The sequence below is a fragment of the Pelobates fuscus genome, chromosome 11 (genome assembly GCF_036172605.1).
Source record: "Pelobates fuscus isolate aPelFus1 chromosome 11, aPelFus1.pri, whole genome shotgun sequence".
Taxonomy (NCBI): Eukaryota; Metazoa; Chordata; class Amphibia; order Anura; family Pelobatidae; genus Pelobates; species Pelobates fuscus.
Window position 1 is genome coordinate 143,146,201 of NC_086327.1, and position 288,358 is coordinate 143,434,558.

Sequence of the window (288,358 nt, forward strand, 5' to 3'; positions counted from 1 at the left end):
AAAGTCCACAGCTTTATTTATTATTATAAACAAGATAACAAATTGGGGTCATTGCCACAAAAGTAAATATACCTCCACCCCCCACCGTACATAAATTACCCCCGGCAATGACCCCGCCAATAACAATAAATAACATTATAAATAACCAATTAACACATAACATATGGCCTACCAAAGAGGCCCCATATCCATAACTTTTTAAACTGTAGGGGTGTACCGAGACCCCCCTACACCACCTGGTTCGGAGCCACCGATGAGCTCGAACCCACAAACCATTTCACACTCCAGTTTAATCCAGCCTAACCAATTTATACTCCTCCTACCTTCCAATTACCCAAGCCCTATCCCGCCATAGCAAGAGACTTGACCCCTTAATGTCTCGAGCGACCCCCACCACACATAAATAGGGCTTTGGAAATACCCTCCTGGAATCCTAAGTTTAGTAGATCACACCCCACATCAGACAGGTGCACACCATCCCTCCTAAAATAACCGGGCAACCCGCCCTCCAATTCCAAGTGCCTCACTGGGACCCCCCCTAGTCTCCTAATATAGACAGACATGGCCTTATTTACTTTACCACGGCAACGTGCCACAGCCGCCGGGTCCCTGGCATGCCTCCAGTTCAACCGCGGCACCATTTCAGACCAAACTATTGTAACTCCAGGGACCAGAGCCCTCACCCTGTCCAGGTCCCTCTTCATTCTCCTGACCAACACCTTCTGGGGGACCAAACCTAAGTCATTGCCCCCACCGTGAATCAACAATATATCCGGGGCAAACCCCTTGGACAACATCCCAAAAATTTCACCACTTATACTCTGCCAGCTGAAACCCCTAAAACCAAACCACCGCAGGTCCACTGTGTCCAGAAGAAAACCCAGTTGTGTGCCTTGTCTCCGAACTGCGGCCCTCTTCTCCGCCCAGTAGACAAACGAGTGACCCACCAGCCAAGCGACCAAGCCTGAAAGGAAACAAATTCAGTTAACCGGCAGAGCACCCTTTTCCCACATCCACAACATTCCATTCACACCAACCTTTCCGGCCTTACATATGCACGGAACCTGATGGATTCCCATCTCCCAATCTGCTTTATCCGCTCCTCCCCCAGCCCAAGCCGCGCCGCCTCAGTCGCAGCCCCGATACGGAAGGAGTGCGTACCAAATTGTCCGGGCTGCAAGCCCAAACTCGTCAACCCCATGCGGAAGACTCGCAAGAACTGAAAGCGCGACAGCGCCTTCCCATCCTCATGAATCAGGAAGCAACCACCAACCTGCGGGCGAACCCGTAAAAACACGTCCCCACACGTAACCGGGCACACCGGGGACCCTGGAAGTGAGGACAGGACAACATTCTTACCTTTTCCGAAGACGTCCGTCTTCGAGCGCCGGAGCCAAATCACAACCTTGTCCTGTTCTATAGCCACATCCTCATACTGGAGGCCCGATGCCCCCGACCTATTGGCGCTCACCAATTCGCCAATACGAAAAGCCCCAAAGAAAGCCCACACGAAAGCCACAGAGAACAAAGTTACTTCAAATGCCGAACTACACAATTCGTTCAACAACCCCACCAACCCTTGAAGGGTGGCAAAGGACACAGGCCTCCTCGTATCCACAGACCTCCTGCCCTTCTTGAAACCCTTCAAAGTTTGCTTTACCAAGAAATGTTTGGTCAGGTCTTCCCACCCGTTAAACTTGAACAGGAAGGCTAACGCAGACATGTAGCGTTCCACCCTAGAAGGGGATGACCCACCTGCCACCAACCTGCAAAGAAGCCACAACAGTGTGTCCAACCTACCCGCTGCAGAATCGCCTGCTCCCGCCTGGGACAACATTTCCTCCCATTCACACCAAACCTTAGTATAAGCGGTCCAAGTCCCCGGCGCCAGTGAGCTCCTTATGTATCGCCCAAGCACAACGTCCCGAGCCGCCACATCTCCTCCGGGCATGCTTGCCCTGTTGCTTGTGCGTCCGGCGCTGCTTCCCGGAACCGCACCCACTGTGAACGAGACAGAGCGTCAGCGACCACATTCAGCAGGCCCGGCACGTGCCGCGCCCGGAAGACAATGTTCCAAGACATACACAATAGCACTAGCTGCCGTAACAACCTAACCACTGGCAGGGACGAAGCCGATAGACTGTTAATTACCTGTACCACTGCCATATTATCAGAGTGAAAGATAACCTTCTTGTCCCTGAGCTCCTCGCCCCATAGTGACACCGCTACTACAACTGGAAAAAGCTCCAAAAAGGCGAGGTTCCGAATCAAGGGGCTCTCGGACCAAGCCTCAGGCCAAACCTCGGCACACCACTTGCCCCCAAGGTAAGCCCCAAAGCCAATGCTCCCCGAGGCGTCCGTAAACAGCCCGGCTTCGCCAGATGCCTTCATCACATCCCTGAAAAACACCCGTCCGTTAAACTCAGTGAGGAAGCGGTCCCATATGTCCAAGTCCTCTCTCATACCTACCGACACCCTGATGTAATGACCCGGCAGACGGACCCCACAGGTGGCCCTAGCCAGCAATCTACAAAAAACTCTTCCCATAGGGATCACCTTACAAGCGAAATTAAGGCTGCCGAGCAAGGACTGCAGTCCCCGCAGCGTAACTTTCCTAGCGCCCTTTATCGCGTGCACCTGCTGGCGGAGCGCCCTCAACTTCTCTTCCGGCAGCCTACATTCCCCCACGACCGAGTCGATTTCCAGCCCTAAAAAACTCAGACACTCGGTCGGGCCCACTGTCTTGTCCTCGGCCAGAGGAATCCCAAACTGTTGGGCTAACCTCTGGAACACCCGCAGTATTTGGGCACATCTGTCGGACCCAGCCGGGCCCACACACAGAAAGTCGTCCAAGTAATGGACCACCGTACCCCCGCCCGATTCCCTGCGCACTACCCACTCCAGGAACGTGCTAAACTTTTCAAAATACGCACACGAGATGGAGCAACCCATGGGTAGGCACAGGTCCACGAAAAACTTACCCTCAAAAAGGCACCCTAACAAATGGTGACAGTCTGGGTGGATAGGAAGGAGCCGGAATGCTGCCTCCACATCCACCTTCGCCATCAAAGCCCCTCGCCCTGCTCTCCGAACCAACTCGACAGCATGGTCGAATGATGCATACGATACGGAGCACAGGGCCTCATCGATATCATCATTTACCGACGCCCCTTTCGGGAATGATAAATGATGAATCAACCTAAACTTACCCGCCTCCTTCTTGGGGACTACCCCCAGCGGGGATACCCTCAAGTCAGGCAGCGGCGGAGCCTCGAACGGCCCAGCCATCCTACCCAGTTGCACCTCCTTCAGCAACTTGTCCCTCACAACTCCCGGGTGTTCACCCACCGACTTGAGATTACTGCATAACCTCCCCACATCCCTACTCTGAAACGGTATTGAAAAACCCTCCGTAAAGCCGTGCCATAAGAATTCAGCGTCCTGACGGTTACCGTACTGTTTTAGCCACGGCAGCATCTCGCCTACTTTCACCGGGGTTGCCCCCCGCGGCAGCGGAGGGGGCCGACGCTCCAACGGCTCCCGCTCCTGGTGCAGACTTACCTCGCTTAAAACACCGGCTGGCTCCGTGTGCACCCCCACAACCTGAGCACTCGTGCTTAAACCGGCACGACGCACCCCACTTACATTGGCCCTCGTTAAAGAGCCAACAGAAGCCTTTCTTTTGCCCGGCCGATGCAGGTCCCCCAGGGGCCGCACCGGCCGTCCCTTGAAAGGGCGCAGCCTTTTGCGCCATCATGAGCCGCATCCAGAGGGGAAGGTCCATTTGATCCCACCGCATGCTGGGATTCGCCGCTAACCTCTGGCGAAACTGCTCGTCGTACCGCCACCAGGCGACCCCGCCATAGGTCCGGTACGCTTCCCCAATCCCATCTAGGTAGCAAAACAATTGGGAGCATTTATCCGGCGCCTTTTCCCCTATCACGCTGGCCAGGATACAGAAGGCCCGCAGCCAGTTCCCAAACGTTTTAGGAATCTTCCGATACCTACGCTTTTTCTCCTCCTCCTCTTTCTTTGCGTCCTTCTTGTCCTCCTCCTTCATGTCTAAGACCTCCTCCAGCGGGAGCAAGGAAAAAACCTCCACAAACTCACCCTTCCAAATTTTTTTCTTTGATGTCCATTTTCAGATGACAACCTAATGGGCCCGAAAAAGACACGTGCACGTTTTGCCGCGCAGCGTCGGTAATTTCGCCCCCAATACCTACCTTGTCCCCCGACTCCTTACTAGTTTCAGACCCCGATAACCCCACTTCGCTATCCAGCGTTGGGCCCACGGCCCTACCTTGTAACCCCTGGCCTTTCTCACACGTCCACACTCTCCCAAACTGAGGTGAAGCCATTTCCCCACCCGCCCATGAATCTAAGAAAGATTTTAAGCAATTCAATAGTGTTCCTGCGTGTGGTGTAACAGTTGACTCACCGCCTGAGCCCGAAGCCGCAGAAGGCTGTGGGTTCGTTTCCCTTCCGTCCGCCATGCTTGGCTCCGGAGCATCCAATTGGCGCCGACTCCTGTCCGCCTGGCCCTGCCTCAGGACCGCGGGTGTAGTGCTGCGAGACCTGCAAGGAGAACGACACCTGGGTAGTGTGTCCACATGATCACATACCCGCCCAACATCCTTATGTTCATGCCTGTAGTTCCGCCCTATCTCCCGACTCCCTGCCTGGCCCTCCCGGCCGTAAGCACTGCGCCGCTGACCTGGCGAGCTCCTGCCTGAGGACCCAGACGCACTGCGCCGCTGCCTCCACCTCCGGTCCCTTGAGGCCGATCTCCTTCTGCTTAACCTGCTTGCAGACCTGCTCCTCTCTCTACCCCTCCACCCGTCAGCCTGCCTCCTGTCATGCCTGGCACTGACGCCGTGCTGCTCCCTGCTGCGATGCGGCCTAGGGCTCCGCGAGAGACCCCTCGGTCCCCGGGAGCCGCCCCTGCGGCCCTCCCGCTCTCTCCCAGCCCGTCCTGTCTCCATGCCCTGAGCTGAGTCCTGGGAGCTATCCCGACCTGCTGAACCTGGCCCCTTGTGGGCCGCCTTGCGAACTGGGGATTCCGCCTGTCTATCCTGGCGTTTTCTGTCTGCTAAAGCCGCGGGCCCTGCTGGCCCCAATGTACCTGGCTGAGCGGACCCGCCGTCTGCGTCCCTTGTGCTGAACCTGGCCCCACTAGAGGCCGCCCCCAATGTGTCCCGTTGCCCAGGGGCTCCCCCTGCCATCAGGGGGACCGCCTGATCACTAGAGGCCTCCGCTCTGCCCCCCGCCCGCTGCCCAGCCCCAGCGCCATTCCCTGACTCACCGGGCCGCAACCGCTCACTGCTTCCACCATCCGATCTGCTCTGGGTCCTGGCTCCAGCCGCAACCGTCCCGCCTGCCGCCTCCCGGCGGGGCGCACACCGCGTGGTAGGCCTCGGCCTAGCTGCTGCCCGCGCCCGGCCAGCACCGCGTCGGACCGACGATGCCGGCCGCGGTACATCCACTCCGCTGGGGCCCGCTACCTCATCCAGGGCCCCAACAGACTCCGCTGACGGGCTCCTCCGTCTGCCGACTTCAGGCTCCATGCCCGGGCTCAGCCGCTGGGGCGGTCTCGCCCTCCTCATGGAACGCCGTGCAGCCGCCGCAGGGGTTGTAGGGGGGGGACCCTGAGCCCCCAGTTGCTCGTGAAGCCAGGCCAATCCTCTATCCCGCACAGCAGCTCTCACTCCCTCCAGGATTTCTTCCATTGATGCCATGATCTGCAAGACAAAAGAAAAAACCAACACAGACCTGCCAAAAACAATTACCAGGTAAGTGTCAGTTTAGTTAAAATGTCCCTTGGACATAAAATGGCCGCTTAATATACTCCTATAGTCCAACCCCCATTTACCAATAACCACACCCCTTTAACTGGTTACTCCCCTGCCTACTCCTGGCTCTGTCAAGGCCCACTCCCCTGACTGCGCTGTTCCATGGGCTACAGTTTAATTTATATGCTTTCTTGAAGAGGTGAGTTTTCAATGATTTTTATCTCCAGACCTCTGTTAGCTCTAAGCTTGCAATACCAAGCTTAAAATGGTACCAACTTAAAATGCTTCCATAGTGGTGCTCAGTGGAAAAAGAAGGGTAACTATTACCTGAAACTCTCTCTTTGACTTGACCACAGTCTTGACCTGGGTTAATGTACCTGTTTCTTCATTAATAGTGTAATCTCTCTGTAACGGATCACCCGGCACCCTGACTTGGTACCTCAGTTTAAAGATGCTCCTATCGCTTCCTGAGGGCTCCAAGCACTCTAGCAATCACCACAACCACTGCAGGCTGAACCTCTCTTCCATCAGAGCGAAGCAGGAACAAGCTCTTAAAAGAACTTAGGAGTGATTATAGCAAGGGAATATGCAAAGCATAGCAATCCCTTGTAGCAGATTCCCCCAATAAGAGACAGAACTCCAAATTAAGGGTGAAGTAGAACTGAAGCTTTAATCCAACACTCTGCTTTTATGCACATTTTGCACACATAGTACTGCCCACAGGGTTTTGCAGAGCAACCAATCAATACGTACAATACACTCAGACACTCCCAGCAATTACACACAAAAGCCTCCCCTCTGCCTGTGATATAATTACTGAACACAATGGGATAACGTAATTATCACAGGCAGGAAAAATACACAATTTTACACAATAGTCATAACTTTAAAAGTATACATCACATAAAACTTACATTTTCAGAATCAGCATACTCCAAATACAAACATACTCAAAATCAGACAAATTGGTCCAGTGGTTCAAAAGTTAGTTGGAAATCCCTTTTTGACCAACTGCAAGCATGGCTTGGGTGTGGTAAGCCAATTACCTCCAGCATACAGAAAATATCTCCATTTACAACAACAGTAAAAACACATAAAAATACATAATTCCTAATCGACTAGTCTCATAACCGGACTGCCTAAAAACGTGGCACAACACGCTTGTATAGTACAATCACACTAACTTAACTACGCATCGTAGCACCTTGTATACCTGACTTGATTAGATCCAGGCGGTGCCATTTTCGCTAATCTTACTATACTTAGGGTCAGCTTCTGTTCAAACGCATACTTTTTCTAGTTCTCAAAAAAAAAAAAAAAGATGAGGCATTACCAACCTAGAAATGTGATACAATACTGATGTCTTAAACCTAATGCTGTAAATTATTCGTACATTTCCCTTGTTTTCTCTTCTGTACCCCATCTCATATGCCTTAAATAAAAAAACGATTGACAAAAATACATAATTCCTATCATACTGAACAGAACCCCCACATCCCCAGATAGCTTGGATCTGAGCGCTCAATATATCCGAACAGCGTTCAGATCCCACGAACAGAATAAAATCGCCATGGGGTTTAAGTTTAACAAGGGCCATACACAGTCCAATAGAAGTCCATAAGCCCCAAATGCTGTTTTTAAAGTGCCTCTCCCAGGGGCCATAGTCCCAAGGCATGAGGCTGGCAATCAGTCCCCTCCAAAAACCAGTGGTGAGGTCCCTTTCGCCACACTCTCATTCTATCGCTGGGTTATTACACCAATTTCTTCATTAATAGTGTTGTGGCGAACAGTACCTCGCCATGGGCTCCTGGAAGAGCCTGCTTGCCAGCCTCCTGCCTCAGGACTATGTGCCCTGCAATATACCTTTCCCAATGCACTTTAAAAGGCTCTGTTCATGGGATGTATGTACTTTTGTACTCCAGAAAGAGAGACCGACAGTTAGCCCTGATTCCCTGGAACTGTTTTGGGCATAGGACCATGTGCATGGTCGGTCATAATTATGACGTCCATGGAAATCCCGAACCCCTTAACCGATCTGGGTGATTTTTTAATATGTTGGTCCCTCAGATCGGGGCTATCAGAGGATGTGACTTTTGTGGGGTTTCCATGTGTATTGGGTGGGGGTACTTTCAGGAGGTTGTTAAAATGTGTGTTTTCTGTACCTGAAGATAATTGAGTTTAGTACAGTTCCTGATTCAATTATCTCTCAGGCACAGGGGAGGTGTTACTCTGTTTTGTGTGGGAGTGTCCTTGAACTGAGAGCCAATGTAAGTAAAGTGTGTACTTTGTCATGGTCCCCTTTCAGGTGCAGTGGGGAATGCCCCTGGAATATGCAACCAGAAACCCCTTGCATTGGGACCTGCATATAAGGCCAGCTTTGGCTGCCATAAACGAGTTCCTCTTCACCGTCAACTTCAGCCTCGTCTCATGTGTGGAGGGAACAGCTATATTCACTCTGGGGATTGCTATACTCATTATACTCCCTTGGATTCTAATCACTGCATTACTCTCTGGATTGGAAGCTGGATCACTGACTTGGGTCCAGGGTGGGTGGAGGACAACGAGACCCCAGCCAAGCTGTGGTGGCTAAGGATCTACAGTGCTGATGGTGTCTGGTGGAGTGCATGTAAGTACTCGGAGTTACTAGGAAGCAGTGATTGGCGAAGGCACCCAGTAGGGTTGCCAGGCGAGCCGCCACAAGTATAATCTCTCATTCTATCACTGGGTTATTATACCAGTTTTTTCATTAGTAGTGTAATTTCTCATTCTATCGCTAGTTAAAGGACCACTATAGTGCCAGGAAAACATACCCTCAGGGTCCCCCTCCCGCCGGGCTCTAGGGGGTGGAAGGGGATAAACTTACCTCTTTCTCCAGCGCCAGGCAGGGAGCTCTCCTCCTCCTCTCCTCCTCCGTAGCAACGTCATCGGCTGAATGCGCATGCTTTCCTATGGACACTGGCATCTTCTCACTGTGAAAATCACAGTGAGAAGCGCAGAAGCGCCTCTAGTGGCTGTCAGTGAGACAGGTAAGGAGGCAGGGGGGGGTTAAAAAAAAAGTGAGTGTAATGTGAGTGAGTGTGTTTGTCTGCTAGTGTGTGTCTGTTGGTGTGTGTGTGTCTGTTAGTGTGTGTGTGTCTGTCTGTTAGTGTGTGTGTCTGTTAGTGTGTGTGACTGTCTGTTAGTGTGTGTGTGTCTGTTAGTGTGTGTGTGTCTGTTAGTGTGTGTGTGTGTTTGCCTGTTAGTGAGTGTGTGTTTGTCTGTTAGTGAGTGTCTGTTAGTGAATGTGAGTGTGTGTGTCTGCTAGTGAGTATGTGTTTCTGTCAGTGAATGTGTGTGTATTTAGAATGCGGGGCAGGGGGGAAGGGTTGGGTGGGGGTGGCGCGCGGGGGGGGGGGTGCCTGAGTTTTGTCCTGCCTAGGGCAGCACAAAACCAGGATACACCACTGCTCCCAGGCATGGAGCTGTAGGTACGTGGTGGGAAGAGCCCAGCGGCGCTCTGCCCTGATGCTAGCACTTCTGCTGGGAAAACCTGTAGGCAGTCAGGCTCTGGACCAAGGGAAAGGGGCTGGCAGAGGCTAACAGCGCTCTGCCCGGATGCCAGCTCTTCTGCTGGAAGGGGGTCAGTGGGTATTGACGTCTCCTCCACTACCCCCAGGACTCGGTTGGGCAGCTGCTGCTGGAGAGGGGGACCGGTTGTCCCCTCTCTCTGTAAAGTACACAGCCACTGGGGAATGAGACCAGTAGTCTCCACTCCCTGTAGGACACACTGCCGCTGGGGAGAGAGACCGATTGTCTCCTCTCCCTGTAACGCTGCTTGGTGCTGGGTAGTGGTAGCGACCATCTCCACTTCCAGTGATGTTTGCTGCTGCTGAGATGAGGGACCGATAGTCTCCTCTCTCTGTGACATGGGCTGCTACTGGGGAGAGAGACTGGCTGTCTCCTCTCACTGTAGGATGCACTGCCGCTGAGGAGAGAGACCCTGGTAAGCTGCTGCTGGGGAGTCGGACCAACTGTCTCGACTCCTGGTAACGCTGCTTGGTGCTTAACCGCCTGCTGCTGCTGAGATGAGGGACTGACAATCTCCTCTCCCTGTAATACTGTCTGCCGCTGGGGAGAGAGACCGGTTGTCTCCTCTCCCTGTAGCTCCGGCTGTAGCTGGGGATCTGGGCCGGCTGCCCAGCATCCCTGTAGGGCCGGTGGAGAGACCTCAGTCCCATCTCTACCTGCCACCTGGAGGTCATCCCAGAACCAGTTGATGAGGTCTGCTTCTGCTTGTCGGGTAGGTTGGGGCTGCACGAAGCTGAGCAGGTGTTGGTAGTCCTGCTCCAGCCCCCACTCCCTTGTTACTAGGTGGGTCATGTCTTTGCTCACCTCGCATTCGTCAGACCAGACAGGCATGCCCATCTGGTAGCTGCTGAGATGAGGGACCGACAATCTCCTCTCCCTGTACTACTGTCTGCCGCTGGGGAGAGAGACCGGTTGTCTCCTCTCCCAGTGAGATGCACTGCTGCTGTGGAGGGAGACCGTCTCCTCTCCCTGTAGCTCTGGCTGTAGCTGGGGATCTGGGCTGGCTGCCCAGCATCCCTGTAGGGCCGGTGGAGAGACCTCAGTCCCATCTCTACCTGCCACCTGGGGGTCATCCCAGAACCAGTTGGTAAGGTCTGGTTCTGCTTGTCGGGTAGGTTGGGGCTGTACGAAGCTGAGCAGGTGTTGGTAGTCCTGCTCCAGCCCCCACTCCCTTGTTACTAGGTGGGTCATGTCTTTGCTCACCTCGCATTCGTCAGCCCAAACATGCATGCCCATCCGGTAGTCATAGATGTCCCAAAACCTATACTCCTCCATGCTGCTGAGATCAATGTCCTCCTCCAAGGCATCCCATAGTCACCCAGGGCCATCATAACCTCTTCGAGTAAGTCGTGCTCGGCCGTCCAGGGGGTAGAAACATAGAATGTGACGGCAGATAAGAACCATTCGGCCCATCTAGTCTGCCCTATTTTCTAAATACTTTCATTAGTCCCTGGCCTTATCTTATAGTTAGGATAGCCTTATGCCTATCCCACGCATGCTTAAACTCCTTTACTGTGTTAACCTCTACCACTTCAGCTGGAAGGCTATTCCATGCATCCACTACCCTCTCAGTAAAGTAATACTTCCTGATATTATTTTTAAACCTTTGTCCCTCTAATTTAAGACTATGTCCTCTGGTTGTGGTAGTTTTTCTTCTTTTAAATATAGTCTCCTCCTTTACTGTGTTGATTCCCTTTATGTATTTAAATGTTTCTATCATATCCCCCCTGTCTCGTCTTTCCTCCAAGCTATACATGTTAAGATCCTTTAACCTTTCCTGGTAAGTTTTATCCTGCAATCCATGAACCAGTTTAGTAGCCCTTCTTTGAACTCTCTCTAAGGTATCAATATCCTTCTGAAGATAGGGTCTCCAGTACTGTGTACAGTACTCCAAGTGAGGTCTCACCAGTGTTCTGTACAATGGCATGAGCACTTCCCTATTTCTACTGCTAATACCTCTCCCTCTACAACCAAACATTCTGCTAGCATTTCCTGCTGCTCTATTACATTGTCTGCCTACCTTTAAGTCATCAGAAATAATCACCCCTAAATCCCTTTCCTCAGATGTTGAGGTTAGGACTCTACCAAATATTCTGTACTCTGCCCTTGGGTTTTTACGTCCAAGATGCATTATCTTGCACTTATCCACATTAAATGTCAGCTGCCACAACTCTGACCATTTTTCTAGTTTACCAAAATCATTAGCCATTTGGCTTATCCCTCCTGGAACATCAACGCTGTTACATATCTTAGTATCATCCGCAAAAAGACACACCTTACCATCAAGACCTTCTGCAATATCACTAATAAAAATATTAAAGAGAATGGGTCCAAGTACAGATCCCTGAGGTACCCCACTGGTGACAAGCCCAAGCTTCGAATATACTCCATTGACTACAACCCTCTGTTGCCTGTCACTCAGCCACTGCCTTACCCATTCAACAATATTGGAATCCAAACTCAAAGATTGCAGTTTATTGATAAGTCTTCCATGTGCAACAGTGTCAAAAGCCTTACTGAAATCTAGGTAAGCTATGTCTACTGCACCACCCTGATCTATAATTTTAGTTACCCAATCAAAAAAAATCAATAAGATTTTTTTTTTTTTTCTCCCTTATCGGGGTAAAATAGTAAATAATATCACTTCTTTCTGGATACACCCACTTAGTGTCTAATGTTAAGACACAGAAAAAAATGCATTTCGAAATGAAAATTTTCAGTTTTTGTGCTAAAAAAGGAGGATATTCTCCAATGATTTTAGATTTATGTTTTTTGTGTTGTTATGTATATGTTTTGGCAGCAAGGAGGAAAAATAAGGGTAATTATAGAGTGGAAAAGGACGCAAAGAAGTTTAAAAAAATAACATGATAAAAATGCTTACACTCCACAGTTTTATTAGTTTTCTTTGTTATCTTTCTTTTTCTATGTTCTGTTCTTTCAATGTATACACAAACCAGTTTTTTGAGAAAACAAGAAAAAAATTGACCGGCACAGCAAGATGACACACCACAAAGGCTTCTGCGCAAGCCACCAGAAAAGTATCACCATTATTTGTACTAACCTATTCTTCCTTTCCGTAAAACACGTATCAAGAAATGCCTGATGATTAGGCCTCTGCGTAGGCCTCATGTACTGTCGCGCTATGTGCCTGTCGACACTTAAATAAAGAATTGAAAAAAAAAATGCTTACACTCAATGTTCATGGAATGAATACTATAGCAAAAAGAGCTTTACTGTATAAATATTTAAGCGAAAAACAATTGAATCTAATATCATTACAAGAAACTCATTGGAGGCAAACAGACAAACAGAATTGGGGAGGTAAAAGATTTCCGCTCATAATTCAAGCTTCTAATAAAGATTAAAAAAAATGTGGGGTAGCTGTAATATTTAGAGGAAAAATTAAAGTCGAAATTATTCACCAGATACAGGACACCAAAGGTAGATATCTAATAATAATACGTAAAATTGATTCTATACTTTTTACATTATGTAATATATACCTTCCTAATCATTCACCAGTTTCCGATTTAAAACCAATATTGGAAAAAGTTGATGAAATTAAAGTGGGAAAGTTAATATCAGCAGGGGACTTTAATGCTGTATTGGATCCTCAGATAGATAAAAAACTAATGAAAGGAAACAACCTAAACCAAATGGTGATAAAACAAGCTAAAGCATTACAAAAAAATCAAAGATGAGTACAACTTATTTGATATCTGGAGAATTTATAATCCCAACGAGAGAGACTATACACATTTTTCTAAAGTTCACTTTTCTTATTCAAGATTGGATCTGATTTGGGTAGATCCAAGCATTATTAATATGACCAAAAAAACAAAGATTGATGAAATAGTCTGGACAGATCATAATGGGGTGTCCTGCGAAATAGCCTTTTGTATACCTAAAAGAGAAGCTTATACCTGGCGTCTAAGAGATAATTTGCTCTGTAGTGAATCGAATAAAATCTACATAGAAAATAATATAAAAAATGATTTCAAAGAAAATATTTCAGAAAATATTGATCCATCTATCTTGTGGTGCGCCTTTAAGGCTGTCATAAGTGGCCACTTTATCAAATTACAAAGTCAACTCGATAAAAACATCACTTTGTCTTATCTACATACTGAATTAAGAAATATTACTCATATTAATAAACAAACTCCATCTCCTGAAACCTATGAAAAAATATCAGAACTGAAAGAAAAAATAAAGCAAAAATTAATAGAAATGACAGCTAAAAATATGGATAGATTAAAACTTAAATATTATTCCAAAGGTAACCGAGCTGATAAGATGCTATCGCAAAAACTCCGAAACCAAAAAGGACAGAACAAAGTAGAAAAAATAATACAGAATGGAAAAATAGCAGTAATGCAATAATTGGAAAATGTTTCAATGAATATTACGGCAACTTATATAATATATCTCAGATCAACACAGATGATGATATTAAAAATTATTTAAAAACTATAAAGAAGTTTCAATTAACACCTACTGATAATGATTTTTTAAATAAACCTATAAGTAAGGAGGAGATATTGAAAGCTATAAATGAGTTAGAAAGATCAAAAACACCAGGCCCTGATGGGCTTAGTAACTCATTTTATAAAACCTTTAAAGATCTACTATGTCCATATTTGTCCACTGCTTTTAACATAGCAGCAAACAGAGGATTTCTACCAGCAGAGATGCTCAAGGCTAATATTTTGCCAATTCTGAAAAATGACAAAAATCCCACCGATATCAAAAATTACCGTCCAATATCTTTGATAGATGTAGATACTAAGCTATATGCTTCGGTCCTGGCTGCTAGAATAAAAAAACTTCTTCCATTAATTATCCATAAGGATCAAATAGGATATGTTCCAGGCAGAAATTCTTATACAAGTATAAGAAGAATTATAAACATCTTGGATGATGCAAATAGGAACGGTATTCCAGTTCTGACTTTGTCGATAGATGCTGAAAAAGCATTCGACAGAGTCAGCTGGAAATATTTAGATGCCGTCTTATCACATTATGGATTGGAAGGCTGCATTAAGAAAGCAATAATGGCTCTATACGTAAATCCAGTTGCACGCACCATTGGACCTAATATTGTCGCTCCATGGTTCCAACTTAAAAATGGTACTCGGCAAGGATGTCCCCTTTCGCCATTACTTTATTTGTTGACTATCGAACCACTGGCTGAGAATATTAGAAACAATAAGAAGATTATTGGTTATAAAGCAATGGATGAAGATCAAAAAAATCAGCCTATATGCTGACGATATCCTAATTACTGTTACAAATCCTAAAAGTTCTTTAGATCATATTATGCAGGAAATAGACCGATACAGCTTAATATCAAACTATAAGCTGAACGCAAACAAATCCAAGATTTTAGATATTAATCTTAACAAAAAAGCGCAACAAGAGATTGAAAACAGTTACGATTTTATTTGGGTCAAGTAAAGTATGGAATACTTACGAATTAAAATAGTTAGAGAGACAAATAGGATTATGGAAATACATTTTTTGGCATTATTATTGGAGCTTAATAAATGGTTAAAAGACCGTAGAAATTTAGAAATTACTTTTTGGGGAAGAATAAATGTGATTAACTCATATGTTATACCAAAGTGGAATTACATGTTCCAAACGTACCTCTCCACATCCCAATTCACTGGCTTCAGTTAATACAAAGTTTCACACAATATATTTGGAAAGGTAAGAAGCCAAGATTAAAACAATCAATATTAGTGCAAAAAGTAAATAAGGGCGGACTCGCCTATCCATTTATAATAAATAATTTTAAAGCAGCTATTATTCTACATATTTACAGAATGCGAATTGAAGAAAATAAAGATGAAGGATGGTATAAAATGGAAATGAAGGCAGGAGAAGTCCCTAGTTTAGATTGTTTAATTTGGAACATAGATAAATGCTAACAAAGAAAGAGCATCCCAATACTATCTTGACCCAGTTACTGCATAATTGGTTTAAAATTAAAAAAGCATTGAACATAGAAAAAAAAAGTGGAAGATCTAAATCTTAACAATTGGAAAAAATCAGGGATAACAAGCATAGGCGTGCGTAGCCTGTTGCATTAGGGTGTGCACCCTAAAGCACAAACACACACGCCGCGTGTATATGTATTTTATATACACACACATATATATATATATACATACACACACACAAATACAAGTATACGTAGGTGCAGTGTATGTGTGATTGTGAGCTGAGCTGTGCAGTGTGTGTGATTGTGAGCGGTGCAGCGTGTAAGGGGTGCAGTGTGTGTGATTGCGAGGGGTACAGTGTGGTGTAATTGTGAAGGGTGCAGTGTGTGTGATTGTGAGGGGTACAGTGTATGTAATTGTAAGGGGTACAGTTTGTGTAATTGTGAGGGATTCAGTGTGTGTGGGGTACAGTGTGTATGATTGTGAGGGGTGCACTGTGTGGGCGACAGGGGTTAGGAGGGTGGAGGGGCAGCAACAGGGGTTGGGGGGGTAGAGGGACAGGAGGTGGGGGGGTGGAGGGGCAGTGACAGGAGGTAGCGGGGGTAGACGGTTAGTGACAGGGGTTAGGGTGTAGTAACAGGGGTTAGGGGTGGTAGAGGGGTAGTGACGGGTTAGGGGGATAGAGGGGTAATGACAGGGGTTGGGGATAGAGGGGTAATGACAGGGGTTGGGGTAGAGGGGCAGTGACAGGGGGTGGGGGAGTGGATGGGCAGTAACAGGGGTTAAGGGGGTTGGAGAGGCAGTGACATGGGTTAGGGGGGTAAAGGGGCAGTGACAGGGGTTAGGGGGGTAGAGTGGTGTGACAGGGGTTGGGGGTAGAGGGGTAGTGACAGGGGTTGGGGGTAGTGACAGGGGTTAGGGGGTAGAGGGGCAGTGAACGGGGTTGGGGTAGAGGGGTAGTGACAGGGGTTGGGGGGTAGAGACAGGAGTTAGGGGGGTAGAGGGGCAGTGACAGGGGTTGGAGGGTGGAGAGGCAGTGACATGGGTTAGGGGGGTAGAGGGAAAGTGACAGGGGTTAGGGGGTAGTGACAGGGGTTAGGGGGTAGTGACAGGAGTTAGGGGGTAATGACTGGAGTTAAGGGGGTAGTGACAGGAGTTAGGGGGTAGTGACAGGGGTTAGGGGGGTAGTGACAGGGGTTAGGGGGTAGTGACAGGAGTTAGGGGGTAGTGACTGGAGTTAAGGGGGTAGTGACAGGAGTTAGGGGGTAGTGACAGGGGTTAGGGGGGTAGTGACAGGGGTTAGGGGGTTAGAGTGGTAGTGACAGGGGTTGGGGGGGTAGTGACAGGGGTTAGGGGGGTAGTGACAGGGGTTAAGGGGGGTAGTGACAGGGGTTAGAGGGGGTAGTGACGGGGTTAGGGGGGTAGTGACGGGGGTTAGGGGGGTAGTGACAGGGGTTAGGGGGGTAGTGACAGGGGTTAGGGGGTAGTGACAGGGGTTAGGGGTAGTGACAGGGGTTAGGGAGTTAGAGGGGTAGTGACAGGGTTTAGGGGGGTAGTGACAGGGGTTAGGGAGGTAGAGGGGTAGTGACAGGGGTTAGAGGGGTAGTGACAGGGGTTAGGGGTAGTGACAGGGTTAGGGAGTTAGAGGGGTAGTGACAGGGGTTAGGGGTAGTGACAGGGGTTAGGGAGTTAGAGGGGTAGTGACAGGGTTTAGGGGGGTAGTGACAGGGGTTAGGGAGGTAGAGGGGTAGTGACAGGGGTTAGAGGGGTAGTGAAAGGGGTTAGGGGTAGTGAAAGGGGTTAGAGGGGTAGTGACAGGGGTTAATGACAGGGGTTAGGGGGTTAGAGGGGTAGTGACAGGGGTTGGGGGGTAGTGACAGGAGTTAGGGGGTAGTGACAGGGGTTAGGGGGTAGTGACAGGGGTTAGGGGGTAGTGACAGGAGTTAGGGGGTAGTGACTGGAGTTAAGGGGGTAGTGACAGGAGTTAGGGGGTAGTGACAGGGGTTAGGGGGGTAGTGACAGGGGTTAGGGGGTTAGAGTGGTAGTGACAGGGGTTGGGGGGGTAGTGACAGGGGTTAGGGGGGTAGTGACAGGGGTTAAGGGGGGTAGTGACAGGGGTTAGAGGGGGTAGTGACGGGGTTAGGGGGGTAGTGACGGGGGTTAGGGGGGTAGTGACAGGGGTTAGGGGGGTAGTGACAGGGGTTAGGGGGTAGTGACAGGGGTTAGGGGTAGTGACAGGGGTTAGGGAGTTAGAGGGGTAGTGACAGGGTTTAGGGGGGTAGTGACAGGGGTTAGGGAGGTAGAGGGGTAGTGACAGGGGTTAGAGGGGTAGTGACAGGGGTTAGGGGTAGTGACAGGGTTAGGGAGTTAGAGGGGTAGTGACAGGGGTTAGGGGTAGTGACAGGGGTTAGGGAGTTAGAGGGGTAGTGACAGGGTTTAGGGGGGTAGTGACAGGGGTTAGGGAGGTAGAGGGGTAGTGACAGGGGTTAGAGGGGTAGTGAAAGGGGTTAGGGGTAGTGAAAGGGGTTAGAGGGGTAGTGACAGGGGTTAATGACAGGGGTTAGGGGGTTAGAGGGGTAGTGACAGGGGTTGGGGGGTAGTGACAGGGGTTAGGGACAGGGGTTAGAGGGGTAGTGGCAGGGGTTAGAGGGGTAGTGACAGGGGTTGGGGGGTAGTGACAGGGGTTAGGGACAGGGGTTAGAGGGGTAGTGGCAGGGGTTAGAGGGGTAGGGACAGGGGTTAGGGGGGTGGGGGGCAGTGAGTGACATGGGTTAGGGGGTTAGAGGGCTAGGGACAGGGGTTAGGGGGGTATGGGTGCAGAGGCAGGGTGGGGGGGCAGTGAGTGACAGGGGGCAGAGGGGGGTTTAAATACCTGCCCTGGTGGTCCAGTGGGCGCCCTCTCTCTTCAGTCTGCAGCTCCGCCGGGAGTGAGCTGCAGACCACATGGTGAGTCTCGCGATCTCCAGGCAGAGCGTTGCCGTGGCAACGCTCTGACAGGCTGGAGATCGCGAGATACTTCAGTCTGCAGCTCACTCCCGGCGGAGCTGCAGACTGAGGATCAGGGCAGACGGACAGGAGGGGCCTCTCACCCGGCGGCATTGTGTGCACGCCGCCGGCCCCCTCCTGTGTCGGGTCCGCGGTCATAGACCGAGGACCCGACATGTTAGTCTGCCCAAAGGTAGTGCAGCACGGAGGTGTGATTAGGGTGTGCCCAGGCACACCCGGCACACCCCGTGCGCACGCCTATGATAACAAGATTAGATCACTTATTGACAGAGGGAACAATCAAAACTTTTGCTCAAATAACATGTGAATACAATCTTCCATCAAGAGAGGTGTTCAATTTTTTGAGACTTAAAAGCTATATGAGCACTCATCTTATAACATTAAAATCAAATTTGAGCAAGTCGATTGATTTACTATTCACCTCAAAAAAAATGAATAAACCACTTTCTAAAGCTCTAATACTAACCAAATCAACTGTTAAGGATATAAACCCTACAGCTATACAGGCATGGAAAAAATATTTAAATATTGATATTAGCATGAAACAATGGGGTTCTTCAATGATGGATGTTAAGAAAAACATACACTCATTAAACTTGCTAGAAACACACTTCAAAGTTTTAAATAGGTGGTATTTAGCGAAACTAAATAAAATACCAGCGAAACTAAATAAAATATATCCTTTAACCAATCCTATTTGCTGGAGGTGTAAAAGTACTAGAGGCAGTTTTAGACATATTTGGTGGGACTGTCACAAATTAAAAAATCTTTGGTTGACAACACAAAAGTTTATATCCAATAATCTAAAACTCGAGTTGATAATTTCCCCAGAGGTAGTTCTGTTACACTTGAACTGGCCCCGTATGACATACGAATTAAAAGTAATTCTCATACATCTTTTCTTAGCAGTTAAAATAGTAATTGCGAGATGGTGGAAAAAAGACTCAGAATTCCCCTGGAAGAATGTTATAAACCAACTCGAGTTTCAGATTAAAATGGAGCTGATGTTAAGCAAACAAAAATTAAGCAATAAAGTATCTGTTTGGTTAAAATGTAATGAGTTGATTGTGATAGATATTGCTGATCTGTCAGAAGTGAATCATAGCCCATGAACATTGAAAATTTATAAAACTTATAAGTTACATCCACTGCTCCTTCCACTCTACCTACGGTAAGTAATTTTATTGTATTTTGCTGCCATATTGTTTTGTGTTATATTGTAAATGTGTATGATATGCATGATACATGTACTGAATTTTTTTTTTCTCAATGTCAAAAACCATTTCAAAAGGGGTTTGTATTTCCCTCTTCTTTGTAAGAAAATTCTGTACAGATTAACATTGACTAAAGAATATACAGATATGACAAATGTTAATTGTTTAAAAATGTTTGAAAATATTTAAAAGGAAAAGTAAAAGAAAAAATAAAGATTCAAAAAAAAAAAAATAAGATTAGTTTGGCATGATCTCCCTGAAGTAAACCCATGTTCTCTCTGATCTTGAAATCCATGTGTTTTTAGATGTTCAACAATCCTATCCTTTAACATGGTTTCCATCACTTTCCCCACTACTGAAGTAAGGCTTACTGGCCTATAGTTGCCTGACTCCTCCCTATTACCTTTCTTGTGAATGGGCCCAACATTCGCCAACTTCCAATCTTCTGGGACTACTCCTGTTATCAATGATTGGTTAAATAAATCTGTTAATGGTTTTGCTAGTACAACACTAAGCTCTTTTAATAGCTTTGGGTGTATTCCATCAGGTCCCATTGACTTATTTGTCTTTACTTTTGACAGTTGAAATAGAACCTCTTCCTCTGTAAACTCGCGTGTAATAAATGACTAATTTATCCTTTTTTTTAACTGAGGTTCTTCTCCTTCATTTTCATCTGTAAATACCGAACAGAAATATTCATTGAGGCAGTCAGCTAGACCTTTATCCTCTTCTACATACCTTCCTTCTTTTGTTTTTAATCTAACTAATCCTTGTTTTACTTTTCTTTTCTCATTTATGCATCTAAAAAAAGATTTGTCCCCTTTTTTTTACTGACTGGGCTATTTTCTCTTCTGTGTGTGATTTGGAAGCTCTTATAACTTGCTTGGCCTCTTTCTGCCTAATCTTATAGATCATTCTGTCTCCCTCACTCTGTTTTTTTATAATTACTAAATGCTAACTTTTAGTTTTTTACTATTTTGGCCACATCTGCGGAGTACCACAGTGGTTTCTTGAATTTTTTGCTTTTACTGACAAGCCTAATGCAATTTTCTGTTGCCTTCAGTAGTGCAACTTTTAAATAATCCCATTTCTCTTGGACTCCATTTAAATTGATCCAGTCTGATAATGACTCCTTTACACATATTCTAATTTTAGAAAAGTCTGTTTTTCTAAAGGCTAAAACTTTTGTTTCTGTGTGGTGTGACTCAGTCACTGTTCTTATATTAAACCACACTGACTGATGATCACTGGATCCTAAACTTTCACCTACAGTAATATCAGATACCAAATCTCCATTTGTTAACATTAAATCTAGTATGGCCTCTTTACGAGTATGCTCACACAGGACACAAACCAATCCGAACAATACAACAATGTCCAACACTCCCACATCCAGCACACAAGCCCTCCCCTCTGCCTGTGATATAATTAACGAAGACAATGGACTAACTCAATTAACGCTAGCAGAAAAAAACATAAATTTTTACAAACCCCCAAAAGTACCCCAAAATACAACATATCCCCACACATCCCCTGATAGCCCCGATCTGGGTGAACAACATATCCAAAAATCACCCAGATCGGTTCAGGGGTTCAGGAATTTCCTGGAAGTCTTATTTTTGCCCCACCGTGCACATGGTCCCATGCCCACAACAGTTCCATACACTCGACGGCAAAACACTGCTGGACAATTTAAAAATGGCCGCCGCCACATGTTTGAATCGGTTTCAGTTAAAAGTCCAAAGGGCAGAAACAGTGCCTTTAAAATCCAATATGCCCAAATAGTGTTTTTAAAGGGCAATATATCCCAGGGGCCATAGTCACAGGACAAGAGGCTGGCAAGCAGATCTCTCCAAATCCCAGTGACGAAGGTGCTTTCGTCACACTCTCATTCTATCGCTGGGTTATTATACCTGTTTGTTTTTTATTAGTAGTGTAATCTCTCGTTCTATCGCTAGTTAATATACCCATTTCTTCATTAATAGTATAATCTCTCATTCTATCTCGGGGTTATTATACCCGTTTATTCATTAATAGTGATGTCGCGAACATACAATTTTACGTTCGCAAATGGCAAACGCGAACTTCCGCAAATGTTCACGAACGGGCGAACTGGGCGAACCGCCATAGACTTCAATAGGCAGGCGAATTTTAAAACACACAGGGACTCTTTCTGGCCACAATAGTGATGGAAAAGGTGTTTCAAGGGGACTAACACCTGGACTGTGGCATGCCGGAGGGGGATCCATGGCAAAACTCCCATGGAAAATTACATAGTTGATGCAGAGTCTGGTTTTAATCCATAAAGGGCATAAATCACCTAACATTCCTAAATTGTTTGGAATAACGTGCTTCAAAACATCAGGTATGATGTTGTATTGATCAGGTAGTGTAAGGGTTACGCCCGCTTCACAGTGACAGACCAAACTCTCCATTTAACGCACCACAAACAACCGCAAACAGTCCATTTGCACAACCGCAAACTCCCCATTTGCACAAGGTTGGATACCAAGCTAGCCATGTCCCGTTCCTTGTCCTCACTGTTGTCATTGAAGGTCTCTTCCTCCACCCAGCCACATACAACAACAAGGGTCCCCGAAAGGTGACAACAAGCCCCCTGTATTTTTTTTTTAAATGTAAAAGGATGCCCAGGAGCAGCTACTTCCCGGCAGGAGCTCCGTTACCACCCCCCCCCCCCTCGGACCGGTGGGGGTTATCCCGGTCCACCCCTGAGAGGCTGTCTGGAGCTAATGGACGCACAGAGCACAGCCGCCCAGGCTCACATACTCATCTGCGACTCTCCCAATATGGCGGCAGCCGCTTGTCCTCCTGGTACCAGCAAAGCATGGCAGGATATTGAGTCTCAGCTGGACAGACAGATCAATTTTGGAAGCAAATAACAAGCAGGAAGCCCCAACAAGCTCCACCACAGCCCCAACAAGCTCCACCACAGCTAAGCGAAGCAGTCCCCATTAAAATCCACCAACGCAAAAGGCGTCAAAGATGAGACCGGAGGCACAAACAGAAATGCAGAGCCTGCCCCACGTCAAGCACTCGCCTCCACCTTAAGCCACCACAATCCCGCACCGGACGTGAAGCACCACCGGGACAGATCCGACCACCCGACAAAACAAGCTTCCACCACCTCAAGCCGCGAACCCGGCACTCAGCCAGAGACTTGCCTTTGTTGTTCCAGGTATCAGGGACTCCCAGGGTCTGCACCTGGCGCCCAGAAGGGGTCGGATGAGCACAAGCAGTAAACAGCAGCCTGCCAAGCATGTCCCACTATAGCCGATCCTTCACACCATGCCTTTGATCACATGAACTGCTCTCTGCACATTAACTAATCGTGAAGTAGCAAGCGTTTAAACATGTCATTATTTCACCTCCTAAAGAGTTTATTGTCGTAGTTCCTTAAATGCCTTTACCTTAACCGTTCATGTATTATGTTATTCACTAGTCTCATCTCATGGGGCAACTCACACTTGATTTATAACTAGTGGTGTAGCTGCTGATATAAATACACAGTTGATAACGTGCAAGCTACACCCTAAACATGACAGCCATCTTTCACAACAATGTACTGCTATATACTCATACCCTCAGTGCAACTAGCCATGATATACGCACGTTCAGCCTAGCATGCTCAAATATAACACACTTCTGTCTAAAAAAAATACAAAAATAAAAAAACAAACAAAAAAAAAATGCAGCTTCCGAATGAATCTAAAATGGATGCTGTCCAGGAGGTGGGAGGGTCTGGGAGGGTCTGCTGCTGATTGGCTGGAATGTGTCTGCTGACTGTGAGGTACACACTCTGTCTGGGTTAATCCCACAAACGGTCTCCGCCATTAAAAGGTTAATATTCCTATGTCTCTATGACTGAGTTAATCCTCAATCTGTCCCCGCCATTAAAGGGTTAATATTTCCTCTCTGTCTGGGTTATTCTGTCTCTGCCATTTTTGGGTTAATATTACCTCTATATCTGGGTTAACACCACAATCTGTGCCTGCCATTAATGGATTAATTTTCTTACTCTATGTTAGGTTATTCAGTTCCCGCCATTAATGGGTTAAAATTCTTTCTGTCTGGGTTATTCTGTCCCCGCCATTAACTGGTTAATATTCTCTCTGTGTCTGGGTTATTCTATCCCCTCCATTAATGGGTTAATATTCTCTCTATGTCTGGAACATTCTGTCCCCGGCATTAATGGGTTAATATTCTCTCTATGTCTGGGGTATTCTGTCCCCGACGATAATGGGTTAATATTCTCTCTCTCTGTCTGGGTTATTCAGCTCCTGCCATTAATGGGTTAATATTCTCTCTCTCTATGTCTGGGTATTCAGTTCCCGCAATCAACGGGTTAATATTTTCTCTCTATGGGTTGGGATACTTCAGTTCCTGCCATTAATGGGTTAATATTTTCTCTCTATGTGTCTGGGTTATTCAGTTCCCACCATCAATGGGTTAATATTCTCTCACTATGGGTCGGGATTCTTCAGTTCCCGCCATTAATGAGTTAATATTCTCTCTCTATGTCTGGATTATTCAGTTCCCACCATTAATTACATAGTTACATAGTTACATAGTTACTTACATAGCTGAAAAGAGACTTGCGTCCATCAAGTTCAGCCTTCCTCACATATGCTTTTGCTGTTGATCCAAAAGAAGGAAAAAAAAAACAGTCTGAAGCGCTTCCAATTTTGCAACAAACCCCACTTATTAGAAATGATATCCAATTTTGCAACAAACCCCACTAATTAGAAATTATATCCCTGTATGTTATGTTTTTGCAAGTATTTATCCAATTGCAGTTTAAACATCTGTATAGACTCTGACAAAACCACCTCTTCAGGCAAAGAATTCCATATCCTTATTGCTCTTACTGTAAAAAAAAAACCTTTTCTTTGCCTTAGATGAAATCTCCTTTCTTCAAGCCTAAATGTGTGACCTCGTGTCCTATGTATAGCCCTGTTTATGAATAGACTTCCAGATAATGGTTTGTACTGGCCCGAATATATTTGTATAATGTTATCATATCCCCTCTCAGGCGCCGTTTTTCCAAACTAAAGAGATTTACATTTTTTTACCTTTCTTCATAACTAAAATGCTCCATTCCTTTTATCAATTTTGTAGCTCGTCTCTGCACTTTTTCTAGTGCCATGATACCTTTCTTTAGAACAGGTGCCCAAAATTGCACAGCATATTCAAGGTGTGGTCTTACCAGCGATTTATAAAGAGGCAAAATTATATTTTCATCTCGAGAATTTATGCCCCTATTTATACATGACAAAACCTTACTGGCCTTAGCAACGGCAGATTGACATTGCATATCGCTACCTAATTTATTGTCTATAACAATTCCCAAATCCTTCTCGTGTGTGGCTATCCCTAGTTCACTACCATTTAGGGTGTAAATTGCTTGTGCATTCTTAACCCCGAAGTGCATAACTTTGCATTTTTCTACGTTAAATTTCATCTGCCATTTTAGTGCCCAGTCCCCCAATCTATCCAAATCCCTCTGCAGCAAGGCAATATCCTGCTCACATTTTATTACTTTACAAAGTTTTGTGTCATCTGCAAACACTGATACATGGCTTTCAATGCCCATTTCAGGATCATTTATAAATATGTTAAATAGAAGCGGTCCCAAAACAGAACCCTAAGGGACACAACTTACCACTTTTGTCCAGCTTGAAAATGTACCATTTATGACAACATGGGTTAATATTCTCTCTATGTGTCTGGGTTATTCAGTTCCCACCATTAATGGGTTAATATTCTCTCTCTATGTCTGGGTTATTTAGTTCCCGCCATTAATGGGTTAATATTCTCAATCTCTCTGTCTGGATTTTTCAGTTCCGGCCATTAATGGGTTAATATTCTCTCTATCTGGATTTTTCAGTTCCGGCCATTAATGGGTTAATATTTTCTCTCTATGTGTCTGCGTTATTCAGTTCCTGACATTAATGGGTTAATATGCTCTCTCTATGTGTCTGGGTTATTCAGTTCCCGCCATTAATGGGTTAATAGTCTCTCTATGTCTAGGTTATTTAGCTCCCGCCATTAATGGGTTAATATTCTCTCTCTCTGTGTCTGGTTTATTCAGTTCCCACCATTAATGGGTTAATATTCTCTCTCTATGGGTTATGCAGTTCCCGCCATTAATGCGTTATTATTCTCAATCTATGTCTGGGTTATTTAGTTCTGCCATTAATGGGTTAATATTCTCTCTCTATGTGTCTGGGTTATTCAGTTCCCGCCATTAATGGGTTAATATTCTCTCTCTATGTCTAGGTTATTTAGCTCCCGCCATTAATGGGTTAATATTCTCTCTCTCTGTGTCTGGTTTATTCAGTTCCCACCATTAATAGGTTAATATTCTCTCTCTATGGGTTATGCAGTTCCCGCCATTAATGGGTTATTATTCTCAATCTATGTCAGGGTTATTCAGCTCCCACGATTAATGGATGAATATTCTCTCTCTATGTCTGGGTTATTTAGTTCCCGCCATTAATGGGTTAATATTCTCAATCTCCATGTCTGGGTTATTCAGTTCCTGCCAATAATGGGTTAATTTTCTCTATGTCTGGGTTATTCAGTTCCTGCTATTAATATGTGATATTCTCTCTCTCTATGTCTGGGTTATTCAGTTCCTGCCATTAATAGGTTCATATTCTCTCTCTATGTCTGGGTTATTCAGTTCCCGCCATTAATGGGTTAATAGTCTCTCTATGTCTGGGTTATTCAGTCCCCGCCATTAATGGGTTAATATTCTCTCTCTATGTCTGGGTTATTCAGTTCCCGCCATTAATGGGTTAATATTCTCTCTCTTTGTCTGGGTTATTCAGTTCCTGCCATTAATGGGTTAATATTCTGTCAATATGTCTGGGTTATTCAGTTCCCGCCATTAACAGGTTAATATTCTCTCTCTCTATGTCTGGCTTATTCAGTTCCCGTCATTAATGGGTTAATATTCTCTCTCTCTATGTCTGGGTTATTCAGTTCCCACCATTAATGGGTTAATATTCTCTCTCTATGTCTGGGTTATTCAGTTCCCGCCATAAATGGGTTAATATTCTCAATCTATGTGTCCGGGTTATTCAGTCCCCGCCATTAATGGGTTAATATTATCTCTCTCTATCTCTGGGTTATTCAGTTCCCGCAATTAATGGGTTAATATTCTTTCTCTATGTCTGAGTTATTCAGTCCCCACCATTAATGGGTTAATATTCTCTCTCTATGTTTGGGTTATCCAGTTCCCGCCAATAATGGGTTAATATTCTTTCTCTCTATGTCTGGGTTATTCAGTCCCCGCCATTAATGAGTTAATAGTCTCTCTATGTCTGTGTTATTCAGTTACCGCCATTAATGGGTTAATATTCTCGCTCTCTATGTCTGGGTTATTCAGTTCCTGCCATTAATGGGTTAATATTCTCTCTATATGTCTGGGTTATTCAGTTCCCGCCATTAATGGGTTAATATTCTCAATCTATGTCTGGGTTATGAAGTTCTTGACATTAATGGGTTAATATTAACTCTCTCTATGTATGGGTTATTCAGTTCCCGCCATTAATGGGTTAATATTCTCTCTCTCTATATCTGGGTTATTCAGTTCCTGCCATTAATGGGTTAATATTCTGTCTCTATATCTGGGTTATTCAGTTCCCGCCACTGATGGGTTAATACTCTCTCTCTATGTCTGGGTTATTCAGTTCCCGTCATTAATGGGTTAATATTCTCTCTCTCTGTGTCTGGGTTATACAGTTCCCGTCATTAAAGGGTTAATATTCTCTCTATGTTTGGGTTATTCAGTTCCCGCCAATAATGGGTTAATATTCTTTCTCTCTATGTCTGTGTTATTCAGTCCCCGCCATTAATGGGTTAATAGTCTCTCTATGTCTGTGTTATTCAGTTACCGCCATTAATGGGTTAATATTCTCGCTCTCTATGTCTGGGTTATTCAGTTCCTGCCATTAATGGGTTAATATTCTCTCTCTATGTCTGGGTTATTTAGTTCCCGATATTAATGGGTTAATATTCTCTCTCTATGTGTCTGGGTTATTCAGTTCCCGCCATTAATGGGTTAATATTCTCTCTCTATGTCTGGGTTATTCAGTTCCCGTCATTAATGGGTTAATATTCTCTCTCTCTGTGTCTGGGTTATTCAGTTCCCGTCATTAATGGGTTAATATTCTCTCTCTATGTCTGGGTTATTCAGTTCCCGTCATTAATGGGTTAATATTCTCTCTCTCTATGTCTGGGTTATTCAGTTCCCACCATTAATGGGTTAATATTCTCTCTCTATGTCTGGGTTATTCAGTTCCCGCCATAAATGGGTTAATATTCTCAATCTATGTGTCCGGGTTATTCAGTCCCCGCCATTAATGGGTTAATATTATCTCTCTCTATCTCTGGGTTATTCAGTTCCCGCAATTAATGGGTTAATATTCTTTCTCTATGTCTGAGTTATTCAGTCCCCGCCATTAATGGGTTAATATTCTTTCTCTATGTCTGAGTTATTCAGTCCCCGCCATTAATGGGTTAATATTCTCTCTCTATGTTTGGGTTATTCAGTTCCCGCCAATAATGGGTTAATATTCTTTCTCTCTATGTCTGTGTTATTCAGTTCCCGCCATTAATGGGTTAATATTCTCGCTCTCTATGTCTGGGTTATTCAGTTCCTGCCATTAATGGGTTAATATTCTCTCTATATGTCTGGGTTATTCAGTTCCCGCCATTAATGGGTTAATATTCTCTCTCTATGTCTGGGTTATGAAGTTCTTGACATTAATGGGTTAATATTAACTCTCTCTATGTATGGGTTATTCAGTTCCCGCCATTAATGGGTTAATATTCTCTCTCTCTATATCTGGGTTATTCAGTTTCTGCCATTAATGGGTTAATATTCTGTCTCTATGTCTGGGTTATTCAGTTCCCGCCACTGATGGGTTAATACTCTCTCTCTATGTCTGGGTTATTCAGTTCCCGTCATTAATGGGTTAATATTCTCTCTCTCTGTGTCTGGGTTATTCAGTTCCCGTCATTAAAGGGTTAATATTCTTTCTCTCTATGTCTGTGTTATTCAGTCCCCGCCATTAATGGGTTAATAGTCTCTCTATGTCTGTGTTATTCAGTTACCACCATTAATGGGTTAATATTCTCGCTCTCTATGTCTGGGTTATTCAGTTCCTGCCATTAATGGGTTAATATTCTCTCTCTATGTCTGGGTTATTTAGTTCCCGATATTAATGGGTTAATATTCTCTCTCTATGTGTCTGGGTTATTCAGTTCCCGCCATTAATGGGTTAATATTCTCTCTGTATGTCTGGGTTATTCAGTTCCCGTCATTAATGGGTTAATATTCTCTCTCTCTGTCTGGGTTATTCAGTTCCCATCATTAATGGGTTAATATTCTCTCTCTATGTCTGGGTTATTCAGTTTCCGCCATTAATGGGTTAATATTCTCTCTCTATGTGTCTGGGTTATTCAGTTCCCGTCATTAATGGGTTAATATTCTCTCTCTATCTCTGGGTTATTCAGTTTCCGCCATGAATGGGTTAATATTCTCTCTCTATCTCTGGGTTATTCAGTTCCCGCCAATAATGGGTTAATATTCTCTCTCTATGTGTCTTGGTTATTTAGTTCCCGCCATTAATTGGTTCATATTCTCTCTCTATGTGTCTGTGTTATTCAGTTCCCGTCATTAATGGGTTAATATTCTCTCTCTATGTGTCTGGGTTTTTCAGTTCCCGCCATTAATGGGTTAATAGTCTCTCTCTATGTCTGGGTTATTCAGTTCCCGTCATTAATGGGTTCATATTCTCTCTCTATGTGTCTGGGTTATTCAGTTCCCGCCATTAATGGGTTAATATTCTATTTCTATGTCTGGGTTATTCAGTTCCCGCCATTAATGGGTTAATATTCTCTCTCTATGTCTGGGTTATTCAGTTCCCGCCATTAATGGGTTAATATTCTCTCTCTATGTCTGGGTTATTCAGTTCCCGCCATTAATGGGTTAATATTCTCTTTCTATGTCTGGGTTATTCAGTTCCCGCCATTAATGGGTTAATATTCTCTCTCTATGTGTCTGTATTATTCAGTTCCCGCCATTAATGGGTTAATATTCTCTCTCTATGTGTCTGAGTTATTCAGTTCCCACCATTAATGGGTTAATATTCTCTCTCTATGTGTCTGGGTTATTCAGTTCCCGCCATTAATGGGTTAATATTCTCTCTCTATGTCTGGGTTATTCAGTTCCCGCCATTAATGGGTTAATATTCTCTCTCTATGTGTCTGTATTATTCAGTTCCCGCCATTAATGGGTTAATATTCTCTCTCTATGTCTGGGTTATTCAGTTCCCGCCATTAATGGGTTAATATTCTCTCTCTATGTCTGGGTTATTCAGTTCCCGCCATTAATGGGTTAATATTCTCTCTCTATGTCTGGGTTATTCAGTCCCCGACATTAATGGGTTAATATTCTCTCTCTATGTTTGGGTTATTCAGTTCCCGCTAATAATGGGTTAATATTCTTTCTCTCTATGTCTGGGTTATTCAGTCCCCGCCATTAATGAGTTAATAGTCTCTCTATGTCTGTGTTATTCAGTTACCGCCATTAATGGGTTAATATTCTCGCTCTCTATGTCTAGGTTATTCAGTTCCTGCCATTAATGGGTTAATATTCTCTCTATATGTCTGAGTTATTCAGTTCCCGCCATTAATGGGTTAATATTCTCTCTCTATGTCAGGGTTATTAAGTTCTTGACATTAATGGGTTAATATTAACTCTCTCTATGTATGGGTTATTCAGTTCCCGCCATTAATGGGTTAATTTTCTCTCTCTCTCTATATCTGGGTTATTCAGTTCCTGCCATTAATGGGTTAATATTCTCTCTCTATGTGTCTGTATTATTCAGTTCCCGCCATTAATGGGTTAATATTCTCTCTCTATGTCTGGGTTATTCAGTTCCCGCCATTAATGGGTTAATATTCTCTCTCTATGTCTGGGTTATTCAGTTCCCGCCATTAATGGGTTAATATTCTCTTTCTATGTCTGGGTTATTCAGTTCCCGCCATTAATGGGTTAATATTCTCTCTCTATGTGTCTGTATTATTCAGTTCCCGCCATTAATGGGTTAATATTCTCTCTCTATGTGTCTGAGTTATTCAGTTCCCACCATTAATGGGTTAATATTCTCTCTCTATGTGTCTGGGTTATTCAGTTCCCGCCATTAATGGGTTAATATTCTCTCTCTATGTCTGGGTTATTCAGTTCCCGCCATTAATGGGTTAATATTCTCTCTCTATGTGTCTGTATTATTCAGTTCCCGCCATTAATGGGTTAATATTCTCTCTCTATGTCTGGGTTATTCAGTTCCCGCCATTAATGGGTTAATATTCTCTCTCTATGTCTGGGTTATTCAGTTCCCGCCATTAATGGGTTAATATTCTCTCTCTATGTCTGGGTTATTCAGTCCCCGACATTAATGGGTTAATATTCTCTCTCTATGTTTGGGTTATTCAGTTCCCGCTAATAATGGGTTAATATTCTTTCTCTCTATGTCTGGGTTATTCAGTCCCCGCCATTAATGAGTTAATAGTCTCTCTATGTCTGTGTTATTCAGTTACCGCCATTAATGGGTTAATATTCTCGCTCTCTATGTCTAGGTTATTCAGTTCCTGCCATTAATGGGTTAATATTCTCTCTATATGTCTGAGTTATTCAGTTCCCGCCATTAATGGGTTAATATTCTCTCTCTATGTCAGGGTTATTAAGTTCTTGACATTAATGGGTTAATATTAACTCTCTCTATGTATGGGTTATTCAGTTCCCGCCATTAATGGGTTAATTTTCTCTCTCTCTCTATATCTGGGTTATTCAGTTCCTGCCATTAATGGGTTAATATTCTCTCTCTATGTGTCTGTATTATTCAGTTCCCGCCATTAATGGGTTAATATTCTCTCTCTATGTCTGGGTTATTCAGTTCCCGTCATTAATGGGTTAATATTCTCTCTCTCTATGTCTGGGTTATTCAGTTCCCTTCATTAAAGGGTTAATATTCTCTCTCTATGTTTGGGTTATTCAGTTCCCGCCACTAATTGGTTAATATTCTTTCTCTCTATGTCTGTGTTATTCAGTCCCCGCCATTAATGGGTTAATATTCTCTCTCTATGTGTCTGGGTTATTCAGTTCCCGCCATTAATGGGTTAATATTCTCTCTGTCTGGGTTATTCAGTTCCCGTCATTAATGGGTTAATATTCTCTCTCTATGTGTCTGTATTATTCAGTTCCCGCCATTAATGGGTTAATATTCTCTCTCTATGTGTCTGTATTATTCAGTTCCCGCCATTAATGGGTTAATATTCTCTCTCTATGTGTCTGGGTTATTCAGTTCCCGCCAATAATTGGTTAATATTCTTTCTCTCTATGTCTGTGTTATTCAGTCCCCGCCATTAATGGGTTAATATTCTATCTCTATGTGTCTGGGTTATTCAGTCCCCGCCATTAATGAGTTAATAGTCTCTCTATGTCTGTGTTATTCAGTTACCGCCATTAATGGGTTAATATTCTCGCTCTCTATGTCTGGGTTATTCAGTTCCTGCCATTAATGGGTTAATATTCTCTCTATATGTCTGGGTTATTCAGTTCCCGCCATTAATGGGTTAATATTCTCAATCTATGTCTGGGATATGAAGTTCTTGACATTAATGGGTTAATATTAACTCTCTCTATGTATGGGTTATTCAGTTCCCGCCATTAATGGGTTAATATTCTCTCTCTCTATATCTGGGTTATTCAGTTCCTGCCATTAATGGGTTAATATTCTGTCTCTATATCTGGGTTATTCAGTTCCCGCCACTGATGGGTTAATACTCTCTCTCTATGTCTGGGTTATTCAGTTCCCGTCATTAATGGGTTAATATTCTCTCTCTCTGTGTCTGGGTTATACAGTTCCCGTCATTAAAGGGTTAATATTCTCTCTATGTTTGGGTTATTCAGTTCCCGCCAATAATGGGTTAATATTCTTTCTCTCTATGTCTGTGTTATTCAGTCCCCGCCATTAATGGGTTAATAGTCTCTCTATGTCTGTGTTATTCAGTTACCGCCATTAATGGGTTAATATTCTCGCTCTCTATGTCTGGGTTATTCAGTTCCTGCCATTAATGGGTTAATATTCTCTCTCTATGTCTGGGTTATTTAGTTCCCGATATTAATGGGTTAATATTCTCTCTCTATGTGTCTGGGTTATTCAGTTCCCACCATTAATGGGTTAATATTCTCTCTCTATGTCTGGGTTATTCAGTTCCCGTCATTAATGGGTTAATATTCTCTCTCTCTGTGTCTGGGTTATTCAGTTCCCGTCATTAATGGGTTAATATTCTCTCTCTATGTCTGGGTTATTCAGTTCCCGTCATTAATGGGTTAATATTCTCTCTCTCTATGTCTGGGTTATTCAGTTCCCACCATTAATGGGTTAATATTCTCTCTCTATGTCTGGGTTATTCAGTTCCCGTCATTAATGGGTTAATATTATCTCTCTCTATCTCTGGGTTATTCAGTTCCCGCAATTAATGGGTTAATATTCTTTCTCTATGTCTGAGTTATTCAGTCCCCGCCATTAATGGGTTAATATTCTTTCTCTATGTCTGAGTTATTCAGTCCCCGCCATTAATGGGTTAATATCTCTCTCTATGTTTGGGTTATTCAGTTCCCGCCAATAATGGGTTAATATTCTTTCTCTCTATGTCTGTGTTATTCAGTTCCCGCCATTAATGGGTTAATATTCTCGCTCTCTATGTCTGGGTTATTCAGTTCCTGCCATTAATGGGTTAATATTCTCTCTATATGTCTGGGTTATTCAGTTCCCGCCATTAATGGGTTAATATTCTCTCTCTATGTCTGGGTTATGAAGTTCTTGACATTAATGGGTTAATATTAACTCTCTCTATGTATGGGTTATTCAGTTCCCGCCATTAATGGGTTAATATTCTCTCTCTCTATATCTGGGTTATTAAGTTTCTGCCATTAATGGGTTAATATTCTGTCTCTATGTCTGGGTTATTCAGTTCGCGCCACTGATGGGTTAATACTCTCTCTCTATGTCTGGGTTATTCAGTTCCCGTCATTAATGGGTTAATATTCTCTCTCTCTGTGTCTGGGTTATTCAGTTCCCGTCATTAAAGGGTTAATATTCTTTCTCTCTATGTCTGTGTTATTCAGTCCCCGCCATTAATGGGTTAATAGTCTCTCTATGTCTGTGTTATTCAGTTACCACCATTAATGGGTTAATATTCTCGCTCTCTATGTCTGGGTTATTCAGTTCCTGCCATTAATGGGTTAATATTCTCTCTCTATGTCTGGGTTATTTAGTTCCCGCCATTAATGGGTTAATATTCTCTCTCTATGTGTCTGGGTTATTCAGTTCCCGTCATTAATGGGTTAATATTCTCTCTCTCTGTCTGGGTTATTCAGTTCCCATCATTAATGGGTTAATATTCTCTCTCTATGTCTGGGTTATTCAGTTTCCGCCATTAATGGGTTAATATTCTCTCTCTATGTGTCTGGGTTATTCAGTTCCCGTCATTAATGGGTTAATATTCTCTCTCTATCTCTGGGTTATTCAGTTTCCGCCATGAATGGGTTAATATTCTCTCTCTATCTCTGGGTTATTCAGTTCCCGCCATTAATGGGTTAATATTCTCTCTCTATGTGTCTTGGTTATTTAGTTCCCGCCATTAATTGGTTCATATTCTCTCTCTATGTGTCTGGGTTATTCAGTTCCCGTCATTAATGGGTTAATATTCTCTCTCTATGTGTCTGGGTTTTTCAGTTCCCGCCATTAATGGGTTAATAGTCTCTCTCTATGTCTGGGTTATTCAGTTCCCGTCATTAATGGGTTCATATTCTCTCTCTATGTGTCTGGGTTATTCAGTTCCCGCCATTAATGGGTTAATATTCTATTTCTATGTCTGGGTTATTCAGTTCCCGCCATTAATGGGTTAATATTCTCTCTCTATGTCTGGGTTATTCAGTTCCCGCCATTAATGGGTTAATATTCTCTCTCTATGTCTGGGTTATTCAGTTCCCGCCATTAATGGGTTAATATTCTCTTTCTATGCCTGGGTTATTCAGTTCCCGCCATTAATGGGTTAATATTCTCTCTCTATGTGTCTGTATTATTCAGTTCCCGCCATTAATGGGTTAATATTCTCTCTCTATGTGTCTGAGTTATTCAGTTCCCACCATTAATGGGTTAATATTCTCTCTCTATGTGTCTGGGTTATTCAGTTCCCGCCATTAATGGGTTAATATTCTCTCTCTATGTCTGGGTTATTCAGTTCCCGCCATTAATGGGTTAATATTCTCTCTCTATGTGTCTGTATTATTCAGTTCCCGCCATTAATGGGTTAATATTCTCTCTCTATGTCTGGGTTATTCAGTTCCCGCCATTAATGGGTTAATATTCTCTCTCTATGTCTGGGTTATTCAGTTCCCGCCATTAATGGGTTAATATTCTCTCTCTATGTCTGGGTTATTCAGTCCCCGACATTAATGGGTTAATATTCTCTCTCTATGTTTGGGTTATTCAGTTCCCGCTAATAATGGGTTAATATTCTTTCTCTCTATGTCTGGGTTATTCAGTCCCCGCCATTAATGAGTTAATAGTCTCTCTATGTCTGTGTTATTCAGTTACCGCCATTAATGGGTTAATATTCTCGCTCTCTATTTCTAGGTTATTCAGTTCCTGCCATTAATGGGTTAATATTCTCTCTATATGTCTGAGTTATTCAGTTCCCGCCATTAATGGGTTAATATTCTCTCTCTATGTCAGGGTTATTAAGTTCTTGACATTAATGGGTTAATATTAACTCTCTCTATGTATGGGTTATTCAGTTCCCGCCATTAATGGGTTAATTTTCTCTCTCTCTCTATATCTGGGTTATTCAGTTCCTGCCATTAATGGGTTAATATTCTCTCTCTATGTGTCTGTATTATTCAGTTCCCGCCATTAATGGGTTAATATTCTCTCTCTATGTCTGGGTTATTCAGTTCCCGTCATTAATGGGTTAATATTCTCTCTCTCTATGTCTGGGTTATTCAGTTCCCTTCATTAAAGGGTTAATATTCTCTCTCTATATTTGGGTTATTCAGTTCCCGCCAATAATTGGTTAATATTCTTTCTCTCTATGTCTGTGTTATTCAGTCCCCGCCATTAATGGGTTAATATTCTCTCTCTATGTGTCTGGGTTATTCAGTTCCCGCCATTAATGGGTTAATATTCTCTCTGTCTGGGTTATTCAGTTCCCGTCATTAATGGGTTAATATTCTCTCTCTATGTGTCTGGGTTATTCAGTTCCCGCCATTAATGGGTTAATATTCTCTCTCTATGTGTCTGTATTATTCAGTTCCCGCCATTAATGGGTTAATATTCTCTCTCTATGTGTCTGTATTATTCAGTTCCCGCCATTAATGGGTTAATATTCTCTCTCTATGTGTCTGGGTTATTCAGTTCCCGACATTAATGGGTTAATATTCTCTCTGTCTGGATTTTTCAGTTCCCGCCATTAATGGGTTAATATTTTCTCTGTCTGGATTTTTCAGTTCCCGCCATTAATGGGTTAATATTCTCTCTCTATGTCTGGGTTATTCAGTTCCCGTCATTAATGGGTTAATATTCTCTCTCTATGTGTCTGGGTTATTCAGTTCCCGCCATTAATGGGTTAATATTCTCTCTCTATGTGTCTGGGTTATTCAGTTCCCGTCATTAATGGGTTAATATTCTCTCTCTGTATGTCTGGGTTATTCAGTTCCCTTCATTAAAGGGTTAATATTCTCTCTCTATGTTTGGGTTATTCAGTTCCCGCCAATAATTGGTTAATATTCTTTCTCTCTATGTCTGTGTTATTCAGTCCCCGCCATTAATGGGTTAATATTCTTTCTCTATGTGTCTGGGTTATTCAGTTCCCGCCATTAATGGGTTAATATTCTCTCTCTATGTCTGTGTTATTCAGTCCCCGCCATTAATGGGTTAATATTCTCTCTCTATGTCTGTGTTATTCAGTCCCCGCCATTAATGGGTTAATATTCTTTCTCTATGTGTCTGGGTTATTCAGTTCCCGCCATTAATGGGTTAATATTCTCTCTCTATGTCTGGGTTATTCAGTTCCCGCCATTAATGGGTTAATATTCTCTCTCTATGTGTCTGTATTATTCAGTTCCCGCCATTAATGGGTTAATATTCTCTCTGTCTGGATTTTTCAGTTCCCGCCATTAATGGGTTAATATTCTCTCTGTCTGGATTTTTCAGTTCCCGCCATTAATGGGTTAATATTCTCTCTCTAGGTGTCTGGGTTGCTCTCTTTCTCCCTCAGGCAGGGGGCGGGACACACTCAGGGGGCGGGGTTACCTGCGTTCCAGAGATAGCCAATCAGACGGCGACAGAGAGCAGAATGTGGGTGGGGCACATAGGGGGTGTGGTTCGCAGACGGTGCGGGGTGTGGCTGCGTTGCGAGGGGCGGGGTTTGTATCTGCGGTCCTCTCACACACACAGACACCGTCTCCGCAGCAGCATCGTCCGCCGCCATCTTAGCTGTGCACCGGGAGAGCCAGGAGCCGGCAGCACCCGAGACATAGCGGCACCAGACCGAGGGAGGGAGGGCGGAGAACATGCCCGGACTGTGGCGGCTGTCCCCGGCCTCCCTGCTGCTCATCGCGGGGCTGCTGTGCGATGTCTGGGCCGCCAGAGGTGAGACTGAGGGGCAACTGGGAGGGGCTTAACACAGAGCTGGGGCAACTGGGAGGGGCTTAACACAGAGCTGGGGCAACTGGGAGGGGCTTAACACAGAGCTGGGGCAACTGGGAGGGGCTTAACACAGAGCTGGGGCAACTGGGAGGGGCTTAACACAGAGCTGGGGCAACTGGGAGGGGCTTAACACAGAGCTGGGGCAACTGGGAGGGGCTTAACACAGAGCTGGGGCAACTGGGAGGGGCTTAACACAGAGCTGGGGCAACTGGGAGGGGCTTAACACAGAGCTGGGGCAACTGGGAGGGGCTTAACACAGAGGAGGGGCTTAACACAGAGCTGGGGCAACTGGGAGGGGCTTAACACAGAGCTGGGGCAACTGGGAGGGGCTTAACACAGAGCTGGGCAACTGGGAGGGGCTTAACACAGAGCTGGGCAACTGGGAGGGGCTTAACACAGAGCTGGGCAACTGGGAGGGGCTTAACACAGAGCTGGGGCAACTGGGAGGGGCTTAACACAGAGCTGGGGCAGCTGGGAGGGGCTTAACAGAGCTGGGGCAGCTGGGAGGGGCTTAACACAGAGCTGGGGTAACTGGGAGGGGCTTAACACAGAGCTGGGGTAGCTGGGAGGGGCTTAACACAGAGCTTGGGCAGCTGGGAGGGGCTTAACACAGAGCTGGGGCAGCTGGGAGGGGCTTAACAGAGCTGGGGCAGCTGGGAGGGGCTTAACACAGAGCTGGGGTAACTGGGAGGGGCTTAACACAGAGCTGGGGCAACTGGGAGGGGCTTAACACAGAGCTGGGGCAGCTGGGAGGGGCTTAACAGAGCTGGGGCAGCTGGGAGGGGCTTAACACAGAGCTGGGAGGGGCTTAACACAGAGCTGGGGTAGCTGGGAGGGGCTTAACACAGAGCTTGGGCAGCTGGGAGGGGCATAACACAGAGCTGGGGCAGCTGGGAGGGGCATAACACAGAGCTGGGGCAGCATGGAGCTGGGGGTAAGTGGGACGGGCATAAGACAGACCAGGGGTAACTGGAAGGGGCACAGGTTGTTTTTATTGTGAAGGGCATCAGCAGGTAACTTGGGGGGTTATCATGGCAGGGATATTTAGGGGTGTAGGGCAGTGGCTGAGTGAGCAACATGGGATCTGTAGTCTATTGCAGTGGCTGTGTTTTGGGATGGTCCCTTATATGAGCCCCTTCAATCCTTATTCTCTGCACATCCCAATAATACCCCATATTCACCTCTCAGGAAGCAGTTCAAGCCCCACAATACCCCAATTTGGCCCCCTGTCAATGCCAGCAGATACTGTGTAAACCAAGGCTCCATCTAAGTGATAGAGGTCACAATCTGTTTCCTCAGCTTCTACATCACCTCTTGGACTCCGAGCTCCCGTTCCCTATACTAATGTGTGCCTGGATTTGGGCTATGCGCATTCTATGCAGGGGTGATCAGCAGTGTTGGATTTCAAGGTGTTCTGAGGCAGCTGATGGGTAGCCGTGCTGTGTTGATCCGTTTGGACTGATAGTCTGTATAACTGTGCCAGCTTGTCAGGCAATTTAAGGCAGGCCCCATGGTAAACCTCTATCATCAAACACCCATTTGGGTTTCCGGAAACTGCTCGGTAACGTGCACAGATTTACTTCTTTAAAGCTCAGTTCTATTATGGATTAGATGCTTTAAACCCCCATTTGTGCTGGTTTAGATATTTATCTATAATCAAGCAAGAGCTCATCTGTAAGATGCATATCGCTTCATTAAGAACTGCTCCTGGGACCGACAAGCCGCATTCAGTGCATTAATTGTGGCTTGCAGGGATAAGCACCATCCTGGGCGTATTTTCTCAGGAGAATGTCAAATTCGACTTGGTTGGCCAGTGCTTTTTGTATAGTGATTGAGCCTCTAGTCTGTAGGTATGCGCAATGCAGATCTCCCCTATAACAGCTTTCAGCTGAGCCTTTTCCTGAAGGGCTGTAGACCACACACTACCTTGAAAGGATCAGCCCTTTCTCATGTGGCAATAAAGCATCATTAAACAATGGTTATGGGGGCATCGGTTCCCTTTGCTTTTAAATGACTGCATTTTCCATAGCTGTTAATATTCTTCTATTGTACGTCTCTCTTTCTGCACAGTTTGCATTTAACAATATGCCTTTTCTATGGCTGAGCTAAAGATTGATGAGAAAAGGTGGGGTTTGTCCTCTTGGCTCGTGAGAAAAATTGCTCAGGGTACAACGTCTGCTTCAAGCCTTTCCCATTCATTTTGTGCTTGGGTTTTAAAAATGATAGAACGGTATAATTCATGATTGAAGCATAGATCTGATTTGCAGTAAATGATTGATTTGACAAATTCCTGGACTTTTTTCTGTCCTCCATTAGTGCATGTCTAAAAAATAAATAAATAAAAAGGTCTAACTCTTATCTCGGTTATGGTTACTGTGAGGACTCATAGCTGTTTGTGAACTACATGTCTCATTATGCTAAGCCAGCCTTTTTGCTGGGTGAGCATCATTGGTAAGAATTATTTATTTTTTGGGGGAGGGTTTTTGGTTTGTTTTTAACCGTCACTTCAATTCAGAGCTTAGTAATACTGCATCGCTATGTTGCTTTAGTTCATTTTTAACTCACCGCAAGTGTGTGGCTAAATTAGTGAGATCTGTGGTATTTAAGAGATATATATTCTTTAAATATTCTAGCCCTGGAGCCATGGTAAAATAATACCACTGGAAAAAGCCTTTATTTTTGGACTGCGCGCAGAGCTTGGAGACATTTATAGAGATAGTCTTATGACAAAGTATGCAGCCATTATTGGAAGGCACGCTGTTTATTGCAAACTTGCATTTTTATTGTATTTTTTTAGTTATTTAACTCTTCCGTTGCTGAGAGGGGGGAGGGCATCCTTTGACATTGAAGAGTAGGTATTTTTGAATTGAACACGTGTGGTTGCTAAGTGTACAGTTAGTGACACTAGTGGGGGTTTATTCCCTACACACTGTGCTGTAGTGATTTGGAAATAGTTAGTGCTGACATTTTGTGCTCCTCTAAGTCAGTGTGGCTATTTCAGACCCTATTCTGCATCTCTTTTTAAATCACTACAATACAGTGGACTGTAAGCTCGTTTGAGCAGGGTCCTCTTCAACCTATCGTTCCTGTAAGTTTTCTTGTCATTGTCCTATTTATGGTTAAATCTACCCACTCATAATATTGTAAAGCGCTACGGTATCTGTTGGTGCTATATAAATGGCGATAATAATAAAGTGGATTAGTGCTTAAACCCTAATGAGCTATCTTCATACAAAATGCTGAGATTCTGTAATGAGTAGAATTTAATTTAAAACATTTTTCTTGTGGTTTAATTGCTAGTGATGATGTACAATTTGACATTCCTATTTTAATGGCTATAATTAGGTTGTGTATAAAATTAACAAAGTAAATTCATCAACGTGTAAAGCTAATATATAGGCACACACACTGTTTCCCACATTTCTGTGGGGGGGGGGGGGCAAAGCGTGAATGTTTGTGTTTAAATTCATATCCTCCTGTGAAGTTTGATGATGGGGGTTATCAAGCTGTGACATGTTCACAAAATCATACAAAGTGGGTGTCTGTGTGTGACGAGGGGGTGGTGCAGTGGAGAGCTGATATATATTTGTTTTTTGTTTCGTTTTTTAATTCTAATATTCATGTAGCACATGACTGATTATTAAATTATTTAACTAGAAAATAATATTTAGCTAACATGATATTTAATGCTGACATATTGTGTCTGAATGACCCGTTACATAATTACTAGCTCTGAATGGGATATTGTGTATTTTGACTCCTTAACCCCGGAATTATGAGTAACAGTTTTCGTACTGCGGGGTTCGATTAAAACTCCCAGCATGCAGTAAGAACCTCTTGATGAGGAGAGGGCTGGCCATTCTTAGGCAGCGATTGACACTGCATTGTGCAAATATAACAAGACACAAGTGCATGTCACTGCACCCTCCAGCATATTGTGTGCATTCCTCGCCCTGCAGCATTGTGATGGCGCATGGGATTTCATTCCCAGGATTCATCACTGCTTTGAAAAAGCCAAACAAGGAACGCTGTTTCAGCCAAACCATTTGTTTGCAGCTCTGAATGCCTCAATTACAGGGGCCGGGTGTGAGAAGTTGCTCTGGCTGGTTAGAATTTAGGGATTATTTCACCATGACTGGTCCCCTATCATCGGCTCCAGGTGCATCTTGGGTTCAGAGTTTAATTCCTCGCAAACGCACGCAGTCAGGGTGACAATGCTAGAAATTCTCATTGAATTAATAGTAAATACACTTCACACTTTAGTGATAATCTCAGGAGGGATTGTCAGCTCTTCTTAACATTTTTTAACCAATAAGTTATCGAGGCCTGGTGTAGGCTACAAATCTAGATTTCTAAATGTTGCGCTACCATTCCTGTAAATCTGTCAGCCGAGGCATCCTTAATGTCTTCTGTAATAATAATAATAATAATAATGTCCTTACTGTCTGTGTCAGTAAATACACAGTGCCTCCTATAATTGGTCCTATTGGTATTTGTTTTATTTGAAAAAAAATGATCTACAGTTGCTTTATATCTGATCGGAAATTAAGTTTTGTATTCTCTAGTTAAAAATGCGTTAACTGTACTTTTTAATGGGTGTTTGGGTCACCACATTGTCTCTGCGCCACAGAGATCATAGGCCGTAAGATAGGCTTACGGTGGGATATGCTGTCACAGGGATTGCATTAGGAGGTCATTTGTGCCAGTGAGTGAGGATTTTCTTTCTTTTCTTAGATTTTAGATTGGGAATGTGTAGGCCTGATAGGCTAATTGGCTTTTATCTGCCATGAAAAGGTATTTTTAAATTACGGTACCTTGTATGATAAAGTAAAGTGCCCTGCTCCCATTTCTATATGAAACGCTGCTTAGAACATAATCTTTGATCCATAGAATTTTTCATTTCAGAACAAAAATTATCCTCACCTTTTTTTTTTTGCACGTTTCCATAGTTAATGCTTCATTTAACACACTCTGCTTGATACCAGCTCTGCTAAGCGCTGATTGGAGATGCGCAGTGTGAGTGGAGATTAACATTTTACACAACAGACACAATCCAGCACCCATTTTGTTATCTTGCATTTTTAACCATAATTTTCATGTAAATAAAACGTGCGCTGTTTGTAGTCCGTGGTCCATGCTCGATTAAACCTTCAAAGGATGCGAATATTCCTGGAGTTTTTACCTTCCCGTGGCCTGCTGATTGCAGATAGCTGGGTTCATATTCTGTATGCTGTACTGTAGACTGTCAGATTAATGTGTTGTTGGGTTTACTCTTTTTTGGTTTGTTTTTACTGTTGCTGCTCAAACTCTCCTCCCTTCATGCTTAATTTGTAAACGGTGTCCTGCGCAGTCTGATAGATTGGCAGCTCTCTATTAATAATAATAATAATAATAATATTACTCTGAATTTGGTTTATTCAATGTAGTATGATTTCTGTTTTTAGGAAATGACCATTTTCCCTCTGTTTTATTCATGGATGGTTAAACATTGCTGTTTTTTTTTTTTTTAAATACTCATTGCTTTACAAATTCGATAAACTGATGAAAAAATTGCAACAAATACAATTAATTTGAATTTTGTATGTAATCGTACCCAATATTCATCAAATCACTGAGTTATGATACAGTTTCAAATATTTTTTTTTTTAAATCATGTCTTCTTCCTGTTGCTGATTGACAAATGACTGGTTCTATGTTTGGAGCAATTCAGGGGCAAAATAGTAAGATGATTCCATATGGAAAACCGTGGAATGCCCTTGGTGAGTTCTACAGTATTGTGCTCTTATAAGTAACCTTTGGTTAGGCAGTGGTTCTTAACCCTGTGTCAGGACCAAAAATTGCAAATTATAACATCGTAAAATTGGTCGCCAAGGTAATAGTTAGGGCCCTGTTTAAAAAAAAAAAAAAAGGTTCAGAACTTCTGGTTTAAAGGGACACAACGTGTCAGGAATCCGCAGTCCTTCCAGTCTGAGATGGAGTGATAAAGATGATGTTCATTCTTGCGCATAAATCATACCAAGTTAGGACAGTATTCATTAGACGAAAGTGTCAGCTTACAGATCCTGGCCAATTAAGACTGTTTTAGCCTGATACGATTTATGCACAAGTACTAACGTCTGCTTTATCCAGGCAACTCGGACTGAAAGGACTGCGGCTCCAGACACAGAAATGTTGGACATCGCTTGTGGACTCCTGGCAATAAAGTCTCTCTGGTTTGCTGTATTGGTTATGGTGCTTTAAAGATAATCGGCTGTGAGAGTGTATTCGTCTGTAAAAAGTAATTGTAGTTAAATTGTCCCAGTGGCCTTTCACGCTTGTCTCCAAATATAGCCACTTTACACGCTATCAGGGGGCAGATATGGTCACTTTGCATGTTAAAGGGAACTTGTTTATTTTGAGATAATGTTATCTGGTTACAATTAATAGATCCTGTCTATAAGTTTGTTTTTTCTTTCTTTAAAAAAAAAAAAAAAAAAAAAAAGCTTTCAGATTTACAGATTCAAATGATTAGTAAAGATTATTTAACACTGAATGTTTTGGCATTCTTACCTCCTCTTGCTCCCCCCAGGGCAGTTCAAACTTCCTTTTAAAGAGAATAATTGAATGGTCCTTTTATCATTTTTCAGATACAGTCCATTTTTAGACTTGATATTAAAGTGAGCATTTAAGAAGGCCACACAAATATATTTATTTGCTCTACCTTCTGGCTCCTATAAAATGATTGGGACTAGTCCTCCTTTCTCAGCTAAATCTGTCTCCTGCCGGTGGCTCTTTATTTTTCTGGAAGGTCGCTTTATAGGCCAGTATGTCTTGAACAGGCTGGAGAATATAGTTGCCTTGAAAGTGGTTATGGTGCCTAGAGTAACCCTTTATGAGTTAAGTTAATCAGACAAGGTAAAATAACATTACTTTAGTCGCTGTATAGGACCTGGGTTGTCAATCATGGCGAGGCAGATATCTGCTAATTAATTCTCCAGGATTTCCAGTCTGGCAAAGCATCATGAGATTGAGTTTACAAACATCTGTTTTGTTAGAGTTGGCCATCACTGACAATGCAATTACCCTAAATAATTGTAGATATGTTTGCCCCGAGGTTGTACTTCAAAAGAGAGGCTTTGTAATGAGAACGTTGTTAAATTCTTTTTGTACCTCGAGGCTTTCAATGTGTACAGCGTTTGGGCTGATTGCAAACAGCTATTAGTCATCCATTGAATGCCTGCTATTCTTTGCAAATTACCTTAATTCTCTGCTCAGAGAAGGCGTCTTTGAACTGGAAGGTGTGTGTAATGTTCAGCATCAGGTCTTATTGTTTAGCTATAAAAGCACCTTGCTCCCAATAATAAAACACAATGAATGTAAAGGCACGTCGTGGGCAAGTCTAGTCAATATACCGTGTTTTAAATGCTTCACAGACTCGAAATCTGCCACGAGACAGCATAAGTAGCATTTTATGTATCTGCTGCCGGCAGGATTTCCTTTGGCTAGTAACCATTCCGAATTCATCACCAAAATCACATTTCTTGCCTTTAAGAAATGTGTATCAGTGTTTATAGTATTCAGTGTGTTTTACCTGCAGTATACTTGGACTGTGTAGAAAGCCATCATCGTTTATATCTGAGTGTGTGTATAAATGAAAAAAAAAGTGTTTAACGGGTTAGACTAACCCTTTCTAATCAATCTTTTTTTCACGTTGGGCATTACTATTCGGTCCTCTCTGTAAAACCCTGTGATACGAAGCAGAAACGTACCGTAATCCAACACTGGGCAAAGCTCCCTGCACCCCGTGCTAGTTTCCACGTCCTCAGAACAAAGCATTTGATTAACCCGTATTAAGGAGATGCTGATTTATACAACATATACGAAGGGTAACCGGCATAAGATCTAGGGAAAAAAAAAAAGAATATTCAACACCATGGTGTGAAACTGTTAACTAACCCCCCCCCCCCCCCCAAGATGAGTTGCACTCACAAGCAGCAGGTAAGAAAGAGAACATCAAGGTGCCTCACCATGTGTCGCTGGGAGGCAAAGCCGTTCACACCCTCCGAGAACTGCATCACCTGATCCTTCCAACAGCCTCAGCCAGCATTGGTATTTAGTAAAAGTTTGATTATTCATAAAAAAAATTTAAATGAAATGCTGTACAATTGGTCCTATGCGTTTCGTCCACGTAGTGTAGATTCTTGGGGAACAACGTTCTGCGATGAAAAGTAAAAACAGAATTGCAGAACCATCAGTTGTATCTGTTCTTCCCCGCCCCACAAGGTGTTGCATATTAACTCTACTTAATCTTTTTCTTATCTTCAGGTGTGTTTTGTTTGCGTCCAATCGTGACTCCTCCTATGTCCAGAATCCTTATGTATGCATTCCAGTTAATGCTGTTGTGTGTTCCATTCAGAGCACATCCTAATTGTGCCTTCAACCACACAGTGATGTTAGTTGGACCAAATAGCGGAACTGGTTCCTGAACTTGGCAGAAAATACAATACATAATAGAATCCCATACACAAGAAATTAAAAATAAACGAAAGTGAACATGGATATCAGTGAGTTAATGTATACTAATCAATAAATACATATCGAAATACTCCCATCTGAGGTGATTCATTTCTTAACAAAAATATTCTTTATACAAAAAAATAGATATGTACTCGATCCAGGGGACGTGGCCTGACGGTTAAGATGGCATGGCTCCTGCTCACTTTAACCTAAACTGTGTCCAAAACACCTTAAAGTAACTCAGTCTGATGCTGAAGCAGGAGGATATCTGACAATGTCGCTGCCAGCATCGCTACACATCTGATTTCGTTCCAGTCAGACAAGCTTTTATATCAACCTGATTCTGCGGCCTAGTGCACCCGGTGATTGGGGAGGCGAACGATCTTTCAAACAATGAAACACTGCTCATTGCAGCCACTTTACAGCCCCGTTACCCCTCCTCTGGACTGGTGGGGGCTATCACCGTCTCCTTCTGTTAGAGCTACTGATAAACAGAGGCAACGAAACATACTCATCGTCACAAGCAGAGCCCTTGTATCAAATCCAAGATGGCTGCCATGTCAACCGAACATTCATTATCTCCGTGGGAATCCAGGTTCAGCTCGGGCTTTTGACCTGAATTGAGTCCCGCCAATAGCGGCAAAAAATTCTCAGCTTTGACCGCAGAGATTTCCAGCTACTTTCCAAAGCTCCGTTCTTCTTCCCGGCCCAGAGCCAATACGTATTATCTAACCATCAGCCAGCCACTACCCTGTGACACTGTCGCACCAGGAGTCTTGGAAGCATTTAGCCCTAACACTGTAACTGGAGGGCTTGGTGGAGAGCAGGCACTGGCTCGTACACCGGCCTGGGCTTGGGGAGCAAAGAAGCTGGTGCACAGTCATATTGCATCTTGCAACTTGGAGGATCCCTATATGCGGCGTGGAGGATTCACTTTACATCTGGTGAATGACGGTGGAACCGGCTCCCACTTGCCATCTAACTGTGGCTTTGGTTTAAGCAGGGACTCGTCTCCAGCCTCCCTTCATAGTCTCACTTTTGCTATATGCTGTGATCCCCTATTGCTCTACCTGTTTTATAGGTGTACCATTTCTTTCATTGCCTACTGCTCTAATCTGCTATATATCTGGTGGATCTTATCTTTACGGTTCATCTTTCCTCCTGCAATGTGTTCTGTTATAAGCCTTCCTGTTCCCAATCATATGCTGGCGAGCGCTTGGTGATATAACCTTCCACATCTCCATTCGTTACTACTTCCTCAGCCTAGGAATTACGGTCATACTTGTTCGCATCGCTTTCCATGCACACTCTAGTAGGCAGCTAATGTGTTCTGTCTCTTCTCTGCTCATAACGACACCAGCATTTGGCTCCGCTTTGGATATATTATTCTACTGTGCCTCCACTGCAGGCTAAATTTTAGTTTTTCTTTATCTTTCTTATAACATACCATATTCACGCCACTTTTCTTGTATGACAAAATTCATGTCACTATACTCCTGTTTGTTACTACCGCACAACAAAAATAAAGTGCTCGATCCTATTATGTGTATACAATCTAAATTCATATAACGTGTCCTGTAAGTACTGTATTACATGTTCCAGTAACAACTGGGAATATTGCCGGGTGCTGTAAGCAAAGGCCAATGTGTACACCAAAGATATATGAAGGTAATCTGCACTCAAACCACTCAGACTTTTTTTTTTTTTAAATTCTTTATTTATTCCAGTACAAGACATCACAAGCAATACACGTACAATAACACAGGATACATAATCAACAAGCGAGTATACTGAAATCATTACATGCAATGGCAGCAAAAGGAGTGAGCTGGTGTGAACTCCCAAAGCTCACGATCATGTTTATCTCCAATTTACCATGTATATCATATCTCTCTGGGAGCATGGATGTCCCGCCTGGTGTTTAACAGTATATAAAACAATAATCAGATAACATGTGAGTAAGGAAGGCCGCACACTCATCGCAGATATAAGGAAAAGAGCAGTACGCCAGAGCTTAGTACGCCAGTGGACTACCTTTCCCAAGATTCAATCGGCATACAGTAATGTGTCCATTGTGCGCGGTCTAGCCGATAAAATATGAACTGAGATACAGGAAAAGAGAGAGATTTAGAGGTAGCGCCCCGATAGGCCGAGGCAATAGAGAAGAGGATAGAGGGTTGAGGGGCGGGGAGGGGGGGGGACCCGAGGAGTGGAGCCCCGTAAAGAGGCTTCGTGGGGGGTAGGTTACCCGTTCGCCACAATCGCCCATAGGGGCAAGTAATACCTCGCCCCATGGGTCGGATCCTGACAGTACACTTTGCCACCTAGCTCAAAGGTCCCTTAGAGGTGTCTGAACGCCCCATTCAGTCCCGCTGGTCTCAATCGCTTACAGTGCTATTTATCCAGGGGCACCAAACGTTGTCAAATTTCTTCATTGTCCCCCTCAACTGTGCCGTCAACCACTCAGACTTTTTATACTTTAAAATGCCATACTTTATTAGAAAACAAAATGTAGATCGTTTCAGTCCTCGTATGGGACTTTCATCAGGCTCAGAAATTAACACAGAAAAACAAACCTATTTATGCCCATAAAATAAGAATTGCCAGCAACGTCCCACTGTGCATACGTGCTCCGCCCCCAAGTACCGTAATAATGCGGTTGTGTAACCCTAGTGATGGGTACATCTAGGTCTTAGTTTAAATAAATGTAATCCATATACAAAATTTTAAAATCGATAAGGTAGTGAAACAATAAAGTGCAGTGATACTGAATAAGCTCTGCTGTCTTCGGCGTGACTCTTTTCATTGATGCAGTCTATACCGCTATTACTGTACCACCAATGAAAAGTCAGTCTGACTTGTGGGCACGCGCGATACGTCACTTCCAGTGACACTCGCACACATTCTATATGTTTAAATATTTTAATACACTAGAACACCAATGAATAAAGAGTATGTATTATGGACAACCTGAACCGGAAGTAATTGGTGAAGCCAACCAGGAACTTGAAGCAACAGCTGATGTAATTAATGTATACCTATTTAATTTATATAAACTGACTTTGTGAACAGAACCTCCACACTTCTTATGAAACCCCAAGGTGAAACATGTAAAGTGTTGTTTTTTAGTATATTTGTATTTTATGTACCATTTCTTGCTTTTTATATTGTAATTAAATGTAAAAGGATTAACTTTATTTTGGATTTTTAACTCTGTTACTGGCTTCCTGGTCCTGCAAATCCCAGGTGGGGATTATACCACCAACGTTCTAAACACCAGAGCAGGTCCATGCTCTGGAAAATGTGAGTGGGATGATAGTTACTTTTTAAATCTATAATATTTTCTGCTGCTATATTGTACCATTGGATATTTCCACATTACTCCAGCAGGTAGGTAATACCACCAATGCTGCATTATATCCTTAGACTGGATTATACCGTCCACACTGAAAACAGCAGAGCCCTCAGTAACTCTACAATGTGTGAGTGTATCCTTGTTACACTATTATATTTTAGCCTATTGTTAAAAGTTTTTCACAATTTTTTGTAAAATAGTGTACGTGTATACTTTTTTTTGCCGTGACGTTACTGATTCTCTTTAGGCGCAGCCTACTTTTTGTTTATTTTGTATGTTTTCACAAGGTTGGGGAATCCATGTAAGACTTGCTGCCTTTATATTGTATCTAGTGAGCACCTAACTTTTGCACGTTTTTTTTTAGATCACAGAAAAGCATGAGATGAATTGGCTTATTCAATTGTCAAGGAGAAACTGTATCCAACTCAAAAATCCAAATAGTTTCTCTATTAAGTAACAATTTCCCACGGTCTCCGCCACGCTTGGGTAGTAGAATGTGGTCTGGACCAACAAACTTCAAGGATGTTTGTGGGTGGTGTTGGTCAAAAAAGTGCTTTGCAACTGGTTGATCAGAGTGTCGCTACCTGTATTCTGGACCGATGTCCCCTAATCCGTTCTCTCAAGGGTGTCTCTGTTTTGCCTATGTAGGCTAATCCATACGTGATCTTTAAACTCCAATGCCCATGTGGACTAGCCTACATAGTAGTGCTGGTGTTGCATAGCTAGATCATTGTACAAAACCAACCATTTTATTAAAATCATATAAAGAAAATCACTTGGTATAAAACGAGCTAACTGGAGGTGTCTATCTCACACCCTATAAACGTATAAAAGAAAAAAGTGTGTGTGTGTGTGTGTGTGTGTGTATGTGTGTGTGTATATATATATATTCCAAAGAGGTAGCAGCACTCACGGTCAAGATAAAAAATCCAAATTTTATTAAAGCATATTTTAAAATGATCATTTTAAATATGCTTTTAATAACATTTGGATTTTTTATCTGGACCGTGAGATCCTTGGCTTAGCACCCGGCACACAAGGGACATTTAAAGCGTGAGTGCAAGAGCATTTTTTCATATATATATAAATGAAACGCGTTGGATGTTGGACTTTTCTAATTTCTTTTAGTTATTTGCATGTCTGCTGCTTTTTTTTAAATTTTTTTTTTTTTTTTTTTTAACAATGTGGAACTATACAAAAATCTTCAATTCCTGAGGTCCACTTATTGTGGAAACATGCTCAGCTTTTCTGTGTGACTTAATCTTACTACTAAAGTACTATTGGAACCAGACTTTAAATTTGAGTTATACCCCTGAGGGGAGACATGCCTGCTATTCATTGACCTCTTATTATCTATATCCTCGGGGGTTGTATATCTAATATTAATAATTTATCTTACTTGGTTTACAGAGCTTTCTTTTTTTGTTTTTTTATTCTTTATTTTTCTTGTGCATGTAAAGACATTTAACATTTTGTCTTGCAATGCCACAACAGCATTGGCAAGCCGAGTAAGGACAATAGGATTAACATGGCATGCGATTTGACAGCACATTTTTATATTCATAGGCTAGAGCTGGAACAGTCATGTCAAGATAAGAGATACGATTTTACACTAAAGGTTATGATATTATAAGCGTAGTCTCACTTATGGTTAATTATAAGCATTTGCATCAAATTTATAAAACCGGCTAAATACCAGCTGAGTAATGGCGTCTATTGTACTGGTTCTCATCATGGTTTGTAGGCTTAAAATACAGAACATACATTGCTCCTCAGTTTAAAGGATGCAATTTTAAACTAAAGGGACAGAGAGTGTCCGCATAGTCAAACATACGGTTAATTATAAGCTTTTACATCAGTGCATATCTATGTTGCTTTGGGTCATTAAGAGATGGAGCTTAATCAAGACATGCTACGCTAATCACAACAGCATTGTATGTACCAGCGACCGGCTTAACCTGTCACTGCACAGCTTAAAGTAGATGTTGCAGTGAGGCTTAGAATTCGCATGGATACAACCACTGGAGCTGAGTGGGTTTCTACTGCATTAGATATCATTGTTAGGCATCACGGTGTTAGTTATCACAATATGGCTGCGGTGTATTTCAGAGCATGTTAGGTGGCAAGTGGTACACGAGAGGCTGTTGCCCCCTGTTGAGTCAATGGGGTTGTGAGAGTCTCTGTGCTGGCATGTAGTGCTCCTTCCCCTCTGTCACAGATCTGCTGGTCACAGGTACTCCTCTTTGTGTGGTAGATCTCCCCTTGTCAGGCTCGGTGGTCCAGTGAGTCGCACTTGTACCATGTGTAGGGTACATGTGAGTCCATTTGGGTGTTACTCGCTTTCATCCCTCGCCTCTTGCTCTCGGCCCCGCCAGGGGACATCCGTTATGGGCAGTAGGTGTTTCTCTCTCCCAGACAGCGGCAGACCAGCGGTTATATTTTGATTGGGGCCCTTTGGCTTGGCAGGTGATGCAACTGTGGCTCATAGAGACTCCCTGGTGTAGGAGTGGGCGGCACAGGGCTGTGATCCGCCGCCATCTTGCGGGTTCCGTGCGCCTCAATCCCCATGCGGCTCAAGCTTTCCTCAGTGGGGACCGGGATGTCCCCCCCGGTCCAAAGGGGGGGAGAACGGGGCCGGCAAGCGACTCAGGCAGTCGGTATGTGGTAGTCGGGGAGGGACACGCGGCGGCCGTCCACCTGGCTCCCGTCCCGGGTAGGCCGCAGCCCTCAAAGCTCCGTGCTTCCTCCTGGGGACCAGAACTCCCGATCTCGGGGTCTGCTGCCTCTCCCACAGCCGTGGGTATCTCGTGGGCTCGTTTATTGTGCGAAAGTCTGCGTTAAGTAGCTTAAGAGGCCCGGTTTCACCGGAGCCTCTCCTGCATGCGACCGGTTAGCATGGCGGTCCGGCCCCGCCCCCCTCAGAGCTTTCTTTTATATTCCTTCACTTAGTTCTGGGGGTATATAATATATTAATTACATTTTTTTTTGTTACGTTTTATTTACATGTTTGTAATTTCATCTACAACTGTATAACCACCATAATGAAACACGATCTGCAACTAAAGTGAAACCGAAGCTCAACATATTGTCAGTAAATTGGATTAGATCACATCTCGTCACGACCGCGGGGATAGGATTTAAAGTATCACAGAAACTGAGGAAAGAACACAAACTGCAGCTAATCGTTTGGCTGTTCATAAGGGGTGTATTTGGCCTTTTTACCTCAGTACATGTTTTCCTCATGCCCAGCATTGTATTAACTCCATATGTTCACAGAAGGAAATCAATTCTAATCGAGAGGATTGTTGAGAAACCGCAGTGATTAATTGATTTTCAGTCTTCTAGTCGCGCATAGATTTCCCGGCAGCACTTTACGAATGCCGATTCGTTGCAGATAAAATTTCTACAATTCCAATTTTTTAAAAGGGCCAATATTAGTCATGCTACAGTGTGTGATTTGTGCCCATTCCACCACAGGTATATTTAGGGAGCTGCATCCCTCTGTTGCTTTTGGATCACAAAGTTCTGCTATAAATACAAGGTTATTCACACAAATGAAATTTTTTCCAGAATTCAAACAGAACTTTAAAAATCTAGGCCAAATTCAATTGGAATAACTCTCCGAGTAGTGAGCTGTGTTTTTTGTTACGTTAATTTCCACTTCAGCGTAGGCATGTGGTGACCTAAGCAGGCAGTACTGCCTAGGCTTGGGGTCTTGCTTGCCACCCAGGTATTGCGTAGGCTGGGTTAGCCCCTGCTTTGTACTTCTCCTTGTGGTGCTGTTTAAAAGGACATTTTAGGCACCATAACCACTTTATTTAAATGAGCTAGTTCTTGGAGTCTCCTGGCACTAAGCTAGTTTCGATGGATTTGGCAATGAATGAGGGTCACCGAGCACTATGCTCCTGTGCTGGAAGTAAGGATAAGGCAGAGTGTTACTCCGTATTAGCCTTACCATGCCGTACAAGCAAAGGCAGTGATAGGTTGAGAGTGTTGCTTTGATTATGGGAAGATTATTATATATTTTCTGGTTGCTGTATCCATCAGGTTCTTGACAAATGTCAATTATTCTTGCTGATGTGTAGTACATGAAAAGTGCTTCCTTAAAGAATGTAGAATTAAGTTGGACAGGAAGAAATTGAATTAATTTAGCAAGATTGGATTATAGACTACCGTGATACGCAAACCGTGTTAAAGGACCACTATAGTGCCAGGAAAACAAACTCGTTTTCCTGGCACTATAGTGTTAATAGGTCGCCCTCCCGCCGGGCTCTAGGGTGAGGAAGGGGTTAAATTCTTACCTTTCTCCATCGCCGGGCTCCCTCGGCGCTGGGGACTCTCCTCCTCCTCCTCCTTACGACGTCATTGGCTGTATGCACATGCGCGGCAAGAGCCGCGTGCACATTCAGTCAGTCCAATGGAAAGCAGAAGCGCCTCTAGCGGCTGTCAATGAGACAGCCACTAGAGGCTGGATTAACCTATATGTAAACATAGCCGTTTCTCTGAAGCTGCTATGTTTACAGCTGCAGGGTTAACCCTAGATGGACCTGGCACCCAGATCACTTCATTGAGCTGAAGTGCCTATAGTGGTCCTTTTATTCCATTGAGCACAAAAATGACAGTTTGTGAATCACTGACAGCTACAAGCCTTCTTTGACACAATGTTGACAAATGTAGCGAGCATTCTTTATTTATAAATTCACAGAGACCAAAATTGCAAATTGGCTTTTACTTTCTTGGGTGTGCAGCATCACTCCAGGCACTGTGGTATTGGGATTAGTGTGTGATTTAGATGTTTATTATTTTTTTAAAATTGATTAATTTTTAACACTTTGATACTACGCAAATATTCCACCCTCCTCACTCATCACTGGTAAGAGGCTTATTCTTTTTATTTTCAGCAAAAACACTCAGGATTAAAATTCTTGTATGTCACTGCTGTGGAATGAAATTTAAACTTAAAACGTATCTTTCACAAACTCTGGCCAAAGTTAGTGTTAGTATTTGTGTGTGAAAAATGCAAAAAACACCAATTTTGGCCAGTGTTTGTGACTAAGTGGCTACTAAAAAAGACTGGACATACCCCATTTGCAATACCTTGGGTTGTCTACTATTGCAAATGGTATGCCATCATAGGGGTAATTTTCATTCTTGGGCTACCATAGGGTCATAAAGGCAACGTAAGCAATCTGGCGAATTTTAATGTGAAAAAAATGAAACACAAGCCTTATATTTGACGCTGTAACTTTTGAAAACACCATAAAAGCACACTTTAATGGGACCATCAGACACTTGGTGAATTCAACACCTAAAAAGACTTGACAAAACAGATGCCACCAAAAAAATCCTATTTCTGCATGAGTAGAATTTAAATGATTAGCATTTATGTGGCGCAAACATATTCCTCAGCACTGTACAACTCTAGAAAGGGAATATTTAGTGGTGAAGAAGGCTCAAACATAGGATTTTCAGGTAGGTGGATTTATATCGTTATGTGTGTTGCTCAAGGTCACTTACTAGTGAGGTTGTCTGACTACGATTCAAGCTGGGTTTCCCACTTCTCATAGAATATACTCCAAACATAAACCTCCTGTCCCTTGATGACACATGCTCCCAGTGTTTACTAAAGATTTCTTGATAACCGGTTACATCAAATTCAATAACCTTACATAATGCCGAAGGAAAGTAGAGTTTTTAGAAGTGGCCATGGGGGGTAAGAATGTTTGTGTAGCGTTTCTCTTTGAAAAGCTGTACATTCAGAGATATGTGCACATTTGTGCTGGGGGCGGGTTGCACCTCGACACGCGTGACTTAGGAAGCCCGGAGCTCTGTTCAGAGTGCGCGCATGTGCTCTGAGCCAGAAGACTGGTCCAAAATGCGCTTTTTTAAACCTGTTAACCTGAGCTATCAAGCATCACATTTAGTAATTCTTTAGTAAATCATAGGTTAGTCCTGTGTTTTTTTTTTTAATTTCCTCTTTTGATCACTAACATTTCCAGTATCAACCGTAGTGCTGGCAGTAAATGGTCCATGAAATATGTACCGTGAGCGAAAAGTCAGAAAAAGCTACCGATTGGTTAGGAATTCCTTAGTGTAATGTCCCCCAAAGTGTTTTTCATTACCTCTGCTGCACACCTCATCCTGTGAACGGATTAAAAATAACCTAGTGGATCATGGATTCATTTCGTTTAGAAACTAGCGCCAGGAATGTCTGGAGTCAACGATGGTCCAGTTTTTGTATTGCAAGGAATCAACACTTCATAGGGCTGTAGACAAACATAAGAGCATTCCAGGGATGTTTTCTTAAAGTGAACCTGTAATGGGAAAAAAATGGCTTCCCTTAAATCACTTCCATATACATTGAATACAACTTATATTATAAAGATACATGGTGTACTCAAAGTAAAATCAAAAGATTTACTCTCTTTTCTTCCAGTGCCGCTTCGTTACTCTTCATGTAACACCCAACTCTTGGCCGTCCTGCGCTCCGCCTCTATTCTTTGCTTTGTCCTGCTAGGACGCATCTCGTCCGTGACTTAGGCACACCGGCATTGGAAGGAAGTGACGTTGGGTCACTCCCTAACCCAGGGGTAGGCAACCTATGGCAGTAGTGCCATGCCCGGCACTCAAGGTGTCTGCACGGCACTCAAGGATGCTAGAGCCAAACAGGCTCTGGCCTATCAGGAGTCCCAGTGAAATGTCAGATATCTGCTAATACGAAAAGGTGGTGAAGGACAATCCTCAATTTATGCATTGCAGCACATAGTGAGGGATCTCAGATCTCTTCCTCCCAGCACTTGTGAATGGGAATCAACACTGAAGTAGAGCAGCCCTGTCCTTGACCTGTACCTGGCCAGCCTGTTTCCCCACTGGAACCCAGGGAAGCCACCAACACTGCTAGATATACACAGAAATGCACAATAACCCTCCCTCATACAAATAATACGAACAGCCTACAAACATACACATAATCCGCACAAACGTAACCCGCTAACAATCCACATACATGTACACAACCCCACATGCAGCCTCTCACATGCAATAACCTAAACAGCCCCACACATACACACACTACCAAACACACAATGTGACATATCCATCCACACACAATTCCATACACAGCCCACATTCATATGTATCATACACGATACCCCAAACTACTACAAATACAACGATACAAAGCAATTACAGTATAAATAACACCAGCAGAATACGGCAACATACACACCTCAATTTAAAAAAAATAGGACCGGCACCCTACAGAACATCACAATCCTATATCGGCACAGTGCCTACCCCTGCCCTAACCAGTTCTAAGAGTGCCGACGGGAGCTTCCGTAGCAACTGCAGCACATGTGTGGTCTTTTTGTTACTTCCTGCCAAATAGACATTTAATGGCATTTCCTGTTTAGGAATGAGCTTCTGCTCCTTTCCTCAGCCTGCATAGGTCTCCCCATTGTTTATTGTTCAAGAAAATATCGCCCATCATTTAGGGCCTTGAAACTTTGTGTTGGAAGAGGGAGTCCATAACCCAGGTAATACCTGCATGTGACAGTATGTTGTGGTTGTATTTTTTTTGTCTTAGTTTTATAGATTTTTGGTTAGCGAGAGATCAAGCTGTTGTTTTTCCATGTTATTTGACAGAAAGGTCACAGGGTTATCGCTTTACCTCTGATTGCTGTATAAATGTAAACATGCTTAATCAGATTAAAAGCTTAAACTTGTTCTGTCTTTGTTTTGTCCGCGCTCACCTCTGGTAGGTAAAAGGTTACTGCAGGCTGCGTTTGATGCCACCTTCCTGCTTCAAATAATGCACTAAAACGGGCGGTGAGGGAAATGGTCCCCAGCTGTTGCAGAACTACAACTACCATTATGCGTTGCAAGTCTATAAAGCTTTGTGGGAATTTTTAGTTCTATGGCTTGTGCAACAGTTGGCCAACCCTCTGTTAAAATAAAGATACTCTCATCCAAAGGACTTTCCTTGTTTCGCCATGAATTAAAAACAACTTTTTTGTGTTCTAGAATCAACACAGAGACGGCTACAATTATTTTCCCGTTCAGTGAAAACACTCACCGTTGCAGATTTAAAGGAGCACTATAGTGCCAGGAAAACAATCTCGTTAATAGGTCATCCCCTCCCGCTGAGGTGAAGAGGTTAAAATCCCTTCAGCCACCTACCTTAATCCAGCGCCGGGCTTCCTAAGCGCTGGTGACCTCTCCTCACCCTGCCGACGTCCGCTCCAAATGTGCATGTGCGCATTCAAACCGCCCATAGGAAAGCATTACTCAATGCTTTCCTATGGACGTCAGCGTGTCCTTAATGCGATTTCCACAGTAAGGATCGCGGATGCGGCCTCTAGTGACTGTTAGGGAGACAGCCACTACAGGCTGAATTAACCCTCAATGTAAACATAGCAGTTTCTCTGAAACTATCTACAGCTGCAGGGTTAAAACTTCATTGAGCTGAAGTGGTCTGGGTGCCTATAGTGGTCCTTTAACTACATCTACTACAGCAACTTATTAAAGTGGTTACAGTGCTGGGAGGCTGTAGGCAGTTCTCTCAAATCTATATTTTTTCCCCGATTTTAAAACCTCATACTAAAAATGGGGATTCCTTGCAGCCTAAGCTCACCCACTCTGCCTCATGTCCTTATTAGCTTTACAAATATTTAGATAATTATAGATTTAAAGCGCTACACTATTTTACTATTTTGAAATATTTAGCTACCCCACCAGAGTCATAAGGGATTATTTACTAAACAGCACATGGAGGGGAATTGAAAACTAAATTGCAATACATAGCTCAAAATTATATTTCAACCTAAAATGTGCTGTTTCTTTTTTCATTCACTGCGTTCTGGATGTGGATATTCTGTCCCGGAGGATCGATTTGGTTTAAGATGAATGGAAAGCATAATGTTCTGGATTTAACTGAAATGACACCTATTAATCGTTTTAACAACTTGTTTTTCTTTCTTACAGTCAACAAGCATAAGCCATGGATTGAATCCACTTACCACGGGATCGTAACAGAAAGCGATAATGCAGTTTTGTTGGACCCTCCTCTGATCGCATTGGATAAAGATGCTCCGTTACGTTACGCAGGTACACAGCCTCCCACCTCCATTTTTATTTCTGGTCTTTGGTTTTACTTTAGGGGATTTTCTTGCGGTCTTTACCAGTAAAACTGACAAATCAGATGTACCGGTATTTTATAAATTGTGTTTGATTCACTTGGTCTGTTGCATCCTTAACGATTTCTTTGCGTTATTAGTGGGTTGAAGTTCCTGTGTTCAATATGATTGTTAATGAAGAATGAATGGCTCTGCATGTTTGTGGCTAGGTTGGGAGGTCAGAGTGCTCTGAGGCAGTACTTGGTAGATTGGCAGTGATGGCTAATCTGCTATCCAAACACATCAGCTCGTTGGCCCTGTCCTACTCTATTCAGTAAAAAAGGATTCTATTTAGACCGTGGGTTTTCTGCCTGAGTGGGTTTCTCGCTCCCGGCACTCCCAAGCCACCCTGCCAAGACAGCACTGCTTGGAAGAGCAGGGATGCACTTTGAAATTGTTCCACTCTGTTTGTCAACAAATTGTTCATAAAATTTTCTTTTCTGCTTCTCCATACATTCTACTAACACATAGCTGTATACCGAGCCTGCGCTGGATTGCAGACCCCTGGCAGAAAGGGACGTGTTATGTGCCTGCGCACTCTGCCAAGCAAACAACGGGTACTGTTGGCTCCAACCGTGCTCACTTTATAGTTTCCTGATTTAACGCTCTGTGCCGTTGCAAACTACTTGCTTTCTTGATAGTGAAATTGTTCATTATCTTTGTTCCCAGCATAGCTTGTTGTTACATTGAGAATTGCCTAATGTGCCGGTGTGCTATTAACCCTTTAAATACCAATGGCTGTATATTTCTCTTGTAACAACCCAGTGTTTAGAGATCTTGAATCACAATAGAATATGACTCTCAGTTGGCAAACAGCAGGGGTGTATAGAGTGCCCAGTGCTGCTTAAAGCACAACTGTTAAATGTTAAATTTCTCCTTTAAATCCTTCCAAAATGCTTTCGTGTGAGACTGGAGCAGTTACCGCAGGTATTCACGTTTTGTTCCCGGGTGAAGAAGAGTTATTTGGAATATGGTTCACTTGCAGCAATTGTTGGAACGAGGCCAGGGTCAGTTATGGCGAGTGCCCCTAGGATTCCAGTTCATTCATTTTGCCAATGATTGTGAGTAAGAGGCGGTATTGGGGTAAGTGTATGCAGAATTCAGGCTTACTCGGTGTACGCCACAAATCATGTATGTGAAGTATTTTTACTGAAGGTCTGTATGAAATGTGTCATGCCTCTAAGTACACACCCTGATGTCATTTTTTTTTTTTTTTTTTACAAATGTTAATGTAATTTTTTTGTTAAATTGCTACTAAACCTACAAACTCAATATGAACTTTGAAAAGTTTTAGTGTTGAAACAATGAAATGATGCTTGATGCTTGAAATACGTGATCTTTACCTGTTAAATCCTAAACACGTGAGCTACACCTACAATAGAAATCAAGCTGCTTTTCCATTCCATGTATTTTGGTGACTAGCATGGCCGCTTACATTAACAGATGGCTAGCGAAGGGTGAGTGCGTGGCACCTAGATCCAACTATATAAATGGAGTAAATGTTAAACCTTGCTCGTACCAAGCTTTGCAGTTTATGAACGACTGGTTAATTTTAAAGATATTTTTAAAAGGAGCCCTGAAACCTAACTTTGTTGAATTGATGCTGCCCCCTCTCCTGCTTTGTTTTTTCTCTCTGCTGATTCTTATCTTACAATCTTTTCATAGTGCTGTGGGTTTTTTCCTTAGTGTGTACATTTCCCTTTCCGTGATACCTGTTTTCCATGAGTATTTTTTTCTGATTTATAATACAGCACGTATTCACTTCAGATCTCCCCTCTATTTTATCTAAACTTTAATCTTTTGCTGTGCCTCTACTTGTTCCCTGCTTGCTAGACATTACTGTTCGTTCAGGAAACTCTGCTCTGCTGCTTTGACGCATTGGGTCTGTTCTCGTCCATATCCAGGAATCCCAGATCGTCCTTAAGAACATTCTAGTCCTGTCTTCAAATTCATTTGGAGCCGTTTTACCCCTTTTTCCTTAAAAAGCACTTGGTTATATCCGTAGAAAAAGTTAATTAAATAAACATATGTTGCCAGCAGAGTCTACGTCCTTACCTCCCTGCACACAATCTGATAATCCACCGATTCTAAAAAGGGGTTCAGACGCTGGTGCCATGTCTTTTTCCCTATATTTAAATTTATTTTTATTTATTTTTTAATTAACACCTTTATAAACCCCTTAAGGACCAAACTTCTGGAATAAAAGGGAATCATGACATGTCACACAATAAAGGGTTAAAGATCACTTGCCATGTTTGCCATATTAGAGAGCGTTTGCCAAATCCTTTGTCATGAAGGGTTCCCATAATCTAGATTTGAAAAAAAGGGGCAAGCTTCCCATGATCAGGTTGCCATGTCTATGTAATTTGTGCAAGTCATGTACTTGATCAAGCTTAACTTTCCTTGTCCTTAAAAATGCTCTCTTGTAAAATTCCAGCATGGCTTGAAAGACCTGCAAGAATATTTAAAGAACATTCATGGAGTAACATTTGTCTTAAATCTGTAGTCTATATCTAACCTGATACAGGATAATTCAGGCTATTCATGGCCCAGCGCTTGCATAAATTCTCTTTAGCCGTTGTCTCTTGTGAGTTATGTCACAGAGAGATCTGACCGTGGCCGTGGCATGTTCTCGGAGGCCTGAGTCGGATAGATTGATCTTCTCACAATCATAAACATTGTTTCTTTTTGCTTCCCTCCCCCAGGAGAGTGAATAACCGCAGCATTGTCCTGCCATTGCTTAGTAGGTGTTTTGTGGCATGTAAATTGTGAGAAGCCCATTAAGCACAGATTAAATGTTTTCTGCACGGACATGTTAAGCTGCATATGTTTAAAAAGGAGTTTTAGGTGCTCACTAGAATATGTAACCTAAAGTGGTTATAAGAAGCAGTAACTGTAGGATCTGGTAGACTTATGCCTCGTTTCCACTGAGCGGATCGGTTCGGGTCGGTACAGTTTGGAAGGTTTAGAATGGACCAGCCCATTCTGGTGAGTGTTCCTACGGCCCTACATCTGAAGCAGGACCCTGAATGGATCAGTACGGTTCGCTTGTATGGACTACTTTCATAATGGAAACACCCAAAATAGCGAACCGATCCGCTCAGTGGAAACGAGGCATTAGAGTTGTGGATAAAAGGCATATTGCACAGTCTGTTGCTCTACATCAGTCATGTCCAAAGGCCGGCCCGCGTTCCGGTTTAATACGGCCCCACACTACCGGCACTGGGGGGTAGTGGTGGTACGGAGACCGGCACTGGGGGGTAGTGGTGGTACGGAGACCGGCACTGGGGGGTAGTGGTGGTACGGAGACCGGCACTGGGGGGTAGTGGTGGTACGGAGACCGGCACTGGGGGGTAGTGGTGGTACGGAGACCGGCACTGGGGGGTAGTGGTGGTACGGAGACCGGCACTGGGGGGTAGTGGTGGTACGGAGACCGGCACTGGGGGGTAGTGGTGGTACGGAGACCGGCACTGGGGGGTAGTGGTGGTACGGAGACCGGCACTGGGGGGTAGTGGTGGTACGGAGACCGGCACTGGGGGGTAGTGGTGGTACGGAGACCGGCACTGGGGGGTAGTGGTGGTACGGAGACCGGCACTGGGGGGTAGTGGTGGTACGGAGACCGGCACTGGGGGGTAGTGGTGGTACGGAGACCGGCACTGGGGGGTAGTGGTGGTACGGAGACCGGCACTGGGGGGTAGTGGTGGTACGGAGACCGGCACTGGGGGCTAGTGGTGGTACGGAGACCGGCACTGGGGGCTAGTGGTGGTACGGAGACCGGCACTGGGGGCTAGTGGTGGTACGGAGACCGGCACTGGGGGCTAGTGGTGGTACGGAGACCGGCACTGGGGGTTAGTGGTGGTACGGGGACCGGCACTGGGGGTTAGTGGTGGTACGAAGACCGGCACTGGGGGTTAGTGGTGGTACGGAGGCCGGCACTGGGGGTTAGTGGTGGTACGGAGGCCGGCACTGGGGGTTAGTGGTGGTACGGAGGCCGGCACTGGGGGTTAGTGGTGGTACGGAGGCCGGCACTGGGGGTTAGTGGTGTTACGGAGGCCGGCTCTGGCACTGGGGGTTGTGGTGTTACGGAGACCGTCTTGGAGACTATGGTGAGGCCTAATAGAAAGCAGTTGTTGTTGTTGGGGGATTCTATCGTAAGAGGTGTGGAGCTTGACAATGGTGGTGTTGTGGGATGTCTTCCCGGAGCTACTGCTCACAGAGACAGGAGACGACTTTGTAATATTGTTAAGCGAGCAAAGCAGGAAAGGGCATTGGATGTACTTGTCCATCTAGGGACAAATGACTTGGCTTGCAATGAGGTTTCAGAGGTAAAGGAAGTTTTTAGTGTTTTTGCCAGTGATATACAACCGGCATAGTTGCCAACATTTGAAAAACATTTCCAGGGACACTTGCAGCACAGCTATCAATTACTTGAAAATTTACCACACCCACTGCTCAAAGCCCCGCCCACGATGTCCAACCCACATAATTGTAGATTATGCTAACGTAGTGTACCTATAATCTTAATTTTAATAATGACAGGAGGCGAGTATTTTGCATAAATTTCTTTACTTTATGCCTCCAGCAGCACAAGTCAATCAGAAAAAACTTTAAACCAATCAGTAACAGGCATCACATCCATATATAAAGCCCTGACAGTCACATGATTTCCTCTTTCTTTAATGCGAAAAACAATCTATAACAACGTCAGGGAATTCAAATAACAGTCCTGAGTAACGTGTAGCACATAACTTGGAACTAGACTTGAAACCTTCCAGCTTTATCTTGATCTTTATGGTGATTACGCTGAAAAGAACAGAAATACGTGAAAGGTGATGGAAATCAATTGTTGTCCACATTAAATCCAGTACTATTCGTATCTATATTTATATTAAGTTAATATACTGAAACATTAAACCACCATAGTATACTTAAAGGGACACTCCAGGCACCCAGACCACTTCTGCTCATTGGAGTGGTCTGGGTGCCAACTCCCACTACTCCTAACCCTGTAAGATTATAGGTACACTACGTTAGCATAATCTACAATTTTATCACATGACAGAAGGCTTCATATTTTGCATTTTTAAAGCTGTGGTATGAGCGGGAAGGATGCGTGTGTGGTTTGACGAAATTAAATATACGGAAGTTTTCTCGCCGTGTCCAATTCGCCGCCTGTAAAATATAGAGGCCCCCCGTGAAGGCCTGAGAAGCAGCCGCGCCTTGTACCGAATGAGTACCCAAACACGTCTCCACCCTCGCTAGCGATAACAACCAATGAACTCATCTAGGCGGTGTTCATGGTAACTGGCTTGTATGGTTTGTATAAGACCAGTAGATGTCTTGAATGTGACAATCTAAGTGTTGTCGTGATCTCCGTATAGCAAAATACCGCAATAACTGTACAAAGACTGGGGAACCGCCGGGAACAGGGTAAGATACTGACACGAATAAGATTTAGTTCTACGAGACACCGTAGAAATCATTTCTTCTGGTGATACCGAAAAGACCATCTACGTCGAACTCCAGTACATCTGATACCCGACGAAAAGACTTAAAGTAACGTGACTACGGCTGCCAGAGGGATAGGTTTGTGTTATCTGACTAGTTCCAAAAAATTCAACATCGAGGAGATAGGGGTAATAAAAGGATCGCCGTCCCTTTCCATACACCAGCGAGCTCCAGGTGTTCCATGCGGATAAGTTATTTTGGGGAATACCTGTTGTCCATGAGTCCCATAATAGGTCTCTAGTTGGTTGCGATAGTCCCTTGACATACCAGTTTCCCTTGGAAGACACCAATCCACCAACTCCAGACGCTCCTGCATTATCAATGGATGATGTTTTCCTTTTGGATCTGTCCAAAGGCAAGTTAAAACTGAAGAAGTCGAGGATGATCCAAATTAAGGACAATCATTCTGGGTGTCACGCTTGATTCCTTTACCTCGGTAATGAGTACTATCGAAGTCTTTGCTATTCTGATCCCAATTTCATAGGTGTGCCCGGATCTCAGGCAGTGAGCTTTCAGCTGATGTCTGACCCAGTAGTGAAGTGTTCCTGGGCAATAGTCAAAGGATTATGGTGCCTTTCCACCGTACCCGTCGAATTTTCTTACGAATTGTCGCCATCGATGATGTGGGAAGGTGTAATCCGCCCAAAGTGGAATCTATTCCGAAGTAGAGGAACAGTCACTCGAAACTGGGATCGAACCGACTCCTCTCTGTTCACAATGTATCCCAACAATTCCCGAAACTGTAACATAAATCTCGTTTTGTGAACGTAGTCAGGAATAGTACTTGCAAAAAGTCAGTAAGTCGTCTAGGTATGCGACAGCGGGATACCCTTTGCTCTTCAGTGCGCCGTGGTGGGCTTCAGAAACTTCATGAGGCACCATGTGAACCAGTAGGTAAGCGTCCTTCAAATCCAACATTGCGAACTCCCTTCGAGGAGTAGGTCCCTTAAGAGATGGATACCTTCCTTCTTGAGTTGTTGGTACGCCCCAAAACCATTGGGTTGGCATAGGTTGATGACTGGGCGATAGTCTCCTGTCTTCTTCTTTACTACCAAACCAGGTCCTCACTCTTTCGTCCCTAACTTCAATGGTTTAAAATCCATCTTTAATTGGGCTGCTATGCGCCGTTCTGTGCCCCTGTCTGCCTTGCGTTCCCCAACCTACATATTGCCCTTAGCACCCATTCCCTCACATCGCATCATTAACCCCTTAAGGACACATGACATGTGTGACATGTCATGATTCCCTTTTATTCCAGAAGTTTGGTCCTTAAGGGGTTAAATGTATATTTAAAATAAATCAGACCTCGCTCAGTACCTGTCTCAACAGCAGCTGCTCCTAAACGGCAGGCGTGTGTGACGGGGCTGGGGAAAGGTTACCTGCGTGGAGTCATGCGACCCTGAGCCACTATGGAGGGTTAATCGGGTCTTTGTGAGGTTTTAGTAAGGCATCGAAAAAATAACCGATGTTTTGACCCGTTCAGGGCTTTCTCAAGGTCCTTTCGATGTATTTCCTATTGAAATAAATCCTCTTTTTTTCACTTTTTAAAGCCCTGAGAGTGCATCTCTTCATTTTGTGTGTGTATATGTATGTATATTATATATATATATATATATATATATATATATATATATATATATATATATACAAACGAAAAAATCAGAGCACTCAAAAAGGACTTCTTATTCAGTGTTTACTGTGATAAAAAAATTACATCAAATCAACAAATCGACGTTTCGACCCCTTAGGGTCTTTTTCAAGATTAAATAAAGTGTGTGAAAACAACGTTTAAATAGCAAAACATTAATGAGCAACTCACCAATCTCGTGTGTGCGGCTACTCGAACCCGGAAGTGTTACACCCCATCATGTGACTCCTATGACGTGCGTGCGTGTGTGCGTCATGGTTGCTAAGAGATGGAGTATCCACTCCGTGAAAATGACTGTGTGGTTGCTAAGCGATGGAATGTAAACTCAAAGGGTGAACCGAGAGTATGCCGGAAAACCCGTGTGACAAAGCATATAGTGCAAGACAAATGACGAGATCCCTCCAGGAGATCATAACGTGTAGGATAAAAACAAATGAATATGAGAACATATTCAAACAGAGAATTTCTAGTATGTCAAAAAGTATATCGGGTCTGGCCAGATGCCGTGAAGGCTAAACCACCTGTGACAAGTGATCTAAATATGTGTGTGAAAGAACGTAAATTTAAAAAACGATATACGGCCAAAGGCCACAATGACATACCCGTAAAGCTAATCGTAATCGATGTCAAAAACGTAAACATTAGAATATTCAGAAAATATTATGAACATAAAGGAGATATACATCATACATTATAAACCAATCAGGTCAGAGGTAATAGATAACTGAGAAACCAAGGTTATATATCAACAAATTCCGAAGGACGAACTGTAGTTATCAGATAGCATTTATAAGAACATAGTGAATGAGATATATTCGTTTAGTCCCTTTGGGGTGACCGTGTCTAAACGGTGAATCCAATACGTTTCTCGTTGCAGTAGTAATTTTGATCTGTCTCCTCCTCTGGGGCTGGGTGGTACATGGTCAATGGCCATAAATTTGAGGGTAGGAAGTCTATGGTTCAGTAGAAGGAAGTGTTTGGCAACGGGTTTGTCGGATTTTTGATCCCTGAAGGCAGTGGTAATAGTGGATCTATGGCCTCGGATCCTTTCACGAAGGGTCAAATCCGTCTTTCCAACGTAGGACAAACCACACGGACAGGTGATGAGGTATATAACATGGTCGGTCAAGCATGAGATGTAATGAATGATGGGAATTCGAGTGCCACTATGTGGATGAACAAATGAGCCACCTGTGTTCATGTGGCTACACGTTACACATCCGCTGCAACGATAACAGCCTTTCTTGGTCGGTCCTGTAGATTTCTGATAGCATTTAATCGGATCGCTTTTAACCAATAGATCTCTCAGGTTTTTATTTCTCCTTAGACTGATGTTAGGTTTTTGAGAGAAAATTGGTGGTAAGTTTTTGTCGGAACCCAAGATGCCCCAGTATTTGTGAATGGCTTTCTGGATATGTGGGGTACCAGTATGTAGGGTGAGTGGTAGATACATCTTGGTTGGGATAGATGCATGACTTGCAGTCTCCATATGTTCCCATGTCATGTGTCTTTTAGCTTTATCCAATGCTCTATCGAGAACTATACGACTGTACCCTCTAGTCAGAAATCTCGCGGTCATCTCTTGAAGTTGATGTGCCTGGTTCGTGAGATCGCTGTTATATCTCAATACTCGCATATACTGGGATATTGGGAGTGACTCTTTCAACTTTGTTGGATGGTAACTGTTGAAATGGAGTAACGTGTTCCTCGCGGTCTCCTTGCGGTAAAGAGTATATCCCAATTTACCAGTCCTCATGTCTTTGTATACCGAGACATCCAAAAATTGGATGATCTGGGTGTGCACGGTGAGCGTCAGTTTCACTGGAAGTTCTGAAGAATTGATCTCATTGATCATCTGTTCTAAATTATCCATGGTTCCTGTCCAAATTAAGAAAATATCATCTACAAATCGATGGTATACAAGTATCTGTTGATGAAATTTCTGCAAGATATGTTGAGTTTCGAAGAGGAACATGTAGGCATTGGCATATGATGGTGCCATTGCTGCTCCCATTGAAGTACCCATCAGTTGTAAATAAAAGTGATCTTCAAATTTGAAATAATTACAGGTGAGAGCTATCTGTAAAAGCTCCATGAGGAATTCAATGGGAGGACCATTGTATTTAGAAGAGTTGGAGAGAATTTGTCGTAATGCTTGAACGCCTTCACTGTGAGGTATTATAGTATAAAGATTTTTGACATCTAATGTAACCAATAGATGTTGTTCTTCTACGGCGGTTACTTTGTTGAGATTGTTCAAGAAATCGGTAGTGTCTCGGAGACAAGTTGGAAGATCTGTAACAGAGGTTTTAATATAATGATCTATGTATTTGGCAATTGGTTCAAGTAGACTGTCTCGAGCCGAAACTATATATATACACAAATAAGTAAATTAAATGTAAAAATAGTAAAAAAAAATATGAAATTTTATTCTAACTGTATTTTAATATTAATATATTTATATTAAAATACACTTAGAAGGAAATTATATATACATCTATGTGTATATATATAAATCAAAATAATACAAAATATATATCCATATACATTACATAAATAATTGTGTGTTTGTGTGTGTGTATATATATATATTATATACACACGTAGACTTCAAATAGATATTAGTGTTTTAAAACCGTAAAACATATCACAGCGATGATATTGTCAGTGAAAGTGACGTTTTTTGCATTTTTCACATACAAACGACACTTACACTGACGATATAATTGTTGTGATACGTTTTCTGGTTTTGAAACACTAATATTTGTGTTCAGCGAAGTCTCCCGAGTATAACAGTACCCCCAATGTACAGGTTTTATAGTGTTTACATTACAGGGTCAAATATTTTTACAGTGAAAATTGCCAGCTTGGTTATGTTGCCTTTTGAGACCGTAATTTAGCCCAGGAATGAGAATTACCCCCATGATGGCATACCATTTGCAAAAGTAGACAACCCAAGGTATTGCAAATGGGGCATGTCCAGTCTTTTTTTTTCGATGCATAGATACAGACCTTGAAGGCGATCTAATGTCTGAGAGTGTTGCATCTTTTTGTATATAGATATATGTAACATTATAATAAGCAAAATGAACAATTTGTCAAGACATGAATAGGTGAGGAGTAGTGGAGCGTAATGACCGTTGTATGCCTAGCAAGAAACAGATATAGTGGACATGTTTAATAAACAGTTGAAGATTATTTGTCAGGAGAAAATGAAATGGTAACATCATAGTAAACCAGCATGATCACAATATTAAGCTAGCTAAGAGTGCTGTCTAGACATGAGGAGGCTTAATAAAAGTGAAGCAAACTAGGCTGACATGTCTACATAAACACCGCAATTAAGCTGAAAAGTAACTAGATCCCTCCCAGACACAAAGGAGAGAGGCTAGATCTAGTGAACTAACCTATAAAACAGAATAGCAAGGCTATACATAGATATGCTTAGCATGTAATGGCTTGTTCTCGAGTGATATTTTTTTTTTAAAGTAAATTATATGACATGATACAAATAATGGTATATAAAGAAACCCCTTTATGTCCTGAAAAAACACAATATATAACTTGTATGGGAACCGTAAATGAGAGTGAGGAAAATTACAGCTAAACACAAACACCACAAAAGTGTTAAGAGCCCTGGTCCTTAACGTACAACATGGCCAAAACAGGCCGGTCCTGAAGGGGTTAAGAGAAGCTTTGCCAACCACAGTGTGGTTTTAGAAAAGCATAAATCTGATCCAAAAAATATTAGTTTTTGCTATTGAAAAAGTCACTATACACTGGAGAGGAGGAGATTTAGACAAAAAATGAAGTCTACAGGAAATGAACTGAATCTTTGAAATGCGCACTTTAACACCGAGAGGACTTAATATTGATTTTGAAATTAACTCGATTTTACGACCTCAAATCCACTTATAATATCCTACCCCATATAGTGAATACAGATATATATATATTTATTTTTCATATATCATATTTTTAAAAATATTTGTATTTTAAATCGATTTTAAAAAACATTTTACAATAGTTTTTATAACCGTTTTTTCTATATAATAGAAGTGTTTTATGGATATGGAATCTGTAACATTAATGTTATTCTCTATCTTCTAATATATATATATATTTGGACTTTCTGCCCTCATCCAAAATGGAGTTTTGGGGATACACAATGACTATCCTATGCAGATATACCACGTGCCCCTTTCTGGACAATATGGGGACTTTCACTAAGAACATTACTACTAATGTCTGAAGGTGGGCGGAGTTCATTAGACCAGTCGGAGGAGAAGAAAGAATGACTGCTCCGGAAGTCAACGCACCACCTTCTTGGTAACCCGGAAGAATCAATTACAAGGACAGAAATAAGACTTGGTGCTCAATGTGTAACATCATGAATAGGAAGTTTGTCATTCATATTGAGTGGTAATTTAGAAGAATGCCGAAACCGGAAGTACCACCATCTTCGTGGTGGCGGGTTACTTCTGGCTAAGGCTATATTTGGGCATCAATTTGTCGCAGCCACACCTGTTTTTCATACCTGGCAGGGGGATATAATATTTTTCGGAGTGTGTGTGTGTGTGTGTGCGCGCTGGCTAGAGGCAAGACATACTGCACCTGAGGAAGACCAAAGAAGGTCGAAACACGTTGTGCTAGCTATTTTATATACTTTGATGTAATTCCTTTTTAAAACGAACTACATCTGGCTCCTGAGTTCCTGATAAAGACTCCAAGCCTGAGAATATCTAGGAGGAGCAACCAGATCCTGCTATCCCAATAGTGGATGAAATCTCTAGTCCAGAGCCTAACTTATTTGGCTCTGGAAATTGTGAGTGTGCTTTATCTTTTCACTACATTGTATTTTTGTCCTAACAGTACACACTATCTTGTGTTTTATATGTGAATACTTAACAAAAAGGTAAAATATATAACTGAGAGTTTGCGCTATCACCCTTTTCTCTTCTGCTTTATTCCAGATACAAGATAAGACAAGGGACTAGAGAATTGGGCAGACTAGATGGGCTGACTGGTTCTTATCTGCCGTCACATTCTATGTTTCTATGTTTTAGCATGGCATATGTTCTTGGAGGCGGGTCAAAGCGTCTTATTCAATAAAATATATATTTCCTTATCGATATATCCTACAAAAGAATATACACACAAATCCATTGTATATACATGTTAAATAAAAATAACTGCCCTGTTATAACCCAGAGCCTAAATAGCCCAGCACTGGGTTGAAGTGAACCCCACACCATTCTAGTGTATATCTTACTATAGCAACGGCAGAAACCAGAGAGAACCCACGGGGACCCAATTAGTTGCATTATATTTCTTTCCAGATAAAAGCTATAATTGAGATGTTTGCATTAAGGTACTATAAGCATTTTTTGCGCTTTACATATTGCACCTTTAAAATAATTAACCTCGGCTTCATTCACCTTTTATAAGGTTTTTTAGCACAACACTAATTCTGGTTTGTTTGTCAGTTCTGCTCATAGTGTGACGTGTTTGCAGCTGAGATCACATATTAAGCGCCTGCACCTTACACTGGCTGTGATCTATCTTTATTTTTAAGAAGTGATATTATCTATTTTGTGTACCTATAGAGGACTCCATCTATCATTTAGCATAACTACTTTTTATCTGTGTTTCTGTGCAAAACTCTTATCTGTATTTGGTGCTCTATTCTTGCTATTATAACTTAATTTTGTATTTATTAATTTTCATTATATTTGTTGCTCTCTGTATCATGGAACATGGAGTCTCTTTCACAGTTTGCTTGTTATCTGCACTTTTTAAGCTTCTTAAAGACCGTAGGTTATCCTCACGATCGTTATTCCACCTTTGTTATTCATCAGACAGTAAGTTGAGGTGAGTTAACAACCAAGTTGCTTGATGTAGCAAAATGGCAGAGGAAAAAAAATCTCCAGTTTGGCAAATTATGAGAATTCTCCAGCTTTATTTTGGGCTAAACTGTGTCACTGCTCAACTTTTTGCAACTCGCTATTATGTGAAAAATGCTCTAAGGGGCTAAAACAAAAATGAAAACCGCGTTGCAAGCTTTAACCGTAATAAACACGTATAATATAGCACCGTACTAATATTTTCCAGCTGCACTATAGTCACAGCATGGCTTTAGTTTGAACTTTGCAATCGGTTGTCCATTGACTACCAATTGCTATTTGGTGAATAGGCCCTTAAGGGTCCCAGCTAGAACGTGCTACCAGGACAGATTCTATTATTTTACATTCTGTTGGAAGACGCGGGAAAGTGCTAACCTGCAGAATGAGAGATCCTGGAAGAATTTCCTGGATTGGTTCATTGGCTGTGCCATGTGAAGGCTACATGCTGCAGCGTTGCAATTTTTTTTGACACCAAGGTGCATGCATGTTTGCATGGCAGATCTGGCAAGCTTATGTTCTAATATGTAAGCTACGTGATTGTTTTCTATTGAGCATTTTTATTTATTTTTAAATCACGTGGTTTGAACCGCAGTATTTTATTTGAAACATGTGAATCGGGCAGTTCTAATTATTTTCTCGTTGCTGGTGTGTGTGTATAAATAAAAAGTGGAAGGCTCCCATCTCCTCTTCCAGCGCTGAGCTATTTGGCTGGGAATGATGCTGACGTCATCTGCGGCGCAGGCTGGAATGTGTTGTGGAATGTGACTGACTTCCAGCCAGCTGTACTCCAACTCCGAGATCTGACATTTCCAGGGTGGAAACAAAGTGGACTATGGCTATTTGCAGCTGGGGGAACCCAAAACAAAGATGATGGTGTACACCAATTATTGTGCTAATGTAATGCAACTTAACTTCCATTTATCAGAACCATAGCAACAGTTTGAGAACTCTATTGCATTTGGAAACGGCATTAAGGCAGTGTAACGCATTTCTGACTGCGCTTATGTCTACAGCAACATAATGAAATGATCCTGATCTGCTGTAAGCATTAGCAAATAAAATGCTCCATTCTATGAATTGTAGGTATTTTATGATGATATTCACCATAATACAGTGGATTCAGAATGACACTTTATGGGTTGCAATAGGCTCCTAATAGTAAAACATTTAACCCATTCACTGCCTGCTCTGTGTTTCCATAGACTGGAAGTATGAGGCTGAGATTTGGATTATCTTCATTTCCAAATTAAAAGATCCTATTGAGCCCCTTTCTAGATTACCTGCGCTGTTCTCTCATTCTTACCTGTCCAGGAGGTAGATTCATAGATCTGTTTTACAGAGAATGGCACAGAAACAGAAAACCGAATATGAAGGGTCGCTCATTGAAATCGATTTTTTGAGAAATGATCGCCGACTGCAGTATTCATTACTAAATCCTTCTCATACAGTATGTACTGGTATGGTATGACTGGTGTTTGCAAGGCTAATTTTAGCCACGGTCAGGAACACCTAGGATCTTCCTGGAATGGTTCTTTAACCACTGTCCTTCTGGAGATAGGTGGTAAATATCCAGGTTTAAGGCAGGGGATTTAATCTTGCCTTGCTTGGCATAGATCGGATTACATTATAACCCAGCCCCATTCCTTTTTAGAATGCAATGTTCATTGAGTATTTCTGCACCTCTGCAGGTTACTCTGGAAGATGATTGTTTTCGATTCTGCTTGGTGGTGTAATGGCCACACTCAGTAAAGTGATTAATAGTCTCCATTGCCAGACTGTCACAGAGCATCTCGGCCTTCTAACTGCGCCGGGCTTGGTGTATGATCAGTATAGCGGCCTCTCGTGCAGGTTTAAATGAGTGAATGTCTGCTCCCCCTGGAAGAAAAGAAGCCGAGAATGAGCTGACAGTTGAAGGAGGTGGCGTGCTTGGAATTTCAATGAGTGCATAATTTTTCCTTTCCTCGCTGCAGGATAGATCATGTGACTTGGCAATCAAAGGCTCCCATATTCCTTGAGGGCGCTGCCTCTCTTTCTGGTGGTTGGCCCTCTTATCGTTCTTCTCTTTGGAATCTCCTCATTGTAAATCTTTTACCTAAAGGGGTGTGTGTATCTAGAAATGTGTATATATAATCTGTTTAGCGCTGGTGCCAAGCCATTTTTTGTTAGTTAAAAAGCCAGGTACACTAACATTTTGAGCAGGTGTTATTTCCTAGTTTCCATAGCCCTTTCTCTGGTGTTTCCTACAACCTCCCACACATTTTTGGCACGGTCATGTAGGTACTCCTTTTGGTATTTCTGTGCAGCACTTGTGTCCTTGTTTTTTTGTTTTTAGTGTCATGGGTTCACTATGGGTTGACCTGTTCAGTTAAGGATGCACATGTCAAATCAATGGAACAGAGACCTGGTTAACCCCTTCAGGACCGGCCTGTTTTTGCGATGTTTGTACGTTAAGGACCAGAGCAGTTTTAACACTTTTGTGGTGTTTGTGTTTAGCTGTAATTTTCCGCTCTCTCATTTACGGTTCCCATACAAGTTATATATTGTTTTTTTCAAGACAAGAAGGGCTTTCTTTACATACCAGTATTTATATTATGTCATATATTGTATTTAAAAAAAATAATGAAATATGGTGAAAAAAAAAACAAAAAACATGTTTTTGGACTTTTACTTGAAAAATCTTTTACTTATCTACAAAAGCTAATGAAAAAAACTGCTAAATAGATTCAAAATTTTGTCCAGAGTTTAAAAACACCCAGTGTTTACATGCTTTATTGCTTTTTTTTGCAAGTTATAGGCCTATAAATACAAGTAGGAAATTGCTGTTTCAATATATATATATATTTTAAATGTATCAATAGTGACATTGTTACACCGTTATCTGTCATAAATCCCCGAAACACACCTAACATGTACATATTTTTTAAAGTAGACAACCCAGGGTATTTACAATGGGGTATGTCCAGTCTTTTTTAGTAGCCACCTAGTCACAAACACTGGCCAAAGTTAGCATTTATATTTGTTTGTGTGTTAAAAATGCAAAAACCGCTAACTTTGGCCGGTGTTTGTGACTAAGTGGCTACTAAAAAAGGCTGAACATACCCCATTTGCAATACCTTGGGTTGTCTTCTTTTGTAAATGGTATGCCATCATGGGGCTAATTCTCATTCCTTGGCTACCATACGCTGTCAAAGGCAACCTAACCAATCTGACAAATTTCAATAAAAAAAAATCAAGCCTTATATTTGACCCTGTAACTTTCACAAACACTATAAAACCTCTACATGTGGGGTACTGTTATACTCAGGAGACTTCGCTGAACACAAATATTAGTGTATCAGAACAGTAAAATATATCACAGCAATAATATCCTCAGTGAAAGAGCTGTTTGTGTGTGAAAAATGCAAAAAACTTCACTTTCACTGACAATATCATCGCTGTGATATGTTTTACTGTTTTGAAACACTAATATTTGTGTTCAGCGAAGTCTCCCGAGTAAAACAGTACCCCCATGTACAGGATTTAGGGTGTCATAGAAAGTTACAGGGTTAAGCACAGTGCTAGCAAATTTAATTATCTGGACTTTTGGCCTGGGTTGGCAGGCAGGTCCCTCAAATTGCAATCATTAAAATTACTTAATTAGGTAAAAATATTACATAAATATGCACGTAGAATTTTAATATATATACATATTTATATATTTGACGTCTACGTGTATATTTATGAAATTAATAATGTAATTTTGTATGTGGACATATGTATATTTCGTATTATTTTTATTTATTTATTTATACATAGATATATATATCATTACATTCTAAGTGTATTTTGATATAAATATATATATATCAATATCAAAATACTGTTAGAATAAAATTGAATATATATATAATTTTTTTTTAATTATTAAAAATTATTTTTATTTTTTGTTATTTATTTTTATTAACATATTATTTGTATTTTATAATAATATATATATACCATATATATAGTTATTATATATATTGTATATATTCATGTGTAATTTAAATATAAGTGTATTTTTATATTAATATACGTATATGTATTAAGGCCTTTTGGCCTGTAATTGTGGGAGGGGCGTATGACTCACCTTCTCCCTACTTAAGGGACACCCCTTACCTGGCTCCATACCGCTCGAGGTCAGCGCTGCATCCTGAATCCACTTCCGGTTCACGGACGGCGCCATCTTGTTTTCGGAAACTCCGCGTTTTTCTTCAGTGTCAGCTGTGTCCAGGAACTCCTTGCAGGTCTTTCCACGGCCAGCCACGCACAAAAAAACGGTCTTCGTCGCTGATCGAGTCCTCAGGACTTCTCAAACGTAAGTCCGTCGCCCGGATAACTTCCCACGGCGTCGCAATCATTTTCAGCCTTACTTTACGGCCACACGCTTTACGGCCAAAGTCTCAGGCATTTTTAACCCTCTGGTTGCCGGAAAATTTGCACTAAGTATGTAGTATTCATGTGCTTTACTTTTCACTCTTGTTATTTTCAGTTGGTTGCTATATTTTCAGTTGTAATACCTGGTAGTAGGTTATTGTGTATATATATATACTCTTTTTTTTTTTTTTTTTTTTTTCCCCTCTCCTATACAGATTTTAGTTCATTAAGTATTACAGTCTGGGTATCATATACATATAACGATTATAGCATGGTTTTTCATCAATTATGCTTTCACATCAATTATACTTAGGTTAGGACTCTATGTATTTTTAGATAATAATATATTAATTACTGGTATATACATAGTTTTTGCTTAAACAAACTTTACATTATTTATGTATCCTCCATCTGCACCTAGAGAATTTGTTTTAAACATACGGTTTGTTTTTTCTCTCTCTCCCTGTGTAAACACACCATGTACACTTTTCATTACATGGCACGTGTCATATGCTGACTTTTTCTTTATGTACTCAAATTACATACACAAGAACTCGGTCGTAAATTATTTCATGTACTTTCGGGTTAAATCACACGCCTTGATTCAACCACTCACACGTCAATATTTCGGTATTTTATAATAAAATTACATGATTACTTTCCTTTTTACATAGTCCTGTAGAAGTTTTATTTAATCACCCTAAATTAAACTACATAATCACAATACTACACCACATTAGACTACTAACACTAGCAAGCATACTCATTACTCCCATCACCATAGAGACGCATAATATGACCAGTTAAGTAGACACCATTCATATACATTTCCCTTACATATGAATATATCAACGCACTACAGTGTTTAGTCTTTGGTATCAAGGATCCAAATCTCACACTTGGCGTATCTTGTTTCCAACCTCTAGGTTTTCCAGGTTGTTTCTATACCTGTCGCTATCAATCACTTGCATACTATCAGGTACGTTAAGCCTGCTCACACCGTATATCACATACGGTTCCATCCCTACATAGGACTTAGAGTACTGGCATGGTAGGGGTTATAGGCCCAAATAGGTATCTCCCCTCTGGGCTTTTTGCCTATCGATTAGTGGTCCGCGAGGCCAACACCCCGCCTCAACGTTTCGGAGGTAACGCCCCCCGGGCCACACGTAAGTTAGCCGCCTCGCAAAGTATAGAGAGGGCGTCACCCGTCACTCCCTTCCCCTGTTTTTTCTTTTATTGTCACCGAGAGGCCTACGAACTCCTGCCGCTACGACAAGCGGCCTCAGTAACCCCTCGTGCCAACGCATAGATAGAGCCTCTCACAGCCACTTGGCAACTAGTAGGGCCTCACCTTTCACCAAATAACAAGATTAATGTTTCGCCTTATCCGGCATAATTAGCTTGCCAGTACATCCCCTGGGGTTTTTCACGCTAACCATATATTTTCTCATCTAGTATGTCTCAAGAAGGGGTAGAGGATTTTTCCATCCCATGTACTCCAGCAAGAGAAAACACTCCATCACGGGAGGAGGATATGGCTAGCCCAGCTTCTTTTAGGTCGTGGACTATCCCTCGCATCACTAGCGAACTCAAGAGACGACATATTCCTTTCCCAGCAACGGCAAGGAAAGCAGAACTTTACAAATTACTGCACACCTCAACCGACAATAGGGATGCCGGGGAAGGATCTAGCCAGTCCAACCCAGGAGACATTCATGGCATGCTCACATCCCTCATGGCTTCTATGAGCAAGGTTAATTCTAGGCTGGAGTCACTTGAATCGGTCACTACAGCCCTCACCATGGCTGGAAGGACCGCGGCGATCCCCACGGCAGTGGCAGGATTGCAATCAGTCTCCACAGCCATCACCTCGGACGATGACGAGGTTCACCCTGCTCACATGATACCTGAACACCTCAAAAAAGATATCCTGGAAGGTAAAGATGTCAATCTGGCCTCACTACTCATTGCCTCCCAGGATATAGTGGAACATAAAACTTACGCTTACGACGATGTTTCTGTGGTGATAAAAGCTAGGGATGCACGTTTAAATAGGAAACTTACCATTCCAGAATTTGTCTTAGCTTTCGGTATTTATCGAGATGTGATGTGTACTGTATATCCCCACAGACGTGAGGAGTTTGACCTGTATATGCACAGGCTGGTGGACCTGGGCAACAAATATGGTGGGTCAGCTTTCTATGACTACCATAGATCTTTTTCTGCCAAAGTGTCTGGCGCCTTCTCTCAGTACGGGAAAAGATCCAACTGGAGTAAGATCGATACGGTCATTTTCTGCAGACACTTTGCAGGTCTAAGAACACCGGCCTGTGCACACTGCTCCTCCATGGCCCATACGGCCAATTTTTGTCCTACCACGGCAAACGAACCCACTACTTCACAGGGCACTGGTCCCGTTGGTTCAGCAGAAAAAACGCCCAAAGATAAACTGGGACGTCCTATTAAGTTTTTGGGGAAATCCCAAATTTGTAATAATTTCAATGTTGGGGCTTGTAATTACAGCGGATGTAGGTTGTTGCACATATGTTCCAAATGTTTTAGGGCACATGCGAAAACCATGTGTCCAAATAAAATGTACCCTAAACAATACTTAACGGATATAAATATTTCTGTACTCACGGCACTACTGTCTCTACATCCATCTAGACACCTGGTAGACTTCATCATCACTGGTCTATCGCAAGGATTCCATACTGGTCTAATACACATGCCTACAGGAATCCTTGAATGCCCTAATCTGCAATCTGCCCAACAAAACCCTACAGTGGTCAGCACTCTTATAGCCAAAGAAGTGGCAGAGGGCTTCTTATTAGGACCCTTTCAGTCCTCTCCTTTCACCACATGGAGGACAAATCCCATTGGTATTGTCACGGGGAAGTCTTCCCATAAACAAAGACTTATCATCGATCTGTCGGCACCTCACACCTCTGCCACACCAAGTCTGAACTCCCTTATCCCCTCTGAGGAATTTTCCCTGCAATACTCCACCATAGACCACGCCATTACGGCTATCATGCAGGCAGGGGTCGGAGCATGGCTCAGCAAGACTGACATAACCAATGCCTTCAAATTATTGCCTATCCACCCAACACTATGGCATCTGCATGGCATTAAGTGGGCCGGGTACTACTACTTTTTCTCACGCTTAACGTTTGGTTCAAAAAGTAGTCCAGCCATTTTCGACGTATTCGCCGAAACACTATGCTGGTTATTGTTAAATGTAGCTAGATGCCCTACAGTTATACACTACCTGGACGATTTCTTACTAATCGAAGACAATATTTCCCCACCCAGTAGCCTCATAGAAACCATCAGTCTGTTCGAACAGGTGGGCGTCCCGGTTTCCCCCACCAAAACCGAAGGACCAGATACAGTCATCACTTTCCTGGGGATCATATTAGACTCAGCCAACATGCAAGCCAGCCTGCCACACACCAAGATAGAGAACATCCTGACCAACATCAACCTCTACCTACACCTCGGTACTTGCAACCGCAAAGAATTGCAATCTCTACTTGGGTCACTAAATTTTGCCATGCGCATTATACCTCAAGGCCGGGCTTTCATCTCACGGCTCTTACACATGTTCCCATTGTTTGGCAATGATGCACACAGGTTACCCCTGGATACCCACGCCACGGCAGACCTACTTATGTGGAGAAATTTTTTAACCACCTGGAATGGGATAAGCATGTTCCTCCCTGAACTGTCTGACTCTTCACCTACCATCTGGTCAGACGCGGCGTCTACCACAGGTTTTGCAGCAATTTACGGGAACGAATGGCTTTGGGGTAGTTGGCCTCCAGAGGTTCAGGACCTGGAGAATTTTTCTACTACCTCAGCTCTATTTGAGATATATCCCATTGTGGCAGCTGCCGTGACGTGGGGGCATCTATGGGCAGGTGCGTCAGTACGTTGCTACTCAGACAACCAAGCAACATGTCACATCATCAACAAAGGTCGATCCAAGTCACTGACCATTATGAGGTTCTTGAGGAAACTCACCTGGCTGGCTGCGTGTCACAATTTTTTCTTGGTTTGTGTACATGTCCCAGGTATATGCAACACGGCTGCTGACCATTTGTCTCGTTTCAATTTACAGGCTTTTCGACAAATACTGCCGTCAGCTGCACGCACAGCCACGACCACTCCACCTTTCCAACAACTAGTAATGGATTAGACGCTATCATGCAACACAGCCGGACATTGTCACAATTAGCGCTATCCTCCAATACCCGGAAGACCTATGACAGAGCCTTCCTTCTATTCAAAAGATTTCTGTCATCACACAATATCGCACAACCTTTCATTATGACATCCTTGTTGGGTTTTGCTTCCTTTTGCCACCTCAAACTCAAATTATCATACAACACAATCAAGCTATATTTAACAGGCGTACAACATCATATGTTAACATTACAACCAAACAACACTAGTTTCATGTCCTCCTACCAGATCAAAAACATCCTTAGGGGTATTCAGAGATCCGAACCCCCACGTACTGCACAAAGACTACCCATAGACATTAATATTTTCAAAGATCTCTCCAAACTACTAGATTTAAAACCCTTTGCCACCAACACAAACCTTGTTATTAAAACAGCTATCTATTTGGCCTTTTATGGGTTCTTAAGACCACGAGAATTTACCGCCATCAATACAACCCAGTCCACTCACATTCTGCTTCACTCACACTTAACAAAACACATGGACTACTATATCTTGGCTCTGCATCACTCTAAAACCAATCAACACGCACCTCCGGTAGAGGTTAGATACTATCCTACCCACAACGCATGGTGCCCCGTCACATTACTGGACACATATACCCAGGTTACAACAGCATCACCATCTCAACCACTCTTCTTTCTACAAGGTTCTGTACTCACTACCACCACCTTCATGACCCACGTCAGGTCATTACTTACACAACTAGGCCTACAAGCAACTAACTATTCGGGCCACTCCTTCCGCATAGGAGCAGCAACTACAGCGTCCAGTGCAAACATTCCAGTACATGTTATCAAGTCACTAGGACGCTGGAAGTCTTCTGCATACTCTAGATACATACCTAACCCAGTACAAGAAGTTAGAAATGCCTTTCAAGATATGTCTGGTTAAAGTATGTATATTGCTCGTTTCGTAATAAATGTGATTTTCTACCTTTTGCCCTCTTTATTTACAGGCCTACCTCATCGTCGGTTTCGGCACACCACAACCGACTTGTTCTTTTAATACCATCCCACACCTAACAGTGTCTGTATCTTCTGTACTATCATGAGCCCTTAACACAAGTATTAAGGCCTTTTGGCCTGTAATTGTGGGAGGGGCGTATGACTCACCTTCTCCCTACTTAAGGGACACCCCTTACCTGGCTCCATACCGCTCGAGGTCAGCGCTGCATCACCCTCCCACCCACTCCTCATTATTAACTCTTTCTTCTTACATCTCTTCTTGGTGGGCCCTCTTTATTTACAGGCCTACCTCATCGTCGGTTTCGGCACACCACAACCGACTTGTTCTTTTAATACCATCCCACACCTAACAGTGTCTGTATCTTCTGTACTATCATGAGCCCTTAACACAAATAAATATAAAAATACACTTAGTGTGACATTATATATATGATACATATACATATATTATATATATATATATATAGATATAATACATGTATATATATCATATATATACACATATTATAATTTTTTTTACACTGATTGTTTTTTTTTTTAACTTTATTTTATGATTTTACACTTGCAGGGAGACTGCCTGTCAGCACAGACAGTCCCCCTGCAGGCAGATACAAAGACCCCTATTGCGGTCATGTGATCGAGTGATCACATGGCCGTGGGGTCCTGATCTGCCGAGGGGGGACTGCCCGGGCAGACAGGCAGTCCCCCTGGACCGGGAGGAGAGCTGATCGCCGCCGTGGGACCGACGGCGATCAGGTAAGTAGCCCAAAACCGTTATGACGGTTCAGGACCGTCAGCGGTCCAAACGCACGTTTTACCGCTGACGGTCCTGAACCGTCAGCGGTCCTGAAGGGGTTAAAGCAAGGTTATGGGATGTAGTTGTATACAAATGGTTGTGATTAGGAATCAAACCCAGGCTTGGATCCCAAGTGTCTGTGCGAGACCTGGCCACGGATTAAACCTAGGCTTTGATCCCATGTGTCTGAGACCTGGCCACGGATTAAACAGAGGTTCGGATCCCATGTGTCTGAGACCTGGCCACAGATTAAACCTAGGCTTTGCTCCCATGTGTCTGAGACCTGGCCACGGATTAAACCTAGGTTCGGATCCCATGTGTCTGAGACCTGGCCACAGATTAAACCTAGGCTTTGCTCCCATGTGTCTGAGACCTGGCCACGGATTAAACAGAGGTTCGGATCCCATGTGTCTGAGACCTGGCCACGGATTAAACCTAGGTTCGGATCCCATGTGTCTGAGACCTGGCCACGGATTAAACAGAGGTTCGGATCCCATGTGTCTGTGCGAGACCTGGCCACAGATTAAACCTAGGCTTTGCTCCCATGTGTCTGAGACCTGGCCACGGATTAAACAGAGGTTCGGATCCCAAGTGTCTGAGACCTGGCCACGGATTAAACCTAGGTTCGGATCCCATGTGTCTGAGACCTGGCCACAGATTAAACCTAGGCTTTGATCCCATGTGTCTGAGACCTGGCCACGGATTAAACCCAGGCTTTGATCTCATGCGTGTGCGAGACCTGGCCACGGATTAAACCCACGTGCCTGGGCTGAGACCTGGCCGCAGGCTACACTGGTTAATGGAGTACATAAGCAGGTGCGATGTTTTTGGTTAAAACTTGTTCAGGCTTTTAAAACCACTTCATGTTCGTGTGTCCGTGGGTTGAATGGGACCGAACTACAGATTATGTGAAGGTCACCTGCGAATGTAATTGTTGCGTTGTTTTTTTTGTTTTGTTTTTTTTTTTGTTTTTTTTTATTTCCAAAAAACAGGATTTTTTAATTTTTTTATTTTTTAAACCACATAATAATTTGTGTATATAATAAATAAAATGTTTATTCATGTGGCCTTCTCTAATGCCCCCAAAGCATGCTGGTTTAATGCGATCTATACATTTCTCCATCTAGCTAATTATTTGAATACATATGTACAGTAAAACGGCACAAACGAACGTGACCTGTAGAATACCTGGACATCATAAAGTACTGTGAACTTACTGTACATTTTACATCCTCTCAACACTAATTCTGCAAAGTTACCCCAATCCCAGTACGTGCTTGTGGACATTTTTAGTCTTTCAAACTCCTGTTTTCAGGTCTCATGGGAGCTCATTTAGCCACCCCCTTGATCTGTTTATTTCACTGTGTAATTCTCTGCACGCCTCCATCAGTGATTTTGACGAACAATGGGCCCATGGACTTGTCTCTGCAGCCAGCCCCCTTTGATGCAGTTTTACTGATCAGACGGAGGCCTGTATTATTCTAACATTTCAGGGACTCTCCTGGGACCCAATAAAACATCTAAGCAGACTGTGCCTTCCATACATGGTCCTCTCTAACCTTTCATCATACTGTCTTTTTAGTGGGGAAGCAAATCTTGTAATTGTCACACCAATTCCATTTTCTTTCATAGAAGAAGACTGTCTTTTAACAGTAACATCTGGTGTGTGCTGTACCAGGCCGGTGAAGACCGCCCATTAACCCATTATAGAGTGCCTGGGAAGACCACCCACCATTTAGTGTCACTGCTTTATTATAAAGAGCCGACATGTTCTGCAGCGCTGTTCAAAGTAATAAAATATTTGGATGTTGTATGTAGTGTGGCATAAATCAGTAAAATATTTTATTTAAATTATTCCTCGATTTCCTTTTTAAACATTATGCCTATGATTTTTTTTTTTATTTATATATAATTTGCTTACCTTCCCACTTCCAGGATGTGCAACCATGTATGATTGGGGGGAGAGGAGGTAGCATAAACAGGGCTAAGGCCAGCTACCTTTGTGTGGACAGCTGGACAAATACAGTGGGACCTCGGTTTACAAACGCCTCGGTTAACGTCATTTTCGGTTTACAAATAAAAATCCATTGAAAATAATGCCTCTGTTTACAAATTATTTTCGCAATACAAAGCAAGTTTCCCCAGGATGCATTGCACCTGGGAGGTTTATAGCGCCGCCCCCTGCATGTTGGAGCCTGAGGGTAGCACGTGGCGTCGAGGGTGGAGGTGTTGGAGCGGCTTTTGCATCGAGTTTTGGAGCCATTCTGGAAATTGTTTGCAGTTGTTTTGGGACTTTTTGGTGCATTTCTCAAGCTGTGGAAAGGTAGTGAGCTGAGCTTCGTTGTTTGCGTGCCTTTTACTGTGTGTTCTGCATTGTGGGTTGGTTTCCATGCCAGCTCATTTTGACTTTCCTGACCTCCAGAACGGATTGTTTTTTAATGCATTCCTATGGGAAACCACGTTTCAGTTTACAATTTTTTCACAATAAGAAACGTCCCGGAGAACACATTAAATTTGTAAACCGAGGTCCCACTGTATAGTGGGGGCTGGCATTCAGAGTACTAGCTAAATGATGAATTCAAAGAATTATATTTGCTGCGAAAATGCAGCTCAAATGACTGTCCAAATTTATTGTAATTCGTTCAGACTTTTTTTTCTTTTTTTTTTTCCAGTTGTCTGAAGTACGGTGTTAAAAATAACTGGTGTAACCGTTTCTCTTTTCCCAGGGCAAATTAAACATCTCCAAATCATTTTTTTTTTTTTTTTTTTTATAGCAAACTGGTCTTTTTATTAAATTTTTTTTAATAAATAATATTGTGGAATGGAACATGATTCCTTTAGTTAAAAGTAGTGTTTTAGCTGCAAATTGCCATGTAGTTCCTCTTGGGTTAAATCTCCTGTACTTTTTAAGAGCAGCTGTGTGATTGCTTGTGGGTTGTAGTGACCTGACATACAGATTAGTGATGGTGGGGTTTGCTTAGTGGGGAAGGGGAGGAGGGTTGGCCAAGGTCAATATGAATGGGGTTAACATCATCCAGCCATTGGTACTCCAGCTTTTTAACTCCTTTAGGACAAGTTAGGATTGTGGCGGTCCTGTTGTGCCCTTGACCCTCAGGGTTAAGTACAACCATGCTATGTATCTAAATCTTCCATGGAGTGCCAAGTCAGTCGTGCTTTTTCTCCAAATTTCATGCATTTTTTTTAAACCACTATACAATAAATAAGCCAAAGCCTCCATCATGGCTGCCTGTCAATCATTGTGATAAGCCCTGTCCTTTTCCTCAACACTTCTGTTCAATGACTGAAAAGGACAGGGCTTATCACAATGAGTGACGGGCAGCCATGATGGAGGCTCTGCGTTCAGGCATAGGGGTAAGTATAACTGCGTGCATTCCTGCATGTTACTTGTCAGACCTTACAAACACATATTTATTAAATCTAAGGCGTAAGTAAATTGGTAAAAATCCTGAAAAGTTATGTTCTCCATTAATTTGTGAGAATTCTGTATTTTCCGGAATATAAGGTGAAACCACACTAATAATTAAAAGATCAAACCCACTTTTATTTGGCTGAATGAGACAGTTTTTCCCATACTTCCATTACAGTACAGCAACCTACCTGTGTATATCTTTACTTATTTAGCAGCCAAAATGAGTTTATTTACGTTGTTCAGTTTCATGAAATGCGGAAGGTCCTTAAAGCATGGTGGAGTAAACGCTGCTTCCTTTCTGGGACTGTTTGGATATTGAGACACTGATACACTACATCACTATGCATCTAAGGTCCCTCTATATAGTGCCCCCTCGTGTCTGGTGACAGCGTTACGGCCGCAGGGATGGAATGGGGGATTGTGGACTGCTCTAACCTGAACTGATTTCCTACTGTCTGTCTGTATTCGTCTCTCTTGTATTTACTGACACAGGTTTGTCTTTTCTCCCTTTAGAGAGTTTTGAGGTGACAGTCACCAAAGAAGGTGATAAAGGGTTCTTTCTCCTCTTATGACTTTATTAACCCACTAACATTTTTTTTTTTTTTGGTTCTGAAAATGGGGAATCAGCACTTAACTCCTTCAGTCTGCTTGTATAAGGGCTCTGAAGAGGTTAAACAGAAGATCATGTACTGCTCTGATCCCTTTTTATTTCTTTCTTGGTTTGTTTATATATTTTAATTTTATATTTCTAAGTGAAAATTGACTTGCTATGTGACAACCCCTTTTGGTAGAAATATCTGGTGGTAAGACATCCATTTCAGTAGGTACATTGGCATGAGCCGCATGCTCTTGGTAAATAGAGCAGTGTTCAGTGCACAGTAATGGCAAATTATTGAATGGGAGCCAGGGTGCGTTTAGTGCTTCAGTGTTCCATATGGGCCGTGATTAGGACATTGTGGACAAGAACCCCACATATAAAAGCAGTTTATTGTAAAATGGGTTGCAGCCTTCTAAGCAAAGAATATGGTGTTAACTACACTACTGCGGAGGCCTCATAATATACAAAATCAAATTTTGTGAACCAGCTGGGCCATACCACTCTTTATAACCAGCTGAGTGGCTGGGCCGTACCACTCTTTATAACCGGCTGAGTGGCTGGGCCGTACCACTCTTTATAACCAGCTGAGTGGCTGGGCCGTACCACTCTTTATAACCAGCTGAGTGGCTGGGCCGTACCACTCTTTATAACCAGCTGAGTGGCTGGGCCGTACCACTCTTTATAACCAGCTGAGTGGCTGGGCCGTACCACTCTTTATAACTGGCTGAGTGGCTGGGCCGTACCACTCTTTATAACCGGCTGAGTGGCTGGGCCGTACCACTCTTTATAACCAGCTGAGTGGCTGGGCCGTACCACTCTTTATAACCAGCTGAGTGGCTGGGCCGTACCACTCTTTATAACCAGCTGAGTGGCTGGGCCGTACCACTCTTTATAACCAGCTGAGTGGCTGGGCCGTACCACTCTTTATAACCGGCTGAGTGGCTGGGCCCAGATCAGGGCGTTCCATCTGTTAATTCTCCCCTATTTTCATTTGTCGATGCCCTGCTTGCTTCTAGTTTGCGTATATCATCCTATTCATTTACCCAGTTCTGGGCTGAGGCTTACAGAAGGAAAAGTTGATTTTATCTTCGTTTGACAGCTTATAAATACCTGGTTTTATCCAAGCTTGGCAGATTGTTTAGTAAAATGTAGGAGCCTTGATGGAATGCAGGAATCGAGTTGTCATCGTGTGCATTCGATCCAGCCAGCAGGATTTGTAAACTTTCACAGGGTTAACATATAGTCCTGCATTGAAGTCGAGGCAATTAAACCTGGTCCTGTAATCTTGGGTGCCATAGTCAACTGATCCGGGCATCTTTGAAATGTAAGCATTCTTTATTTAGTAAATAGCAATAACTGTGCTGAACACATGTTAGCAAAGTATATTGAGGAACAGCTAACCTGCTCCCTGTAACTGTTAGACCTCATATCTCATAATCCTCAGCAAAGGGCTATTCTTGGTGTAGGGGAGCTGCAAGCGATCTTTACTGTCTACACTGTACACGTCTGTCAGGTCTGATGTACGGCTTTCAGGACATTTCGCTATTGAATTGGATGTCTCAACTATTGATATTTCTATGTGACCCAGAATTTTTTTGCATTTGATTCCCTAATTTTAGCCAGGTTCATTGCACAGGAAGACTTCATGTGTTTTTTTTCTTTTTTTTTTTCTTTTTATTATTATTTTTCCTCCCCATCAGATTTTTTTTTTTAATTTCTGTTAATAGTGCTGACCTTGCCTAGTTGCTTGGCAAATCTCTATTTTCCTAATTTATATATACCAACGGCCTTTGCTGCATGCGTTTTATTATTTTATTTTAGTTTTTTTTCCTCCTCATTGTTTGTTTTTATTTGGCTTTCTTTTTTTGTTTGTTTTTATATAGATACTTTTCTGTTTTTATTTTTAATACTCTTTAAGTACTCCTGTGAAATGCCTGTCTAAGTTTCTTTTTACTATTTGTAATACCTGCATGTATGGATGCAAGATAATTTGGAGTTGCTTGACAGGCAGACCTCTGCTTTTATGTTAATATATTCTGAACGTCACCCACCTCCCATACACCATTAATTAGAACACAGTGCTTTTTGCCTTGCCCCACAGTCTCTCACACCCCTGGCTGCTAAATAGTCCATGTATGTTTCTTTACAATTATTATTTTATATTATTTTTGGTTGTGTATATTTCTGTGTTTTTAAAACCTATTTTGAGTTGGAACAATTAACCCTTTTCTGCCAGAATAAGCAGTGATGGCTTCTGTCAGTGAAAGGGTTAAGATCGAGCGTGTTCTGCACTGTAATTTTTCATTTTCATTTACTTGTGAAAACCTTCAGGTGAAATCTGTGGATTTAAGATTCACGACCAGGATGTCCCATTTGAGGCGGTGGTGCTAGACAAATCCACTGGCGAAGGCGTGATACGCTCTACGGAAAAGTTGGACTGTGAGTTACAGAAGGACTACACGTTCACCATTCAGGCCTATGACTGCGGGAAAGGACCGGATGCCTCGAACACGAAAAGATCTCACAAGTAAGAGATACATTTTTGGTGTTGGAGTCAGTCTCCACTGCGTATCGGTTCTTCGCTATTAACTATCGTGATCTTGCTTGTATTGTCTTGCTAAACGTGTCTCTGGTGTTCTATATTAAGGGCTTTAATAGCCGTTTTTACTCTTAAAAATTAAAAAAAACTGTTTGCAAGTCAATAATGGCAGGATTTTTGTGAACTTAGCAACTCTTGAGTGTACCTCATATCCACAGTGAAGAGTCTTCCCCTCTTGCCTTTTCCTGTTCTATTCACCTGGGGAACAAGTAACTGATGAAGCTCACAAACCAACTGTATCACGGGAGCCATAATGGACCTGAAGCTCTTGGTGGGTTTGGGCAGCAGTAGGTCGTGTCAGTATTTTATGGCTAAAAGCTAGAGGTCCGTTATTTGCAGACACATTACCTGTATTGCTTGTAATAGTTTACATTAAACATGTTAGTTTTGAAGATCTTTGATTGTTTTTTTTAAAATTTTGCTTTAAAATGATCTAAAACCTAAGACTCCCATTTGACTGAGTGTAGTTACCAGGCACCACTGACAGCACCACTATTGACCCATATTCTGGGCTTTGCAGCCAAAAGGAAATGTTTCTTTAGATTCCATAATAGTATCTCAACCTGCTCATTGCAGAAGGTGAGAACTATTTGTTTCTATTTTTACTAGACGTAAGAGAGAGAGAAAAAACTCCTCTCTACCTCTGCTATATGACCGGATCCATCAGCCATATTCATACACCTTGGGTCAGACAGTGTTTGAAAACACACAGCCTCTCTGTTCTTCCCTACTACTGTGCAGAGAGTGAAGCGGGGAAGACCATAGCATAGCTGTCCATTTTAAAACCCTGTCCGACTCGAGATGTATGTATATGGCTGAATTATACTTTGATACTAAAGGTAATCAAAGAGCAAGCGAACAGAAATCTCTGAATATGTTTCCAGCGGGACTCTGTAAATTATTGGTGTTTGATACAATATCAATATCTCCCACTCGGTAGGAACATCTGGTCCTGAGATTGCAAGACTGTCGGCTCGACTTTCAGAATCTAAAGCATTCAGTCTCTTAAAGGAACACTTTAGTGTCTGAAATGCAATCATATATGCCTGATAATATAGTCCTAAAGGGGCTGTGTAGATGATTTTTTTTTTTATTATTATTTATTTATAAAATATTTTACCAGGATGGATACATTGAGATTTCTCTCATTTTCAAGTATGTCCTGAGTCCACAAATCATTGTATTGTTACATTAGGGTACACTAAAATACAAAAACAATATTAATACACAACATATACAAAATGGAACATAGAACCGGTAGGAAATATATAATCCACCATGATTGCAGGTGCATTCTGTTTTGAGGTATGTAGAGAGGGATCTCTTAAAGGACTTTAGGCTTAGGGAAGATCTGAAAGTGTGCGGGAGGTCGTTCCATAATTGGGGCGCTCTGTAGGAAAATGAGGATCAGGCTGATTTCTTTCTGTATTGAGGTAGACTAAATAAAGTGCTGGTACTGGATCGGAGGTTATAGGAGGTGGGAACAGCCGGGGAGAGCATTCTGCTCAGGTAGGGTGAGAGCTTCCCAGAAAAGCTCTTAAAGGACCACTATAGGCACCCAGACCACTTCAGCTTAATGAAGTGGTCTGATGCCAGGTCCACCTAGGTTTAACCCCTTTTGCTGTAAACATTGCAGTTTCAGAGAAACTGCTATGTTTACTTATGGGTTAATCCAGCCTGTGGCTCTCATTGACCGCCGCTAGAGGTGCTTCCACGCTTCTCACTGTGATTTTCAGTGAGAAGACGCCAGCGTCCATAGGAAAGCATTGAGAATGCTTTCCTATGGACTGGCTGAATGCGCGCGCGCCTCTTGCCGCGCATGCGCATTCAGCAAATGACGGCAAAAAAAAGGAGGAGAGTTCCCCTGCGCCGAGGGAGCCCGGCGGGGGGAAAAGGGGTAAGGGATTAACCCCTTCCACCACCTAGAGCCCGTTGGGAGACCCTGTAGTGCCAGGAAAATGAGTGTTTTAAACTCAAGGCTGGAAAGATGAAGGGTACGTCTGGTTTCCAGCGACAGCCAGTTTAGTTCTTTTAGCATGTCTCAATGGTGGGTCCTGTAATTACATTGTAGCACAAATTGGCAGAACGAGTTATACAATGTGTTGAGTTTATTAATGTGGGATTGCGGTGCAGATGCATATACTACATCCCCATAATCAATGATTGGCATCAGCATTTGCTGTACAATCTTTTCCTTTACTGTAGGGCTTAGGCAGGATTTGTACGCTGAGCTGTATGTGCGTTGAGCTGTATGTACGTTGAGCTGTATGTACGTTGAGCTGTATGTGCGTTGAGCTGTATGTGCGTTGAGCTGTATGTGCGTTGAGCTGTATGTACGTTGAGCTGTATGTACGTTGAGCTGTATGTGCGTTGAGCTGTAGTGGTTCTGGTGACTATAGTGTTCCTTTAACCTTTTTCTGGATACTTGCTGTAAAAGTTCAATTTACCTTCTATTCAGGTGCTCTATGCTTCTCTAAATATCTGTATACCTGCTTCCAACAGCGTGTTGCTGCTAAAACAGCCTTCATTCCTTGAATATGGTTTAACTTGCTACGGTTTATGGCTAACTACCAGATAGCTAAAACCAGATTTGCTTTGTTTCACAGTTCCCACTGCTCACCTATATATTTCTGTATAATCTCTAATGGTAGTTATTTAATGACTTTAAGAGACGTTACTATAACTATACAGCAGACTCGGCTGACATGTTAAACTGCGTACAATAACGGCACAGTATGTCCTTTCTGCGTGCAACACAATTAGCTGGTGTAATATTCTCGGTTCAGTGAGGATCCTATTTGCTTTTCCAGCACAAAAACATCATAGAAACCTATATGGAGTGTAAACAGGACAGGCAGACTGAGAAACCGGAGCTAGATTTGACACGTGTGCAGTTAGTCTGATGTTCCTGCTCTGAAAACCAAGAACTAGGACACCCCTATTTCTCTGAGAGACTTAACTCATGGAATAGGTCATTCGTTTGTTTTATTTTTGTAATTTTTTAAAACAAATTAAATGTATTCACTGAGAAGTGTATGAATGGCAAGTGCCAAGATGGCACAGTGTTCACTACCGCCTTGAAACATAGGCCAAAGCCAGCGAGGCAGTAACCGGCCCAGGTGTCTGACCGCTGATAAGGTGTTTTATAAAAGTGACCGGTTTACAAGATACATTTGGAGGGTTCCTTTATTGCAGGCCTAAGCAACCTGTGACGCTCCCAGATGTTTTGATGAAACCGCCAGGGAATCATTTGAGTTGTAGTTCAAAAGATCTGGGGGCGCAGGTTGTGCAAGCCTGCTTTAATGTTGGTGTTTGTCATTCTGTTTTGTACAGAAATATATCGCACAAATTTATAAGGTGGCCACCATGATTCTCTGCATTATGGGAGGCATAGTTCCACTTGCGCAGAGCATGTATTAGAGATCTGTGCAGCTGGTCTGTCATGCTCTAGTGGTAAAGAGTATTATTGATTTGCTGCAGGGCCACGGTACACATCCAGGTGAATGACGTAAATGAGTACGCGCCAGTCTTTAAAGAGAAGTCCTACAAAGCCACCGTTATTGAAGGGAAGAAATACGACAGCATTTTAAAGATCGAAGCTGTGGATGCGGACTGCTCCCCTCAGTTCAGCCAGATTTGCAGCTACGAGATTATAACACCTGATGTGCCCTTCACGATTAACAAAGATGGTAAGATTCTCAAGTCTGGGATAATGGTCCGAGCTGGTCCATGTGTTCTAGTTAAAGCTACATTATTTGCAATTAAAAGTCTGAAAGACTCCTGATAGTATAACTCGTTACAGACTGTTCCTTGCGCTGCATTTACATATTGATAGATCACTGTTAAGCCTTTTGGCAAATATTTTATTTGGCTCTTCCTTATTCAAGGAACCTAAATCTGTACTTATTACTAGTATGCCAGATTTTCTTAGCAATTTTTGCTAGGTTTGTTTATACATTTTTGTTCACCCCTCCTTGATTTGGGCAGATTTCTATCTTTTTTTTTTTTTTTTTTTTTAAAGCAGCGTTTTGGCTTGTGTTCTGGAAAATGATATCTATGGTTTATCCCCATCCCAAATCTCTGGGTATCGTTCTCAGTGCTATGTCTAATGTGAATTTTAATGTAATTGTGTTTCGAACTGCTCAACATACAAATAAACAATGGTTTAGCTTTGTAGAGCACAACTTGTCATTCCTAGAAAATAGATCTACAAAATGTACGATATTTTATTTTACGTATCAATGCAGTTATTATACAGGTGGCAGATGTAAGAAGTCCAGGTGCACACGCTGTGTAGATGTGCACACTCGGAATGCTTTGTGCACTCGGATTGTTTAAAGTGATGGGATTTCTACAAAGATCCATCCCAGAGCATGAACCTTGATGTGCAGAAAGTCTAACATTTAATCTATTTACTGGCAGGAGCAGACCTCCGTCCACACAACGCTGTATCTAACTCTGATTTTATAACTTTCAGGTTTCATAAAAAATACTGAAAAACTGAACTACGGAAAGGAGCGTCAGTATAAACTTACAGTGACCGCGTATGACTGCGGGAAAAAAAGGGCAGCGGAAGACATACTGGTTAAAATCAGCATTAAGCCTACGTGTAAAGCCAGCTGGCAAGGTGAGACGTTTTCCTTGCATTTTTTGGCTCGTGCCAGTGGCAGCAGCAGACTTCTGTTCTCGCTGTCTGTGTATTGTTGGTTTAATTGCTTTATTTTTGTGTAGGTTGGAGTAAAAGAATAGAGTATGAACCAGGTACCGGATCTTTAGCTCTCTTCCCTGGTATTCATCTGGAAACCTGTGACGAGCCAATTACATCAATCCAAGCCAATGTGCAACTCGAAACTAGTCACATCGGCAAAGGGTGCGACCGAGATACGTACTCTGAGAAATCCATCCACAGGTTGTGTGGTAAGTGCCTTGTTCTGATTGTTCTAAGGATATGTTCCTTGCTGGTGACCTCCTTATTGTCTGTCTGCAATGAAAACCTATTTCCTGATCTATGCAGGAGCCTCTTCAGACACCGCAGAGCTACTCCCCCCACCCAGCAGCGCCACCAACTGGACCATAGGCCTTCCTACCGATAACGGACATGACAGCGACCAAGTGTTTGAATTTAATGGCACGCAGGCGGTTAAGATCCCCGATGGTGTTGTCACTGTTGACCTTAAAGAACCGTTTGTGATTTCAGTCTGGATGCGGCACGGACCTGGTGGCAGAGACAAGGAAACCGTTTTGTGTAATTCAGACAAGACAGGTACCCTCTCCTCTACATATTTATCTATGGTTTTCTGAAAGACAAATGGACTTGCAGATTCTATAGCTGTGGATGTTGGGAATTCAGTGTATAAACTGTGAGTTCCTGTCTTAGGATATTTCTGGTAAGATTTAACTCTGATCATGAGCATGAATAATCATGAGAGGCATTCAGATCTTGCCCAGACCCCTTTGTTACACCGCGATACTAGGCTTCGTGGTAATGAATTGTCCATTGGAGTAAATTACTTTTGTATAAAACTGAATTATTCTGTCACAAAAGCATAAATGACACCATTTTTTTCCACAAGCTATTGATTTTCTTGCCTGTCTGTTATCACAGTGTGCCAGTGTTAATTTGCTTATTTCTCCTATTTTTATGTAGATTTGCATTCATTTGTAATGTATAAATATTGACGAGGCCTTCTATAGATTTTTATTTGTCATGTTCTATCCCTGAGCACTCGGCTATTGTAACCTATAGATTATCCTGATGACGTTAACGCTGCCAGCAGAACTTAATTGTGTGGATTCATATTCCAATTCCCATAATGGATTCTTAGCTCATCCTGTGACCTTGTGCATTAATTGTCATTCTTTAACCCTTTTGATGCCATATGGGGAGTAACAATCATTGCCACTAATTGCAATGTTAGTCTTTGTATTTACGTATGAGGGACTCGGTGAGTCTAATTTAGTGAATAAAAATAACCATCCTTAGTAGAGAGCAACGCACCCCTCTTAAAAGGTGTACATTAAATGTACACATTCGGCTATTGACCCCAGTTTATAATGCAAGAAGTGCAAATAAATATTGAAATTGGGTTTACCGCTTTAAAGATTGTGTTTTTGCAGATTTTGGTGTGTACTTTGTAGGTGGGAAATACCGTTTTGATTCTGAGCATATTCAAGCCGTCTATTCTTGACAAAGCATTGGAGATAATATTGTTTAGAGGAGGATTGTGGGATATATAGTATAGCTCTCAGCAGTAGTTATTGCTGCTTCTGTGCATTTTCTTTAGAAGAGCTGTACCTGCCGTGATCAGGAGGGATACAGGCTCCCTCATAGAAATTTAGCATAGTGCCTAATATTAAGCAGTGGTGCTCCAGATCATCCTCCTGCTACTGGATGTGCACAACACCATAGGGGTTAGATTAATTTGCATGCTCTGTTCTTACAATGTAATGTGTAAATTGCAAAGAAATAAATATTAATGTAAAATAATAGACTAAAGGCACAAAAGGTTCATACATGACTCCTCGGCATAAATGACAGATCCGCACAAATGATGGGGTGTGAGGTGCTTCCATGTAACAACAATCGGCAAACTATTAGATGAAAATATTTAGCCGCAGCGATCAATGCTTCCATTAGCAGGGAATCTGAGAATGGAACTGAGAAGCGAAACGCGATCTCGACATCATTCTTTGAAAGAGGCTGAGAGAGGGTATTTGGCTCATCCTCCCCTTCTCCATTCCAGGCCAGGGTCAATGCGATTGCAGTAAAGTGAATGTAGCCAACAGATTCCTGGTAAACATGCAGTAACCTAGTCATCAGTTAAACAAAGGGAAATGCAAATAAAAGGGTTTATTCACTAAACTGGCAATTGTGCGAATTTAGTCAAATTTGCTTTTTTTTTTTTTTTTAACCTTATTTTTTCAATTCCCTTCTCAGCTCTCTGCAGATCCTGGTATAGGGAATACATCCCAGTGTATTTTCTGTTGGTGTTGGTGTTAATGGACGTTGGGCCATATTCACATAATACCTGCATTCTTTAAAACTCAGAGCTGGGCTTTATTTACTAAACTGCAAATTGTGCAGAATTAATACAATAATTGCACATATTGGGCCAAACTAGCATGTGTGTGTATATATTTATTAATGGTCTTAAATGTCCACTTTGTTCTCCACAATTCCCAGTGAATAAAGTGAGTGAATAAAGCACTTTGTTTTTTGTATTTAGAAATACCCATTGTGTTATTTTTCTGACAGTGTCCAAAATGTTACTGTATTGTTGTATGTACACAACACGTATTGCACAGCGCTACAATATTTGTTGGTGCTTTATAAATAATAATTTGAATGAATTGTGATTTTTGTTGTTTCTGAATGTTTGCTACTCGTCTGTTCGCAGAAATGAACCGGCACCATTCCTCACTCTACATCCACAACTGCAAGGTGGGCTTTCTGTTCCGCCAAGAGCCATCTGAAGAGAAAAGCTACAAACCGGCTGAGTTCCACTGGAAACTGAACCAGGTAATTCCCTCTAAATGAGGCAGGAGGCTGAGAAACCAGTTATATCGGGACATTCACTACAGTGAGAGTTTCAGAGTTAACGTTAAAATAGCTGGTCTGTAGACAGTCTCTGTTAGCTACGCATTCCGTTTTGCTACTCTGCCCTCAATTTGAAATTCCCATTGTGCATAATCCTGAGAGAGGAATCCAATGTGTTGGGACCATCCAATGAGCTAAAATAGTCTAGACGTGCTTTCTGCTCCTAGTAAAGGTTAGCTGTGAGATGGGTAGTGGATACATGGAATAGTCTTTCAGCAGGAAGCTGGTAAGTCAAACTGATTTTTTCAAAGCATAGAATTGAAAGAAATTGATAAAATGCCTTGATATTTAAAAATAGACCGCGCACACGGTCGTTTCCCAACGTACTTTGTGTGTCCATGACATCACTGAACATAGGAATCAAAATACTTATCAAAACACAAATCTCAGATAATTGTTTGAGAATATTTGCTGTGTAACATGCAGTTGTTTTTAGGGGTTTTTCCTGCCACAATAAGCCACGTTGTTTGCTTACCTGTCAGTAAGTCCGTCAGTGCGTTGAAAGTGATGCAGATGAGGTGTAATGCAGAGGATTTTTTTGTTGTTGCTACACCCACCATAGAGATCCACGCTGCTCTCATTCTGCTGGAACTGGAGGCAGCGAGCTTGACTTTACCCATAGTGCACTGGGAGCTTGTTACTCATGTAGCGTTGCCAGCAAGCCATGGCTGCCTGTGTAGCAGATTGCTGGGGGGAAGGTGTGGGAAGGAGAATTCAGGGAGCCAGAGAACAAGCAAAAACACTTACAGATTGGGGAATATTTTACACGTTGAACCTAGAAATTAAAGCCGCGTTTATTCGTTGAATTATCAGGGATTTTCTTACAAAGACCCAGCTAACCGAGGCAGGTCAACACTTTGAATCCTGTCCTAGACACGTACATTTTTTATGTTTTACTAATTTTTTTTTTTTTTTTTTTTTTTATTCTTTATTTTCGTTGTGCATAGCTTAATAACATAAAAGCTTGTCATGTTACGACAACTGTGACAAGCATTGAGTATACATCTAGATACGGTGTCATAGCATGTGAGAACATTGTACATTTTTGTGTGATTAATACACAGGTGAAACTAAGCACTTTTTATTTTTAAAAGTTAGACAGGTTAGGTAACACGCCTAGGGTTGTGCTATTTCTGACAGGTGTGGTGGGTTATGTGTTGGTTCCCTGGGATACTCCAGGTTTGGGTGTCTGTGAATGCTTGTTGGTGCAAAGTGTAGCTTTAGTTGGTAGACTAAGAGCAAATATATGTTTGTTACTGGTTTGGGTCAGGCTTGTGGCGACAGATGTCAGTGGGTACCTGTCCACGGGCCCCCGTTTTGGTTTGTGTTTCCTCAGGTGTGGGTGAGGCTCCATGTTGCAGGGTACTACCTGCGGCATCTTAACTGTTTCCCCTTACCGTGGGGGTGGCGGGGGGACGGAGGGATGTGTCTAAGGTGGGCGCCATCAATTTGTCTGTTGTGTAGGTCTTTTTGTTATCGTTGGGTGCTTGGGTGCCTCATGTATTAAGTGGTAGAGTTTATGAACAGGATTAAACATGTAGCAACAGGGAAATTATATGAGCATGCACTTCACATGAGGAGGAAGGGGTGCCTGCGGGATGATATGCCCGTAAGGCACATAAGGAGATCACAGCTGAGTATCGTTACTATATGCATAAAATAACAACAACAAAGTAGTTAAATAATAAAATAAGTAACCTAAGGCTATAAGCCTTCCATGGTTGTGTAAGAGTTCAGGTTGTCAACCTGGCTGTTATGAGCAGGAGTGTCGTAGTTGCGACAGGGCCGGTTCATCAGGCTCAGGTGTTCCGAGGTCGTTGGTTTTTCGTCGGTTGAGGTGCTGGCTGGTGTTTCCCATGTGGCGATTTGGGCGTCTTCTGCGGTGTGTGGTTGTTCCAGGTGAAGTCCCAGTGCTGACAAGAATGCCGGTGCCCCCATTGGAGAGGTGAGATTGTGGGTGGTCGCTGCGTGATGGACAAGTAAGGAGCCGGTGTTACCCCATCTGTACGGTATGTTGGCTTTGCGCAGGGCGGCAGTCACTGGACCAAAAGATTTGCGTCTGATTAGAGTGGCCCTAGTTAAGTCTTGGAAAAACAAGAGTTGGGTGTTCTCAAATTCTAGTGGCGTTTTGCCTTTCATGGCAGTCATTATTAGGATTTTATCATGTGTAGTGGCGCATCTCAAGATAACGTCTCTGGAGGTGCTAGGTGAGATGCGGGCTGAGCTGGTTACACGGTATATACCATCAAGTGTAATTCTTTTTGCCACGGTGTGCGTCAGGATCGCTGACAGGAGGCGCCGCATGTAGTGCGGCAATTCTTCAGTGGTGATGGTGTTAGGTATGCCGCGGATTTTAATGTGCGTGCGGCGCTGTTTGTCTTCCAGGGACATTAATTGTGCTGCTAGGACATGTTGTTCTGTTTGCAGCTGCTGGACTGAGTCTTGCAAGGTGGTTATGGTGCTGTGGACTTGTGTCACGTCCAATTCAGTATTAGTGACTCTGTCTGTGATCTGTTGCATGTCCCTTTTAATCAGGGCAACGTCAGCGGCCAAAAGTTTTTGGATGTCCGCCAAAAGCACTTTTAAGTCCCCTTTAGTGGTGGGGGCTGAGTCCTCTAGTGAGGTAGGGGCTATGGCTGGATCTTCCTGAGGGTTCTGTATGTTAGGGGTCCCCCTTCCCTCTGTTTCTGGGGCGGGGGCCATATTAGGAGGGGGGTCTGGTTGTTGTGCTGGGGTCAGCCCCAGTTTGGTCAGCATTTCCCCAATGTCCCTACCTTGGGTGGTTGTAGGCTTTGGTGTGCGGCGGCCCATGCTTAGTGTATCCGGCGGATGGTATGCCTGGTGGTCACCGCTATCCCCTTGTCTGCCGAATAGGGCCTCTAGATTGAGGATTGGTGCCGCGTGGTAGGCCGTGGTTTTGCGCCGCTGCCTAGGATGCTTGGGGGCTTGAAAGAAGGGCATCGGCCTGTTCGTCCCTTCACTGTGGGTCCGGGTGTGCGGTTTGTTGGGGCAGATGGTCCCCCCTGTCGGGAGATATTCGCCGGATTGCGGGCGGCGGACCGGGAGCTGAGGAAGATGGCGTCCGTGCAGGTTAGCCGGCAAGCTCCGCCCCCCTTGTTTTACTAATTTTAGTAGAGTTTTGTATGATCATTAAATGTCCTTCTCTTATGCAGTGCCTTCAGCACCGTCTCATAGGTGCTGTCGAGGGTTGATGGAATTTCTAGTCCAGGTGGAGCCAATTGGCCACAGGTTGGCCTGGCTAAAACTAGCAATAGATTAGATATAGCGTTTTTTACTTATTATTTAATAAAAACCGCTAGCCTTAAAGGACCACTCTAGGCACCCAGACCACTTCAGCTTAATGAAGTGGTCTGGGTGCCAGGTCCTTCTAGGGTTAACCCATTTTTTCAGAAACATAGCAGTTTCAGAGAAACTGCTATGTTTATGAATGGGTTAAGCCTTCCCCCTATGTCCTCTAGTGGCTGTCTCATTGACAGCCGCTAGAGGCGCTTGCGTGCTTCTCACTGTGATTTTCACAGTGAGAGCACGCCAGCGTCTATAGGAAAGCATTGTGAATGCTTTCCTATGTGACCGGCTGAATGCGCGCGCAGCTCTTGCCGCGCGTGCGCATTCAGCCGACGGGGAGGAGAAGAGGAGGATCGGAGGAGGAGAGCAGGAGGAGATCTCTCCGCCCAGCGCTGGAAAAAGGTAAGTTTTTACCCCTTTCCCCTTTCCAGAGCCGGGCGGGAGGGGGTCCCTGAGGGTGGGGGCACCCTCAGGGCACTCTAGTGCCAGGAAAACGAGTATGCTTTCCTGGCACTAGAGTGGTCCTTTAAAACACCACCTCCATGATGGGACACTCCACTGCCCCAATCACTATTTAGTAGAGATTTCCCAATGAAATCTGCCATGCATTTAATTATACGGTTTGTTTCCACTGGGAGTATATCTAAAACCAGTTAGATTAAATAAAAAAAATTACTGCTATGGAGTAAGGCAGTAGGATGTGCACAGAGGTGAAAACGAGCCTCTCCGTGCTGGTGCTCTGCCTTCCAGTGAGAATATAACGTGTCACCAGTGCGCTGACCACAGACTTAACCCTTTAAGGACACAACTTCTGAAATAAAAAGGGAATCATGACGGAATATTTCCGTCATGTGTCCTTAAGGGGTTAATATTGGGCTGCCTGTATCACGTGCTGGGGAATTGATTTTATCTCGGAATGTTCAGTTAGTTTTTTTTTTTTTTTCAATTTGACAATTTTTATTTTATCAGAAAACTTGTTCGGGATACAGAAAGGAAAAAAGGGAGGGTAAGCGGTTAAGGTACATCGATCTTATTCACATCTTATACATTCAAGAGCAAACTAGTTATTCATTCTCGTGGGAGTTCTTCCGCTGCCCTTGTGCCTTCGTTCTAGTACCGTGACAGGGTTGTCTTTCTCTCCTAAACCTGGGTTTGGTCCGGGGTATGGGAAGGGGGAAACCTGGGGACAGGCTACGGTAGGGGAAGAAGAACGGGGGAAATAGACGTCGGAAGACCCTCATCTCCCTATGTCTCCTTCTTAGTCAGCACGCGGTGTGTGGTCACCGGGTCTATTTCCTTATCTAACTATTTAACTATGTACAATGTGGGTGTTTGTTCTGTTATGCCCTGTAGATTGTTTAACCTCAGCTTGGTATACCTCAATGTTTGCTGTTGTACCATGGTGTTTGGAGTCATTGTCTCTCTGCGTCAGAGCAGTTAGGTCTTAGGGGTAGTACTATTATTGTTCTAACACTACCCCCTCCTCCTCCTTCCTCAGATACGCCTCCCATATGTTCCTGGCTTCCACTATGTGGTGTGGAGGGTGTAACCGCTGGCAGGTCTTTGTTTCATATGCTAGATTTAGGGAGATCTGTTGGAGAAGGCTAGATCTCTCCGGTGGCTGTGGTTGTTTCCACCCTCTGGCTATTAATAAGTTTGCAGCAATCAAAATATGATATGTTAGGTCGGCATGTGCTTTTGGGAAAGGGTCAATTGAGATGAAGAGTAGAGCGTTTTCTGGTCTCAGACTGGTTCTCGTGCCCAGTGCCCCTTGTATCACCCCCTCAACTTCCTTCCAATATCCTCTGATGGCCGAGCAGGCCCACCAGATGTGGAGCATTGTGCCCTCCTCTATTAAACAACTCCAGCAAAGTTTCGAGGTGTTGGGATATATGGTTGCTAGTCTAGTCGGTACTAAGTACCACCTATATTGTAACTTGCACATTAGCTCTAGGTGGGATGCACATCTGGATCTGCCTTTATGGGCTATGAAGGCTTGGTGCCATTGTTCTTCTGAGAAGACTGTACTCAAATCCTTATGCCATGCCTCTCTGAATTTGTCTAGCTGCGGTGGTGGCTGTTGGGTGGGATTATTTAGAATTGCATACATGAGTGAAAGCGGTTTCTTGGGCATTGTTCTAGATTCACATGCTTTCTCTATACATTGCGTGTGGGTCGGGGTTGTCAGGATAGTGGAGTTTGTCACTGCTTCCTTCAGTTGTAGGTAGGAGAATATCGCTCTTTGTGGCAAATCGTAACTCTGTCGGGGAATTGTCTCAGCTTTCCTTGATTATAGAGGTGTCTAACCAACGTGCATCCTCGCTCGGTCCATAGTCGATGGTCAAATGTGGGATTTGTCATGTGTATGCAGTATAGTGGTGTGGCCAGTGCCCATTTATCTGTATATCCTAATTGTGGTTTAATCGTATCCCAGGTTTTCAGCAGGATTGCGGTAGAGGCTGGGGTGTCTGGTAGTTTAGGGCAATGTCTATGTGGGACCCAGAATAAGTACCTAAGGCCCTTGGGGCAAGCCCACATAGATTCCATCTCTACCCATTGCTCTAGGGGTTTGGTGAGTATGCTAGTGGCTACCCTGATTTTTTTTTTATGTGCCCACACGAAGCTAGTGAGAGTCCTTTGTAAACGTCGCAAGTACGCATTGGGTAATGGGATCTGTAGCGTTCTAGTCAGGTATTGGAATTTCGGCAGCAGCATCATCTTTACTGCCGCCAGTCTCCCCACAAAGGACAGAAACTTGTTGTCCCAGCTCTTTAATGTTTTGTTAAATTCATCTAGCAGCCTCCCATAGTTTAAATGTAAAAGTCTCTTGCGGTCTTTTGGGATCTTCAGTCCCAGGAATGTGAGGTGATCATCCCTCCAGTCTAGCGGGAATTAAGTTTTCAGGCTCTCTATGGTACCGTGTGTTATCCCAATCCCCATTGCCTGCGTTTTTGTTACGTTAAGTTTGTAGTACGATTGCGCCCCATAAAGTTCTATTTCTCTCAGTAGGTTTGGGAGCGACAGGTTTGGTTGTGTGAGCGTTAGCAGGATGTCGTCTGCGAATGAGTTTGCTTTATATTCCCTTCCCCCTATCTCCAGGCCGTGTATTGCGGGATTTTCTCTAATTTTAATTGCCAATGGCTCCAGTGCCAATGCGTAGAGCATTGGGGATAAAGGGCACCCCTGTCGCGTGCCATTTGTAAGTCGGAATGGCTCCGACAAAAACCCTGCATTCAACACTCGTGCAGCGGGCTCGCTGTATAGGGCTCTAACAGCCAACACAAAGCCACAGGGGATGTCAAACCTACCCATTACTTCCGTGAGGAACCTCCAGTGTAAGCGATCAAAAGCTTTTTCGGCGTCGAGGGAGACCATAAGGCCCCCCCTCCGCCGGATTTGTAGGTAATGGAGGATGTTAATGACTTTCCTAGTGTTATCCGTCCCCTGTCGCCCCTTTATGAAGCCCACCTGGTCATCGTGTATTATGTGTGGGAGGATTACACTTAGTCTGTTGGCGTATAATTTGGCATATAATTTGGCGTACAATTTTGCTTCCGTGTTGAGAAGGGAGATGGGTCTGAAGTTTTGTGGGATCGTCGGGGTTTTGGGAGCGTAATGATATGAGCTGCTAGCGTTTCTTTGGGGAGTGCCCCCTTATGGGTTGCCTCAGTAAATAGTCTGGCTAGGTAAGATGCCAGTGTGGTGTTGAATATTTTGTAGTACTGATTATCGAATCCATCTGGTCCTGGGGATTTCCCTTTTGGGAGGCCTTTAATTAACTCCTCTACTTCGAGCACTGTTATTGCTTTTGTGAGGTCTAGCTGTTGTTGTGGCGTGAGCTTAGGCAGTCGTACGCCATCCAAATATTCTCTAATGCTTGTGTTCGTCGGATGCCTGACCTGTGTGTCCTGTTGAATGTTGTATAGCGTCGAATAGTATGTTGCAAACACCTCGCTTATGCCTTTAGGGGTACGGATTTGTGTTCCCGCTTGATCTGTGATATAGGAAATTTTTTGGTTTGCCTGTCTGGATTTTATTCTGTGTGCTAACAGTTTGCTTGCCTTATTCCCTTGTACGTAGTGGGTAAGCTTTAGCTTCTGCATGTTGGCGTTGAGCGTGTCAAGTGCGTGTTGGTGCATAAGTCTCGTGATCTGAGTGATCCTATTTTTCGTCACTAGGGTTGGGGTTTGCCGATTTAGTCTGTTTAGGTTGTATAGTTCTGTCTGCCATGCTCTGAGTTGTGCCTGGTGTCTTTTTCACGTAGGCTGCCCTTCTGATCAGTAGGCCCCTCGCTACCGTCTTGTGTGCGAGCCATAGTGTCGAGTCCGAGACCTCTCCTGTGTCATTGAATGTGAAGTATGTTTGAAGGTCTTCCGCGAGAGTGTCTGCGTATTCCTTGTCCCGCAACAGTGAATTGTTCAGTTTCCACGGGCTGCGGTGTTTAAAGTCGTAGATATTTTTTAATTCTATAGTTACTGGTGCGTGGTCTGACCACGTGATCTGCTGTATGGCACTATCCATGACTTGATCTAGAGCCGAACCCATCTATTTTAGAGTATGAGTTATGAACTGCTGAAAAGTGGGTGTAAGCCCTTTCTGTAGGGTGCATAACTCTCCAGGCGTCGTAGAAGTGTTGGTCATGGAGTAGTTTTGCTATAGCCCTACATTGTCTCTTCAGGGGGCGATGTCGTTTGCTACGTGAGTGTAGGGTGGTGTCTGTCTGCGGGTCAAAGATGTGGTTGAAGTCTCCACCTATGATTGTGGTACCCTTTTGCGTTGTGGCTGTTTTAGCTATAATTTTATACAGAAAATTTCTTTGATTCGTGTTCGGGGAGTATATATTTACAATGGTATATAGCATATCGTTAAACAGACCTACTAGTATGATATATCTACCAGACGGGTCTGTCAACTGACTGCAGTGAAAATGAAACTGTTTTGCTGATGAGGATGGATACCCCTCTGGCTTTAGTGGGTGCCGTGGCATGGAATTGGTGTGGAAAGTCTTTAGTTAATATTACTGTCTAAAGTGAGTTTCCTGGAGGCATAATATGTCTATTCCCAGAGTTCTAACCTCTCTGTTGAGAAGATGTCGTTTTACCGGGGCATTGAGGCCCCTAACATTAAAGGTGCAGAGCCTCACGGTGGTCTGTGAGGTATGCGTCTCTCGTACCTGTGAAACTGGTCAATGCATGTGAGGGTCGCTGCCCTCCCCAGCTCTGTCGAGCGGAGCAGTGAGGTTTTCGCTAGTATGGTAGTGGGGCCTGCGGAACAGTCTGTAGATAGGTTGTCAATAGGTGGTGTGTATATCTCCGTGGTGGCTGGAGTGGGGTCACCCACTAACCCCTTCCCAACCTCTTGGGTGCAGTCTTGAACAGGTAGTATACATGCAATACAAAAATCAACATATAACAAAACAGTAACAAAAGTATTTGCAAGGATGGTCCTAAAAAGTACATTCGCCATTAATTTGGCATGGCACTGCGTTGTCGTGCCGTGGGGGTAGAGGCTGAAGGCCTCATGTCCTATGGGAGCTTTCTCCCTTTGCAGCTATGACTAGTGTGGCCGTTGGGATGTCCCAATTAGTGAACAGAGCCCTGTTAGTCTTTCTACTGTGGTTTCTGTATTCGTACAGTTCTGAGTTATTAGTTTATACGAGAATTTTTTTTTTCTATATAATTTTTTTTTATTTTTTTTGTTGTTTATTTATTTTTTATTTTTTTTTGTTCTCAAGCTCAATGTAAGTGTAAGGTGGTCGTGTGGCCGCCCCTCCGGCTAGCTATCCCTCCATGGGCTGGCCAAGGATAATCACACCTATATAGTTGTAGCGGTGTTTGGGTAGTGGTTGTGCTGTTCCCATGCTCTTATACTAATGTGTGATTGATTCCCTGCTCACCCCTGTTCCCCATCGTGAGCACTACAGTTCCCCGGTGCAATTGTTATAACATTTTACATTACCCTGCCCCTGGATGGATAGGCCTGCACACAGTCTCTATGAATTTATCGTCGCTTCGCCTTCTTCCAGTCCGGTGAGGCTCTGGCGCCGCTTCTCCCTTGCTCAGCCGTCGGTGCGGGTGTGATGTTCCAGTCCCTTAGGATGCGGTGACCTTCCTCTGGGGATCCAATGGTAGTGGTTCTTCCTTCCCGCATCACCAGGTGCTTGGTGGGGTATCCCCATCGGTATGGGAGGTGGTGGTCCCGGAGCGGAGTTATGTCTCTGAAGTTGCGCCGTCTCTTTAATGTGTATGAGGAGATGTCTGAGTAGATGGTCGTCCCTATATATGCTGCAGGCATTTCTTTTTGTTTTCTGTTTGCATTTAGGATAACCTATTTAGCGTGGAAGTAATGCATTCTTAGCAGGTTGTCTCTGGGCGTGTCTGGGGGTAAAAATTTTGGCTTGGCGGTCCTATGGATCCTGTCCAGCAGGAGCAGGTCCAGCGGTAGGTCCGGAGCAAGTTCTTTGAGTAGGCCCGTGACATGGGCGCTGAGTTCCTCATTTTTAACTGTTTCAGGTATCCCCCTTATGCGGAGGTTGTTGCGGCGTGCCCTGTCTTCCATATCCGCTATCTTGAGGTCTTGGTCGTTTAGGCGTGCGACCAGGCCTTCTACGGTATCTGCAAGTGAGTTGTGGGCTTCCGCCATATCTGTAATTTGTTCCTCCGCCCTCGCTGTGCGTTGGCCTATGTCTTGTAACGCTTTCCTCAGGTCTTTCATGGCACTGTCCATTTTACCCACTATTCTGTCAGACATTTCGTCTAGTAGTTTCCTGAGTGAGCTGTGTGTCAGTGGATTGTCATCCTTCCCTTGCTGGGTGTCTGCATCATGCTCCTCACCTGCGCCATCTTGGGCCTGCTCAGGCAGTTGTGGATTCTTCCCCTGTCCCGTCCTGGAAGCGAAGAAATTTTATTTTTCTCCTCTGTCCCCTGCTCTTTTGCCTTTGGGGTGCGACATCGTGGCTCTGGGCTGGTTCTAATTACTCTTTCCGGGCTCTAATTCCTCCTTTGTAGCTGCCGCGGCGCAGAGCTCATTTTACATGCGGCTGCTCCGGTCCGCGTCCAGGACACGCCCCGGAATGTTCAGTTAGTTTTTAAAGTTGAAACGCTGTTCAATCAGACTCCTACTACCACCACTTCAAATCTCTTAATTGGTCGTGGTGGTTAACTTAACCCTTCAAACCTAATGGGACTTGATTTGATTGGGGATCCTAATATTGTTCAGTACTTTGTAAATACAATCTTTCTGTTTTTCTTGCCTTACTAACAGTTTCTTTGTATGCTATGTGTGTCTCTCTCTTATTGTATGTAATATGTCTTCCGCTGGCCAAAAACTACAAATCACATAACTTTCCACAACATTGCTACCCTCCAGCAATTGAACTGGGAATTTCCTGGTTTAGCTCAGATTGAGTGTTAGCATTTAATCTCAAATACCTGCCTTAGAATTTTGTGTTAATTGCTGCTGCTGTTTCCTTTCAGGCCTGTGACAAGGAGTGGCACCACTATGTCCTGACAGTAGACTTTCCCACTGTTACCCTTTATGTGGATGGAGTTTCTTACGATCCTATCACAGTTACTGAAGATTACCCTCTGCATCCAACACAGATCGATACTCAGCTGGTGGTTGGCGCCTGTTGGCAAGGTATGTCATATTCACCATCTTACTCTGCAAAGACTGGGTTAGTTCATCATTTTATCTCATGAAATTCTTACAGCCAACTCTAGTGTTTTATTGCATGCAACAAAATCCATGTACTAATTCTGAGGTCCACATATAATGCCTTGTTGTATAACTTTTTTCCACTAGTCATGGGATTTTTTTGTCTTGCGGATCGAAAGAATAATCCTGAATGAGGCTATTTGATGTTTTCACTGATACGTGAACCCAAACATGTGCATAAACGGTCTATGTGTAAGAAATGTGTGCCTTTAATTGCCCCTCTGGTGTGGAATTCTTGAGAGAAGAGACCGTGCTTCCACCGTTGTCTGTGCCTTCTTGTACTGATGCACTTGTTTTTTCGTGCCATGGTCTGTCATGAAGCAATGTCCCTGATCCTGTGGTCACTTCCCTTGTTTGTCCCTTTTCTTGCTTTTCTACAGAGTATTCAGGAAGTGGAAATGTCACTGACCCAATGCCAGAGAGTGATCCAGGTGGCTGCGGTTTTGTACAATTCCTATCCTCCCCATCCATCTCCTCTGCATGAAATCTAAACGGCTCTCTACACACACACACACACACACACATATTTTTTTTCTTTCCATTTTCATATTTTCAGCCTCCATCTGTCAGTTTTTATTATTTTTCTTTGTAGAATCTCTAAGGTTTTATTTCATCTCATGACCTCCAGGGACACTGCTAACCTTTATGCTTTCCATCTGCCATAGCCGTGTAACATTGGTGTCTGCGCAGGGACGCAATATGCCGGATACGTGTCTGGATGTATGCTCAGGCTGCCCTGGAACTTAGCTGTCAGTTTAACGTTTTATACCAGGCTTTCTCAAACTCCGGCCCTCCAAATGTTGCTGAACTACAACTCCCATGATTCTATGAATGAAATAGGCTGAGAATCATGGGAGTTGTAGTAAAGCAACATCTGGAGGGCCGGAGTTTGGGGAAGCCTGTTTTATACGTAATGTCAACCACAAACCTCTTAAACTGGGACCATCACTTCTCTGGAAATTAACCATTGAAAATAACCTACAACTTGCGTTAAACGTTTTCTCAACATATGTTAACGATTTGGCAGATGACATCACAGTCGAGTTCATTCCTGGCACAGCCTGAATTATTTTCTCCTTGTACAATGCAGCCTCTCTGCTTCCACATACCATGATCACTGAATGAAAACGGTAGTGTTTATAACCATTGACAGGGAGCCAAGATGGATACGCTAGGTTCCATAATGTGTGGATTTCGACTATTCATTTTATTTTTATACTTCACTTATACATGTTTGTTAAATAGAGTAAACCGAATATTAAAAGGTTCCTGTGTAATCAAACTAACATATATGGAACTATTAAAATCTGTATCCAATTGGAGAGATTTTACAGAAAATAGTGTAGTAACCCAAAAACAATTAAACAAAGCAAACACGTAATTGGCAATTGTTTTTATTCAGTTTTTTTAATTTTCTTGCTTGTAATTCCCAGTAACTATACAAATGGCATATACAAACTCAAAGCTCATGGTAATCCGTTAGAATATAGTACTTTATCGAGTATTTTGATATTTTGAGTTGTTCCGCCCCCCCCTCCAGATCCATCTGCATGTAATGCTCCCTCATTGCTCTTGAATGGGACCAGGCTAACTCCCAGCACTGAATGTACTAACCTGCATGCCAAACACTAGCCATCTATTGAACAATAACGTCTCACTACTCCACGGCGCCCCCAAACGTATCTGGAGGAGACTGACTGTCTGCTTGCCCTTTTTTCGTTTGGCAGGTGGGGAGGCACACATGGCTCAATTCTTCCGTGGCAACCTGGCAGGGCTCATGATCCGTTCTGGAAAATTGGAGAACAAGAAAGTGATCGACTGTTTATACACCTGCAAGGAAGGTCTAGAGTTCCAGCCAGTGGAAAACATTGGGAAAGGCATGACGGTAAGACAGAATGCAGGTTGCTTATTGGTGCGTTCAAACAAGCAGCTATTTAAATCCTCGTAAAATAAATGAAACAGCGGTGTATGGAAAGTGACAGAGTAAGAGAAATGGATTTTAAATTTGGGGTGGATGAGTGAGTGCTGTAATGATACAAAAAGAGTGGAAAGTACAGCCTTGAAGTGGTTAAAAAATCTATATTTGGAAATAAATCTATTTTGTACCTGGTGTGCCTTCTTGTAGATGTAGTGATGGGGAGAAAATGCCTGAAACAGACTATTTATTGAATCTTTAAAGTCAGTGAGGTTTTACATGTCACCTTAGTTTTGAGGACAGTAAAATAACTAAGCCTCCCTGAGAACATCTTTCATTAATCAATTTAATTGAAGGTTTTACCGTGTAAATATTTCCCATTAAAGAGCAAACCACTTGTTCATTTTGTTTTTTTATTATTAAGTTAGTTCAAAGCATTTAGCTAGTTGTAGCTATGAAGCTGATTGTGTCTGTAGACCCGGAACCAGCTAAATAGTGTTTGGCCCTAAATCTCACCGAGCAGAGAGGTTACATCTCGATCCCTTTGCAGGATCACAATAGGTGAGATGTCGTAGGCATTGCTAAAATCTCACTGTCGCAGATTGATGGCAACAGATCCTATAAAAAGATCTCTACAGATTTACGTGCAGTAATATTCGCTTTGCCAGTTGTATCCACCTCCAATATAGCAATTTAAAATAACGCTGTGCTGAGGGATTTTTCCTTTTTGCTCCTCGCTTCGCTCTGTTCATGGACACTGAGTCACTGTGTGATGTTTGTTGGTAATAAAACTCTTTGTGACACTAGTTTCCAGTTTAAAACCATATTTCCTGTTTTATTTATTTGCATTTGGTTATATATTTGTTTACATTGAGTGGAATTCATAGCAGCCTTATAGGACCGTTTGTCAGATATTAGTATGAAGGGCACACTAGCAATAAACTGAGAGAGAGAGAGAGAGAGAGAGAGACTATAGTGTTAGGAATACAAATTAGAGCGTGAGGACGTCCAGCATCCAGGAAGTGCCTCTAGTGGCTGTCTGACACCCACTGGAGGCAGCCATAGGTAATTATTGCAGTTTCTCAAAAAACGTAATGTTTAACCCCTTAAGGACACGTGACATGTCATGATTCCCTTTTTATTCCAGAAGTTTGGTCCTTACGGGGGTTAAATTGTGATAGGGGGTCCAAACTAGTAATCTGCCTAGGGGTCCTGTGAGATAATTATCCGGCTTTGGCTCACAGCTAATTGCTGCATTGTTTGAGGAAATGTTAAATTCCTGCTATTGGTCAGTATTTGGAATTGCATTTGTAGATCTCTTTTAGGAGAGTATCAGTTAGCTGAGATAATTCTATTGGGATTCTAACCTTATTATCACGTATTGTATGTCGCAGGCTGCTGAAAATGGCATGGCAGGAACTGCCTACTTGGTTTGATTTATTGAAACTGAGAGTCCTGCAGTTTAATTCAGCTTGATCTGTTTGTGTCTTAGATCAACCTGAGCCCCAGCCAGTCTGGGCTGACCATGGAAGGAGATGACATCGATCGCTTTGACCAAGCAATGCAGCATGTCTCCTACCTTAACTCCCGTCAGTTTCCCACTCCTGGAATCCGACGGTTTAAGATCACTACCACGGTGAAGTAAGTACCATTACTGTTGCCTGTTAAGTGTCCAATTTTTTTTTTTCCCATGGATGGAGAGCTGTTTTCTTTAACACAACAAAACCTATCAACTTAAAGCAGCAATGTCAACATCTGGATGTGCCATTTTGTTCTCCTCTGTCCATGATGTCTGCAGTTTGCCCTTCTTGGGATTGATTTGAATTTTGGGTTGTGGTTAAATTTGATTGGCAACTGAAACAGAATCTTGCTTAAGATCTGCCCCTTTGCCATTTTTTTTTGTTTTTTTTTTAACTTGACTGCTTTAATGAGAAAATATTTTCTGAAACGCGGAATAAAATAGAGATTCAGACACAGGCTCTATAAAGAAGCAGTTCATTATTGGTTACACATTGGACACTTACTTTATTTCTCCTAGATCCTCCTCCTTCTTAGAGAGGGATTTGGTTAATGATGAGATGTTGCCAGTACCAATCATATCTTAAAGGGAAACTCCGTTTTCCTGGCACTGGAGGGTCCCTCTCCCTCCCACCCCCAATCCCCGGTTACTGAAGGGGTGAAAACCCCTTCAGTGACTTACCTGAGGCAGCGGCGATGTCCCTCGTCGCTGTCTCCGCCTCCGCGACGCTCCTCCTCTTCATTGCGTCGGCCGGTAGGCGAGACTGATCTCGCCCACCGGCCGAGGGGACCGCGCATGCGCATTACGTTTCCCCATAGGAAAGTATTGAAAACGAATTTCAATGCTTTCCTATGGGGTTTTGAGCGACGCTGGAGGTCCTCACACAGCGTGAGGACGTCCAGCGACGCTCTAGCACAGGTTTCCTGTGCTAGAACCCAGGAAGTGACCTCTAGTATAAAAAAACTGCAATAATTACACTTGCAGGGTTAAGAGTAATGGGAGTTGCCACCCAGACCACTCCAATGAGCAGAAGTGGTCTGGGTGCCTAGAGTGTCCCTTTAAAGATGTTCTTAAAATTATCCACAAAGTTTCTTTTTATTATTATTATTTATTTTTATTTTTTTAATTGTGACAACACTTTATATTTGGAAGCTGCTACAGTTGTGAAAAGAAAAAAAAAATCCAGAAAAACGTTTAAAGGACCTTTCTGAGCACTCTAATAATATCAATACTTTGATAGCGAGTGCTGCTGACCCTGTGAGTTACTTATGCAGCTGTTTTCATGTAAAAGGTAGATCTGTCTCTTGGTGAATGTACTACTCCTATGATGCTGTGCCACCCTTAGAGGAACATGTGGCGAAAGCGGCCTCGCCACTGGTTTTTGGAGGGGACTGATTGCCAGCCTCGTGCTTTGGGACTATGGCCCCTGGGGTATTGGACACTTTAAAAACAGTATTGGGGCTAATGGATTTCTATTGTGCTGCTGCTGGCCCTTTGAGAACCATCTAGGGACATATTGAGACTTTGTGTGACAATGCCTCTTTAAGACTATGTCCCCAGACCTTTAAAATCCTTTGTCTATGGCTTTCTCCCACTTGGTTCAGTAAATGAAGCATACTGAACCAAGTGCTACACAGACGGTCCACCCAGAAGTGGAAGCGGGCAGGCAATTTACCTCTCAGGCTGGGAGCCTGCTGTAGGTAAATTGCTGACCGCTGGGTGGCCGCTGTTCGTACAAAGGAACACGTGGCGGCGGCCATCTTTATTCAGCCGAACGCGGTCAGCGGTGTGTGTAGCCAAATTCATGGAACTGAAATCAGCTACACATTTCAACGAACACCACTGACCCTTACCTTCTCCTACACTTTGACTCTCCGGCTGGAAGCTAAATCCCGTTTGGCAATTTGAATGTACTGCTATACTGAGCCAATTGCACGAATGGTGCCCCGTTCGTGCTTTCGAATGGGACTTAGTCATTTTTTCTGCATGAAATAGACCGGTCATTCAGAAAGGACTTCAAGTTAACTTTTTAACCGCTGGAGGGATTTGTATGATTTTTGAGAGTGTTTCTATTTAAAGTATGCTGATTATTATGTCATTTTTGTGAAGATTGAATGTATAGTTTTTTTGTTTTTTTTTAAATTTGTATTTTATTTGGTTTTGTACACACAGTATACAATTTTCCATTGTATGGGTTATTGAATAGGTTATGACAAGATCGTGTAACATTACGGTGGGATGCAAACATGGCATTAATCACAGTATTGGTGAAATATGTACATCTACATTGCGAGGTATCAAGTTGCTTATTCTACTTTTCGCTTTTATATTTTATACTGTTGTTATTGTTAAACTTTTATTGCGGTTATACGAGGATCCCTGCTAAACGAGTATGCAGAAGTGTAGCGTTCTCTACTGTCACCTTCTGTGTCTGTGAAGTCAGGTGGATGGTATCTATGTGTGAGGTAGTAGACTAGGCGTGTAAAACTTCTAAACATTCTGAAACTATATACATAAACATAAAGACACCTGGACTACAGCATCATATTAATTAAGTGTTGCAAGACTAAGTATTGCGTTTCTCAGTTCTCTTGCTGTGCCCGGTGGCTAGCAAATCTAGCTTTTTGAAGAAAGTCTCTGGGTCTGCCCCTGAGGACAAGGTGAGTACTTCAGTGCCCTGTTGCACCACCAGTGAGCTGTCTGTGCCCCATCGGTACCGGACGGAGTGCTCTCTCAGTCTCTTTGTGACCGGAATTAGTTGTCTCCTTGCTGCCAACACTGCGAAAGGGAGGTCATTATACATAGCTACCTCGTTTCCCTCAAATTTCACCGATCCCAGTGGTCTGGATCCGGCCATGATGGCGGCCTTCGCCGCTATGTCTCTGGTGGTAGCTATCGCGTCTCTGGGGGCACCGGCCGGTGCTGCTGGCGATTTGCGTACCCGGAAGGTGGATAATATCAGCGGAGTGTCTGAGTTGCATCTGAGACCCATGGAGGAGATAAGTCTCCGGACAAACGGTAGTAGGTCTTCTCCGCCTATTGTCTCAGGGATGCCCCTGAGGCGAATGTTACGGCGGCGGTGTCTGGATTCTAGTGTCGTCACCGTTCCTTGCAAGCGCCGGACCTGCTCAGCAAGTCCTTCCACTTGTTGCTTAGTGTCCTGGAGTTGGACATCCCTGGATTTGCCTTTGGTCTCCACCTCCTGGACTCTCTGCTGCAGGACCCCTATGTCATCCTGGGTCTCTTTTAGATCGGCCTTCCAGACCTGTCTTAGGTCAGTCAGCAGCCTCCTGATGTCTCCTTTAGTGGCTGGGGAGTCATCTTCCTCCGAGTCAGACCTGGGAGTGGGGCCTGGGAGTGCGGCTTGGGAGTCCCTCTCTTCCTGGGAGTCGTCAGACATCTCTACCTCACTCAGCGGTTCCGGCGCCATCTTGGCGGGCCGCGCCTGTGTAGGCCTCTGGAACGCCAGCCTTATGTCGGGAGCCTCGGGTCTCTCCGTGTAGTTTTGTCGCTTGTGTTTGCGCCCCATATTGTCTGCTGTCGGGCGGCAGGTAAGCTGGGTGATTTGGAGCGGTTTTCTCGGCTTTAGGTCTCTGAATCTGTGGGGCTGAAGCGGAGCTCCACAGACATGCGACTGTTCAGCTCCGTGGTCTGCCACGCCCCCCCGAATGTATAGTTTTAAAGTTACAGTACATGTGTAAAAAGTATATTTTTCCTGCCTGTGGTAACAGTAACACATTGTGTACAGTAATTATATCACAGGCAGAGGGGAGGATTTTGTGGGAATGAATGGGAGTGTTTTACTCTCTATTTTACATGTTTGATTGGCTGTTCTTAAAAACTTTGTGGGCGGTACTATGTGTGTAAAAAGTGCATAAAAGCAGAGCGTTTCATTAAAAACTTCAGTTCTACTTCACCCTCAATTTGGAGTGCCGTCTCTTATTGGGGGAATATGCTACAAGGCATTGCTATGCTTTTCATACTCCCTTGCTATATCACTACTAAGCTCTTGTAAGAGCTTGTTCCTGTCTTGCTCTCTGAAGGAGTCAATGGTGGTTATGGTGTCGGCGGGAGTGCTTGGAGCCCTCAGGAAGCGCTAGGAGCATCCTTCAATGGAGGTACCCAGTCGGGGTGCCAGGTGATCCATTACAGAACACTATAAGGTCAGGAACACAAACCTGTATTATAGAAACATAGAATGTGACGGCAGATAAGAACCATTCGGCCCATCTAGTCTGCCCAGTTTTCTAAATACTTTCATTAGTCCCTGGCATTATCTTATAATTAGGATCGCCTTATGGCTATCCCACGCATGCTTAAACTCCTTTACTGTGTTAACCTCTACCACTTCAGCTGGAATCCTATTCCATGCATCCACTACCCTCTCAGTAAAGTAATACTTCCTGATATTATTTTTAAACCTTTGTCCTTCTAATTTTAGACTCTGTCCTCTGGTTGTGGTAGTTTTTCTTCTTTTAAATATAGTCTCCTCCTTTACTGTGTTGATTCCCTTTATGTATTTAAATGTTTCTATCATATCCCCCCTGTCTCGTCTTTCCTCCAAGCTATACATGTTAAGATCCTTTAACCTTTCCTGGTAAGTTTTATCCTGCAATCCATGAACCAGTTTAGTAGCCCTTCTTTGAACTCTCTCTAAGGTATCAATATCCTTCTGAAGATATGGTCTCCAGTACTGTGTACAGTACTCCAAGTGAGGTCTCACCAGTTTTCTGTACAATGGCATGAGCACTTCCCTCTTTCTACTGCTAATACCTCTCCCTATACAACCAAGCATTCTGCTAGCATTTCCTGCTGCTCTATTACATTGTCTGCCTACCTTTAAGTCATCAGAAATAATCACCCCTAAATCCCTTTCCTCAGATGTTGAGGTTAGGACTCTATCAAATATTCTGTACTCTGCCCTTGGGTTTTTACGTCCAAGATGCATTATCTTGCACTTATCCACATTAAATGTCAGTTGCCACAACTCTGACCATTTTTCTAGTTTACCTAAATCATTTGCCATTTGGCTTATCCCTCCTGGAACATCAACGCTGTTACATATCTTAGTATCATCCGCAAAAAGACACACCTTACCATCAAGACCTTCTGCAATATCACTAATAAAAATATTAAAGAGAATGGGTCCAAGTACAGATCCCTGAGGTACCCCACTGGTGACAAGCCCAAGCTTCGAATATACTCCATTGACTACAACCCTCTGTTGCCTGTCACTCAGCCACTGCCTTACCCATTCAACAATATTGGAATCCAAACTCAAAGATTGCAGTTTATTGATAAGCCTTCTATGTGCAACAGTGTCAAAAGCCTTACTGAAATCTAGGTAAGCAATGTCTACTGCACCACCCTGATCTATAATTTTAGTTACCCAATCAAAAAAATCAATAAGATTAGTTTGGCATGATCTCCCTGAAGTAAACCCATGTTGTCTCTGATCTTGAAATCCATGTGTTTTTAGATGTTCAACAATCCTATCCTTTAACATGGTTTCCATCACTTTCCCCACTACTGAAGTAAGGCTTACTGGCCTATAGTTGCCCGACTCCTCCCTATTACCTTTCTTGTGAATGGGCACAACATTCGCCAACTTCCAATCTTCTGGGACTACTCCTGTTAACAATGATTGGTTAAATAAATCTGTTAATGGTTTTGCTAGTACAACACTAAGCTCTTTTAATAGCTTTGGGTGTATTCCATCAGGTCCCATTGACTTATTTGTCTTTACTTTTGACAGTTGAAATAGAACCTCTTCCTCTGTAAACTCACGTGTAATAAATGACTCATTTATCCTTTTTTTTTAACTGAGGTTCTTCTCCTTCATTTTCAGCTGTAAATACCGAACAGAAATATTCATTGAGGCAGTCAGCTAGACCTTTATCCTCATCTACATACCTTCCTTCTTTTGTTTTTAATCTAACTAATCCTTGTTTTACTTTTCTTTTCTCATTTATGTATCTAAAAAAAGTTGTGTCCCCCTTTTTTACTGACTGTGCTATTTTCTCTTCTGTGTGTGATTTGGAAGCTCTTATAACTTGCTTAGCCTCTTTCTGCCTAATCTTATAGGTCATTCTGTCTTCCTCACTCTGGGTTTTTTATAATTACTAAATGCTAACTTTTTGTTTTTTACTATTTTGGCCACATCTGCGGAGTACCACAGTGGTTTCTTGAATTTTTTGCTTTTACTGACAAGCCTAATGCAATTTTCTGTTGCCTTCAGTAGTGCAGCTTTTAAATTATCCCATTTCTTTTGGACTCCATTTAAATTGCTCCAGTCTGATAATGACTCCTTTACACATATTCTAATTTTAGAAAAGTCTGTTTTTCTAAAGTCTAAAACTTTTGTTTTTGTGTGGTGTGACTCAGTCACTGTTCTTATATTAAACCACACTGACTGATGATCACTGGATCCTAAACTTTCACCTACAGTAATATCTGATACCAAATCTCCATTTGTTAACACTAAATCTAGTATGGCCTCTTTACGAGTTGGCTCCTCAACGACTTGTTTTAGAGACAATCCCAGTAGGGAGTTTAGAATATGTGTGCTTCTGGCACAAGTAGCTATTTTTGTTTTCCAATTCACATCAGGAAGATTAAAGTCACCCATGATGATAACTTCCCCCTTCATTGTCATTTTTAGCTATTTCTTCAACTAGTAGATTATCGAACTCTTCTATTTGTCCTGGGGGCCTATAAATCACACCTACACGAACTACTGTGTGATTACCAAATTCTAACGTAACCCAAATGGACTCTATGTTCGTCTCACTAACCTTTATTAGGCTAGATTTTATGCTATCCTTTACATACAGGGCCACCCCTCCCCCTTTCTTGCCTTCCCTGTCTTTTCTATATAAAGAGTACCCTGGTATTGCTATGTCCCAGTCATTTTTCTCATTATACCATGTCTCAGTAACAGCGACTAAATCTACACTATCAGTTCCATTATTGCCACAAGTTCATGGATCTTATTCCCTAAACTGCGAGCATTTGTAGACATGACTCTAAGCTTATCATTTTTTAACACACTTGCTTTTTTAACACACTTGCTACAGGCACCTTCTGTCCTTGTTTTGGGGGACAATTGGATTGATGTTTTATCACCCTTTTTTCCTGACCCTATAGTGTTAAAATCACTATCTAGCCTCCTAGTCCCCCTAAATATAGTAAAAGCGTATCTTCATTCCAGTATACTGCTGCTGGCTTTGCCCCTGATCTGCATCCTTGACTGACATCATCAGAAGTTATGATCTGAGCCCATCACAGTGCTTTTACATAGGAGGCTGATGAGGGGGAAAAGCCAACACAAGTCAAACACAGCCCTGGCCAATCAGCATCTCCTCATAGAGATGAATTGAATCAATGCACCTCTATGGGGAAAGTTCAGCGTCTGCATGCAGAGGGCGAAGACACAGAATGTCAATCACACTGTGCAGCACTGCCCCAGGAAGGAAGCACCTCTAGTAGCCATCTGAGGACTGGTCAGTGGAGTTATCACCAGGCTGTAATGTAAACACTGCCTTTTCTCTGGGGAAAAAAAAGTTTACTGCAAAAAGCCCGAAGGGAATGATTCTACTCACCAGAACAAATACCATAAGTACCTGTAGTTCTGGTTCTGGTGACTATAGGGTCCCTTTAATAGCACAGCAACTGGTGGTTTGCCTCTTGGCCGTCACTTATGACACTTTTATCCAACTACTCGGTAACAGAGGAGCTGCTTCCATCCAGCACGGCTGCCTTCTGCATTAAATGGGATTTCCTTCTGCTTTTTATCAGTCTGATGTGGGGAATTAAATCCCAGAGCTGCAGGTGGCGACATCTTACAATGTTATTCCATACATGAGGTTATAATGGCTCACGGCATTCGAGCGAGGCTGTCCGCAGTACGATTACCTAATAATATCCCGCCTCCTGTAGGACTGCCTGGGATTGTTAGGGCTTATACAGCTGCCCTGGGTCTTCATTTAAAGCATAGCGTAACGGTAAGACTTGACAATTGGAACTGGAGGGCCATTTAGGTTAAATAGTAAGATTTGTGTCTGAAAAGAATGCAGACTCTTAACACCAAAAGGACCTGTGACTAAGAACTTGGCCGCTAAGACGATGTAGGCAAAGTCCCTGATCTCGTATAATGCAGAGACTTCAGGCCTCTATGGAGCCGCTGATGGAAAGTATGGAGTAACATAGTGGCAGGGTGTCTGCAGGTCCAGATATTCGAACATCTTCCTGTCAGATATATTCTCTAAAGTGGGAATAGTTGGGATTTTACATTTTAGGGCAACATCCAATTTGGCTCTTTTGGCAGTTTTGGTGTATAGAACATGCCCCTGCAGCCTCACTGCTCAATCCTCTGCCATTTAGGAGTTAAATCCCTTTGTTTATGAACCCTAGTCACACCTCCCTGCATGTGACTTGCACAGCCTTCCATAAACACTTCCTGTAAAGAGAGCCCTATTTAGGCTTTCTTTATTGCAAGTTCTGTTTAATTAAGATTTTCTTATCCCCTGCTATGTTAATAGCTTGCTAGACCCTGCAAGGGCCTCCTGTATGTGATTAAAGTTCAATTTAGAGATTGAGGTACAATTATTTAAGGTAAATTACATCTGTTTGAAAGTGAAACCAGTTTTTTTTTCATGCAGGCTCTGTCAATCATAGCCAGGGGAGGTGTGGCTAGGGCTGCATAAACAGAAACAAAGTGATTTAACTCTTAAATGACAGTGAATTGAGCAGTGAAATTGCAGGGGAATGATCTATACACTAAAACTGCTTTATTTAGCTAAAGTAATTTAGGTGACTATAGTGTTCCTTTAACGTTCTCACTTAAGTGAAATCACCCTGAAAAGATTGTTTAAACCATCCATTCGTTCTCTGAGGTTATACACGAAATCTGACCATCACACTCTGCATTGCGAGCTGGGGCTCTACCATCCAGACACCAATCTCTGGTCTCACTGTGATCCGTATTGTCAAATACTCTGCAATAAGCCCTGGAAGCAGGATCTCTGCATATTATTTTTTTTTATTTTTTTTCCAGTGCATAAGGATGTAGCAAACATGCATTCCACTTGCCAATGTCATTCCACTTTCTTATTCCAAAATAATTGTAACAGTGGGGCATATGGTAACAGTGCACAATCTTATATTGAAGTTGAAGGTTGTCATGTTTGGAGCATTCTTTTCGTACACAGGCTTGTCACAGGCTTCCATTCTCACCTGTACGTGAGAAGGTGGACATAGATGTATCCTGTCTAGTGAGTGGACATATAGCTAAACCAACAGTTTGCCAACAAGTTTTAAACAGGCTTGGGTTGCCACATTAGTTTGTACTAGCTGGATGAATGGTCGTTAGTAGCAGATAATAGACTCTAGATTAATAGCTATATATTCGAGCTACAGATAATCAGGAGTATGAGATAAGGTTTACATCTGGGTGTCAGTGCAATCAGTGAGTATCAGGCTGGTGTTTCCTCTAAAGGCTACTAGCGATGGGCTAGTAAGTAAGCAGGCTATAATGTTTGTCAGGTGCCAAGAGATTAGAACCACTGAAGCCCCTCAGGAACATTAACACATTACATATATCAGCTGCCTCTAAAGGTGAGAGATTAATAATGTAACGAGACTAACAAAAATAAAATGAGGAATATGATTTAACATGTGCACTAAGGAGGATACTTGAGTCTCTTGCGTTTGTGTGGCATTAGAGACTGGCGTCCTGCTTATTGCTCTCATGACGTGGTCAGCCTATCCCCTGCATAGGGAATGTATAGTCCCGCATGACACCCTGTGATCAATCGGTGAAGCCCCCGGGTTTGGGTCTGTTCCCAGCGTGCGTCTGTGAAGCTTCCTCTTGTGTAGTGGCGAGCTGTCCAGCCAGTGCTTTGGAGATTGAAGCAGCGCCCCGCTGGTTTGAGGTTCGCAGGTTAGGTGAGTTGCTAGTATGGGAGGGCTGCTCTGCGTCCCAGCTCCGGTGTGTGTAGAAGTGGCTGCATGCGCCCAGGTTGCGGGGGTCTTTTTCCCGCCGTAGTGTTTTTTGTTGCTTGTGAGGCCGGATGACTGCTTTGAGGGCTTGAAGTGGGAGCCCAAAATAGCGTCTGGTTGCCGGGCGGATCCACAAGGCTACCATTCGTGCTGCTCGTTTGTGTGATAGTCCTTGGTCACATAATGCTGTGCAGAGGCTCAAGCAGAGCCTGTCGAGGTCTTCCAGGGGGTAAATGGTTGGCTGGGTGCCTGTGCTCTCCCTCTTTGGTCTTCTTTGGACAGCCATTTTATTTGTATCTCGGCTGTTCAGTGTCTCTGCGGGTCGCGTATCCGGGGAGGCCCGTCCGCAATCTCGATCTGCCTGTTCACTGTGGACCGGGATAACCCCCACCGGTCCAGAGCAGCAAACTCGCTGGGGGGATCCAGTGTCGGAGAGAGCGGCCGCCTCTCCCCGGCTCCAGCTTCAGTAGGCCACACCCGGCGTTTCGCTTCCCTGGTTCCAACAGGTCCCAGAGAGGTATTGTTCGGTTCAGGAGTGCACCCCCAGCATGGGTAGTGCACCCCAGTGGGTCCTTGGGCTGTGTAGCCACCGATTTTGCCCTGTATTTTCCCCTGCTTTGCCGGAGCTCTTGTCCCCTGCTTCTGTACAGCTAGGCGGTCAGACTCCGCCCCCGGATATCTGCATATTTTATATTTTAGTATTTTATTTTTTTATATAACCTGTTTTTATTGCATGAATTTACCAACATTATCAACATTTAGGAAAGGTGGATGGTGGAGCGAATGAGAGTTTAGTCTGCAATATAAGATTCTAATAAACTGCCCTGGAATAAAGTAATCAGGAAGGCAAAGTAAAGGCCATTCTATATTTTATAACCTAAACGTTTTATGCAACGAAGCACAAAAATAAATCTTGTTTTAAATAAAATGTGAAACTATGAGCTCCGGGTACATGGAGAAAGGCAGAATAATTGTATTTAAGATCTGAAACTTGGTAATACCATCACCAGCAGAAAACGGTGTGAATAGAGATTAGTGACTTTTAGTCTGTTTCGATCTGATTTTCTGTGTTGTATATTTCAGGTGTGTCCGATGTAGTGTATGTGATATTCATGACTGTGATGTTTCAGATAAGTGCATGCAAAGGAGGCAGGCTGGTATTTGTAAAGTGCAAGTAGCTGGGAATTTATAATACATTTCAAACTTTAGGCGATAATAAGCCAAACTGAAACTTCTGTATTTTCTATCTGGCTACTTGAACTCAAAATTACAATTTTCCTACTTTAGTGAATAAACCGGTTTGACTGTAAAGGATTGAAACCAATAACATAATGGCAGGATAGAGGCAAACCAGTAGATGCTTGTTGGCACCAATGAGAAGGGAATCGCAGACAGACTAGTGATTTATAGACATTACTAATTCTTCACTAACCGGGTACCTGAATGTGAAAGTATAATTAATTTTTTCTTTGTCTGCAACTTTCTTGCAGTTAATGACTCACACATTCCCTAATCCACCAGCCGCCTTTGGTGTTGTGTTGTACATGGTTTGAACTTCAACACTTTATTTCATGCTACACTTCTGCCCTTTGTCTTTGAAACAACATTCTCATGTTGACAATCATCAAAATGATCATGGCATTTATCACAATGAACCTATAACAACGCTGTGCTTTGCAGATGTTTCAACGAGGAGACCTGTATCACAATCCCAGATGTTGATGGGTACGTCATGGTGCTGCAACCAGAGGAACCCAAAATCAGTTTGAGTGGCATTGACCACTTTGCTCGTTCTGCTTCCGAGTTTGAGAGCGGTGAGGGGGTCACCTTGTTCCCCGAGCTCCACATCATCAGCACAATCACACGGGAAGTGGAGCCTGAAGGAGAAGAATATGAGGATCCAACAGGTTTGTAGATATGTCTTAGTGGATGTTTTTTTGTTGTTTTTTTATCTTTAGTTATGTTGGGCATGGGATAACAAAAAGCTTGACACGCCACAACAATAATGACAAGCATAGTGAAAACAGGCATTAGAAACATTGACATGGCTTTTAGGTATACTGCACAATTTTATATTCTAGTAGTAGGAGAAATAGTCAGTGGTGAGACAACACATATTCCAATAATCAGACTATACCGGCTGACTGTGAATAGTATAAATGGTTATGTAAAGTGCTAGGTAGATGGTGTGTACCGCTGGGTACTAAGAAAGAGAGAGTAGTAGGACTTGTCAGCACGGAGTGACAGGGATTTGGAATGTCCTCTGCCGACTGTCGGTCCACTCCACTAAGAGGGCAGGGGAGGGAGGCCTTCTCCGAGCCAAAGATATCCAACAAGAGATGTTGACCATCCAGGCATCCAGCATGCCGTGTGAGACTGCCCTGTGTCCGTGGGTTCCCCGGCTAGATGTGATAGGATCTTGGGCCCTAAGGTCCTCTGAATTTCGGGGACTCCCTTGGGTGTATGGGTGATGGGTGGTAGGCCTACTCGGGCCCCTAGCCCAGAAGAAGAGACTGCAGTTCTAGCAGCAACTTGGGTCCCATGGTTAGCAGGCGATATGGGCAACGTGTTGCTGACTCTGGGTTGGTGCAGCATGGTGTTTCTTCTGTGTGTGCTTCTGCATTCGTTGGGCCAGTTTTTGCCAGAAGGCTGCGAATATTGCGTCCAGCTTGGTGCCCAAGTCGGCCCGTTCTGTGATGCAGGGCGAGAGACACTAAGGGCTCCCCCCAACTCGTGGAGGCTTTGAATGGATGGCCAAAAATGCTGTTGCAGGAAACTCTGCTGCAGTGAGGAGGTAAGTTTCCCCAGCGGGGACCGGGATATCTCTTCCCCTCCCCGGTCCAGATGTGGGGTTGTCGGAGAATAGAGGTTGCCTCCGCCAGCCTTCAGGCCGCGTGTCAGGCTAGGCCGCATGGTCGAATTCCCAGAGGAACAGCAAGAGACGCGTATCCCTGTGTGTGCACTCGGGGGTTTACGGTTCAGGCTTGTTTTTTGTGCATTAATGTCGGAGCTGTAAGATAGCACGTCCAGTCGTTTTGGCAGTCAGGCCCCGCCCCCATAGTGGATGCTTTTGTCTTACTCGATCTGTGCTCCATTATTGAAGTGGTTGAGTGTATGTAGATTAATGATTGCATGGCTTGTCACCCTGCTTTTTGACCACACTCTTCTAGGTCTCATCTAAAGCTTGTTTATGCTGCTTTTCAAAGGCAATTTTATTTTATGTTTTTGGTTTTCTTTGTTCTAGGTTATGTGGCCATTTTTAAGGCTTGCATTGATTGTCACCACCTTACCGTCATCCAGAAGGACAAATCCATAATCTTAATTTTTGTTTTGTTCTAGTGCAAGAGTCACTTGTGTCTGAAGAAATTATGCACAACTTGGACAGTTGTGAAGTTGGAGTTTTGGGAGAGGAACTGAATCCCAACCAGGAGAATCTGCAAGTGGACATCACTCACCTACAGCAAAAGGGACTGGAGATAAGCAACTCCAACCTTGGCATGATCATCACAGGTTAGCCACAAGTCTCGGAGCTTTCAGGGAAATCTGTGTCTATTACTTGGGAAACATCTAAAAAAAACGTTTTTTGTTTTTTTTAAAGTCTTTGTTATGGGTTATCTTGGTAAAGTATAATGTCAGTGCTATTTGGATTTTATCTTTTGTGATTCTGTAAATAAACAGTGTGTCTTTTAGGTGTTGATACAATGGCTAACTATGAAGAGGTTCTTCACCTGATACGATACAGGAACTGGAATTCTGCATCCCTCTTCGACAGGAAATTTAAACTTGTGTGCTCAGAGCTGAATGGACGCTACAACAGTAACGAGTTCCAAGTAGAGGTGAGTTTATGCCAGCTTTTTGAGTTTATAGACTAACGGCAAACTAGTGTTTAGGAATACAAAGCTTTGGGGGTGCAGTTACTCAGCACTGGAAGCTGAGTGGACATTGGCAGGAATTCAGAAAGTGGGGTCACAAAATACAAATAGCAAAATGTAAAGCTTTAAAATACTAATTATGATTTAAAAAAAACAAAAAACTGCTCGGCTCCTGCAAAAAGAGGCACATAAAGCTCGTATATCGTGATTATGATGGAAATAACCCACCAATACCTGCGACCCTCGAAGTAACCGGGCTGCCTGAGCTGGGGAGAGGCATGCTCCCGGAGTTATAGTCCTTCAGAGGAGAGGGGCCACAGCATCAGGCGGGTCCTCGCCTGGTGGTGAGTGGAGTGGACGGCCGCCGCTCCACTATCCTGCCCGAAGGAGCCCGACACACGTGTGCTATCTGCGAACCCGGTCCTGGTCTCATCCCCCCCCCCCCCCCCCCGGACCGGGGAGTGATCCCTGGGCCCACCAGCGTGCAGCAACACATGCACCCCAGGCTGTGATGTAGAACCAAGACTCTGAGGACAAAAACAAAATGGTGGAAACCGAATAAGCGGGAAGTTGGATGTACCCACGTCACACTGGTGGCAAGCAGACATGGGCCAAGAGTAAACCGGCGAGTACCTGCTGAGACCCATTCCTGATTAAGCCAAACGGCAGCGGAGAAGCCGGGACCATGCCGAGCAGTAGCACAAGCAAGCGGCGGAGGCAGACACCAGCAATGTGCACCTACGGAATGTGCCCCCGCGGGAGAGACAGTGCCCCAGCCCCGCACACTATTATTCTCAAAGCACCGCGAGGATGCCGACTCAGAAGAACCGACAGCCTGCAGATGCAAAGTGTATTCGGACACAGCACAGCGGTGGGGATCCAGCCCCCACCAGAGGCAGACACTGGACTATACCGCAAGTAAACCACGAGGGGTCTGTTGCTCCGCCACTGGCCTGGACAGTACCGAACAGGACAGTACCGAACAGGACAGTACCAAAGCTTTGGTCCCTATGCTGCCATTATACTCCGCTATATCACACAGACCAGCCTCATAGCACACAGCCACTGACTTCCATCTGGCCGGTGGGGGGGGTTAAACGGGGGTGGAAAAACCTGCGCATGTTTAAAGCTTTTATCTATAGGCTACATCTGTCCTGTTCAACATATAGGCAAGAATACATAACCAGACAAGGGCTGCATGTATACTTCATTAAGCATTAACGTGTTCATAGCTCATATAGTACCAGCGAAGAATATGCTCCTTTTTATTGCGGTTATTTATTTATTTTCTCTCCTTTTTTCTTATCGTTACTCCCTTAGTCATTAATCACACTGATTCATCTTCTGTCACACGTAGTATTATCTTGTATATCTATAAAAATGTGCATTTGTCCAGTTATGTCATGGTTTTGTTTGCGTAAATATGGCTGTTACTGCTATTGTGGCGACACGGGCATGCTTGTAACATGCATTGCACAAAAACTAAAAACTGTAACCAGGTATTGTTGGAAAGTCTGTCTGATGGGATATAACTTGCTGTGGGTTTTATAATTTACATCCTCAATGTTTGTGTGTTATTCTCACTCCAGGTCAATGTCATCCACACGGCCAGCATAGCTGAAGCCCCCAATCATATCGTGGCGCAGCCGCAATTTGTCAATCCTGTACATCACTCATTTGTGGATCTTTCTGGACACAACCTGGCGAATCCTCACACAACATCCGGTATGTTCGGTGAGGTTCAGTCACCTTAAATGTCTGTCCGTCCTGTCCTTCTGGGAATTAAAGGGGGTGAAATTGCACTGATTAGGTTGTAGTGAGTAAAGATGGCAGCGTCTCCTGTGATGTGACGTTATTGCCTGGTACTTTGGGATTTAAATTGTGATTTCACTCCAGATAAATATTCTAGAGATCGACCGATATTTATTTTTTTAGAGCCGATTAATCTGTGACCTTTCAGGCCGATAGACGATAACTTACCGATATTCTGTACATTTACCATTTTGAAAAAAATAAACAATTTCTACACAAATCTACCGTTAACTGAACATGTTTGTTTATTTTTTGCAAATCCTTTTTTTTTTTTAATTAAGGTAAAGGCACAAAATACATATGGCAGTCAGAATATATATGTGTGTGTGTAGTGGATGCAGTGTGCGTATTTTAGTAACTTTTTTTTTATTATAATTTTTTTTACATTTTGTTTGTCGCCCCCCCTGCTTCTTATGACATTACCTGGGGGGCACAGCACACTCTTACTTCCCTTTCCAGCAGCCCCCCTGTCTAACTCTCGCGGCCTGTATGCTGCGCGGAGCAGTGCCATTGTAAACCCGTGGCAACGATCTGACAGCCGCAGGACTAGCGAGATTTAGACAGGGGAGCTGCTGAGAAGGTAAGTGTGTGCTGGGACCCCAGGACCCTGATGGCACCCCTGGTCTGCATTATTGGCAATATTGGTAACTTTATTGGCAGAAACCGATATTGCTGAAAATACAGAATACCGGCAAGGCCGATAATCAGTTCTATCCCTGACCCATGGGATGGCGCCATAATTACATGTACTACGGATTTGATGGCCAAACTAATACAAAGGCTTTAAAGAGCTTACAGCCCAAATGTACTAGATAATGGTAATAGGAGCCATGGATTTGTCTAACAGGTATCTTAAATTTCTGCATTTTAGAGCGCATTGTCGCTTGGCCAGCTTGTCCACTTAAGCATCTCTTGATTTAGGTTGCAAAAATTAGTTTGTCTTTTACCTGCTTCTAATCCAGTGTTCTGTTCCACAGTTGTCCCCAGTGCGGCCACGATTGTTATTGTTGTTTGCGTCAGTTTCCTAGTCTTCATGATAATCTTGGGGGTGTTCCGTATCCGTGCCGCACACCATCGCACAATAAGAGACCAAGAAGGAGGCAAGGAGAACGAAATGGATTGGGATGACTCTGCTCTAACCATCACTGTCAACCCCATGGAGGTAATGTCTACTTTCCGATAACTAGCACTATGACTCCATGTACACTGCATATTTGCAAAGACCCCTGACGGTGACTGCTCTGCTTGGTGCCCAGAGGCTGTGGGGTGCAGGGTAAAGGATCCCCCATGGACAATGTTTTTTTTCCCTACAGCCACCACTAATGACGACTTTGGGAAATGACACAACTTGACAGTAGTAGCTCTGCATTTTGTCACATTTTATCAAGGAGATATACAAACTTTTTATTTATTTATTTATATATCTCCTTGCCTCACGATCTATTGTCGGCGTTATTTCGGTGACTGTGAGTATCTCTTTATGGGGGGGGGGGGGTCTACTTTAGATTTTTTCAGTCAAATGCATTATTACAAAAATAACAGCTTAACTGTCTGCATCTTCTAATTCTGTTTTTAGACGTATGAAGACCAGCATAGCAGTGAGGAGGAGGAAGAGGAGGAGGATGATGAAGAGAGTGAAGATGGTGAGGAAGATGATATCACCAGTGCAGATTCAGAAAGCAGTGAGGAGGAGGATGGGGAACAGGAAGAAGACCAGCAGAACGTTAACAGACAGCAACAGCTTGAGTGGGATGACTCCACTCTCACTTACTGATTCCCTGCGGCCATCACCATGTCATCACCGCTCCATCCTCCAGCTGGCCCAGCGTGTAAAAGTCATTCCAGATGCTAATTCCAACAGTGGATCTGTTTGTGCCCCGCTCCTCTGCCCTCCCAGTGGCCAGGGTCATTATTTTTACTTTAGTGTTTGGTCCATTCTGCACTTCCCCTTCCGCGTTCACTCCACCAGTGGAGACAAAGCTGCTTTAGGACCTGGTTTTATCATTCCATATTTCTCTTCTGGAACATTGCAAACATTTTGGGTTGATGAGGGGGCACATGGACTCCAAGTAGACTGGTGATTTTTATTGTTTTTTTTTTTTAATTAGTGCATGTCAAACATATTGGCAAAATGCCAATCGAGAACCCCATTCCCTGTCCAAGGGGGAAGGTTCTCCTGGCAGGAAAAAGTGCAAATGCTTCTGCTGTCTCAAGTGCGTAACCCAAATCTGCAAGAGGCTGCTCTGCTGGGAAAGGGGGTTGGGGGAGGGGGTATGTAGGTGATAAACTAACTTTTTAATATTTTTGTAAATATATTGGAATCAATGTTATGTCCATGTTAGTGGTGTAAAAGGAGTTTTGATTGATGGAATGCAGGTTGGCATATGGGTGGCTAATTGCACTTGCGCCAGTCTCTTGTGCAGCCTCAGTGAGGTGATTTCCTTCCCCTCCCCCCCCCCCCCCCCAGACTGGCAGCGTTTGCAGTCTCACAATGGGGTAGTACCATTTTGGTGCAAATTCACTTATCCTTTTGCATGCCAGGGAAAAAAAAAGCATGATGCTTTGAAGTCCACTCTTTTCTGGCACTTTATACGTATACCGTATCACTCTGTATTGGTACTTGTTACAATTGTGCCAGCATAACAAATACGGTGATCTGGTGCTGAGCTACAACTACAGATGCAGACAGAGTATTCACAGATGTTGTAGTTCTGCAGCTGTTAAGTCACTAGTTCTAGATCAGGAAAGACTGGCAAATCTCCAGTTGCTGTGGAACTTCAGTGTAGGAGTTAGCTCAGCAGCAGCTGGAAGGCTACCTGGTTTACTCCTGTTCTGTTCTTCAGAGCACAGAGTTGTAATAAGTTAGTGACTGAGTGCAGCCTCTAAATTTAGAGGGTTCAGTTCTCCCACACAGCACCCCTGACCTCAGGGGGATTACTGCAAACGCCAACAGCTGTATTGATAATCTCTTGCATCATTCAATTTCTGCAGAGCAGGCAAGATGCGTTATGGGTACTTCCACTTCCCCAGTGGGGAAGGTATGTTACGTAATTTTATTTTTCTCGAATTATTCCCATACTACTTACAAATCGCAAAGCATAGCTTAAATGTACACAAATGGAAGAATTGTTATCGCTGCTTCTTTTGAAGAATTTGGCTGACTGGAAGTACAAAACAGGCTTTAAGAATTTTGTTTACATTTTTTGTTTTTCTCCCCTAAATGGTAAAAAAAAAATAACTAAATTGTGCACAATGTGTGTCCAGGAATGCACTCCTCTGGGTTGCTGCAGACCTAATGAAATGTAAAAGCCTTTGTGGCTTGGGATGTTTAGATCGACAGGATCTGGCAATAAGCACGAGGTACTTAAGTGTATCAGAATTAACTAGAACCATGAGCCAAACTGGAATTGTCACATGAGATTCATGTGGATTACTGTTACATTTCTACTTGAATTTATCCAGCCATCTTAGTAAGGTGGTTTTTATTTTATTTTTTTCTTCCCCTTTCTAATACTCACTACAGCTAGATAATATAGTAAGTGTCTAAAATAAGACACTTTGTGCATATGATGTGTGTACAAGACAGTCTCTGTCCGGCGCGGTTATTTGAACTTAGGTGTATTTGTCAGGTAATTGGAAAGTGGACATTATCTTTGTGGGATTATTTGTCAATGATTTCATAATTCAGCGAGGATTGGCTAAAATGCCAGACAGAAACCCGAATACCGGTTTTTAGAAAGGGCTTGGCCCCTAAATGCCGTTTGCTAAGTTTATAAATGTGTAGCTCGAAAGTGAACTGGATCTTTTATGAAAGTGGGTTAGGAGGAATCATTTGCAATTGGTGGCTGTACCCTCCCCCATACTGATATATTCTCATGATTGGATGATAGGGGTCGTCATAGGTACAAGGGTTAGGGGAGAGGGCTGTAAACTTTACGGTTAAGGCGTTTTTATTTTATACCATAAATGTAAATTCTTAGATTTCTACGTAAGGTATTCAGGGGAGGGAAATGGGTTTTAACGATTTATGTGATAATGCTATGATCATAACTGCTAGCTCTTGTGTATTCTGGGGAATTTTAACTTATTTCTGACAGTTGTCCTGTAGTCAAGTTGATGTGTAGATCTGTCCTACCATTTAATATCACCATAACTGCTGTAATTAGACTAAACAATTGCGACATGAAACACTATCGATAGAACTTTCTGATGCTGTATGTAGCTGCAATGATTATAACTTTTCAGATTTGTATATTGGTGATAAGTCAGTTTGAACAGTATATAAGCTACAATAAATTTCTGGTTCTAAACCCCAACTTTCACAGTTGCCTTTGTTATAGTAGTTGTAAAGGATGGTCTGATCAAAGTATACTCCTTTTAAAGGTCAATGCAGTCATTGGAGGGATCTGTTCGTCAACAACACTAGAAGATGTCAGTTATTCAATGTGAATTTTCAAATGTACAGCCCAACTCTAAATGCTCGAAGTCTCCTTTGTTTCCATTATTGATGGGCTGTTGTGTATAATACGGACTCCCATCATGACACTGCTCTGGTTTGCTTCATTTTAATCTGCTTCAGCAAGACATTTTCCACTCTAACATAGTGCAAGTCTTCCAGCAATCTGATTTGTAATGTTGATTAATTGTATCAGTTCTCAATTACCCAAGCGTATGGTTCCTTAAATTCGCCCTTCAATACCAAGCTCTGTACAGTGACCAGCCTTAGAGCTCATCTTTTTGGAAGCAATGCACTGTACCCTGGTATTGGCTATAGCCTGCTTAAAGAATGATACCCAACTTTAACATCCATGTGTCCCCAGGCAAATTGGACAGTAGGATTGACAGTTCTTTAAAAGCAGATCACTTGCCAGGTTTTGGTTTTTAAATTATTTTTTTGTATCCGTCTCTTTCCCTTTGTTATTTATTTCCCCAAATTCACCTTTGTTTCTATAGTTGTGCATAATGAAAGAAATACTTTTTCTTAAGTAGAGCTTGGGCTTTGGCAATGGGTAGTGTGTAAGCATGGAGGAGTAATTATTAAAGGGATACTCCACTGCTGAAATACAGTATATCTATTAAAGGGACACTAGTCATCTGAACAACTTTAGCTTAATGAAGCAGTTTTGGTGTATAGAACATGCCCCTGCAGCCTCGCTGCTCAATCGTCTGCCATTTAGGAGTTAAATCCCTTTGTTTCTGAACCCTAGTCACACCTCCCTGCATGTGACTTGCACAGCCTTCCATAAACACTTCCTGTAAAGAGAGCCCTATTTAGGCTTTCTTTATTGCAAGTTCTGTTTAATTAAGATTTTCTTATCCCCTGCTATGTTAATAGCTTGCTAGACCCTGCAAGAGCCTCCTGTATGTGATTAAAGTTCAATTTAGAGATTGAGATGTAATTTACCTTAAATAATTGTATCTCGATCTCTAAATTGAACTTTAATCACATACAGGAGGCTCTTGCAGGGTCTAGCAAGCTATTAACATAGCAGGGGATAAGAAAATCTTAATTAAACAGAACTTGCAATAAAGAAAGCCTAAATAGGGCTCTCTTTACAGGAAGTGTTTATGGAAGGCTGTGCAAGTCACATGCAGGGAGGTGTGACTAGGGTTCATAAACAAAGGGATTTACCGTATATACTCTAGTATAAGCCGAGTTTTTCAGCACATTTTTTGTGCTGAAAAACCGGAACTCGGCTTATACTCGAGTCAGAGTCTGTATTATGGCAATTTGCATTGCCATAATACAGACTGAGGGAGAGGGGGCTGGCAGAGATCTTACTTACCCGTCCTGCAGCTCCTGTCAGCTCTCTCCTCCTCCGCCGGTCCGTTCAGCACCTCGGTCAGCTCCCAGTGTAAGTCTCGCGAGAGCCGCGGCTCTCGCGAGATTTACACTGTGAGCTGACAGAGCTGAACGGACCGGCGGAGGAGGAGAGAGCTGACAGGAGCTGCAGGACGGGTAAGTAAGATCTCTGCCAGCCCCCTCTCCCTCAGTATATACGGTAACTCCTAAATGGCAGAGGATTGAGCAGTGAGGCTGCAGGGGCATGTTCTATACACCAAAACTGCTTCATTAAGCTAAAGTTGTTCAGGTGACTATAGTGTCCATTTAACTTGCAATAGCTGCAGATCTTGTCTGCAACCTTTCCAAGCCTACCTCTTCTAACTCCACCCAGACTTTGTGGCATTCCAATCATTCTTCCCAATGCAGCTCAGTGAAGTCGTTGCCAGGCAGGTCCTCTGGGCAATTGAGTTTAGTTCCACTGAGCCAATGGGACCAGTTGTCTGACAGAGGGTGTAATATGGTTAATTGATAAGAGCCAATTTCTAGTGAAATGTGTGTTTCACGCTTGCATACTTAAAGCGATTTAGCTTGCTGAAGTGTTTACGAGTCTGGAGTGTCCCTTCAAGTGGCATAAGGAACGGAAGACTGAAAGAAAGAGGGGAAACAAAAAAGAACCTTTACAGAGAGGACATTTAAAATCATTTTATGTTCAGAAATCTGAGTCTGGCTGTGTTACATGTAACCTCAGATATCTTGCAATGCTCATACTTAAATATCCAGAGCAGCATTCTCTCTTTCATAGCAGGTGAATGGTACCTATCCCAGTGAATAAATGGCCTTTATATTGATAGGTACAATGGCTTAAAAGGGCCACTATAAGCACCCAGACCACTTCAGCTCATTGAGATAGTCTGGGTACAGTGTCCCTGTTGCCCTTAGTTTTAGAGAAACAAATGTTAACATTGCGGTACAGACAGCTTTCAGTGGTTGTCTACCAGACAGCCACTAGAGGCGCATCAAGGACCTCAGTGGACCTTTGGTCGCTTGGTCACTCAAATCATAGAGCCAATACATTCGGAGGGCTTAATGTGCTTGCAGCGCATGTGAGAAGGCAAAGCCTGACCCAGTGCCACGGGAAAGAGGTGCTGAAATCAGGTGAGTGAGTCTTTTTTGTGCATAAATCAACATATCAAAAGCTTTCAGTAGGGGATTTAAAGTCAAGCCACCTTAAAATGTCACGTTACTGGCACACTTTATTTCAATTTATTAAGTACACTTTTCCATGGCAACATGCCACCAATTAGTGCATACAGTTACAAAATAAACTTCCACAGACAAGAAGCGGCCACGTTCACTGAAAATGGTAGTTTTTTTGGTGGCGGTAAGCACACACATGGTCAGGGTTATCCACCAAGCAAGTTGCAGGAAGTTAACTAAACTACAATTCTGATTTAAAGTCATAAAATCCTCAGTCTGTTTAAAGTTAGGCTATCATCACTACAGCTATTTTGACTTAAGATTTGAAAGTCGGTGTTAAAGCTGATGTTGGTGAATAACCCTTTGTCAAGTCAAACTTAAATTTTAAGCCTGCCTGCAGATTTCACATCTTCGGTTACATAAAAACTATTTTCATAAAAAAAGGGAAAGTAAAAATATATTCTTTCGAAATGGTACCACAAACAAAAAAAATATATCTCTTCTAAGCCACATAACATCTGTCTTCATACAGACATGCACAATGTACATTTATTAACATACTTACAAGTTTGTTTATTGCGACTGCCTATTAAAGGCAACAGACTTCTTCTGCATCATCTAAAACCGTGCAACCATCTGCTCTACATCCCCATGAAACCAGTATAAGTAAAAACAAACATTGTCCCCTATGTCACCTGGAGCCCAAAATTTCATGGATGCGATTGGTATATTTAGAAAGCAAACCAAAGTGGTGAGATTTTTACGGAAACTCCGAACTGGTTCACTGGGACCCCAAAGGGAGCATGGAGGTGTAATTTGCATTGTGCCCCCTCTTTGCACAAAGTAAACTGAACAGTATTATTCCCTTGTGAATGGTTGGTCAAGTTTTAATAGAATATTTAAAAGATTTCAATTTGCCCACATGGCCTAAAATGTGTAATTCCCTGTTAGAGTAAAGAAAAAAAGCCTAATAAGTAAAATATTTCATTCCTGGAGCATGCATTTTTTCAACAAGTCCCTAAGTCGATTGAAAAAACCTGGCTTTATGTACGATTAGACTGAATAGATTTAGTAAGGGAATTTAGAGTGATCACATATGTAATATTACATCTTGATTGCACTTCTACTAAAATGTGTTACATTTACCCAAGAGGTTTCATAGATATTAGTATAGGTGCTAAAAAATAACAGGCTGGTCATTTTAAAAGGGGCATCATGAGTCAAAAGGTAAGTAACTTGCTCTCATGCATAGACCATTAACTACGCCAGGAATGTCCCATTCAGTCACCCACAGTGGCTGCTGCAGCGTAGGAGCAATTAATGATGGGGTAATAGGGGTCTTTAAAAAAGGACCTGGTCTCTACAGATGTGCAGTTGGCCAAGTCATGCTTTAAGTGCAATCAATATATTGTGCTAGCAAGATGGCCAGCAAATCGGTAGCTTAAACTATACACTCTGCCTCTACCAGAATGCCTGGCATCCAGCCACCATATTTTTTTTTGTGCCTGTACAGCGGTATAAGATAATCTTGCAGATCATGTAATCTGGTTTCTTAAGAGCTGGGTTGCAAGTTGTACAGATTTCCGTGACATGTCACTGTCATTTTTGTACTTTAACAATGAGCCGGATTGTTATCTTTGACATGATCGAGCCCTAACTTCTAGGAATACAAATCAAAAGCATTTATTTTTGTACATAATTTAGTGCATTACAGTCCATTTAACCCGTTAAGAGACGAACAGTGTGCAATGCATTTCCAATCTAGGTCTCTAACTGCAGCATGAAAGCCCCCTGAACATAGTCAGGATACACTGATTAGCAAAGTGTTGTGCAGGATTTGTTCTGAGAATCTCAATGAAGATTCTCTTCAACACAAGTTGTCCAGCATTTAACCATCTCATTTTTCAGGAGTTTGTTTTTAATGACTAAACTTCATTCAGATATTCTAGGGATCACCTTACCTCCCCCAATTATGCAAGCATGATTTATGGTACAAGAACCATTCTAGGAAGTTCTACAGCAAGTCTTGACCATTGCATGATGGAAAAAATAAAATAGTTTCAATCCCACAAGCCAAGGCCACTAGAAGCTCTGGAACATCTAAACAGCCCAGTGGCGAAGTGCCTGTGCTCCTTTAAAGCAAAGCTGGACACTGTTGCATTTCTCTTTGCAATGAAGTCAGTAGTTTTTAATACCACACCTCAAACAGGACCATCCAAACTATGTGTTCTACACCAATCCATTCTGTAAACGCGTTCCACCCATTCTGCTTCAGAATAAATTAACTCCAGCAGTGAGGGCCTGCAGCAATGTGGGTTAACGTTCTCAATCAATACATTCCAAAGATCAATTTGTGGCTTTCCAGTGGACTAGAATTCCCATCACTCACAGCCCAGGAGAAACTTGGTTGGAGTTCTTTTCTCCGAATCGTCGGAGCGGGAGCATTTGTCCACACTTTTTCATGGCACTTTGTTTCCTTTGGGAGACTCTTTGATCACAATGATTGTTCTCACTCCCAGTTACTGACGGTTATCTTTGGCAACATTGTGGGCAAACCAGTTCAGTTTGGTTTTCCAACTGTCCCGGAGCGCTTCATTAAACTTCAACCGAAAATGCTTCAAGGCTTCCTCCTCGCTCTTTCCAAGGGCTAAGGAATCCTGGGACAAAAAAAGTTGGGGAGATTAAAATGGAACATTCCAACTAATTTAATGTGACAATGTTTGAACAAACACTTGGGGGAAAAAAATGGCATGAGCAAGCACACTAGTTTGTCACTGCAGTTACTTTGCAGAAGCATTTCATTCACATGAAAAAAAATATATAGATATATATTTATAGCGTCGTACAAGTTAAGCCGTTGTCATTCATTTTAATGAGAAACCATAGTGCAATGGATTATGGGAAAAGAGGTTTATCTCCTAACAAGAAGTGCGAGGCCAGGAGGAGTTGGAGCTATGGTACCAGAGGGTTTTGCAATTTCGCAGAATCAGTGATTCCCATTTCATAGCTACAAGTCCTGATACATTTCTTGGTAACACACGGAGACTAAAAGTGCGACTAGCAGCCTGTCACCGCAAGTCTCCGATAAGGGCTGTGGGGACAGTGAATTGTGAAAAAAACCCGTGGCGGGGAACCTCATTGATATGAAGGGACAAAATGCCCACTTCAGCTCATTTATAACCAGCTGTAAACTCTTCACTAAACATTCAAGTCAAGAAAAGGATTATTATCTCATGGGGCACCAGGCAGGTCTTCATATAGGGACAGTTAAAGCAAACTCATTGTTAAAGCTGCTCTGTTCATGTTAGATGGTATAACCAACTGAGGATTGCTACGTGGTCAGCGTGATGTGCGGTAGGCATTCCATTGTAATCTGTGGTTTTACTATGTGCGGCATGTCGCCACGTGAGATGCTGAGAATCTTACCTTGAGGTACTGGATGTCTTTCGAGCAGCTGAGCTCCGGTAACCCAGCAACTTTCATAAGTGCAAACAAATTCAGGAAAAGGATTCCATGACTTCGTAGGGTCATGTAAGCTCTTTCACAGCATTCCCGGAACCTGTGAAAGATTATGGACTATCATGGGGTTAAAAAGAAAACACAAAGCAATACAAAACAAACTAGTGGCAATGTGTTTTCCAACTGCGAACGGAGGAATTCATGCAGAACAGGATTTTGATTTAATTGCATAGTAAAACCAAAGCAACAGATTTTACTATAAAACTGTATCCAGATTTTAGGAAAGGTGTTGCAATATCAAACTTGTCCAATCAATGTATACATCAATCAGAAAAGGAATGTTATAAAATTAGTAAAGATAAATCTAACCCTGTATATAATAATCACACCACACAAACATTCACGTCTTGTTTTTGATTTTCTACGATGGTGAGAAAGGAAGGGACTCCTAACTAGCCGACATTCTGATTTATTGAGTCATCAGATAGATGGGCCACAAGATACAATTGTCTATTAAGCGCTATATTGACCAATTTAAAATTAAATCTTAAAAAAGTCTGTTATAGATAATGGCTGAACATATTTTAAAATAAACATTTAATGAACAAATAATTTACTGCTTCTGGGTTCATTTTCCCAGAATTCTGACCTCGTTCTAACCAAATGCTAAATGTAGATTCGATTTTTTTAAATCTCAGTACAAAAAAATAAAAATTAAATTCGTAATTTAGAACTGGTGTAGGACATTGCTGGGTAAAGTTATTTTATCTCTGTACGTGCTGCCGTCTGTGCAGTTAGAATTTTACTGGATCCAGATGGGGCAGATACTTAGATTTTATATACAGTCCTACTGTCTTCTACACTTTTTGCTTTTCGTTAAAACAGGTTTTCAAGCATCCATAAATTGCATTCCATGCAAGTCTTTTGTAGGTTTAATTCTCAGCCATTTATAAAACCACCCCTTTAAGGACTAATGAGATTTTGCTGTCATCACAATCTGGTCCCTACAGACCCCACGCCACTATGGAATGCCCTGAATGACAATTACTCATTGTGTAACGTGACGTAGGCTTTGCTGCAGGGAATCTAAATGAAACGTGGAATACGGAACGTCCCAGCTCAGGGTAAAGGACTCAGACTTCTTCAAATGAGAAGAAAAAAAACAACTCACCTATCAAACTTTTCACTGTTCTCGGCTTTCCCTTGTTGGATAATGTGCACAAAATCATGGGTTAATATGAAGGGGACACGCTCTCTGTTGATGCCAAATTTGGCCTTAAAATGACCCAGGAAATGTCCAAAATCAATGTGAAACAGCTACAATAAGGGTAAAGAAAAACAACATGTATCAACGATGGGAAACCGGCTGGAAAATAAACTGCTTGCAGGACACCTTCAACATGGCAGAGCTTGCAGTTTGTTGCCAGACTTCGACACACTAGGATTTAGGAACCATTACCTCCCATCCCACCCACCTAGTAACAGAGAACATGGATAGACGTTCCTGTACATTTTAGTTATCAGCATGAAGTTAGATTGGCAGAAAACACGACACAATTACATTTTATAAATCCAATCCCAGCTCAGCAGATCTGTAATATTTGCAGCATTTACTCTGAATCCCAGTGAACAGACCCCAGATATCCCTTATGCCACTGATCACTGGTAGACGTGCTGGAAAGGGTGCTGTTATCTAAACGCTAATATTGGCTCAAGACTATATTTTATTAAAAAACTAATTTTAAAAAGGTTCCAATAATCTAAAGATGCACAGCAACACTCCAATATTAGAAGTAAATCTATTTATATATAACATTCGCAGGGCATGAAATGTACAGTCCTATCCTACTAGCCAGGCCTTAATCTTACTCTTGCCACAGTTATGATAAAAAAAGGTGCTCCACCCCAAGACCAAATGGGTATTGGGTAGAAAAATAGTACTTAACTCAGTACGGTAAAAACAGCTTCCCAAGAGGCCTTCCCCAGCAGCGCCTCTGATAAGATAAATAGAATTATACAAGACTGGGATACAGCCAAGTTCTAAAATGCATAAAATAAAGCGTACATAGTGATGTATAGTTTGTGTAAAATACGACAGTTCTAGATTGCACTCACTAGATGGAAGTTCAAGAAGTGCCCTGAAGCCCAAAAGAGGGCTGTACTGATCCACTCTCCACATTGGGCCAAAATGAATGTTCAGCAAGCACAGGAACTTCAAAGGACCAAGTCAGGGATCAAATTAAAATATTTTTATTAGGCACAAATAGCCTGGTATAAAAGTATTAAAACAAAATGCAATTAGCAAAAGTAAAAAGTGATGATCTCTAATGAGTTTTGTCTATTCAAGATGCACTTCCTCAGAGATATGAAGAAACCACAATGAATAAAATCAGTCCTGCATAATCCCAACTCCCTCTTAGTCCCTTTTAAATAATAGCAGTCCATAATGTTGATTGGAGGATCCTCTGGATTCATTAAATGATGTGCCAATCAGATCTTGCTAATGAGGGGCCAAACTCTCCTCGTAGGTCTTCGCTGGTTTTCTTCTCAGATGTTTCTGATCGCTGGTTAAATTTCCCGCTTGCGTTCCACAGGAAGGCACTTGCATTCCATGAGGTATTTCTGGTTTACAGTTCTTGAACGTCGTTTGCGTTCAATCTCTGACAGCATGCGTTCCAAATAAGCCTGAACGATCTTAAAGTAAAAACAGCATGGTATGAATTTAATCTACTGAAGAAGGAAAACAAGAATAATAAAGAGGGGAAAATCTATTTCCTGTAAGGTAGCCCTATATAAATAACAAACGCAAAACCCGCATATTGTGTGTGTGTGTGTGTGTGTGTGTGTGTACACACACGGGTGCATAAACACACGAGAGTGCACATAAAAATTATCTAATACATTTTTTTTTAAAAAGGTGAGCAATGGAACTCCCTTTCATAGGTACAATATGGCAAGATACACTTAGATTGAAAGAATGTAGTTCCCATATATAAACGAAGGGAACCCCTATAGGGAGGTAGGGTGATGGCAGTAGGATGGAAAAAAGAATGGATGAAGGAAAGAAAAACAGATATAGATGCGTGACCAAATCCACATCTATATTCATCCCCTTGGGTTTCAACGAATCTAATATTTCTCTCACTGAGACAATTTTAGTTCCCTATTACCCCCCTCCAATGTGAAGACACCTGTTCGATAAAATTAACCACACACACACACACACACACACACACACACACACACAAAGGGTTTAAGGGATGTCAAATGTGCAGGGCTTGTTCCAGAATGAATCTTAGACAATCTCTGAACTTTGAAAGTAATAGAAGCCACGAAAATGTTACAATTACATCTAATATTGGTTGCCACACGGATTTTGTCATCTATTTGTTACAATGTCCGTGTGGAAAACAATACATGGGAGAAACTAAGAGACACCTTAAAGTACCATTTAATGGAACATAATATCAAAAAAGGCATTGCTACTCATTCGGTACCGGTCCACTGCAACTCCTGTCCTATGTTCAACTGGAGGGACTTCCGGGGTATGGGTATCGAACAGGTGTCTTCACATTGGAGGGGGGTGATAGGGAACTAAAATTGTCTCAGCGAGAGACATATTGGATTTACCAATTAGATTTGTTGGAACCCAAGGGGATGAATATAGATGTGGATTTGGTCACGCATCTATATCTGTTTTTCTTTCCTTCATCCATTCTTTTTTCCATCCTACTGCCATCACCCTACCTCCCTATAGGGGTTCCCTTCGTTTATATATGGGAACTACATTCTTTCAATCTAAGTGTATCTTGCCATATTGTACCTATGAAAGGGAGTTCCATTGCTCACCTTTTTAAAAAAAAATGTATTAGATAATTTTTATGTGCACTCTCGTGTGTTTATGCACCCGTGTGTGTACACACACACACACACACACACACACACAATATGCGGGTTTTGCGTTTGTTATTTATATAGGGCTACCTTACAGGAAATAGATTTTCCCCTCTTTATTATTCTTGTTTTCCTTCTTCAGTAGATTAAATTCATACCATGCTGTTTTTACTTTAAGATCGTTCAGGCTTATTTGGAACGCATGCTGTCAGAGATTGAACGCAAACGACGTTCAAGAACTGTAAACCAGAAATACCTCATGGAATGCAAGTGCCTTCCTGTGGAACGCAAGCGGGAAATTTAACCAGCGATCAGAAACATCTGAGAAGAAAACCAGCGAAGACCTACGAGGAGAGTTTGGCCCCTCATTAGCAGGATCTGATTGGCACATCATTTAATGAATCCAGAGGATCCTCCAATCAACATTATGGACTGCTATTATTTAAAAGGGACTAAGAGGGAGTTGGGATTATGCAGGACTGATTTTATTCATTGTGGTTTCTTCATATCTCTGAGGAAGTGCATCTTGAATAGACAAAACTCATTAGAGATCATCACTTTTTACTTTTGCTAATTGCATTTTGTTTTAATACTTTTATACCAAGCTATTTGTGCCCAATAAATTTTTTTTTAATTTGATCCCTGACTTGGTCCTTTGAAGTTCCTGTGCTTGCTGAACATTCATTTTGGCCCAAGGTGGAGAGTGGATCAGTACAGCCCTCTTTTGGGCTTCAGGGCACTTCTTGAACTTCCATCTAGTGAGTGCAATCTAGAACGGTCGTATTTTACACCAACTATACATCACTATGTACGCTTTATTATATGCATTTTAGAACTTGGCTGTATCCCAGTCTTGTATTTATCTTGCCACAGTTAGCCTGGAGAGCCTACGCATTTGTCTAGATATAGAATAATTCTAGACAAATTTAAATGGGTCTTTTCAGAGAAAAGGAAAAATCCTTAAATACACGTGTTAGTACATTACAGCAATGTAGTGAGAAGTATAACTGGGTCCTTTTTTTGGTAGTAAGATGTGGTAACTAGAGATAAAGCAGGAGACATTAAACCCAAAATAGATTTTATGTTTTGTGGGAAGTACCATTCCTGTAACACACCTGTCCAGTTTCCCGAATCATGATGTTGTCGCTGTGTCGGTCTCCGATTCCAAGAACGTACGTTGCGATACAGTACCCAGCGCAAGACTTTGTGAATTCCTCAATTGCACGATCCAGAGCCTCACTGCCGCAGAATGTGAAAGGGTGGAGGGTTAGTGATCAGCCGTAGACTTAACAAATACTGCTATTATGAAACGTGTAAATGATAGTGTGTATGGGGTGCAAAGCCTTACAGGATCGGGGAGCTCCTCGTCTCAGATATACAATGTTGATAGAAAGTGCTTATGGTTGGTGCGTCCCTTTAATGAGGCAGGACACACCCCTGAGAACTGTGCCATCTTTCAGAACAACCTTCTAAGGCATGAAAGGCATGCGACCGGTAGATATTTTAAAGGTAATTTTGAATTTGTCTTTGCAAATTGTAGCCTGCGAGAAGATAATGCAGTACAAGTCCAATGATCCTTCTTTAATCTGTCTGCCAAAAATATAAGTGGCTAGAGGATCGGGGAGATGTAGTTTACATCAAATATCTAGGGACACAGATTACTGACCCCTGGTCTAAAAGAAGCCAAATACTGCTATTTCTGTTAGTTTACATAATAGCCCAACCAAATGTGTTTATTTTTATTGTCAATTCGTTCACCAAGTTATTTCTAGAAGGTTAGTAATTTGCTCCGAATAGTATCTGATCCTCACACTGTCCTCTCTGCTAGACTGGGAATGCTTAGTGATGCCAATACATATTAACAATACAGAATAAGGTGGGTGACTTGCATATAAACGAATAATTTTTTTTTTTAAAGTGGAAAAAAAAAACAAATTTAATCTTTTTTTCTTTTAAATGGAAAAACATGGTTTCAGGATATCTGCCTCATAATACGGAGTCTCTCCCACATCCAATAGAGAAACACATTTATCTGAAACCTAGTCATGTACCCAAACTAGTGTTCGAATGCATTTATTAGTAACATTGGATTTGATTTGTTGACCATCTGCCACCAGTTGATAATTACCACCACTCGAGTGGATTTTTTTTATGTGTGTACCTGCCATATGTAAAGTTTGGATGATACTGGGGGGGGGGGGGGAAAGGGGGCGAAAGGAAAAATAAACCCTCTTATCGTGTATAATATCAATATTTGTTGTTCTCTTTATCTGCCAGTTTTTCTTTCTTTTCCCTTAATTTGATCTGATGCTTCCCTTCTCTGAAACCGAGCATGTGCTCTCTCTCTATTGGTTATTCCGATCCAATTCGGTTAGGTTATCCATTTTTTTAAATCCATGTGTCCCAGTCTATTTGTTTCCTGAATGCACCAGGATACCCCTTTCCATTCTTGCTTGCCATATAACTGGTTTTATTAGTTCATTAATGCATAGAATTCTCCCTGTTTTCCAATTTCGTGCTAAAAGTTATTTAGCTGCTGCGAAGTATTAACATTAATTTGTGTTTGTCATATTTAGTAGGATCACTTCAGGGTTAAAGGACCACTCTAGTGCCAGGAAAACATACTCGTTTTCCTGGCACTAGAGTGCCCTGAGGGTGCCCCCACCCTCAGGGACCCCCTCCCGCCCAGCTCTGGAAAGGGGAAAGGGGTTAAATCTTACCTTTTTCCAGCGCTGGGCGGAGAGCTCTCCTCCTGCTCTCCTCCTCCGATCCGCCTCTTCTCCTCCCCGTCGGCTGAATGCGCACGCGCGGCAAGAGCTGCGCGCATTCAGCCGGTCACATAGGAAAGCATTCATAATGCTTTCCTATGGACGCTGGCGTGCTCTCACTGTGAAAATCACAGTGAGAAGCACGCAAGCGCCTCTAGTGGCTGTCAATGAGACAGCCACTAGAGGACATAGGGGGAAGGCTTAACCCATTCATAAACATAGCAGTTTCTCTGAAACTGCTATGTTTATGAAAAAATGGGTTAACCCTAGAAGGACCTGGCACCCAGACCACCTCATTAAGCTGAAGTGGTCTGGGTGCCTAGAGTGGTCCTTTAAGAGGTAGTTTTATTTCCGTTATTTGATATATTAACCGAATAACTTGGTGTACTGCCACCAACTGTGGATCAAATTACCTTGATTGATATTACATTTCCAACCTCTGATCACATGCTGAATATGTATCTGAGCCCTCAATTAGTCAGTGTTTTGGATTAGAAAAATATTAATAGATTTGGTTAACATAGTTACATAGCTGCAAAGAGACTTGCGTCCATCAAGTTCAGCCTTCGACATGCTAGGCAAACTAGAGAAAAAAAACACTAGAGCCGAGTCCTCTATAGCATCAGTGTTGTATGTACAAGAAAAAAAAAAAAACGATAGAAGGCTATTATATATATATCACAGGCACTCATTCATAGAAAGCCAACATGACGAATGATATATTAAGGCAAACCAGGAGCATAATTTGAAACATTTCTTCCCAATTTGATTAAAGGGGTTGAGATTATGTTCTACTATTAAATCTTTAAATTCCCTTATCCCCCTTGATATCCAGATCTCTATTTTTATGTTTTCTAACAGATATGAAATACTGGAGAGTGGGAATGCATCTATTTTATTTCTAAGAACTTTGTTTGTAAATGTATCCCACCATCTTGTTAACTCTTCAATTATCTGGGATTTGGTTCAAGCCTCTGATATATTTTTTGTTTACTTCTACAACCCAAAATAATGATACATTTCTAACCCCAGCTTTAGCTTTTTTATTTTATACCAGATTTCTTCAGTTGCCGCTTTACTTTGTGTGAGCATTATATGGGAAATTATACTAGCCTGATAGCATTGCAAGAAATAGACGAGTTGACCTTCATGTGGGCAAATCGTACTATAACCCCGCACCAAGTCTTTTCCTTACCCTGGGTTCTTACTCTTTAGCCAGTTCAATAAGGCGTCCTTGTTGAACGCTGCAGTTGCAGCCATATTGCTATTGTTGCGCTGAATGTTTGCGATTGTATCGGATTGCATAACAACCTCAATAAGCCCGGTCTTATCGCCTGTTGACAGGCAGCCATAAGGAGTCACTCTGAGCAAAGGGAATAAAATGAGAATTTTTTAATATTTAAGTGAAAATTGTTTAACTTTTAACTGTACAAAGAGCCTTCCACAAACAGTCACAAGCAAACCCGGAAGAGACCTCAGAAAACCTACATTTAAAGACAGGTGATCCTGTGTGTTATTTCAATTAGTTACCCTTAGAAGGGATATCGTCATGCTTCCTACATTCTACCGAACAACAAATTGTTGGACAAAGTTAATACCCCATTCATATTGGCACAGCAGAAAAACATTTTTACTCACTAAAGTGTGAAATGACAGTGGGAATTCTAAGAGAATTTCACATTTTAGATCAAAATGGCAATACAGTAGACTGAGAATTTTTCCAATTTGGCTTTTCTTACCCTAAAAATTTAAATCCACACTTTAGTAAATGACCATACAAATGGGTCATTGCACCAATATATATATATATGTGTAAAAAACAGATAAAATTCGTATCTTGTAATATATATATTTTAAATATTAACACATCTTCTTGCTCCAGTTTAAAATGTTCTTCTAGATCAGTAACAGTAGAGTGAATTCAGGGATGGAAGTTGCAAGCAATCGTCTTCCTTTCCATACACATATTAAAAGGGACAATGATTGACTCACCGGAGATCCAAACCTTCCCTTTTCCACAAAATATCCATCAGTTTTATCATCTGTAAGGTCAGCATGTCCTGACGTAGATCTGCACCAATCAGAAAACACGCTGTGAGTCAAATTGTCTGCACATCGCAACAATGCATCATGTACCCCGTGCTACGGAGAGGCCAACTTACCATCGCCATTCTTAAACATGATCCCAACACGTTTACCCCCAGATTGCTCATTATTATAAACAATCCAAAGGGGTTTCATCTTGGACTCCATGTAAGTGCAAAGCTCCACACTGCAGAGGAAGACAGGATTACTGCGTTTTACAATTAAGAAAACATCTCTTTTCATGTAGTTTCAGCATTCTGTTCTGCAACTTTAAGACAATAAAGATTGCCTCCATGGACCCAAACACTTCACCAAATGAACCATGTGGAATGAATGACAATTCAACACTCCTGCCTTCGAGAAGAAAACTGAGCACACGTTATGGAAAAAACTGAGCACACATTATGGAAGTCTCAAAAAACTGCCAGTTTTTTTATCTCTGTTATCAGAAAAGGTATAAATTTTTAAAAAAGGAACAGTTTTATTTAAAGTAGTATTGTCACTCCTCTTGCATGCCCACCTTTCAGAGAATTCCCCGCACGCTTGTGCATGCACTGGAGGATTAAATGGGGGGGGGCTGTGTAAGATCTGGAAGACTTTGGGTTACCCTGAAAATCTTCGTGTCCATGCGCTATAGTAGGGTTCGACAGCCGATACCGATATTCTGTACATTTACCGTATTTTTTTTGTGTGCAAATGTTTTTATATTAAGTGGTAACAAATTATACATGCCAGCAAGATTTTTTTTTTTTTAGGTTTTCAAGAATATTTATGTGTGTGTGTGTGTGTGTGTATATATATATATATATATAGTGGATTCAGTGTGTTTGTGAGTAAATGCGCGGTAGGAATTCCCCCACCCCTTACCTGTCTTTGTGTCCCCCCATTCCTCTCCATTTTCTTTTAGTGGTTACCCTCCCCCCCCCCCACACCCCAGTGTTCCTTTTCCCTTCCCTCCCCTGTACCTTAGTGTCCTCCCTTAATGTTCCTCTCCTCCCCCCCCCCAGTTCCTCACCAACCCCACCTCCCCCATAGTGTTCCTTATCCCCTCCCCCCAGTCCCATAGTGTCTCCCCCCACCCCCCAGGTCGATCCCTACCCTATAGGATGCCTTTTTAACATCAACTATTATTTGTATTGATCTATAATGAAAGATGTGAAATGAACGCTCCTTAAAACGCCATCTTTCGCCCTCACGGCTGAAGACGCAATGTGTGGAGTATCTTTTTTGTAAATATATTATCTATACAATACATAAAAAGTGGGTATTTTCCAGCCTTTTGAGCCCTTTTAATTCAATAATGGAAAGTCTTGACATTGAAGATCTTTGTGAACTACATTTGCCATAATGCTTAGCAAACTTTATGGGTAGCCTTCAAAATCCTATAACGCAGGCCAAATTACAATATATTATTGCCATTTACATAGCACCAACAGATTCCGTAGCGCTTTACAATATTATAAGAGGGAGGATTTAGCTATAAATAAGACAACCTATCGTGTATAAATTGGACAATTACAAGAAAACTTACACGATAGGTTGAAGAAGGCCCTGCTCAAATGTGCTTACAGTCTATAGGAGGAGCTTACATTCTGTAGGAGGTGGGGTATAAGACACATTAGGACAGGGAATATCAATCAAATAAGGTGGGAGTGAAGCAGAGCTGGAGGAGAGAGTAGAGTGCTGCCCTTTAGGGGAGAGCAAGAGACAGGTATGTGAGGTAGAGGTTACTCTGGGAGGCCATAAGCTTTCCTAAAGAGATGGGTTTTTTTTATCCATTCTTAAACAATTTAAGATTAGGGGAGAGTCTGATGGCGGTAGGCAGGCTATTCCATAGGAAGGGAGCCACCCGCGAGAAGAGTTGGCTGTACGGGTGTGAGCAGCAGACAGGAGGTCAGAGCGGAGAGAGCGAGAAGGGGCATACCTATGGATCTGTGAAGAGATCTAAGAGGGGCTAGAATTATTCAGTGCTTTATATGTATGGGTTAGCACTTTGAATTGACTCCTATAGGATACAGGAAGCCAATGTAAGGACAGACAGGGATGAGGTGCGAGAGGACCGACTAGAGAGGAATAAAAATAAGTCTGGCGGCAGCATTCATTACAGACTGTAGCGGGGCAATACGGCTTTTGGGAAAACCAATCAGGAGAGGGTTACAATAATCCATGCGGGAATTACTAGAGCATGGACAAGCTCCTTGGTAGTACCTTGCGTAAGAAAGGGACGGATGCGGGCTATGTTATTAAGATGGAATGTACGGATTTGGTAACATACTGGATGTGAGGCAAGAATCAAGTATGACGCCAAGACAGTGCGCTTGCAAAGAGTGACTGATGGGGGTACCACTCACTTGAAGGGAGAGCCAAAGAAGAGGATCAGTATTAAGAGGAAAGACGAAGAGTTCAGTTAGAGAGATTTAGTTTTAGAAAGCAGGAGGATATCCAGTCAGAGATGGAGGAAAGGCAAGCAGTGACACGTTGCAGGACGGCAGGGGAGAGGTCTGGGGAGGAGAGATATATCTGGGTGTCATCAGCTTACAAGTAGTAGTGGAATCCAAATGAGGCAATAAGTTTGCCAAGAGAATTATTAGCATGGCGTAGTGGGCTTTGGATTTAGCTGTGATTAGGTCGTTAGTAACTTTGATAAGAGCAGTCTCAGTAGAGTGGAGAGGGCGGAAGCCAGATTGAAGAGGGTCAATATACAAACAATATCTTAACCTTATGATTAATATTATTACAGAAAGAAAACAGTAAGAACTAGAAGGATGTGGAATTATCTGCCTGAAGAGGTGGTTTTATCAGAGGCCATACAGATATTTAAACAGAAAATGGATAAATACTTGCAAAAAAATAAAAGAAACACCACATTTCAGTACAGGCTCTGTACTTACCACACATCTGTTAAGAACAGGTTGGGGTCCAGTGGAGAGTAGATGTGTGACAGGGCATCCCGGTAGCTCTCCTGCTTTAGACACGCATGCATGGCTTCCTTTGCCATTGGTTTACCAGTCTTTTGTACGCTGGACCTCACAAAATCATTCAGACCCTTTAATTTGGTCAGAGCCTCCCCCTATGAAAGCACAAGGTTTGGGGATAAGAGAGCATGTTCTGATCTGAATATCAAGCCCCTTCTTAGTAACCGTCAGATAGTGCATGGTTTGAACACAGCCGATGAAGAGCCATTGCTCATGGAGACAAGTACATAAACCCATCAACCGAGAAAACCAGATTGGTCACATGGATTCAGAAGATCTAGACAGTTTTTTGATACAAACGTAAACAGGTTTGCTTTATATACATATTTGTTTTAATCATGCAGAAGGCGAGATAGAGGACATTTAAAAACTTTCAAAATTCGCACAGAATTGTTATAAACTGGTAAATGTGGGGCTGTTACAATGGAATTTTCCTACTAATTGCTCTACTTTTAGAACAGCGCTTCATAAAAAAGTAAACCAAAAAATGTTTTTTTTTGTACAATATTTGCCCATCTATGCACAGGAACCAACTGTGGAGCAAAGCATTGGGTGTTCAGTCTATGGCCCTTACCTAGCGGTACCTCAAACAGCCCATCACAGCAATAAGAAGCAGAAAAATTACTTCATTCTACGCACAACCAGTATAAAAAGTTCTTCAAAGACAAAAGAAGTAACCCGAATTTCTTACCTGCTTCATAAGCACCTTCATGTGGTAATTACTGCCTCGGCAATAGGCCTCCAGAATGAGTCCGAAGCGCACAGACACAGCAGGAACATGCATCTCTGACCTGGAGGAACAAATAAAGGCCATAAACCTTCAGTGAATGTAACCATCCCAGAGACAAGGTCAGAATGCCGTTTGACACATGTGGTTTACATTATTCCTCGGACATGGAAAGGTATTAAGACAAAGAAAATGCCCCAGACTCTTTCCAATGATCTGCTCTACACCATAAAATGCAATTTTATTAATGGACACGGAGGAGAGTGTTATGCTTTCTCTTTATTTACTCCCAGCAGCAAGGAAGTATGAGAGAATCATAGAAAAAAAAAAAAAAAAAAAAACATAACAATAGCATAGTAACAGCAATCAGAATCCAATACGGTCCATACGGGTGGGGTGCTCCTTGACTCCGCCTCTTTCTTGCTGCTTAAGAACTCCATCTCTTGCTAATCCTTGAGTGAGAGAGATCTAGATACACACACACGTGTGTATTTTTTGTGTATATTTATGTATGGAGTAATGTTTTATTGCTCATTAATTACTGGGGTTTATAAAGTCCTGTTGGTGTCTGGGAGTGCTGCCTATTAGGGTCTCTGGGACCCTTTTCTCTCCTGCCCCATACTTCTGGTTATTTTTCCCACTTATTCCCTTCCCTGCACGGTCAGCCCCACAGCTGGGTTACTTGGCTGCTTACTGAGAGTGTATGCGGTCCCTCAGAGCAGTTTTCCATTTTGACCTGTCGCGCATGCGCAGTTTTCAGCAGATCATTGTCAAAGGTGGATAACTGCTTCTCCTACCTTCCTGGTGCTTTCCCAGAACCATATTGTGTATTATTGCTGTTCAAATGTTAGTGTTGGTGTGGAGGATTACTATATCCTGACTCCTTTTTGTCCTTTTAACAAGGTCACTTTGGGTACTGTTATTTAACCTTTGAGCTATCTACTAACAGCATTGGTTTATTGGGCCTAGTAATTCGACCCCGATTGTGATTGAGAGTATCTTTCCCTGTGGGCAGAAAGTGATTGAAACGCTACGATGTAGGATCAAACAGAGACCTGCGGTTCAGTGTGTCCCACACCGGGGGTTTCCCCCTCAGGCAGGGGTAGTAGGGATGACGCCAGCCTCATGTTATTGGAGGAATTTCAATCCTTCCTTGTTTCTACCATGGCACAATCCATCAACAAGGCTTTGGCCTCCGCGATAGGGGTAATGTCGTCCTATCACACACTCAATAACCCAAGCGTTGCCGCAGACTCCGGTAGTGGCCCTCAGAGCACACAAAATACGGGAACCACTAATGTGGCACAACCAGGCCACAAAGCTTTGCTTAAAAGAAGACATACTATTTCCCCTCCAGAACTTCAGGTTCGGCCTGTATTGAATGACATGCCTCATGCGGTCGAGACTGGCGCAATACCACCGCGCAAAAGAGCCCCTGGACGGGCAAAACTGGCCAGATCATGGAAGCAGACACGTGACCACGAGGATGTCAGATTTGGACCAGAGTTTGAAGGATATTATTTATTTATTAAAAATTCTTAAGAAAACGCAGTCTTATTACCCATAGGGTCTCGATGCGCATACCAGCAATAAAAACAGACAAAACAATATCCAGCAAAACCACAGCATTATAATCACATGCATTTGAACCAAGTTAAAAATTTCATGTCATCCCATACGCCTGAGCAAATAAAACTGTTTTTAAGCTCCGGCGGAATTTCAGTAGATCATTCTCAAGTCTTAATGTCAGAGGCAGGGAGTTCCAAAATTGCGCTCCCTGAACATCACTCGTTCTCCCTCCGCACTTTTTCTTTTTAAAATTTGGAATCTTCAATAAGGCTAAATCAGCCGATCTCAAGGATCGACTGGGAGCATAGCGTGTGAATTTATCCTTCAGATGGTCTGGTCCCATACCATGGATTGCCTTATATACCAAACAACCATTTTTGAACAGAACCCGTTCACGAACGGGCAGCCAGTGCAAGGCTCTTAATGATGGAGTGATATGGTCATTGCGGGCCACACCCGTAAGTAGCCTTGCAGCTGCGTTCTGTATCAACTGTAGCTTGTGTATGATGTTCTGAGGCAGTCCAAGGTACAGAGCATTGCAGTAGTCCAATCGGCTACCGATGATGGCGTTGACCACCGAGATTTGATCGGAGGGGGTAATGAATCTAAAAATAGACCTCAGAAGCTTCAGGTGGTAGTGGCAAGAGCTTACCACCTGATTAATCTGGGGCTTCAGTGTCAACCTGGAGTCGAAAATGACTCCCAGATCTCTGACCTTGGATATGATGATATGATGATAAAGAATATGATGATCCATATATGGATCAATATTATGAGGACAATTCCAATTCTGGGTCTGATGTGAAACCAATCAATGCGACCAGGAAGGTTACGGCTCAGGGCTCTGAGCCTACCAGACTGGGCAAGAGCAGCGGTCTTCAGTACCCTCAGAGTAACCAGTTTTACCCAGATGACCTGCTTCACCCTCGCTCAGCGGAATGGGAGCCTCCTGAGCACATCGCAAGATACCTCGTGCTAAGAGTGCGGAAACCATTGTCCAAGGAGGGGCATAGCAAGCTACGGGTAGAATGCCCGCAGCCAATCCTTCCAGACTCAGTGGGGAGAAGGTAGGAGCAGTCTATCCGCCCGTGGATTTCGGGGCTCATTCAGAGCCGGCAGAGGTTCCTTTAATACCCAGAGACAGGTGCTGGAATGAAATTATACCCCGTTCTTCCCATCTGTGGACACCCCTGTAACTGCCGCGGACGTTGGTCTCAGGCAGACAACCTTATGGAGAGTACCGATTAGCTCTGTTTTTCCCATGTAAAAGTGGGGGGCAGATTGGCACTGTTTTATCATGCTTGGAAACTCCTAACCTCAGATGTTTGGGTATGGAATACGATAAAGGTGTATCAATTGGAGCTAGTCTCTCACCCTATTTTGGTCCTCGAGAGCTGAACACCACACTTATCTCGGCAGAGATCACAGATTTGGCATGAAAACACGCTATTCGACAAATTCCGTGGGACACAGAAGGGTTTGTGAGCAACCTGTTCTGGTCCCCAAGAAAGGGGGCGGGGTACGCCCAGTAATCCGTCTCCGACCCCTAAATGCCTTTATCCAGTACCACCACTTCAAGATTGAGGGTATACATTGCCTTCGGGACATCCTGTTACCATCAGATTGGCTGGTCTAATGGGATGCTTATCTGACAATCCTTGTCGCGGAAGCACATCAAAACCTACAGCAGTTTCAGTGGTGAGGAGCGAAGTGGAGATTTGTAGGTCTACCATTTGGCCTGTCCTCTGCCCCATGGTGCTTCACAAGAGGTACTGAAGCCGGTGATTGCCTTCCAACGCACACAAGGAGTCAGATTAATTGTTTACCTGGATGATATCCTTCTCCTTTCTCAGTCTCTATCCAAACTACGTGTTCACCTGTCTTGGACGACCCACCTCCTCCAAAACTTAGGATTCTTGGTGAATTGGGAGAAATCAGTCCTTCTACCCTCCCAATGCATAGAATTTCTGGGATTTCAGGTGTACAACAGAGGTTGTGTCTACCCAAAGACAAAAGGATTTAAATCAAGAAAGCGTTCAGATGACTTATGCATCGTATGACCATTTCCCTCAGACAACTTGCGAGGATCATAGGACTATTGGCATCGTCCATACAAGCCATCTTCCTGGGCCCGTTGCATTATCGTTCCCTACAATGCCACAAAGCCTTGTATCTGCGTTCCGGACACTCGTACGAAACCTGTGTTACGCTGGACGAGGACTCCAGAGAGGAGTTGACATGGTGGCGTGGAACTGACTGGCAATATTTGGGTCTACGCCAGCTTACACGGCTGGGGTGCACATTGCGGGACAGTTTCCACCAGTGGCAGATGGTCCAACGAAGAAACGTTGCTACACATCAACTGTCTAGAACTGCTAGCGGCATCCTTTGCCATTTGCAGCATGACTCCCTCAGGCATCTCATGCTCTATCCTAATCAAGATGGACAACGTCTCAGCGGTGCATTATATCAACCAACTAGGAGGAATGAAATCGAAAGTTCTAGCAAGTAATGGCTTGAGATTTTTGGCATTGTCTGAAGCACAGAATATATCCTAGGACGAGACAATGCAACGGCGGATTGGAATTCAATACCTTCAAGATTTAGGGGATTGGCACCTCCACCCAACAATTTTCCAATGTCTCTCTCGACTTTGGAGGCCTCTCCACATAGATCTCTTCGCATTTCAGCTGAATGCCCAACTCCCTTGGTTCTTCAGTTGGAGACCAGACTCAGATGCTCTGGCGACAGATGCATTCTTACAAGACTGGACCAAGGGGAGGAATTACGCTTTTCCACCTTTAAACTTAATCTCTCGGACCCTCGCATTCCTTCCATTCCATTCAACTTTCTCTTAAGCAATTATCGGTTAAGCTGTTGATGCGGTTTTGATTACGTTTATGTAAACGTGTTGCTGATGTCAGAGCATTGGACTAGCAAGCACGCGTTTTTGTTCCGAACGGAGTATCCCTTAATGTTTCACGTAGGACAAAACCCTTGACTAAGGAGGTTTATTTTACCAGTCATTTCCAGACAACCCAAACCTGTGCCCAGTAGGTCTTAAGGAATACAAACGCCGTATGATCTCGCTCTGTTCAAATCAACTCCATCCATTATTTAACTTCTTTTGAGTGCCGCATCTACTCCTACTTTAGCTCGTTGGATCAAGTGGTTATTGTGCGTTGCAGGCATAGACACTTCGATTTTTTTCGTCCTACTCCATTTGTGGAGCTATGGTTTTCATGATAGGTTGTAGATTAGAAAGCGGCTGATCGGTCGATTGAATCTACGTTTCGTAATTTATATTTTCGCCCGGTGCAACGTATTTCCAGTATGATGGTTGCTCAGCTTTAAAATAGCATAATAGGAGCCTCAGTGTCTTTAATAAAATTACCAGATTTTACTGTTAACATGACGTAAAGTCACAATTTTATTAATGACACGGAGGAGAGTATTATTCCCACCCACACTACCCGTGTTGGTGGTTCATTTACAGGTCATTTATTGGGCCTTTTGGCTGGTACAACATGGTAGGTACAAATGTCATGCATGGCACGCAGGTAGGTAGTGCACCCGATAAATATAACTTAGATGATGCTGATATCGATTGAATAACATGGTTGACTAGTTTGATAGTAGTGGTCTAACCATCGCAAGCTTTCGATGTTACCATAGATTTTCTTCTCTGCTAGCTTGAATACACCTTCAAGAGTTGGCGGTTGAAGTTATTTTCCCAAGTTGAATTTCCGGATGTGTGTTTGTTTCGAGAGTTTGAATTTTTTGTTGGAATACTTTGGATCCTACAATAATGGTCTTCGGGATCTACACAGAAAGAGGATGAGTCAAGGAGCACCACACACATATGGACAGTATTGGATCATGATTGGTGTCAGTGTTACTATGCTATTGTTATGTTTTTTTTCTATGATTCTCTCATACTTCCTTCCTTGCTGCTGGGAGTAAATAAAGAAAGAACACATACCGTATATACTCGAGTATAAGCCGACCCGAATATAAGCCGAGGCCCCTAATTTTACCCCAAAAAACTGGGAAAACTTATTGACTCGAGTATAAGACTAGGGTGGGAAATGCAGCAGCTACTGGTAAATGTCTAAATAAAATTAGATCCTAAAAAAAATATATTAATTGAATATTGATTTACAGTGTGTGTATATAATGAATGCAGCGTGTGTATAATGAATGCAGCGTGTGTATAATGAATGCAGCGTGTGTATAATGAATGCAGCGTGTGTGTATGAATGCAGCGTGTGTGTGTGTATGAGTGCAGTGTGTGTGTGTATGAGTGCAGTGTGTGTGTGTATGAGTGCAGTGTGTGTGTGTATGAGTGCAGTGTGTGTGTGCATGTGCGTGTGTGTGTGCGTGCGCGTGTGTGTGTGTGCAGTGTGTGTGCAGTGTGTGTGCAGTGTGTGTGCAGTGTGTGTGCAGTGTGTGTGCAGTGTGTGTGCAGTGTGTGTGCGAGTGCAGTGTGTGTATGAGTGCAGTGTGTGTATGAGTGCAGTGTGTGTGTGTATGAGTGCAGTGTGTGTGTATGAGTGCAGTGTGTGTGTGTGTGTATGTATGAGTGCAGGGTGTGTGTGTGTGTATGTATGAGTGCAGGGTGTGTGTGTGTATGTATGAGTGCAGGGTGTGTGTGTATGAGTGCAGGGTGTGTGTGTATGAGTGCAGGGTGTGTGTGTATGAGTGCAGGGTGTGTGTGTATGAGTGCAGGGTGTGTGTGTATGAGTGCAGGGTGTGTGTGTATGAGTGCAGGGTGTGTGTGTGTGTGTATGAATGCAGTGTGTGTGTGTGTGTATGAGTGCAGTGTGTGTGTGCGTGTATGAGTGCAGGGTGCGTGTGTGCGTGTATGAGTGCAGGGTGCGTGTGTGCGTGTATGAGTGCAGGGTGCGTGTGTGCGTGTATGAATGCAGGGTGCGTGTATGAATGCAGGGTGCGTGTATGAATGCAGGGTGCGTGTATGAATGCAGGGTGCGTGTATGAATGCAGGGTGCGTGTATGAATGCAGGGTGCGTGTATGTGTGTGTGTGTGTATGAGTGCAGTGTGTGTGTGTGTGTGTGTATGAGTGCAGTGTGTGTGTGTGTGTGTGCAGGGTGCGTGTATGAATGCAGGGTGCGTGTATGAATGCAGGGTGCGTGTATGAATGCAGGGTGCGTGTGTGTGTGTGTGTGTGTGTGTGATGCAGAGCCTTGGTGGGGGGTGGGCAATTTTATTAGTATTTTTTTAATTATGTTAATATTTTTTTATTATTATTATTTATTATTATTATTTTTTTATTTAATTTCATTATTTTATTATTTTTAAAATGTTATTATTATAATATTTTTTCGTCCCCCCTCCCTGCTTGATATATGGCAGGGAGGGGGGCTCTCCTTCCCTGGTGGTCCAGCATTGGCAGTTCAGTGGGGGGGGGGCTGTGGGGGCTGTCAGAGAGTTTACTTACCTCTCCTGCAGCTCCTGTCAGCTCCCTCCTCCTCTGCGCCGTCCGTTCAGCTCTTCTGCCAGCTCACAGTGTAAGTCTCGCGAGAGCCGCGGCTCTTGCGAGATTTACACTGGGAGCTGACCGAGGTGCTGAACGGACGGCGCGGAGGAGGAGAGAGCTGACAGGAGCTGCAGGAGAGGTAAGTAAACTCTCTGACAGCCCCTGTCTGTATTATGGCAATACAAATTGACTCGAGTATAAGTCGAGTATAAGCCAAAAAATGTGCTGAAAAACTCGGCTTATACTCGAGTATTTACGGTAATATTCGCCTCCAAGTCATTAATAAAACCATGACTTGACATCATGTTAATAGTAAAATCTGGTAATTAGACAAGTAATTAGAACAGTCATCTTGTCTCATGAGAAATACATTTTAACGCAAACTACACCGGCTCTATGTAAGAAAACATTAACCCTCCCTTCTGGCCTTGTGAAAAACCGATTCACATCCAAAAATTACAATAAAAATTTTACATTCTAAAAATGTCCCAATTTGACCAAAATAAGTTCGACATATCTGGTTGTTTTCTACTTTACCGAAGATGCCAAAAGAGGAAGTGTCCAATCTTTCGGTGGATTATGGATCTTTCCAGAAGAAACTTTGTTAATTCACAGTCTAAATAAGACTCGTACTTTAGAACCTGCACCAACTGAAGGAGGTAGTGACACAAATCCTCGTTCCTGAAAAGGACATATGAGCAGAGCCCATTAGTTGTCCCCCCTTGACCAGCAGACATCAGCCACCCATCCCACACAAACAAATACTCACGTGAGTTTCTTCAGGCAGTTGATGGTGAAAGTACCCACGTAGCGATCAGGAAAGTTAAAGTCTAAAAGTTCTAGGGCTATGAGAACAGGAAGCTCAGGCCAGGATTGCAATAAATACAGCATCTGTTGGAGACACAAGAGGAGGCCAGGGTGCCCAACATGGAATAACTGTGTGAACCATTTTATTTTTTTCGTTTTGTTCATGTTAAGTACAGTAATGACATGATTGAACATTTTCACGAAACCCACAATCACTCACAATACAGAATTGGAACAGCTGCTACCACTCATACAAGGGTGCAGGGAATCCGGTTCCTCCCAAACCAGTATATAGTCTTAAGTAGTATAGCAAGAAATTCCAGAACATCCTTAAAAATGAGTGTCCATTTATTTATACAGGTCTTTATCAAGCCAATAAAATACACATTGTGATCAATAAACATCCTTATACAGGAAATTAGAAAGTGGCTCACATAATTAACTCCAGGTCACATGACTAAAGTAGCCAAGCCAACCACAAACAAATATGAAACCTTCACTTTGGGCACCTGAATAAATATAAGTATGTGCTGGGATTTATTGCTTGGATACCCACACTTACATCTTGGGGGAGCAAATTCACAAAAATGAGTTACTACTGTGGCTAAAGGGAGACCTCATCTACAAAGGATATAACTTCTCAGAACAGAGAGAAAACGTGCAAGTCATACAGATTGGTTCTGCCCATTAGCTGGCTCAGTTGGCAGGGACAAGTTGACATTTTAGGTATACAGCACACTATAAATTATAAAGGATACTCTATTATTGACAAAATACAAATATAAGTTACAATTTAGCAGTACCACAAAGATCTAACCTGTGCCACATCGTCGTGTCGGTTCCACTTGGTGACGAGCAGCACTTTAGAGAGGGCTTCTGGGTAACGATCTTTGATCTCATGACGCAGTTTCCACACCAGATCTTTCTCGTGTTCGTACAACTCAGAATGTCCTTTGCGTTCTAAGATCTCGTGGAGCTGTATCTGCTGCTTGCAAGAAGGAAAAAAAAACATTAAAAAAAAAGGGGGATGAAACATGCGGTTTGTCATTTTGGAAGATACTCCAATTAATTCAATTTTCAGGGCAATGCGTGCAAATTCCACTTCATATTAATGTATGGACCAGGGCACAGAGACAGGCTAGCATCTGCTCCATCAAAGCAATGCATTCCCTGCACAAAGTCATCTTAACAGAAGAGAATGTCATTAACAAGTTATTCTAAGTACTACAGTGATTTGAAGTGGCTCTGGTGCCTGCAGTCCATGTGCAGCATTTCGCTATAACCCCAATGCTGCGGAGTAGCAACGCCAACTCTGGCAGCCTCACTGGGGTGTTGGGCTGGCTAATGTCAATTCTGTGCAACTTTCATTGCATTCAATGGCTGAGAGCGGTCAGCGGACTCTCAGCCCGTGAAGGTCAGTGGCCGCGGCTCTGCAGAAGCCAGAAGTACATCACCGGACCATTAGGGAGCTTTGGAGCCAGAAACAGACCCAGGTATGAGGGCAAACTATTGCAAAACGGTTTTCCGCATTACTGGCGAACTGTGCTAGGCTACTCCTTGCATCATAACCACTACAGCGGCCTTGAAGGAAGGTGGTCTGTATCCCAGAGCTGTCGCCTGTGATTGGACAAAAAGGTGATGCCAGAACTCCTTTTGTCAACCTCAAATTTGGCCCCAAGACAACGATGCCCCTACTTTGTTTGAAGGTATCTTTGGATTGTGTTGGAATTGCAAAAGTCTGTGTTAATTCCACATGCTGTGTTATAAAGAATTACCTCCTCAGTGGTTGGATATGTAACCTCATTGCACCGTCCCCCCAGATCCAGGATCTGTAAAGCAGAAATAAATTAAAAAATAAAATACAGGAAAATTAACATCATCACAGTTTATTACACACAGTGTAGACTTACTGTTGGAAAAAATGTACATTGGCCAAAATACAATGCATAACCCCCCCCCCCGCCCACCCTTTTACTAAACAAAAAAAAAATTAAAAAAATAAAAATTTGATTTTGGGATGGGGAATCTGCCATCATGGTCATGTCCCACGTCTGGTAGGGGGTGGGGGGAGAATAACAGATGAAAAAAAACTGTATACATCTATATTATAGATTATGCAACCTATGTAGTGAGCCTTACATTTGTTTCTCATATGGGGTTAATATTTCCTTGCTACACAATGGTTTATAACATTTTCTTGTCTGTTACTATGCTTTTATTGCATATACCCACCATTGATCTTTAGTTTAATATTCGTTATATTGGTAAACATAAATTATTTAGGCAGGATAATAACCAGTGGCATTTCACCAGATCTCATGTATGTCCTTCAGTCTAGAGAGGATTACACACAAATTGTCCATGGAATGTTACAAAGATAAAATCATCAATATGTCTAACTTGTAGATCGAGAAAATCGTCTCAAGAACCATCACATCCGTCCTTCAACAGTTCTGCATTTGGAGGTTTTTTTTGCCATTGAGGTAATTAAAGAGAATACATGTAATAAAAAATTCTACCTTGAATTTGAAAGGTTTATAAAGTAAAAATGAAATATGGGAATATTCTTTGAACTTTAATTTGTCGTGATGTACGGTTGCAGTGTCTAACAATTTACCTTCTCAATAGACGGGTAAAAGACTGAATAGTCGTTCAAATGAAAGCGGATATTCAGGGTGGCTGCACTCTCCGTGTTGGGGTTACCCTGTACAGTCCCCATTGGGTTCAGCAACTCCCCCTTCTCATCTGGAAAATAAGGAAGATTTTAGCATTAAAAAAGAGAAATGAAAATTCAAATGACCAATTCTATAGCAGTCCTATTAGTCACTTGAATAGAAATATCATTCATATTCATCATCACAACCCGATCCCCACAGATCCCACACTCAGAGTGATAACTATGGTCTATTAAGTACTCCACTTCTAAATGCACAGGGTATGCAATCACACTCAGCCCTGTGTGACACAAATATCAGACACATAAGCAGAGTACGAAAGGCTTTGCTTTGTTTTCAGTAGTGGCTTTTCTGAGTAATTGTTTGAGCGTTCACTTCTATAGAAGCATTGGTTTTGTGGACTACCACAAAGAGCAAAAAGGATCTCAAGAGAAGGAAATCAGCACAGAACACACACACACACACACACACACACACGTTATGTAAAAACAAAAACAACACTGAGGGTTATTTACTGAATAGCAGCGAACTGAAACAGCCCAGCTGTGATTATAGCAGAATTGAACCATTTATTTCATAATTGCACATTTTGCCACTCGGCACAATAGGTTTAGTGAAAAATCTTAATATTTAAAATCCCTAGGCTCACGTTGCTTAGGGGTAGCTACGGGACAGTTCTGTTCTGGAAATTCGTTCAGACTTCGATCTTTTCCCATTATATTCAGTTAGAAGTTAATACGCCCACCAGAAGAGATGGGGCTTTTAGTCACAGAATGTGTGTTAAACAAGACTTGCTGCCTTTGCATTTAACAGGATAAAGAAATGTTTGTGGAGTATAGCAGTCTGTCCTCAAACCTGCCATAAGAACATTGAATGCAAATGGATGTGTTTTTGAAGGATATTTACTTCGACTGACATTTAGTACACCTTAAAGGCCCATGGAGATGTTCCTGGCAGGTGATACTTCGTATATAACCAAATAATGCTTAGCAGTATTGTAACAATATGCACATAACTTGCTAACATGGGTTGCGATTGCATGGATGGTGGCAGCAAACCATTTATGGCCCCTCCTCAACAGCCTTTATACAATATACAGAAAACAAAAATCCACACAAAAGGGGGCTTCAGCTTTTCCTCAATAGAAATAGAAATACACTTCATAGTGAAGTACTGCTACATCTTATATTGTGTCACAGATACAGATTGCACTCGAGTGGCAGATTCCCATGCGGACGACAAGGATATAGAGCATCTTACGGCCTAAATGGAATCTTGTTATAACAGAGGTCACAACTTTCTATATTCTAAAACACGCTGGGCAACCTGCATTCTCAGGAAGTGGCTAGACTGCTACTCCTCACTCCCCAACAGATTGTCGGTGACTGCAGGTGATGGGAGTTGCAGTACAGTACGTTCAGTTTTCTCTAAATGGACTAGCCTGCCTGGGATATTACCTGGAAAGGAGGACCACATGCACAGAGAGTATTCCCCAGACTTCAGCATGTCCTTGTAATCAAAAACCATGGTGTTCACCCAGGCGATGGGGTAATCCTATCCACAAGGAGGATGGGGAGAGGAAAAGTAAAAAGTTAGTAAATGGAAGTCCCTTGCTTGGAAAAGATGCTATGGGTCTAACCTTTTTAGAGGAAACCTGAAAATACTCACTCCTTTTTTGGGTTTTCTCCTGGTCGATCGGACCCTTTTTGACTTTTCAACTGCATAGAGAACCAGACTGAGCCTCGTCATGCGGGGAAGATCGGACATCGAGATGTCGAACTCCAGCTTTTGCTGCCAAACCGGATCAGAGGACGCTTGTACCTCCATGCTTTCCACAGTCTTGCACAGGAGTTCGTTGCCATGGTAAAGACCACTCTGGACCACCAGCTAAGGGAGAGAAAGCAGAATAGTGAATTAGGGGTGCACCGAAAACCGTCCATGCCAGGATGACAAATCACATGAAGAAAATAAAAAATATTGTCAATTAATCCCACAACTAAAAAGGGATATTACAGTCTAAAACTGGTCCACAGCACATGTTTTTATGTACTATGTAAGGATTTAAACAGGAAATAAATAACTAAATGCACAAAGTTCCTCTGGCATTTGCAGCTATCCCCAGGTAGCTCTGCTCAAGCTACAATGTATCCAACACCTGTCACATCTAATCCTAGATTGCCATTGGAGTTCTAGGCAATAGATAATCAGTCAGTAAGCAGAAAAAATGGACAGAACTGCAGCCAAAATACAAAGCACTGCATGCAAGACTATTATCTCAGTAAATTCTAAGCCAGTAGAAAAACATTGCGAAAAATGACATATGAAGGAAGCGTTTATACTAGTATTGGTCCTATGAATCTATGGGCTTGGTCTCCTAGTCTTACACTGGTGGTTCTGAGCAGAAGTGGTTTTGGTCCTGTGAATCTATGGCCTTGGTCTCCTAGTCTTACACTGGTGGTTCTGAGCAGAAGTGGTTTTGGTCCTGTGAATCTATGGGCTTGGTCTCCTAGTCTTACACTGGTGGTTCTGAGCAGAAGTGGTTTTGGTCCTGTGACTCTATGGGCTTGGTCTCCTAGTCTTACACTGGTGGTTCTGAGCAGAAGTGGTTTTGGTCCTGTGAATCTATGGGCTTGGTCTCCTAGTCTTACACTGGTGGTTCTGAGCAGAAGTGGTTTTGGTCCTGTGAATCTATGGGCTTGGTCTCCTAGTCTTACACTGGTGGTTCTGAGCAGAAGTGGTTTTGGTCCTGTGAATCTATGGGCTTGGTCTCCTAGTCTTACACTGGTGGTTCTGAGCAGAAGTGGTTTTGGTCCTATGAATCTATGGGCTTGGTCTCCTAGTCTTACACTGGTGGTTCTGAGCAGAAGTGGTTTTGGTCCTGTGAATCTATGGGCTTGGTCTCCTAGTCTTACACTGGTGGTTCTGAGCAGAAGTGGTTTTGGTCCTATGAATCTATGGGCTTGGTCTCCTAGTCTTACACTGGTGGTTCTGAGCAGAAGTGGTTTTGGTCCTGTGAATCTATGGGCTTGGTCTCCTAGTCTTACACTGGTGGTTCTGAGCAGAAGTGGTTTTGGTCCTGTGAATCTATGGGCATGGTCTCCTAGTTATCCCCCCACCCACCAGAAAGGTTTTACTAAAGATTTGGGATCTTCACAACAATTGGCAGCCACTCTATAGCAGCACAGATATTGAAATTTGACTTCTGCATCATCCATCCACCAACATTTAAAATGAGTCAGGCAAGCTCAGTTTTACCCCATGATCACAGATCCTCTGAACACATACAGTTAGCAAAACCAAACAGACGTACAAACCTTCAATCCTTCCTCAGCATTTATATTGCTTGCGTGAAGGAGGTTGATGTAAAAGGGGTTGTCTAGTTTCCACAGTGACGAGTGAAGCTGCTAAACAAGAAAATAATTAAAAACAATTTTACATGAAGGAGAGATATTTGCACTTAATTTGAAATTTATAAATCAAATCAATCTCTAGGCTGGGCAGCGTTGAGGTTTATGAAGGGCGAGTGACAGGGAGGACAATGTTGGGGTTTGCGATGATTGGGCTCTGCAAGGCCAAGGGCCATTAATCTCTTACCTTTTTACTTGGCAGAGGTGGGGGTTTGTGGCGTGATTTGGAGCTCAAAGTAGTGGACTCCTCCTGTTGGTCAGGCAAGATGGAGGTCACAGAGACTAGAGTGAGGTGAGGTGTGCAACCCCGGAGCAGACATTGGTTTATGTACTGAAAAGACATAAAACCATCAGAACAGATTTCATCCATTAACAGAGTTTACACCAGAATAACATGCACAGATAAAGACACACAACACTACACACACAAATAAATACATAAATAGAAAAAGGTACCACAAGCTATAAAACACAGCTCTAAAGATTTTAAAGTGTCTATTATATAAAATATATGATGAGATTTTGTTACAAAATACAGTAAGTAAGCATGCCGCTACCATGGCTTATTGTAGACTTGCCCAAAAAATTACTTTGACTCAGAGGCAGACTTACGGTACGTGAGGTATGTTCATTATGACTTACAAGAACTTAAAAAAAACGACAAGAGAATGAAAGTTCTTTCTAGTAGATAAGGCCATTTGCCATCAGTGATTACGATCTGTTTTTTAAACAAGATTTGGTACCCTTGGTATCGGCTTTTAACCGCAGTTGTAAAAAGATTGTAAACTATATTTCACTTCATGGCAGATGGCACAATAAACTCTCAGCTACTAATGTTTAATCCTCAATTATAGAATAAAAAGGAATTGTCATAGTCTGCTGTGGGAACAGAAAATGTCATTGCAAGAGGACCGATGACCTCTTGCAATAAAAAAATAAATAAATTAATAAAAAAAAAAAACACAACGCAGATTATTCAGCTGGATGAAAGTTGTAAACTGAGAGATTAAAGGGACACTATAGTCACCAGGACAACTACAGCTCGGAGTATAGAATACAGCTCGGAGTATAGAATACAGCTCGGAGTATAGAATACAGCTCGGAGTATAGAATACAGCTCGGAGTATAGAATACAGCTCGGAGTATAGAATACAGCTCGGAGTATAGAATACAGCTCGGAGTATAGAATACAGCTCGGAGTATAATAGCTCCCTTTGCATTTCATGTAAACACTGTATTTTAACCCCTTCAGGACCGCTGACGGTTCAGGACCGTCAGCGGCAAAACGTGCGTTTGGACCGCTGACGGTCCTGAACCGTCATAACGGTTTTGGGCTACTTACCTGATCGCCGTCGGTCCCACGGCGGCGATCAGCTCTCCTCCCGGTCCAGGGGGACTGCCTGTCTGCCCGGGCAGTCCCCCCTCGGCAGATCAGGACCCCACGGCCATGTGATCACTCGATCACATGACCGCAATAGGGGTCTTTGTATCTGCCTGCAGGGGGACTGTCTGTGCTGACAGGCAGTCTCCCTGCAAGTGTAAAATAAAAAAATAAAGTGAAAAAAAAAAACAATCAGTGTAAAAAAAATAATAATATGTGTATATATATATATGATATATATACATGTATTATATCTATATATATAATATATGTATATATATCATATATATAATGTCACACTAAGTGTATTTTTATATTTATATATACGTATATTAATATAAAAATACACTTATATTTAAATTACACACGAATATATACAATATATATAATAACTATATATATGGTATATATATATTATTATAAAATACAAATAATATGTTAATAAAAATAAATAACAAAAAATAAAAATAATTTTTAATAATTAAAAAAAAATTATATATATATATATTCAATTTTATTCTAACAGTATTTTGATATTGATATATATATATTTATATCAAAATACACTTAGAATGTAATGATATATATATCTATGTATAAATAAATAAATAAAAATAATACAAAATATACATATGTCCACATACAAAATTACATTAATAATTTCATAAATATACACGTAGACGTCAAATATATAAATATGTATATATATTAAAATTCTACGTGCATATTTATGTAATATTTGTACCTAATTAAGTAATTTTAATGATTGCAATTTGAGGGACCTGCCTGCCAACCCAGGCCAAAAGTCCAGATAATTTAATTTGCTAGCACTGTGCTTAACCCTGTAACTTTCTATGACACCCTAAATCCTGTACATGGGGGTACTGTTTTACTCGGGAGACTTCGCTGAACACAAATATTAGTGTTTCAAAACAGTAAAACATATCACAGCGATGATATTGTCAGTGAAAGTGAAGTTTTTTGCATTTTTCACACACAAACAGCTCTTTCACTGAGGATATTATTGCTGTGATATATTTTACTGTTCTGATACACTAATATTTGTGTTCAGCGAAGTCTCCTGAGTATAACAGTACCCCACATGTAGAGGTTTTATAGTGTTTGTGAAAGTTACAGGGTCAAATATAAGGCTTGATTTTACTTTTTTTTTTTTATTGAAATTTGTCAGATTGGTTAGGTTGCCTTTGACAGCGTATGGTAGCCAAGGAATGAGAATTAGCCCCATGATGGCATACCATTTACAAAAGAAGACAACCCAAGGTATTGCAAATGGGGTATGTTCAGCCTTTTTTAGTCGCCACTTAGTCACAAACACTGGCCAAAGTTAGCGGTTTTTGCATTTTTAACACACAAACAAATATAAATGCTAACTTTGGCCAGTGTTTGTGACTAGGTGGCTACTAAAAAAGACTGGACATACCCCATTTTAAATACCCTGGGTTGTCTACTTTAAAAAATATGTACATGTTAGGTGTGTTTCGGGGATTTATGACAGATAACGGTGTAACAATGTCACTATTGATACATTTAAAATATATATATATTGAAACAGCAATTTCCTACTTGTATTTATAGGCCTATAACTTGCAAAAAAAAGCAATAAAGCATGTAAACACTGGGTGTTTTTAAACTCGGGACAAAATTTTGAATCTATTTAGCAGTTTTTTTCATTAGCTTTTGTAGATAAGTAAAAGATTTTTCAAGTAAAAGTCCAAAAACATGTTTTTTTTTTTATTTTTCACCATATTTCATTATTTTTTTTAAATACAATATATGACATAATATAAATACTGGTATGTAAAGAAAGCCCTTCTTGTCGTGAAAAAAACAATATATAACTTGTATGGGAACCGTAAATGAGAGAGCGGAAAATTACAGCTAAACACAAACACCACAAAAGTGTTAAAACTGCTCTGGTCCTTAACGTACAAACATCGCAAAAACAGGCCGGTCCTGAAGGGGTTAAAAGAAAAGGCATTGTGTTTACATTGCCCCTACGGACACCTCCAAGTGGCGGCCACTCAGATGGAAAGGGGGCGGGGCCAAACACCACTCCTCAGATGGAAAGGGGGCGGGGCCAAACACCACTCCTCAGATGGAAAGGGGGCGGGGCCAAACACCACTCCTCAGATGGCCACTGGAGGGGCTTCCTGACTCTGTGCTGCACAGTAGACTTGGAGACACTGAATTTTCCTCATTGAGATGCATTGATTCAATGAATCTCTATGAGGAGGTCTGATTGGCCAAAATGACATTTGGCCCCGCCCCTTTGCCAATTTTAGTCTATGGGAAAGCATTGGACTGGTTAAAATAGGCCATTTTGATGGCATCACAAAGGGGCGGAGTCGGCGCAACCGCACGGCGCTGGAAACAAGTTGAGTTTTAAACTTTTATAGGGGGGAGTTGGGGGCAGCCACCTAAATGGTGGGTGTAGCACAATAGGGTCAGGAAGACAGAGACACACAGAGACAGACAGATATATATATATATAGATAGTGATCCCTTAAACCAGGCTTCCCCAAACTCCGGCCCTCCAGATGTTGCTGAACTACAACTCCCATGATTCTATGAATGAAATAGATAGGCTGAGAATCATGGGAGTTGTAGTTCTGCAACATCTGGAGGGCCGCAGTTTGGGGAAGCCTGCTTTAAACCAACCGACCGTTCACGATGGATCACTTTAAAAATTCTAGCCAAATTAGTCTTATCTACTGCAAGCAACTACATACAAATTACAGGTCTCCAAACGTTGGCCAGCCCCTTCACTACAATCAGCCCACCTGTGCCACTGGAAGATGGATTAAAGCCCACCTGTGCCACCGGAGGGCCCCGTGTAAAAGCAAGAGATGGCGCGTATGTTGGACCTGCCCGTTCTACACGATTAGTCAGTCATTTAAAGCTTACATTTTGCAATAATGTGTTCAGTTTGCTACAATGTGTTTTTTGTTTTGGGTTTTTTTTGTCACATTTTTATTGAAGTTTTGAAATATATACTTTAAACATTAACATTTACTTAAGTCAGAATGTACATACATATTAGCTTAAAATGTTTAATCTAAAATCAGGTAAGATAAGAAATTAAAATAAATTAAAGAATTAAATTAACAAACAAAACACTTTCAATATTTCCTATTCTACCTTAACCCCTTAAGGACACATGACATGTGTGACATGTCATGATTCCATTTTATTCCAGAAGTTTGGTCCTTAAGGGGTTAAAGGATCACTATAGGGTCAGGAACAAACATGTATTCCTGACCCTATTGTGAAAACCCACCCTTTTGGTGGCTTGCCCCCCTTAGCCCCCTCAGAATGGGTTAAAACTAACCTTTTCACCTTGGTGACATCAAAATGGGCAATTTTTAGCCAATCCAATGTGGACGGGGAAAGTATTGGATTGGCTAAAAACTGCAAGGAGGGGGGACACAATGCAGTTTTGGCCAATCAGAATCTCATCATAGAGACGCATTAAATCAATGCATCCCTAAGAAGAAAATTCAGTGTCTCTGGGGACTCTGAACGGCAGGGCTGCCTACTATGCAGCACTGATCCAGGAAGCACCTCCAGTGGCCATCTGAGGAGTGGTGTTTGGCCCCGCCCACTTTCCATCTGAGGAGTGGTGTTTGGCCCCGCCCCCTTTCCATCTGAGGAGTGGTGTTTGGCCCCGCCCCCTTTCCATCTGAGGAGTGGTGTTTGGCCCCGCCCACTTTCCATCTGAGGAGTGGTGTTTGGCCCCGCCCACTTTCCAAACATGAATTCCTGACCCTATTGTGCTACACCCACCATTTAGGTGGCTGCCCCCAACTCCCCCTATAAAAGTTTAAAACTCAACTTGTTTCCAGCGCCGTGCAGTTGCGCCGACTCCGCCCCTTTGTGACGTCATCAAAATGGCCTATTTTAACCAGTCCAATGCTTTCCCATAGACTAAAATTGGCAAAGGGGCGGGGCCAAATGTCATTTTGGCCAATCAGACCTCCTCATAGAGATTCATTGAATCAATGCATCTCAATGAGGAAAATTCAGTGTCTCCAAGTCTACTGTGCAGCACGGAGTCAGGAAGCCCCTCCAGTGGCCATCTGAGGAGTGCTGTTTGGCCCCGCCCCCTTTCCACCTGAGGAGTGGTGTTTGGCCCCGCCCCCTTTCCACCTGAGGAGTGGTGTTTGGCCCCGCCCCCTTTCCACCTGAGGAGTGGTGTTTGGCCCCGCCCCCTTTCCATCTGAGGAGTGGCCACTTGGTGTCTCTAGGGACAATTTAAACATGGCTTTTTCTCTGAAAAGGCAGTATTTACATGAAAATGCCTGAAGGGAGCTATTATACTCACAGAACAACTACATTAAGCTGTATATCATACAATAAGCTGTATATCATACAATAAGCTGTATATCATACAATAAGCTGTATATCATACAATAAGCTGTATATCATACAATAAGCTGTATATCATACAATAAGCTGTAGTTCTGGTGACTATAGTGTCCCTTTAATATTTCTGAAGACCTTCACAGGACAGAAGCAGTCTCTTTGCCTCCTGTACTGATGAGTAGCAGTCTTCCTTAAGAGTTTTCAAAATCATTTATTGTGTCCTACACCCTGGTCCCAGAAGATAGAAAAAGCTGCGTACTCACTGTAAACTGGCAAAGTGGGTAGTCTCCATATAAGTATTCTAACATCCCATTGACTTGCAGGGTGTACTCTTCTGGACGCCCCAACGATCGCTGGCCAAAAAGATTGGATTTTTTCTTTAGAGCCACTCCTACAAGAGTGATGGGAAAATCCACTAAGGACACCTGCAAAGTGAAGCTCTCCTATAAAAATGAAATAAAAAAAAATAAAAACCACAAGAAAGAGACCGGCATGGTGTCATGGGTTAATAACAGATTTACAAGTCATCATATAAAAATTACATCCTGAATCACTCTACGGAAAGATTAAATGCTGCAGAACGTAAATTGGTTGCCATGGTAGGTTCTGTTAATGTGCTTTTTTTTTTTTAAATATACCGCATATACTAGAGCAGGGATAGGCAACCTTCGGCTCTCCAGATGTTTTGGACTACACCTCCCATGATGCTTTGCCAGCATTATGGGTGTAAGAGCATTATGGGGGATGCAGTCCACAACATCTGGAGTGCCGAAGGTTGCCTACCCCTGTACTAGAGTATAAGCCGACCCGAATATAAGCCGAGGCCCCTAATTTTACCACAAAAAACTGGGAAAACGTATTGACTCGAGTATAAGACTAGGGTGGGAAATGCAGCAGCATTTCAGTATTTACATTGCGGTCTAGTTACACCATTAGTGACACTCAGACAGCCACTAGAGGGGTTTCCGGTGTAATTGCTGCTTGCATTTAGAGTCTCCACGCTTTGCATGTAGTCACTGAACGTTCCCCATAGAGATGCATAGCCTCACAATGCTTTTCTATGGGAAAGCATTTGATTGACTGAGATCATCAAGATTGATTATCTCAGCAGTGGAGGCGGATCCAGCCGCAGCAAGACCAACCCGCTGATTGAAAAAAGGTAAAGTTCACATTTTAATTAACTTTGAAGGGTCCAGGGGCCAAGGGCCTACTCGTTTCTATTGTTAAATTTTGATTTCTTTATATAATAAATGAATGTGGAATACAGTGCCTTGCAAAAGTATTCACCCCCCCTTGGCATTTTTCGTTTTAACATGGATTGTTTGGGGATTTGAATCATTTAATTTACAGAACATGCCCACAACTTTGAAGATTTTTTGTTTTGTTTTGTTTTTTTTTATTGTGAAGCAAACAACAAAGAGGACAAAATAACATAAAAAGTAAATGTGCATAACTATTCACACCCCTAAACTTAATACTTTGTAGAGCCACCGTTTGCAGCAATCACAGTTCCAAGTCGCTTTGGATAAGTCTATGAGCTGGTCACATCTTACCGCTGGGATTTTTGCCCATTCCTCCTGCAAAACTACTCCAGCTCCTTCAAGTTGGATGGTTTGCGCTTGTGAACAGCAATCTAAGTCTGACCCCAGATTTTCTATTGGATTGAGGTCTGGGCTTTGACTAAGCCATTCCAACACATTTACATGTTTCCCCTTAAACCGCTCAGGTGTTGCTTTAGCAGTGTGTTTGGGGTCATTGTCCTGCTGGAAGATGAACCTCCATCCTAGCCTCAAGTCATGCACAGAGTGGTATCCCTGTATTTAGCACCATCCATCTTTCCCTCAACTGACCAGTTTCCCAGTCCCGGCTGCTGAAAAACATCCCCACAGCATGATGCCGCCACCACCATGTTTCACTGTGGGGATGGTGGTCTTTGGGTGATGTGAGGTGTTGGGTTTGCGCCAAACATGGCGTTTTCTTTGATGGCCGAAAAGTTCAATTTTAGTCTCATCAGACCAGAGCACCTTCCTCCATACATTGTAGGAGTCTCCCACATGCCTTTTCGCAAACTCAAAACGTGCAGTTTTGTTTTTTGCTGAAAGTAATGGCTTTCTTCTGGTCACTCTGCCATAAAGCCCAACTCTATAGAGCGTACGGCTTGTTGTCGTCCTATGTACAGATACTCCAGTCTCTGCTGTGGAACTCTGCAGCTCCTCCAGGGTTACCTCAGGTCTCTGTGCTGCCTCTTTGATTAATGCCCTCCTTGCCCGGTCCGTGAGTTTTGGTGGGGCGGCCGTCTCTTGGCAGGTTTGCTGTTGTGCCATGTTCTTTCCATTTGGTTAAGATAGATTTGATGGTGCTCATGGGGATCATCAAAGATTTGGATTATTTTTTTATAACCTAACCCTGACTTGTATTTCTCAACAACATTGTCCCTTACTTGTTTGGAGAGTTCCTTGGTCTTCATGGCAGTGTTTGGTTAGTGGTGCCTCTTGCGTAGGTGTTGCAGCCTCTGGGGCCTTTCAAAAATAAAAAATAAAATAAAAAAGTGTGTATAGGTAATGACAGATCATGTGACACTTAGATTGCACACAGGTGGACATCATTTCACTAATTATGTGACTTCTGAAAGGGGTGAATACATACGCACATGCCAATTTTCTGTTTTCTATTTCTAAAAAAATAGTTTTATTTATACATTTCTCTCACTTCACTTCACCAACTAAGACTATTGTGTTCTGATCCATCACATAAAATCCAGATTAAGAAAACCTTGAACTAAAGGCTGTAAGGTAACAAAATAGGTAAAAGTGTCAAGGGGGTGAATACTTTTGCAAGTCACTGTATGTTTGTTTTTTTTTTTAAATACTGTTCAATAACAATAGTTTAAAAGGGAATACAGGTTTGTAGTGTTCCTTTAAGCGAAAAAGACATTTACTTGTATATATGCATAACAAATTTATGCTGTAATATATGTAAAAAAAAGTATTCAAAAATAAAAAAAAGTAGGTAAATTTTGTTTTAAAAAAGGAAAATAAGGGGGGGGGGGGGCGAGGCCGGGCGGCCATGCCGACAGGCTGCAGGTCACTGGAGCTCCTGCTGAATCAGGCTAATTTGGGGGAAAATACCCACCTTATGCTGCATGAGAGCTCTGGAGGTTCGGGGAACAGAGTCCTGGATTGTCCCGGTGTAGCTGGAGCACCTGTTACCGGGTGACTAGATCCTGGAGAGACATTTTGGGTCTTGAGACCAGAGGCCTACCCAGGAGGATAGCGGGGCGGACGGCTGCTGCCTCGCATTCCAATCTGCCTACTGTGTTATAGCTGGCGTCCTCCCGGTCTCGTCCCCCCCCCCCCCCCCTCTGGGCCGGCAGGGGTTATCCCGGCCCCCACCAGGCAAGATGTCATCAACACCCAACTACAGGGCGACTAAACATCGACGGTAAATGGCTCCCACGAGGCCTCCTTAAAATGGCCGACGGCAGCTTAACAACTCCACCGGCCTAGTGCGCACGGAAGCAGACTGCTCCACCACAATACGCCTAACCAGCGCTCCCTATCGCCGGGACCAGAGACTAACCAAGGGGGTGTACCCAGAGAAGGCATACCCAAGCATCGACCCTAATACAACGCAGCCCGCACTTGAACACAGCGGCTTAAGTGGCACCGCGTTTGCACCCACAAGACGACCAGGAGACCCGGCAATCCGCAACCACGGTGCCCTCTGGCAAGACTTTGGGACTCAGAGGACCTTCTCATAGGGACTATCCCCAAGAATGGGAATAAACTGCCTTTCAACATCTCCTATGCAACCAGAGCCGGAAGCGACCCCAACATCCCATGATGACTGGCACCTAAGGCACACACCACGGAACCTACCGACAGTCTCAAAAGCAGTTACTGCGGCTGCATTTTATAATTAAACATACTGCAATGTCATTCATGTTATAATCACCGTTCTAAGAAATGCCAGTTTGTTTTTTATGCCTAATGCGGACGATGACAGTCTGCCCTGCTTTGCCTGGTGGTATATTACTTTACTTTTACACTTAATTTAGTTAAGCGTGTTACTATATTATTTTCTAACATGTCAGCAAGTCAATCTGTATTTAAGCCTGTACTTATACCCTTACCTGACACACAAGACTAAAGCTCATAAAAGCGTAACTTAGCATACAAACTACAACTTAACTTTTTGTTAAATGTACAGATATCTCCATGCCACGAATGTACAAATGCTGTGTATACATCTCCTAACTCTGCCATTGTGGCATGGTCAAACGATCTGTAAATCTCAAGCAACGCTCACCCACTGTTTATATTTTCTCTTACAAAACTAAAAATGTGCTGTATACTCATATGCCACGTTATGTTTCAACTGTTCGCTACATTACTGCTTGTGACTGCTATTGTGGCTGAACAAGCCTATTGTTATACCATGCACAACAAAAATTAAGAATTTAAAAAAAAAAAAAAAAAAAAAAAGGGAATATAAGGACGTGTTGAAACAGCGGGCCGACTAACCATAACTACTTCAGATATCTGCAAATCAGAGACTTTGCCCATGGGGAGGAGATAGTGAGGTCAAGGAGCATGTGGCGAAACCAACTTCGCCACTGTGGGCTGGAGAAGCCTGGCTGCTAGCCTCCTGCCCGCTGACTATGGCCCCGGGACATATTGCACTCTAAAGACTATATTTGGGCATGTACTAATTTATATTGCTGCTACTGGCCCTTTAAAATCAGCGATGGACATATTGGGACTTTTGGGACTAATGTCCCTTTAAGACTTTGTAACATATCACAGTAATACTATCTTAAATATTATGTAGGTATTTATGTGTTCAGTTAAACTGGGGATATGTAGAAATGTGTGTTTTATGTGTTAAATGTATCAGTATGTAATTTTATGTCTTTTACTGTCTTTTTGCAACCATGTGGTTAATGGAGTCTGACTCTAGTCCTAGATAATTGGATTACTTCTCCAATTATCTCCAGGGCAGAAGGGAGGAAGCCGGGATGCATTGTGGGGGATGTTTTACTTCTGTTTGGGCCAAGCAGGGCCCAAAAGATACTTTTAGTAACTTTTAAACCCCTGGTCGGATTCATGCCATTTTTTAATATGTTGTTCCCCTGAATGGATTGATTGTGGATATGTATTTTTATGTGAATGTGATGTATGGTTTTAAAGTTATGAAAGTTGTGTAAAAGTATATTTTACTCTGTATGCATAATGGGATTATGTGTCACACTAAGGGGAGGGGATGTGTGGGAGGTAACATCTATGTCATTGGTTCTTTTATGCCTCCCCCTGGGTGTGGCCTGTATGTGTGAGTTGGAAATAAAAGCCAGACTGGGTGTCCCAGTCTAGAGTTCCTGCTTAACCCTCAAAATGAAGTGTCGTCTCGTTCTTGGGGGGGATTGGATTGTAAGCTGACTGCCAAGAGTGTAAGCCGATTGTATGCTTTTCTTGTTCAGCTGTTCCAGTTCGGAGTGTTATTTCGTATCCAGCTCGTGAGTTCTGATGTTCTGCAGTAGCTGTGCCTGTCTATGGAAAAGGGGATTATCGCCTAAACGCATTTTTCCCCTTGTATGCTGAAACGGTCCGTTACAATTGGTGGCAAGCGGTGGGATCGTTCCTACAACCAGAGGGACAGCTACAGACAACACCATTCCTGGATTACAAAGTGAGGGCAACGCCAGTACCCGTACAGCGCCCCTATCTACAAGGAACCAACTGCAGCAGAGCAAGCATGGCACCCAGCTACACTCAAGAGGCGTATGACAGAGAGGTCACCAAGATACTGGCTTTATGCGGACCCAACCCCTCAGAATATAGAGTGCAGCGTGTGAAGCAAGCAGTGCGAGAGTACTTGCCGTGGGAATAAGAGCGGGCCAGGGGGTTTGCAGACCTCCCTCCCCAGCGGCAATGTGTGGCCCAGGGAGCTGATGGTGTCGTCCATCCTCCCCAGCAGCCGTGTGTGTCCAAGGGAGCCGAAGGTGCAGTCCTTCCTCCCCAGCGGCAGGCTGAGTTACAGGGGGCAGAGGTTGTTGTTCCTGCCCCCCAGCAGCAAAGTGAGATGCCAAGAAGGCAGTGTGAAGTGAAGGGAGAGGAGAGCAGCGTCCTCCCTCCCCAGCGGCAATGTGTGCCCCAGGGAGCTGATGGTGTCGTCCATCCTCCCCAGCAGCCGTGTGTGTCCAAAGGAGCCGAAGGTGCAGTCCTTCCTCCCCAGCGGCAGGCTGAGTTACAGGGGGCAGAGGTTGTTGTTCCTGCCCCCCAGCAGCAAAGTGATATGCCAAGAAGGCAGTGTGAAGGGAAGGGAGAGGAGAGCAGCGTCCTCCCTCCCCAGCGGCAATGTGTGCCCCAGGGAGCTGATGGTGTCGTCCATCCTCCCCAGCAGCCGTGTGTGTCCAAGGGAGCCGAAGGTGCAGTCCTTCCTCCCCAGCGGCAGGCTGAGTTACAGGAGGCAGAGGTTGTTGTTCCTGCCCCCCAGCAGCAAAGTGAGATGCCAAGACGGCAGTGTGAAGCGAAGGGAGAGGAGAGCAGCGTCCTCCCTCCCCAGCGGCAGTGTGTGCCCCAGGGAGCTGATGGTGTCGTCCATCCTCCCCAGCGGCAGTGTGTCCTGCAGGGAGCAGAGACAGTCAGTCTCGCACCCCAGCAGCCGGACAAGAGAATGAAAGGGGAGACAGCTGGTCCCCCTTTCCACCAGCAGAGAGAGTGGCAGGGAGAGGAGCCTGCTAACCCCCCTCCCCAGCGGCAGTTTACCGTCCAGAGAGAGGAGCTTGTTACACCCTCTCTCCAGCGGCAGCCTAACCCACCAAGGGGAGATGTTAAGCCCCACATCTGTGCAGATGGGACCGTAGTCTCTGCACTTACAGCACAAGGGATAGGGACGGTCGGTCCTGTCCCCCAGCCACAGAGCGATATATCTAAAGGGGAGACAGTCGGTCTCCAGCAGCCAGGCTCCCACCAGACTACTCCCGTGGTAGTGCTGGCAACAGGACAGAGTACTGCTGGTCTCTGCCCCCTCAGCAACCCACCAAGGCAGCCTATCAGTCTCTCACCCAGCCGTGGGGAGGCACCTGAACTTGGACAAAATTCTCCCTCACCCAGGTGTGGTAACTGTTTATTATGGGTGGGCTGCTCTACTACTTCTGTTCTGTGGGTGGGTTGCTGGACTAACCAGGGCACTGACCGGCAGGAGGTCAGATACCCTGTTAGTCTAATTGGTAAAGGGGAGAATTGTGGCGAAACCAACTTCGCCACTGTGGGCTGGAGAAGCCTGGCTGCTAGCCTCCTGCCCGCTGACTATGGCCCCGGGACATATTGCACTCTAAAGACTATATTTGGGCATGTACTAATTTATATTGCTGCTACTGGCCCTTTAAAATCAGCGATGGACATATTGGGACTTTTGGGACTAATGTCCCTTTAAGACTTTGTAACATATCACAGTAATACTATCTTAAATATTATGTAGGTATTTATGTGTTCAGTTAAACTGGGGATATGTAGAAATGTGTGTTTTATGTGTTAAATGTATCAGTATGTAATTTTATGTCTTTTACTGTCTTTTTGCAACCATGTGGTTAATGGAGTCTGACTCTAGTCCTAGATAATTGGATTACTTCTCCAATTATCTCCAGGGCAGAAGGGAGGAAGCCGGGATGCATTGTGGGGGATGTTTTACTTCTGTTTGGGCCAAGCAGGGCCCAAAAGATACTTTTAGTAACTTTTAAACCCCTGGTCGGATTCATGCCATTTTTTAATATGTTGTTCCCCTGAATGGATTGATTGTGGATATGTATTTTTATGTGAATGTGATGTATGGTTTTAAAGTTATGAAAGTTGTGTAAAAGTATATTTTACTCTGTATGCATAATGGGATTATGTGTCACACTAAGGGGAGGGGATGTGTGGGAGGTAACATCTATGTCATTGGTTCTTTTATGCCTCCCCCTGGGTGTGGCCTGTATGTGTGAGTTGGAAATAAAAGCCAGACTGGGTGTCCCAGTCTAGAGTTCCTGCTTAACCCTCAAAATGAAGTGTCGTCTCGTTCTTGGGGGGGATTGGATTGTAAGCTGACTGCCAAGAGTGTAAGCCGATTGTATGCTTTTCTTGTTCAGCTGTTCCAGTTCGGAGTGTTATTTCGTATCCAGCTCGTGAGTTCTGATGTTCTGCAGTAGCTGTGCCTGTCTATGGAAAAGGGGATTATCGCCTAAACGCATTTTTCCCCTTTTATGCTGAAACGGTCCGTTACAGAGCACTTTACTCACTCTATTTGAGATTATGTTCTGAGGGAAGACATAGGAAGGGACTTTTCACGGATATTTATACTGAGCTACGCTCGACCTCCAAGGTTTGGGGTCCCCTGCGATATGTGGAACAGTGGGAGAGAGACCTGGGGGAGGAGATTGAGGAGGATGAGTGGCAGGATATGTGCGAGGCAGGGCGAAGGTCTCGGTATGTGTAGTCTCCCAGGAATAAATGTACAAAATCCTCTTTATATATAGGATGAACATACGATCCACCGATGATTGTTGGAAAGGGTGAGGGGAACGTACCCTCACATGTGGTGGTTCTGCCCCACTGTCACAGTTCTGAGGGGATATACGAGCGTTACTTAGGGAGGTCTCTCAAAGACCATTCGAGCTGGACTCCTGTCTTTTCCCACTATCCAAACCCCGGGATGACATGACCCACAGAGAACAAAAATTGTGCAACAGAATAACTGCCAGCAAGACACATTCTTGCAGCACACTAGTTGCAGCCTACCCCGCCACAGATCGGAGGGGTTAGAGCAAAGTTGGAAGAAAATAACGGCAACTGTACACAACAACGTCCCCTCATTCTATAAAGTATGAGAACCATGGCATGAGCATATAGACAAACATTAGACATAGTTATAGGAGGGAGAGCCTCTTGGGAGTCATGTGAGTTTCCCCCCCCTGACCCAGTAAACAGAATCCCACCCCTTGCTAGCAGATAAAGAGGGGAAGGGAAGCACACACACACACACACACACACACACACACACAGCTCAAAAAAATTAAGGGAACACTTAAACAACACAATGTAACTCCAAGTCAATCCATGAAGCAACACTGACTGACAATCAATTTCACATGCTGTTGTGGAAATGGGATAGACAACAGGTGGAAATTATAGGCAATTAGCAAGACACTCCCAATTAAGGAGTGGTTCTGCAGGTGGTGACCACAGACCACTTCTCAGTTCCTATGCTTCCTGGCTGATGTTTTGGTCACTTTTGAATGCTGGCGGTGCTTTCACTCTAGTGGTAGCATGAGACGGAGTCCACTACCCACACAAGTGGCTCAGGTAGTGCAGCTCATCCAGGATGGCACATCAATGCGAGCTGTGGCAAGAAGGTTTGCTGTGTCTGTCAGCGTAGTGTCCAGAGCATGGAGGCGCTACCAGGAGACAGGCCAGTACATCAGGAGACGTGGAGGAGGCCATAGGAGGCCAACAACCCAGCAGCAGGGCCGCTACCTACGTCTTTGTGCAAGGAGGAACAGGAGGAGCACTGCCAGAGCTCTGCAAAATGACGTCCAGCAGGCCACAAATGTGCATGTGTCTGCTCAAACGGTCAGAAACAGACTCCATGAGGGTGGTATGAGGGCCTGACGTCCACAGGTGGGGGGTGTTCTTACAGCCCAACACTGTGCAGGAAGTTTGACATTTGCCAGAGAACACAAAGATTGGCAAATTCGCCACTGGCACCCTGTGCTCTTCACAGATGAAAGCAGGTTCACACTGAGCACATGTGACGCGAGTCTGGAGACGCAGTGGAGAACGTTCTGCTGACTGCAACATCCTCCAGCATGACCGGTTTGGCAGTGGGTCAGTAATGGTGTGGGGTGGCATTTCTTTGGGGGGGGGGGGGGGGCGCACAGCCCTCCATGTGCTCGCCAGAGGTAGCCTGACTGCCATTAGGTACCGAGATGAGATCCTCAGACCCCTTGTGAGACCATATGCTGGTGCGGTTGGCCCTGAGTTCCTCCAAATGCAAGACAATGATAGACCTCATCTGGCTGGAGTGTGTCAGCAGTTCCTGCAAGACGAAGGCATTGATGCTATGGACTGGCCCGCTCGTTCCCCAGACCTGAATCCAATTGAGCACATCTGGGACATCATGTCTCGCTCCATCCACCAACGTCACGTTGCACCAGACTGTACAGGAGTTGGCAAATGCTTTAGTCCAGGTCTGGGAGGAGATCCCTCAGGAGACCATCCACCACCTCATCAGTAGCCTGCACAGGCGTTGTAGGGTGGTCATACAGGCAGGTGGAGGCCACACACACTACAGAGCCTCATTTTGACTTGTTTTAAGGACATTACATCAAGGTTGGATCCGCCTGTAGTGTGTTTTTCCACTTTAATTTTGAGTGTGACTCCAAATCCAGACCTCCATGGGTTGAAAAATTTGATTTCCATTTTTTTATTTTTGTGTGATTTTTGTTGTCAGCACATTCAATCATGTAAAGGACAAAGTATTTCAGAAGAATATTTCATTCATTCAGAATTAGGATGTTATTTTTGTGTTCCCTTTAATTTTTTATTTTTTTTTGAGAGAGAGAGATTTAGATATAGATATACACACACAGACACACACACACACAGCAAGAGGGTAGGACAGAGCTGGTTAACTGGTTACAACCATGGTAATACTTTATTTCTATATATTTATAAAAACCTTGTCATCAGATATGCAACTGTTACCATAGTTTATCAGACATTGATGTGATGCCGCGACTATCGATGGACTAATATGCATCAAATTTTGTTGGACAGTAGGATAGTATGGCCTTGTATGTTATGCTATGTACCTTTTGTCTTTAATTGTATACGACAGCAAATTAAAATAAAGAATAAAATTTAAAAAAAAAAAAAGAAAGAAAGTAATACAAGTTTACTTTTTGGGTTTAAGAAAAATTAAATATATTTTTCAGACTCTTATAAAGAAACTTCTTTACTGCCCATGTGTTTCTATTCTTCCCTTCTATAAACATAACTTCTCGTCGTATATATGGCTATTTAGTTATGTCACGCTAAATCAGAAGGAAAGTACACGGAGTTCTGGGGGGAAAAGGACAACGTTTCAGGAATATAATTGGCCAATTCAAATGTATAGGCATACCTTGACAAAAGGCTATTAATAAAGAGCTTGCAGGCTGTATGGTGCTGTAGACCAAAACCGGCACGTCAGTTTTCGAAATCCCAGTAAATGTTAGTTCCAATCCTAGGCTCAACAATATTCAAGTTTTCCTATATGGACAGTGGTTTAGGAACAGTCAGTATGTTGCATTATTTTACAGAGCATTGGTGCCCAGCCACGTACCTCGCTACTTTCAAATTTGACGTTAATCATGAGCATTTTGGGGGGCATGGATTCTCTCGTAAAGATTGAGGAGGAGGATTCAAGCTGGAGGGGAAAATTTGTCTCCATCCAGCTCTGCCAAGTCATTCGCTGTCTTTGCATTGCGGTGTCTTCGCAGAACATGCGCATTTTACTGCGGAAATCATTTACTTCTGGATCATTTAGAGCGTCAAATTCATGCAAACCTGAAATGGGGGGTGGGGGGAGGAGAAAAATAAAAATAAAAGAAGTTTAGCCTTTTTAACTTAACAGGAAAAAAAAAAAAGTCTTGCCAGTTACTACTGAATCAGTGCAGCACAGAGGACAAGTGGGAATGTATCAGAACCAAATGACAAAACCACATCCATTACGCAAAACAAACTAAGAGGGTTGCAGGCAGAGCAGTCCTTAAAAAGATCTCAGGGCACCAAATGCATATTCATGCATCTGAGAAAGAAGCAAGAAAGCAGGAAAGTAAAGACCCTCAAAGCGTTCTACTCAGAGCTGAACAGAATATGTGCCCGCAGCGAAAAATAAATTGTATGTCATGAAAAAAAATTAAATAAAAATATGGACTGGTCCTGACCTTTGCCAATCAAGAGGCTTATCTGAGAGTTCAGCAGTTTCTCTGCCCGGTCCCCTTCTCTGGCTACGAGTCTCAGGACGGGCAGGAAGGGCTGGATGTCGCAGAGTCGGCGCTGTTCGTCCTCCAGCTCCTGTTGCTCGGCCGTCTGGTTGATACAGGTGAAGACGTATGATGAAGGATGGCTGAGCATGTGAAACAGTGGCTCCTGCTGTGCACGTTGCCATAGCAGCTGGAAAACCCAAACCAAAACAGCAGCAAGGACTTAACTTCAGGAACAGAGACCGACAGACTGCAAACACTAACTCTAAATAAGAGGACTAAAAACGGGAGTAGATAGATATATAGCAGTCTAATGACATACCTTATACGAGACCCATTGCACTGCACATGCTGTGAGCAGTGTTCCCTACAAGCACTATTATGGTTCTTCTCATTACTACGCCCTCCATACTGCATGGCGTACCGTAAGAATCTTATGGATTTGGGTGTAATAAAGACCATCTTGTAAATTTCACAGTTGGGCGCAGAGGGCTTAAAAGGGAACATTAGAGGGAGCATCTCTAGATATTTTTGACCACATGGTCACAAAATATCACGATTTGTAGTAAATAATCTTCCTCAACATATTCTAATCCTATCTAGAGGTAACGTAAACTTTTCCCATGATTCAGTCGTTTGCTCATAGCAGCCTGATCAGGTTGTTTTTACAGGACACTAGAGAGAACAGTGGCAATGTTGGGATCATTCAGCAGGAGAGGTCCTTCGTACCTTTTTGATGTTTCCCAGGTTGGCGTTGCATGGCACCCAGAAGTTGAGGTAAATGCCATTAGGAAGCAGAAAGTCCACCGAGATATTCTGCTTCTCCTCCTTGGCCCAGAAGTCAACTGGGCAATAAACTCCTGGTGGCATCCTGCACTTTCACAACCACCCAACTGGCCCTGGAAGAAGAAGACAACATAATTTGGTCTATAAAATAGCAGATAAAAAAATGTATACGTGAACAGATCAAGGTTTCCATTTCTACAGAAAATATTTATTCTGATTATTAGAATATACAGAATGCTCCAACATTCACACAAACTCTCTATTGGTAATAGTATCACTAAAGCCACTCAACCCCATCATCTCAATTGAGTGGTCTGCGTGCAATAGTGCTTTAGTTTTAACCGGCAGGTTTTTGTTTTGAGAAACTGCAATATTTATATTGACAGCTACTAGAGGTACCACCTCAGTGGAAGCATCCCCCCCCCCATACGAAAGCACTAATTCAGTCTCTCTCTATAGCGATTTCTGAATGAGGAGCCTTGGATTGGACCATCAAATCGACCATGGCCTCTGTGACATTGTAGTAGGAGAAGAGGTCAGCAGTGCCGATGTAGCCTCAGCACAGGATGGCTTTAATGTCCCTTTAAATCCATCCAGCTATCAATACACAGTTAAATGATATGCCTTACTACAGCAGATGTCATCACAAAGATAATCTCGATTATAATAAATATATATATATATATATATATATATATATATAACCAAAAAAAAAAAATTATTTCGCACAATGGAATTTCAAATATATTGTACCACAGAAAGATAGTACATCAGATTTTGTAGTGAAGGAGTTTACTTTTTTAAATGTATTTATTTTTTAAAGAGGAAATTGTTATAAGAAAGGGATTTGGCATAGCCAGCACATAACATGTCAAATCAGTCTTCAAGAATCCAAAACAAAAATACAATTACATGTACAATGACAAATATGAATTTCAGAGTATACAGTAGATGGTACATTAAGTTGCAATAAATAAAATGTACAAGCCCTTTGACAGTTCAGGCTCAAACAGCAACTACATAACTTACATGTTTTCTTATGTCAGTATACCAACAGTATTTTCAGGTTTATAAATTTTAGGAGTGGCCTTTTCTAGTTAAAAACAAAAAAACACAATATTTTATAAAATGATAAACCCATTATGGACGGAGCCAACTGAACAATTGTAAAAGTTGTGATCAAAACAAAACCTGGAATTTGCGCAATATGTTGTTCAACCATAACTCACTTTTTTTTTTATTCTTTTTTTTTTTGTGCAGAGAAAATACAATCTGGTCCGCAGTGCCACGACAGCAGAGCCAACCAAGATATACATGCAGTTGTAACGTGTCATGTCACATAAAAGAAATGCACATTTTAAATACAGTACATTAAATTTTTACATTGTAGTAACGTAGCTACCCTGAACAATGCTAGTGATCAGCTTATTTACAAGAGAAAACTTGAAACAGGGGCGATAACTCACCTCTTTTAAGTGCACCCAACACTTATTACATATTTTGTACAGGAGAAACAGGGCTTTCATTTCATAACACATTTATATATGAAACATAATTGAATGTGACAGTTTAACTATGAATGTCATAATACTGTTCGATTTTACTGCAATAAAATATACATATACAACATTTCTTTTTTAGTAGCCAGTCACAAACCCTGGCCAAAATTAGCGTTTATATTTTTTTTGCATTTTTCACACAAACTGCCATTTCACCGATGATATCATCCGTATTATACATTGAACCGCTCTAAAAAAAAAAAACATAAATAAATAAAAAACCTCATATTTGTGTAGAGTAATGTCTCACGAGTACCACAGTACCCCTCATCTACAGGTTTTATGGTGTTTTGGAAAGTTATAGGGTCAAATATAAGATTTGCGAATTTCTGTTTTTGCAAATTGCAATTTGCCAGATTGGCTATGTTGCCTTTGAGACGGTATGGCAGCCCAGAAATGAAAGTTAACCCCACCATTTGAAAAACAAATTAGACAATTTAGGGTATGCAAAATGGGGTATGTCCAGTCTTTTGTAGTAGCCACTTAGTCACAAATGCTGGCCAAACTTAGCCTTTACTGTTTTATAACACATTTGTGTTAAGCGAAGTCTCCCAAGTACAATAGTACCAGAGGCATACCGAGGAGTTGGCGAGACTGGCGCCTGTCAGGGGCGCGCACAAATATCAATTGTCAGTGTGAGCAGTGATTTTTGCGCCCCCAGGCGGTGTGCGGCTATATCAAGGAACCAAATGCACAGTACACAGGGGGAGCGGCTCCCCCTCGCGGTCTGCATACAAGTTCAACATGACACAGACAGCGCGCCGCCTTGCACCTGACACCACCTGCCCTGACAGGCAAAATGGTAGGTGAGGCGGGCAAGTAAGGAGAGCCTTTTACTGGACTGCCGGCTCTGAGTGCTCACGAGGATTGCATAGATAGGTAGATTTCAGGAAGAGGCGGAGGGTATATTGAGTAAGGTGGCGGTGGGCAAGGAGGGGGAGATATTGAGTAAGGGGGGGAGGTAGGCAAGGGAAATTGAGGAAGGAGGGATATTGAGGAAGGGGGAGAGATATGGATGAGAGGAAGGAGGTTGGCAAGGGGGAGATATACGGATGAAAGAGGGGAGAGATATGGATGAAAGGGGGTGTAGAAAGGGTGGAGAGATGTGGATGGTATGGGGTGAGCAAAAAATGGATGGAAGGGGGAGGGAGACATTGATGGAAGGGACACACTGGGGAGAGAATATGGATGGAAGGAGGATATATGAATAAAAAGGTAGGAGATACAGTTATGGATAGAAAAGGAGATAGATGGATGGAAGGGGGAGAGACATGGAAGAGAGGGGAACAGAACACAGAAGGGGGTACTAGAGATATGGTTGGAGGGGGTAGAAGTGAGCGGAGAGTGCAGTCACATCTTACCCTGCCTCGAGAATGCAGAGGGACTAGGGAGCGGATAATGCAGCTGTACCTACGGTTTGACACCTTCCTGGCTGCACCTGCAGTTGACATAGGGGAGCATGTGGGGTGGATATTCTAGACAGTGGCATTACTACTAAGACCGTAAGTAAGGAGGTGAAGCTTTTACGTAAATAATATGTATGTGCCCAGGAATACATATTGTGTGAGAACAAAACACTTAATGTTAGTTTGTGTTGCTCTAGGATTCACAGGTCACAGATGATCAGTTACATGATGCCATCTACTCATCAGCGGTTATTACGGCCATACAAAGACAATCACAGTTAGTCCCATCATACACAGCCAGCCCAAAACCATCACATTCTCATCACACACAGCCAGCCCAATGCCAACACACAGTGTCCATCACATGTACACAACTCTAAAACATCACACACAGACAATACATCACATAGAGCCAAATAGATCACACAAACTGTAGCGATTACGCAATCCCCATTACACCTTGACACCCCAATATATCACATGCATTCCCCCCATTATACTCAGACAGCCTGAGTTCATCTGTCACAAAAAAGTTATTGTGGTTTTTTTTTCCCTTCAATTTAGTGACACCAGTAGAGACTCCTGTTTGTAATCGAGTGCAGGGCCAGACTACCCTGGGGCCGCTGTGGGATGTAGCCTTTAAGAATTTGGCAGTGGAGGTATGCAGATGTGGGAGTGTGAGAAAGTAATCTCTGGGCCGATGTGATCCCACCTTTGTTGCCACCGGAAATCTCATCTTCTGCATCTTTTTCCTTCTGCACGGTGCATGCAGGAGGCTGTTTGAAGTCTGTGGGCAAGCCCTGCGAGTGCAATCTCCGTGCCGGGGCAAGTCCTGCGAGTGCAATCTCCGTGCCGGGGCAAGTCCTGCGAGTGCAATCTCCGTGCCGGGGCAAGTCCTGCGAGTGCAATCTCCGTGCCGGGGCAAGTCCTGCGAGTGCAATCTCCGTGCCGGGGCAAGTCCTGCGAGTGCAATCTCCGTGCCGGGGCAAGTCCTGCGAGTGCAATCTCCGTGCCGGGGCAAGTCCTGCGAGTGCAATCTCCGTGCCGGGGCAAGTCCTGCGAGTGCAATCTCCGTGCCGGGGCAAGTCCTGCGAGTGCAATCTCTGTGATGGGGTAGGTGCTGGGGCAAGTCCTGTGAACTGGTATTGATAAACAAAAAAAACAACACACTTTGCGGGGCTGGTTTTTATTCCCAGTTCAGCATGGATATGGTGTGATGTGTCAATGTTATGCTTGTAAAAAAGGTGTGATTTATTAATGTGTTTGCAATAAGATATAACGGACCGGACCGGTAGTGCGCCTCTACTATGCTTGCAATATGGTGACAAGCACTCGTCTGGCACATCATCACACAAGTTAAATGGTGAGTATATACGGTATGTTACAGATTATTGGGGAAGCATTGTATAAGGAGCTTTGCTATTTCACGTGTACGAGTTGCAGTGATTTCATATAGCGCGGAGGGCTTTGAGTGACTGCTGGAAAACTCAGGAACTTTCAATTCCTTTTTATACATTATGTCAGGGCTTGACATATCAAGGAGCCAGCTAAAAAAATTCGGAGCCAGCGTCAAAAATACAATTCTTAAGGGGACCCTCTAATCACCAGAAACACTACGGCTTAGTTTAGGGACTCTGGTGTCTAACCTGTCCCTGTAGGTTTTTCAATGTTAGCTCTGCTTTTTCAGAGAAAAGTCTGTGTTTACTTTGCTGCCTAGGGACACCACTAGTGGCAGTCATTCCAACAGCCACTAAAGTGTCTCTCAGCATGGAGGCGCGCTGAACGTTCCCCATAGAGATGCATTGCTTTAATGCTTCACTATGAGGAGATGTTGAATGGTAATTGATAATCTCAGTTATGGAGGCTGGCCAGCTGCAGCGAGACTGGCACGGCGTTGGAAAACAGCTGAGTAAAAACACCATTCACATGTGACCTGAACATACACTTTTACTGACAGACTGACAGACTAACAGACACACACACACACACACACACACACACAGATATAGATAGATAGACAGGCACACACAGGGCCGGATTAACATAGGGGCTGATGGAGCTGCACACACAGATATAGATAGATAGGCATACATCCTCTCACACACCATCACAAGATATTTATTTGATACACACAAAGAATCATATGCACACAGACAGATACACACACAGACTTATATGCATGACAGATATATACACAGAATTAAAACATAAATAAATGTGAATACATGTTTTTAGCCACTCTCCTATTCCTACCTTTTGAGCGCAGGAGAGTGGCTTCCCTGGGGTCCAGTGGGACTGGGCACAGCAGGAGGCCGATTGGTGGGGCTGGCTGCGCCTAATGGGAGTGGGCTGCCGCTGGTCAAGACTTCACTCCTCCACCTGTCTCGATATCATGTGCAGCTCACTGTGCGCCGGGACGAAGTGACGGGATCTGCAATTACTTCCTCCTGGCGCTGAAGCCGAGCAGGGGAACGATTGTGCAGGCGGGTGGGTCTGAGAAATGCGGGCGGGCAGTGAACAGAGACAATCTTGCCAGGTGTCCTGCAGTGTAGCCTCAGCGCCGGGAGAAAGTAATTACAGCTCACAGAGCGCTACACGGGGATTGAGATAGGAGGAAGAGGAGGGAACGGGCTGACCAATCCCAGGAGCCAGGGCAAAATTCAAAGTCGCCATGGCGACCTGGCGCCTGGGATTTGTCGAGCCCTGCATTATGTAACAGGGAGGATTAGGAAACAAAATATAATGCTACATATATGTTTCCTTTTACATGGTGAGAAACATCTATAGGATACAGCTCCTCGCTATGGGCACTGGAGTCCGTAGGTACGCCTCTAAATAGTACCCACCATGTCCAGGTTTTATGGTGTTTTGGAAAGTTACAGGGATAAAAATTGGACTTGCAAATTAAATTCTCTGGACTTACTGCCTGGGTTGTCAGGCTGGTCCCTCAAATTATAATTAATAAAATTACTTTATGTTAAAAGATTAGATAAATGGGGGCGTGGCTAAGCAACGGAGAGAGCAAGTCGCATGGAGCGTGAACTCCGACATAACCAGGCCCAAATTCTAACCACCCAGCAAATAATATCGCCTGAACGGTACTGCTACAGCCGACTGAACCGCCAGGCACCGGACCAACACAATGGGGCGGAAATCGAAAAAGCCCAGGCAAGAGATCCCGAGACCGGGCCCTACCATAGCCGAGCTGCTCCGCCAAACGCAGGGGACGCTTAGGCCCAAAATGGCCGCCTATCCGGACACATACCCGGAATTCTCTGATGACTTTACCTCGGGAGAAGATGAAGCAGACCTCCCAGCGGCTCCGGCACCGAAACCGGTTGCCCAACAGGCGGATGCCTCGCCGGTAACGACGGCGGTGCTGAAATCACTGCTAGCCGACCTCCAACGCACCCTCCAATCAGATGTGGTGTCCTTGCGGGCCGATATCCATGGCCTAACAGGGAGAATGGGAGCCCTGGAAGCGGAGTCAACTAACCAAGCCACACAACTAGCGGCGCTGCAGCTAGAGGTACAAGGTCTCAAAAGTCAAAACGACAAACACGAGCGCCGGTTCGCGGCACTCGAAGATGCAAAGCGGGCTAACAACCTAAAAATCCGGGGCATTCCGGAGGATACCCCACCGGATGAGCTACCACATATGCTAAGGCGTTTACTGACAGCCCTACGCCCATCACGACACGCCAAATCGACGCAACTGGAAGGCTTCTTCCGCGTCCCAAAACCCGCAACGGCACCCACCGACACACCCAGAGACCTGATCATAAAATTTCAGCGCCATAGCGACAAAATGGCGGTTGTGGCGGCAACCAGGGGACAAGCACCCTACCGCTTTGAGGCGATGAATCTAACTTTCTACGCGGACTTAACTGGCGGCACTCTCGCTTGGAGAAGGTCCCTCAGACCATTCACCACGCTGCTGAGGCAGAAAAACATCCCCTACAAGTGGCTGCTGACACGAGCCCTTTGGATACAGAAAGATGATGGAAAGCATACCGCAAGCACCCTCATAGAAGCAAAGGCGCTATTACCTGCCCTAGGGCTGCCGATGGACTCTCTAAGCCCTGCTGCAACCCAAAGTGCTACAGCCTCGACACACGCATGGAATCCTGACCGGGTGACCCCCTTCGTTCCGCGAGGTCCGACTCGGGAACAGCATAACCCGGCAACAACCTGAACTCACAGGCGAGAGCACTCACCCTAAGGACTCTTACGTTAACATAAGACTTTTTACTTCATTGTTTTTTCTCTCTCACTATAATTTTTCGATTTTACATGCTACACACTTATTGTTTAACGTTTAAGAAGTTTATCTGTTACTAAAATGATTAACCACACTCTCCACACTCTTGAATAGACGGCCGATGGGCCACGAATCAACACCAGCCCCCACGCCTGATGGAACTAGAGCAGGGAATACGCAATCCAATCCACCTAAGACAGGCGACATACCAAGCAAGGCACTCAGCGACATAACACCCAGTTATAGGGAATATGTCAGTTATACACGACACTCACTATAAAACTTCCCGGCTTATGCCGTGCACGCCATACAGCTCAGGAGCGAGCCTATTTGCCTACACACAGCATATACTGCATACTACACTCAATCCACACTTAGCAAGGATCTGTCGGAGACAGGGCTGCCATCAGAAATTTTGGGGCCCCTGACAAAGCACAAGGTCTGGGCCCCCCCTCCCCCTCCCTCCCAGGCCCGCCCACGCCCTACCTAGTCTGCTGACAATGATGCGGGACTGAATGTGGTGTGTATAGTGGAAGTGAATTAGAATGTGTGTAATGGATGTAGTGTTTGTGTGTATTAGATACTGTTTGTGCAGTGAATGCAGAGTGTGTGTTTGTGTAGCGGATGCAGTGTGTATAGTGAACGCAGAGTGTGTTTGAGTAGTGGATGTAGTGTGTGTACAGTGATGTAGTGTGTGTTTGTGTAGTGGATGTAGTGTTTGTATGTACTAGATGAAATGTGTTTAGTGGATGCAGTGTCTGTAGTGGATGTAGTGTGTGTATTAGACGCAGTGTCTGTGTATAGTGAATGCAGAGTGTTTCAATTTGTGGTGGATGTAGTGTGTGTACTGTGAATACAGGATGTTTGTGTAGTGGATGCTGTGTGTACAGTTAATGCAGAGTGTGTGTCAGTATAGTGAATCCAGAGTGTGTGCATAGTTTAGTGAATGCAGAGTGTGTGTTAGTGTGTAATGAATGCAGAGTGTGTGTTAGTGTGTAGTGAATGCAGTGTGTCAGTGTAATGAATGTAGTGTGTGTGTTAGTGCAGTGAATGCAGAGTGTGTGTAAATGTGTAGTGAATGCAGAGTGTGTTAATGTGTAGTGAATGCAGAGTGTGTTAATGTGTAGTGAATGCAGAGTGTTTTAATGTGTAGTGAATGCAGAGTGTGTGTTAATGTGTAGTGAATGCAGAGTGTGTGTTAATGTGTAGGGAATGCAGAGTGTGTGTTAATGTGTAGGGAATGCAGAGTGTGTGTTAATGTGTAGGGAATGCAGAGTGTGTGTTAATGTGTAGGGAATGCAGAGTGTGTGTTAATGTGTAGGGAATGCAGAGTGTGTGTTAATGTGTAGGGAATGCAGAGTGTGTGTTAATGTGTAGGGAATGCAGAGTGTGTGTTAATGTGTAGGGAATGCAGAGTGTGTGTTAATGTGTAGGGAATGCAGAGTGTGTGTTAATGTGTAGGGAATGCAGAGTGTGTGTTAATGTGTAGGGAATGCAGAGGGTGTGTTAGTGTGTAGCGGATGCAGAGGGTGTGTTAGTGTAGTGAATGCAGAGTGTGTTAATGTGTAGTGAATGCAGAGTGTGTGTTAATGTGTAGGGAATGCAGAGTGTGTGTTAATGTGTAGGGAATGCAGAGTGTGTGTTAATGTGTAGGGAATGCAGAGTGTGTGTTAATGTGTAGGGAATGCAGAGTGTGTGTTAATGTGTAGTGAATACAGAGAGTGTGTTAGTGTGTAGCGGATGCAGAGTGTTAATGTGTAGTGAATGCAGAGAGTGTGTTAGTGTGTAGCGGATGCAGAGTGTGTGTTAGTGTAGTGAATGCAGAGTGTGTTAATGTGTAGCGAATGCAGAGAGTGTGTTAGTGTAGTGAATGCAGAAAGTGTGTTAGTGTAGTGAATGCAGAGAGTGTGTTAATGTGTAGTGAATGCAGAGAGTGTGTGTTAGTGTAGTGAATACAGAGTGTGTTAATGTGTAGCGAATGCAGAGTGTGTGTCAGTATAGTGGATGCAGTGAGTGTGTTAGTGTGTAGTGTATGCAGAGTGCATGTTGTATTAGTGAATGCAGTGTGTGTATTGTATTAGTGTATGCAGTGTGTTTGTTGTGTTAGTGTATGCAGTATGTATGTTGTGTTAGTGTATGCAGTATGTATGTTGTGTTAGTGTATGCAGTGTGTGTGTTAGTGTATGCAGTGTGTGTGTTAGTGTATGCAGTATGTGTTGTATTAGTGTATGCATAGTGTGTTGTGTCAGTGTATGCAGAGTGTTTTGTGTCAGTGTATGCAGAGTGTTTTGTGTCAGTGTATGCAGAGTGTGTGTTGTGTTAGTGCATGCAGTGTGTGTGTGTTGTGTCAGTGTATGCAGTGTGTGTGTGTGTGTTGTGTCAGTGTATGCAGTGTGTGTGTTGTGTCAGTGTATGCAGTATGTGTGTGTGTTGTGTCAGTGTGTGTGTGTGTGTGTTGTGTCAGTGTATGCAGTGTGTGTGTGTGTGTTGTGTCAGTGTATGCAGTGTGTGTGTGTGTTGTGTCAGTGTATGCAGTGTGTGTGTGTGTGTTGTGTCAGTGTATGCAGTGTGTGTGTGTGTGTGTGTGTGTGTGTTGTGTCAGTGTATGCAGTGTGTGTGTTGTGTCAGTGTATGCAGTGTGTGTGTGTGTGTGTGTGTGTGTTGTGTCAGTGTATGCAGTGTGTGTGTGTGTTGTATCAGTGTATGCAGTGTGTGTGTTGTGTCAGTGTATGCACTGTGTGTGTGTGTATGTGTGTGTTGTGTCAGTGTATGCAGTGTGTGTGTGTAAATGTGCTGGGGTGTGGGGGAGGGGGGGGGCATTTTAACATAAAAAAATAAATTAAAAAAAAAAAATTGTTTCTCCCCCCTCCCTGCTTACCTGTGTCTAGGGAGGGGGGAGATTCCATCCCTGGTGGTCCGGTGGCGCCCCCCGGCTTCCCAGTTACCGCAGAGGGGGCCCAGGCAGCACACAGCCTCTTCTCTTCTCTCCTCCAATAACTCTCGCGAGACCCGCGGAGCGTTGCCATGGCAACCGGGTCTCGCGAGAGTTATTAGCAGAAACGAGAAGAAGAGAAGCTGTGTGCTGCCTGGGCCCCCTCTGCGGTAACCGGGAAGCCGGGGGGCCCGCGGCTGCACACATAGATAGTGATATTCGCTATCTATGTGTGCAGAGAGGGAAAGTGGGGCCCAGGACTGCCAGAGCAGTCCGGGCCCCCCAGGGCCGCCGGGCCCGTGACAACTGTCACGGTTGTCACCCCCTGATGGCGGCCCTGGTCGGAGACAACAAGCCCACACTGGACACCAGGGAAGGTACCCCAAGCTATAGGGACCACTTTACATAACACGACTAAAAACTAAAATGTGCATGATAAGACAAGCCATACAATGTTTACAACTGTTTTTGTTTAATATTTTAAGTCGCAAGCTGTCGTGGCAATGTGACTATGTATGTTACTCTATGCACTACCAAAATAAAGAATTTAAAAAAAAAAAAAAAAAAATAGATTAGATAAATACACATAGAATTTAAATCCTACATGTATTTTTATGTAATCTTTATGTTTATATATCTAATTTCATTCAAAGTGTATTCTGATTGTATATAAATATCAAAATACTTTTAGAATTAAATTGCATATATATATTTTTTATAATTATTTCAATTTAATGTATTTATTTTAATTGTATTAAAATATATGTAATATAGATCAATATAAACAAAAAAAATTTTTTTACCTGCTAACTTTATTTTTTTCTGACCAGCAAGGGGTCTGCCTGTAAGTTTAACTTTAGGCAGTCCCCATGCTGGCAGATCCAAAGCTCGCTATAGTGACCATGTGATCACTCTTTCAGCGATCACATGGCCCCCAGGGGCCTAAATTGCCGAATGGGGCAGTCCCCCAGAAGAGGATTGTGGCGGAGGAGAGTATTTGCAGTGCTTTGAGGCTTAAAGCAGTTAGGGCTTTAGAGCCCATTATAATGGGGACGGCATAGAACGCCCTAACGGCGTTAAGGGGTTAAGAAAACATTGTTTATTAGTTTTAATAATACAGTGAGTAATCTAACAATTGTTACAACATCACAATCATTATTTCAGGACTATATGCTCCCTTAGAACACTGGACAGTGCTTTGTAAAATTAAGGGGCACTAGAGTCACCAAAACAACTTTAGCTTAATAAAACGGTTTTAGTGTATAGACCAGGGGTAAGCAACCTTCGGCACTCCAGATGTTTTGGACTACATTTCTCTTGATTCTTTGTAAGCATTATGGGAGATGTAGCCCAAAACATCTGGAGTGCCTGGTATAGATCATACCTCTGACATGTCACTGCTCAATTCTCTGCCATTTAGGAGTTAAATCCCTTTGTTTCTGTTTATGCAGCCCTAGCCACACCTCCCTTGGCTATGATTGACAGAGCCTGCATGAAAAAAAAAAAAAAACTGGTTACACTTTCAAACAGATGTAATTTACCTTAAATAATTGTATCTCAATCTCTAAATTGAACTTTAATCACATACAGAAGGCTCTTGCAGGGTCTAGCAAGCTATTAACATAGCAGGGGATAAGAAAATCTTAATTAAACAGAACTTGCAATAAAGAAAGCCTAAATAGGGCTCTCTTTACAGGAAGTGTTTATGGAAGGCTGTGCAAGTCACATGCAGGGAGGTGTGACTAGGGTTCATAAACAAAGGGATTTAACTCCTAAATGGCAGAGGATTGAGCAGTGAGGCTGCAGGGGCATGTTCTATACACCAAAACTGCTTCATTAAGCTAAAGTTGTTCAGGTGACTGAAGTGTCCCTCTAAGCAGAGCACCATTTTCATGCACTTTGGGGAAGAAAAAGGATCTCTCTGCTGCCGAAAAGAGTGAAATAGTTCAATGCCTTGCAACATTAGATATTTCACGAAAACTTAAGCATGATCATCGCACTATTAAGAGATTTGTTGCCGATTCAGAGCACAGACTGGTTCGTGCAGATAAAGGCACATTGAGGAAGATTTCTGCCAGATCCATGCATCGGATCAAGAGAGCAGCTGCTAAAATACCATTACATAGCAGCAAACAGATATTGGAAGCTGCTGGTGCCTCTGGAGTCCCACAGACATCAAGGTGTAAAGTCATCCAGAGTCTTGCAACTGTGCATAAACCTTCTATTCGGCCACCACTAACCAATGCTCACAAGCAGAAACGGCTGCATTGGGCAGAAAAACAATACATGAAGACCAATATTCAAACAGTCCTGTTCACTAATGAGTGCCGTGCAACCCTGGATGGTCTAGATCAGGGCTTCCCAAACTTTTATGGGCCGAGACCCACTTTTCAAAACGGTAATTTTTCGAGACCCACTTGCTTTTAATGCATATTTTAAAAAGTGAACACCATAGCAATCCGCTTTAGATGCACACAATTGGCACACCATGGCAATCAGCTTTAGAGGCATAAATTCAGAACATTGTGGCAGCTTTAAATACATAAACTTGGCACAGCATGGCAATAAGCTTTAGGTGCATAAACTTGGCACATCATGGAGTGAAGGTGTTACATGGGGGGAGGGCAGGGAGTGAAGGGGTTACATGGGGGGAGGGCAGGGAGTGAAGGGGTTACATGGGGGAGGGCAGGGGGTGAAGGGGTTACATGGGGGGAGGTGGCAGGGGTGAAGGGGTTACATGGGGTGAGGGCAGGGAGTGAAGGGGTTACATGGGGTGAGGGCAGGGAGTGAAGGGGTTACATGGGGTGAGGGCAGGGAGTGAAGGGGTTACATGGGGTGAGGGCAGGGAGTGAAGGGGTTACATGGGGTGAGGGCAGGGAGTGAAGGGGTTACATGGGGGGAGGGCAGGGAGTGAAGGGGTTACATGGGGGGAGGGCAGGGAGTTAAGGGGTTACATGGGGGGAGGGCAGGGAGTTAAGGGGTTACTTGGGGGAGGACAGGGGGTGAAGGGGTTACATGGGGGGGGCAGGGGGATGTCTGGGGGCTGTGTCCTACCTTCACTGAATTCCCTGGTGGTCCGGTGTGTTACCTCTCTGGTCTGCAGCTCCGCAGCTGCTGGGCAGACTGATTGGAGGGAGCCCGGCAGCATACTGGGCAAGCCACCGGGCTCCCTCCTGGTGTCAGTCTGCCTGACTAGCCGGCGGCCCTGGATGTGTGGGTCAACACGACTCACTGTGACCCACCAGTGGGTCGCGACCCACACTTTGGGAACCGCTGGTCTAGATCATGGGTCGTCAACCTGGCCCCTACCGCCCACGAGTGGGTGTTTCAGGATTCCAGGTGGGCGTGATTTCCTCTTTTTTATAGACCGGGCGGGCGCGTGCCGGCGGTACCCCTGTGACTGGGTACCGCCGTCACCATTTGCGGCCCTGACCCGCGCGGTAAACCGCCGGGGCCGCCTTCCAAGGTGTCCATCGGGTGGCCCATGCTGTCAGGGCCACCCGATGGATGTGGATTGTAAGGGGGGCCCGGTCAGCGCTGGGCAGAAGTGACTGCACGTCACTCCAGCTAACACGGAGAGCCGCGCGGGAGGAAGACCGGGGAGTCAGAGTGGGATCTCTGACTCCATCCACCTGAGCCACCACTGGACCCCAGGGAAAGTCACTCTCCTGCACCTTAAAGGTAGGAAACAGGAGGGTGACGGGTGTATGTATTATATATATATATATATATATATATATATATATATATATATATATATAATAGTAAGTGGGCTACCTAAGCTCAGCCTTCCTATTGGGCATTGCTATAAGGAAGGTAAAAAAAAAAAAAAGAAAGGGGGGGGGGGGGGGGGGAGGTGGGGAATTGAGGAGGGAGAGGAGATGACCTGACACATAAATGAGAAATCATATTATGCGCAAACAGAGAAGTCGTCTGAATATCACCGAAAGAGACCTTCGTTTGTTCCTTACGAAAATCGAACCAGATATCAAATATTTAGTCTCGCAGCATCAACCTCAAGGATCTCATTAATCACTAGTAAAGGTAATTTCAATTTACTTTGTTTTCTCATTAAACTTTATAAAGTTAAAAACATTATAAACCTGCATTAAGTAGAAATAAAAAGATAAATGTACATTTTTTTTTTTTTTTTTTTTTAAAACACCCACAATATTCCGCACTTGCGTGAAAACTGGTGGGGAGTAAGGACATTTTTTCAACCAAAAAGATGCATTAGTGGGCGGTAGGTAGAAAAAGGTTGACTACCACTGGTCTAGATGGATGGAGTAGTGGATGGTTGGTGGACGGCCACCCTATTCCAACAAGGCTGCGACATCAGCAAGGCGGCGGCATGTTTTGTGCCGGAATCATGGGAAGAGAGCTAGTCGGCCTCTTTAGGGTCCCCGAAGGTGTAAAGATGACCTCTGCAAAGTATGTGGAGTTTCTGACTGACCACTTTCTTCCCTGGTACAGAAGGAAGAACTATGCTTTCTGTAATAAAATCATCTTCATGCATGACAATGCACCATCTCATGCTGCAAAGGAAACCTCTGCATAAATGGCTGCTATGGGGGTAAAAGGAGAGAAAGTCATGGTGTGGCCTCCATCCTCCCCTGACCTCAATCCTATTGAGAACCTTTGGAGCAACCTCAAGCAAAACATCTATGAGGGTGGGAGGCAGTTTACATCCAAACAGCAGCTCTGGGAGGCTATTCTGACATCTAGCAAACAAATTCAAGCAGAAACTGTCCAAAAACTCACAAGTTCAATGGATGCAAGACTTGTGAAGCTGCTATTGTGATGTAATTCCAGTAAAATACAAGTTTAGCAGGCTAAGATTGCCACAAGGCATATGTATGTATATGTGTTTGTAGTATCAGTTAGTTAATAACACGTAGCTAAGATACTGTCATCACTGTACTGACCAGGTGCAGGAATGTAAGAACTGGAATTACGCGTCCCTCTCCTTTGTATCAGATGAGCCACGTGGTTAGACCGGATGGATGAGTTTAGACTCTATTCATTAAATAGGTTAAGGGTATGTGTGGGTGTAGTTAATTGTGGGAGGAGCTACAGTGCTATATAAGGAATGTACTCTATGTATTCAGTACTCAGACTTTGCTGTATTTTGGTGACGCTAGTCCCTCTGAGTCCCGATCGGTGATCCAATAAAGAATCTCTTCCTTCCTGAAGAAACCTGTGTCCATCTCTCTGTGCTTGGCTTCCGTCAGTTTCTCCGGTATCATTTGGTGCATTGGCCGGGAAGCTCATCGTTCAACGGTAGCTGAGAGGCAGAGGCGTGAGACGGTCTATCTTTGCCCACGTTCTCTACGGCTGCACCCCTGAACTTCTGCGTGGACCTCCCTTCGTCTCGGCGCCACTGGTCTGTTGTCCAGGAGATCATCGGCCTCTACGTAAGAAGTGCTGGGGTGTCCCCGTCGATGAGTGTGAACTCAGGTTCAGGAACGAGGAGGTAAGACAACTGCTGTTTTAGACGGCAGGACCCACTAGGGGTATACCGATTGTGCGGTAGGCCCAAAGGGGTTTTGAATCTGTGTATCTGCCCCCTCTGTCGGAGGGAAGGAGCGAAGGCGCACCGCTCGATCGAACGCTCTTTAGTCAGACCGTTTGATTTGGTTAGTCAGGCGGGGTCCTGGTGTAAGATAGCCCTAGCCGGACACCGGTGTCTTGTCTAGACTAGCGTTCTAGGGTGTATATTACGTTCGCTAGGTCGGAGGGACCGGGAGACTAAGCGGCGCCTGTGTAAATTCGGTTCGCTAGTTCTCATCCTATCTGGGCTAAGTGGGAAGGCGTGTAAATTTGGAACCCACTAGACTTTTGATAGTACGACTAAGAGGCGCCTGTGTAAATTCGGATCTCTAGCTCGTTGTATAGTGCGACTAAGAGGCGCCTGTGTAAATTCGGTTCTCTAGCTCGCTATGTATATGTGGTGATTGGGCAGTGTGGCTAACCAAAACGGGTGTATATAGTTTTAGGTAGTCCATTCAAGGTACTGGCCAATAGTTTAGTTGGGAATTGTAAATGTGTTAACGATTGTTTTAGTAAAGTGTATATCTTGTTAGATAGCGCAAGCTCAGCCGTCTAGCGAGAGTGTTAATAGTGTGTTGCTGTATTATAGTGCACGGTACCATAACCCTGTATATTTACTGACATTATATAATAAGTACTAATCATTGTCGTCCATTGCATGTTTAACACCATAACCACTAATAATTGTATTGTGACCTTAACTTGTGCTTTGACCTATGCTAACCGTACTGTAACCGCTATTTGTAAAAGACGATGTTACTGGGGTGTGTTATAGACGGGTAATTCGTATATAGAGAATTATAGCGTGGGTGACTGTGTAGTTACGCCAAAGGGCATAATATTGATTATATAGTGACTGGTGTAGCAGCTGTGTGTGTACGGGAATTCCCTGAGTGTTTATTGTTATTGTGTACGTTTCACTTGGTAACCGTACCACGTGGTGCTGTTGCCAGAGGAAACGGGTGTGACTGTTGAATAGTACGCGTGTATAGTAATCGTTGTCGACGACGTTCCACTGTTAAATATGGGTGCGTCGCAGTCAACGATTCCGGATCCCTTAGGATGTATGGTTAAGAATTTTAAAAAGGGATTCAAAGTTTGTGATTTTGGGGTTAAGATGTCCCCTGTACGTTTGGTCACTTTGTGCACTAGGGAGTGGCCTACTTTGGTTGCGGCATGGCCGCCACGTGGCAGTTTGGATCCAACTCTGGTACAGCGCTTACACGTGGCTGTATCGGGTAGGCCTGAACTTTACGGCCAGTTTCCTTATATTGACTGTTGGAGACAGGCCGTAAATGACTCGCCAAAATGGCTCCAGACATGCCACGAGGAGCAGTGTCGCCTCATGGTAGCTAGGACTTGCTCGTCCACTAGGACTGGTGTTAGGCCCATTTTGGACACGCCCCCTGAGTCCGAGATCCCTTTGCCGCCCCCTTACTTTCCGTTAAGAAGAAGTGACGCAAACGCAGGAAGTCCTGCACCCCTCCCCTCATTACCCTCATCCACTTCCGCTTCCTCCTCCAGTACAGGATCCACCCCCCCTCGTACTAAATCTCCCCTTCCGGAACCAGAATCCACCCCCATTAGAAACGAATATCCTGATTTGGCGCCACTTCAGACTTCCGGTCAAGCTTCATCTAGCTCGGCTCGAAGTGTTTTATTTACGACCTTTTCCCAAAACCGACCTCCCACATCCCCATACCCTATCTCTCCCCGACCGGAACCCATGACTGACGCCTCTCTACGTAGCCCCATCTAAACCCGACAGTTGACTGGTGCCCAACAATTAAAGCATTATCAGATGCCTCTTCGTCTGAATCCCGGGTCAGCTTATATCGATGCCGCAGGTCAAATGGCACACGCTGACCCAGTCTTCGTATATGTCCCATTTACCACAACCGATCTTTTAAACTGGAAGACCCATAATTCCTCGTATACTGAGAAACCACAAGCTATGACTGATCTGTTCACCTCAATAGTACAGACGCATAATCCAACATGGGCTGATTGCCAGCAGTTACTAATGACTTTATTTAACAATGAGGAAAGGACAAGAATAAATCAAGCAGCCATTAAAGCATTAGAGGATAGAGCCCGTGCTTTGAACCAAGCCAATCCAGCAGCATGGGCCGCGACACACTATCCCAACACCGATCCCGATTGGAACGTAAATGGTGCTGATATGGTTCAACTCAGAGCCTATAGAGACGCTATAATTGCTGGCATGAAAGCCGGAGGAAAGAAGGCTATTAATATGTCAAAGACAGTTGAGGTGATCCAGAAAAGCGATGAAGCGCCCAGTGTCTTTTATGACCGATTATTGGAGGCGTACCGCTTGTACACCCCCTTTAATCCGGAAGACGCAGACAATTCCCGAATGGTGAACTCCGCCTTTGTCAGCCAAGCTTACGGAGATATTAAGCGCAAGCTACAAAAGTTAGAAGGGTTTGCAGGTATGTCCATCACCCAACTAATGGAGGTAGCAAATAAGGTCTATATGAACAGGGATACAGAAAGTAAGAAAGAGGAAGAGCGCAAGATGCGTAAAAAGGCTGATATGCTAGCGGTAGCGATCGCAGGCGTAGATAAACGGGGTCCAGATAGAGGCAATAATAGATGGAGTAGGGAGCCTTTGAGTAGGGATCAGTGTGCGTATTGCAAGGAAGAAGGGCATTGGAGGAACGAATGTCCGCAAAGAGAGCAGTACGAGAGAGACCAACCCAGGGCAGGCTACGGAAACTTTAGAGGCAGAGCGAGAGGTAGAGGAGGTCCTGGAGGGAGTAATGGTTATAGAGGGAGTAATGGGAACAGAGGAAGTGTTAGGGAAGACAGGTATATTCCAGCAGCGCAAAGGTCTCGCGATAGAGAAGGTAGGGACTTTGTAGGATTGGCTGACACGGTCATGGAGGACTATTGATACCGACCGGGCTCCATCCCCCTTGGTCGAGCGGAGCCTATGGTCGATGTATCAATAGGGGGGAAAAGGAGTGCGTTCATGATCGACACTGGTGCTGAACATTCAGTGGTGACTAATCTAGTTGCTCCTCCATCTGGAAGGACTATTACTGTGATAGGAGCAACTGGAAGAAGTGCTGAAAGACCGGTTCTTAAAAGTCGACTCTGTACATTGGGAGGCCACGTAGTAAAACACCAATTCCTTTATATGCCTGAATGTCCAGTCCAATTGCTGGGACGTGATATGCTATCCAAATTACAAGCGCAGATTACGTTCCTACCAGATGGAACAACATCTTTAAAGTTTAATGGACCTTCAGGTATTATGACTTTATCCGTACCAAAGGAAGAAGAGTGGCGACTTTATACAGTGTTGACTAGCCAAAACCCTAGGAGTGATGAGACATTGTTTAACATACCAGGAGTTTGGGCAGAGAACAACCCACCAGGACTGGCCCGCAATATTCCACCAATAAAAATTGAACTGAAACATGGGGTTTATCCAGTGAGCCTAAGACAATATCACATTCCGCAGAAGGCTAAGAAGAACATCCAATCCTATCTGGATAAGTTCATACGGTATGGTATCCTAAAATTCTGTACTTCCCCCTGGAACACCCCATTGCTGCCTGTTCAAAAGCCCGGCACAGATGAGTATCGACCTGTGCAGGACTTAAGAGCAGTCAATGATGCGGTTGTTAGTATACATCCAGTTGTACCCAATCCATATAACCTGCTTGCTTTAATTCCGGGCGGGGCTACTTACTTCACAGTCTTAGATCTCAAAGATGCCTTCTTTTGCCTCCGAATTGCCGCAGAAAGTCAATGTATTTTCGCTTTCCAATGGGAGAACGCTGTAACGGGCTCAAAACGCCAAATGACTTGGACAAGACTGCCCCAAGGGTTTAAAAATTCACCTACCCTATTTGGTTCAGCCCTAAGTCAAGATCTATTGGATTTCGAGTCCATCCCAGGAGAGTGTGTATTGTTACAATATGTAGATGACTTGTTGATAGCAGCAGTTACAAAAGAAATCTGTCAGCAAGCAACGCACGATCTACTACACATTCTCTGGAAGGCAGGATACAAGGTGTCTAGAAAGAAGGCTCAGTTGTGTTTGCCAACTGTCAAGTATCTGGGATTCCATATCTCTGAAGGTCAAAGGATTATGGGGCCAGAGAGAAAAGAAGCTGTCTGCCAAATACCAATACCCAAGAATAGAAGACAAGTGCGAGAATTCTTGGGGGCAGCAGGCTTCTGTAGGATATGGATTCCCAGTTATGCGATACTAGCAAAACCTCTGTACGCAGCTATCAAAGGTACAGAGCACGACCCCTTCTTATGGACCCAAGAACAGCAAACGGCATTTGAAGATGTGAAGAAGGCTTTGATGAGTGCCCCAGCATTAGGTCTACCTGATCACACACGACCATTCTACTTATATGTACACGAGCAAAGAAGAATGGCTGTGGGAGTATTGACACAGTACTTGGGATCATGGCAAAGACCTGTTGCCTACATGTCTAAGCAACTGGATGCAGTGGCCAGCGGACTTCCACCTTGTCTAAGAGCCGTAGCTGCAGCCGCCCTGCTAGTAGCTGAAGCCGATAAACTCACTCTGGGTCAAGAACTTTATGTACGAGTCCCACATGCAGTACAGACGTTGTTGGATTACAAAGGAAATCATTGGTTTAGTAACAGCCGTATGACCAAGTATCAAGCAATGTTGTGTGAAAACCCAAGAGTGCATTTAGAGACTGTAAACACCTTAAATCCAGCTACCCTTTTGCCGCAACCTACTGAAAGTCAACATGATTGTTTGGAAGTAATGGATGAAGTATTTTCAAGTAGACCAGATCTTCGTGATTTTCCCATCCAGAACCCCGATGTTCAATATTACACCGACGGCAGTAGTTATGTGAAAGAAGGGATCCGCTATGCAGGATATGCAGTGACAACAATAGACAAGGTGATAGAAGCTCGGCCACTGGCGAAAGGAACATCAGCACAAAAGGCAGAATTGATAGCACTAACACGAGCGTTACAATTGGCTGAAGGTTTAAGAGTGAATATCTATACGGACTCTAAGTATGCGTTTTTAACCACTCATGCCCACGGAGCTTTGTATAAAGAAAGAGGACTACTGAATTCAGAAGGCAAAGAAATCAAATACGCAGCTGAAATCCTACAACTATTGGAAGCAGTGTGGGAGCCGAAAGAAGTCGGTATCATACATTGTCGAGCGCATCTGAGAGGAGATGGTGATGTAACCAAGGGAAATCGGATGGCAGATAGTGCAGCTAAGCGTGCTGCTGAATCAGGAAGACAGGAGTATGTGGGGCATATAGCTGCTCTTATACCAACTCCACTGTCTCAATGGACTCCAGTTTATACAGCTCAAGAAGAGGAGTGGTTAAAGACTGAACCGGGAAAGTATTTGGAGAACAAGTGGTATCAGCTAGAAGATGGAAGAATAGTTATACCAGCATCACTAGCAGTAGAAATTGTCCAGAACTATCATAATGGGACACATTCTGGGAGAGACAGTACAGAAGAATCTCTCAGGAAACATTTCTACATACCAAGATTGTCCAACTTGACTCAGGCCATTGTACGTAGATGTGTAACGTGTGCTAAAAATAATGCAAGACAAGGACCAGTAAAGCCACCAGGAGTCCAGTTTATGGGGGGACTCCCCATGTCCGATCTACAAATAGACTTTACAGTAATGCCTAAATCGGGTGGACATCGTTACCTGCTGGTAATTGTGTGCACCTATTCAGGCTGGGTAGAAGCATGTCCTACTCGTACAGAGAAAGCAGGAGAAGTTGTGAGATTCCTGCTACGAGAAATAATACCCCGATATGGACTACCCTGTTCTATAGGATCGGACAATGGTCCAGCTTTTGTTCACCAGTGCCTACAACAACTGACTCATATGCTTGGTATAAAGTGGAGGCTTCATACTGCATATAGACCCCAGAGTTCTGGTAAGGTAGAGAGAATGAATAGAACTATTAAGAACCAGTTGGCTAAAATGTGTCAGGAAACCCAACTTAAGTGGAACGTTCTCTTACCCATAGCTTTATTGCGAATCCGCAGTACCCCTACCAGAAGGATGGGCCTCTCTCCTTTTGAAATCATGTATGGGCGACCACCTCCCGTACTTGGTAACTTAAGGGGGGACTTGAGTCAGTTGGGAGAAGGAATTACCCGGCAGCAGGTTGTAGAGTTGGGTAAGACTATGGAGGAGGTACAGAAATGGGTACAAGATAGATTACCTGTGAATATTTATCCCCCTGTTCATAGTTATCATCCAGGAGATCAAGTGTGGATTAAAGAGTGGAATAATGTACTGTTAGGGCCCAAGTGGAGAGGTCCTTATGTTGTTCTTTTGTCTACCCCTACAGCGATAAAAGTAGCAGAAGTGACTCCGTGGATACATCACTCCAGGGTTAAACCAGCAGCAGTCGATTCTTGGCAAGTTACAGCAGATCCAGAGAATCCCTGCAAGATCCGGTTAAAACGCACTACTCAGTCGGAGTAACGAGGAATTATTGTGGATTACAAATTTTATTGTTACAGGTGTGAGTGAGAAGGCCATAATAAAGCCTGTCCGCTTACCATCACATAGTGTATAAGCCAGGAAAGTCTCGAAGGGACACCTGTGAAGATGAGCAGAACTCCATTCCCTGCAGCCCCTCACATCCTGGAAGCTGAGGCGCCATCGCACGGACGAAGACTGAGGATGACGGCGAAAGATGTGCTTTTGATTGTGTTTATTTACATGTGTTTTTATATTCAGGAAGGTAGAGGTACCGACACTCCTAGCTGTGAGGTATGCATTAAGACTACGAGAACAGGTAACCATATTTCCCAAACCCTAATTTGGCATTCACAGTACGAGTGTAAAGGAGATGTATCGAGATGTAGATACTTAAATATAGATTATAGTGTGTGCCATTTAGGAGTAGGAGAACCTAAGTGCTTCAGTCCGGAGTATCAGCCTCGTACAATTTGGTTGACTCTCAGGAATGGAGATCCTCAGGGGACCCTAATTAATAAAACGGTGTTAGAATCCGTACATTCTTCGGGTGTTCTGCTATTTGATGCGTGTAAAGCGATATCGAGTGGTAGAAAGCCGTGGAATGTATGTGGGGATCTTAGATGGGAGAGGACGTATGGGTCTAACGATAAATATATTTGTCCCAGTAGCAAAAATAAATATGTAAGTCCTAGATGCCCAAATAGAGATTATAACTTTTGCCCATATTGGTCTTGTGTGGGGTGGGCGACTTGGGGACAGACAGTAGATAAAGACATGATAGTGACTAAGTTGCCGACTAGCCCTTATTGTAAGTCTATGGAATGCAACCCAGTCCATATACTCATTAATAACCCCGACAAGTTCTTAGATAAGTTTCAAATATACGGGACGGGTTTAGATCCTGGGACATTATTGTTTATAGGAATAGAGACTGATACGGTATCCTCCCAGACTCATCAAGTATACCATTCCTTTTACGAAGAGATGAGTATAGATAATAAGATCCCCCATAATGCTAAAAACCTGTTCATCGATTTAGCTGAAAGTATTGCCGGTAGTCTTAATGTTACCAACTGCTATGTGTGTGGAGGTACTAACATGGGAGACCAATGGCCTTGGGAAGCAAAGGAGGTAATGTCCGGTTCTGAGGCAGTTGACCAACTAATATCTACACAAGCCGATTATCATTTGAGTGTTAGAGGTAAATCTGAGTGGAGATTAAAGACCTCCATCATAGGTTATGTTTGCATAGCAAGGAAAGGAATAATGTATAATACTTCTGTAGGAGAATTAACTTGTCTAGGGCAAAAAGCTTATGATGATGATACAAAGAATACAACTTGGTGGTCGGCTTCAAATGTCTCAGAACCATCTAACCCGTTTGCTAGATATGCCAATTTAAAGGATGTGTGGTTTGATCTATCCATCACATCTACTTGGAGAGCCCCAGCAAATTTGTACTGGATCTGTGGTAAGAAAGCCTATTCGGAGTTGCCACAGGACTGGGAAGGGGCATGTGTGTTGGGTATGCTCAAACCATCCTTCTTCTTGTTACCGATTGAAACAGGTGAGACTTTAGGTGTTAAAGTGTATGATGTGAATCATAGGAAGAAAAGGGGACCCCTAGAGATAGGTACCTGGGAAGATAATGAATGGCCTCCCCAGCGTATCATAGATTATTATGGGCCAGCCACGTGGGCAGAAGATGGTACCTTTGGTTATAGAACCCCTATTTATATGCTCAACCGTATTATAAGATTACAGGCGGTGGTTGAGATTATTACTAATGAGACCTCACAAGCACTCAATCTTCTAGCGAAGCATAATACCAGGATGAGGACAGCAGTGTACCAAAATAGATTAGCCTTGGATTACCTTTTGGCAGTAGAGGGAGGTGTATGTGGGAAGTTTAACCTAAGTAATTGCTGTCTTCAAATAGATGACGAAGGGCAAGCAATAGCTGAGCTTACTAGCCATATGGTTAAACTAGCGCATGTGCCTACTCAGGTATGGAAAGGGTACAATCCAAGTAGTTGGTTTGGTAGCTGGTATGAGTGGTTTGGAGGGCTTAAGGCAGTGGTAGGTGGAGTCCTACTGATTTTACTGTTGTGTCTACTCCTACCGTGTCTTATACCCTTAGTAGTTAGGTCTGTGCAAAGCCTGATAGGAAGTATAGCAGAGAGGAAGGCTGCTGCACAGATAATGGCCATATATAAATATGAGGCTTTAAATCAGGGAGAACCAATGCAGGAAGATGAGTGTTAAAAGATTCACATCATAAGATAAGTCTGGTCTGGTTCATGGTAACCTGAGGTATATGCAAACCAAGGTTAAGTGATGCCTCAAGTAATTGTGAAATATCAGAGGCATCAAAGGGGGGAATGTGATGTAATTCCAGTAAAATACAAGTTTAGCAGGCTAAGATTGCCACAAGGCATATGTATGTATATGTGTTTGTAGTATCAGTTAGTTAATAACACGTAGCTAAGATACTGTCATCACTGTACTGACCAGGTGCAGGAATGTAAGAACTGGAATTACGCGTCCCTCTCCTTTGTATCAGATGAGCCACGTGGTTAGACCGGATGGATGAGTTTAGACTCTATTCATTAAATAGGTTAAGGGTATGTGTGGGTGTAGTTAATTGTGGGAGGAGCTACAGTGCTATATAAGGAATGTACTCTATGTATTCAGTACTCAGACTTTGCTGTATTTTGGTGACGCTAGTCCCTCTGAGTCCCGATCGGTGATCCAATAAAGAATCTCTTCCTTCCTGAAGAAACCTGTGTCCATCTCTCTGTGCTTGGCTTCCGTCAGTTTCTCCGGTATCACTATCAAATAAGGGGTCCAATGTTAAAATGTAACGTGACCTGTTAAAATGTTTAAAAAGTTAAAATGTTGTTATAAGTTTGATTGAAATAGCTTTTGATTTCAGTAAATATGCTGCAAACACAACAAATGAAAATTTTCAGTTCTTTACAACTGAAAAACTTTACAACTGCGCATTAGGTCTCCCCCGCCGGCAGGGGAGGAGCCTGACCCAGCACCGGGGGACATCGCTGGATTCAGGTAAGTGGCTGAAGAGGTTTTAACGCAAGAGAGCCTATAGTGCCAGGAAAAATGGCTGTGTTGAGGGATTGAGGGCCTGCTTAGTGAGCTTACATGTTAGAGGGAGTGGAGTATAGTGACACAGTAACAGAGGGATTGAGGGCCCTGCTCAGTGAGTTTACATGCTAGAGGGAGTGGGGTATAGTGACACAGTAACAGAGGGATTGAGGGCCTGCTCAGTGAGTTTACATGTTAGAGGGGGTGGGGTATAGTGACACAGTAACAGAGGGATTGTGGGTCCTGCTCAGTGAGTTTACATGTTAGAGGGAGTGGGGTATAGTGACACAGTAACAGAGGGATTGAGGGCCTGCTCAGTGAGTTTACATGTTAGAGGGAGTGGGGTATAGTGACACAGTAACAGAGGGATTGAGGGCCTGCTCAGCGAGTTTACATGTTAGAGGGAGTGGGGTATAGTGACACAGTAACAGAGGGATTGAGGGCCTGCTCAGTGAGGTTACATGTTAGAGGGAGTGGGGTGTAGTGACACAGTAACAGAGGGATTGAGGGCCCTGCTCAGTGAGTTTACATGCTAGAGGGAGTGGGGTGTAGTGACACAGTAACAGAGGGATTGAGGGCCCTGCTCAGTGAGTTTACATGCTAGAGGGAGTGGGGTATAGTGACACAGTAACAGAGGGATTGAGGGCCTGCTCAGTGAGGTTACATGTTAGAGGGAGTGGGGTGTAGTGACACAGTAACAGAGGGATTGAGGGCCCTGCTCAGTGAGTTTACATGCTAGAGGGAGTGGGGTGTAGTGACACAGTAACAGAGGGATTGAGGGCCTGCTCAGTGAGATTACATGTTAGAGGGAGTGGGGTATAGTGACACAGTAACAGAGGGATTGAGGGCCTGCTCAGTGAGGTTACATGTTAGAGGGAGTGGGGTATAGTGACACAGTAACAGAGGGATTGAGGGCCTGCTCAGTGAGTTTACATGTTAGAGGGAGTGGGGTATAGTGACACAAAAAAGGTAAGGATAGTATTAGACTAGTGACAGTTGCAAAAGAGGAATCAGTCAGGAGCTATTAACAGTTTAATTGATATGCTTTTATGAAGTGGGTTTTTAATGATTTTTCAAAGGAGTGGAGACTGGGTGAGCATCTAACGGAGGAGGGAAGCAAGTTCCACAGGCCCTCGAGAAGTCTTGAAGGCGAGCATCAGAGGTGGGAGTACGGACAGAAGATAGACGTAAGTCTTCAGCAGATCGTAAGGGCCTGTCAAAAATATGTCAGAACAAACAGGCTAGACAAAAAAAATACCATACATTACATAAAATAAATGCAAGAATAAAGTTTTTACATGCAGCACCCACAAGCCTTGTAACATGCGGCAAAGGCTGAAAACAGCACTTTAATTCCCATGATGCATTGCAAACAATAGAAGAGTAGTTGGCTGTAATGGGGGCACACTACGTGATTGCAGCATATTCTCTCATGAGGGAACCAACCAACCACTACAACAATAGAGAAATTCTATTAAAAAAAAAAAAATCTCCAGAATTAGACAACGGCATAAAATCCACATTGTAACGCACGGTCCAACCTTCAGGACCGGTTCCTGCAAATACCCCAGGAGGTTAGTATTAACCTAATACATCCCCTAATACTTAGAGACCTTATCTACTGCTGTAATTTTAGCTATGCGGTCAGTTACACCCCAATTCCCTACTGTACAATGACGTGTAGTGTGTTGGATCTTAGAATACCTTGCGCAAATTGAACACATTTAACACCTTGTTGCGGTTTTAGAACGTAAGTCTATGTCACAGGTGAAACCCCTACCTGTACAGAGTAACACACATGTGAGGGACATAAGGAAATACATACACCATTAGTTTCCCAGCCAAATAGGGGCATGGTGACAAACTATCGTATGGCATGTATGGGAAAAAAAAAATTCCACTCATCGAGAAATTCTTACTTGCCACATATGACTGAGCTACAAAAAAAAAAAAATCCAAAACTGGTTAATTTGTTTATCAGACACTTTAGTTATTTGGTGCTTGAAATATTTTAAAAATCAGGAAAAGTCAAAACCTTAAAATAGAAAAAAAAAATAAAAAAAAAACTTTAAGAAAGTAGGAGGACAAAGTCCTGGCCCACTTTTAATGAAAACCCGAACGAAAGACCTTGAAAAGTGGCTGGACAAGCCGATTCCACTGGGATTGCCCTGCCTATATTACTATTACTTGGTTGCCCAGTTAGCAAAGGTGGCGATGTGGCACACACCCCCTGGCAAAAGGAAATGGGTGGACATAGAATCACTCATAATCGGAGCCGACCTCCCGCAATTCGCCCTATGGGTCCCAAAAGAACATAGACCCATGATCAGAGTCACCTGCCCAGCGATCCTGAACTCATTTAGACTGTGGGACCTGTAATGGACCGTTTCAGCAGAAAAGGGGTTAAAATCCGTTTAGGCGATATGCCCCTTTCTGAGAGACAGGCACAGTTACTGCAGAACACCAAACTCCCGAACTGGATACAAAATAGCACTCCAAACTGGAACCTCACGAATAGCTGCTAGCAGACGAACAGGAAAAGCATACAACAGTTTACACTCCTGGCAATCAGTCTCCAACAGCATACAGTGAATCCCCCCCCCCCCCCCCCCAGGGAGGTATAAAACAACCAGTCACATATCAGTGACATCCCACATATTCCCTCCCCTTATCCTGAGAGGAAACTCAATTACACATACAGTTAAACATACTTTCTACCCAACTTTCATAACTCTAAAACCATACATCACATTCACATAAAAATACATATCCACAATCAATCCATTCAGGGGAACAACATATTAAAAAATGGCATGAATCAGACCAGGGGTTCAAAAGTTAGTAAAGTGTCTTTTAAAAAACCCTGCCAGCATGGCTTTCCGGCTCAGACCGGTTTTACAGAGCCCTCTCTCCTGGAGACAATGGAGAAGTAATCCAATTACCTCCCAGGACAGAGACAGACTCCATTGAGCACATGGTTGCAAAAAGACATAAAATACAATAGAATACACAAGCAGGGCCGCCATCAGGGGGTGACAACCATAACAGTTGTCACGGGCCCGGCGGCCCGGCCGCCCGGGCCCCACATGTGGGGCTCATCGGGTGGCCCACACACTTAGGGCCACCCGATGAGCCCCCTTCTTCAGTGGCCCGGTCAGCGCTGTGGCCGTTGTATAGCGCGACCGGGCCCCTTTATAAAAAAAAAAAAAAAAAAAAAAAAAAAAAAGCAGCCGCAAGTGCTGCTGGGAGGAAGTGGTCACTTCCTCCCAGCTCACTCCGCGAGGGAGAGAGGGAGAGAGGGAGAGAGGGAGAGAGGGAGAGAGGGAGAGAGGGAGAGAGGGAGAGAGGGAGAGAGGGAGAGAGGGAGAGAGGGAGAGAGGGAGAGAGGGAGAGAGGGAGAGAGGGAGAGAGGGAGAGAGGGAGAGAGGGAGAGAGGGAGAGAGGGAGAGAGGGAGAGAGGGAGAGAGGGAGAGAGGGAGAGAGGGAGAGAGGGAGAGAGGGAGAGAGGGAGAGAGGGAGAGAGGGAGAGAGGGAAAGAGGGAAAGAGGGAAAGAGGGAAAGAGAGAAAGAGGGAAAGAGGGAAAGAGGGAAAGAGAGAAAGAGAGAAAGAGAGAAAGAGAGAAAGAGAGAATGTACAAGGGCGTATTAGCCGCGAGGCAAACAAGGCATTTGCCTTGGGCGGCATTTTCCAGGGGGCGGCAAAAAATGCCGCCCCCAAATGCCCAGGGCTAATGCCTTGTGGCTAACTGGGCTGCCGGTCGGGCTGGTTGCTGGGCGGGCCGGAAGATGACGTCATCTTCCGGCTCCCAGCCTCACTCTGCGGCGCGCGAGGGAGCTGAGCAGACAGCTCAGAGGAAGAGCTCCCTCGCCAGCCGCCCGCCCAGCAGCCCCACTAGACCCCAGGGAGGTAAAGAAACCCCCCCCCCCCAGCATTCCCAGAGGTAAGGAGGCTGGGGGGGTAGGTTAAATTAATTATATTATTATATATATATAATTATTATTATATTATAATATATTATATTATATATATTATTATTTATTTATATATATATTATATATATTATATATATATATATTATTATATATATTTTATATTATATTATATATATATATTATATTATATATCAGAGAGTGTATGTGTCTGACAGTGAGTGTGTGTCTGCTAGTGAGTGTGTGTGTGTGTGTCTGTTAGCTAGTGTATGCGTATCTGTCAGTGAATTTGTGTGTGTGTATTTAGAAGGCGGGACGGGGGGGGGGGAGGAGAAAGGGTTGGGTGGGGGGGCGCGCGCGTGGGGGGGGCGCGCGTGGGGGGGGCGCCTGAGTTTTGTCCTGCCTAGGGCAGCACAAAACCAGGATACACCACTGTGTATGTATGTATGTATGTATGTCTGCCTGTGTATGTCTGTCTGTATGCATGCATGTGTGTCTATGTATGTCTGTCTGTATGCATGCATGTCTATGTATGTATGTATGTCTGTATGCATGCATGTGTGTCTATGTATGTATGTATGTCTGTCTGTCTGTCTGTATGCATGCATGTGTATGTATGTATGTATGCATGTCTGTCTGTATGCATGCATGCGTGTCTATGTATGTATGTATGCATGTCTGTCTGTATGCATGCATGTGTGTCTATGTATGTATGTATGTATGTCTGTCTGTATGCATGCATGTGTGTCTATGTATGTATGTATGTATGTCTGTCTGTATGCATGCATGTGTGTCTATGTATGTATGTCTGTCTGTATGCATGCATGTGTGTCTATGTATGTATGTATGTATGCATGTCTGTATGTATGTCTATGTATGTATGTATGTCTATGTATGTATGTATGCATGTCTGTGTGTAAGGGAGAACAGGAGAGGAATCTGTCCTAAAACGCATATAAACATATGCGGGATGTAGAGGAAGGGTATAACTATAAAGCGTTGCTGTCTAAAAGATACCCCAGTGGCAACACCGTCCACCTACAGAGGTATGTAATCGCACTAGATGCCGATATGACACAGTACAGCTCTGGTGGAGAACAGTAGACGAATATACTAGTTCCTGTAAAGCAGCAGAGATACAAATAATAATCAGCAACAGTTAAAGCGATATTACATGGACTCGTATGTCAGTGGCAGCAAACGCCACACAGTATTCCAAGTCTCTAATAGGTCAGTGGAGCGAACATGTGATCGTGGGCAGAGGGAACAACTGAGATGTAAAAAGGGAATAAGTAATGCTACTAAAGTGATACAGCCTAAAGAATACCTCAATGACGCCACAGTCCACCTACATAGGCATATAGCCGCCCTTAGTGCCGGTATAATAAAGTACGACTCTGTTAGAGAGCAATAAACAATAAATTGCTACTAAATGACAGCGAGACAAATAGTCACCGGCAACAATATAGGGCGATACTAAAAGGCAACAAATGCTACAATAGATTCGAATGCCACAGAATGTTACAAAAGCTCTTGTAGGTAAATAGAGCGGACTTATAATAAGCAATGGAGAGGTTAAAATATCAAAAGGCAATATGTAATGTAGCAAGTCAGGTGTTAGACTGAAAACAGGTTTCCCCATAGAGCATTAATTCTGTGCCAATATGGATAACAGGGTATCCTGCTGCCCAACCTCACTATCGTGAAGGTACAATAACCTATATACTATTTCCCAATCTGGTGTATACCTAAATAGGAAAGGAATGGTGCCTTCATGGGCACCAGGTATAGTAAAGTAGTATAGGAGGAGGACGAGATGTGTGTATGTCTATGTCTGTCTGACTGCATGCATGTATGTCTGTATGCATGTCTGTCTCTGTCTATGTATGTATATATGTATGTCTGTATGAATGTATATCTGCATATCATTATGAACGTAGGTCTGTGTGTATGTGTGTATGGATGTCTGTATGCATGTATGTCTGTCAGTATGTCTGTATATATGCATGTATGTCAGTCTGTATGCATGTCTGTATGCCATTATGAATGTATGTGTGTATGGATGTCAGTGTCTGTATGTATGAATGTGTGTGTATGGATGTCAGTGTCTGTATGTATGCGTATGGATGCCAGTGTCTGTATGTATGCATGTCGGTGTCTGTATGTATGTATGTATGTGTCTTTATGTCCTCTTGCATGTGTGTCTGTATGTATGTTAGTATGTGTCTGTCTGTCACTATGTATGACTGTGTGTATGTCTCAGTATGTGTATGCGTGTATGTCTGTTTCAGTATGTGTGTCTGTTAGTATGTATCTGTGTCCTTTTGTATCAGTGTGTGAGTTTGTGTCTGTGTGTGGACCCAGTGGGCAGTATTTGGAGGCGGGCCCCAGGGGGCCCATACCCTGAGCTGAGTTTTTCTGGTGGCGGCCCTGTACACAAGGTTACATTTACTACATAAAATAAAGACAGTCAACATATCCCCAGATAGCTTAGGTCTGAGCGCATATTATTGAATGGCGCTCAGACCACACACATACAGTTCAATTGCCATGGAGCTAAAGTCTTTCATTATATGGCATAGCTATCTGGGGTATCACCGCTCACACAGGGCAAGTACCGAATAACACCACTGTATTTAAAGGGCCAGAATGAGTGACATGCACTCTGTTAGGGCTGAATACGTTTTTTAAAGGGCCCAATCTCCCAGGGCCATAGTCCAAAGGCAGCAGGCGGGCAACCAGGCTTCTCCAATGCAATGTGGAGAGATTGCTCTCGTCACAGGACCTAACACACCTAAAATACAATCTAGCATCCTCACCCTCTCCCCTAATGCCCTACCTTCGTAATAAGTCATTTACCCCAGGCATGACCGCCAGAGACTTTAGGAACTTGTAGCAAACAGGACTCCAGAGAATATGCCAATTATACAAAGGCACCAAAATAGGGTTCGACGACCTCGCACAGGGGAGGCACCTCACGCCAGGCGATTTTTTTGGATATATTCAACTGAAAGATTTTGTAAAACACCCACACCTTAGAAGTGCTGCTTTACAACCACTGACTTTGAGCGCTGGTGCCCGACAGAGAATTTGCCCCGGGGTATGATCACGCTGCTGTACGCTCATCTCTGCTCGGAGGCAAGAGAATGGGGCAGACTAAAGTATACCGACCAGTGGGAACAGGAATTGGGAGAAGTACTGGAAGGGGTGGAATGGCAGGAGATATGGGAGGCCAGTGCTACCACCTCTGTATGTGTTACCCTCCAGGAGCAATCCTTCAAAAACGATGTTCTGGTGGTATACTACCCTGGTAAAGTTGTTCCGAATGCACAAATCCACAACGGATGTATGTTTTTTGGGGGGGAGGGGGGGGGTTACGGCCTTAAGGGTTCTTATCTACACATGTGGTGGGAATGTCCTAGTATGATTAGATTTTGGAACCTAGTTAAAGACCTCCTGGGGCAGGTGTTCTCCAGGACCCCGGAATTAGATCTCTGGGTGTACTTGCTCAACAGGTCGCTAGAGGGGTGGACCAGAACTGAGCAGAAGCTTATCCACAAGATCATGCTAGTGGCTAGGAAGGTGGTGACAGAAATTATAGCTAGAATTAAAGAGATAAGACTAATGAACGACCTGACAGCCAGAGTACGGGGGTCCACTAAAACCTTCCACAAGATTTGGGACCCGTGGGACGACAGCGCACTAGGTGAGACCTGAGACAACCGCCCATCCGGGTGCGAGACAGTTTTATTGGGTCGCGCCCCCCCCCCCCCCCACCGTCCCATGCCACTCCAGAGCACGGATCTGTACGATAAATATTTAATACCACAGATATCCCACACAACCCTCCTCTTTTCCAGATCTATCTTTCTCTTGTTTAGAAAACCCCTACTTCCAAGGGGCTGACTTACGCTGCAAGACATACTAATAGGCATACTAATAGGCATTGGCCCGATTCTGCCAAGGTTCAATGTACTGCACATAGTGAATAACCCGGGCATATCAGCAACCAATTGCAGATGCTTGCTTTGTCGAGAGGCCGAACCAGCGAGCCTTGTCAAATAGGTCTTATTATAAAGTTAATGTCTATAAAAATGAAAAACCCATGGCGGACGGAGACAACTTTGCCTATGTGAGTTTCAAATCAATATAAATTGTATTGCATGTATCTACTGTAAGCATTTTGTACCGATATATTATGATATTTAATCTGGCAACATGTAACACCCAGTATTCCGATGTCATGTCTGTCTCCCTGCCAAATAAAAAAAAAAGTAGGAGGAAACATTTAAGTATTCTTTCGTTTGTAATCCAATGCATATATCATTGTAAGGACAAGTCACAAGTCTCACCAGGAATATCAAAACAGAGTGAAAGACTGATGCACTAGTAATGAAGCCACCTTGTCAGCTTTGTGGGGCAGGTCTGCCCAGCTTGGGGCAGTGTTCCCAAGAAAGACCTACAAACCCAGCGAGATGGACATGCTGTCTGCGTGAGGGTAGTGTCGTATCCTTGGGCATTAAGAATAAAACTCTCCATATATACCCAATAATGCACGGACACCAATATGTTGGGTAAAATGATGTCTATAGCTTTTAATATAATATAGCAATTTAAATACAAAAGGTCATTGTCAAACAAACCCTATGACCGGTATATAGCTAGCCCCAACAATATTACAATGACCCCCAAATTAACAACATAACACCGTAACAATAACATTTGAACATCACGAAACATAAAGTGCAAACAACTTGTCCAAATGATCCAATATAGGGGTATACCGAGATACCCCCACACCCCCAGGTTCTGAACCACAGGCCAGCTCGAAACCTACCATACCAACCTGTCCAAACAAGCTAATGTAGGGGGGTATACACCGAGATACCCCCACACCTCCAGGTTCTGAACCACAGGCCAGCTCGAAACCTACCATACCAACTTGTCCGAATGAGCCAATGTAATGGTATACCAATATACGCAAGGGAGAGAGCTATGGGTCTAGAGACATTAAGTAAAATCAATGAAGTCAGAAGGGTGACAGGAGTAGAGTGAAGGAGTGATCTCCAGAGAAACTAATGGCATCAAGCAGAGGGAACAGCCATCTCCCTCTACCTGTGAGTAGGCAGCAGATTCTCCTGTGGAGAAAGGGGAAATCAACTGCAGCAGATGCATCTCGACACCGGGATGTCCAACTACTGTATTCTGAGATAAAAAGTATGCAGTTGGGGCTATTTTAGAGCAAGCCCATATGGAGATTCCACCACCCCATAATGTTTTTTTTATTAATATAAAACAAGAATTATTTTTTTAAATGCATAAGAAAAAATAAATCAAAAAAATGAATACAAAATTGTGGAAAGTGACTGTTCCCCTTTAACCCTATACTAGTAGGAAAATATTTAAAAAGTTTATAATTCATACATTGAATTTGCAGGGTTTTTTTGTGTTTTTATTTAATAAATACAATTTTTTTAAAATCCCATCTTTTCGTATTGCTAGAATATGCAAAGAAGTAAAATAAGAAAAATGAAAGAATGTGAGAGATCTAGGAGGAGAGAAGGAATAAAAGGGTGGATGATTTCTGTTATAGAATAGATCGGTATGTGACTCATGGGATACATGACCTCATTTTATAAAACACATAACTCTGCTGAGCTCAATAGCATGTGTTTCACAGATAGAGCTCCACATTCAAGTACAGAAATACAGACAGCTCAGCGAGAAACTTACACGGGTATAAAAAAGGAAATACCTCCTATCACAAATTGCCTCCATTAATGACACACAGGGGTCAGTGTACCAAACAATTAGTACTGGTAAACTGAAAACCAAATGGGGAAAGGGAAATATTAAATAAAAGCAACGCAAGCTTTGTGCAAATTCTACCCCAAACATACATTTTGACCTAAATTTTACAACTTGGTTCTCCATTAACTTTTTAGTGAACAACCCCTATAGATTTCTATGGATATGTTTTAGAAGTGCTAGAAAGCTAGAGCAATGGTCTCCTGGCATTTTAAATACAGGGCCAGTTCAAAGAAAAAGGAAATAAGTAAAAGTGGGGGGCAGGACCTGAGCGGCATGGTGGCTGGGCGTGTTTTGCATGAACTCTATGATTGCACTCAATAGTAAAACGATTAATAGGCTGTCGGTACGCTCAAACGCTGATATTCCGTGATTTACCCAATCTTGAAGCCAACCGAGGTTCTTTGGAGCAGTATCTCCGCTTGAATCTTCTGCAATCCCCAGAGATCCCGGTGAGGCCTTGCATGCAAGTCAGTTGGGTGAGGTGGCAGATTGTCTGTACCGTGTGGCGCTCAACCCTTCAATATACATGGAAACCCCGTTCTCTCCCCGGACTGGTGGGGTTTATCCCGGTCCTCACTGGCATCCCCTGCACATGATAAGATTCTTTACCGCCTCTGATAAGCAAGCTTGGACCACAACTTACCTACTCCTGATTCAGAATTAATCTTCTAAGAAGATGGCGCCTGCACCTCTACGCCCTAGTACGGAGCCTCTCCAGTTAGATTTTGTTCAGCAATCTCTGCAGCGGCTGGACGACATATTCAACCGATTCTAGGCCTCCCTGGAAGCACACAGAATAGATGCATCCTCTCAGTGTCAGGAGGGAGATCGGTGGAACGCGGTGTGGTGGTTAGTGGGCATACCTTAGGCCTTTCCTTTCTCAGAGCACAAGTCTCCATACCCCACCAAGGCCGAAGGCCAACAGGGATAAGTGCCCATCGCATCACACATGGACGGCAGACCGACCTCAATTAGCAGAGTTACAACATCAAGGACTCCTGTTTCTCCCTCACTGGGAAGGACTGACTCCACGAGCCACCAGGTCTGTGGCACCGAGATGCTGGTCTATGCACCAACCTGAGTCTAGCGGGATCCCCTGCACCGTAACCATTTCACTGCTGCCTCCCACAGCCTCAGCACTTCTCTCAGAGGCATTCCAGAATTTGGCATCAGCTAGACCTCAGCTGGCACCTCTGCAATTCCCATGTATCATGCGAGTGCCATGGTGCCTTCTTTATGTTCAGTTTCTAATGTACAAGTCAAAACGTTTGCATTGCTTTGAGCCACCTTTGACACAGGGTAATGCCTAGAAATTTTGTCGTAAACCAGTGGTACCCTATCATTATCACTCTTGTGTCTGTCTTACACTACTTACTCTCTTCATGGTTAGACTACCGCTCTGGCATGTTTTGCCCTCTTGAATATTCAGATATTATAAAAACTGTGCTATCCTCTCCAGTGCCATGACTGTTCTATTAGGTTTGCCTTGAATGCCCCTGTGCACAGCAAAAATGAAAAGACATCTAAAACAAAAAAGTAATTGCCAACATAGTGTGCCTTTGTCAATAACAAAAAAAACCAAACCACAAGCATATAAAATAAAAACAAAATAAAGAATGAGAAGACTTGGTACTAGACTAAATATAACTTTAAATGATCGTGAAAAAATAAATAAGTGTACCTCATCTGTTGCACCTGGGGTCCTATCACACTCCCCCCACTCCAAAAAATTATTTAAAAAAAAATAAATAAAACCCACACAAACACCAACACCCACAGAATTCCAGAAATGTGTAGATTTGAAGTCCTAGCTGAACCCAGTTACTCTTGTTCAGGATAAATGTTGCTCATCACCTAGATTACCTGGCGCACCTTTAACAATTTAAGCTCCTAAAGAATGCACAGTACTTACCAAAAGGGTTTAAAACACGTCCATCACTTTTTCCACAGAATTAAAAAATATATATATTTTAACCCACCACTTGTGACAATAAAGAACTTATTTATTAAAATACGCCTATTTAGGCTCTTTGATAAGTCACAGGTGAAAGCAAATGAAAGTAGAATTTGTGGGTGTTATGATCTACACAGAACTAGCTTTTTCCACCATTACCTAAACTGTCAGCGTTTTAAAATAGGATAAAAGATCTCACAAAAAAAATAAAAAATACAAAAAATGAATATAAAAATAAATAAACCCCACGCACGCCCACGAAAAGAAGAGATTTATTTAGCAAACAGATTATGGGCACCTTCCCCATTCAAGGAATGAACTTCACCTGATGTGGCATTATGCAAAAAAACAAAAAACAAACAACACAAGCACTGTTATTTTCGGCAATTCTAGGCACGGATAGTGAAATTAATTAAATTTTCTGGGTCCTGGCATGAGTTATACAAATGGTTTAATCTTTGAGAATTGCTTTAGAACGAGTAGAATGTCAAGGTATTTCTTGCGGTCTACCATACGTTTTGCGTATTTGCGATATTAACTCTACAGACATTTAGTAGACAACTTTCCTAAAGCAGCATTATATCGAACAAGCCAAGTAGCCGCCTAATGATGTACTATTGTTTGAATGGTTACGCTTTATGTTGATAGAGGTTTCCTGCCTCTGCTATGAATACTTGACATATGCATAGTCGCTTAACCCCTTAAGGACACATGACGTGTGTGACATGTCATGATTCCCTTTTATTCCAGAAGTTTGGTCCTTAAGGGGTTAAAGGACCACTATAGGCCCCCAGACCACTTCAGCTTAATGAAGTGGTCTGGGTGCCAGGTCCAGCTAGGTTTAACCCTTTTTGCTGTAAACATAGCAGTTTCAGAGAAACTGCTATGTTTACCTATGGGTTAATCCAGCCTCTAGTGGCCGTCACATTGACAGCCGCTAGAGGTGCTTCTGCGCTTCTCACTGTGATTTTCACAGTGAGAAGACGCCAGCGTCCATAGGAAAGCATTGAGAATGCTTTCCTATGAGACTGGCTGAATGCACGCGCGGCTCTTGCCGCGCATTCAGCCGATGACGGAAGAAGAGGGACGAGTTTCCCAGCGCCAAGGGAGCCCGGCGCTGGAAAAAGGTAAGGGATTAACCCCTTCCTCCCCCTTCAGCGCCACGGGAGTGGGACCCTGAGGGTGGGGGCACCTTCAGGGCACTATAGTGCCAGGAAAATGAGTCTTTTCCTGGCACTATAGTGGTCCTTGTGAAGAAAATAGGCTTCTGTTTAACATTTTCTTCTTTGTTTGGGCTTTTTCCTACAAGTATTGCATGTATATTGAATATTGGTTCGGTAGTTTGAAACTACCGAACACCGACCACCCTCCTGGCTCATTAACTTCAAAAGAACCGACTATTAAGTGCTCCCTGGGCGGCCGCTGTTCGTATAGCCGAACGCCACGTGGAATAGAAAACAGCGGCCATCTTGTTCGTACGAGGGGAGTCAGCGTGACTTGGTCGTCGAGTGTCTGGAACTAATATCGGACACTCAACCTCACGAACCACCGCTGAAACTACCGAACGCCTGCTTCCTTTAGTTACCGAACAGCCAAGAGAGCACCATTCGGTAGTTTTGTTCATACGGACAAGGGGAGCAATCGCTCCTATGAGCCAGGAGGATCCATTCGGGACTTTTATTCGTTATATGCCTTTTTCTAAATTGACCGACCGCACACACTGAATTTGTGGAACTGTTTTGGGCAGGAGCCTCGTGTGTGGTCGGTGAAATGTGACTTCCATACTTTTTAAGAACCCCTGAACCGATCTGGGTGAAATTTGGATATGTTTGTCCCCCATATTGGGGCTATCAGGGGATATGCCCTCTGCCTGGAGATAATTGATTTACTCCTTAACTTATCTCAATATCTCCCAGGCAGAGGGAAGGCGGGTATTACTGTAAAACTGTATGGTGATTGGTTATTGTCTTTGTTTGCTGTGGGAGGTCTTCTTGCAGGAGGATTTCTCATAAAAGCCAGTGTGGCATCAATAAACTTCATTCCTGTTACACCCTTCATGAAGTCTAGGCTCATGTTTGGGGAATATTCTATTTGCTGGGGAGAAACTTCTTGGAAGCTGCATTCATCTATACTATTCCTCTACTCCCTGCTGCAGCTATAATCACTTATGCTCAGCTATTGGGAAAGGAATAGAAGACCGCAGTACCATAACCACTGCAGGTCTTAACAGTCCTTTAACCCAAAACACCAATCCCCATAAAAACCACTTACACCATGTTTTTGGTTAAAAATTATCACAGCCTTCATTGAGAAATTTTAACAAGTAAAAATTAAGGTCATTGTCAACACCATGCCAACATTGACATGTAACTCCAGTATCCTGCCTTTATACTATTAAACCCCCCCAACAATGACACAATCTTACATAAACAATAAATCCCAACAACAAAGAAACATAGAATGTGATGGCAGATAAGAACCATTCGGCCCATCTAGTTTGCCCAATTTTCTAAATACTTTCATTAGACCCTGGCCTTATCTTATAGTTAGGATAGCCTTATGCCTATCCCATGCATGCTTAAACTCCTACCACTTCAGCTGGAAGGCTATTCCATGCATCCACTACCCTCTCAGTAAAGTAATACTTCCTGATATTATTTTTAAACCTTTGCCCCTCTAATTTAAGACTATGTCCTCTTGTTGTGGTAGTTTTTCTTCTTTTAAATATAGTCTCCTCCTTTACTGTGTTGATTCCCTTTATGTATTTAAATGTTTCTATCATATCCCCCCTGTCTCGTCTTTCCACCAAGCTATACATGTTAAGATCCTTTAACCTTTCCTGGTAAGTTTTATCCTGCAATCCATGAACCAGTTTAGTAGCCCTTCTCTGAACTCTCTCTAAGGTATCAATATCCTTCTGAAGATACTGTCTCCAGTACTGTGTACAATATTCCAAGTGAGGTCTCACCAGGGTTCTGTACAATTGCATGAGCAATTCTCTCTTTCTACTGCTAATACCTCTCCCTCTACAACCAAGCATTCTGCTAGCATTTCCTGCTGCTCTATTACATTGTCTGCCTACCTTTAAGTCATCAGAAATAATCACCCCTAAATCCCTTTCCTCCTTATATAACACCATATTATTAACGTTAAACACAACCATTGCCACCAAGGGCATCCATTTTCACAGTTCCACAATTGTAGGGGTATACCGAGACACCCCTACACACCCAGGTTCTGAGCTACCAACGAGCCCGAACATACCAAACCAGTCCAAAAGGCCTACATACTTTCCTGGAACTAAACATTTTACCCCACATCAATCCGAACAAACCCCCAACATTTCTGTCCATCCCCCGCCGCAACCAAAACGGGAGAAATTAAAGGGGAGGGAGGGACAACAGGAAAGTGAAGATTAATTAAAATGCCCGCTTTATAAATAGCCTGTAAGCTCTACCCACAATGCTATTTTAAACCAGTCCCACACACCAACGTCACTATATGCCGTCTCCTCTCAATGTCAAGGCCCGATCCCCTTAGCTACGCTGGAACATGGGAAACAGGAGCCAGCTATTCCGAAGGAAGAACGTCTGTTAGCGCTTCTGAGCTAAACCCTCATTACTGGGAGAGTCAGCGGATACTTCTCTAAGCTCTGCACTCACTCCAAAACCAAATATACAGCACACTCCCACCTTCAACAATAATTACACAAATATAGGCTCAATGGGTTAGGACTTTGATACGGTTTTTACCATGTCATTCTTATGGACCACTTTTTAGGATCTGTGCGTGGCTTCAACGCGACTCACAAAATATTCAGATCACTAGATGTACAAGGTGAGACTTCACACCGTTTGTTTTTCCACTTTGGATGGTAGTCAAATAAAATGATGTTAGAAAGACCAAATCAGATAGAGTTAGCAGCAAAGTGGTTTTAAACCATCAGTGACACTGCTCACATTGTGGATATTGCTAAATCAACCTTTTCCACATATTATCCAGCAATATATGTCGGTGGCATCATGACAGTTGATAATGAGTAACTATGAACAAGAGAGAGGTTGGAATATAAATTCAGTCAATGTATGAGCAGAAGAAATGAATAAACATACTGATATGTGGTTAGAACAGGAAAACATTCAGGAAAGGAACATGTGCTTAAAAATAACCTTACATTTTACATCAACTTATTTTTAGCCAATTCTCCATCAGAAAAAACCCACATGTTCACATTTACAGTAAAAAAAAACATAAAGTCATTGGGGAATTCTGTCTGTTATTCTAGAGTAAAATTAAAAAACCAAGACAGGCTTTAGCATAATTTTTTTTTTTTTTTCACAATTTACCGTATGTTACATTTTTTTTTTTTTTTTTAAAGTACAGTACATCAAGGAATCTGTTACACAACTAAAATGATTAAAGTAGGAGGTTTGCTAAACTTTCCCATCATGGGGTAAAGAACAAAGTTCCTGTGACCCAGAAGTGGTCATTTCTAGAAACACTTTAGATCGCAGCAGAAACTATTTAAACGAAAAAAAAAATACATTAAAAAAATAAAAATAAAGAGCCCCCCCCCCCCAAAACCAGTTAGGCAGCCATGTAGGGTTAGACACATCTGTATATCGAGATATACTGCACCATTTATCTCCAGCTCCAGATGGGGATTCATAGGCAGCTGTGAGACTAAAAGCTGGAGTTGGGTCAGCATCATCCTAATGCATTGCACAAACAAAAATAAATTAAAAATAACCAAACCGCTGCCCGCTTTCCGAAAAAAAATAAAAACACCCCGCATTTATCAGCCATTCAAGGTTCTCCTACAAAATCCCATGGAAGCAGATCTGAGCAGGCACTACATGGAGTGCAGCACAGGCCTCACAACGTTTCACCCAGGGCACTGTCCTTAGCTTGCACAGTGGCTGTATCAGCTGAAGGCACTAGAGGATCATGCAGACAGCGTTTGAGCAGGGCTATCTGCAATTACTGCCCGTGTGTTCACGCCAGGCTACCAGGTCGAGATGACAGTTTTGAGCATCAAGTACGCAAGTTGCGTAACTGACCTCCTGTGCAGATTGCAGCCCCCTCAATGTTGGGTGATATGCAATGGAGAAACGTTTAGAGGATTCTCAGGCCTCAACCAAATGGAAACATTAAAAACACAAACACACTTCATTTTATCCCTTCTCTTCTTCAAAGTCTGATATGCTTTCAGTTCAGCTATTGCCTGCAATTTGAAAGCTTTAAAGTGGACAGCCCTGTTAGGCAGGTTTATAGCAGCTTTCAATGCATTAGCTCACAGAGACACGATTTGGACATGGTATGTGCAAGGCTTTTGCAGTTTGTTTCCTGGTGAAAAAGAAGCTGCATTTTTCAGGTTTGAGATGCAGAATTATTCTTTTTTTATGTTTGTTTGTTTTTTTTGCGAAATCATGACAATTTTAGCAAGTCTATTAAAATTGTCAATTAAATTGTTTTACCTTAAGTACCAATATTCTTACAAGATGTGCGAGAGTCCCTTTAGGAGGACAATAAGCACCATCATTAATAACAGTGGTTATGGTACAAGGAATCTTTGGCAGACCGGTTGATCAACATCACTTGCGGCGCCAGCACAGAGGATTCTGATTGGTGTATTCCCCAGTAAAGACAGTCTTCACCGGGGTAAGAGAAAAATACTTAAAAACATCTCCCCCAAACCCCATCTCATATGCTTCGAAAAGGTAAAATACAGAAAACTAATTACATGCCTGTCTTCTTCATGGCTATATCCACCAATTGTAAGTAAAAAAAAAAACCACAAAGACAAATAAATGGCGTTTTTCCTTAAAGAGCAGTAGACATACAGGGTATAATTGCTTATATAGCACTTTACAGTAGAGTGAGGTACATACAGTAAGTGCAGTAGGTATACGGCCATAAAGATTGTATTTAGGTCGTGCTAACAGTACTTCACGCTTTTTTGTTACACATTTTATACGGTCCTTGCAACTTTCTTTACACAGTAAAACGCAAAAACACATTTAGGAAAAAGAATTAGTCAGCAATTCTAAAGAAAAATAAATTCGCCACTACACTAGTATTTAGGGTGTGTGATTTCATAAATGAATGTCAAGTCTGTCTTTTAGATGTGAAATGTGTTAAATAAATTAAACAAAAACATACCAAGAATATGGCAGCAGTTTGACACATTAAAAGCTGCGTTTGTTGAATGAATATGTAGGTTTTCATACTCCTTTACACACAGGCTCACTCTGGAAAGCAGCAATCGCCGCTACCCGTTAACTAGACGATTCTCATAGAGAAACGTAAGGAAAGTTCCCTGGAATGAGCGGGTGAGGCGAAGCATAAAGGCTTATTCTCCAAATCAAAAAACAACAACAAATAAGCCAATTAAAATAAATAAAATCATATTAAGTGATACTGGCATGTTCAGAGACACATTTGTGAAGCTCTTTGGGAGGAAGTGTTAGACAGCCACAGGGCACAATATTTATAAAATATATTCTATGTTTTTATTCTGAAACGGTTTCCTATTCCATATATTAAATGTAAATATGCACATTGAATGTCCATTCACTACAACTGCCAAGTTAGTAAACAAATCCAATTATGGTTTTTTGGGGGAAGGGGGTGTGTGAAAGCTATTTAATCCCCCCTAAATTATCTGACGACATCTTTATACACAGTAAGTTAATGACATTACTGACAACCCAGGTAAGCAGACATTATGAGGAGTCTAATGTTTAATCAAAAGTAGATGATACAAAACAAGACTATTTTATTGCTTACTCAAATCTACCACGGCTGGTCTTTTTCCCGCTTCTAGAAATAAATACGCGGAATAAGACAGAAGTGAATTATGCACCGACAGGTCTTTACAAACAATGATATTTTTATAAAATGTTGCGATTTCATTGTCAGGAAGACTATAAACAAGGACCAGTAAGCACTGGGTAAAAATGCTCTCACCGACGTTTAAGTCACAGTACAATAATATTCCAAAAATGTTCAATACAGGGCACTTGGAGAGATAAAGGGTAAGAGGGGATTTCCAGCTCTAAGGTTGACACGTGGATGTCAGGTGTATGTTGTTTTTGACATTACTAGAGTGGAGAGATTTAGTATTGACATTGCAGTAGGCACCGATTCAGGAGATATCACTATGCACAAGGTCAGTCCAATAGTGGCCCATAGCTTGGATTTCATTTATAGAAACAAACAGATGAAAAATCGCTTTCTTTCTCCCACTAGAAAAGTGGTTTCCACAACAGCTGAGCCATAAGATAAATCCTCCTTACGCTTTGTTTTCGTTTTTTTTTTTAGCAGAATTTGATATGAAAACACACTGTATGAACACCAAGAAGGAATATCATTGGGTTATTGCACCTGAAGACTGATTCGTAGAAAGACTCACATAACCTGTTTTGTCAATGTTCTAGAACAGGGGTGCCCAAACGGTAGCTCCCCAGATGTTCTAAAACTTCCATGGGGTCTTGTCATTCTAAAGACACAAAGCATTAAGGGACTTTTAGTTCTCCAACATCTGGGGGATCAGATCAGGGACACTATTACCACAATACTTTTGCCAGTTTCTTTTCTTAGATCACTAAATGAACAGACACTAAAACACATTAACATAATATTGTTTATATAGAATGTTAGATATATGTCATATTAGAACATGTTACATTTTGTTCTGTATGTGCATTTCATATTTCAAAACAAACAATTAACGGTCACAAAACCTTCTAAAATTGTCATGGACAGTCAGTCATGTCTGTAATAGTGACTACATTATCCATGATGCTCTCTAGTTAGAATTATGGGAAATGTAGTCTGAAATCCTTAAAGGACCACTATAGGCATCCAGACCACTTCATCTCAATGAAGTGGTCTGAGTGCCAGGTCCATCTAGTGTTAACTGCTATGTTAGCGGCTATGTTTATACTAGGGTTAATCCAGCCTCTAGTGGCGGTCTCACTGAAAATCACAGTGAGAAGATGCTGGACGTCCATAGGAAAGCATTGAGTAATGCTTTCATGTGGGCTGTTTGAATGTGCACGCGGCTCTTGCCGCGCATGCGTATTCGGCGCTGATGTCGGCAAAGGGAGGAGAGTTCCCCAGCGCCGAGGGAGCCTAGTGCTGGAGAAAGTTAAGTGTTTAACCCCTTCAGCCCAGTGAGAGTGGGACCCTGAGGGAGGGGGAACCCAAGGACCCTATAGTGCCAGGAAGAAGAGTTTGTTTTCCTGGCACTATATTGGTACAACATTTTGCCTATACCCATCAGAAACACAAAATGCCTGCAGTACGACAAGTGATGGAAAACATTAATGAAATTTGATTTTACCACACTACAAGCAAAACATGAACATTATGTTGTGAGGAGGTGGGACTCAATAGCTTGGACAGAAATGGAATTCTCTTTTTTTAAAACAAACGACATGCCATTAGAGTGTGACAGGTGTCAAGATGCTTCAAAATCTGGACAGAGCTCACTACAGGAAGCTACGAACCCTGGCGTTACCCCCTTTATTTGTAATAGGTGGTAGTCCTATTGGATCTAGGAGTCACCTCAAACTTCCCTTTCTCCCATGGTTTTCACTTTTAGAATCTGTTCTTCATTTTAGATCTATTTTAATATGCAACAAAAAAGGGGACTACTTTGTATTATGTATTTTCCCTACGCTTGACAGTGGGGACAAAGGCAAGCTCCACTTCCATTGTCAAGTATAAAATAAACATTTTAAAATACACAACTTAGTCTTACGTTTTATAGAGAAGTAGATCTGAAATGGAGAAAAGAAGAACAGATTCTGAAAGAGGAAGAGAAGAGGAAACCACTGTCAACATCTGGTTCTCAAATGTAGGATCCTATGTCCATTTACCTGCCCTGTGTTGGTTTGGAAAGATATGTCGATGCATTCTGTATAAGGATAGACATACTCTGTAACCGCAGAAAAAAAAAATGATAATTCTATTCTGCTGGATTGCCTGCTTCCATTGCAGAACTATAACTCTGAGGAAGGACTCTATCATAGGTTGGACAAAGTGTCATAGGCAAAGTTCCAGGTACACCCGCACTTTTTGCTTATACCATGGATATATATGGTAAGTTCACTGGAAGATTTCAAGCATGCAGCAAAAATGGGAAATAGATAAAGAATCTGCTGTTTACCAACCCAATGTCAACTTGGTAGAGAAGTACCAAATATAGGCCAATACCAGGAAAGAGAAAACAGTGGCACATGGAATGTTTACATTAGAAGAAGATTCACTGTAACAAGCACACTATTATGATGTGCAAGTTAATCTATGATAACACAGGATATTAGTGATCTAGACATATAACTAAAACAGGGAACTCAATGAATGAAAAGCAATCCTCTTTAATATGAGTGTGTGGAGTGAGGGAGAGAAAGCCATGCGAGATGTTTGGAGTAAGGATGCCTTAATGGCATACCCAGTCCTTGCAGAGATATATTGAGGCCTCCTGGACACGGTGACCAATAGTCACACTATACTAACAGGTGATGGCTGCAGTAATGGGGGCAGTTCTACAGACTGGAGGCTGAGAGTTTCTCTTTCTTAAAAAAAAGAAAAAAAAAAAAAGTAGTGTCAGGTTAAAAGAAGAGGAGGGGGGGGTGTAGTGGTGTCAGGTTAGTAGAGAGGGGGGGAAGGTCAGTAGAGAGGGGGGGGAAGGTCAGTAGAGAGGGGGGGGAAGGTCAGTAGAGAGGGGGGGGAAGGTCAGTAGAGAGGGGGGGGAAGGTCAGTAGAGAGGGGGGGGAAGGTCAGTAGAGAGGGGGGGGAAGGTCAGTAGAGAGGGGGGGGAAGGTCAGTAGAGAGGGGGGGGGAAGGTCAGTAGAGAGGGGGGGGAAGGTCAGTAGAGAGGGGGGGGGAAGGTCAGTAGAGAAGGGGGGGGAAGGTCAGTAGAGAAGGGGGGGGAAGGTCAGTAGAGAAGGGGGGGAAGGTCAGTAGAGAGGGGGGGGAAGGTCAGTAGAGAGGGGGGGGAAAGGTCAGTAGAGAGGGGGGGGAAAGGTCAGTAGAGAGGGGGGGGGAAAGGTCAGTAGAGAGGGGGGGGAAAGGTCAGTAGAGGGGGGGAAAGGTCAGTAGAGGGGGGGAAAGGTCAGTAGAGGGGGGGAAAGGTCAGTAGAGGGGGGGAAAGGTCAGTAGAGGGGGGGAAGGTCAGTAGAGGGGGGGAAGGTCAGTAGAGGGGGGGAAGGTCAGTAGAGGGGGGGAAGGTCAGTAGAGGGGGGGAAGGTCAGTAGAGGGGGGGAAGGTCAGTAGAGGGGGGGGAAGGTCAGTAGAGGGGGGGAAGGTCAGTAGAGGGGGGGAAGGTCAGTAGAGGGGGGGAAGGTCAGTAGAGGGGGGGAAGGTCAGTAGAGGGGGGGAAGGTCAGTAGAGGGGGGAAGGTCAGTAGAGGGGGGAAGGTCAGGAGAGGAAGGGGGAGGTCTGCAGAGCGGAAGGGGGAGGTCTGCAGAGCGGAAGGGGGAGGTCTGCAGAGCGGAAGGGGGAGGTCTGCAGAGAGGAAGGGGGAGGTCTGTAGAGAGGAAGGGGGAGGTCTGTAGAGAGGAGGGGGGAGGTCAGTAGAGAGGAAGGGGGGAGGTCAGTAGAGAGGAAGGGGGGAGGTCAGTAGAGAGGAAGGGGGGAGGTCAGTAGAGAGGAAGGGGGGAGGTCAGTAGAGAGGAAGGGGGAGGTCAGTAGAGAGGAAGGGGGAGGTCAGTAGAGAGGAAGGGGGAGGTCAGTAGAGAGGAAGGGGGAGGTCAGTAGAGAGGAAGGGGGAGGTCAGTAGAGAGGAAGAGGGAGGTCAGTAGAGAGGAAGAGGGAGGTCAGTAGAGAGGAAATGGGAGGTCAGTAGAGAGGGGGGAGGTGGGAAGGTTAATAGAGGGGGTGGGAAGGGGTCGGGGAAGTGGAAGGTGGGGGGCAGGTTAGTGGGGGGGTGGGGGGCAGGTTAGTGGGGGGGTGGGGGGCAGGTTAGTGGGGGGGTGGGGGGCAGGTTAGTGGGGGGGTGGGGGGCAGGTTAGTGGGGGGGGTGGGGGGCAGGTTAGTGGGGGGGTGGGGGGCAGGTTAGTGGGGGGGTGGGGGGCAGGTTAGTGGGGGGGGTGGGGGGCAGGTTAGTGGGGGGGTGGGGGGCAGGTTAGTTGGGGGGGGTGGGGGGCAGGTTAGTGGGGGGGGTGGGCGGCAGGTTAGTGGGGGGGGTGGGCGGCAGGTTAGTGGGGGGGGTGGGCGGCAGGTTAGTGGGGGGGGGTGGGCGGCAGGTTAGTGGGGGGGGTGGGCGGCAGGTTAGTGGGGGGGGGTGGGCGGCAGGTTAGTGGGGGGGGTGGGCGGCAGGTTAGTGGGGGGGGTGGGCGGCAGGTTAGTGGGGGGGTGGGGGGCAGGTTAGTGGGGGGGTGGGGGGCAGGTTAGTGGGGGGGTGGGGGGCAGGTTAGTGGGGGGGGTGGGGGGCAGGTTAGTGGGGGGGGTGGGGGGCAGGTTAGTGGGGGGATAGGGGGCAGGTTAGTGGGGGGGATAGGGGGCAGGTTAGTGGGGGGGATAGGGGGCAGGTTAGTGGGGGGGATAGGGGGCAGGTTAGTGGGGGGGATAGGGGGCAGGTTAGTGGGGGGGATAGGGGGCAGGTTAGTGGGGGGGATAGGGGGCAGGTTAGTGGGGGGGATAGGGGGCAGGTTAGTGGGGGGGATAGGGGGCAGGTTAGTGGGGGGCATAGGGGGCAGGTTAGTGGGGGGGATAGGGGGCAGGTTAGTGGGGGGGCAGGTTAGTGGGGGGGATAGGGGGCAGGTTAGTGGGGGTGATAGGGGGCAGGTTAGTGGGGGTGATAGGGGGCAGGTTAGTGAGGGGTGGGGGCAGGTTAGTAGGGGGGGTGGGGGCAGGTTAGTAGGGGGGGTGGGGGCAGGTTAGTGAGGGGGGGTGGGGGCAGGTTAGTGAGGGGGGGGCAGGTTAGTGGGGAGGGGGCAGGTTAGTAGGGGGGGTGGGGGCAGGTTAGTGGGGAGGGGCTGGGGGCAGGTTAGTGGGGAGGGGGTGGGGGCAGGTTAGTGGGGAGGGGGTGGGGGCAGGTTAGTGGGGAGGGGGTGGGGGCAGGTTAGTGGGGAGGGGCTGGGGGCAGGTTAGTGGGGAGGGGGTGGGGGCAGGTTAGTGGGGAGGGGGTGGGGGCAGGTTAGTAGGGGGGGTGGGGGCAGGTTAGTGGGGAGGGGCAGGTTAGTGGGGGGGGGGGCGGGGGCAGGTTAGTGGGGAGGGGGTGGGGGCAGGTTAGTAGGGGGGGTGGGGGCAGGTTAGTGGGGAGGGGGTGGGGGCGGGTTAGTGGGGGGGGGCAGGTTAGTGGGGGGGGGGGGGCGGGGGCAGGTTGGCAGGTGAGGTATAAATGGCCGAGCCGGGTGTCTGCGGACAGGGCGTGTTCCCGTTCCCGTATAGCAGGTGTCAGCTGTCCCCCCCATTCTCCGGGCCGCTCTCCTACCTGGCCTCTCCCGGTCGGTGCCCGCTCCCCCCGGCATTAACCCGGCTCAGCACACGGCAGAAGGCGGGCAGTGTGTCGGCCCCGGAGCCGCCCGCAGCCCAGATCCTCCCCGAGTCCAGGCCGGGCTCCAACTGCCGAGCGTTTCCCAGCAGAGCTGACTGAGCATCGGGCAGGGGCGGGGCCAGCCGCCGGAAACCAATAGCTGAGCACGGTCATTGTGAGTGGGAGGGGCCTAGTGACAAGGGGGTGGAGCCATCTTAACTCAGTCATTGCTGGTGGGGAGATCAGGTTGTGTCTGGAATAGAGACTGAGCTGGGAGAATGCTGGATACATTGTATACCCAGTGTTCTAAACCTGATACATTGTATACCCAGTGTTCTAAACCTGATACATTGTATACCCAGTGTTCTAAACCTGATACATTGGGTACCCAGTGTTCTAAACCTGATACATTGTATACCCAGTGTTCTAAACCTGATACATTGTATACCCAGTGGTCTAAACCTGATACATTGGGTACCCAGTGTTCTAAACCTGATACATTGTATACCCAGTGTTCTAAACCTGATACATTGTATACCCAGTGTTCTAAACCTGATACATTGTATACCCAGTGTTCTAAACCTGATACATTGTATACCCAGTGTTCTAAACCTGATACATTGTATACCCAGTGTTCTAAACCTGATACATTGTATACCCAGTGTTCTAAACCTGATACATTGTATACCCAGTGTTCTAAACCTGATACATTGTATACCCAGTGTTCTAAACCTGATACATTGTATACCCAGTGTTCTAAACCTGATACATTGTATACCCAGTGTTCTAACCCTGATACATTGTATACCCAGTGTTCTAACCCTGATACATTGTATACCCAGTGTTCTAAACCTGATACATTGTATACCCAGTGTTCTAAACCTGATACATTGTATACCCAGTGTTCTAAACCTGATACATTGTATACCCAGTGTTCTAAACCTGATACATTGTATACCCAGTGTTCTAAACCTGATACATTGTATACCCAGTGTTCTAAACCTGATACATTGTATACCCAGTGTTCTAAACCTGATACATTGTATACCCAGTGCTGTAAACCTGATACATTGTATACCCAGTGTTCTAAACCTGATACATTGTGTACCCCGTGTTCTAAACCTGATACATTGTATACCCAGTGTTCTAAACCTGATACAATGTATACCCAGTGTTCTAAACCTGATACATTGTATACCCAGTGTTCTAAACCTGATACATTGTATACCCAGTGTTCTAAACCTGATACATTGTATACCCAGTGTTCTAAACCTGATACATTGTATACCCAGTGCTGTAAACCTGATACATTGTATACCCAGTGTTCTAAACCTGATACATTGTATACCCCGTGTTCTAAACCTGATACATTGTATACCCAGTGTTCTAAACCTGATACAATGTATACCCCGTGTTCTAAACCTGATACATTGTATACCCAGTATTCTAAACCTGATACATTGTATACCCAGTGTTCTAAACCTGATACATTGGATACCCAGTGGTCTAAACCTGATACATTGAAACTAACACAGGTTCCACTTGTTATGACCTGCAGTGGTTATGGTACTGTGGTCTTCTATGCCTTTCCCAATAGCTGAGCATAAGTGATTATAACTGCAGTTAGGAGGTAGAGGGATAGTGTAGATGAATGCAGCTTCCAAGACGTTTCTCCCCAGCAAGTAGAATATTCCCCAAACATAAGCCTAGACTTCATGAAGGGTGTAACAGGAATGAAGTTTATTGATGCCACACTGGCTTTTATGAGAAATCCTCCTGCAAGAGGACCTCCCACAGCAAACAAAGACAATAACCAATCGCCATACAGTTTTACAGTAATACCCGCCTTCCCTCTGCCTGGGAGATATTGAGATAAGTTAAGGAGTAAATCAATTATCTCCAGGCAGAGGGCACACAATTTTCCCAAAAGTTAGAACAACCCTTTCCACACAAGGTATCCCCACAAATGCATATCCCCTGATAGCTCCGATCTGGGGACCAACATATCCAAATTTCACCCAGATCGGTTCAGGGGTTCTTAAAAAGTATGGAAGTCACAAGTTACTGACCACACACAAGGCTCCTGCCCAAAACAGTTCCAGAATTCAGCGTGTGCGGTCGGTCAATTCAGAAAAAGGCATAAAATGAATAAAAGTCCCGACGGATCCTCCTGGCTCATAGGAGCAATTGCTCCCCTTGTCCGTATGAACAAAACTACCGAATGGTGCTCTCCTGGCTGTTCGGCAACTAAAGGAAGCAGGCGTTCGGTAGTTTCAGCGGTGGTTCGGGAGGTCGAGTGTCCGATTTTAGTTCCAGACACTCAACGACCAAGTCCCGCTGCCTCCTTTCGTGCAAACAAGATGTCCGCCATTTTCTGTTCCACGTGGCATTCGCCTATACAAACAGCGGCCGCCCAGAGAGCGCTTAATAGATGGTTCTTTTGAAGTTAATGAGCCAGGAGGGGGGTCGGTGTTCGGTAGTTTCAAACTACCGAACTAATAGATCCAACATGCATAAAATATTGTAGAAAAACCCGAAACATAGGAGAAAATACCGGATACAGTCTATTTTCTTCACACCACTCTCAAACATTCATATACCAAGTACTCCCATCATATACACACTGCATATACCAAATACTCTCATCATATACACACTGCATAAACCAAGTACATCCATCATATACACACTGCATATACCAAGTACACCCATCATAAACACAGACATAACCCTGCAAAGGTAATTTTTGCTGTTTTTGCTGTCTTGTTACTGTCTACCAGACTTTTTCTCGCCTGACTGACTTGAGGACACCCAGCGTCATGTAAAACCACATAGAAAAGCATTATACATGGTTTTCTCTGGGAGAGTACTAATGCAAGCGCGGCCATGTGCATTAAGTCCCCCTTCCAGCTGACATTGGTGCTGGAATCGGCGTTCGAATCAGGTAAATGACACAAGTGATTTTTAACCCCTTCTGCACCATGAGGGGGGCTTTACCGAGAGGGACACTATAGGGAACTTTAGTGGCAGGATTACGCCTTTTTTTTTTCTGGCACTATAATTTTCCTTTAATTGCTTGGAGAATAATTCCCTAAGTAATGTTGTATTCAGTTGGCTATGTGTGTCAGTATGTGTGTGTGCGTGTGTGTGTATGTGTCAGTATATCTGTGTGTCACTGTGTGTTTGTCTGTATCAGTACATCTGTGTGTCTCTTTGTCAGTATTTAAATGTGTGTATCTATGTGTCTGTGTGTCATGTGTATGTCTGTATGTGTCTGTGTCAGTGTGTATGTATGTGTATCTGTGTGTCAGTGTGTGTGTCTGTGTATCAGTATGTCTGTCTGTGTATCTGTGTGTCAGTGTGTATGTTTCTGTCAGTAGGTCTGTGTGTGTATATATGTATGCCTGTGTCTGTATCTGTGTACCAGAAAGGGTATCTATGTGTTGTGTGTGTGTGTGTGTGTCACTATGTCTGTGTGTGTATCTGTGTGTCCATGTATATCCCTGTGTCAGTGTGTGTAACTGTATGTGTGTCTGTCGATTTGAATTTATGTCTGTGTATCTGTGTATCAGCATGCCTGCATTCAGACACCAACATTCACACACATACTCTATACAAAAATATGCTTATGTTTAACCACACTGCATCTATTATGCATGCTCTAGCACACTCCATGTCCACTTTACACACACTGCATCTAATACACAAACACACACACTGCATCCACAACACACACACCCTGTATCCACTCTACACACACTGTATCTTTGTGGGTGGCCTTGGAGGATGGCCCTGAGCGCGGGCCCCCAGTGGGCACAGACCTGGAGATGTGTAATGGGCCCCAAAATGTCTGCTGGCAGCTCTACATGTGAGCGTCAGGCACTCTAGATGGAACTTGCTCGTCCGCCATTTCTCTGCAGATGACAGAGCGTTCGTGAACACAGAAGTGCTCGCTCCAGACATAAGTGTGTTTCTAATTTACACCTGCTGCACAACTTACTCTGGGAAGTAATTCAGCAGAATTTATTGAAAGGCGAGATTGAGGAAACTGTCACTTTCAGCTTTGCCTTAGTTAAAGAAATCTGAGACCAGGCTTGGATTTGCCATAAGGCCACTGAGGACATGGTGTTAGGACGGCAAGCGGGATAAGGGCGGCACTTGCCCCTATCAGCTGTCATTTTTTTTGTTCATGCAGGCTCTGTCAATCATAGCCAGGGGAGGTGTGGCTAGGGCTGCATAAACAGAAACAAAGTGATTTAACTCCTAAATGACAGTGAATTGAGCAGTGAAATTGCAGGGGAATGATCTATACACTAAAACTGCTTTATTTAGCTAAAGTAATTTAGGTGACTATAGTGTTCCTTTAACTATATCTGAGTTGGGGAATTATTCCAAATCAACTTATTTTATATTATACTACAATCTTTGATGAATTACAATAGATTTTATTTTAATGAGAATTTTCTGTTGGGATATATTGAGGCAGATTCTTCCACTGTTAAAAGGAATAATGAAACACAGCAATTAGCAGTGAGGCTCAATGGATAGAACGACCTGTTACATATATAGATAGCACTGTATCCACAAGTCTGTTGGATCAGCATTAAAAGACTAATACTAATGTTAAGGCATTAATGTTAGTTCACCATTTTTTGTATTTGTATTTTTGTGTTAAAAAGGACTACTGTCTGGATGTCATATATATTCTTATATTTCCCATGGACTGATCCACTAAAAACAAGCACAGAAAGTAGATGATATTTTTCAGACAATCCCTTCTAGCTCTATTATTTTTGTAATTTACTGATTATTCATATAACATATCTCACATAATGAGATACTAATTGTGACAAACTCCCCTTACAGGAGTTTGCCACGAGCTCCTAGAGGAGCCTGCTTGCCAGCCTCCTGCTCACAGACTATGGACCCTGTGATAAATAATGTAAAAGTCTTTGTTCGTGCAATTGGGATTATATGGTTCATTTACCGAACAACCGCACAAACCAGAGACCAACCAGGAGCTTGTTAACTCCTTTTAACAACTTGTAAAGGTTCTCACCGCAGTGTTCTAATTGTTCGTCTGGGTGGCAGCAATTCCTATGGACAACCACGAGGTGGTGGCCATCTTGTTCACATGAACTCAGGCTGCGGTGTTTGGGCATGACTCTCATGGAACTAAAATCGGATACAGAAACTCCTGAACACCGCTGGACTTCCATCATCGCCTGCGTTCGGTTCTTTTCAATTTAGAAGGGCACTGTTCGGTGGGAACACTCGTCTAGATGAAGAGAACAAGCTACAGGGGTAAGACTATTGACTCTGTTCGGTAATTTGTTAATTTTCAAACTACCGAACTAGACCGACCGCAAGCCCTGATTCTCTGAAACAGTTTTGGGCATGGGACCATGTCTGCGGTCGGTCAAAATGTGACTTCCAGGCAATTCGGCACTTCAGTTCAGTTCGGCACTTTCAAAATTCGGAACTTCGGAACTTAGGGTAAGTGTAGAGTTAGGGGTAGGGTTAGGGTTGTGTTAGGGGTAGGGTTAGGAGTAGGGTTAGGGTTGGAATAGAAGTAGGGTTAGGGTTAGGAGTAGGGTTAGGGTTGGGTTAGGAGTAGGGTTAGGGTTAGGAGTAGGGGTTAGGGTTGGGTTAGGAGTAGGGTTAGGGTTGGGAGTAGGATTAGGGTTGGGTTAGCAGTAGGGTTAGAGTTAGGATTGGGCTAGGAGTAGGGTAAGGGTTAGGAGTAGGGTTAAGGTTAGGAGTAGGGTTAGGGCTAGGTTAGAAGCAGCGTTAGGGTTAGGAGTAGGGTTAGGGCTAGGATTGGGTTAGGGTTGGGTTAGGAGTAAGGTTAGGGATAGGGTTAGGGCTAGGATTGGGTTAGGAGTAAGGTTAAGGATAGGGTTAGGGTTGGGTTAGGAGTAGGGCTAGGGTAGGGTTAGGGTTATGGTTAGGTTTAGAGTTAGGGTAGGGCTAGGGTTAGGAGTAGGGTTAGGGGTAGGGGTATGTTAGGGTTAGGGGTAACCCAAAATCTACTCCTAACACAATCCTACCCCTAACCCTAACCCTACTCCTTACCCAACCCTAACCCTACTTCTAGCCCAACCCTAACCCTACTCCTAACCCAACCCTAACCCTAACCCTATCCTTAACCTTACTCCTAACCCAATCCTAGCCCAATCCTAGCCCTAACCCTACTCCTAACCCTAACGCTGCTTCTAACCTAGCCCTAACCCTACTCCTAACCCTAACCCTACTCCTAACCCTTACCCTACTCCTAGCCCAACCCTAACTCTACCCCTACTGCTAACCCAACCCTAACCCTACTCCCAACCCTAACCCTACTCCTAACCCAACCCTAACCCTACTCCTAAACCCTACTCCTAACCCTAACCCTACTCCTAACCCAACCCTACTCCTTACCCTAACCCTACTTCTATACCAACCCTAACCCTAATCCTACCCTAACCCTAACACTACTCCTAACCCTACCCCAACCTCTACCCCTAACCCTACCCCAACCCTTATCCCGAACTCTACCTCAATCCCAATCCTACCCCTACCCGGTTTGCCACTTGTCAGAATTCGGCACTTCGGCAATTCGGTTCGCACTTCGGAAATTCGGCACATCGGCAATTTGGTTCAGTTCAGCTCTTCCAAAATTCGGCACTTCAGAGATTCGGCACTTCGGACATTAGGACATTCGGAAGCATCCGAATGTCCGAAATTCATCCGAATTTCCATTCGGACCAAACCGAATTGCACATGTCTATTGGTTTGGACGTTTGTGTCCCTGTCCCCAACAAGGTCCATGTGGGCGCACCCCTTGCATGGGGATTGTCATATAAATCCAAATGTGGTACCATTAAAATGTATTCCAGCTTATACTCCAAAACTGTATGTCGTCCTGTTGTTGGAGGGAAAGAAGATTTACTCCTGTGTCTGCTATTCCAGCTTGCAGGAGATTCAACGGGGAGAGTCCTTGTAAAGACTAGCGCTCCCAAGAGTGTTGTCCAGTGCCTGGTGGTGTCTAGAGCTAATTCCCCATTCGGTTCCAGAACCCCAGTCAAGCCACGGCGACTGCGGGCAACAGTGCTGAGGTTTGTCCCCTGTTCCAGCTAGGAAGCAGTCCTTGGCGGATGTACCCAGCCGGGGTACAGGGAGCTCCGCTATTTTGATTATATTTGCAAAGGCCAAATATATATAACAACACACAATAAGGATTTGGGAATTGTTATAGACAACAAACTAGGCAACAATGTGCAATGCCAATCAACAGTGGCTAAGGTCAGTAAAATATTATCATAAGAAAAAAGGGAGGGTTGCACTCAATCATATAGTTTAACACAGGGTGCACTGAACATGGGCCAGCAAATCCCATAAAATCTATACAAATGAAAAAAATCTCAAGACCTGGTTACAGGTCGAAACGTTGCAGATACAATAAAACTGCCTTGAAGATGCCTGAGTTTTTTTTCATTAGTAAAATATTGTCATGCATAAAAAAGGGGATTAATTCTTGGGATGAGAATATAATTTTGCCTCTTTAAAAATCACTGGTTAGACCACATCTTGAATATGCTGTGCAATTTTGGGCACCTGTTCTAAAGAAGGATATTATGGCACTAGAAAAAGTGCAGAGGCAGACTACAAAATTAATAAAAGGAATGGAACATATCAGCTATGAAGAAAGGTTAACACATTTAAACCTATTTAGTTTAGAAAAGCGTTGTCTGAGAGGAGATATGATAACATTATACAAAAATATTCGGGCCAATACAAACCATTGTGTGGAAATCTATTCACAAACCAGACTTTACATGGGACACAATGTCATGCGTTTAGACTGGAAGAAAGAAGATTCCACCTCGTGGGAGGCCGATGGATTCCAGCATGGCCGCCGCCTCCTTAATGTCCCTGACCGCGTGCACAGAGTCCTCTTTCAGGATGTGGAGTATCCACTGTGGTCTCCAGCGATATGGGATGGCGTGGGTGCGCAGCAGTGAGGTAAGTGGTTGGAGAGTCTTCCTCCATTTCAGGGTGTCCCCAGATAGGTCTGAATAAAACGTGAACGCCATATTTTCGAAGGAAAGTGGCAAATTCCCTTTGGTTGCTGCCTGTACCGCTGCTTTCTCCCTGCCGCTGCTGAATCTGACCATCAGATCCCTGGGTGCGGTCTCGGGGGCTTTTTTAGGCTTTGGTATGCGAAAGATCCCATCAGTCATAATGCTTTTTGCCTGCTTGGGCGTAAGTAGCGACCCTAGCAGCCTTCTCACCAGGTGCGGGAGTTCTGCGTCTGGGATCGCCTCTGGGACACCCCGTATCTTGAGGTTATTTCGGCGCCTGCCGTCTTCCATCACAGCCAAGCGTTGTTCCAAGGTGGCTTGCTGTGCCTGGAGGGTCCGAACTGCACCAGAGAGAGTGGTGATTGTCTGGGCATGTTCAGCTGCTGTCATCTCCACCGTCCCCAAGCGGCCCACCAGGCCTGTTAGATCTGCCCTGAGTGAGGCCATGTCGGCTTGCAAAGTGAGCTGGAGGCCGTGTAGTAGCTCCTTCAGAGTGGCATTTGTGACCGGAGCTGAGTCAGTGTTCTTTGGAGCTGTCTGGGGCCGTGGTGGGAGGGGGACCACAGCGGATCCCATCCCCATTAGCGAGTCCTCCGAGGAGTCTGAGTACTCATCCATGTCAGCGGCCATCTTGGGCCTGCTTGTGCCGTGGGCCTGCCGGAGTAGATCTCCTATGTTCATGCCCGCTTTGGGCTTATAGGGCTTTTGCTTTTTCAGCTTGCGGCCCTTGACCACTATTGGTACCCGTGGTCCGGTTTGCCAGCAGTGGTAAGGAGTTAGAAATTGCCAAAATGCGGCGGTAATTGTCGGAGCTCATCCAACATGCGTCCGTCTCGGTCAGCAGCTTGGCCCCGCCTCCGTAATGAAATAGTTTTGGTGTATAGATCATGCCCCTGCAGTCCCACTGCTCAATTCTCTGCCATTTAGGAGATAAAATTAACTTTGTTTATGTGACTTGCACAGCCTTCATAACACTTCCTGTAAAGAGTCATCTAAAGTTTGTCCTTCCTTTATTGCAAGTTCTATTTAATTTAGATTTTCTTATCACCTGCTATATAAATAGCCTGCTAGACCCTGCAAGAGCCTCCAGTATGTGATTAAAGTTCAATTTAGAGATTGAGATACAATTATTTAAGGTAAATTACATCTGTTTGAAAGTGAAACCAGTTTTTATTTCATGCAGGCTCTGTCAATCATAGCCAGGGGAGGTGTGGCTAGGGCTGCATAAACAGAAACAAAGGGATTTAATTTCTAAATAGCACAGAATTGAGCAGTAAAACCTGAGAGGCATTATCTATACACCAACACTGCTTCATTAAGCTAAAGTTGTTTAGGTGACTATAGTGTCCCTTTAAAAGTAGAAAAACTACCACAACAAGAGGACATAGTCTTAAATTTGAGGGGCAAAGGTTTAAAAATAATATCAGGAAGTATTACTTTAGTGAGAGGGCAGTGGATGCATGGAATAGCCTTCCAGCTGAAGTGGTAGAGGTTAACACAGTAAAGGAGTTTAAGCATGCGTGGGATAGGCATAAGGCTATCCTAACTATAAGATAAGGCCAGGGACTAATGAAAGTATTTAGAAACTTGGGCAGACTAGATGGGCCGAATGGTTCTTATCTGCCGTCACATTCTATGTTTCCTGGACATAAGTCAGATGCTGATTGGCAGCATTTAAAGTACATTTTTTGGCCCAGAAGTTTATAGATTTCATATGAAGCAGAAGGGAAACGTGTTTCTTTAAGACAGTACATTGGGAATCTCCCGACTAAAGGTGCACAGCATAATACCTACCTATGTAGATACTTCTAACAGTCAACACTAACATAATAGACATAATATCACTTGAGGAATTTATCGTTTACCTGTGTCCTTGTTCTAGAAACATACAGACAGTGGCTACTACAGGACTGTATGCAAATCCCTCCTGCATTGCCGATACATACTTCATCAGCCTGCCTACAGGGTGTAAGTAGTTATCCTATCATACAGCGCTGCACAATATGTGAATAATTATAATCATCAATGAGTTCACTAAACACTGGATTGTAGTGAACTGAAAACCTACTGGTAAATTTTGGGAAAGGAATATGGCAATTTAGGAACAAAAATAAATTGTTTGCCCAGGGCCCTAGGCAGGGTGTCAGATTGGGCCCCCTACTAGAGCCCTAAATTCTGTTCTGTGAGCGTGGTGTGTCTTGGCTGAGTGTTGTGTTTGCGGAGGAGTCAGAGAGCTGTATGTTGGGGGAGGCTGAGTGTGCCTCGGCTGGTCGAGTGTTGTGTGTGGAGTCTGTTCATGTAGGGGAGTCCATGCCTCCTCTGTGATGTCATTGGGGGACCCTCAGCGCTGGAACAAGGTAGGTAAAAAAGGGCTTATAACGAACGAGAGGGGGAAGATATGATACCACTAGGGACAGGGATACTATACCGATTAGTATTGCTAACTTTATAGTGTTCCACTAACACCTCACACACTACAGAATGGAAAGGGGGAGACTTGACCAAGCCTCATCTTAAATTATAGTGGTTTCTATGAACATGGATGAATGAATGAATGAAAGGAATAGGCAAGCTAACTGGGTACCTCCGTCAATCGCTGCTTCCTTGTAATCTTTTAGTACCATGAGCACCGCATCGGACACCATAACCACCGTAAACTCCACAAGCCGCAGCATCTTGGTTGGGGTCTCGCTGTCCTCCACCCACCTTGGACCCAAGACCAGGATCCAGCTTCCAATGGGTAGACCTCTCCTAGTCCAGAGAGCGAAGCCGGCTGCTCTTACAAGAACAATCGTTGTACTCCAAGGGAGTATAGTGATTATAGCAATCCCCAGAGTGAATATAGCTCTCCAATCCCCCAAACATGAGCCTAAACTTCATGAAGGGTAAAACAAATCTGTTTAATGGCAGCCACAACTGGCCTTATATGCAGGTCGCCATGCAAGGGGCACTGCCCCCTGGACCTGAGAGTAGACTACAGTAAAAACATATACACAATTACATTGGCTCTCAGGTCCAGGACACTCCCATACAAAACAAGATAATCCCTCCTCTGTGCCTGGGAGATTATTGAGTCCAGCACTGTATTAAACTCAATTATCTCCAAGCACAAAAAAACACACATTTCCCAAAGACCCCAAAAGTACCTTAAAAACACATAAAAAAAAAACCCACAATGTTACATCTCCTGATAGTTCCGATCTGGGAGATCAACATATTCAAAAATCACCCAGATCGGTTCAGGGGTTCAGGATTTTCCTGCAAGTCATAATTTGACCGACCGCAATCATGGTCCCATGATGAAAATAGTTCCTAGAATCGTGGCTAAGTCCCCCTAAAGTCTATTCGCTGTTTTGGTCCATGTGAGGGGCCAGGGAGCTAGCGTTCGGTACTATGCACATGAATGGAAAGTGCCGAACCAGGGCAACCAGGGGGAATAACATATGGGTCTTTACAGTCGCTGACCTGGCCCATAGTCGGTGGGCAAGAGGCTGGCCAGCAGGCCCCTCCAAGAACAAGTGATGAGGCTCAGTTCGTCACACTGCTTTTAATCATTAGTCGCCTGCCACAGACTGTAGTTAAAGGACCACTATAGGCACTCAGACCACTTCAGCTTAATGAAGTGGTCTGGGTGCCAGGTCCACCTAGGATTAACCCTTTCTGCTGTAAACATAGCAGTTTCAGAGAAACTGCTATGTTTACTTTAGGGTTAATCCAGCCTCTAGTGGCTGTCTCATTGACAGCCGCTAGAGGCGCTTCCGCGCTTCTCACTGTGAACATCACAGTGAGAAGACGCCAGCAACCATAGGAAAGCATTGAGAATGCTTTCCTATGAGACTGGTTGAATGCGCTCGCATGCGCATTCGGCCGATGACGGAGAAAGGAGTCAGAAAGTCTCCAGCACCGAGGGAGCCCGGCGCTGGAGAAAGGTAAGTGTTTAACACCTTCCTCTCCTTCCAGCCCAGTGGGAGTGGGACCCTGAGGGTGGGGGCACCCTCAGGGCACTATAGTGCCAGGAAAACGAGTATGTTTTCCTGGCACTATAGTGGTCCTTTAAGGAATAAAAGGGACAAAATTACCAGGTCCTTCCTGGTGACTGCTGTGGTCTTGGAACCACATTTATATAATTTATTAATACACCACTGACGCTGTAAAATACAGAATGGGTGATCGAAGTGTCAGCCACCGAGGTGAAGTGGACAGGATGAAGTGGTTTTACAGCGTGACTGTTCCTTTAATATGTTTCATAATGTGAGCCCACATCTCTGGGTTTCTAGGAAGCTGAGTGACTCACCCTCCTATTAGGGTTACTCCATTTCCCTTTTTAAAGGGAACATTGACCGAAATACAAACAGAAGGATGAAAAGCTTCACTAAGCAAATTACAACGTTTAAAAAAGGCAGAATCAGTATGGTTTTCCCTGACTTGTCTGTTTAGGCCAAACTGTTAAAGCTTGGTTGGCAATTTACCAATAATTCACTGTTACACCAATATCTGACAGGCTTATTCGCTAAAATGGGAATTTCAAGTTTTAAAGGGACAAAGTATGCACTGCAACTGCTTTATTTCATTGAAGTGGTTATAGTGTCTGGAGTGCCCTCGAGTCCTTCTATTCAGCGTTAAACTGTTTTTAATGTTTTGTGTATTTTTGGGGGGTGTGAAGGGGTCTGCTGGGGGCGCGCACCGGGATATTTCCTGGTGGGCTCCCCCTGTTTGGGTCCGCAGCGCCGGGCCGATCCTCAAGGCGCCCAAAGGTGGGGGCACCGAGAGGAGCCCTGTCACAGGGGGACCAGGAGGTGGCCATGTGGCCACCTCAGGCCGCCCCCGAAGCTCTGCTAGGTAAGGCAGAGCAGGCACCTGCTTACCTTGATGGCAGGTGCCTGCTCTGCCAAGAAATACTGGTGAGCGGAGGAGAGGGGGACAGGAGGCAGGCTGCTCTATTGTGGGGGGCGAGGATGGCTGTTCTTGCAGCTTCCCGCTCCTCCCTTGCGTGCCCTCTGTGATGCCGGGAGTTGGAATATGACGTCATTCCGACCCCGGCATACTAAACAGTAATAAACAGCGTGCTGGAGGAGTGAGGAGCTGCCCAACACTGGACCCCAGGGAGGTAGGGTGGCTGGATGTCTGAGTCTGTGTGTCAGTGAGTGTGTGTGTCAGTCTGTGTCTGTCTGTCAGTGAGTTTTTGAATGTCAGTGAGTGTGTGTGTGTATGTATGTCTGTCAGTGAGTGTGTGTGTGTGTATGTCAGTGAGTGTGTGTGTCTGTCTGTCAGTGAGTAGGTGTATGTCTGTCAGTGAGTTTCTGAGTGTGTGTGTGTGTCAGTGAGTGAATGTATGTGTGTCAGTGAATGAGTGTATGTGTGTAAGTGAATGTGTCTGTGTGCTTGTGTGTCTGCCAGTGTGTGTCTGCCAGTGTGTGTCTGTAACTGAGTGAGTGACATGAGGGGCGGCAAAATTGATCTATGCCTAGGGCATCAGAAATCCTTGCACCGGCCCTGTCTGTTGGTAGGTCATCCTCATTCTGCGTTAAATTGTCTGAAAATGGATTCAGACTGAATGGTGATTAGGAGTGGTTAATGTGAGTTTACCTTTACCCCCTCCCTCTCACATCAACCCCTTTCCCTCTCACATCACCTCCCTCCCTCCATCACCCTCTCACACACACAGTATCACCTCCTTTACACACACAGCCTCCCCATTGTTGTCGACCCCCTCACACTGTCAGCCTCTGCATGCATCCACACTCACATTAACCACTCCTAATCCTGTTAATCTCACCCCCTTCAAACTCACCTGCCCTCACTCTGCCACACTCACTCTGTCACATTAACCCCCTTAATCCTGTCATACTCGTCCCTCCTACCATGCCACAATTGCCTGGACACACTTACCTCCACTTGCCCTGTCACACTCAAACCATGTTATGCTCCCTGTCCTGTATTTTCTCTCAAACCCCCCCCTGTCCATTTACCCCCTTTGCCCTGTCATGCTCTCCCTACCACTGGTACCCCTTTACTCACCTTGTCACAGTCACCAGCTGAAGACATTCATCATACACACACAGTCAAGAAACATAGCTTTGCCATAAACACAATGCACAAAGGCTACAGACAGACCCCCATACACACAACACACTTTAAGCAGCTACCCCATACACATAGCGTCCCAGACAAAAACACAAACATGCTCACAGAAACATACATTCACACACACACACACACACAAGGATACTGTCTGTCAGACACACTCTCAGGCACAGGTAAACTGTGCGTCGATGTGTATATGTGACAGCGTGGATGTATTTCAACTTTTTTGTTAGTGGGGCCTCATGTTTGAGTTTCGCCTAAGGCCTCATAAAGTCTAGAGCAGCTTCTGGCCTGCTTGAGCTGTTGGAATGCCTGTTCACACTCTGGGGCCCATGCTACTAGGCAGAGAAGGTTCTTCTTGGCAAGGTCAGTCAGGGGTCAGTGAGGGGTTCTGTAGTTCAGGATGAATTTGCCAGCCTTCCCTGGAAATGCTAAAACCTGGGTTTTGGTACGGGGGGTTAACCACTGGGCTACTGCCTCAAGTTTGGCAGGTTTGGGTTTTTGTTTCCCACACCCCACCCGGTGTCCCAAGTACTGAACTTCTACATTTGCTCGGTTTGAGAGTTAGGCCGGCTTCTCTGATCCGGTCTATCACGGCTCCTATGTGTCCCAAATACTTTTCCCAAGTTTCTCTAAAAGTCGCGATGTCATCCAAGTATGCACATGCATAATCTTGGAAGCCATCGATCAGTCGGTCCACCATATGTTGGAACGTGACTGGGGCGTGTTTCATCCCGAATGGCATGACCTTGAATTGGTACAGGCCAAACGGGGTGACATAGGCTGACTTTGGAATGGCTTTGGGTGCTTACATAGATCGATGGTCATGGGGTATTGACCTCTGGCCATCAGATCTAAGAGCTCATCTATCCTGGGCATGGGGTAAGCGTCTGATAGTGTTTTGTCATTAAGTCTCTGCTAGTCCACACAGAAGCCTGTCGTGCCATTCCACTTTGGTACCAAAACTACCGGAGAAGCCCAAGGACTATCAGACGCTTCTATGACCCCGACGGGGAGAATTTCCTGTATCTCCTGTTTCATGTGTTCTATGACCGCCTAAGGAATTCTGTAAGGGGTCTGTATGAGAGGTGGCTGTTAGGAAGTGTCTACTCTGTGCGTAGCCAGCAAAGTGTATCCAGGTACGTTTGCGAATGTGGCTTCCTTCATAGCTTGCAATTGCCGTACCTGAATACACTCTTGGGGACTTAGCCTCTACCCTAGCTGCATCTCATCTAAAGCACCTAGCTTATCATCCTCCCCCAGAAGATCTGGTAAGGGAAGATTCTCGATATCATCTGAGGCGGGCGCACATATTGCGGCCACCTCCTCCGTCCTCTCATAGTAGGGTTTGAGTAAGCGGTGTAGCATCTTTGTTCCACCACTTCGTATGGGCCCTGCCAGGCGGCTTGGAGCTTGTCGTGGCGAACAGGTTTTAAAATCATTCGGCCATTCGAGTGAAGTTTAGACCAGTCAACCACGAAGTGAAGCCCCAAAATAGTTCTGAGGATTTTAGGCTTTGATCGGTCTTCATTCGGGGGTTCTCACATGAATGCCGACGAAGGTTCCCCCTGGCTGCTAGCATACGAACTTTCCGCTTGTTTCGGTAGTTTTGGTCTCCCGAACGCCGTTCTCCTACTGGTTGGGGAAGTTGAATGGGCAGCGGTAATAGTTGTGTTCGCGGAGTCCAGTAGCCGAAATTAGTTGCAGGCCGTCGACGACCATATACCGCTGCCCACGTCGAGAGACAAGATGGCTGCCCTTTGCTTGCAATGCTTGCGTTCGGTAATATGAATGGCTGCCACACTCCTTTAATTAGCAATTTGAGGTTAACAGCCAGGAGTGGTCGGTTGTTAAAATAACTCAGGGACCACACAGATGGGAGTTAGGTAAACGAACGAGGGGTACAAACAGCCAAACATAGGGAATGGAAAAGGGCCATTCTGCTACAATAAATAATCCTGACAGAGTTATTTATTAAGGTGAGAAGTGACAGAATTCACAGTGAATTTCTTATTAAAGGTTAATGTAGCTGAACTGGGAACATTCTATGAATGTGAAATTCACTTTGAGTTCATTTTACGTTCCTCACGTTAGTAAATACTCCTGACAGTGTATCCTGTGAGGGATGGTGCTTTTTGTAATGCGGCTGACTTACTCACTAAATGAAAAAAGGTTGTTGACTTCAGAACTAAATATACAGAATTTTAGTCAGAGACTTTACATGTTTCCCCCACCTCCCCTAATTTAACTTCTACAGCAAAGTTGAAGAATTTCTCCAAATGGGCTATTTTGGTTTTCAGTTTTTTTTTTTTTTTTTTGTAAATCTTTATTTTTGGTGCTTTTGTAATAATTCATACATGGTCAAAGACGTCACCACAGCGTTTGCATTTGGTTCAATAACAGTTGAGGTGTTGTATTGCGGGTCACAATCTCCTTTGCACAATTTTTTTTATTTTTAAGACAGGGACTGTGTGTTCTAGTGAGGTGTCTTACTGTACCAGCGGTTAGTGAGGTGGGTATAGCTAGTGTTATCCCAAAGGGGCGCTTAAGCCGCGTCGGGGCCCTGGTACAGGGTGTGAACTTATAAATCGCCTTGCCCTGTACACCGTTTAGGCTATGTGGGGTGTAGTAGCGAGTGAGGGACCAGGCATCAGTGTTTCATCTGTGTTAGAATATACTATGATACGGAGCTTAGGCTTCTGTGCCTTTATAGGGTTGAGACTATGTTGTTGCAAGGCTATTTTGTGAGGATGCTGTAACCTTAGGCATTAAGGGGGGGGGGGTGAGTATCGTATTCTAGTCTATAAGTACATTTCCATGGCGCTATGCGACTGTGTAACTGAGTAACTAAGCAAATGAAACCAAACAAAACAAACAATGGGAATGACATTACTGTTTAACTATCAGTATAGTCCGCATGGGTGTCAGGACGTGGGCCCCGGGTGGGCAGCGGTTGGCCCTGCGGCGTCGGTGGGTATTCCCAGCGTGGTCAGTAAGGCTGGGCCTTCTTTCAGAGTGGAAACCTTGTAGTGTTGGTCGTTCTTGGTCACCCACAGTGTTCTGGGGGTTGCCCAGAGGGGTTGTAAGCTCTTGCGCCACAAGAGAGTGTCTCTGCTTAAGTCCTGGAAAAAGGTAAGTTGGTGCGTTTCGAAGTCGTATGGCGATTTTCCTTTGATGGCTGTCATGAGGGCAATTTTATCCGTCAAGGATTGGCATCTCAAGATGGTGTCGCGTGGGGCTGCTTTTGGTGCTTGCTGGGGTTTGGCTATGCGGTATACACCGTCAAAGGTGAAGTATTTCGCCTGCTTGTTAGGGAGGAGTGAGGCCACTAAACGCCTTATAAAGTGAGGCAATTATTCCAGTTGCACCGCTTCTGCTATGCCCCTAATTTTTAAGTTTTTCCTCCTGCCCCTGTCGTCCAGTATGGAAATCTGTCTGCTGGTGGTAGCTTGTGCCGTTTGCATCTGAGTGACTGTGTTCTTAAGGGAGGTGAGGTCTTGGCGAAGTTCTCTCACCTCCTGTTCTGCTGCTTGGGTGCGGGCCGACACCGTTTGTACCTCCGCCGCTAGCCCCTTCAGGTCAGCTTGCCACATCAGTTGTAAGTTCTGTTGGAGTCCGGTCAGCATGAGCTGAATGTCCTGCTTAGTTGCCGGTTGTGATTGAGTAGCGGTTTGTGCGTGTGCGGCGTCAGTGCTTGCCGCGGCCATGCTGAGTGTGGAGTCCCCTGCTTCTGACCTCTCCGGTGAGACCGCCTCAGCGGTTCGAGTCCGTGCAGGAGGGGGGGATTGAAGCATGCTGCCTATGTCCCGGTGCAGTTTATGAGCGCTCGAGGTCTGTTTGAGGGTTCTCCGTCCCATTTCTTCTGGGGTGTAGAAGTCCTCCTCGGAGTATTGGGAGTTTGCCCCGAGCCACAACGGCAGCTCCCTGGTCTGGAACTGGTCGCGTATGCGGTAGGCCCCAGATCCTTTGGTGCGGCGTTTTGTGCCCGACGTCTGAAAGAAAGGCATCTGCGGGTGCCGCCGGGTGTCGGGAGTCAGTTCCCGTAGCTTTTGTTTTGCTATTGGTCCGTTTGCGCTGTGTTTTTTGCTGATTTGTGCGCTGGAGAATCGGAGCGGTGGTGAATGGCGACCGTTGCTCGGCTAGCTCTGCCCCCGGTTTTCAGTTTTTTTTAGTTCACATCAATATATTCTTTATTTTAAACAATCCATGGTTTTCTGTATTAACTCTGCATCGCCCCGGAGCAAGGTGGGACCAATGTAAGCCTCAAACCGTGATACAACAGATTGACAGATTACCCTAAAATAGTATCAGGGAGAAAGAGACTCATGAATGTGCAATGGGGAATAGACACACAGTGGGGTTTGGGAAGGGGAGAAAGAAACACAAAAAGAAGTTGAAAAAAGTCCCTAGTGGACTGAACGGTCGACACTATGTAATCAACTTTTGAAGCTTGAAAAAATGGCACATTTTTGGCAACAGTATCGAGTCCTGTGAGTGCACTTCCAACAAGGTATTTTATATTTTGAGATCAGAGTGGCACCTAGGCAATAAATAAGACTGGGAGCAGGAGTGCGGGACCCAGTGTGAATTATATATATATATATATATATTTACACACACACACACACACACACTTAAATATATATACATAATGTAAAACTAAATTGTTATACAGTTGAACAGAAATATAGCGCAAATTAAAGGTTTTGTTTACATTTTGTTTTGGTCAGAATGTGTACAATTGCCTCTGACCGTAAAGTGTTAATAATATGGGGTGGAAAGTGGGCGGTGTTTGAGAAAATTTATCTTTTAATCCAAAGTGGCACATATTTGCGTCACAAATCAGCACAAATGTAGCATAAACAAATGGTACATTGTTACTCACATTTTAAAAGGATGGGGTGCCAACTTCACACAGATAATTAAAGTGCCACCTATATATGTGTATTGTCAGTTTGAGCCCTGTAATAGGTGGATTTTGTGCCATCCTCATACATACACATACCTGGGTGTAGCCCAGCGCAACAAAATCCCAATCTACCCTGCTGGGGAAGCTGGTATTATTATACCACATACTTGATTTGTACATGTCCACCCTGCTGGGGTGCCTACAGTGTTAATTTATATACTTATACCCTGCTGGGGTTTCTATAGGTATCACTGATGCCATCATTTACAGGTGCGTGGATTATTACAGGTGCGTTGATTATAGCAGGTGCATGGATTATTACAGGTGTGCATGGATTATTACAGCTGCGTTGATTATTACAGGTGCGTGGATTATTACAGGTGTGTATTGATTATTACAGGTACTTGGATTATTACAGGTGTGCATGGATTTTACAGGTACGTTGATTATTACAGGTGCGTTGATTATTACATGTGCGTGCAGTAGTTATATTACTTTCCTAACAATCGCTTTGGTTCTTTGTCAAACTGTTGGCAAGATCAGCTCCGTCCATCATTAGGCTGAGAGTGTTCGGCTAAAGTCCATATTAAAATTGCGGCCGAGGCTTCGTGTGTCGCACTGGCGTGTCTAAAACAACCTTCTTTGTATCCGATGTTGACTATGTTTGATAACCACTGTATTGTTATATCGCTGTGTTACTTATTTAGGGCTCGTTGTCCAGGTTCATTGTATAAAAATATGCTGCTACGTCTGTGTCGTTATATCTACTATTATCATATCTGTGCGGCAACAAATATAACTAGCTACAAATATAACTAGCTACAATTTCTGGGGAAATTGTGTGAAGTGTTCTTGCCTTCACCAGTAGTCTACAACTGGAGTGGGCGGAGTAACTGTTATGATTTATTTATATAGCACATTTAATTGCAACGTTGTTGCCCAAAGTGCTTCACAGTTACATTAAAACATACAGTTATAAAAACATTAGCAGGTGCAAAAGGCCCTGTCTATGAAATCACTTGCTGCTGCAGCCTGGCACAGGTCAGAGTATTTTGGCGGTTGCCATCTTCAAACTATAAATCCTACAGTGAAGAGCTTTATATTGTGAGAATCACAAGACCCAGACCTACATTTTGATGCATAGTATGTCTCTGAGATATTAACAATGAAGGCACAGTCGCAGTTTAGAAATTGCCCTATAAATGTGAGCTTTGCAGAGTGGAGTTTCAATGAATGTCAATGGACTGCGTGAGTTGCAAACAAATGGTCATATTGTGAAAACTATCAGGACTATGGCTTAGCCGTGGACATTTTTAGTGGCAGCAGGGATAGCTGAACGTTTTGATATAAGATTTGTGTAGGTGGGCCTGAAAATGAGGGAGTGGTGGCAGTTTAGAAATCATGTCCTGATTTTTCAGCTTTTGCCAGCTCCCACTCTAGCTTTGCCATTCATTCCTATGTGACAAATCTCGCCACAAGAACAACGATATTCCGTGAATCATTCGGCGAAACGTTCCACAAAGTAATAGCAATCCGATCGGGAACAATCTGCACGTTTTGGTAAACTTTTGTCTATGTAGTGTAAAAACAGTGGGAGGAGTTAGGGTGGCAAATTTGGCTATAATAATAATAATATATATGTGAGATAACATTAAGTGGTCTTGCTATGCAAGAACACTTAATTATTATTTTTTTTTTTTAATGCGGCTGAGGAGGAGGTGATCACTCTTCTCTGGGGAGAATCTCCTTTCTTTTGACAAGCAGACCCAAGACTGCTAGCAATAGAACCATTCACCGATCTGCAATGATTATATTACTTAGAGTGTCCCTTTAAACACACATTTTATAGATTCCAAATGTGTTATGTGCCATCTGTGAAACATAAGCAATGTGTTCAATGTATATGTCAAATGCTTTGAAGAACAACAAGGAGATATAATTATTTATCACAGTACCCAGTACCTCTAGGTGCTAGTTTAGCAATCTGATAATGGTAGCACCATGTTGCTTTGTGGTCACCGGTAAATGTCAGGTGATTGTTATAACACAAGTTTGCATAATGGTTAGAATGTTGTTGGGAATACACATTTAACCTTTGCATTTTCAGAGGCATTGATGTCTCTCACTACACATAACGATGTGTATGAGCTAAATGTACAGTGACTACACACAACTTTACATAAGAAGTAAATATCATCGCAGATATGTCACAGTGTGAACCGACGAATTTTACGTTGTAGTTCGAAATAGCTAAGCTGTAAAAATGATCCATGTCGCTTGCACTTTCAATTGAGCTATTTTGGCCCTAAAGTTTGAAATACACTTTGAATTAACTTAATGCCCAGAAAATCCCACCAGGGAACAAACGCGGGGAAGCCATATAGGAGAAATTGGGAGTGGGAGGTATGATGTGAGAGCCATGAAGGTTACTATGGGGCATTTTTATACATGGGAAAATTAATATTGAAGCCTTGAGTTTTTTGTTTCTTTTTATTTTGTTTACCATTTGCGTACTGATTTATTTATATGATACTGGACTAATTGAGAAATTGCGCAGAACTTTATTCCACACACATTAAAATTCTGATGTTATGCGTTGTGGAATGGAACGCCTCAAGTATACACATTCTTAAATGCAAGCACCTCTTAAACCAAAGTGCCTTATCCCTAAGCGTTCATCGCTTATACCCTCTATCCCTAAGTGTTCATCGCTTATACCCTCTATCCCTAGGCGTTCATCGCTTATACCCTCTATCCCTAAGCATTCATTGCTTATACCCTCTATCCCTAAGCGTTCATTGCTTATACCCTCTATCCCTAAGCGTTCATCGCTTATACCCTCTATACCTAAGCGTTCATCGCTTATACCCTCTATCCCTAAGCGTTCATTGCTTATACCCTCTATCCCTAAGCGTTCATTGCTTATACCCTCTATCCCTAAGTGTTCATCGCTTATACCCTCTATCCCTAAGCGTTCATCGCTTATACCCTGTATCCCTAAGTGTTCATCGCTTATACCCTCTATCCCTAAGCGTTCATCGCTTATACCCTCTATCCCTAAGCGTTCATCGCTTATACCCTCTATCCCTAAGCGTTCATTGCTTATACCCTCTATCCCTAAGCGTTCATCGCTTATACCCTCTATCCCTAAGCGTTCATTGCTTATACCCTCTATCCCTAAGCGTTCATCGCTTATACCCTCTATCCCTAAGCGTTCATCGCTTATACCCTCTATCCCTAAGCGTTCATCGCTTATACCCTCTATCCCTAAGCGTTCATCGCTTATACCCTCTATCCCTAAGCGTTCATTGCTTATACCCTCTATCCCTAAGCGTTCATCGCTTATACCCTCTATCCCTAAGCGTTCATCACTTATACCCTCTATCCCTAAGCGTTCATCGCTTATACCCTCTATCCCTAAGCGTTCATCGCTTATACCCTCTATCCCTAAGCGTTCATTGCTTATACCCTCTATCCCTAAGCGTTCATTGCTTATACCCTCTATCCCTAAGTGTTCATCGCTTATACCCTCTATCCCTAAGCGTTCATTGCTTATACCCTCTATCCCTAAGCGTTCATTGCTTATACCCTCTATCCCTAAGCGTTCATTGCTTATACCCTCTATCCCTAAGCGTTCATTGCTTATACCCTCTATCCCTAAGCGTTCATCGCTTATACCCTCTATCCCTAAGTGTTCATCGCTTATACCCTCTATCCCTAAGCGTTCATCGCTTATACCCTCTATCCCTAAGCGTTCATCGCTTATACCCTCTATCCCTAAGCGTTCATTGCTTATACCCTCTATCCCTAAGCGTTCATTGCTTATACCCTCTATCCCTAAGTGTTCATCGCTTATACCCTCTATCCCTAAGCGTTCATCGCTTATACCCTCTATCCCTAAGCGTTCATCGCTTATACCCTCTATCCCTAGGCGTTCATCGCTTATACCCTCTATCCCTAAGCGTTCATTGCTTATACCCTCTATCCCTAAGCGTTCATTGCTTATACCCTCTATCCCTAAGCGTTCATCGCTTATACCCTCTATCCCTAAGCGTTCATCGCTTATACCCTCTATCCCTAAGCGTTCATCGCTTATACCCTCTATCCCTAAGCGTTCATCGCTTATACCCTCTATCCCTAAGCGTTCATTGCTTATACCCTCTATCCCTAAGTGTTCATCGCTTATACCCTCTATCCCTAAGCGTTCATCGCTTATACCCTCTATCCCTAAGCGTTCATCGCTTATACCCTCTATCCCTAGGCGTTCATCGCTTATACCCTCTATCCCTAAGCGTTCATTGCTTATACCCTCTATCCCTAAGCGTTCATTGCTTATACCCTCTATCCCTAAGCGTTCATCGCTTATACCCTCTATCCCTAAGCGTTCATTGCTTATACCCTCTATCCCTAAGCGTTCATCGCTTATACCCTCTATCCCTAGGCGTTCATCGCTTATACCCTCTATCCCTAAGCGTTCATTGCTTATACCCTCTATCCCTAAGCGTTCATCGCTTATACCCTCTATCCCTAAGCGTTCATCGCTTATACCCTCTATCCCTAAGCGTTCATCGCTTATACCCTCTATCCCTAAGCGTTCATTGCTTATACCCTCTATCCCTAAGCGTTCATTGCTTATACCCTCCATCCCTAAGCTTTCATTGCTTATACCCTCTATCCCTAAGCGTTCATCGCTTATACCCTCTATCCCTAAGCGTTCATCGCTTATACCCTCTATCCCTAAGCGTTCATCGCTTATACCCTCTATCCCTAAGCGTTCATCGCTTATACCCTCTATCCCTAAGCGTTCATCGCTTATACCCTCTATCCCTAAGCGTTCATCGCTTATACCCTCTATCCCTAAGCGTTCATCGCTTATACCCTCTATCCCTAAGCGTTCATCGCTTATACCCTCTATCCCTAAGCGTTCATCGCTTATACCCTCTATCCCTAAGCGTTCATTGCTTATACCCTCTATCCCTAAGCGTTCATTGCTTATACCCTCTATCCCTAAGCGTTCATCGCTTATACCCTCTATCCCTAAGCGTTCATTGCTTATACCCTCTATCCCTAAGCGTTCATTGCTTATACCCTCTATCCCTAAGCGTTCATCGCTTATACCCTCTATCCCTAAGTGTTCATCGCTTATACCCTCTATCCCTAAGCGTTCATCGCTTATACCCTCTATCCCTAAGCGTTCATCGCTTATACCCTCTATCCCTAAGCGTTCATCGCTTATACCCTCTATCCCTAAGCGTTCATCGCTTATACCCTCTATCCCTAAGTGTTCATCGCTTATACCCTCTATCCCTAAGCGTTCATCGCTTATACCCTCTATCCCTAAGCGTTCATCGCTTATACCCTCTATCCCTAGGCGTTCATCGCTTATACCCTCTATCCCTAAGCGTTCATTGCTTATACCCTCTATCCCTAAGCGTTCATCGCTTATACCCTCTATCCCTAAGCGTTCATCGCTTATACCCTCTATCCCTAAGCGTTCATCGCTTATACCCTCTATCCCTAAGCGTTCATCGCTTATACCCTCTATCCCTAAGCGTTCATCGCTTATACCCTCTATCCCTAAGCGTTCATCGCTTATACCCTCTATCCCTAAGCGTTCATCGCTTATACCCTCTATCCCTAAGCGTTCAGTGCTTATACCCTCTATCCCTAAGCGTTCATCGCTTATACCCTCTATCCCTAAGCGTTCATCACTTATACCCTCTATCCCTAAGCGTTCATCGCTTATACCCTCTATCCCTAAGCGTTCATTGCTTATACCCTCTATCCCTAAGCGTTCATTGCTTATACCCTCTATCCCTAAGCGTTCATTGCTTATACCCTCTATCCCTAAGCTTTCATCGCTTATACCCTCTATCCCTAAGCGTTCATCGCTTATACCCTCTATCCCTAAGCGTTCATCGCTTATACCCTCTATCCCTAAGCGTTCATCGCTTATACCCTCTATCCCTAAGCGTTCATCGCTTATACCCTCTATCCCTAAGCGTTCATCGCTTATACCCTCTATCCCTAAGCGTTCATCGCTTATACCCTCTATCCCTAAGCGTTCATCGCTTATACCCTCTATCCCTAAGCGTTCATCGCTTATACCCTCTATCCCTAAGCGTTCATCGCTTATACCCTCTATCCCTAAGCGTTCATCGCTTATACCCTCTATCCCTAAGCGTTCATTGCTTATACCCTCTATCCCTAAGCGTTCATTGCTTATACCCTCTATCCCTAAGCGTTCATCGCTTATACCCTCTATCCCTAAGCGTTCATCGCTTATACCCTCTATCCCTAAGCGTTCATTGCTTATACCCTCTATCCCTAAGCGTTCATCGCTTATACCCTCTATCCCTAAGTGTTCATCGCTTATACCCTCTATCCCTAAGCGTTCATCGCTGATACCCTCTATCCCTAAGCGTTCATTGCTTATACCCTCTATCCCTAAGCGTTCATCGCTTATACCCTCTATCCCTAAGCGTTCATTGCTTATACCCTCTATCCCTAAGCGTTCATCGCTTAAACCCTCTATCCCTAAGCGTTCATTGCTTATACGGTTTGTTTTGTTTCCAAAATGATGCTTATTTTCAGAGTTATACATAAAGAAAAGTAGTGGCTAATTTTCTTTGGTCCAGGGTCTGGGAACTCAGCTCCCTTCAGCGCTGCGTCACTATTACTAGAGCAAAGTGAGGTCAGGTGAAACACCATCTGTGAACTGGGCAAGCGTGTGATTTGACGCATATGCCCAGCTATGGTGAATCCTAGAAATGTGAAGATGGTGGAGCCTGCAGGGACTAGGAATAAAGATAACTAAAGAGCGTACCAGCATCCAAAAATGGTTGAAGGGATTCCGAGATAAAGAATGAATGGATCCCTGGCTTTTATCCAAACGATCATCATCTAGATCATGGCAGATCAGCTTTAAATTGATTTAGACCCGAAGGAGACAAAATGTAAATGTCCATTTACATTGTTACAATCTAGGCTGAAAAAAGGTCTCAAGTCCATTGAGTTTGACCTGTAAAACAGAACTTTTTATGCTGTTGACCAAGACAAGGCAAGGTTGTTCCCTACAAACACCTGTATACTGTACCTACTCTGTGTCATATATTTTTTATATCCTTTTATTTTGCTTATATCATTTGCAGATAAATGCACTTCATGACTCTCTTATGTATTTTCCAAATGATTGAGCAAGCATCAGAGAATTGGATTTTTTTCAGGGGAAGTAGTGGGTGTCTGAGACTGTTATCTCAAGACACAGAGGCTCTGATTACCCTTTTCTCTTTCTTTTGGTTAAAAAGCAGCAAAGATGTTTTAAACACATGAAGAAAAAATGTAGGTGACATCACGTAACTGTGTAAAAACAAAACAAGTGCACACTCTTACAGCTAGGTGTAATCAGGCTCTACACTTAAGTGGAGGATTCCCTTAACCTTCACAAATAGTTACATGCAAAGAAAAAATATAAGTGGAGCACTGAAATACCTGTACAAACGATAATGAGATATATGTTGATGGGACCATATTTACAATGTCCTGTAAGTAATAAACAACCAAATCATAGTGCAGACATATGTAATAAAATGAGAAATAGCACAGAAATTATATGAATTTCCAACTCACAAATATAGAGCCAAAAGGTCACCTGGCTCTAGTGGTAGACGCCTTGGGATCTTTAAAAGGGGATCCACTACCCTCTCTTTATCTCCTCCTGGTTTCTTCCACTCCCAATGAAAAAGTAGAGATGTAGGCAGGAAGGTCTCCAAATGATTAAGAAGTAATTTATTCAATAAAATCAAATTCACAAATAAAATAACATAAAGGATTCTTACCGTAACCTCCAGACTGCCAGACGGGGGTCTGAAGAAAAAACAGGGTATATAGGCGCTCACTATAACATAAAATAACAATAGGGGCTGCTGTATACAATACAAGGATTCCCAAACCTTGTGTTATGGTGAAACAGAAGATATAAAATATGGCGTATACTGCGCCCAAATATTATACATACATACACCTCTGCGAGGAAAAGTTGGTAAAATACCTCAAAATAATAAAACAGAAAACAATAATAGTGCAATACAGTATATAACAGTGCAAATATTTGTGCTAGGTAACTGTAAGAAAAACACTCACATACGGTAGAGCTATATAAGAGCTCTACTTTTTTCAGCGTGGACGGTATAATCCCCGTCTAAGGATACAGGATGGTAAAGATGGTATTGGTCCTCCAAATGCACAATGGGGATAAAAGAGAAAAGAACGCTCTGATGGTGTAGTAAGTACTAAAAAATCAGGGTAATAGGATAAAGTAATGTACTTACAATTTGTAGAGCAAGGACCTGCTCTAGTTTTCACAGCATGGGTGGTACTATCCCCACCTAAGGATATGCTGGCACCAGGTAGTTAACAGGACATAAAAAAGTAATAGTATAAAATAATAAAAGATAAAAGTCTAAATGTATTTGTAACGGATCGCCTGGCACCCCGACTTGGTACCTCCGTTAATGGATGCTCCTAGTGCTTCCTGAGGACTCCAAGCACTCTGGCAGACACCATAATCACCGAATCCGAGAAACCTTTAAATTCTCCCAAGCGTATGAATGCTGTAGACCATTGAATAGGAACCATACGAATAGGCTTGTACTCCTAGCAGTCAACTGGAACAGCATACAATAAATCCTTCCCCCAATAATGAGACGACACATCACTTTGAGGGTAAAACAGGAACTCAAGACTGGGACACCCAGTCTGGCTTTTATTACCAACAAGTACATACAGGACACTCCCAAGGGGAGGATGAAATTAACCAATCACATGGATGTACCTCCCACACATTTCCTCCCCTTAGATTAACACTTAACACAATTATACTGTACACCTTTTTCCCCAATTCCTGGATGTACCCCAAATACATATGCTACACCTGATAGCCCTTATTCAGGGGGACAACATATGCAAGAATCAGCCCATTCGGATAAATGGTTCAGGAGTTATGGAACTTTAAAGTATTGACCGACCGCATGGGTAAAGTATCCGAAATCAGTTCCATGCATTTTGGCCCTGCGGTCGGTCACAAACAAGGGAATGAAAACAGACGAATTGCCTGTGTTATAGAGCCTGGAGAGGGTTTAAATGAATTCCCTTGTTTGTGGGGTTCTTTCTACCGAACGGGGGGTCATTCGGTAGTTTCCATACGAATTTCTGGAAGTATGGAGGTCTCAGCGGTGTTTGCCTAGTCAAGTGTCCGATTTCAGTTCCAGACACTCGACGGCAAAACACCGCTGTTCGGTAGTTAAAGATGGCCGCCGCCACGTGTTGGTTTCCTGAATGGCGGCCACCCAGAGGACAAAGACCACACTGCACTGATTGCCAATTACCCGTTTGCAACATTGTTGCAAACGGTAATTGGAGGCACACTTAGTCCTGGGTGGTCTGGTTGTTCGGTAGTTTCCTCAATACAAGGAATGGAGGGATTCTACCGAACAATCAGATGAAGGCTGCATATATATATAACCCAGGTTAACTGCATACATAAATACATATACAATATACAGGCAGTACAATAGGATAGGCTTCACAGTCTTAAAGGGACAGTAGTCCCAAAATGTCCATTGCTGATTTTAAAGGGCCAGTAGCAGCAATATAAATTAGTACATGCCCAAATATAGTCTTTAGAGTGCAATATGTCCAGGGGCCATAGTCAGCGGGCAGGAGGCTAGCAGCCAGGCTTCTCCAGCCCACAGTGGCGAAGTTGGTTTCGCCACAGTATTAAAAATAGACTATTTATTATAAAATATAGGCACAAATGTCCAAAAGAAGGGGGTCCCACTTGACACGTTTCGCCTCTCCAGAGGCCCCTTTATTGCCCAAAGAGGGATTTGAACCTTTGTACTCTGTAATTCTGAACCTGCTCTCTTACCTTTCATACCCCACTCCCTCTAACATGTAAACTCACTGAGCAGGGCCCTCAATTTCAGGACTTTGGATAACTCCCATTTATTCTTGAATTGCCTGCAGCACTAGGGGGCTGGACTTCACCTGGCTCAGACCTGTCAGTAACTCTCCAGCTGAATCTGATACCTAATTAACAAGGTATAAGACACTGCCCCTCCCTAAGGGCAGTGTCAGTTCAATGACTCTGGTTAGAGTATTGCTATTCCATGTTTCCAGTATTCTCCTGACCTTGGATTGCTACTCGTTTGTACCCTGATCTCTGGCATCCCCTGACCTCGGCTCGCTACTCGTATCTCCTGATTTCTGGCATCCTCTGACCACTGGCTTACCCACGACTATTCTCCTGGATATTCCTTTTCTGTACTGCGACTTCAAGCATTAACCTGCACAGCCCCCGTGCACAGATTCACAGGCCAGGTGAGTTCTTCCTTGACCACCTTGGCCTGTGTCTAATTGCAAGGGTGAGCATATCTCTGCATATTGGATTCCCAGCAAGGTAAGCCTGACAATTCTACTGAATCAAAATAACATAAAATAAGTCCAAAACGCGTTTCGCCAGTCACTGGCTTCCTCAGTTGGTGTGAAAATTCAAATATGAACATCTCCTCTTTTATAAGTCCTTAATTAATCGATTACCGGCATCTGTAAGGGCGGGCATCCACTTGGTGGAACGCACGTATGTCACGCACGTCCTTGCCGACCTTAACATATGCGGAAGTTCGGTCCGTGAAGCGCACACGTGACCGAATGACGCGTGCGTCTATGCGTCAATCACCTGATCGGCTTCCTGTTTCGTCTTCGTGGAACGCAAATATGCGTTCCACTTTATCTGGAATTTGTACAGTCCGTAATTCTTAATATGATCTAAATAGTTCTAAGTCTACTCTCATATTAATGAACATATGGAGGAAAAAAGAAGTTAGAGAAAAAAAAAAAAAAAGTACGATATGCTATCAATAGTATTGGCACTTACTACAAGATGATCCAATCCTCAAAGAAATTTTACCAGCGAGACCCCAAATAGTACATAGGGGTTGTAGAAATATTAAACAACTTTTGGTTAATAGTGTTTTAAAAAAAAACTCTATTAGGAATGAGAATTTCCTTACAAAAAGTAAAGGATTTTTTGGATGCGGGACCTGCTTGGCATGTAGGGAAACCAATAGTAAAAAAAGAAAAATTAATAACACTAAAGAAATCGCTAATAAAGACTATGTCATAAGAGATCAATTGACGTGTTTCTCTGAAAATATTATCTACCTCTTAATATGCCCCTGCAATAAAATGTACATAGGGAGAACTATTAGATGTTTACACATTAGGATCTCAGAACATGTAAGAAACATTAAGAAAGGAATAGAAACGCATAGCGTCCCCCAGCACTTTAAACAACATCACAGTCAAAACCCCCACACTATACCCTACTCCCTCTAGCATGTAAGCTCACTGAGCAGGCCCTCAATCCCTCTGTTACTGTGTCACTATACCCCACTCCCTCTAACATGTAAACTCACTGAGCAGGGCCTCAATCCCTCTGTTACTGTGTCACTATACCCCACTCCCTCTAACATGTAAGCTCACTGAGCAGGGCCCTCAATCCCTCTGTTACTGTGTCACTATACCCCACTCCCTCTAACATGTAAGCTCACTGAGCAGGGCCCTCAATCCCTCTGTTACTGTGTCACTATACCCCACTCCTTCTAACATGTAAACTCACTGAGCAGGGCCTCAATCACTCTGTTACTGTGTCACTATACCCCACTCCCTCTAGCATGTAAGCTCACTGAGCAGGCCCTCAATCCCTCTGTTACTGTCACTATACCCCACTCCCTCTAACATGTAAACTCACTGAGCAGGGCCTCAATCCCTCTGTTACTGTCACTATACCCCACTCCCTCTAACATGTAACCTCACTGAGCAGGGCCTCAACCCCTCTGTTACTGTCACTATACCCCACTCCCTCTAACATGTAAACACATTGAGCAGGGCCCTCAATCCCTCTGTTACTGTGTCACTATACCCCACTCCCTCTAACATGTAAACTCACTGAGCAGGCTCTCAATCCCTCTGTTACTGTGTCACTATACCCCACCCCCTCTAACATGTAAACACATTGAGCAGGGCCCTCAATCCCTCTGTTACTGTGTCACTATACCCCACTCCTTCTAGCATGTAAACTGAGCAGGGCCCTCAATCCCTCTGTTACTGTCACTATACCCCACTCCCTCTAACATGTAAACTCACTGAGCAGGGCCCTCAATCCCTCTGTTACTGTGTCACTATACCCCACTCCCTCTAACATGTAAGCTCACTGAGCAGGCCCTCAATCCCTATGTTACTGTGTCACTATACCCCACTCCCTCTAACATGTAAACTCACTGAGCAGGGCCCTCAATCCCTCTGTTACTGTGTCACTATACCCCACCCCCTCTAACATGTAAACTCACTGAGCAGGCCCTCAATCCCTCTGTTACTGTGTCACTATACCCTACCCCCTCTAACATGTAAACTCACAGAGCAGGGGCCTCAATCCCTCTGTTACTGTGTCACTATACCCCACTCCCTCTAACATGTAAGCTCACTGAGCAGGCCCTCAATCCCTCTGTTACTGTGTCACTATACCCCACTCCCTCTAACATGTAAGCTCACTGAGCAGGGCCCTCAATCCCTCTGTTACTGTGTCACTATACCCTACTCCCTCTAACATGTAAGCTCACTGAGCAGGGCCCTCAATCCCTCTGTTACTGTGTCACTATACCCCACCCCCTCTAACATGTAAACTCACTGAGCAGGGGCCTCAATCCCTCTGTTACTGTGTCACTATACCCCACTCCCTCTAACATGTAAGCTCACTGAGCAGGCCCTCAATCCCTCTGTTACTGTGTCACTATACCCCACTCCCTCTAGCATGTAAGCTCACTGAGCAGGCCCTCAATCCCTCTGTTACTGTGTCACTATCCCCACTCTCTCTAACATGTAAACTCACTGAGCAGGGCCCTCAATCCCTCTGTTACTGTCACTATACCCCACTCCCTCTAACATGTAAACTCACTGAGCAGGGCCCTCAATCCCTCTATTACTGTGTCACTATACCCCACTCCCTCTAACATGTAAACTCACTGAGCAGGGCCTCAATCCCTCTGTTACTGTGTCACTATACCCCACTCCCTCTAACATGTAAACTCACTGAGCAGGGCCCTCAATCCCTCTGTTACTGTGTCACTATACCCCACTCCCTCTAACATGTAAGCTCACTGAGCAGGGCCTCAATCCCTCTGTTACTGTGTCACTATACCCCACTCCCTCTAACATGTAAGCTCACTGAGCAGGGCCCTCAATCCCTCTGTTACTGTGTCACTATACCCCACTCCCTCTAACATGTAAACTCACTGAGCAGGTCCTCAATCCCTCTGTTACTGTCACTATACCCCACTCCCTCTAACATGTAAACTCACTGAGCAGGCCCTCAATCCCTCTGTTACTGTCACTATACCCCACTCCCTCTAACATGTAAACTCACTGAGCAGGGCCCTCAATCCCTCTGTTACTGTGTCACTATACCCCACTCCCTCTAACATGTAAACTCACTGAGCAGGGCCCTCAATCCCTCCGTTACTGTGTCACTATACCCCACTCCCTCTAACATGTAAGCTCACTGAGCAGGCCCTCAATCCCTCTGTTACTGTGTCACTATACCACACTCCCTCTAACATGTAAACTCACTGAGCAGGCCCTCAATCCCTCTGTTACTGTCACTATACCCCACTCCCTCTAACATGTAAACTCACTGAGCAGGGCCCTCAATCCCTCTGTTACTGTGTCACTATACCCCACTCCCTCTAACATGTAAACTCACTGAGCAGGGCCCTCAATCCCTCTGTTACTGTGTCACTATACCCCACCCCCTCTAACATGTAAACTCACTGAGCAGGCCCTCAATCCCTCTGTTACTGTGTCACTATACCCTACCCCCTCTAACATGTAAACTCACTGAGCAGGGGCCTCAATCCCTCTGTTACTGTGTCACTATACCCTACCCCCTCTAACATGTAAACTCACTGAGCAGGGGCCTCAATCCCTCTGTTACTGTGTCACTATACCCCACTCCCTCTAACATGTAAGCTCACTGAGCAGGCCCTCAATCCCTCTGTTACTGTGTCACTATACCCCACTCCCTCTAACATGTAAGCTCACTGAGCAGGGCCCTCAATCCCTCTGTTACTGTGTCACTATACCCTACTCCCTTTAACATGTAAGCTCACTGAGCAGGGCCCTCAATCCCTCTGTTACTGTGTCACTATACCCCACCCCCTCTAACATGTAAACTCACTGAGCAGGGGCCTCAATCCCTCTGTTACTGTGTCACTATACCCCACTCCCTCTAACATGTAAGCTCACTGAGCAGGCCCTCAATCCCTCTGTTACTGTGTCACTATACCCCACTCCCTCTAGCATGTAAGCTCACTGAGCAGGCCCTCAATCCCTCTGTTACTGTGTCACTATCCCCACTCTCTCTAACATGTAAACTCACTGAGCAGGGCCCTCAATCCCTCTGTTACTGTCACTATACCCCACTCCCTCTAACATGTAAACTCACTGAGCAGGGCCTCAATCCCTCTGTTACTGTGTCACTATACCCCACTCCCTCTAACATGTAAACTCACTGAGCAGTGCCCTCAATCCCTCTGTTACTGTGTCACTATACCCCACCCCCTCTAACATGTAAACTCACTGAGCAGGCCCTCAATCCCTCTGTTACTGTGTCACTATACCCCACCCCCTCTATCATGTAAACTCACTGAGCAGGGGCCTCAATCCCTCTGTTACTGTGTCACTATACCCCACTCCCTCTAACATGTAAGCTCACTGAGCAGGCCCTCAATCCCTCTGTTACTGTCAGGCCCGGACTGGCCATTGGGCACACCGGGCAAATGCCCGGTGGGCCGCGGTGGCCGTGGGCCGAGGCCGGCAGGGAGATCACAGGATCTCCCCGGCCGGCCCCTGCAGGGCCGGCACTATCCTAGCGCCGGCCCCGCTGTATTCCATGGAGGGCCGGTGGGGAGATCAAAGATCTCCCTCACCGGCCCACATGCTGTCAAAGGTGGCCGCCGGCGGGGAGAGAGGGTGGGAGCCAGCCTGCCAGCAGAGGAACCCGGCGGAGCTCTATCTTGCAGCTCCGCCGGGTTCCTCTCGCGAGATCCGGAGCGTTGCCATGGCAACGACCGGATCTCGCGAGAGTGAACTCTAGCCCGCAGGCTAGAGTTCACTCACCACTGGACCACCAGGGATGGTGTCGGAGTGCCGGTCCCCCCCACCCACTCACCAGCATGCCGGTCCCCCCCTCCCAGGCTAAAAGGTAAGAAGGGAGGGGGGGACATACATTACTTATTTTTGTTTGTTTTTATTTACCCCCCAAAACACATTTTATATTATCCCTTTTATAACACATTATTATTTTATCCCTTCTCACACACATCATCCACAGCACTCACACACATCATCCCCAGCACTATCACACTCAGCACTCTCACACACATCATCCACAGCACTCACACACATCATCCCCAGCACTATCACACTCAGCACTAACACATCGTCCACAGCACTATCACACTCAGCACTCTCACACACATCATCCACAGCACTATCACACTCAGCACTATCAAACACATCATCCACAGCACTATCACACTCAGCACTCTCACACACATCATCCACAGCACTCACACACATCATCCCCAGCACTATCACACTCAGCACTCTCACACACATCATCCACAGCACTCACACACATCATCCACAGCACTATCACACACATCACACTCAGCACTATCACACACATCACACTCAGCACTCTCACACACAGCACTCCAACACACATCACACACAGCACTCTCACACACATCACACTCAGCACTCTCACACTCAGCACTCTCACACTCAGCACTCTCTCACACACATCACACTCTCACACATCACACACAGCACTCTCACACACACACATCACACACAGCACTCACACACACACACATCACACACAGCACTCACACACACACATCACACACAGCACTCACACACACATCATCCACAGCACCCACACACACAAATCACCCACAGCACCCACACACACAGCACCCTCACACAAATCAATCACACACAGCACCCTGACACACACACACATACTGCACCCCTCACATACACACATACTGCACCCCTCACATACACACAGAATCCCCCCGACACATTGCACCACACACATACACAATACTTCCAAACATATATATATATATATATATACACACACACACTAGATTCCTTGTAAGCAAACACATACTACACTCCTAAACACACACTCTCTACAAACACTACATCACTTATACACACACACACCATAGCCTGCATGCACACTCTTGCTACATCCCCATATACACACACATTCTCTACAGCCCATAGCCACATATGCATTACATTACACCACAAACACAACACGCCTAAAACCAACCTTATAACACAATACCACACCACAATCAGCTCACTCTGCACACACACACTACCACAAGCAGGCTCCAAACACATGCACAATACTCTTTCCTGGCATTTTTGTCTCCTGGTCTCCATTTATAGAGACACCAGAGACAAGTTGCAAGGAAACACAGTGCAAGCATGTTATTAAAATTGCTTGCGCTGTGCAGAACAAATACAGGGCTTTTTTCTCATGCTAGAGCTCTTCAGCAGAGCTCTGCGCATGGTCTGTCCTGGAAGAGCATTGAACCAACATGCTCACTTTGAGAGGGGGCGTGTTTCTTATTAGTGATGACGAAACACACCCTCTCTGGGCCGCTGGGGTAAAAAAATGCCCGGGCCGAATTTTTTTCCCAGTCCGGCCCTGGTTACTGTGTCACTATACCCCACTCCCTCTAACATGTAAGCTCACTGAGCAGGGCCCTCAATCCCTCTGTTACTGTGTCACTATACCCTACTCCCTCTAACATGTAAGCTCACTGAGCAGGGCCCTCAATCCCTCTGTTACTGTGTCACTATACCCCACCCCCTCTAACATGTAAACTCACTGAGCAGGGGCCTCAATCCCTCTGTTACTGTGTCACTATACCCCACTCCCTCTAACATGTAAACTCACTGAGCAGGCCCTCAATCCCTCTGTTACTGTGTCACTATACCCCACCCCCTCTAACATGTAAACTCACTGAGCAGGGGCCTCAATCCCTCTGTTACTGTGTCACTATACCCCACTCCCTCTAACATGTAAGCTCACTGAGCAGGGCCCTCAATCCCTCTGTTACTGTGTCACTATACCCCACTCCCTCTAACATGTAAACTCACTGAGCAGGCCCTCAATCCCTCTGTTACTGTGTCACTATACCCCACCCCCTCTAACATGTAAACTCACTGAGCAGGCCCTCAATCCCTCTGTTACTGTGTCACTATACCCCACCCCCTCTAACATGTAAACTCACTGAGCAGGGCCTCATTCCCTCTGTTACTGTGTCACTATACCCCACTCCCTCTAACATGTAAACTCACTGAGCAGGCCCTCAATCCCTCTGTTACTGTGTCACTATACCCCACTCCCTCTAACATGTAAACTCACTGAGCAGGCCCTCAATCCCTCTGTTACTGTGTCACTATACCCCACTCCCTCTAACATGTAAACTCACTGAGCAGGGCCTCAATGCCTCTGTTTCTGTGCGTCCAACTTGTCTGGTTACAATTACATTTTTGTTAGTCCACACATTGTAAAGCGTTATATAAATACAGTAATAATAATAATAATTTTTGTCCCTGTCAATCATTGCTATAAGCGCTGTATTTGCATCTAGGAGCAAGCAAGAGCATACAGAGACAAGTAGAAATGGAAGAATGTGTCTGTATCTCTTCTTCCAATGCAATGTGTGCCCAGGCCGGCTCTGAGCAAAGTAATGTGTAATTTGCTACATTTTTAAAAACAATATAAAAGAAAATAGAGTTTTACATTAAAAAAAATGCCAACGGATGTATGTGAATTTCATTGTTTTACTCAATCGTATCCTAGTTTAAAGTGACAAATTTGCTTAAAGGACCACTTTGGGTACCAAAACAACTTCGTGTCAATGCGATTATTATGCCTGGAGTCCACTGATTTCTTCTTACCTTTAGTGTCGAACCAATTTTTGATTGGTTTAACTCTAAAGTGGAATCCTCCAGGAAAAGACGTATTACACGCTATGGGTGGCTTGTGATTGGCTGAGAACAACTTTCTATCGTCAGCAATGATAGGCTGAGAGCTGGTGTTCTTAGTCAATCACTGGCCTCCCATTGTAAATAATGCTTTGGAAAATGTTGAAACAGTTATCTGTAAACAGAGCAGGACGTCTGGGCAGTTGCCCATGGGCCCCACGAGTATAGGGACCCCATAGACTTGCCAATTTTTCAGTATATTATTGTGGGAGATTTATTCAGAACCTTCAAACCCGTTTTATTAAGCTGTTTAGATGGTAAGTATCAGCTGTTATCTGTACATGTGATCTTGCTGTGGCAAACACATATCTTGACCTTGAAAACAAGGCACACGTACTTATTGTACGTAAGCAAGACAAAATTAACATGCATTATATTTTGAAGCCATAAAGCTATAATAAAGTTATTTTAATATGTTTAACAGTCAGGTGCCTCTCCCTGGTCCATATTAAACTTTTGTGTGGATTAAGCTCTGCTGTAAAGCATGTTTTTTCATGTTTGAACACTGACTTTGTTTGAGGTGCCAATAAATAATTTTATCGCTAATTTATATTTTCATTCCTGTGAGTGGTTGTGTACGGCAGGGCCCCAATGCATTGCTCTGAACGGGGGCATATAATGCTGTTAAGACTATCCTGACACAAAGTGGCTGATAGCAGCCATGCTTCGATCCCCCAAAAGTTGTGTATACGGCAATAGGCTTTTGATGAGAGCTGGAGTCTAGCAGGGTTATACACTAACATGACAATCATCAGACTGTTTCCAGTATACATTATATAGCTTCTCTGTAATGGTAGATACAGGTGTAAATGAAGTGTGTCATAGGAAATAGTGTCCCCAAACTGCCAAACTGCTATCCATACAATTTCAATACCCAAGATAAAATTCTATCACAATACGGAAACTGTAACACATGCATTTGAGGATTTTACAAATTGCTCTGTCATACATAGGTCATAGTTATACATTAATTCCCTTTATGATACAACTGATTTGAGTCAATTGCAGCTGTCTGTCCACCATAAAATCGTCAGATTTTCGTTATCTAGCAGAGGCCTAGACACACCTGTTAAAGATGTAAATGATCATCTGTTCTTTTTTCAATTTGATTCATTTTTTTTAACTTTTCTAATGAGGATCTATTCTGTGCAAATAGCAGTTAACGAGGTTCTAACACCAGAAATCAAAATGTCCATTTGCCACTAAAAATGGAGTGAGTGAAATTATAGCCCCGGGAAGTAGAAATTTACCCCTGGTGGTGGGTGAGCAGTGGACCTTCCAGGCTTGGAAATGGCTAGTGACTTTTAAAATCTGGCTAACAGTGTTGGAATTGGAAGCCAGGCTTTTACTATACATCTATTGCTTATCTGCCTAAATCCATGAATAAGGGAAAATTATCTTTATGAAAAGATGTCTCCTGCCACCTGCTTTTTGGGGTTTGGCCATATATAAACAAAATGAGAAATTACAACTTCCAAACAGACACATTTCTGTTCTAGCAACTTGCAGTTTGATAAGGCTTGGATTTCGCCAAGAAAACGTAGAAATAAATAATTTATTCCTTATGGTGATACCATTATTTATAAAATGCTGAAATATGACTATAGCGAGAGAAATAGAACTCGCTCGTGTTAAATCAGAGTGCAATTGGATTGATTCTCTTGTGAATCTCTCACAACAGATCCCGTACAGCGCATTTCAAACCCCGACCCTTCCAGATGTTGCTGAACTACAACTATATAAATCTTCTAGGCATCTATTGTATAAAAAAAAATTCTGAGAGTTGCCATCAACATCTAGGGGAGAGGGAATAATAAGTTGACCTTCTATTCAGCGATCAATTAAAAAAAAAGTGCTGGTCTCCCAAATCTGAGATTAAAAAACTGGAAGTACTTGGTATCTTAATCAGAGAGCAGTTATTGGAAAAACTTGTTGGTATAATATTCAGAGAACTCAGGGTAGCTCATGTGCAGAGTGCTGCTGAATTGCTCTAGGCATCGGCTAAATGTCCTGAGAGGACATCGCACAGCGCAAGCGCAGTTAATGATGTGGACATGGTGCAGTCATTGGGTATATTTCCAGTCATTATAAACCAGAAACAAATTAAAGGACAGCATTAAAGGAGTTGCGCATTGAGACTATCCCACTGAATCTAGGACTGTTGGGAGGTACATAATGTCTTCTTGAACCCCATGGTACGCTAAATTAAAAAATAATGAATGTATGGTAAAGAAAGAGTCAATAGAGTATGTGTGGCAGACGTGGAAGAGAGTTACGAGAAGAAAAAAAATGCATGTTGTAGACTCTTCCTTAATACTATCAACAAGCGGTTTGGTGAGCTGTTTTGGAAAGAGGAAATATATGTTGCTTTGTAGAAGTTCTTTCAGAGAAGCTTGCCTGTGTAACTACACTTAGAGGTGTTTTGGGCAATTCTAAAAACAAGTTAACCACAGGAAACGAAAAACAAGGGGAGGAGCAGGCGACCCTCTTCAAATTACAAGTTTAACAGAGAGCTACCACAATTATTTCTGGTGTATTTCTGTGTATTTTTGTTAATTATAGTTGTAGAAACACAATTAACACTAAATACAATAAAATAACTTATTTTAATAATTTACTAAAATGACTTTGAAATTATTTTTTAATAAAGACGTCTGTGAAGAGATGTCACTTGTAAGCATCATTGGAGTCCAGCTTTGTTCAGCTGTATTGGTTGGCGTATGTGTAGTGAGGATGTAGGGCAGTGATTTTTTTAATACCGGTATTATTATTATTATAGACAAAGTAAAGTTATTGGCTTGTTTTTTGTTTTTTTTTATAATATGCAGAATGAGGTTTCATGTGTTAAAAACAATATTGCAACAAAGGCAGTACAACGGTCCAAACCCCCTAGGGCACAGTGGGAAATCGCAATATGTATAAATCTTGGCTCAGGGGGCCACCCCCTCCAGGGACTTATGTTTTGGGACTAACTTTGGCTCTGTTGTTATTGCTAGAGAAGGTGTAGGGGGAATATTGGATCCAGCTTTAGATGTGCGGACCTATTTGCATGTAGCACAAACAATATATATGACGGAGAACAGGGAGAAGTGGGGATATATATCCACCCACTATGACATCTCAAGGTACTTGAAACATTCAATAAGTGAAACTAAAAAAGGGAAAACTATAACCCCTTAAGGACCAAACTTCTGGAATAAAAGGGAATCATGACATATCACACATGTCATGTGTCCTTAAGGGGTTAAAGCAAAATAACATTGGAAACTGTAAGGTTCAACACGGTTCGTGGTGGCGGAAAGTGTGGCACCCCAAAGGAGGAACAGGTGGCGCCTCCAGGGGTATCCCCTGCTGGTAAAGGAATGAACTCTGCTACCGCAGAGCGATCCAGTCGGGACATCTCGGTGTTGTTCGCGTGTTGTGGTTCCTAGATGAGAGTCCACTTCGCCCGGTAGTTGGGAGAAGTCTTGGCACTCCCCAGCGATAGGGAATATTCTTGGAGCGCAGGTGTTGCCAGCTTGGTTGAAGCTAGTCCTCTTTGTCAGATCACGGAACAGTCTTCAAATGGCAGTGGGTTCTCCCTCGAGCAGCTGCTATTAGTGAGGACTTGTCCTGGAGGGATTGAAAGCGCACAGTGAGGTCTGCGGTGGCAGTGGGTTCTCCCTCGGGAAGCTGCTATCAGTGAGGACTTGTCCTGGAGGGATTGAAAGCGCACAATGAGGTCTGCGGGGGAGTTTGTTTCTCCCTCAGGCAGCTGCTATCAGTGAGGACTTGTCCTGGGGGGATTGAAAGCGCACAATGAGGTCTGCAGTGGCAGTGGGTTCTCCCTCGGGCAGCTGCTATCAGTGAGGACTTGTCCTGGGGGGATTGAAAGCGCACAATGAGGTCTGCGGGGGAGTTTGTTTCTCCCTCAGGCAGCTGCTATCAGTGAGGACTTGTCCTGGGGGGATTGAAAGCGCACAATGAGGTCTGCAGTGGCAGTGGGTTCTCCCTCGGGCAGCTGCTATCAGTGAGGACTTGTCCTGGAGGCATTGAAAATGCACAATGAGGTCTGCGGTGGCAGTGGGTTCTCCCTCGGGCAGCTTCTATCAGTGAGGACTTGTCCTTGGGGGATTGAAAGCGCACAATGAGGTCTACAGTGGGAGTTGGGTCCTCCCGCGGGCAGCTGCTATCAGTGAGGACTTGTCCTGGGGGGATTGAAAGCGCACAATGAGGTCTGCGGTGGCAGTGGGTTCTCCCTCGGGCAGCTGCTATCAGTGAGGACTTGTCCTGGGGGGATTGAAAGTGCACAATGAGGTCTGCGGTGGGAGTTGGGTTCTCCCTCGGGCAGCTGCTATTAGTGAGGACTTGTCCTGGGGGGATTGAAAGCGCACAATGAGGTCTGCGGTGGCAGTGGGTTCTCCCTCGGGCAGCTGCTATCAGTGAGGACTTGTCCTGGGGGGATTGAAAGGGCACAGTGAGGTCTGCGGTGGGAGTTGGGTTCTCCCTCGGGCAGCTGCTATCAGTGAGGACTTGACCTGGGGGGATTGAAAGCGCACAATGAGGTCTGCGGTGGTTGTTGGGTTCTCCCTCGGGCAGCTGCTATCAGTGAGGACTTGACCTGGGGGGATTGAAAGCGCACAATGAGGTCTGCGGTGGTTGTTGGGTTCTCCCTCGGGCAGCTGCTATCAGTGAGGACTTGTCCTGGAGGGATTGAAAGCGCACAGTGAGGTCCGCGGTGGCAGTGGGTTCTCCCTCGGGCAGCTGCTATCAGTGAGGACTTGTCCTGGAGCGATTGAAAGTGCTCAATGAGCTACCTCACTCTCAGCAGCGATCACCTTGGGCATTGCCCGGAGATAGGCATGTGATGGCAATGTACATGTATATCGTATGGGTAGGTACACTGGCTGTACTGTATCGATGTTTCCCTGACAATTTCCGGGCCTCTCCCAGGTTCAGTATGCCTCTTCTTGTGTAAGTGGGTAACATCGGAGGTGAGACTGCCTCTACTTGTCACGACGGACTTTGGTTCTATCCATGTGTGGAACGCTACATGCTCTCCAACTCAATATTAACTGACGGTGTCGTTTTTTTTTTGTTATCCCATTCTTTGTTATAATCTAAAATTTGTGCTGTGTTCACCTGTGACTTTGTCGAATACTGTAAAATGCACTCAGAAGCTGGTGTGGCTTTGAGTAACTGTTGTTGATGCATGCACGACAAAAGTAAAGAATTAAAAAAAAAAAAAAAAAGAGAGTGCACAATGAGGTCTGCGGTGGCAGTGGGTTCTCCTTCGGGCAGCTGCTATCAGTGAGGACTTGTCCTGGGGGGATTGAAAGCGCACAATGAGGTGTGCAGTGAGAGTTGGGTTCTCCCTCGGGCAGCTGCTATCAGTGAGGACTTGTCCTGGGGGGATTGAAAGCGCACAATGAGGTCTGCGGTGGCAGTGGGTTCTCCCTCGGGCAGCTGCTATCAGTGAGGACTTGTCCTGGGGGGATTGAAAGCGCACAATGAGGTCTGCGGTGGAAGTTGGGTTCTCCCTCGGGCAGCTGCTATCAGTGAGGACTTGACCTAGGGGGATTGAAAGCGCACAATGAGTTCGTAGCAGTGTGGCAGTTGGGGGGCGCCTGCTGATCAGAAATTCCCATGGTTTCAGGCACCCCTCGGAGCTTTACGTTGTGTTTCCGTCTGTGGTCCCTTTAATGGCCTCCACTTTCTCGGCCGTGCTGTGTTGTTGTTTTTGGAGATCCTCTGCTCAAGGTGTAGTTAGTCGGGTGTCCCAGAAGCCTCTTGAAATATGCCATGTCTGCAGCAAACATACTTTGTAATAGTTCTGCAGTAACTTGGTCTCCGGGTGGAGGTGGCTTGGCCCATTAAAGCTCCTTTTCACAGATCAAGGTAGGCTTCATCAGAGGAGCCAGAAGATCCCTCTTCCCCCCCCCATGCGGCCTTCTGTGCGTTCCGCAGGAGTTCGCCTATGTTGCGACTATTAGGGGCTTTGTTTTTCCTTCCCATCGTAATTACTCTGACCTGCAGTCTAGTTATTGGGGAGGTAAGTGCCCAATGGATGGGTCTGTAGCTAGCCCCCCATCGGAGCAGTGATTTGTAATCCCAGGCTAGGACCCCATGCAAATTCCCAGTGCTTGAAGCAAACATGTTCAGTATAATTGGCTCCTGGGATGATTTACAATTGACGAATGGTTGCCATGGTATTGCCGTGTACATAATTTTGTGTACAAAAAAATATCTGAAGAAGCTTTTTGCACTTATTAGTGACTACAGAATATTTTGTTATAATGAGGTAAGAAAATAAAGTTATTCCATTAACCATTTGATAGCTCTGCCCTCAATCAGAAACAGCCTTTCTCTCAGCTGAGCGGTAGTCTCACATTCAGTTGAATTAAGTATAGCTGGTCTTAAATGTCTGTTTGCCGTTCATGCATTGAGTATGCACGAACTAGGCCCATTCACTTTAACTTGAAAAATCCCTGAATGCATCAAAGTGTAGTTTAGCATGTTTGGAGAGGATAATGTGGAGCTGTGACTGATACATTATTGCATGTAAGGGGGCTACTGTGTCTCTGGCAACTGGACCCCTGGCTAACTTGGTCACAAAACAACTTACCTTTATTTATTTATTGATTAAATATTTTACCAGGAAGAATACATTGAGATTTCTTCAAGTAACTTGCAAACTATTAAAAAAAGACATAAAGGGGCGGGGCTTAACCGCGGGTCAGCGCGGACGCCATTACTCGCGGCTCCCAAGGCAAACGGCACAATCCACCTTAAATCAGGGGCCGACCCGACCATCCGACCCGCAGACCGACACTAGCACGACACAAGGAGCCGGTACATGCCGTTTTTCTGAAATCCGGGCTGAAACGGCGGAAAACGAGGCTTGCGGCCTACCACCTACCCCCAGGCCTCAACCTCGAGGAGTGGCAGCACCCGCTCCAGATCCTGGACGCACGGACAAAGTCAGCCACAACCACCACGCCGGGGCACCTACCTGAAATGGGGAGGAGATCGCAAAGACCCCCACAGGGGATGCCAGGAGACTCCAGAGACATCGGCTCCATGCTTCAGAAGCGGGCCCAAAGCAAGATGGCGATGCCAGAAGCAGGTACAGCCACCAATACACCACAATCACCCACACAGGAGGAAACACAGCCCCAACTTGAACAACAGAGCTGTGAACAAGCAGCCCCACCTTACCCTGACTTCTCCAATTTAGCCACCAAGCAAGACATTAAGGCACTACTAGCGGACTTCAGACAGACCTGGGCAGCAGATATAGCTGTGATACAGACAGATCTGCAGATGGTGACAGACAGGGTCCGCGCCACAGAAGACGACATCATAGATGTAATACAAATAGTGTCCAATATGGGTGAAACACTCCAAGAAGTGCAGAAAACCCAACAAACACTTTCCTTACAGCTTACTATGCGGAATGATCGCTCCAGACAAAACAACCTGAAGATCAGGGGGGTGCCCGAGACCATCTCAAAGGAGGAATTTCCCCACTATCTGAGGCGCCTGGTGACTTCACTAGTATCATCGACACAAGCCAAAAAAGTAACAATCGACAATATATTCCGCCTACCCAAATCATCCAGGGCCCCATCTCAGGCTGTCAGCGACATCCTTATCCACTGCACATCCGCTCAAGACAAGCGGACACTCCTAGCGGCACTACGAGCCCGCACACCCTATCGGTTCGAGGGCTCGGACCTGTAATTTTTTCAAGATTTATCACGGCACACCCTACAGTGGAGGCGCACAATGGCTCCAGTGACAAGCCGACTCAGAAACGCCGGAATAGCGTACCAATGGACGTCTGTCAGGGTACCTGAGGTCTCTACCTCCGAAAGAGGTAGAGACTTGGCCGTTCATCCATCCGGACGGTCTGATTTCCCCCTTCCTCGCGGTCTATCCGGTCATGCAAAGCCGGCCGCGAGGGAGTGACTCCCTTTTATAGCTTGACGTCCGGAAGTCAACGTCAGGACGCCAACCCGGAACGACCTGTCACTCAATTGCTTCAGGACCAATCAGGACGCCTCGGAGGCGTGTTTACTTATCGGAACAGGGCATTTAACAGTGCTGCTTTCATTAGCTCATTGCCCTGTCGTGGTTCTAGCTTGTTCTAGTCACTCAGTGCTCGTGTATTCTAGTTATTCCTTTTGGTTTTGACCCGGCTTGTTTGCTCTACTCTGCTTATCTCTGTCTCCCTTGATTCGGCTTGTCTCTCGCTTACCTGTCTTCTGTTACCCTCGACCTCGGCTTGTCTTTGACCATTCTCTACTGTACTACTTACGTTAGTCCGGCCATTCTAAGGTCCGGTATACGTATCTGGCTACTGTTTGTACTCTGCGTGTTGGATCCCTGTCCCGATCCTGACATTACGACAGGGCCAATGGATCCTGCAAGTACAAACAGTCAGCTTGCTTCTCCTGATCCTAGGTTTGAAGCCATGGATCACAGAATGGATCAGATGGCGCTAGCGCTACAGGCGTTATTATCTCGTGCCAATAACCCACCAGAGGAGATACGTACTACTCCCATCTCTCCTGTAAGTTCAGGCCTAGAGGTAGCCACTGTAGGTGCTTCTTCTCGCATTACCCCACCAGTACGTTATGGTGGGGCTCCTGAGAAATGTCGTGGTTTTTTAAACCAAATTAGTATCCACTTTGAATTGCAACCTCGCTCCTATCCTACAGATAGGGCAAAGGTAGGATTTATTATCACCTTACTCATTGAGAAGGCTCTGAGATGGGCCAACCCACTATGGGAGAACGATAACCCGTTAGTATATAACTATAACGCATTTGTAGCTGCTTTTAGAAGAACGTTTGACCCTCCAGGTAGAAAGGTTAATGCAGCCAGATCACTGTTGCGCCTGAGACAGGAGAACCGAACACTTGTGGATTATGCACTAGAGTTCAGGTCTCTGGCGTCAGAAGTCAAGTGGAATGAGCAGGCGTATATGGATGTATTTTTGAATGGGTTATCAGATGTAATCCTTGACGAGGTTGCTACTAGAGAACTCCCTGAATATTTAGAGGATTTAATTTCATTCATTTCTCGTATAGATGAACGTTTAAGAGAGAGACAGAACACTCGAGAGAGGAACCGGAGATCTTCCTTTAGGTTAGCCCCCGCATTTCCAAGCCCTGACTCCACGGTCTCTCTGCTTCCTGAACCTATGCAGATAGGCTATACCCGCCTCTCTGAGGAGGAGAGACAACACAGGAGAAGGGAGGGGTTATGTAGGTATTGTGGAGCCAGAGGTCATTTACTCTCAAACTGTTCTAACCGCCCGGGAAACGCTCGCACCTAAGTTTCTCTAGAGGACAGGCCTTGGGTGTTTCTATTTTGTCCTCTACTCCTAATTTTAAAGATCACAGGCTTCTGCTACCAGTTTCCTTAACGTGGGAGAAGGAAGTAGTAAAGGCTATGGCGTTGATAGATTCCGGAGCTGCTGAGAATTTTATCGATCAAGCTTTTGCCACTAAACACAATTTCCCATCCCAGTTAAGGGAGACACCCTTGGCCGTTGAGGCCATAGATGGTAGACCACTACTGGACCCTGTTATCTTTCGTGAGACCATACCCATTAACTTAAATGTTGGTATCCTACATGTGGAGAATTTATCTCTTATGCTCATTTCGTCCCCTTCTGTTCCCATAGTTCTGGGGTATCCATGGTTGAAGAGACATAACCCTATTATCGATTGGGAATTAGGGGAGATACTCTCGTGGGGTCAGAGCTGCCAGGAGAGGTGTTTACGCAAGGTTTCTCCATTGGCTAATATTAACACATCTGGTAGTCCTACTCAGTCCACAGAGAAACAGATACCGTTTCTGTACCAAGACTTAAAGGCAGTATTCGACAAGAAGAATGCCGATTCTTTACCTCCACACAGGTCATTTGATTGTAAAATTAAGCTTCTACCTGGGACTATGCCCCCGAGGGGTAATGTATATCCTTTATCTGTTCAGGAGAACTCTGTTCTAGAGGAATATATTCGTGAGAATTTAGAGAAAGGATTCATTAGGAGGTCTTCTTCTCCTGCCGGGGCTGGGTTCTTTTTCGTTAAGAAAAAGGATGGCACGCTGAGACCTTGTATTGATTACCGAGGTTTGAATAAAATAACTGTCAGAAATGCCTATCCTATCCCATTGATTACCGAGTTGTTTGATCGTCTTAAGGGCTCCAAAATCTTCACCAAGTTAGATCTCAGAGGGGCATATAATTTGGTGAGAATCCAGCATGGACACGAGTGGATGACGGCGTTCAATACCCGGTATGGCCACTATGAATACACAGTTATGCCGTTTGGACTTTGCAATGCTCCTGCAGTATTTCAAGATTTGATTAATGAGGTACTTAGGGAGTTTCAACATGATTGTGTTATTGTCTACCTGGACGACATACTGATACACTCTAGGGAGATTGAGACTCACCATAGACAAGTCAGAAGGGTATTACACAAACTTCTGCAACATGGCCTATACTGTAAATTGGAGAAATGCAGCTTTGATCAGTCTCAGATAGACTTTCTTGGTTACGTGATTTCTGGGGAAGGTTTTAAAATGGATCCTGACAAACTCCAATCTATTTTAGATTGGCCTTTGCCCAAAGGACTCAAGGCTATTCAGAGGTTTATTGTTTTTTCCAACTACTATAGGCGCTTCATTAAGGGATACTCTTCTATCATTGCGCCTATTACCAATATGACCAAACAAGGGGCTGATACTAGGACCTGGTCTACGGAGGCTCTTGTTGCTTTCAAGACTCTCAAATAACTTTTTGCTTCTGCCCCCATTCTAGTCCACCCTGATACTACTCTGCCGTTCTTACTCGAGGTCGATGCTTCTGAGACGGGAGTTGGGGCTGTTCTGTCTCAAAGGTTAGGGGTGGACAAACCATTACACCCTTGTGGGTTCTTCTCTAAGAAATTATCTGGGCCTGAAAGCAGATATGACATCGGCGACAGGGAACTGTTAGCGGTCATTAAGGCTTTAAAGGAATGGAGACATTTACTAGAAGGGACATTACACCCTGTTACTATTTTAACGGATCATAAGAACTTGTCTTATATTGGGGAGGCTAAGCGCTTATCCGCCAAGCAGGCTCGTTGGTCCTTGTTCCTCACTCACTTTAATTATGTACTTACTTACAGACCTGGTTCTAAGAACTCTAAAGCCGATGCTTTGTCTCGTCAATATGAACCGTTCACTACAACTGAGTCAGTCCTTTCCTCCATAGTTCCTAAGGGTAATATCATCGCTAACACGAATCTCAGGATTCACTCTCCGTTGCTTGCCGAGATCATGAAATTTCAGCATCTTGCGCCCAAACAGACTCCTGGGGATCGACACTTCGTTCCTGTCACTCTCCAACTAGAAGTGTTACGTTGTTTCCACAACAGCAAGGTGGCTGGACATCCTGGCATTCGCAAGACGTATGCTCTGATCTCTAAAGATTTCTGGTGGCCTGAGTTACGTAAAGATATTAAAGATTTCATCGGGGCATGTGAGGTTTGTACCAAGACCAAGCAACCCCATTCGCTTCCATGCGGATTTCTGCACCCTTTAGAGGTTCCTGAAAAGCCATGGTCCTGTTTGGCTATGGACTTCATTATTGATTTGCCTATCTCTAAAAAGCAGACTGTTATCCTCACTGTGGTGGACAGATTTACTAAGATGGCTCACTTCGTTCCCTTACCTAAACTCCCATCTTCGCCCGAATTAGCGGAGATATTCGCTAGGGAGATTTTCCGTTTACATGGGATACCTTCCCAAATTGTATCTGACAGAGGTTCCCAATTTGTTTCCCGTTTTTGGAAATCCTTCTGCTCTCAACTAGGCATCAAATTGAATTTCTCTTCTGCCTATCATCCTCAGTCCAATGGAGCTGCTGAACGCACCAACCAAAAGATTGAACAATATTTACGTTGTTTCGTTTCTGAACACCAGGACGATTGGGTCGGTTTGATTCCTTGGGCGGAGTTTGCACACAACAATCTCGTCTGTGATTCTACGCATTCTAGCCCCTTCTTCATGAATTATGGCTTTCATCCTTCCGTTCTTCCTGCGGAGCCCTCTTCCCAAGGGGTACCGTCCAGGGGCGGACTGACAACTTATAGGGCCCTCGGTCAATAGGAGATCAAGGGCCCCCCTCCCGGTGCAAGGTCTTTGTGCAGCTGTCATACAGATATGTGCGCGCTACCCAGCATGGCTGTGTGAGTCATGGCGTCCCCCAAACAGGGTCAGATATACTTTAAAGGGTTAATCCAACCAAAAACAGTGTTTTCATAAAACATTGTTTTTGAGTGGAGTACCCCTTAATAGCTTGCCTTACGCTCCCCCCCCCCCCCCCCCCCATTAAAATAAAGACATAAAGCAAATTTAATTAAACACTTCCTCTGTGTTTGTTGGTGACATCACAAGCAGCATCCCCCACATGTTCAACTATACAAGCAGCCTCCAAACACATGTGTTTGGAGGCTACTTGTGTGGTTGCATGTGTGGGATGCTGCTTGTGTTCCTGTATGTCAACATGTTGAATTAGAATTAATTGTTTGACTTGTTTTACCTATTGTACTGCGCTGCAGAATATATTGGTGCTATATAAGTAATTGTAATAATTGCGTTTGTATGTATAAGGAGGCTGTATGCAGTATTGCCATGCTGGGGATGCCTCTTGTGATATGTGTGTGTGTGTGTGTGTGTGTGTATATAAGGAGGCTGTATGCAGTATTGCCATGCTGAGGATGCCTGTTGTAATGTTTGTGTAGGGAGGCTGCATGTGGTATTGAATGTGTGGGAATGCTGTTTGTGGGATTACGTGCATACAGTGAGGTTCCTTGTGGGTTTGTGTGTGTGTATGGAGCTGTTTGCAGTGTCGTATGTTAGTGGAGAGGGCTGGTTGTGTTGCAGAGAGTGTCTGGATAGGGGCTGTTGTGTGTGTGTGTGGGATAGGGGGTTTAGTAGGCAGCTAGCGGATACTGGGACTGTAGTGTATGTTTGTATGATACTAGAGGCTCTACTGTGTGGGGGAGATACAGAGGCTGCAGTATGTGTGTGGATAGTGACTGCAGTGCATGAAGGGGGATATGGGCTATAGTAGGTGCAGGGGGCATACGGACGGTGGGGGGATAGCGGCTGCAGTGGGAGCAGTGAGGGATAGGGGCTGTAGTAAGTGCAGGGAGGGATAGGGACGAGAGTGATGACGACTGTAGTGGGTGCAGGAAGGCATAGGGGTGAGCTAGGCACAGGGGGAGAGAGAGGCTGAGGAGTGTACAAGAAGGCAAAGAGGCTGTGGTGGGTACAGGGAAGGATAGGAATGAGAGTGATAGGGCTGTAGTGGGTGAAGGGGGAGTGGGATCTGGAATGGTAAAGGGGCATAGGGGCTGTGGTGGGTGAAGGGGCATAGGGGCTCAGATGGATAAAGAGGGCAGAGGGGCTGTGAAAGGGGGCTCAGATGGATAAAGGGGCATAGTGACTGGAATGGGTGAAGGGGCACAGGTGGTGTTATGGGTGAAGGGGGCACAGGTGGTGTTATGGGTGAAGGGGGCACAGGGCCTGGGTTGGGTAAAGGGGGCACAGGGACTGGGATGGATAAAGGGGGCACAGGGCTGGGATTGTAAAAAGGGGGCACTGTGGCTGAGATGGGTGAAGGGGGCACAGGGGCTGGGATGGGTGAAGGGGGGCACAGGGGCTGGGATGGGTGAAGGGGGCACAGGGGCTGGGATGGGTGAAGGGGGGCACAGGGCTGGGATGGGTGAAGGGGGGCACAGGGGCTGGGATGGGTGAAGGGGGCTCAGGGCTGGGATGGGTGAAGGGGGCACAGGGCTGGGATGGGTGAAGGGGGGCACAGGGGCTGGGATGGGTGAAGGGGGGCACAGGGCTGGGATGGGTGAAGGGGGATAGGGGCTCAGATGGATAAAGAGGGCAGAGGGGCTGTGAAAGGGGGCTCAGATGGATAAAGGGGCATAGTGACTGGAATGGGTGAAGGGGGCACAGGTGGTGTTATGGGTGAAGGGGGCACAGGGCCTGGGATGGGTAAAGGGGGCACAGGGGCTGGGATAGGAAAAGGTGGGTACAGGGGCTGGGATGGATAAAGGAGTATAGGGGCTGGGATGGATAAAGGGGGCACAGGGCTGGGATTGTAAAAAGGGGGTACTGGGGCTGAGATGGGTGAAGGGGGGCACAGGGGCTGGGATGGGTGAAGGGGGGCACAGGGGCTGGGATGGGTGAAGGGGGCACAGGGGCTGGGATGGGTGAAGGGGGCACAGGGGCTGGGATGGGTGAAGGGGGGCACAGGGCTGGGATGGGTGAAGGGGGGCACAGGGCTGGGATGGGTGAAGGGGGCTCAGGGCTGGGATGGGTGAAGGGCTGAGATGGGTGAAGGGGGGCACAGGGGCTGGGATGGGTGAAGGGGCACAGGGCTGGGATGGGTGAAGGGGGGCACAGGGGCTGGGATGGGTGAAGGGGCATATTAGCTTTAAAAAAAAGTAATATTTACTTACCTGCTGTCTGCCTGGGTTCAGCAGATTCTGCAGGACAGGAAGTGATGTAACTTCCCCTCTTTCGGCCCCGCCTCTTCCCCCTCACACGAGCTCCGCAGTCATTGAATGGAGGAGACCTGGCAGGAGCAGCAGGATCACTGCCAGCTCTCAGAAGGTGGGAGTGGAGGGGGGAAACCTATCCCTAGAATATTTGTAATTCTGTTTGTTTCTGGCTGGGGAGATCTGTGATCTGATCTCCCAGCCAGAGCATGTTAGTGCAGCCTGCCGGGCCCCTGACTGCCTCGGGCCCTCAGTCCATGACCGATCTGCCCGAGTGGTCAGTCCGCCCCTGGTACCGTCGGTGGATGTCCATGTTGCCAATTTAAGGAAGTTATGGGATCAGACTCGACAAATTCTTCTGCACAATTCTATGCTGGTTAAAAAACACGCTGACAAACGTAGAAGGGCAGCACCGGTGTTTGTTCCAGGCGATAGAGTATGGTTAAGTACTAGAAACATTCGGTTAAAGGTGCCTTCCATGAAGTTCGCTCCTCGGTATATTGGACCTTACAGGGTACTGACTCAAATTAACCCAGTTGCGTATCGTCTAGCTTTGCCTAATGCCTTACGCATTCCTAACTCATTTCATGTGTCCTTGCTAAAACCACTAGTATGTAACAGATTCTCCTCCACGATCGCCCCTCCTCGCTCTGTTCAGGTGGAGGGTCAGGAGGAGTATGAAGTCAATTCCATCGTCGATTCTCGGATCTCCCGGGGGAGAGTACAATATCTGGTCGATTGGAAAGGATATGGTCCTGAGGAGAGGAGTTGGGTACCTCAGGAGGAGGTTCATGCTCCCCGTCTCCGCAGGGCATTTCACTCTCGCTTCCCTTCTCGTCCTGGTGCCTTCCGCCCGGTGGGCGTATCTGAGAGGGGGGGTACTGTCAGGGTACCTGAGGTGAGGTCTCTACCTCCGAAAGAGGTAGAGACTTGGCCGTTCATCCATCCGGACGGTCTGATTTCCCCCTTCCTCGCGGTCTATCCGGTCATGCAAAGCCGGCCGCGAGGGAGTGACTCCCTTTTATAGCTTGACGTCCGGAAGTCGACGTCAGGACGCCAACCCGGAACGACCTGTCACTCAATTGCTTCAGGACCAATCAGGACGCCTCGGAGGCGTGTTTACTTATCGGAACAGGGCATTTAACAGTGCTGCTTTCATTAGCTCATTGCCCTGTCGTGGTTCTAGCTTGTTCTAGTCACTCAGTGCTCGTGTATTCTAGTTATTCCTTTTGGTTTTGACCCGGCTTGTTTGCTCTACTCTGCTTATCTCTGTCTCCCTTGATTCGGCTTGTCTCTCGCTTACCTGTCTTCTGTTACCCTCGACCTCGGCTTGTCTTTGACCATTCTCTACTGTACTACTTACGTTAGTCCGGCCATTCTAAGGTCCGGTATACGTATCTGGCTACTGTTTGTACTCTGCGTGTTGGATCCCTGTCCCGATCCTGACAACGTCACCAAGACTACTCAGAGTGCTCCACAATGGGAACGCACACACCTTATCTTCAACAGAAGAAGCTCCAGCTCTATTTAGGAAACTGGGACTATCCGCACCGCCTGACGACCTAGCAAGCACCCACACTTGGGACCCGGCGACTGTAGCCCCCTTCACCCCGAGACGCCAACAGGAACCACAGAATGGGACTTGAACGACTGCCAGACAAGGCCCACACACACAACCAAGTTCCGCATCCACACTACTTTGGCCCCAATACTACTGTTAAGAGTTATTACTTCAATTTGATCTGCTTACCTAGGCCAGCCTAAAACCAGGGTGGTCATGAGCCAGGAAACACAAGAGTGGGGTTTTACCCCCCCCCCCCCCCCCTCCACCTCCCTGCTTCCCCCATGGTTAGGGGAACAACACGAGCCTAACTACTTGCACTCAGACACATAGGCCCCCAACGAACCATACACCTGATTTCCAGTCACCACGGTAATACAATGCCGGTACATTTTTGTTTTATATACTGTACCAAGCCCATAGGCAGTGCTGTACCCTACTCTACCGTATCATACTCTATGCTACTATAATACTCTTATGTATGGCACACTACACACAAACCACACTCCTGTAACCGTAAGAGCGACTAGCTCTACCATATGCAAAGTTCGCCCAACAAGCTAGGCCATACAAATAACGCCCACTTGACTGATAGCCCCATACAGTACATCAAAAAGGTGGGCTGATAAGCGACGGTCCGGCCACACTTATATAAAAAACGTGCATTGCTTCTCATGTTACGTAAATGTTATAACCTACTTGATGATTCACTTGTGTTTAACTACTTTACTTTTAACTACTTCACTATTAGTACGCTAAACTTGGTAATATTCTAGAACGTTACAAAAATATAAAAGGAGGCAGACACTCATAGGAGAGGTTGCACTATGTTAGCATGATCCCTATCTGTATGAAGAACGTACATCCCCTTCGTTCTATTCTGTATCCCATTTAACACGTGCCTCAATAAAAGAAAGAATGACACATAAAAACATGTATAGTTTGGTTGTTTTTTTTGTGTTAATCCAATTTCTTTATTTTTTATTTTTTTGCTTTCTGCTTATGTGAAAGAGCCACCAATAACTAAAATGCAGAACTAGCACTACCATCTTTACTTCCTCAATTCCTGCAGTTGGCCTCTCTATGCTCCGTGCCTTGAAATATTCTGCTTTCACTTGTACTGTGCCACCTGAGCACGAGGCTCTCACAGCTATTAAACTAGAGATTTCTGCAGCCAGGGCTGCTTGCGGATTCCTGGTTCCTTATGCAGCCTCCGACTTAGGCCCCCTTGGACCATCCTTCAGTCAGACTGCTACTCATTCAATACTGCTATAACATGGCCTCCCTGCAATGAATCTGCAGTTTAGGCAGACTGTCTCAGCTGGTAGCATCGATGAGCAGAGCTGAGCCAATTCTGAATTTATTTTAACCTATTTGTGACACTTGTGTAAGATAAATGCTGCACAGGCTGGGTTATAGTTATATGCTTTAAGAAGAACGGGCTGGGTTGTGAATATTTAAAGGACCACTATAGGCACCCAGACCACTTCAGCTTAATGAAGTGGTCTGGGTGCCAGGTCCAGCTAGGTCTAACCCTTTTTGATGTAAACATAGCAGTTTCAGAAACTACTATGTTTCACTGAGGGTTTATCCAGCCTCTAGTGGCTGTCTCACTGACAGCCGCTTCTGCGATTCTCACTGTGATTTTCACAGTGAGAAGACGCCAGCGTCCATAGGAAAGCATTGAGAATGCTTTCCTATGGACTGGCTGAATGCACTCGCGGCTCTTGTCACGTATGGAGGAGGGAGGGTGCATTTTAACCCCGGGTTAGAGCAGCATGAGAGAGAAGTAGAGACCTCATACAGGAAAGCCTGTAACACTTACTTTGCAATGCTTTCCCCTGAGCAACATTTAATTGTACAAAATATGGGGGGATCCAATAGGGACGAACGTACATCAGGACTTGTGAAGATTTCATGAGGAAATTAACATTTTGGGCTATTTAGTGAATTCCAACGCACCCATTTCCAGCTCAGCAGTTACTGGCCAAAATGTGCAAAATCCAGTCAGTTCCTCCATTCATTTAATAAACTCTCAGTTGTAGCAGTGCCCTGTATATAGTATTACGTGTCAAGCTGCCACATATCAATGACTGACAGCGATTTCCAGAACATTTAAAAAGAAACGTGTTGATAAGTAGCCTTTTTGTGGTGACTTTGGTACAGAAATTATGAATTTACCGGAAGAAAAAACGTACAAGTCACTGTAAATAGTGCAGTCTTTTAATAGAGTAAAACTGGCGACAAAGGGAACAACGTGTTAACAGACAGCGTCAGCTAAAATACTTCATTCTGTTAAAGGGAGATACACTTAATAAATGTGCAAAGCAATTCGCATGAAAAAAAATGTATTTCAAAAATCTGGGCGCTGATGGAAGGCTAATTCTGCTGAAGTGCATTATGGGTCTGGAGTCTGTCAAATATGTGACAGTTTATCCGTTTATTAAAGTGCCAATTTCAATAGAAATCGTGACTTTTGTAATTGGGGTCAGAAATACCACCTTGGATGTTAATCAAAAAGTCTGGGAGATTTGTTTCCCCATTAGCTCCACAGAGCTCCCCTGCCTTCCCCCTTATAGTACGCATGTAGGATATTGTGTTTGTGTAGTGAGTGAGTATAGTGAGTGAGTAGGGACATATTTTGTGTTTGTGTAGTGAGTGAGTGGGGATATATTTTGTGTTTGTGTAGTGAGTGAGTGGGGACATATTTTGTGTTTGTGTAGTGAGTGAGTGGGGATATATTTTGTGTTTGTGTAGTGAGTGAGTGGGGATATATTTGGTGTTTGTGTAGTGAGTGAGTGGGGATATATTTTGTGTTTGTGTAGTGAGTGAGTGGGGATATATTTTGTGTTTGTGTAGTGAGTGAGTGGGGATATATTTTGTGTTTGTGTAGTGAGTGAGTGGGGATATATTTGGTGTTTGTGTAGTGAGTGAGTGGGGATATATTTGGTGTTTGTGTAGTGAGTGAGTGGGGATATATTTTGTGTTTGTGTAGTGAGTGAGTGGGGATATATTTTGTGTTTGTGTAGTGAGTGAGTGGGGATATATTTGGTGTTTGTTTGCAGAGTGTTTAGGGTTATTAGGTTTACATGTAATATGGGTTGGATTTGGTATTAGGCACATACGGTGTTTAGTTTTTAAGAGACGTTAAACCTACACTGTAGAAAAAAATAAATGTTTTTACAAAAGAAAAACTGGAAGCTGTGATTGCCAGAATAATAATTTAAAAATACATTAGAAATTAAAAAAACTTTAGTTTGTTTTTCAATTTGACAATTTTTATTGAGTTTTGGGATACAGAAAAAAAGAGGCAGGGTTAGTGGGGAAAGCAAAGGAACACATTGGTATGTACCGCATTTTCACCGAGCATTCAGCCTACATAGTTTCTCCGGGTTCTCTAAACATTAAATATGTATCACATCTCATAGCACACTTTAAGTCACGTTCCCTGTGCTTTCTTAGTGTGTATGCCCAATGTACCATCTAGCTTTGTGCTTGTCAATCAGGGTTGTGCAGTGCGGTAGGCCTGAGATAGTTGCAGGTATTGGGTACCAATGAACTGGAATCGGGGGGGGAGTGGAGGGTGGATTCCTGGGCTCTGTTGGTCTTGGTCCGTGTATATCTCCCAGGTCCAGCCTGGGGAGGGGGAGATATGGTGGGGGGGGGGTGGCGGGGAGTAACGTTAACCCGCACAGTTTGTATGGTCTCTCTCTGCGTGCTCTGCTTGCCTCGCTCTGGATCTACAATGAGTGCATAAATTGTGGTGTGCCCTGAAACCTTTGCTGTTGTTGCACTTTCGGACCTATTTCATTTATATGTTGCTACAACTTAATGGTCACTATAGTAGTTGTGTGTAGTTTGACAAAGTCATCCCATCTTGCTTTCGCTGCCAAGGTGTGCATGGCGT

At 43.9% G+C, this 288,358-nt stretch overlaps 2 protein-coding genes across 7 annotated transcripts; one reads left to right on the forward strand and one right to left on the reverse strand.

The window, feature by feature from the left end:
- Positions 1 to 37,036: 37,036 nt before the first annotated feature.
- Positions 37,037 to 130,500, forward strand: CLSTN1 (calsyntenin 1). 4 transcript variants are annotated; one of them, XM_063436303.1, is made up of 19 exons: positions 37,037 to 37,271; positions 58,162 to 58,284; positions 85,765 to 85,794; positions 88,181 to 88,376; positions 91,929 to 92,137; positions 92,926 to 93,075; positions 93,180 to 93,365; positions 93,463 to 93,711; positions 95,846 to 95,967; positions 106,827 to 106,989; positions 107,448 to 107,498; positions 108,795 to 108,952; positions 110,475 to 110,623; positions 122,181 to 122,407; positions 123,840 to 124,010; positions 124,191 to 124,336; positions 125,962 to 126,097; positions 127,162 to 127,346; positions 127,761 to 130,500. In XM_063436303.1, exons 1-19 carry the CDS (start codon positions 37,193 to 37,195, stop codon positions 127,956 to 127,958), a joined length of 2,928 nt encoding a protein of 975 aa, XP_063292373.1. In that variant the 5' UTR covers positions 37,037 to 37,192; the 3' UTR covers positions 127,959 to 130,500. The 4 variants fall into 4 exon arrangements, with proteins under 4 accessions (XP_063292373.1, XP_063292375.1, XP_063292374.1 ...); XM_063436305.1 differs by lacking the exon at positions 107,448 to 107,498; XM_063436304.1 differs by lacking the exon at positions 85,765 to 85,794 and having other exon boundaries at positions 37,038 to 37,271.
- A 4,799-nt stretch (positions 130,501 to 135,299) lies between these two features.
- PIK3CD (phosphatidylinositol-4,5-bisphosphate 3-kinase catalytic subunit delta) lies at positions 135,300 to 231,132 on the reverse strand. 3 transcript variants are annotated; one of them, XM_063436642.1, is made up of 23 exons: positions 231,037 to 231,132; positions 181,525 to 181,694; positions 180,757 to 180,901; positions 180,153 to 180,376; positions 169,058 to 169,237; positions 163,218 to 163,361; positions 162,938 to 163,027; positions 161,292 to 161,510; positions 161,081 to 161,177; positions 159,566 to 159,693; positions 158,724 to 158,777; positions 157,766 to 157,933; positions 156,911 to 157,032; positions 156,679 to 156,822; positions 149,039 to 149,138; positions 148,264 to 148,442; positions 145,450 to 145,559; positions 145,280 to 145,358; positions 144,483 to 144,650; positions 141,635 to 141,758; positions 137,797 to 137,942; positions 136,593 to 136,725; positions 135,300 to 135,823 (listed from the first exon to the last, which is right to left on the reverse strand). In XM_063436642.1, the coding sequence occupies exons 2-23, from the start codon at positions 181,663 to 181,665 to the stop codon at positions 135,686 to 135,688; spliced, it is 3,033 nt and encodes a 1,010-aa protein (XP_063292712.1). In that variant the 5' UTR covers positions 181,666 to 181,694; positions 231,037 to 231,132; the 3' UTR covers positions 135,300 to 135,685. The 3 variants fall into 3 exon arrangements, with proteins under 3 accessions (XP_063292712.1, XP_063292711.1, XP_063292710.1); XM_063436641.1 differs by having other exon boundaries at positions 162,938 to 163,024; positions 180,757 to 180,985; positions 231,037 to 231,131; XM_063436640.1 differs by having other exon boundaries at positions 180,757 to 180,985; positions 231,037 to 231,131.
- Between the last annotated feature and the right edge of the window lie 57,226 nt (positions 231,133 to 288,358).

Excerpts from the sequence above, each read along its gene's own strand:
- CLSTN1 (XM_063436303.1), top strand. The coding sequence starts at position 37,193 with ATGCCCGGACTGTGGCGGCTGTCCCCGGCCTCCCTGCTGCTCATCGCG. Across the intron at positions 106,990-107,447 it reads GGTTGGCGCCTGTTGGCAAG|AGTATTCAGGAAGTGGAAAT; the intron begins GTATGTCATATT and ends GCTTTTCTACAG. Across the intron at positions 124,011-124,190 it reads CCTTGGCATGATCATCACAG|GTGTTGATACAATGGCTAAC; the intron begins GTTAGCCACAAG and ends TGTGTCTTTTAG.
- PIK3CD (XM_063436640.1), bottom strand. The coding sequence starts at position 181,665 with ATGCCACCAGGAGTTTATTGCCCAGTTGACTTCTGGGCCAAGGAGGAG. Across the intron at positions 163,028-163,217 it reads CACCTCTGCCAAGTAAAAAG|CAGCTTCACTCGTCACTGTG; the intron begins GTAAGAGATTAA and ends TTTCTTGTTTAG. Across the intron at positions 145,560-148,263 it reads CTGTTCTTAACAGATGTGTG|TGTGGAGCTTTGCACTTACA; the intron begins GTAAGTACAGAG and ends CTTCCTCTGCAG.